At 47.6% G+C, this 288,358-nt stretch overlaps 4 protein-coding genes across 6 annotated transcripts; 3 read left to right on the forward strand and 1 right to left on the reverse strand.

The window, feature by feature from the left end:
- Window positions 1–5,190: 5,190 nt before the first annotated feature.
- On the forward strand, window positions 5,191–12,536 carry LOC142855541 (gastrokine-3-like). 3 transcript variants are annotated; one of them, XM_075982019.1, is made up of 7 exons: window positions 5,191–5,274; window positions 6,649–6,702; window positions 6,881–7,015; window positions 8,261–8,368; window positions 9,611–9,752; window positions 10,415–10,489; window positions 12,417–12,533. In XM_075982019.1, the coding sequence occupies exons 1-7, from the start codon at window positions 5,263–5,265 to the stop codon at window positions 12,440–12,442; spliced, it is 552 nt and encodes a 183-aa protein (XP_075838134.1). In that variant the 5' UTR covers window positions 5,191–5,262; the 3' UTR covers window positions 12,443–12,533. The 3 variants fall into 3 exon arrangements, with proteins under 3 accessions (XP_075838134.1, XP_075838135.1, XP_075838136.1); XM_075982020.1 differs by having other exon boundaries at window positions 5,192–5,274; window positions 12,420–12,536; XM_075982021.1 differs by lacking the exon at window positions 12,417–12,533 and having other exon boundaries at window positions 5,197–5,274; window positions 10,415–10,694.
- Gkn2 (gastrokine 2) lies at window positions 12,509–29,739 on the reverse strand. Its single transcript, XM_075981867.1, has 6 exons — window positions 29,665–29,739; window positions 17,333–17,386; window positions 15,851–15,988; window positions 14,206–14,316; window positions 13,451–13,610; window positions 12,509–12,591 (listed from the first exon to the last, which is right to left on the reverse strand). The coding sequence occupies exons 1-6, from the start codon at window positions 29,737–29,739 to the stop codon at window positions 12,509–12,511; spliced, it is 621 nt and encodes a 206-aa protein (XP_075837982.1).
- A 3,867-nt stretch (window positions 29,740–33,606) lies between these two features.
- On the forward strand, window positions 33,607–38,001 carry Gkn1 (gastrokine 1). Its single transcript, XM_075981868.1, has 6 exons — window positions 33,607–33,618; window positions 34,996–35,046; window positions 35,134–35,271; window positions 36,042–36,151; window positions 36,997–37,145; window positions 37,904–38,001. Exons 1-6 carry the CDS (start codon window positions 33,607–33,609, stop codon window positions 37,999–38,001), a joined length of 558 nt encoding a protein of 185 aa, XP_075837983.1.
- Window positions 38,002–51,588: 13,587 nt separating this feature from the next.
- On the forward strand, window positions 51,589–242,832 carry Antxr1 (ANTXR cell adhesion molecule 1). Its single transcript, XM_075983580.1, has 18 exons — window positions 51,589–52,125; window positions 77,267–77,338; window positions 81,265–81,336; window positions 101,272–101,353; window positions 102,006–102,039; window positions 103,762–103,841; window positions 106,525–106,593; window positions 108,066–108,146; window positions 119,503–119,563; window positions 128,165–128,263; window positions 143,633–143,702; window positions 145,180–145,258; window positions 169,797–169,892; window positions 181,796–181,837; window positions 187,650–187,745; window positions 188,198–188,365; window positions 197,793–197,873; window positions 239,419–242,832. Exons 1-18 carry the CDS (start codon window positions 51,980–51,982, stop codon window positions 239,677–239,679), a joined length of 1,689 nt encoding a protein of 562 aa, XP_075839695.1. The 5' UTR covers window positions 51,589–51,979; the 3' UTR covers window positions 239,680–242,832.
- Window positions 242,833–288,358: the final 45,526 nt, after the last annotated feature.

A 288,358-nucleotide genomic window follows, 5' to 3' on the forward strand; every position in this document is an offset into this window, starting at 1 on the left:
AAATGCAAATCAAAGATACCACCTCATCACGTGTATTCAAAAGGCTATAAGCTACACCTAATAAGTGTTGGTGAAGATGTGGAGAAGCTGAAGCCCTGTGTATTACTGGTGGTGACTTAAAGGTGTTCAACATCATGGAAACGGGTTGGTGGTGTCTCAGGCAGAAAAACAGAAAATTACTACATGATGCAACAATTCCACTCCTGTGTACAAACCTAAGCTAATTAAAAGCAAGGACCCCAATACACCCACACATTCATGGCAGCTCCATTCGCAAAGGCAAAGGCAGAAGCAATCAAATACCCACCGTCAGATCAGCAACCTGTGATGTGTGCATACAGAGGAATATTAACTGCAGACTGAAAGGAAGTACTGGTGGATGTTATCCCGGATGAACTGAAAACATACGAGGTAGGAAATACTCTAGACCCAAAAGTTACAGAGTACAGGTCCCGGTAGTATGCAATGTCCTGAATAAGCAAGCCCTTAGAGACAGAAAGAAGACTTGTAGTTACTGGAGGCTTCGGGATGGAGGGAGGGCGAGCTTCATGGAAACTCTTTCTTTCTGAGGGCATAGAAACAGAAATATAAAACAATGGCATGTGTGGAAGCCAGAAACACTGTGTGTCCCTCGGTGGGGGAAGAACTGATTCAAACGGAAGCAGCTAAGCAGGGTGATGGTGGCCATGTGACACAGCAAGGATGGAGATTTACATTCCACCCTTGACGATGAACAGCATGGGAAAGCCTCACTGGTGATGACACCTTGGGTTTGCAAAGGTGAAAAGACCAGCTGGTACCACTGCGGAAGACAATGTGGAAGTCAGCACCCAGTACCACTGCAGAAGCCAACACAGAAGTCAGAACCCAGTACCACTGCAGAAGCCAACGTAGAAGTCAGCACCCAGTACCACTGCAGAAGCCAACACAGAAGTCAGAACCCAGTACCACTGCAGAAGCCAACGTAGAAGTCAGCACCCAGTACCACTGCAGAAGCCAACACAGAAGTCAGCATCCAGTACCACTGCAGAAGCCAACGTAGAAGTCAGCATCCAGTACCACTGCAGAAGCCAACATAGAAGTCAGCACCCAGTACCACTGCAGAAGCCAACACAGAAGTCAGCACCCAGTACCACTGCAGAAGCCAACACAGAAGTCAGCACCCAGTACCACTGCAGATCAGTGTAGAAGTCAGCACCCAGTACCAATGCAGAGGACAGTGTAGAAGTCAGCATCCAGTACCACTGCAGAGGCCAACGTAGAAGTCAGCACCCGGCACCACTGCAGATCAGTATAGATAGAAGTCAGCATCAGCATCCAGTACCACTGCAGAGGACAGTGCAGAAATCAGCATCCAGGCTGAATCTGAAAAATATGAAGCACAGATGAGGAAGTTTCTGGCTTGCAACAGGTGGTTTGTGCATCAGGGAGGAGATCAAAGTGCACTGAACAAACACCTAGCAGGACCAGGAATCCGGCAAAGGAGTCTGCCTCCTGCCAAGGCTCCAGGATGCAAGATAAAGGACAAATAGCTATGCGGATTCCTAGCTTTCTTGACCTTCCCCTTCACCTCCTACCCGCAAGGCCACAGACAAAAATCTTAGAATAGCCTTAACTGAACTTTAGATGGAGGTTACAAAGAGGGCTGTTATATTCAGGTTTTAATTGCCTTCTTTGTTCACATTGTCATTAAATAATTGATCCCATTATTTGACTTAAACAAATATTTGTTTGGTTCTATTTACCAGACACTGCTAAGAGCTCTGGGGGACTTAAAGATGGTGCCTTAGAGTTTCTATTGCTGTGATAAAGCACTGTGACCCAGAGCAACGTGAGAAAGAAAGGGTTTATTTTGCTTCGTCTATCACATTGCAGTCCATCACTGAAGGAAGCCAGAGCAGGAACTCAAACAGGACGCGAACCTGGCCATGCAGAGGCCATGGCGGAGCCTGGAGGAGCTCTGCTTCCTGACTTGCTGTCCAGCTTTGGTTCAGCCTCCTTTCTTAGCCCATTCAACCTGCCCAGAAGAGGCACTGCTCACAGTGGGTTGGGCCCTCCCGTAGTCTCTAATAATAAATTGTTCTGTGGTTTGCCCCCAGGCCAGCCTTATGAGGAGTTTTCTCAGTTGCGATACCTCTTCTCAATATCTCTAGCTTATGCCACATTAAAAACAAAACATCTTACATAAAATCCCACTTATTCAACCATTTAACATATGGTTTTTTCCAAATACTTCCTCTGGGGCAGATTCTAAATATTTGGTGCTGAGTTTACACCAGAAAACAAGATTCCTAAGTTTATAGAGTTGGCAGTGCCATAGGTGTACCATTTAATGGCCTGGTTACACAACTATACAACAAATAAATCTCAATGGGAACATACCCAACAAGGGTTGCAGGCAGGGACTTATGTTTACAAAGAAGATATTTGCCTGGGAATGAGGGAAGGCTGGGGGAAAGAATACTGTTCAAAATTGGCTTGAAGAAGGCAGAGAAGGAAGAAATCTGTGTTTCCAGTCACAAGGGCTAGCCAGGAAAGCCAGGGTTGAACATGGGGAGGACAGAGGGCCAGATGTATTCAGTGTATGCAATTGACCCGAGAGAGGCTGGAGACAAGTGGTAAATGTGGCAGGCTTTCTTTTGGGCCCGCAACCAGTCCCCAGATTATGACACGGAGACTTTACTATGAGCCAAGAATGTTTGGCCTTAGCTTATGCTTGTCCCACCAGCTCTTATAACTTTGTCGTCCTCTACATTTTACCTCAGGGCTTTTACCTTTCCTTCATTCTGTGTGTCCTGCTTTCCTGCTTCCTCTGTGTTTGGCTGCCTGGTAACCGCCTGCCTGGCAGGCCCAGGGCATCTCCCTCTCTTTATCCCCCATTCTCTTTGTTCTCTCCAGCCTTAGATTCCTCCTCTCTCTGCCCACCAGCTCCACCTAGCCCTCTACTGCCTAGGTATTGGCTGTTCAGCTTTTTATTAGACTGATCAGGTACCTTAGGCAGGCAAAGCCATGTGTCTTTACATTGTTGAACCAATGCGGCATAAACAAATGTAACACATCTTTACATAGTCAAACAAATCCAGCATAAGCAAATGTACCACATCATTGCCTAGTTAAACAAATATTCCACGACAGGTAAAGGCTTGCAGCAGCCAGATCCTTCTGAGGACTGAGAAGAGCTTGAGGAAGTCAGGAGATAGCAAGTAAATTCACAAAGAGGTACTTCCTAAACTTTATCTTGGCAAACATCCTTGCTCAGTAAGAGTCTGTGGTTCAAAGGATTGGCTACTCCTCCTGACATGTGGCTACTGGCCTTTGCAGGGCTGACTGCAGCTAGATCATCATTTAGGGAAGAGCTGAAATGCCAATATTTAACTAGCAGTCAGACACTCTTAAATTAACGCATTCGTGTCCAGTATTTTTTTTTGTGAAGACATCCCAATCTTGTTCCATCAATCAACATCGACTCCAACCAGTTAGGAAGTGAAATCCCAGAAGCTGGTCTCATTGAACATTTGAGGAGAAAGTTGAGTAACTGCCAGACATGCCCCTCCCCCTTCTCATGATGAACGCTGGAGAAGGTCAGGAGTTCCCGCCTCTGCATGGTTTTCTGATCCCGAGGCCCTTTTTCCACGTCTCTTTATGGACTATAATCTCCTTTTGTCTGGAGCCCCGTCTAGGTGTCCTCTCAGATTTTTCTAGAATGGAACTTCAGTTGGGGTCATCTACCTGTCCTCCCTGTAGGACACAGCTGCCTCCAGTTTGGTTTTCTTTGCTCTGTGCACCTGGACTTAGCGTAGTGGAAGAGGGGGTACCTAGCTGCCCATTGAATGGCTTCTGGTCCCCATTTTCAGGACAAGAAGCTCCAACAAATCTAGTTGTTCACGCAGTAACCCTGAAAGCAGAAGACCTGGGGTGGTGTCTCAGAGGCGGTACCACTGCCCTCTCCATTCTTCAGCCTGGTGGAAATGAACTCCAAAGGGCCGCACAGTTGGAAAGAAATGCGTACAGGTTGAGCCTTTGAAGCCCAGAGATGTGAACTCAAGTTTTAGCTGTGCGGTCGTAGATCTGGCCAGTGCAGAGGCCGGAGTTGAACTTGGTTGGCAAAGTTAATCTGTCTTCATTTGCAAAATGGCTAACGATGCCGTTGCTCCTAGCCCGTGCGGTCAGCAACAGGAGGCTGAATCCATGACTGAGATGCAGATCTGTCAAATCTGTAGCGCTTATGACCCTGTGATTGTATGGCCTTTTAATCGTCTTTAATCCATTTTACCGACCCAGTGGTGGTGACTACGCGGGCTGTGCTGTGTTCTGTAACGTTGAGAACTAGGATTACAACGTTATCTCAGTCCTGAGCCCAACCAGGACTACGCTGCCTGCCCCTCCTCTGAGTCTGCAGAAGCCTAGGGTCAACTGTGCAGCTCTCTTCTCAGAAGAAATGTCTGACTCGTTCTGGCCTTAGGAGATTTCAATTGCATCTAGATGTCTTGGGCACCACTTGTCAGAGCCCGAGAGAACATGAGGCAAGAAAACACCTGACTCGGTGTTACTGCCTAAGGTCAACACTCCTCATGCCTCAGTAGTTCTGGGGCTGGCCGGAGGGTTTGGGTGTTTTGTTTTCATGGAAAAAAGTACCCTGACACGAAGAGAAGAGACATCAAAGCCATGCAGAGGGATGGCCATCAGAGCCTTCTTTGGGACCTGAGCTAAATCTGCCAGAGCGGGTGCTGAAGCGATGGACAGAGGTCAGCTTGGTGGAGACAGAGCGCAGAGCCGGACAAGCTGCAGTCTGGGTTTGGATGAAGGGACCAGACTGCTCGTCAGCCGATCCCACCTTGTAGTTCAGTTTTTCTCTTGGGGTTTTATAAGGTTTCTTCTAAACCTCCCTCACCGTTAGGAAAAAATACTTTTCAGAAATCAGATGTAAAAGCAGTGAGCATCTTGGTTCTGTACTGGGAGCATTTTGTGGGCCCTGCTGCTGAGAAGTCCTCGCATACTGGCTAAGGTCACCAGTGCACCAGCCACAAAGACCTGTTCTTATCTGGTGTTTGCCTTGGAACCTGTAGGGCCGTTGGGAGAAAGGAAAACACTCAGATGTAGCAAAGAGAAACAATAACTCTAATCACATAACCTGCTTTTTCCCTAATGGTCTCTTATCGTCGGAGAGCTGGGAGATTGAGAGCTATATAAACTGGACTCAGGAAGTCAACGGGTCATAGAAATCGTATCATGCATGCCGTTGCATAAAGCCCGAGAGACAACATGAAAGGCCTCGTGAGTACATTTTCATTCTGAATGTGTCGAAACAGCCAAGGAGGTCTGCTTTCTCCCTTCCCCGAGAACTCTTCCAATCCCAGCTATGATTTGGCGTGTAATCTTCCGCTGGTGATTGTCTGTTTGCAGAATTTGAGTGAACGGTGTTTTCTGCCAGAATCAATAGCTAATTCTTTAAAGCCCAGACTCTGTGAGGGTTAGAGTCCTGTCTTCAGGGATGTTTCTTAGTTACAAATCGCCGGTGGGAAAATGACAGATATGCGTGGCATCAGCTGGGATAGTGTGTTTTTTGTTCCTTTGGATTTTTTTGAGACAAGGCCTCATTCTCTAGTCCAGGCTACCATGCACTCCTCGCAACTAGCCTCCAACTTTCAAAATCCTTCATCTTAGCCTCCCAGGTCCTGCCATTAACGGCGGGCATGACCATGTCAGGTTTCAATCGTCTGGTAAAGCGGTCCTGCTCTCTGCAGCTCCCGGGTCTGGCGGCAGAGCTCATTGCACTGTGGCAATAGTGATGTTGTAGAACAGCTGTTTCCTTTGCCTTTGAGGTGTAGCTTGCCCTTTATTATTGAAACTGAATGCAGACTTTACAGGGGTGTGCAGAGAAAGGAAGACTTTCTTATCTCCTTATCAGTTCCACTTGATACGATGGGTGCACTTGAGCTGGGCGAGCCTCAAGTCCATGATAGACTATGGCTAGCTTATTGTAGTCCCCCAATTCCTTCATTAATGTCTGATAGAGAGAAGTCCCTCCATCAGCAGGGCGTGGCACACAGAGGAGATAAGCAACTGAAATATTTTAAGGCCCCATTACATTCTAACATAATTGCCCACACACAATAGTGTGGGAATGGTGGTGAGTAGCTTTTCTTCTTAGACAAGGTAAAAGAATCTGGAGGAAAGGAAACCTGGAGAGAATTAGATTCCAGAGGGGGTGAGGATGGGCAAGGGATGGAGCAGAGCCAACTGTGAGCTTTAGGATTTGGGTGAAGAGCCGGAGCAGAGGGTGCGCCCCGCCGCAGAAGAAGAGAGGATGGTGCAAAGAGGAAGAGTGGGAGCCTGAGCTATTGTGGCCCAGGCTGGCCCTGCCCTGTGAGCCAATCAGAGCCTATAACGTTAGCTAAATCTATTCCAGCGGTTGACGGTGGAAGCCACACAGGACGTATCCTCAAGTGGCTGACGGAGGTTTGCTTCCTGAGCAGTGGGCACACCCTGTCTGAGGACAGTATACTATGGTCTCGTGACACATCTATGAGATGAGCAAAGGCCAGAGTTATAGGCCCTCATTGGAAGGATCCATCCTGTAAGCAGAGTCTGGAGTCTAAGCTCGCCTGAAGCTAAGGACAAGTAGCATTGACCTTTGTTCCATTTCAGACTGCACCTTCCTTTCTTGTGACCATCTTCCTAGTTCCATCTCTGGCCCTGGTGGTGAGTATGCTGGAGAGGGCCCAGTCTGCCTACTCCTCTGTTGGCACTGGCATTTCAAAGCTAACTACCAAGGGTGGCATTCCCATAATTTCTCGTGGATTCCCTTTAACCCTACCAGGGATAGACAGGCAGACACTTGGAGCCAGTGACTTTTTCACTGTTCATCGGTCTTTTCTAGAACACCAGTGACAGTCATTCTCTGGATGGCTCTGTGGGGACTCAGGCCATCCATGTTGATGCCCTCCGAGGTCTGGTCAGCATCCAAGACAACAATATTCTGAGCGAATGGAATGGAATCGTGTACTACAAGAATGTAAGATGCCAAACACGCTTATTGCAGGAACTCTCAAGTGGTCCAAGCAGACCAGTCTGCTTTTCCATCTTCGTTGTCCTCCTCTGAGACTGGGGTGTGCTACTGAAGCTGCTTTGTCTTAGCTCTGCATTGTGATGCTGACTTCTAAGGGATTGGTGCTGTGAACTAGCATCTCTTTCGGTAGTAAGAGCAATTAGAACGGCACATGATCAGGAGGAGAAACCTGCTACTTTGGCAGAACTCTAATAAAATGTTATGTGACCATAGAGATATTTTTATGCCTGCCATGCCTCAGTGTCCATATCAGCAGAGCAGCTCCAACAGCGGCCTCTCCCACCTAGTGGGACTTGGAAGGATGGAATGAAGTCAATATCCACACTTTAACCCTGCCCTCTGCTCCCCAGGCCCTCCTCAGCCATCTGTCACCTTCTTGTCATGTTATCTTCCTTGAATACCTTCTCTCTTTTCTCCTCCCCACTTTTAAATCCTCAAGGAGATCCCCTGAATCCTCCTAGAAAGCTCCCAGGCCACAGACTGATTGCCTTTCATGGATGTTGTTAAAAACCCAAGGAAAATTTTCCTTAGGCCGCTAGGTGGCGCGAGGAAGGTGGAACTATTGCTAGAGGCTTAGCTTCTTGCAGTTGAGCCTGGGGTAGCAAATGGCACCTCTGATCTAAGCCAGGAAAGAAATATCGTAGGCCACCAGAAAGGGGCATCCAAGACAGACCTAGCTCTAGAATTCAAGTCGCAGTCATGATACAGGCCTTCTGACTGCCCTGGGTTTTCAGAGAGCCCGCTCCAGTTTACACAACATTCTCCTAGGTAGTGGGGATCTCAGATCTCCCCCTCAACTTCATGGCAACTCCATGGAAGAAAGGCCAGTCCTCCTGCTTTACAGATAGAGAAACTGAGGCTCAGAGAGGCCATGGAGGATCCCAAGAGCCGTTGAACAGCCAGCCAGGTCCTTAAGATCACCTGTATTGTAGTACCATCCTGCACAGTCAGGCACCCACATCCTTATGAAAGCCTTCACCATCAGCAGCAGAAGAGATGGCAGCGCTGGGCCTAGGGAGCGGCAGGGCTCAGTACCACACCGCTCCTGATGCTGCCGTGTGCCCTGGCTTCCAGCAGCACTGCTGAGATGTTCTGCACTGCAGTCAGACTAACAGGGTCTGGACACCTGAGAGGAGCGGGTGCGTTAGGACTGGGATTGATTGAATGCCATGTTTCTGCTGTTGCTTTAAGGCCCTCCTGGCAGCTAAGCTGTTTAGTAAGATGGCCTGTGTCCTGGCCAAGATGGACCTGACAGTCTTCCCAAGTTTGGATGATATTATCCAGGCCCTGGGCACACAGGTGAGTCCAGTTCTCTCTGATAGACATCGACTACGGGGTTTTCCAACTTACAGCCAGTCTCCTGGACAGTGCTCACTCACAGGAGCTTCCTCTGTACCTATTCTTCATGCCATGAAATCACGTCATGGGCAAAGAACTCGAGGACATCAGCTGCCCTCTCAAGGCAAGCCACAGTGGAATCAGTGACCTCATTTAGATGCATTCTCAATGGGCTCGAGCTGTGCTAGAGAAGACAAGTGGTTGAATGCAAGCATTGCAGTGATTTCATGTCCCCTGCCTCCTCTCCTCCCTGTCTTTCCTAACCCACCACACACACGCACACACATGTGCACACACGTGCACACACACGTACACACACTCATACACACAATGCACATACACTCATGCACACATGCACACACATGCACGCACACAATGCACACTCATGCACACACATGCATACAAATATGCACACTCACATGCACACACATGAACACACATACACACACATGCACACACACACACACACACACACAAATGCATGAACATGCCCATACACACTGTTATCATTGCCATCACCGACATCTTTAATTGCAGTCAAGCCCAAAAGTGCTGAAATTCTTGCCTGCCCTCTCCAATGGGACAGGAACTGTTGTTAATAGGAATAAATTAAAACCCAGGAAGAAACCCTTGGCTACTCAAGGACTCTGCTCAAACTTTGCTTAAATATCAGCACATTTGAACGGTACTCAGGACTGGGGTTGTGGTACAAACTCTGGGAAAGAAATAAAAGTGTGTTAAAGCAACACTTTTTAAAAATGAAGTTGGGGTGGAGAAACGGCTCAGAGGTTAGGAGTTCTTGCTGCTCTTGCAGAGAAACCCGGTTTGGTTTCCAGCCCCCACAAGGTGACTCACACCAGACTGTAACTTTAATTAAACACTCAGACATATAAAATTAGAATACATAAATCTATAAAAGAGGAGTTGAAAATGTCCCATTCATCTAAATTGAAAAATATAAGTGCAACAAGCTACTCTATCGTTTTGGTTCAGAAAACATCTAAAGCTGATAGGAAATGCCGCTGGGACACATACAGATTTTTACCAGAGTCACTTTCGCCCTCTTGTGGCTTGATAAAATATTGCATCTAAAGGAAAGCAATTCGGGGTTCTCAGTGGACCTGAATCGCCCCACACACCTTCACAACTTGCCTGTGAGTCCCTTCTTTGATATGCCATGCCTGAGACGCCCCCATCTTCCAGGATTCCGGTCACTACCCACCCACCCGCGGACTGACCTACACGGTTTTACCCAGCCGAGTCAAAAACTTGGCCCAGTATGGAGTGCCTGTCCAGGACCTGTGCAGAGCAGTCCCCGCCTACTTTGCCCAGCAGCAAAAAGAAGGTGTGTTCAGAAACAAAAAGAAGGCGGCATGTGAATCAAAAGATGCAGGCTGAGTTTCAGTACCTATCAGCCAGCTGTAATGACAGCTGATCCATTGCTTCCGTGGCCTGAGATATATTTGGAGCTTGTGGGGAAGGGAAACAGCCAGTCATCTCCTCAGGGATCCTCTGGCCGATGGTCATCCTGCCCTGATTCAAGCTTTGCCATGCCCACTGTAGGGGAAGGCCTGCAGCTTTGGAGTCCTTAGTCCTACTCTTTCTCAAGGCACGTGGAGCCTAACGGTTATTATAGACCACACTGGAAATAGCACAGCTGATGGCTGAAGTGTGAGGGAAATCAGTGACCCGAAGAGCCTAGCTAGCAGGGCTAAGACTCCAAGATCTGCCTATGAGTCCAGATTCAGTCAGCAACATAGCTGTTGCCACTCTCTTATCCACAAGTCAGAGTTCTTCAGAACAGACGGTCCAGGAGAGAAACAGGACATGTCAGGCTAGGGGATTAAATGCACAATAAAGGAAGAGTAATAAAGAAAGATGGCTACTGCGGAGGCTGGAGAGAGGGGCCGGGATGGGCCTGCGCTGACCTGAGGGTCCATAACGCAGGTGCCTGGTGTAAGGATGACTCTGGCCTTCTCTCTAAAGTGTGGTTCCCTTCTCTTGAAGGTTCCGCCCTGGACATGGACCCAGAATCCTGTTCTGAGCTCCAGTTTCTCTCCTTCATGGGAATGTCCATCTGTGGTGAGATCCCTGGGCTCTGAACCCGACATCAGCCATGTGAAGACTGGACTTGCCTGCTCCAGCCTCTGCCTGTGGGAAGCAGCCCTTTCCAGTCCTCTACCTTCTGGCTTTCCATTCAGCACTAATTCTGTAATCTGGGGAGGAGGGAGGTGCAACTTCTACCTTCTAGGAAAAAATAATAAAGTTTCCATGTCACTGGCTAGCAGACAGATTCCCTCAACTCTGCAGGCCCCCTCATCCCCTGCAGGCTCCCTCATCCCCTGCAGGCTCCCTCATCCCCCTCAGGCTCCCTCATCCCCTTCAGGCCCCCTCATCCCCTACAGGCTCCCTCATCGCCCTCAGGCTCCCTCATCCCCTTCAGGCCCCCTCATCCCCTGCAGGCTCCCTCATCCCCTTCAGGCCCCCTCATCCCCTGCAGGCTCCCTCATCCCCTTCAGGCCCCCTCATCCCCTGCAGGCCCCCTCATCCCCTGCAGCCCCCCTCATCCCCTGCAGGCCCCCTCTTCCCCTGAAGGCCTCCTCATCCCCTGCAGGCCCCCTCTTCCCCTGCAGGCTCCCTCATCCCCTGCAGGCTCCCTCATCCCTTGCAGGCCCCCTCTTCTCCTGCAGGCTCCCTCTTCCTCTGCAGGCCCCCTCATCCCCTGCAGGCCCCCTCATCCCCTGCAGGCCCCCTCTTCCCCTGAAGGCCTCCTCATCCCCTGCAGGCCCCCTCATCCCCTGCAGGCCCCCTCATCCCCTGCAGCCCCCCTCATCCCCTGAAGGCCTCCTCATCCCCTGCAGGCCCCTCATCCCCTGAAGGCCCCCTCATCCCCTGCAGGCCCCCTCATCCCCTGCAGGCCCCCTCATCCCCTACAGGCTCCCTCATCCCTTGTAGGCCCCCTCATCCCCTACAGGCTCCCTCATCCCCTACAGGCTCCCTCATCCACTGCAGGCCCCCTCATCCCCTACAGGCCCCCTCTTCCCCTTCAGGCCCCCTCATCCCCTGCAGGCCCCCTCATCCCCTGCAGGCCCCCTCATCCCCTGAAGGCCTCCTCATCCCCTGAAGGCCCCCTCATCCCCTGCAGGCCCCCTCATCCCCTGCAGGCCCCTCATCCCCTGAAGGCCTCCTCATCCCCTGCAGGCTCCCTCTTCCCCTGCAGGCCCCCTCATCCCCTACAGGCTCCCTCATCCCTTGCAGGCCCCCTCATCCCCTGCAGGTTCCCTCATTCCCTGCAGGCCCCCTCATCCCCTGCAGGCTCCCTCATCCCCTCTACACTGCCAACCAGGTGCAGTCCAGCGCATCCTATAGCATGGAGGTGGCTCCCCCAGAACCTTTCATCTCTGAGTCTCTTTAGACTATCCCTTGAGAAGTTTTGACAATAAATGAACAAAGCTCCTATAGCACCCAGTCTGGATGGTCAGACCTGAGGTTGTGCTTGTCTCCTGAAAACTGGGACTGAGGCTACTGGGCTGTCTCTTTCTTGTGACAGTGACAACCCATAAAGTGATCTGGAGCCTCCCTCTAGAACTCTAAGCCAGGAGCAGGGACCCTTAGATATCTGTCCCCATTGCAAACGCATAAGGATCCAGACACTCAGCCCTCAGTCTGGAACTTGCAGTCTCCGTCATTAGCCCCTCCTCCCACGTGATGTCGCCTAATTCTCCGCATCACTCCTGTTCCTCGGAACCTTGGGGATAAGGTTTCCAAGTTTCTTCTAGAGTAGGGTCCATATCACAAAGCAGAGGGAGATGGAGGCTCATACCCTAGTGATAGACTACGCATGGCTCAACCCCAGCATCTGGACATTTTCACACATTGTATACCTTATTTAAAGGCCTTCTATATATTAAGGTCAACATTGCTTGGTTCCCCACTGTGCCCGTGAAAGGAACAAACACACAGATGTCTGTAAATATATCATTTATATGTCATTATTGAATCTCATAAGCAGATGGAATGCTGGAAAGAATCTAGTTTGGCTTCTGAGTGGAAATCAAAGGTGTATTTCTTTGAAAAGATGAAGTCAACTGAGGGACCATCTTAGTCGTGAGTTCCCGCGCAGAAGGAGAAGCCCAGGAGCCCCAGAAGGCCGACCTTTGAACAGGCTCCAGTGGCTACCTCTTCTGAAAATGGGAAAATGTAAATAAATGGCATTTAAAATGTGCTTCAATACAGCAAGTCAATATTTTCAAGGGGTCCTGATGGGTAGGGCCTTGTAATTTCATAGCGTCAAGATTTTAGCAATAGATATCTATATTACTACTACTACTAATGATAATAAAAATAATAAATTAACTTACATAAGACCAACAAGTCTACTGGATCTCGGTGGGTGCCGTATGGCTCCGCACTGGTAGCATGCCCTCCTGCCTCTCTAACATCTAGGAACGCTGTCAGTCTGAGCATAACACACAGCAAATGCTAACACCGTCTTCTTCCCCTCCCACTACTCTGACAAATGTCTTTTGTTGAGTTCATTGTCCACTGCTCTGGCCACTTTGCCACAGTCAGTTCAAAATTCAGGTATGATCACAGCGCCCTGTGACACCCGGCTGCTGTCCCCTGCCTGCCCGCTCACTCTGTCTTCTCTTCCCTGAGCCCCTTAGGCCAGATCCTGGTGCTACTTTTAACATTTCTAGAGAATCCTACTTGAAAGGTGCTCCGGAAGTGCTTATGTCCCTGGAGCACTTATATGTGAACCGCGATGACCCAGGGTTTTCCTTGAGGAGCCCTCCCTACCCCATTTGTCATTTTCAATGATTCCCTTTCCCATGGCACTGAGCCTCCAGGAGGCAAAGTTTTACCTCTGCATTCCTGACATCTCTAACAGTTAGTTCACGTAGTATAACTTCAATTCCTAAAGCAAACTGAACTAAGTCACGTTTTCACTTAGGTGAATTTCACACAGCCGCGCCACCCCCACCTCCCAACGGCGTGGTACACAGCAGCTGCCAGAGCTTGGTTAGCCACCTTGGTACTCACCGGGCAACTTTGTAACCACCTCTCCCTTATACAGGGGGACATGCTTGCACAAATGTTCAATAGGCGACCCAAACAGGAACCAATCCGCCTTCATGAGCAGAGACTTCAAAGGGTTGTACTTGACCCAGGTGTACTCTGTGGAGTCCATGACTCTCATTGTCTAGGTGACGTAACAGAGAACAGGGTTGATGGAACCGGAAGCCCACTGGACCTGCCTTTAACTGTGAATGGCTTTCTCTGGACAGTGGTTAGATAAAGGGCATTCAGAGATTTCAAGTCATGGTTTGCTGTGACTACTCTGCCTGGAGAAGATGCTCTTTTTTACCCACAGTATTTCACTGCAATAAACCCACAGAAGGTGAACCCCCTGAAAGGGGAGAGGCAGGTGAGACAGTGTAGTCAGAGCCAAAGCTAGGTATCAAGCCCCGCTGCACTGGTTGGAGAGTCTCATACTGTGGTATTGTTTGTCTGTATCTTTGTACCCTTCAATATCATTTTCAAGCAAATGACATATCTTAGATCTCACCTCCAAGAAGAAAGGTTCACCAGCCCCCTCTGCAAAGCCAGCTCTTATCAGTTTATGTTTTCAGGGCTCTATGATGGAAACCGAGCTCCCCCCGTGTAAGAACACATTAGTAAGCTGAGCATCGTATACATGGAAATAGAGGTTGGAGTCTACTGTCCCTTTCACCTCTCTCTGTGGGCAGCAGCCTGCGCTGGCTCAGGAGCAGACTTTTCGAGGACTCCCAACCTACCTGCGTCTCGTAGATGTACCGCTGGAGTTTGTCCAGAGCCGGGATGGCTTTGTGGTCCATCTTGAGGATGTAGCAGGCTCTTCGGGAGAGCACTCTGGATGCTATGTAACCCTGAAGGAGCAACAGCACAGTTACTGACCCTTAAAGTTCTGGGATCCTGATTGGCTGAGATTGGCATCGAGTCTTAGAAGAAAGGATTGAGTTCATCATGAGTTAATGTCATTTTGAAATTCTGCCCACTCATCTTTGATAGGGAGTTTTGTTTCCCTACTTCCCTCTGTATGCCTGCAAACCGGGCATGTGCTCTGTGTTCTGGAAGCTGGGTCTGCAGCTAAGGATTTAAAGACTGAGGAGGAATGGCTGTCTGCCTCTTCCTTTGTGTTTTAGCCTGTTCTTCCATCCTGACTACAACAATATCCTTCAGAACCGTATCATTCAATACCATAATGGCTCCACATGTGGTGACTTAATTTCAAATCCAGTGAAACTTACCACTTAATTCACAATGGATTTTGAGTACACAAATAGCCACAATGACTAGAGGCTTCCCTTCTGGAAAATTCAAACATAGACCATCTCGACCTGGCTTGACATTCTATAAGTCTCCTAGGCATGCTGACGCCTACCCTCACCCCACACAACTTTACCTGTTCTCCCTCCTTTTCCCTCTTCTCCATCCTTTCTCTGCCTCAGACTCTATCCACCACATGGAGAGGGTGGCCGGAGGAGGCTGAGGAGCACAGGGATGTTGAGGATTTGACGTGAGAAAGAATCAAAGGTCATCACATTTTGACCTTGAATGGAAAATTTCTGTGATGTTTCAAATACTTAAAAATTATTCTGCTTCTGATTTTTCAACTCTCAAAAGTTCTTAGTACCTAAAGTTTGACAATAGATTGAGGCACCGAGGCTGATGAAGAAGGAAGGGACTTAAACAAAGTCTCCACAATTCAGTTTTTAAAAGTCACTTTTGAGATTTCCATGATTCCATTTAAAGGATAGCTTTAGCTGCACTTCCTGTTGAGGACTTCAAAACTCTCCACTCAGAACGTGATATAAAACTCCCAGCAGTGCCAGGAGGAATGCATCTGGGGAGCTTTAGAAGAAAAGGGAAAAAACCAACTTCAGACACACATTATTGGTGTCCATGCTGGGTATCTCTGGGTAAGGCAGCCCATAATAAGTATTGGAAGAAAAAAATAGTAAAGTAATCCAAATCAGTAAGTGGATGGAGGAAGTTTCTAAGACTTGTTACCCTGGTAACCAACACGGGGAAGGCCTCATAGCAAGTGTCATGTTGTAAGGTCTACAGAGATAATTTAAGTGTGTGCATTGTTCTGGGTTTCTGCTCATTTTCTGTATGTTTTGTATCAGAAGTTCTCATTTGCTTATCCAATAGGCATTTTCCTGTTTATGTTCTAAGCATTGCTTTGGCCGTTCTTCCAGTCGGTGTCTGTGCCAGGAGAGGGACAATGCCATCACTGTTGAGGAAATGTAGGATTTTTTTCTTAGAGATGTTTTTATTTTCTTTCTTGATTATTTAAAGGAAAAGGAAGATGTGAGGAAAATTTTAAGGAAATGTAAAGACAGACAGTATAATCAAATGTGTCCCTCTACAAAGCCAATCCTACAGCTTGCTGCTTACATGCTTATAGTCAAAAATGGTGGTGGAAGAGCAGGACCCTGCATGGATGTTGACGGTGGCAGTGTTCTTCTCGTTGTCGATGCTCACTGTCTCCTGGACGTTGCTGCCATTGGTGCCTGGGACGATGATGTTAAAAACCTAGAATTGACAACCAAGACAAAATCAGATTTACGTAAATAGTGTGCATTGGAAAGCAGCCCTTTCGCTGGGATAAACCTTCACTGTACGTCCACCAGGATAAACCTGCACTGGGCAGTCCACCGGGATAAACCTGCACTGGGCAGTCCACCGGGATAAACCTGCACTGGGCAGTCCACCAGGATAAACCTGCACTGGGCAGTCCACCGGGATAAACCTGCACTGGGCAGTTCACCAGGATAAACCTGCACTGGGCAGTTCACCAGGATAAACCTGCACTGGGCAGTCCACCGGGATAAACCTGCACTGGGCAGTCCACCGGGATAAACCCTTCACTGGGCAGTCCACCGGGATAAACCTGCACTGGGCAGTCCACCGGGATAAACCTGCACTGGACAGTCCACCGGGATAAACCCTTCACTGGACAGTCCACCGGGATAAACCTGCACTGGGCAGTCCACCGGGATAAACCCTTCACTGGACAGTCCACCGGGATAAACCTGCACTGGGCAGTCCACCGGGATAAACCCTTCACTGGACAGTCCACCGGGATAAACCTGCACTGGACAGTCCACCGGGATAAACCCTTCACTGGACAGTCCACCGGGATAAACCTTCACTGTACGTCCACCAGGATAAACCTGCACTGGGCAGTCCACCGGGATAAACCTGCACTGGGCAGTCCACCAGGATAAACCTGCACTGGGCAGTCCACCGGGATAAACCTGCACTGGGCAGTCCACCAGGATAAACCTGCACTGGGCAGTCCACCGGGATAAACCTGCACTGGGCAGTCCACCGGGATAAACCTGCACTGGGCAGTCCACCGGGATAAACCCTTCACTGGACAGTCCACCGGGATAAACCTGCACTGGGCAGTCCACCGGGATAAACCTGCACTGGGCAGTCCACCGGGATAAACCTGCACTGGGCAGTCCACCGGGATAAACCTGCACTGGGCAGTCCACCGGGATAAACCTGCACTGGGCAGTCCACCGGGATAAACCTACACTGGGCAGTCCACCGGGATAAACCCTGCACTGGACAGTTCACTAGAAGCCCATGCCTTGTTCGGGCTGAGACTGAATGCGAAGCTTTGCCCACTGGTTTGTTATATTATGTACGAGAGGTCGAAGTGAACTCTGAAGTTATGTCATCACAAGGGAAACAGGACTCAGAACATTTTAGTATGTTGGGTTACATTGTGGAGGCATTGGAAGCAGAAAGAAATAACCCCCCATCTTTCCCATTCCTGGGATTCCGTCTCAGTGAAGACGTGGACTACCCAGCCCTTGCACGGCCTGGCCTCTCATCTTCTCCCACAGCTCTAAGAAGCCAACTCACCTCTTCTGCCTGAGACTGAATTGCAAAGACGGACAGTACCACCAGAAATGCCACCTGAAAAACACATCAATTCTCTGTGAGGTTGTCACTCAACCAGGGGGCTCAGTAGGAGACAGAGGGTACCCAGGAACAACAGTCATTCCTTAGAGGTGGCCAGCAGTCTGCTTTTCGACTTTAAAAAGTAGAAAACATACATTTACCCACTCGGCAGGCCCTTGTTGAGTTCGTGTTATTTGTTAGACACATGGTGGACAGGTGAGCAGAGAAGGACTCTCTTATCAGGGGAAAAGCTGGCGCGAGTCACACCCACTTTGGGATTAGTGAATAAATTATGTCCTCTCAGGGGAAAATTGTCAATTTCTTGAGACTGAGGTAATGAACCATTTAAAACGAACCCATGAGTGACGTGGTCACAATGGGTTTTTAAGGACAGCTATGGAAGAAAGATTCTAGTTAACCTTTGCAAACCTCTCCTCAGAACTCTCTCCTGGTGCCTGGGGAGGAGGCTCTAGCAATAACCTATGTGCAGACACCCTACAGTCTGCTTTCATGGGGCTCCTCCCCACCTTGGGCTGGATACCTCAGACAACTCTGGAGCCTCAGACACTCCTGCATGTTCTATTCAGTGGGTCTGGACTAGAAGTTGGGATAAGTGAATCCACTGACCATCTTGGTGGATGCCTAGCGAGAGCACAGGATGTGTCCTTGGCCCCCAGATCCCTCCTACCCTCCAAGGTTGGCACAGCTTGACTCTAAGTGTGCACTTAAGGCTTAGATCTCCTTCTGAGAGGGGACACTGTCCATCTGACAGTCTTTGTCCCTTTCGGGCTTCACAGTGTTCATCTTTCTCTGTTAGCAGGTGAGTACAGCAAACAAGAGGCAGAAGCTGGGACAGGGCTTCCACCCTGAATCCCAGCACACAGGTGGAGCCATGGAGTCCAGTATCAGTGAGGGTGGGGGGAAGTCACTGAAGGGCTCATTTTACCTTAATAAAGAGTTTAGACACCAGATCACTCTGGTTTCTTTAAGTTCACCTAGTTACTGCTGCGCATGGGGCCCAAGACAGAGAACCCCCATCCTGAACTCCATGTTTACAGATCTGGAGACTTCAGTCCCCTCTGTCTCAGTCTCCTCAACTTCACAACGAGGGCAGCAATGCGTGCTGTGCGCTGTGGGCACAACAAGCAGAGGTGATTGTCCACGAGAAAAACTGGGGCTCAGCACAGTTTGGGGGTGGCCGCTCTCACTCTTATTGCAGACATTGTTTTTAAAGCACTTCTCTTCCGGATGACAAATGTAACTACTCTCAGATGCCTGCACCCCTCACAACGCCATGAGAAGAGATTGCCATTAAACAGCCTCCAAATAAAATCTCCACATATTTCCATTTTTTCTTTGTACATTTTGAGTAAACCCAAGAAATATAGGCAGTGGACATACAAATATTCAACATTATTCCTGGTCCCCTAACATCATAAATTCAACCCCAGAGGTATAGAAGGGCACAGTGTTTGTCTAAGACCCTTGAAGTCCACAACACATTGGATACAAACAGCAGCAGCAGAAGCAGAAGCTCAGAGAATGTGAATGCATACTCACGGGGATTTTCATTTTGCCCAAAGAGAAGGAGCTGGAGTGAGTGCAGACGCCTGTGCAGTGTCCAGTCTTTATATTGGCATGAAGAGGTGAAAACCTTTCTCCTGAGTGGTCATGTCAGAAAAGATCGAGCCCATTATCTGGGTCACACCTTGGCAAACTCCCTAATCAGGATGGAGACCTAACCACATCCCAGGTATCAGTGAAGTTTGTTAATCAGTACTGAAAACTCCCCATTGGTCACTCTGCAAACACTCCTAGCTTATCTGTCCCAATTGGGCTCCCACCCTGTAACAATACTACAGACACTTGCTCTTCCCACATAGACTTGGAAGGGGCATACTGGCTCCTTCTGAATGTAAAGCCCTTAAGACTTCGGGGCCCCACTCAGGGTCCCTTCACCACTGCCCTGCTTGTTGAATTTGTCTGCCTCAGCATCAGACATGCAAACAGAGGTGAGGATAGTGTTTGGGAGCTTGTCTTGGAATATGAACAGCCTGGTGGCTGTCTTTCCTTCCTTTCCAGTCGGCAGCAGTCTGCAGAGATACATGAGGAACAAAATTTGGGAGTCTACTGGCACTGACCCAATGTTTTAGGTGGACCCTGTCCAGGGCACCATGAACAATGGGGACACATCTCTTCTTACCTTAAGAAACTCTCAGATTTTGCAAAGATTGGGAAAGGAAGCAAAGCTTAGTTTGAGTAAATTTTCCAGTTACAAATTGCTAGTTAGATTGTGAGGACGGGGTCATGAACTTATCAGGCAACGGGGATTTTGTTTTTAACTCGACTGTAAATTGTGAAATACTGAGCAAGAAGCTAAAAGGAACAACCAATGTTTTAAAGAAGAGAGTTTTTAGAAGTGGACATTGAGAGGTCCCTGGCTCTCCAGAGCTCCGCTGCCTTGGCTGCTCAGCAGGAATGAGGCAATGGGTGTGTCTTTTTTCTGAGATCACTGTGGCAGGAACTACTACAGTTCTACAGGACATCTGCCAAGGCTTTCCATCCCTGACTCCAGTGACATAAAGATGCAAGAAGGCCAGGGTTCTCAACAGGATCGCCTCCAAACATGTGGGTACCCGCTACCTCGTTTACCCATCCCCAGGAGCTCCAAGTCCGTAGTAGGCCTAATGATGACACTGCAAACACTTATGGAACATGTCCTGGTGCTTTCTAAACACTTGGAGCATACTAATTCAGCAGTCCTTACGGTCCTGTTCCCATTTCCCAGCAGAAGCACCAAGATGCAGGAAAGTTAAAGTAACTAACTGCTTGGGACCACACAACTTCCAAAGGCGAAAGCTGAGGCTTGAACGTGGTCTGGTGCCAGAGTTCACCGTCTTAGACACAAGTCCTCCCAGACTGTGGGAGGGAGCACAAGTTCTCGGCTTGCTGAAGTGGGCCAGGAGCAGGCTTCTGTGCCTAGATTGCTCCCAGCTCAAAGAAAGCCTTGGAAATTGTGAGGCTTGGCCACAGCTCCACTGAAAACTTCACTAGGGGAATGTGAAGCTAGCTGCAGGGACAAACATCGCTAAGGACGAACCCCTGCATATGCCTGCCAGTGCCACATACACGAGGAGCCTGTGAGGAGCTCAGCCACGCCTGGGTTCCGCTGCAGCCCAGTAGCAGCCTGAGGCACTGCGGGTGTGGGGACTTCCAAAGCATTCACTTACAGGGCTGTTTCAACTCCCACAGGCCTTGTTCTTTATAACTTCTGCTTTTAGTCTTGCTTAAAAAAATGTTACCAATGTCCTTAATGCATTTTCCTACGTGTTCTTAAAGTCCTGCTTTTCACATTCAATTTTACTATTACTTCTGAGTGTAGAGTGAGGCTTCAATACAGTGTTTTTTTCCACTTAGACATCCAGTAGTTCCAACATCTGTTAGTAAATAGTGTAGCTCTTTGCCACTAACTTCTAAAGCCAGGCGGTTTCCATGGAAATAGCATCCTGCTTGCTGCCTCCATATTTCATTGGTTCATTTAGTATTCAACAGTGATGGCTCCCAGGTCCACAGATGAATTCTGAAACCCAGTAGACCAAATCCCCCAAATGCTACTACTTCTAATGTTCCTGCCATTCTGTGAAGTTCCTTTCTGTTTTCTCTGTCTTGATTCTTACAGAATTACTGTATTCTTTGTCTGACGTCTTGAGCTGAACATTACTCTGTACATTGAGTCTCTCTTGTTATTTTAAATGGAAGCATTGGGAAATAACAGATTTACCACTAAGTACATTTTATTTTCTTCATGTAACTATTTTACCTTTTAAAAAGTTTCTTAATTCCTGTTGTGATTTTTTTCTCTTTAACCCAGTTATTAAGGTACTTTTTTTCAATTTCTTATATTCGGATGTGGAGCAATGGTATGAAGAAAACACACCCGCTCTTAACTTCTTCAAGCTGGCTGTAAGCACCTGTGCTCGTGGCTCTTGGGGAAGAGCAGCCACCTGGCCCTGTCCATATGGGAGGGAGTGGGTTGCCCATCACCCCAGCGTCAGCATCACTGCGGGTCTAGGCTCTGGAAACATTGCCTTGCCTACATTTTTCTCTTTGTTCAGACTTTTAAAAACTTCAAGTATATAATCAAGTCAAGAACTCGGAGCTTGGCGTTTAATTCGCTCTATAGTCTTCCTCCAAAGGAACCTGGAAAGTGAGATGTGAGAAGTTGCTACAGGTCTTGATTGTACCTCAAAAGCCAGGTGTTAGGGGCTGGGTCCCCAGCATGTCGTGCTATGGAGGCCAAGGCAGGAAGTGGAACAGTTATGAGGTGGGGCCTAGTGTAGGAAGTTAAATCAGTAGGGGTGTGTCCTTGAAGACAGGCTGTTGAGACCCTGGTGTTCTCTCTCCGTCCCTCTGTGTGTGTGCGTATGTGTGCACGTGCACACACACTCTCTCTCTCTGTTGTCTCTCTGTGTGTGTGTGTGTGCATGTGTGTGCTCTCTCTCTCTCTCTGTTGTCTCTCTGTGTGTGCTCCCTCTCTCTCTGTTGTCTCTCTGTGTGTGCATGTGTGTGTGCATGTGTGTGCTCCCTCTCTCTCTGTTGTCTCTCTGTGTGTGCATGTATGTGCTCTCTCTCCGTGTTGTCTCTGTGTGTGTGCATGTATGTGCTCTCTCTCCGTGTTGTCTCTGTGTGTGTGCATGTATGTGCTCCCTCTTTCTCCATCCATCCATCTCTCCATTTTCCAGCTTCCAAAAAATGAAGAGAGCTCCTCTGCCATGTGGTCTCCTCATGATGCACAAGATCACAACAATCTCAAAGCAACGAGCCAAGGAGCCATCACCTGAAAGCCATGAAACAGCGCTAAAATGAATCTTTCTTCCTTTGAGGTTATCATCTCAGGCATTTTGTTGCAGTGACAGAGAACTGGGTAACATGGAAGGAAATCATCTAAGTGAAGGAAAGGAAAGGAGCCTGTGGGAGCAGAAGGAAGCTTATGTACCTAGCTGAGCGGCCACTCGTCCCACCACTCCCATTCCCCCTCCCAGCAGGCCACACACTCCTAACCTCCTCCCACTGTTCTCCTCCTTCCACGCTCCGCTCGCCATTGCCTGTCCTCTCCTCTCCACCCCGCTGTCACTTCTTTCTCCTTTTCCCCACACTATGTCAGTGGTGACCACTGGAGAAGTGGTCTCATGCCCCAAACCAAGGATCTCTGAGAATTGTCTGCCAACAGAAAATGTAAGACACTATTAATAACAGTAAATGTGAATGTATGGGATTAGGATTGCACAAGAATCCAAAACCTAAACTGTACTGGCCTGGTGTATCAACTATAAACAAGAAAAATCATGATTATAGTGTTCATTGTTTTCTATGAAAATAACTCGTTTCCTATGATGACCCTAGAGTCTCTCTCATGACCCTCAGCTGGAGAGAACGAGCTGAGAACTCCTCACATCACCTTCAGACATCGACAGGATGATCAGCAAAATGCACCAGGAGCAGTAAGCTCAGAATGCGGCCTCCCTAAAATCATTGCTATTACTATAGACAAAGTAACCATAGAAATCATCAGAGAATTCAGGACTCAGGCAGAACTATTAATGTAAAATAAAAGTAAGATGTCTGGAAAACTTTGCAAGTATATTAAGTTTAGAAATCAATTTTAAATAAGCCATAGGTTAAAGAGGAACCCATATGGAAATTAAAGACATTTTTAATTAAATGGATGTCAATGCTTATGTTAGGATACTTGTCTTAAGAAAATTGAAAACAGGGGCCAGAAAGATGGCTCAGTGGTTAAGAGCACTGTCTGCTTTTCCAGAGGACCCAAGTTTGATTCGTAGCACTTACATGATGGCTCACAACTGCCTAAAACTCCAGTTCCAGGGGATCCAGCGCCTGCTCCTGAGTGAGTGCGTGGATGCAAGGCCAGGCTCGGGCACAGGCGGAAGCTGCTTTCTCTGGGAGCTTTTGCCGGTTTCCTGTGAGGCTCACAACTGTGAGTCCTGGTGTCTTCTCCCAACTTCCACACTCTTGGAAAACAGTGCTAAACAGGATTTCTGTTCTCTGATACCTAGCTCTCTTTACTTCTGGGGATAGGGATAGCATTTTTCTCAGTACACATAAAGTTGGGTACAACCATGTAACTTGTTGGGTTGACAAATACCAGGAATGTAAAGTAAGAGAGAGAGAGAGAGAGAGAGAGAGAGAGAGAGAGAGAGAGAGAGAGATTTTAAAGTTAATATCACAGTTCTTCCAAACTACCCTCGAGCAGAAAGGCAAGGGAGACATAATAAGGACAAGAGCAGAGATCCGTGTGGCTGAGAACAGAAGGGAGAGGGTGAAGTGTGGTCAGTGACTTGTCTAATCTGCCAGTGAGGCTGAGACCCTGCAGCTGAACAGTCCAAGAGAATAAAGAGGAGGCATTGACTTCTCACCAGGAATAAAAGGAAAATCATTTACAAAAACAAAAAGCTGCACAGACGTGAGGTCCATACTTAAGGAAGATGCCTTGAGGAGCTGCTAGCAGGGAGTGGAACCAGCCCATGAGAGAGAAGTGTCCTGCAGCCAGCAAAGCTGAAAGGAGCTGGAGACCTGAAGAGTGTTTTGACATCAGACATGGAGATGCAGAGTTTGGAGTTTGCCTCGCTAGTTTTTGGTCTTGCTTTGGTCCAGTACTTCCTCATATGCTCCCTCGCCTATGTTTTAGAATGGTAATGTATACCCTGTGCCATTATATGTTGGAAGTATGTGATCTTCTTTTTGATTTTGATTTTACAGGACATTACAGTTAAGAGATTACATGAATCTCAGAAGAGACTTTGAACTTGAGACTTTTAAATAAGTTTGAGACTGTTATAGACTATGGGGACTTTTGAAGTTAAACTGAATGCATTTTTGCATTATGATATGGCTATAAGCCTATGGGGGCCAAGGAATGGAGTGTGGTGGTTTGAAAGAAAATGTCCCCCATAGAAAGTGGTACTATTGGGAGGCGTGGCTTTGTTGGAGTAGGTGTGTCCTTATTGTGGGAAGTGTGTTGCTGTGGGGGTGGGCTTTGAGGTCTCCTTTGCTCAACCTAGACCCAGTGACACAGTTCACTTTCTGTTACCTCAGCTCCTTCTCCAGCACCATGTGGGCGCGTGCTGCATTGTCCAGCCACGATGATAATGGACTAAAACTCTGAAACTGTAAGCCACCTAATTAAATGCTTTCACTTATAAGAGTTGCTATGGCCATGGTATCTCTTCACAGCATAGAAACCCTAACAAGTACTTGGGGAACCTCACACTATACTCCTACATAATACATAGATTAAAGAATCCTTAAGAGAAATTATAAAGAAATAAACTCAGAAGTTACTGTAAACATCACTCTCTACTAGAATATCACATATCAGATTTTATCATGATTTCTACAACTTTCTATGATTTCATTTTTTGGTCAGAGAATAAGTGTTGTGTTTCTCTTTACAAGTGATATTTAAAAGGTGGAATTGAAGGCTCTGGCAATAGCGCTCAGCCATGCTAGAGTGGGGTGTGAAGACTTACAGTTTGGGGTTGGCTGAAGAATCTTTTGTGGTTGATTCATAGTTTCAAGTCCATTAAAATGAATAGAAACTGCAGAAAACTCAGCATGTTTGAGAGCTAATGAGAGTATTTTGGTGTGAAGCCTGAAGCGTGGTGGTGGCATCTCTTTCTTCAATGTGTTGGGCTGGCTTGAGAGTGTTGGGACAACTTAAACGTTCAGAACAGAGTGGCTCCCACAGAGAGGAGGCAACAAGACAAAAGACAGAAACCAACAGCAACACTGAAGAGATCAACAGAAGAAGAGAAGCAGGAGGTTGATGGGAGAGAAGAAGCAACAGCTGAGGGAGGAGTCTCAGTGTAAGAAGAGTGAGGAGGGGGACAGAGACGACACCACCTTATCAGGGATTCCGAGGTTGAGTTTCCCCCACTGCAGCTGCAGCTTCTCCGCTTACCCTGATGCCAAACTGCAGTGGGCAGAGCTATGAGGAGGGGACATCAAAAAGCATGATTCTTTTGAAAGTTGTCGAGTGTGTGTGTGTGTGTGCGCGCGCGTGCGCGCGCTTGCGTGTGTTGTGGGTGGGAGGTTATCCATTGATGAGGAAGGTAAAGATAAGGGATGCTTTCTCTGTTCATTTTGTTTTCTTAGAGTTGGAGCACTTTGGTCACACACCAGCAGGAAGAGGTGGCAGTTTGAAAGAAGGGAAAGGAAAGTCTCTGGATGGAGAAAATCAAGTCAAAGACGGAGATACTGGTCCGGCAGTGTCAAAAGAATACATCCCCTGGAGGAGTTGTCATGGAGACTAGCTGAATGGGGAAGCTAGCAAGGTGGCAGCTCAAGCCTGGCCTACTGTAGATATGGGTATAGAGCCTAAAGCTATGGGCCCGTTTCATGTCTGCATGTGTGATGAGGTAATCCTTCACCGACCTCTAATCATGCAGGAGCAGGTGTAGGCGACAAGTCAACAGCAGGCCCCTCAGCCCAGGGATGCTCCAGACAGCATCCACATGCGTGTTCCTCACTAAGGTAGACATTCTTCCTCATAGACCTCCCTTTATTCGGTCCTGACAGCCCCTTATGACATTTAAGGGCGAGTCACTTATGAAAAGATTAATAAGAAAGATTGCTTCTATTAGAGGTAACACCCATGACCATGAACTAAATAAAATATTAATTTAGTGGGAGGATCTGTAGCCTGTCAGAACATGGGTGTGGAAGAGGGGAAGGAGGGAGTGACAGGAGGTGGTGCTGGCGTGAAGGAAAGGGCTGGATGCTGGCAAAATCTAAATCCTGTAATGCCTCTGGCTCGCTGTGTAGGGAACTGTAGGTTCTTGGTAAGTTGAATAGCTCTAACTCCATTTCTCTCTCTCTCTCTCTCTCTCTCTCTCTCTCTCTCTCTCTCTCTCTCTTTCTCTCTCTCGTGATTGAGTGAGATAACTAAAGGTTGTGAAGCTGAGTCTGAGAATGTCACGAATGTGATGTTATGAGTTCTCCTTGGGGCCACTGAGCCGAGCTCACACCACTGACTCTGTTGGACTCCATGGAGCTGTCCTACAGGCCTCAACCATGGGTTTGCCTCCCAGGTGGAGTCTCTAAGCACACCAGCGCAGGGAGGCCACATCACTGTGAGCATTTGTCTTACAGCTCATGTGAGTGTGGGAGCCCCAAAGCATGAAGGGAAAGCATGGGCTCTAGGGGTTTGGGAAGGGCTCGTTCCACTATCACCGGCCATGATGTGCCTCGTTTAAGTTAAAGGGCTCCCCGGACCTCTTCCTGTTCTTACACTCCAGTATCCGTCCTGTGTACTTATATCACCTCTCAAGAGGGCCCACCTGTGGAGCCCAGTGCTTGATGGGAGTACAGGATGCTTTGTTTGGGGAGGCTGGCTTTTTCTTCTCTCTCCCTTTTTTCTTGTGTGTGTGTGCACACGCGCGAGCGCGCACACACTCATCTATCTGTGCCTGGATGTCAGAGGTCAATGTCAAGTATCCTCCTCATTTATTCTCCACTTTGTTTTTGTGAGGCAGGGCTTCTTGCTGAGCCTGGAGCTCACTGATTGGCCACGCTGGCTGGCTAGCAAGCCCCAGAGACTCTCCTGCTTCTGCCTCTCTGGTGTTGGAGTTGAAAGCATGCATTGTCACTGCCTACACTAGAACCTGGGCCCTGGAGGACCACCCTGTGCCTATGACACCAAGGCAGCACGGGCTTTCAGGCACATCTCCGTGCCTTGTGATACGAGCACGGGCTGCTTTACAACTGGAAATCTCTTACAGCACTTAGGCTTCGCCCCACTAGAGCACAGTGAATCACTGTGCAGTGGCTCCCAACACAGGCCTGAAGCAATCAACCTAGTAGCCCACTGTGGGGGGAGGGTGTCAATGGGATTGTTGTCTTGAACTAGATGTAGGCAATTGCTTTTCACTCGAATCCAGTGGAAACTGTGAAGGGAAAACACCCCCGAGTATAGACCTGCTTGTGGGTAGAACATTGGTGAATGACTGTAAATGTCAGGATTCCCTGAGGCCCCGAGGATAGCATGGATTCCTCCAGAAGTGAAGAAGACACGTCCAGATATGTGCTGTCTGGTAGAGACGGAGAGAAGGGAAGCAATGCCGACCAGGTGGCCTGCAGAAAACTGACTTACAGAGCCAAGTTTCGCTGGTCACGAAGGGCCACTGTCTTGGCTTACAGAGCCAAGCCTCACTGGTCACGAAGGGCCACGGTCTTGGCTTACAGAGCCAAGCCTCGCTGGTCACGAAGGGCCACTGTCTTGGCTGACAGAGCCAAGTCTGCCTGCTGTTCTCTTTGTGCTGCACTCCTTTACTTCCCGCTCTTCTTGCTCTTCCCTACCTCCGCCAGGGAGACTGCTGGGGGCACCTGGCTCTGGGTGTGGCTCTAACGGATGCTTGCTCATCCTTCAATGAGAGGCTCGTCTAGGCCTGATGGCTAGGACCGAATGAACACACTTTATTCATGAGTTCTTTTACACATTCACTTTAAAGTGTTTCAGTATGAATGATTGGGGAACCGTGATATTGCTTCTAAATGGATAAGAGGCAGTTACAAACAACACCCTTGTCACCGCGGTGTCTGTTCTTCACATAGGCGTCTCGTGTTTTCTAGAAACTTCTTTTCAGAGTCATTAAGTGCATGGCCAGCTTTGACCGGTTTTCACAATGCTGAAAAACAAGGTTATTGACCAACATTCTCTTTATCTTTATATGATGATGAAATTACTAAGAAGACCTTCAGCAATTTTGTCCCAAATCTCGTGTGCAGCATTGAAACACTCCAAGTGACAACAAACTTGAGGCATGCATTGAAGTTTTGGGGACTCAGACGGTTTGGCAAATGCAGCTGGACGGACTTAGACAAGCAGCAGCGGAGAGACAGGGAGAGCTGTGTGTATTTGGAAGGTGACAGTCCCGAGAGAAACAGCTCGAGATGCCTCAGGAAAGACCGCCCCAACACTGCTGTAATTTGGAAAGAATCCCTCCTGTGCAAAAACAGCTATGTAACAAGCTTGGATCTTCTGGAATCAGAAACTTTCTAGCAACAATTATTCAAATGTTACTTTATCCTTCCCTGTTGCTGTTTTCTGGGTGTCTTCTTCTTGGTTAGAAGTAAAAACAGAAGAACGATGAGAGCAGACCATGCCACAACACAAAGGCTGTTGGCCCTGGAATCTGCGACAAACAGGCAAACAAAGGCACAGTGTGACTTCTTCGCAGGCTAGAAACGTGTTCAGATATCACGTAACAGCTAACTTGGGGCAGCGACGGGATCCATCAGACTGATAGCCAAGTTCACAGAAAAACAATAAGAAGACAGAGACAGAATGTCTACCTGAGAGGCCATTCCTCACCCAACTAATACATAACAGGATTGGCATTTGGTCCTTAAGTACCAGAAAATAAGAACAGGACAGTTGCAGACTTCAAGGATACTACTAACACTCGCTGGTTCACACAGCAGGGGGAGCCCTGAGTATTTAAGAATGGGACTGTGCCCTGTTGGCAAACATTGCACCAAAGGAGGAAAACTACATTCAATAAGCCCAACTCTGTGCAAAACTCTAACTCTCCCTCCATGTGCGAGTGTGCTGTACACGGAATGCATCTAGATTGTTCCAGACAAAGAGAGTTTTCACTCAGCCTCACGTGGCAGGGTGTGGGCTGAAATGAAGCCATGGGTGTGTGCACTGGCCGATAAGTGATAGAAGGGCCTTGCTTGGGGGAAACCCAGCGTTAACCTCTGTAGGAGGGCAGACTCTACCCGTGACCTGACTTGCTCCACACTAACCCCTGGGTCCTGGGGTCACACTGTCATCCAAGACTCCCCCATTGTGTCACCATGGCCGACATACGGCAGCCATTCCCAGGTTACACCCCAAACTGGAAATGGATGAGGATGATGTACACGCTCATCTACTCAAAGAACTTAAAGGTCTCTAAGGAGTATCATGTTTGTTAGTCTAAGTCCTGAGAGGTGACAAAAAAACCATTGTTATGCTTCCTTCCTTGAGGAGATCCAAGCCACAGACAGCATAGCTCTCAGGCAGAGAAGGAACAAGAGCCTTGGTCCTGCTGGGGAATCTAGGTCTTAAAAGAGACCAGAATGGAAGGGATAGAGCACACACACATGCACACATAAAAAGAAAAATAAATGGTGAGACCAATCCTCCAAATTCTAGCCAACGGGCCGCCATCAGGCAGTAAGCAACCAGTTATGTGTCCCACATGCTGGACTACAACAAGATTACCTACCTTTGCCACAGAGGGACAGTGTTTTCTGAGACCAAAAGAGTCCCCAATAAGGTCAATGATAGGGGACTTGTCCATGGCTTCTGTTGCCTGCCTGCTGTCACCCCTGGTGTCCCAACACAGGGAAGCACTCCAAGCCCAGGCTTACACTGGATCAGAAGCAGACATAAAATAGGAACATGGTTGGAGAGGTGCTTTCTGGAAATTGTGGCTGTGCGTTGCCATTCATTGCTTCATAAGTAACTCCTGATAAATCCATTTTGCTCATTGAGATGAACTTGTAAGAGTTGCTAAGTTGCTGGTGCCAGGCCATCTGGGAAGCAGTTACCAATTTTAGATCTCTCTGGGTAGCCACACACTCACATCACACAGAGGCCACAGGAAGAAGCTAGTTGATTAACCATACTGTATTAGAGAGGAATTCTTCTCTTCTACCCATAGGAAGGTGAAAACCTAAGGCGGAGAGGAAGGCGCATACCTGAGCCTCCTGGCTCTCAGCTCCAACCAGGAGCTCCCACACAGATTCTCACACCCAAGGTATAACCTAGGGGCAGCATTTCCCCCAAGAAATGAATCCTTACAGAAGCTAAAGTGTGTCTGGAAAATAATGAATAAGAAATGCAGCAACGAGGGTTTATTCCCATTTATATTTAGGACATCATGGTGTTGTGCAAAATGCATGCCTAGAGGCCTTTTTCGCTCATTTGCCATGTGATTATAAATGGTTCTTATCCAAAAGAGAGACCCTGAACATCTTGGTCAGTCTGTCTGTCTGTCTGTCATCTAACATGAGCATCTACCACACCAGAATTTCACTGATCCACACGTCACCTTGAGTCCTTAGTAAGGTGTGACACACAACACTGTGCTGGGAACTGGACAGCGACCCCCAAATCAACATCCGGAGGCGTGACACACAACACTGTGCTGGAAATGGACAGGGACCCCCAAATCAACATCCGGAGGCGTGACACACAACACTGTGCTGGGAACTGGACAGGGACCCCCAAATCAACATCCGGAGGCGTGACACACAACACTGTGCTGGAATTGGACTGGGACCCCCAAATCAACATCCGGAGGCGTGACACACAACACTGTGCTGGAACTGGACAGGGACCCCCAAATCAACATCCGGAGGCGTGACACACAACACTGTGCTGGGAACTGGACAGGGACCCCCAAATCAACATCCGGAGGCGTGACACACAACACTGTGCTGGGAACTGGACAGCGACCCCCAAATCAACATCCGGAGGCGTGACACACAACACTGTGCTGGAATTGGACAGGGACCCCCAAATCAACATCTGGAGGCGTGACACACAAAACTGTGCTGGAATTGGACAGGGACCCCCAAATCAACATCCGGAGGCGTGACACACAACACTGTGCTGGGAACTGGACAGGGACCCCCAAATCAACATCAGGAGGCGTGACACACAACACTGTGCTGGGAACTGGACAGGGACCCCCAAATCAACATCCGGAGGCGTGACACACAAAACTGTGCTGGGATTGGACAGGGACCCCCAAATCAACATCCGGAGGCGTGACACACAACACTGTGCTGGGAACTGGACAGGGACCCCCAAATCAACATCCGGAGGCGTGACACACAACACTGTGCTGGGATTGGACAGGGACCTCCAAATCAACATCCGGAGGCGTGACACACAAAACTGTGCTGTAATTGGACAGGGTCCCCCAAATCAACATCCGGAGGCGTGACACACAACACTGTGCTGGAATTGGACAGCGACCCCCAAATCAACATCCGGAGGCGTGACACACAACACTGTGCTGGAAATGGACAGGGACCCCCAAATCAACATCCGGAGGCGTGACACACAAAACTGTGCTGGAATTGGACAGGGTCCCCCAAATCAACATCCGGAGGCGTGACACACAACACTGTGCTGGGAACTGGACAGGGACCCCCAAATCAACATCCGGAGGCGTGACACACAACACTGTGCTGGGAACTGGACAGGGACCCCCAAATCAACATCCGGAGGCGTGACACACAAAACTGTGCTGGAATTGGACAGGGACCCCCAAATCACCAGCAGAGGTATGGCACACAACACTGTGTTGGGATTTGGACGGGTCCCCTGAATCACCATCGGAGGCCAAATCTAAAAGCAGGGTCAACGCTACCACTCTGACCCCCACAGAGCTGTGGCAGTCTCTGAAGCAGAGGACGACATCTCCACTGCTCCCCACACCCAGCCCCAGGCTCTTGGCCTTGTACAGTTAAAGAATGAACCTGAAATCTTCTGAGGATGAATTAAAACAGCAGGCCACTTTTACCCCAGCTGTTCTCATCCAGCCCTTCCAGCATTCTGGAAGACATTGACAGTGAGCCGAGCTTCAGAACCATGTAGACCTGGCCCATGTAGGAAAGGAAGGCTCTGGAGAGGAAGGTTCTGGACACAAGAAGGTTTTCAGAGTAGAAATCTGTGGGTCAGAACTAATGAAACACACATTTCCCCCCTTGTCAAACTTTAACCACTAGCTTCAGTTGTAGAAGAGAACAGGGGAAAAAATAAGTATTAATCCACTTTCAAAACCACTTTGAGCATTTTCTCATTTTCCCAGGTGACAGTCTCTGCTCTCTCCCCTCAGAGAAAACTTCCCTTATTTTAATATAGTGTTCAAAAATGTCATTGTCTAGAGGCTAAAATAAGAAGACAGCTCTTTGAGAGCACTCAGAGACGATGAAAGAAGTTCCCATTCAGAAAACGAGGAAGACCTGATAGAGGCAGCAATGTGGAGCTTGGAATGACAAAAGCGTTTGCCAAGTAACACTCCAGGAAGAGAGGCAGAGGGAGAAAGGCTGAGTGCGTAAGGGATGCCTTGAATAGTTGACAGCCTGGGACTCTTGGTGTGTGCCAGGCACCCAGGACAGAGGCAGCTGGGGGAGCTGGAAACCCCTTTAGGAAGTCCCATGGGTGCCATTCAACAAACTTGAACTTTTTGGGAAGGACCACTGGTCAAAGTTTCTAAGGTTTGGAGAGTAATGTCTCTGTACTTTCCATGCACTGGGAAAATGAAGGGCATACATTGAAATATCAGAGACTTGGGATGAGGCTGCTGGTCCTACAATTCTGGTAAAAGTCCATTAAGGAGTATCATGGTCAAGACCAGAGTGGAGAGGCAGTGTTGAGATGTAATGGCAAGGGTTGGTTGCTGGATATGTAGATGGGGAAAAGTTCTGCCACAGCCCCAGAGCTCTAACCCGGTGTCTGGTGTTACCACTGAGAACCCCAGAGATGAACGATGTGAGAGGGTTTGGTGCAAGCCACTCATGACGTGGGTGGAAATGTCTGGGCAGGGCACAAGGACCAGTCTTACTTGGAGATCCATTTCACAGCCAAGAACATCATCTCTCACACCCTGGCTTTGATAATAAGCTTTCGATGCAACTTGAGCACGCTCAGGGGTCTTAGGAAAGGGGAGGTACAGACGGAAAGATCTGGGAAAGCTCACAACAGGTCAGGTCAGGGGAAGGAAGAGAAGCTGTTCAGGCGTTCCCACGGGAGTCGGCATCTAGGAGGGCAGGTATGCACACAGATCTCATCTGGGGAGGTGTTTGCTTTTAGGGATTACTCTTTTCTTGAATCTGAGCAGTGGCAATGCATACAATACCCACACCCATGGCTTCGATTGAGCCAGACCTTATCACATATCATGCTGAGTTTACTGAGGTACCTACAGCGGTGATGAGTCAGACTGCATCCAGTCCAAGCCCCATGCTGACCACGCAGCTAACGGCTTCCGGGGACTCGACTGCCGTGCAGATACAGGAAGGAGTCAGAGATAAACGGTGGGCTCCACCTGAGCACACCTAGCTTGAGCAAAGCTGCCCAGGTACAAATACCAGAAGGCTGCATGTCTGCAAGCGTGCCTGCCTGTTCTCCACTCCACCTCACCGCTGACAACATGAAGTTCACAGTAAGTCAGATCTTATACAACTGGAAACCATTAATAGGGAGGAGAGAAGGGTTGGTCTTATGGCGCTGTTGCCATAATGGAAATAATTCTTTCCTTTTCATGGAATCATGGCATTTACAAGAAGAATAGTTGCCCAAGGAGGGTCTGGCACAAGCTAATTGCAATAGATTTGCCTTCCACAGCACCTGCTCCAGGGTTCTACCCAGCACAAGCAGTCTCTGGGCTCCAGAAAGTGTCTGATCTTTCTTCTCCTTGATTCTGCTTTTGCCAAGAGTCCTGGGAATGTTCTGGTCAAACTGGAATGTCACTGTCATCAAAACCAGTCTTCAACACTCTTGGCTGTTAACTGGCCCTCTAAGAAATAAGCATCCTCAGGCCCTGTCCAGGCATTTCTGTCTGGGGTGAAGCAAGCTCAGATTTTCCTTTGAAGTCCTAGGATGCAGAGGGACTGACATCAATGGACATTTTCTATTGCGGCACACTGGGTGGGCTCTGCCTTAGGATGGGATCATAAATGTAACTGTGGCCTAGAAATGTCCTCCCCAGAACAGGATGAATAAAAACAGGGGGAGTGCCAAGCACAGGCCAGGGTCGGGATATCTCTTCTAGCTCTGCCCTGAGCAGGGGCGTGCCTTTGTCTAGGGCAGTGGTTCTCCACCTTCCTAATACTCAGCCCTCTAACACAGTTCCTCATGTTGTGGTGATTCCTAGCCATAAAATGATTTCGTTGCTACTTCATAACTGTTATTTTACTACTTTTTTGAATCATAATGTACATATCTGTGTTTTCTGAATGTCTTAGGTGGCCCCTATGGAAGGGTTGTTTGACCCCCAAAGGGGTCGCGACCCACAGGAAGAGAACCACTGGTCTAGGGCCCTTTACTCCTCAGTAGCTGTCTTGTGAACAGGAGACAACATTGTGCTCAGAAAAGTCTTCCACACCTACCTGGTTTTTTGAGAGACGAATTTTGACTCTTTCTTAAGCTGAAAATAAAAATAATGGAACCACTTAAGCTACTAAGAAAATGATACGAGGTCTCCTGTTAGGAAGAAAACTTCCCAGATCAAAGAAAAAAAAGCAGTTTTCAGAAGTGATTTCCAGAGTTTTCATTACATTGTTCATGCATTAATTTATGTTTTATTCATCAGTTTTCAGCGTCTAATTCAAAATTTTTAACTACATATTAATATAATTATACTAAATCAACAATTCTTTATTATTATCAAATTTTTCTGTAGTTAAAAATTCAAGATGGAAGAAGAAAACATGGATGGTTTGGCACGTTGGTAAAATTAGTAGATCTTTCAGGTGAGCTTTGAGGGGGTAGTGGATGCTATACACAGCGTGACCACCAGCCCTGTTGTCTGTACTTTCAGATGCTCTTCGTCGGCCTGCTCGGGCTCCTCGTAGCTCCTGGTCATCCTTACGTAAGTCTCATTTTCTAAGGGCTGTTACCAAGATGCATTAGCAAAGAAAGGTGATCTTAAATCAGCTCCCATTTTTATACATTTTAGAATATCAACATCAGCGACGACAACAACATGGACGGAAGTGGTCAGCAGTCCGTGAGCATCAACAACCAGCACAACGTGGCCAACGTGGACAACAATAATGGCTGGGACTCCTGGAATTCCCTCTGGGACTATGAAAATGTAGGTACTGGACACACAGGGCAAAGATACGGTGTGCTCACCGGCCATTAAACCCTCAGTGTAAATTCTGGCTACCCATGAGCCTTATAGCTACCAGTAACAACACCCATGTTGCTCAGCTGAGTTTACGTCTTACACATAACTGTTGGTGATCAACGTCACCCAATAGGTTAGCATTCAAACCAACCAGGGCAAGGAAACTATGTTCAAAGACAAATACAAGGAAGGATCTGTTGGTCTCCTCTGCAGGGAGCCTCTGTGATATGAAGGACCCACTATTTCATCTTTAACTCAAAGAGACCAAGTGAAATAGGAACAGCGCTATCAGTTGAAAGAGAAGGGAAAGCTAAGCGCCACTTGACTCCACCCTGAAATTACTACTTTAGTCTTTAAATTTGTACCTTTGGAAAACAAACTCTATCTTCCCTGCCTTCTAAAAACATCAAATATGGAAGTAGACTAAGATGGAACAGCCTTAAAAAGTTTACTTGAGCTACACACACACACACACACACACACATACACACACACACACTGCCCCCTACCATGCTAGAACTGAAGTCAAGGTAGTAGGTTAGAGCCCTATCTCCGCCCTCTAAGAGCTTGCGGGCTGTCTCCACATGTTAACCACAGGCACACATGCAGGACAGCCGGACCCAAGGACTCATCCCAGCTCCTTTGTGATCTTGGAGCTCCGCTTCTCTCAGCTGTGACTTGTGAGAAAGCTCCTGGGGAACCCGCGCCTCACTGTCTTCTCTCTTCTTTCACAGAGTTTTGCAGCAACCAGACTCTTTGCCAAGAAATCATGCATTGTGCACAAAATGAACAAGAATGTCATGCCCTCCCTTCAAGACCTTGGCATGCTGGCCAAGGAGCAAAAGGTAAAGATGAGCCTTTGCTTTCGGAGTGAGGGGTCTCACGGTCTCCGGTAAATAATGAAGTCGCACCCATTCCTTCTCTGCACAGCACGGCAGCATGTTTGTGATGGTAAATGGCACAGTGTAAAGAATGCTAGGTGACTGCCAGAGTGGGGGCAGCTTCCGCTGTGTCAGATGCCATGGCTCACACCTGTCTCTGTAGGGCTGAGGTCCAAAGATCTGCACAGCTCAGTGCAAGCCCTCAGTACTTCAAGGACACACTCCTGCAATAGCTAGGGTTATCAGAACTAGCAAATAGAGAGACTACCTAGGTGAGCTGGATTTCCAGATAAAAAGAAATCATTTTGAAAGTCTAAGTTTGTCCTATACAATATTTGAGATAGTCTCAACACTAACAGGGTTCGTTGCTTGCTTGAAAATCAGATTTAACCAAGTGTTCTGTATCCTCGTCAGCTGGAGCTGCAGTAGATATAAAGAGGGAATCCACGGTTTTCAGTCTGATGTCTGAGCTGGTCTTCAAAGTGATAAATTGGTCTGTATGGCTGGTATGGTAGAGAATGTAAATAAGCCCCATCCTCAGAAGATATCACAAAGCCCTACCCTAGAATCTCAAAGAGCAGTTGTGCTTCAGACTTCTGTTTTCCTGAGCAACTGAGATTTCAAACTAAGTCCATCAGGACACATAGAAACACCAAGATGTTCAAAGCTAAAATTGTCTCTTCACCTTGGTTTTCTACAAAAAAAAAAATGTCAGCCAGGAAATGCCCCTGCTGCCCTTGTGACCCTACGATGAGTAAATCCCCAGACTCAGCACTCCTTCATTTTCTTCCTTTCCTCTTCACTCTCGACTTCAGGGTAAAGGACCTGAAGGAGCATCCCCCAAGGAACTGATGTACTCTATCAGTCCTACCAGAGTGGCAGACCTGAGTCCATTTGGGACAAAGATTGCTGGCATGTGCCAGGGCATCCCAACCTATGTAGCCGAGGAGATTCCAGGTGAGTACCCCCAGACGCTGTTCACCCCAAGTCAGTGCTGGTGGAGTCGTCAGGCTCTCTAAAGTGTGACCATAGATGGCACCAATCATGAGGGGTTGAACATCAGAGCAGACTTCAGAAGTCTTAGTTCATAAGCTCCCCGAAGTAATCTTAAAATCCACAGGTTCTACTGAGTCCTACTTTATGAAAACTACAGCACAGAAAAAGGTCACAAAGCTTTTGTCAGAGTTAATCGACACATTTGGCTCTAGTTCTGTGTTTAAGTGTTATAGAATACTGTCTTTCTTGGGTGGGTGGGATGTAGAATAAACTCCAAATGTGTTCAGAAGAAAACATAAATGCATGATGGCTAAATGAAAGGAGACTGCTAATAAAATTTATTGACTTCCTATAGCTCCATACTTATTCCTGACATTCAAAGAATATTATCCACAAGTTAAGAACCTAATCTAAGTGCAACTTTCCACATCTTTGAAAGAGAGAGAGAAAGATGGAGAGACAGAGAGAGGCAGAGAGGAAAAGAGAAAAACAGGAGACAGAGAGAGAGGGGGGGAGAGAGAGAGAGGAAAAGAGAAACGGAGATAGAGAGAAAGAGAGAGAAAGACAGAGAGAGACACAGACAAAGTAACAGAGGGAGTAGAGAGGAAAAAGAAAGAGAGATTTTGAAGTGAGCGTGTTCCTTAGAAATTGTGTGAAACTCCCCACAGTCCCCAAAGAGTTCCAGGATAGCCATTGATCCAGTCTTCTGTTTTTGCCAGGACCAAACCAGCCTTTCTACTCAAAGAAGTGCTATACTGCCAACATACTCTATATTCTGCGGATGTCCTTCTGTGGAACATCAGAGGAAATGTATTAGAAGTCACTATGGATTTGCTCATCAGAGAAATAAAATGTGGGCTCTGACAATTGCTACACACAACTATGAGAATGTTCTCTGAGGGTTGATTTACTTCTTTACAACTCAATAAACCACCTGGGACCACATACAGTTTGTACTAACAAACTCATGATTCCTATGGAAGTGCCACATAGTCTATGTTAGACATGCCTGTCAGTCTGTATTCAAGACATCTCCCCTAGAAAGAACCCCTTCAGAGGTTCCAGACACACAGCCTGAGGATGGGCTCAGACTTTGCCACTGCTCTCTTGCAGGTGTATGAAATAGCATTTCGGACCAGCAAGGATAAAAATATACTCAAAGTGGCTATAATCAGAAAGGGGAGTCGCCTATAAGGACCCAGGAGTATCTATAATAACCCAAGGGGATGCTGGGAATGGGAGACTAGAAGCACACTCCTGCCAATACTAGGAACCTGAGTTTGTCTCTCTTCCCAGAAAGGGCATGTTCCACTTTTGTAAACTCTGCCCCCTTCCTTCATCTGAAGATGGCCCTTGGTTTTCTCATAGGACAGCATAGCTGGGTCAGAAAGTTAGTCTCATTCTTCATGTCCATATGCCTTCCCAGGTCAGGAACATCACTTAAGGTTGACTCCCACCTCCAGATTCGCTTGACCATGTTTGGTTCAGTAGTCTACAACCTCCATTCCTTGACAAACCAAGAGTAAGATCACATGGTACCCAAGCACAAGGGTCTCCACCAAAGGAGAAAGATCTGGGAGAAAATAGTCTCCAAACATTGGAGAACCTGCGCTTCATTTTAAAAGTTGCTTCCATATATTTTTGTTCAGTTCCTGGAAGTCATCAGAGAATTCTTACTCCGATAATGTCTATCTCTGGCAGCGGATCCATGGCAGTATGCAGGCAAAAATGTGATACACACATTAGTAGAAATGAGTTAAATTAAGATGTAAGACTTAGCCAATAAGAAGCTAGAGCTAATGGGCCAAGCAATGACTTAATACAGTGTGTGTGGTTGTTTCAGGACTAAGCTAGCAGGGCAGCAGGGATGAACAAGTGACCCTCCTTGCAACAATTGGTGCTCCAAGGTGTGCTAGCTAAATCCACATAAAACCTGAGAAAGCTTGAAAAGGAATTCTAGAAAAAAAAAAATACAGAGTTTGGCACAGCTTTTGCTGTTTCCTGGCGGCGTGCCGCAGCTCTTTTAAGAGAGATTTTCCTAACTCAGCAGCAGAAGAAAAAAAGCCATGCTATTTTGAAATGCAGATTTTCTGGGTTATGCGGCCAATGTGACCTTTGGCTCTTTAGGGAGATGAAGCATTTGAATGGGGTTTGTGAGCAGACTGCTACAGCTTGCTTGATGGTGGCATCTTACTCCACTCCTTTATCTTTGCATGAGCTATTCATAGGTAAACCTAACAAAACTAAGCAAGATACTGATTCTTACCACTTAGAAATGATCTATATTGGCCAGTGCTCACGGGGAAGAAGTTAGAGTAACTATCTTCATTATGTGGTAATTTCACCACTTTTTGCAAATTACTGTTACTTCTGAAATATTCTGAGGCCCATAAAGCAAAACAACCTGTCAAAGATCCATCAGAGATCACAGTGGTAGCAGGTTGCAAAGATGGCTCAGTGGTCAGGAGCACTTGCTGCTCTTCCGGATAACCCAGGCTCAAGTCTCAACACCCATATGGCAGCTCACAATCAACTGTAACTCAGGTTTCAGGGGATCCAGTGCACTGTTCTGTGTTCACCAGGCATGCATGCAGTATGCAGACATACACATGCAGGCAAAAATGCACACACATAAAATAAATCAAATAGATCTGATTTCTTTCAAAAAGACCACAGCTGTAAATGTTGCGTTGGTGAAGGCAACAAAGAAAGAAACTAAGTCCCAGGAAGTATGCCCAGTGTCGTGGTCCTGACCTTGGGAAGTGGTGAAGTCAGTGTTCTACAGAAGAATTATCTAATATCTATTCTACAAATAAAAAAACTACTGGGAAGATAAAAATTCTAGATTATATACATTTATCAAAATATACAAAGAAAAGTTATAAGAACTGCAAAGAAAAACAATTTTACTATCCTAGTTGAATATTTTATATACTTATCTTTTAATTGCTTAATATGAAGAATTAAGGACATCAACATGTAGATAAATTACCTTATTTTAATGAGCACATATAGGATACCACAAAATAATACTTTCTATAAGTACATATGGAAGTCACATAAATACTGTGTGCTCAGACATAAATCAAATTAGACTTATTCAAATCATTAGCATTATACATGACACATTCTTCTAGTTTTGATTTAGTTGAGACAACAAATACCTCCCCAAAAGAAACAAAATACGTTTCATTTGCTCAGAAATTATGTGGTATGTTTCTGAATAAGAAGAAAAGTTAATGGTTACAAGTAGAGCACACATTATAACATGAAATAACGGAAGCCCTACACAGAAAACCATGGGAGTGGTTCCATAGCCGTGTTAAGAGGAAATCTGAAGCCTTAAATCCTCATTTTGTTTAAGAGAGAAGGCTGAACATTGAGCTAGGCCTTCACATTAAAAACGAGAGAAAAGTGGGGCTTAAGAGAAGGCTCAGCAGTTAAGAGAACTTGCTGCTCTTCCTAAGTACCCAGGTCCAATTCAATTCCCATCACCTACTTGGCAGTTTACAACAACATCCATAACTCATGTTCCAGGAGATCCGATAGCAGCAACAGAAAAAAAGCCGTGTCGTTTTGAGATGCAGGCTTTCTGGGTTTTGCGGCCAGCGTGACCTCTGGCTCTTCGGGAGATGGGGCATTTGAGTGGGGTTTGTGAACTGACTGCTATGGCTTGCTTGATGGTGGCATGGACCGGCTGTGTGCCTAGAAGTGAGGTGGTGCACATGGCTCAGAGGCGCAAGCAGCTCCGCCATGCTGGACTGGGCAGGGCAAGCAGGCACTCCATATAACCCCTAGCAATGATAGCAATGACGCATCTTAAGTTTTAAGAAGCTCTTAGCATTGTAAGAAGTGTTCCTGGACAGTAAAGAATTACAGGTTCACAATAGGACGGATTCTTGGTTAATGAATAAAGAAATTGCCTTGGCCTGTTGATAGGGAAGAACTTAGGTTGGCAGGGAAGACAGAACTGAATGCTGGGAGAAGGAAAGAGAGAGAGTCGCCATGGATCCACTGCCAGAGATAGACATGCTTTGCCTGTAAACCACTGCCACAAGGGGATACACAGATTAATAGAAATGGGTTAAATCAAAATGTGAGAGCTAGCCAATAAGAGGCTAGAGCTAATGGGCCAAATAGTGATTTAATTAATACAGTTTTTGCTTGGTTATTTTGGGGCTAAGCTTGCCAGGCAGCCGGGACGAACAAGTGGGCCCTTCTCCTACAAATAAGTAAATAGATAAAAAATAAATAGTAATTTTAAAGAGGGAAAATATACTATATCTAAAGTAAAAATAGAGATATTCACTAACATCACAAACCACTAAAATAGGAAACAATATACAAGGCTGAAGGGTGGGACAGAGCCGTGTTTAGTCCCACTTTAGTAGTTAGCCTAGTTAGTATGAGCACAGGCTTCTTCTCACACAAATTTATCCAGTACCATTCATTGACACAGCATGTATGGATTTTGGAAGACAGAGCAGTGATCTGCATCAATATCACAAACTAAGCCTTAGATGAAGGCTATGCCCTTTCTGTTTATTGTGAGGAGCATCAAACGCCAGATTCTTAGCACACACACACACACATACTCACACGCACGCACAGGATCTATGCCTGCCCAGGGCGTCTGAATCCTTTAGCTAACCGCATAGGGAGGTCAAATCGACAATACTGCCTTTCATGCCCCAGGAAAGCAAATGGCTCCTCCCTCCTCCATCAATTCATTCCCTGGAAATTGCTCAAGAAACAGCGAAATTCAGCACAGACATCTCGCCAGCAGTTTGCTGAGAATCCCCTAGAGAAGAAATCCAGAGAAGGGGTCTTCCCACAGAGAAACACGTCCCTTCCTGCTCCCTCTCCACAAGCTTCATCTGAGCAGTAACAGAGCGTGGGCACTGCTGGCATAGCCGTCTCCTGTCGCACCCCATGCAGAGAGTATGAACTGGTGCATTAGGCAAAGCTGGAGCCACAAACTGGTTCCTCTGTAAATGAACTAACTGCTCCGGAGCAGGATCAACCACACCGTCAGCTACTAAAGCCATCCTGGAATCTCAGCAACATTCATGAGTAAGCATCTTCGCTGGGAGCAGGCAGACTGAAGCCACATGGTCAAGCTACAGTATAAGTGAGGGAAGTGATTCTCTGTGCCCTTCTCAGGTGAGAGCCTCTAAATGGTAGGGTCAGAGTTGATCACTGGAACAGATGGCGAGAAGAATTCATGTAACTTTGTTCTCAGATTCTTGCTAAAATCAAAGTGGGTGCAGAGAAAGCAATAAGACTCTCCTAAACAACCCGAGAGGAGCAGGGTTGTTTGACTTACACGGCTAGGTCACTGGTTAACATCGAGAGAATTTGTGGCAGGAACTCAAGCAGAAACCATGAAGGAGAGCTGCTTGCTGGATTGCTCAGGCTCATGATTAGCTGGATTTCTATGCAACTCAGGACCACCTGCCCAAAGAATAGCCCTCTTCCTGCAGTGGGCTGAACCTTCCTACATCAATTAACAATCAAGACAATTGCCCAAGCCCTACCTGATACAGACATCCTTCAGCTGAGGATCCCTGCGCAGGTTATTCGGAGTTGTGGCAAGGTGATGCTTAAAACCAACCATCACACCGACTTTACCCGATGCTGCCTGTTGGTTTATATCTGCTTCACTGTGGGTTTTTCTCCCAAACTTTGCTACATTTTATTCATAAAAATCTCCAAAGAACTTCTAGTTGCTAAGTCTAATAAAGACCTTTTGGTGTTGCCCCTGTGCTCCAACTGACACACATGACTGTTTTCTCCTGGATCTCTCTTCTCTTTCTATGCCAGGGTCTTTACAGACATTGCTGTTCTCCTGGGCTCCTTCCCCAGTCCCCCATTTCTTCCCCCTCTTCATTACCTAGGGTAGCATTTAAGCACACACATAGCTCCAGCCCCCATAAGTCACGAATTCCAAAACTCTTCCAGCCATGCATTGCTCCTGAGAGCAAAATGCACAGAGCTATTTTCTGGACTATAATTTTGTAATTAAATATAAAGCTGTGGGATTAATTAAGAGGGATGGAGAATACGTTGGAAACTTCATAAAGAAGATATATGAGGGCACACCTCAGAGCAGAGACAAGTCAATCCAACTGGAGAGGCATGGCTATACTGCAGTTCATGTAACTGGATTCAGGAGCAATGAAGACTAGAAGATTTAACGGTAACAGTTCTCCATTAGGAAACCCTGATTTATGGGAACTATCAACATGTGGGGAAAGCATTCCAAATGCATCTACTGCGGATGCCTGAAGCGCCACTGCTTCCCTGGGCTTCGTGTTATTCTTTCCCTCCTCTTTCCCACAGTTCCTGGATTGAGGGCACGATCAAGACTTGTGTTTCCAGCTGACCCCATTACTTAGGAAGTATGTAATGAATTCCCATGATGTTTCTGCTTGTAAGTTGCTGTTCCGACATTAAATCATAACTCCTCCTTATCTACCACCCAAGGTTTTCCTTCTGCTTATGGGCAGATCTGACTGCTAAGGGACAGATTTCTGACCATGGGTCTTTCTTTCTTGTTGGCTTTCAGATTTGTAATAATTCCATTGAATGTGCCTTCTATTTCAACCCAAAGATAATAAGTCCCCTTGGCTTTCTTTATATGTTTATTCATTGGCTCCACTGTTTTCTTTGGGTTTGAGGCACAAGTTTACGTGTCTAAGTTCATAACACCATTAAGATTGTACAACAATCACCCATGATGAGCAATAAAGCAGAGAAGAAAACAGGCTGGAATCACAGCACCTTCCGTGCCTTGAGTTCTGCATTGTGACGAGCATGCTCTGGCCTCAGAACTGGTCCCTACTCAGGAAACCTGCTGACCCTCATGCGTAATAGGTGACATAGGTTATCTCGGATTTTACTTTGGCCACAGGAAAAGGCAGATAGATGCATTCAAATACGAGGATCCAGGATAAACTAGCATCTTAGAGACCCATCTTGGTTGCACGCACATTTTCTTAGCTCTGAAAATCTGCCCCAGTTCTTACTGCTCTCAAGCAGTTCATAAAGAGTGCAGTGCTCAGAGCAAACACATCAGATAACGCACATCGCAGTAGCTACAGCTCTGTTTGCACACCCCTGTGCTCTGGTGAGTTCTGATGGGTTGGGAGTGAGCAGGAACATCCTGAATCTCTCACACAATCCGGAGGCAGTTTGTATATCCCAGAGCTAGATCTTAATGTCATGGGCTGCTTCATGCTCACTCCTAGGTCTCTTAGTGAAAGGGGGCACATTAGAATAGAAAGAGACATTTGCCTTCTCATAGTTCATCCACCTCCTGAACAAGTCATCCTCGTGGGTGTATCGGCGGGATGCTCTTATTCTCTTGGAATTGTTATACTGGGGTGGAAGAGACATGTCGAGTTTCCTCTCAAAGAGAGGATGAAAATTCTGTGCGAATACTGGGCATACATCTCTGCCTGCCTGATAATCCTTTGAAGTCCAAGCTGTTATGTATCTGCTCATTCAAAGCACAGGGTCTTACACATGATAAGAGGATTATTTACTTTTTCTTAGTTCTCATAACAAAAAGACAGTGAGAGAGCAACCTGAGAAAAGTAAAGGCTCTCTGTGGCTCCCGGTTGGGGGTGCACGTCATTGTGTCATCGTCGTGGAGAAAGCATGAAGACACAAATGCAAGGCAGCTGGTCAGTGGCATCCAGTCAGGAGGCGGAGAGATGGACGCTGGTGCTCATCAGATGTTCCAGCTCCCTTCTCCCCTTGTTACTCAACCTCGGCGGCCAGCCCACATTTAGGGTGGATCTTCTCTGCTCAGTGAACTGTCTAGAAGCCCTCGTAGTCACCCCCAAATGTACCTCCCGAGGACGTCATATCTAGTCAACCTGACCATGCAGATGAGCCTCACATTAGATATCTGCAAAGTATTTGAATCACTGAACATGTTAATAAGAGTGAAGAGTAAGCATACTTATTACTAGTATGATGTTTTATTGAGTATTTGTGATTTCTTGTACACATACAATATATTTTGATCATATTCACCCTCCACCCCGCCCCCTAACTCCTTCGAGATCCACCCCCAATCTGGGTTTTTGAAATGGATCTATACATCTCCAAATCCAGAATAAGAGCCAGTGAGATGGCTCAGAGGATAAAGGCACTTGTCAAACAAGCCTGAAGACCTGGATTGGATCCTAGAATTCTCAAAGAGGTGGAAGGAGAGAATAGACTCTACAAGGTTTCCTCTGACCTTCAATGTACATGCTAGAGCATGCGTGTCCTCCACCCCTTGTATATACACACACCATCCATATACATGCATACCACAACACACCATACATACACACACGTGCACACACCACACATGTATACTATATACACATCACAACCTTACACACACCATACACACTACACAACACACATATACTGCATACACCACACACAAACACACTACATATCACACACGCACACACACTACATGCAGTAATAATAAAAAAGTTTTAAGTAACAGAAAGGACCATCACTGGTTGTTGATCGCACTCAGACATCTCACTGGAGCTGATCTATTGAACATTCTTGGCTGGTGGAAGCAGGACGTTAGCCAATGGGTTATTATTGATAGCCTAAGTCTGTTTTCCATTTGTTTCTTACATGCCTCCTAGGAAACCACCAATTCCCAGTTGTTCCTAGATGAGCTAAAGTCTTCATCTTTGCATTTTCACACGTTGATAATATGAATCGCCTACATACAAAGTGAGCTTTGATTCATTGTTAGAGAAATCACATGATCTGCAAGTGGTTCCAGGAGAAGCTCAAGGGTGAGTTTTTGGTCTCCCATCGGCAGTAAAACCCAGATCTATTCAGTTCTTCACAAGCCTCTGAGGCAGGCGGTATTATTCCCTATTACGCAGTTGGGGATTGAGCTAAGGGTAGGCCAAGGAGCTTGCACAGCCACCAGCAGAATTGCTTCGCCTGAACAGCTTGGCTGGAGGCTTTGTTACTCACTTACTGGTCGCCCTGACTAGTCCTGGAGAATGAGCTTTAGTTCTGCATGGTTTGATAGTTTTCATCACGGAAGAAAGAAGGTATCAGACAAAGAAGGAAACAAAATAGGCCACCGCTATTTCTATTCCCCAAATCCCTAAATGCGTTTCTGGTATTCTACAGATATTTGTATCTTGAAGGACTCTATGAGATTATTCCACAAGCAATCCTTTTCAGCATCCATCCACACGTGGACCACATGCCCACATACTCTGAGGACCACTTGCATGCAATTTACAAGGTAGTGTAAAGGCCCCCCAGAACTGATACCATAATGGAAGAACCATTCAGGCCTTGAAACCCAGCACATAGTCAGCAACACCTTCCAAAGCAAGGACAAAGTTCTAATTTATCAACGTTTATAGTTCTGGGAAATTTTCTAAGGTACTTCCCTTGTTCTTTGGCTTCTATAGCTCTACTTTGGGCTAACTGTTCTTGCTAAATGAGGTGTGTCGACCCAGGTTGTGGCTTCTGTGCTTAAAAGCTCACCTTGAGAAGGGCTCTGGGCTCCAGTGGGGTCCTGAGTACCCAGTGTAGTCACAAGCTGACTAATAAAGACTTTCTATTGGCTTGAAACTATGTCCAGGTAGTGTTCTCTGATAGGGACCTCACAACAGCAGCCATCAGAAGGATCAGAACGATTATGAGCTTGACAGGCCTGGAGAGATTTTTCCCTGCTCTCTCATCAGTGTGACTTGGTCTGGAATCTGTGAGTAAGACCCTTAAATATGCCAGACTTGAGCAGAATTGGCACTGAACTGGCCTGGTTTGGGATTAGCTTTGTGTTGGCTTCAGCTTATCTAAGATAACTCTCCATCGTTTGTAAGTTCCAGGCCTGTCAGGACCCTGTGCTGTACTGGGCGGCCCATGTCAACATTTGAATTTTGAATTTAGTTGGCCTAGTCTCTGCTCTACAGGAAATGAACTATTCTTTTTTTTTTTTTCAGCAAGGACCAAAGAATGAGTTCTTCAAAAGGCTGGGTTTATAATGACCATCAGTGTGAGAGAAGTACCTGGTAGCTAAACCTTCCAGCCTATGTGTGAGGGAGTTTTTATATTAGGTCATTTGAAGTAGGAGGTCCCACCCTGACTGGGTGAGACCACCCCACAAGCTGGGGCCCCGCTGAACCCCTGCTTCCAGATTATAGATGCAATGTGACCAGCTGCTTCAAGTTTTTGACACTGTCGGAGACTGTATTCCTTTCTATTTAAAGCCCCCCCCCCCCCCCCCCGCTTCTGACATTTTGTCCCAATGGTGAGAGAAGTGTCTAATATAGATGGTGTGTGGCCCTAGCAGAGCCAGCTCATGGATTAGATTCAATAAGATCTTTCTTGGGCTGATCACTGGTCCAGCTACAAAAATGAGCTTAGTTTTTTGAGGGATCTGGGTCAGTCCGTGTTGGGTCACATTCCATCTTGAGTGGATTTCGTCCCTTCACGGCAAGGGTTGTTAGCAGGGCTTTGGACTGGGGCTTTGGAATGAATCAAGAGCTATTTTCTACTGAACCTGCTTGAAGCTAGACTCAGCTTGGCTTTGGCTGGAGTATTAATGTTCCTGAGTTGAACAGCTCTGGCCATTTGTGGGCTGAAGTTGCATGTTGCCTGGCCTCTGGATCCCCCTAGGACCTCTTCCTGCAGGCTGCTTCCGTGCCTGGGCTTCGCTTTGATGGCTGGCACTTTTGTTTATCCCATCACCAAAGCCAATGTGGCTCAGGTTCTTCAGAAATTCTGTTGGTCAAGAGAAACTGCTTCTGGTAAAGAGTCTCCTGACCTTTTTACACATGCTGTGTGGTCCTGGCGACCAGCGAGACATCCAAGCCTCTACAAATAGTGGGTTTATGCAAACTGACATGAAATGTACTGGACTATATCAGATTTGTCCATATTGTCGTCCACTGTTTATTAGTGAAACAGCTTAAGTTTTATTGGGACTGCACTCTCTGGAGCCTTTTTTGGAGCCTTTGCCAATAGCCCAAGGAGCACTTTGGTGCCCAGTGGCATCCATCTATGGCAGTGTGATAGTGTGATACAGCACCTAGCAGGTGTCTCAGGCTTTACTGAAGGACCTAGACCATGGGAAGGAGGTGTCAACTAGAGAGTGAGTCTGAGGAAGCTGACAGGTAGGTATGCCATATTTAATAACTACTGTCTCTGTGGAGGAAACTCAGCCCCTTCTGGTATGGCGATTGCTGTGCCACACTAAAGCCGTGGCATGTCAGTCTGGTGGCAAATTCTCTTATCTCTGGAAAGACAAAGACTTTGATGTTTATGGAATCCTTAAATATCTTGGTACTTTTCCTATTAAAGATAAAAATCTGAATAGCTACAAACTACCTCTTTCTCTTGCCTCTTGGGAAGGAAGGTGCTCCCTTTAAGGACAGAGCACAGGCTCCATCCCTCCACTGTTCTCCCCTGGAACACCCTTTAGTGAAACTGACACTTGTCAGGAAATGGGGGGATTCCCAGGGCTTATTCTCCTGATTTCCACAGCATGTGGTACTGTCTAGATTCTTTCATACACTGACTCTGCCTGCATAACTGGGGAAGGAGGAGGAGGAAGGGAAAGAAAGGAGCTGCAGTGGCTGAGGCGGTTTCAAGATGGAGATGGTCATCTTTGCAAATCCTGGAAGAAAGGCAAGGGCAACTGGTACACTCTAATGCCCGGATGACTCCAGCCACATCACTGCCTTCTTGAGGGCCGGATTTATCCTGGGACTGGGGAGGACTCTTCTATCCTCCTGCTCCTCTGGAAACATGGGCACTCCTCCTGCTCTGGAGTCTATGCCTCTGTCTGTCCTCTGTGATGGTGTCTTTGACTTTAGAGAGGCTCTATCAGTGACCCAGTGTGCTCTCTTGGGATGACTTCCTAAGCCATTCTCCCGTAATATTCTCAAGGCCTTCCTCTGCCACCCCAGGCTTAAAAAGCGCATTGGATTTAGAGGGCAGGCAGATGAGAGAAGATGTTCCTAAAACCATCATCGTTCCTCCTTTCCCTCCGTGCCCTGCAGGGACATTCAAGTTTTTTCCCTGCCAATCTCACAAACACATTCTTTATTACATTGCCCTCAAGTTCCTTCTCTTCCTGAACCAGAGCCCCCTGGTTTTCTAGTCTTCAGTGGCACAGCTGGTCTCTGCAGATTTCCCCTCCCTATTTCTTTATCACAGAACTTGGTGGGACCAGGATGGGTTTTCCTCTTTTGAGGCGGGAGAAAATACCGAAAACGCACACTTAGACCAACCAGTTAAGAGTATTTTTGCTTCCCCTAATTATTTATTTTCTTGCCAACAGTAATTCCCCAAATGTGGGTGCTAGCAGGTGTTACCTGCACACAGCCTCGCAGACAAGCAAGCCTGGGAAGCTGTCAATCACTTTTGTCCTAGAGAAGTTCTCCCAGGGTTATAGTAACAGCAGGCTTTGCTAGTTTCCTGTTATTGCCTAGCAAACTGTCCCCAAAGTTAGCAGCAGAGAACACAGGCAAACACTGCCTTCTGCGTCCATGGGTCAGGAGTCGGGGGGGGGGGGGCAGGTTAGGTGCTAGCTTGGGTCTCAGAGGCCTCAGTCACCCAAAGGCTTGGCAGGCCCTGGAGAATCGGCTCCCAGGCCACCAGGCTGGTGACTGATGTTGGCTGTCAGCGTGGATGGCAACATCAGCCACATGGGGTGGAGATGCTGGGGGCTGGGGTTTCTCATAATAGACCACTGTATTAGTCAGGGTTCTTTAGAGTCACGGAGACCTTGAGGAATGAATGAATGACTCTCACGCACTCTCTGCCCATATATAGATATGGAACTTATTGGAATGACTTACGGGCTGCAGTCCAAGTAATCCAACAATGGCTAGCTGCGAATGTAAAGTCCAAGAATCCAGTAGCTGCTCAACCCCACGAGGCTGGGGGTCCCATCTGGTCTTCTGTATATGCCGGAGTCCCGAAGAAGTAGGTTCCAACGCCAGTGAAGGAATGGGAGTGTGGACATGGCGAGGGTAAGAGCGAACCCTTCCTTCTTCCATTGTCCACAGGCTTCTAGCAGAAAGTGCAGGCCAGATTTGGACGTCTTGCAGCCTAACAATCTGGAGTAAAGGTTTGTTGTCTTCCTGCCTCAAGATCTGGATCACAGGCGTGCCCTTCATGTCTGGATTGTAATTCAGTCCAGATATAGTCAAGTTGACAACCAGGAATAGCCATCACGGTCACTGAGTCTCCGCAGAGTAAGTGACCCAAGAATGGGGAAGCCACAAATCTTACACTTATGCCTTGAAAAGCAGACACCAACACATCTGCACTATCAAATAAGTCCCTTAGACATTCCTCTGTGTGGGAGGTGTGCGAACAGAGGCTGGGCCGCTCTGGAGATCACTTCAGAGAGGAGCTACTGTGATCCACTAAGAGTGTGCTTCTCTGAAAATGCAATCAACAATTAATAAAGCATTCCGAATACTGGAATATGCTTTGGAGGAAAAGTACCTGGATGGTCATGGTGGGGAGTAGAGGTCTCAGAGGCCCTTGAGTGGAGGACAAAAAGTGTGTCTATCTGGAAGAGCCCTGAAGCCAGGACAAGACTGGCGACTTCCAGAGTGGTGGGGAAGCTAGACCTTGTGTCCTGTGGGAACTGGGACTCCAACTAAGAAAGACCCCGCAGTCTAGAAAGACAAGCACAAGGCTCGGGGATAGCACCTAATGGCTTGAACTGTTGACAGCCTTGACAGCTATTTCCTTAGCGCATCATCAAAGACGGGGAGGGATAACGAAGTTCACGGGTAGAAAGGAAGACCTGTTATCACATACTCCCTGAACCATGGAGGCCCCAGCTGGCGGTTTCAAGTCCACCCGCGGCAGCCTCAAGGCAAGCCTCTCATTTGGTGGCATTGTGTGTGCAGAGTTCAACCAGAGCTCTTTATGATCTGAAATAACACTATGTAAGGTCGCTCCATGGACCAGATCACAAAGGCCTTGTCCTTCCCTGCTTCATTTGCACAAAGGGTCGTGTTTGAAAAGTCCTGGCCTGAGGTTGGAGCCACCCTGCTTGAAGGAAATGAGTCTCTATCCAATGTTTACAGTGTGTGTATCCGCAGATGGAGAAGAAGAATAAAAAAAGCAGGCTAGAGAGAGTGGAGAGGTGGCTGTGGGGAAGGCAATCAGCAAGACAAAAAGAAAGGGTTAATTTAAGGCTTACAGCTTACCTGAAAACTCTGAGATTTATCCTCTGCCATCCAAACTACCCACCCACTCCACTCCTGCCCCAGCCAAGGTCTATCGGACCCCAACACAACACATTCGCCGATCTTGGCCACAAGGTGGCACTCTTTGGACTTTCTTACTTTCTTCCCCCACACCCTCCAAAAAAAAAAAAAAAAAAAAAAAAAACCTAAGAAAGGAGGGGAGAGGGGAGGGAGCAAGACACCGCACTGCCCCAACCAAGAACAATTTGAAAACCCACCCCATCATACTTAAAATCTAGGACAAAGAGCCGTCAGGACGGAACTGCTTCGACTGCAAAGCTTGAAGCTTAGCTTGGGAGCGGCCTGACGGTCCGAGCCCAGCAGCTCCACTCTGCAGAGCGCCCTGGGGTCCCTGAAATCCGAAACCCCGGCGCAGAACTGGCGGAAACCAGAGCAAAACCCTTGAACTTTTCTGGACAATTGCTTCCGGGCTTTTCAAGGGAGTCAGGGGACCGGACGGGAGCCCCGGCTGCGAATGGCGAGCCCCTGAGGTCCTGTGGACACAAGAGAGGCCAGCGCTCCGGCTGCAGCATGGACCGCGCGGGGAGCCTAGGCGCCGGCCTGCGGGGACTCTGCGTGGCTGCGCTCGTGCTCGTGTGCGCCGGACATGGGGGACGTCGCGAGGACGGGGGACCAGCTTGCTATGGTGGATTCGACCTCTACTTCATCTTGGACAAGTAAGTGTCTGGAGGATGCTGCTTTCCGGCGGGTGGTCCCCAAGGACGCCCCTGCTGGACTTGGTCCCCAGCTGTGCGCGGTCCCGGCTGCTTTGCCTGTTTTTCTTACTGTCTCTGGCCCCAAGCTTGTGAGTCCCGGGAGGATGCAGTTGACTGATTGCTTCCCATCTTAGTGATAACGATTGCAACCAAAAGTAGAACTTGCAGATACTTCCAAAGAGGCAAGAGTACTCTTCAAAGCCAGCCATCTCCTTTTGCAAATGTCCGGCCCCAAAATGCAGTCTTTGTTCTCGTGGCTTGATGCCTGACGACCCTGGGCACTTAGTGTGAGTCCAAGTTGGGGATTCTTTACCTCTGGGATTCCAGTTTGCCCTTTGTAGGGACGGTCTTGTAGGGGGCTGAGTACCATCCTGCCCCCTGCCCTATAGATAGCTGCCAGTCACATTGCCACCCTTCCGCCTAAGTGGTGTCAACCAAAACTGCTTTCAGATACTGGCAGATGTCCTCAGTGCCCTTTGCCTCCAGAGCTGAGATGTAGGTAAATCTGGGCTGTTGGCTTTTTTGACTGATGGGCTGCCAGGGAGGCCAGCATGATTGGCCTCTTGACTAAAATGGACTTTGCTTGGGGAAGAACTGAGTTAAGACCAGTTCAACACTTTCCAGATCCCCGCAGGGTTGCCAAGCCGCAGTCACTCAAGCGCTCCTTCATGCGCTCTGCTGAAAAGCAACAATAAAAGGTCCCTCAAGATCCGGGCTCCTTAGATTTGTGCGGGTGCCAGGAGAGGCGCTTGCAGTGGTGGGGAGATGAATTTCACAGACTGGAAAGTATTTGGGAGTTGGAACAGGAGTCCTGAAAAATAAGCTGGCCGCTGGACACCAAATGCGCTTCGCAGTTGCTGCTGGGGCTTGGTTTTTCCGTAGAGGCTGTTTTGAACTCCAGATTCTTTGGATAAAAAGTGAGATCTCTTTCTTACAGATTTACGAGAAGGTGGATACTTAAAATTTCAGGCTCAGGCTAAGAAATGGAAAATCTTTTGTGCGTTTTAGCAGGTGGGAGCTGGAGGTCCTGGGTGCGGGGAACTCTGGGACTCTGTCTGAAACCAAAGGTGCTGGGCATTGTGCTCTTTGAAGAGAACTCGAGGGCTGGGGCTCCTCTCAGTAGCATGCTTGCCTAGAATGCCTAACCCTGGGTTTGTTCCTCAGTACCACAGAAACCAATAAACTCATGGTGGTGTTGGTAGTGGCTCAGGCTGGCAATCCTTGCTGTAGGAAGGTGGAGGCAAGGGGACCAGGAGTTCAAGATGATCCTGTGCTTCTGGGCTACATAGTGAGTTTGAGGCCAACCCAGGCTACCTGAGACTCAAAAGAAACAAAAACCACAGTGTTCCAAGGAACCCATAAGGAAATTTGAACCATGAACAACAGCAACAACAAATCCCTCTTTTCCCAGAGGACTGTGGGGTGCTGTGAACACAACCAGGTGTCCTAATTCTATAATTTGAGCTGAACATTTGGTCCAGTTTATAAACGAATTTATTGTGGTGGTGGTGGAAGAAATCCAGTAGAATCATTTTAGGATTATTTTATTGGGGGGAAACCAAGTCAAAAGGTATAAAACATTTTTGGAAAAGAATAATGAAGACATAATTTCTCAGAAAATATTGGAATGTATTAGAAGGCAAATTAATGAAAACAGTTTGGAAAAGTTCAAAACGTATGTGGACAAAATAGAAAACTATGTAAGTCCCCGTGAATGCTTAGTGGAATTTCAAATAAATGGGCAGTGAGTTCTTTAGTGTTTAGAAATGTTCTTTGTCAAGTGGTGAAGAAGACCTATGTCAGTTCGGGGTTGCGTCTTATAGAGAATGACAGGACACAGAGCCATGGGAAAGAACAGAGGGAGATTTGACTATGTAAGCACTGTGCTCTTCAGTGGGCAACAAAATAGCGTAAGTGGAATATAGGAAGCTGGGGAAGGTTCTGCAGCCTCATTTACTCTCCGAAGCCTGATCTTAGTATGGAAAAGCTAGTTAGAAATGAAATTAGCCTTACATCATAATTTCCCAAGGAAAATTTATGTGAAAGTTAATGCACAAGCAAAACCACTCTGTTTCACTTGCAATTAACGAAATGAAAAAGATCAAGCAAGATACTGTGCTTATTGGGTTGGCAGAGGTTTTTAGAGCATTGCAGAGTCCAGTGTCGGCCACCTGTGTCCTGTCTTGTTAGGGACGGTGTAAATCGATGGTCTTCGTGGACTTGAACTGCACGTAGAACTTTCTAGAAGGACAGAAGTGCTCTGTGCTCCTGCTGTCCAGAACAGTAGCTACTCGTCGTATGTGGTCCCCATGCAAATGAGTTTGTGAACTTTTAATTTTGTTTAAATTAAATTGTCACATGTGGCTGCCATGTGAGTGGTGTGGGTGAGACAATGCTTTGGCAGGAAGTATCGCATGCTTTTAACACAGCTAAGGGTCTTCTTTTCCATCCAGCACGTCCTTATCTTAGAAGAAAGAGAGAAAGAAAGAAAGAAAGAAATGTAGTCAAAGAGGAGCCCTTACTGTGTGTCTATGGTAGTGTGGTTTATAGTAAAAAGCCGAGAATTACCTAAATGTCTGACAATGGGATGTAAGTAAGACATGAAATATGCAGAGTATATATACTGTATAGCCTTTGCGGATTGTGCATGTTTGCAAGATATTTTAGGAGAAATACATAATACTTATACTATTATGTTTCCAAACATTGTGTGCATTCCACCTTTGTAAGAAGCAAGGCCAGGCTTGATGCCAGCACTTGGGAGACCACGGCCAAACAGGCTAAGTAACTAGATCCCATCTCAGAACAGAGCAAAGCCAAGCTACCACCTGCATGTGCATGTCTGGACTTACTGTTAGGATTAGAATTCCTCTCTAGAAGATAAGAGCTTTAACTTCTGAAATTTCCAATTTCTCTATAATAAACATACCAGTTTTATATTCAGAAAAATGTGATTTTAAATGCTTTGTTTGGTTTTGGTTTTGTTTTTTAAGATAGGGTGTCTTTGTGTAGCCCTGGCTGTCCTGGAACTAGCTCTGTAGACCAGGTTGGCCTCGAACTCACAGAGATCCACCTGCCTCTGCCTCCTGAGTACTGGGATTAAAGCTGTGCGCCACCACCACCCAGCAATTTTGAATTCTTAAGAAAAAGTGTGGAGGGGGCTCTGGCCACTGAACTGAATTTCCAACCCCTCACTACTTAATTTTAGCCTCTGACTTCCCATCATTGTCTTTCTGGGGTATTTTTGTGTGTGTGTGCTAAATGAAAAGCTTGCTAGAACTTCTACGCTGTGTGTGTAGCTACACCCACAATCAGGCAAACTGGTGCATGGGCCAGCAGGCAGGCGCGGCAAACAAACAGGCGGCAGGGTAGTCCCTGCAGAGTCCTCCGTCCTGGAGAGGAAGGAGCTCCCCAGATACCGCTGTGCATCAGCAGACCGCAGCAGAGTGGGAAGGGAAAGAATGCTGACTTGGTTTGTCCTTGGGCTTCTGAGCCCCTTGATGGCTGGGCCGTGGGTCACAGGGACCCAGTCTGCGGCTGCTCTCCCCACCCCTGCTATTCCTCCCCTCCGATAGTCAGTTTGCTTTCCTGTGGCATTAAAGCTCGGCTCTCTTCAGCTTTGAGCAGGATGCATCTCTGGCCTGGAGGGAGCCCAGATTGTAGAGTTAATGGAACGTCATGTTTTCTCAACCAGGAGCAAAGACTGTCTAATGATAACCCAGAACACCACAGTAACACAATAGGGCGTTATTAGGGGCTCTGGCAACCGGGTTGCACAGGGTTTTACACTGATGGAATTTCATGTTTATAAAAAACATGCTTTTCTGGTTATAGTTGGGAAGAGTAATTTGCTGGGAATTCAATCAGGGACTTGAAAATCCGATTTGGAAGGCTCCTGCCCAGAGAAGAACAACAGAACCTCTCTAAAGTCTCCCAGGGGTCTTCAGGACCCATCATGGACATGGATGGACTTTTCCTTCCTGGCAGGGTCCTTTGTCACAGCAATGTACATTTACACGCCATGTATTAATCTTCTTTGTGTAGAAGGAGAAGGCGGATTTTTCCATCTCCAGTCTCGGGGCAGTGCTGGCCATGATACTTGTGCCGTAAAGACTTCAAAAATAGAACTCAGAAGAAAGCAGGGATGAGGAGGGGTGGGGCTGCAGGGTGAGACTTACTTTTTGCTCAACCAATTGTCTCTATCTCCTTTTCCCAAACAAAGGAAGCCCAGCTTGTCACTTTCTCAGACTTCCACTGGGTGTTGTGAGGTGTGCTGATCTGCAGGCTGTGAGGGAGCGTGGCACCCCAGAGACATGGGCACACAAGCCATGGATACAGACAGACATTTGTCATCTTAGACTGGAACCTCGCTGGGTATTGTTTTTCTAGAAAAGACCTGGGTTCCCAATGATTAATCTACAAAGGAAAAGTTCAAAGTCCAGATTTAGGTGAGTTCCCAGTCTCTTACACGCTTACACAAGGCCCAAGGCAGCCAGCCCCTGGTTGGCAGACGGGGTGAACCCTATTTTGTAGGTGGTAGAAACTTTAGTTCACCCCCCTGGGTTAGAATTGTCTACAACCAGGACTAGATCCCGACAAAGCAGCAGAGCAGCACCTTGTCTGCTCTGGCCCGCCAGCCTGGCCTTCTCTGCTGAGCTCTACCCTGTGCCGTTGGGCTGTAATGAGAAGCACATGGCAATATAGCCAGTGAGACCCAGAAGGTTCCAGAAATTAAAAATCCCTGCACCATGATTCAATAAATCATGGCTCCCAAGCAGTTAAGACTGCTTCATTATGGAACAGCTACTGGACCAGTGTCCCTCAGCTACAGCCGGTGGGAAATTTGCATGCTCCTGCATCCACCCCTCCCACCTCCCGGAGACCTGGGGCTAGGGATTCACACTCCCGGGTGTGACCAGTGCCTCCGAGTATTCTGCGCTTAAAGGTCCAATAAGTTAGTGGTTTGTTCCGATTGAGTTTGATGGGACGGGGAAATTCAAGCTTGCAGATATGTCCAGGCACACAGATGGGACTTGTTTTCTGAATGTCTTGGAAAGTCGTTTAGAGTAACAAGGCTGCAAAGCTGGCACCGAGCGAGGGGGGCAGCAGGCATTAGGCTACCTCGAACAAGCTGCAATAGTAACCTTAAAAGACACCAGGACAAGCATTTCTCCGGGGCCAGGATTTTATTTTATTCCAACATTCCAGCAGTTTGGTCCCAGGTTTGAAGAGGGTGTAGCGGGCAGGCGATCGTTGGTAGAACTGCCTACAGATAGGAAGGCTTGGTGTAGACAAGACCCAGGTAAGGCGAAAGCGTTTGTTTTGTGTTTCTGTCTGGGTGATTTACCTACCTCTGCGACTGCCAAGTAAATTACCTCTACTTTTCTTACCTCTGGAGACCTGGGAAAACTGGGTGTCACACTGAGAATAGAGTCCAGGAGGGGCTGGGAGAAGCCATCTCTTCTATAACTATAACCTGTAATTATCTCCCAGTGTCTAGGGACAGACTCTGGCAGCCCTTGGACAGACAGACTGACACATAAATGCAAATAAGACTCACTTCATGCTAATATAAATCAGGTGGCAGAACGAGAGGCCAGATTCAGCCCCTTGTACTAATTTAATTATTCCCTAACACAAGACAAAGAGGATATGTGGACACATTTTGATGTGATTTTCAGACACGCCAAGCTCTCACTGAGAAAGACATTTGATTTCCTCCATTATACTTGGCTTATTCTTTTCATGTGCCTGGCATAGACATGTTCTCAATGGTGATCAAAGTGATTGAAGCACTTGGCCCCGCAATGAAAACCGGGATAGACAGTGCCTACAGCAAGCCGTGTCCTTTCCCGGGAGGTGCAAAGATGGCCGAAGCCGGAAGCAGTCTGGACTGTTGGCTTTTTAGGCAGAGGACATGAGAGGGCCTCTGGGAAGCCAAAGCTGAAGGCTCCAGTGAGGACTTGGGGCAGGGCAATCAAAGTCAAGTTTAGATCAGCAGGAAAAATAACAAGTGACTGTCACGGCCCTGGCTCCCTGCCAGGCACTATGGTACAAATGGTGTCTGGACAAGCCTGCTTAGCCTTTGCTGTCCCATAACATCTGTACAGTCACCGTCACCGCTTCACTGGTGGGGGGAAGCTGAAGTGTAGAGAGACTGGCTGAGGCCACTTTAATCAGTAAAACCAATCTCAAAGCCACAGTTTACTTGAAAGATGCAAGACTGAGCAGTCAAAAGAACATTAAATAAGTCAGGGCGTCAGGCTGAGCTACGTTATGATGTGGGGATAAGCAGCCTTCAAGCCTCATGACAGGCTGCATTCATGGCTGTCCTGGGAAGGTCCCTTCTCCATCACAGCTACAGAGGAAGCAACTTAAATCCTGCCACTCACAGCCCACTGGCCCATACTGGTCATGGGCCCTCACCTTGCGGAAAGGGACTGAAGAAATATATGCCGGAGGACAGAAATACCAGATATGTGTGGGCACTTGCGGCCTCTACTGCAAACATAATTATACACTCCACTGGCCTGCATAAGCAAGAATAGCAGCTAAGCCGGATAAGGAGCCAACACGTCTGGAAGGGGTCAGTTTGGAGCTGAGAGACTAGGGCATGCTAACCAATCAGGAATGACGACGAGGCTAGCATTTCAGATCTACCCGGGAGGTGGCACCATGTCTCCTTTCTTCCCTTCCCCATTCCCGCCATACTTAAGAGGAACCCTTTCATGCCATGGGTAGGAACCAGCTTGATAGGGTGGAAAGGGGAAGTCACCAAAGTGTGACACGAATATATTTGAAAGACGAGAATTTCTCTTTGTGTAGTTGGTGGGATCTGAGGGAATTTGACGGCTGGGCAGCAAATCCAGCCCTGGTGCAGGGAGGCAGCGAGTTAAGAGTTTCCACACAGAGGTGGATTCGGAGTGTGACTTTGGGGTTTTGACCCACACCAGCGTTTCTAGATGGAGAGGAGGCTGTCACACCCAGTGAGACAGGTTTTCATTATGCAGGAGTGAAGGGTAAGTTAGCATTCCTAATTCTTGTCATCTAAATATCATGATTCTTCCTGATCATTGTGATAACCAACGATGAATAGACGCCAATACATTTATTTGTTTCTTTGTTTGTTTATTTATTTTTGGTTTCTCAGGACAGGGTTTCTCTGTAGCTTTAGACCCTGTCCTGGAACTAGCTCTTGTAGACCAAGCTGGCCTCAAACTCACAGAGATCCGCCAGCCTCTGCCTCCCAAGTGCTGGGATTAAAAGTGTGTGCCACCACTGCTCGGCTCTACATTTATTTTTAAGAGCCACCTAGGGTTGGTCCCACTTTGTTGGGAATCCCTGATAAAGAACGGAGAGTAGAGCAACACATGCTGAGCTTGTTGCTCCCGGGCTGGAGAGATGGCCCAGTGGTTAAGAGCACTGTTGCTCTTCCAGGGTCTCTGGTTCACTCCAAGCACCCACGCATTGGCTCCTGGTCATCTGCAACTCCAATCCCAGGTGTTCTGATGCCCTCTTCTGGCTTCTGCAGGAACTACATCCGGGGCGCAGACTTCCAAGCAGAAGCACAATCCCAACAAAACACATTGTTAAAAAAAAAACACCACACACACAAATACACTAAAAAAGGTTTGTTTATTACTAGTACCCAAGGATCCATCCCAGCAGAAATGGTAATGGGGCGGGAAATATAGAGAACCAGAGAGAAGTGTTGACCTTGTAAGTGTGCTGGGTCCCGGTTTCACTGGGCCAGGAACTTGGACTTTACAAACTCTCCTCAGATGATTCTCAGATGGCTGTGGTGTAGGTCACTCATTCTCACAGAAGCTTTAAGGCCAAGGAGAAAGACAAAAACAGCTAACCTTCCTCCTCCCTGAAGAACAAACGGTAGCTGAGGCAGCATGCGCCTGCAAATGGAACTCCAGGGAGAGGCCTTGTTTGGGTGGTGATGAGGACGCCAACATGATGTGGAGGATGGAGAGCGGTGTAGCAGGTGGAGAAGGGAGAACGGTGTAGCAGGTGGAGGATGGAGAACGGTGTAGCAGGTGGAGGAGGGAGAACAGTGTAGCAGGTGGAGGATGGAGAGCGGTGTAGCAGGTGGAGGATGGAGAACGGTGTAGCAGGTGGAGGATGGAGAACGGTGTAGCAGGTGGAGGAGGGAGAACGGTGTAGCAGGTGGAGGATGGAGAACGGTGTAGCAGGTGGAGGATGGAGAGCGGTGTAGCAGGTGGAGGATGGAGAGCGGTGTAGCAGGTGGAGGATGGAGAGCGGTGTAGCAGGTGGAGGATGGAGAACAGTGTAGCAGGTGGAGGATGGAGAACGGTGTAGCAGGTGGAGGATGGAGAACAGTGTAGCAGGTGGAGGATGGAGAACAGTGTAGCAGGTGGAGGATGGATAATGGTGTAGCAGGTGGATGAGGGATAACAGGTGTAGCAGGTGGAGGAGGGATAACAGGTGTAGCAGGTGGAGGATGGAGAGCGGTGTAGCAGGTGGAGGATGGAGAACAGTGTAGCAGGTGGAGGATGGAGAACGGTGTAGCAGGTGGAGGATGGAGAACAGTGTAGCAGGTGGAGGATGGAGAACGGTGTAGCAGGTGGAGGATGGAGAACGGTGTAGCAGGTGGAGGATGGAGAGCGGTGTAGCAGGTGGAGAAGGGAGAACAATGTAGCAGGTGGAGGAGGGAGAACAGTGTAGCAGGTGGAGGATGGAGAGCGGTGTAGCAGGTGGAGGATGGAGAGCAGTGTAGCAGGTGGAGGATGGAGAACAGTGTAGCAGGTGGAGGATGGAGAACAATGTAGCAGGTGGAGGATGGAGAACAGTGTAGCAGGTGGAGAAGGGAGAACAATGTAGCAGGTGGAGGATGGAGAACAGTGTAGCAGGTGGAGAAGGGAGAACGGTGTAGCAGGTGGAGGAGGTATAACAGGTGTAGCAGGTGGAGAAGGGAGAACTGTGTAGCAGGTGGAGGAGGGAGAACGGTGTAGCAGGTGGAGGAGGGAGAACGGTGTAGCAGGTGGAGGATGGAGAGCAGTGTAGCAGGTGGAGGATGGAGAACTGTGTAGCAGGTGGAGGATGGAGAACTGTGTAGCAGGTGGAGGAGGGAGAACAGTGTAGCAGGTGGAGGAGGGAGAACAGTGTAGCAGGTGGAGGAGGGAGAACAGTGTAGCAGGTGGAGAAGGGAGAACACTGTAGTAGGTGGAGAAGGGAGAACACTGTAGTAGGTGGAGGATGGAGAACGGTGTAGCAGGTGGAGGAGGGAGAACAGTGTAGCAGGTGGAGGAGGGAGAACAGTGTAGCAGGTGGAGGATGGAGAACGGTGTAGCAGGTGGAGGAGGGAGAACGGTGTAGCAGGTGGAGGAGGGAGAACGGTGTAGCAGGTGGAGGAGGGAGAACGGTGTAGCAGGTGGAGGAGGGAGAACGGTGTAGCAGGTGGAGGAGGGAGAACGGTGTAGCAGGTGGAGGAGGGAGAACGGTGTAGCAGGTGGAGGAGGGAGAACGGTGTAGCAGGTAGGCCATTACTTGTCCACCAGTGTTGACAAATCCTATTTTGTACACAAACACACACACACACACACACACACACACACACACACACACAAGCCATGATGCTCACTCACTAGGACCGACCTTGGCTCTATTTCCATCAAGACTCCAGAATGAACTGGGCTCAGTGCTGCACAAGGATAAACGAAGGCTCAGTCACAGGGCTATGGATGCCAACTTTGGGCTTAGATGGCTCCAGTTATAAACCTTAGCTCAAGCTTTAACCGAGCACTGTGAACTTGGGGAAATGATTTTAAAACTGTTAACCTCTCCGATGATTGGCTCCTTCTTGTTAATAAAATGGGCATTAAAACTTCTGCTCAGGGAAATGTTCTAAAGATTAAAATCTTAACCTGCATTTGGCAAATGCATACATGAGTGAAATTCAGACATATGTGACATACATGTAATCCAGACAATGAGTGGTGGTAGCATTAAAGATGGTGGTGCTGATACTGATGGTGATATAAGGATGATGGTGACAGACATGAAGGTGATGGGGATGATGGAGGTGATGATCATGGCAGGGATGATAGTGATGGTAACTGATTGTGTCAAGATGGTAGTGACAGGGATGATGGTGATGGTGGCAGAGATGATGATCGTCATGACAATGACAAGGATGATAACAATGGTAGTTCATGACAGAGGGATGGCTATAGAGATGGTGATGATGATAACAGGGGTAACTGTCATGGTACTGATGGTGACAGGGATGATCATAGTGGTGATGGTGAAAGAGGTGATGATGCTCATGGTGCTCACAGTGATGGGTGATGATAACAGTGATCATAGCAACAAGTCTGATGTCATGGTGGATATAGCGGCATTGAAGACATCAGTGGTCCATGATGCTGGTAGTTATAACTACCCCTAGAGAAACGTTGTGGTCCGCTAACAAATGATGCTCCCCATCTTCAGTGCAATGGAGACTATCTGACCAGGGTAAGGTACATATCAAATCTGTTTATTTCTTCTCCCCTCTCCCCACCCTCGTGTGTGTGTGTGTGTGTGTGTGTGTGTGTGTGTGTGTGTGTGTGTGTATGTGCGTGTTCTCACAGGAATTCATGTAACCCAAACTGGCCTTCAACTCTTCTTGGCGTGCCTACTTCTGTCACTCAAGTACTGGGTTTCAGGCGTGTGCCATCATGCCTGGCTCAGTTCAGTTTTTATGAAACTGCTAAGCCTTAGGAATTATAAAGAGCATGTCCTTTTCTCAGGGAGCTCAAGGTGCAGTGGAAGAGACAAAGCAAAAGAAATGCTAGTGACGTAGTTTGGGTTGATAGGAGAGGGAGTTTTGCAGGCTTTGGAGAGGAGGTAACTTTGGACCAGGAACCTGGAAATTGAGTGGGATTTTGCCAAATAGTAAAGAAGCAATGTACAGAAAAGCCGAGTGACATTAACTGCCATGTAAGTGTGACAGGGAAGACCTTAGGAAGAATCTGAATTTTATCCTTCCAGCAATAAGTTTGTAGATTAGTAATTTCTTTTTTTTAAGTTGAGGAGTTTCCGAGAGCAGTGGCAGTGCGCTCATGTCTATTGGCTATTCATGGATCTCCTCATGCCTATTGGCTATGTATCGATCACCTCATGTCTATTGGCTATACATGGACCACCTTATGTCTATTGGCTATGTATCGATCACCTCATGTCTATTGGCTATACATGGATCACCTCATGTCTACTGGCTATACATGAATCACCTTATGTCTATTGGCTATGTATCGATCACCTCATGTCTATTGGCTATATATCAATCACCTCATGTCTATTGGCTATATATCGATCACCTCTGCTTGCGGTGGGGATGGAGACAAGAGAATAAGTGAAGCTGGAAGTTTTTTGTTGTGAGAGCAAGACTTGAGCAGTAGGCTGAGTGTGTGGGGGAGGGGAAGCAGCCTTGGGAAGAAGCAGGTTTCAGAATGCTAGAGAACCTTGTCATGGATGGGGCGAGTCTGAGCATGGAGGGCACTTGGGTGGAGACACTGAGTAGGCGGCTTCATTGGAGCCTTGGGACTGGAAATAAAGCCTTGAATATTGTTAGCCCAAGGGCAACAGTTGAAAATGTAGGCACGGCTAATAACTAATATAAAGATAATGACATAAGGACTTTAAAATGTCAAGAAGAGGTGGGGTTTGAGGAGGGAGATGGCCAAGGTCCAGCCCAGAGGACTTGCCAGTAGGAGTTGTCTAGGCAGAAGAAGAAGCTACGCTCAGCAGAGCGGAGCAGGGTGATGGGGAGAGAGGCCGCACAGGACTGTAGCACCGGGGAAGGAGGGGAGCCAGCCGGGGGATGGAGGATTATCTGGACATTTACCACTAAAGCCTTCTCCTCCCGTGGTACTGGTCTCAAAGGATGATGCTGCTGTAAGCTGGGCGCTTGAGCTGAAGATCTGGGAGTAGTCTCCCTCACGCTGAAACGCCTTGGGTACACATGCCCACATCTGCCCTGGGTCTGCCCCATTCTCCCGGCCATCTCTTTAGCTCATGGTTCTACCATTTTTTTTAACCAGTTCAGTAAACTTCTCCTCAAATTGATCTCTTTTTATACCTCATCCATCTTGTCTTCTGGAACTCTGAGTCCTGTAACTAAGCCACACATTTAGCTGCAGTGAAGCCATCCCACCCCAACTCCACTTAAGTGATGCCCACTTCTCTTCAAGACACATGAACTGGGGCTTCTTGTGGTCCCCAGCATTGCATCTTTACTGAAAACCCTTCTCTTGTTCAGAATCTCCCAACCCCAAACAACTCCTACCCTGTGGCAGCAGTGGGGTGGCCCAGAGCTGAGAAGGAGAGGAAAAACGCTCAATGCTCATCATGAAGCATCTCATCCAGACCATAGCATGTCTGTAGACCTCTGTTCATTGACGCAGAACGCATTAGTGGACAAAGGACCTCTGGCAATGGCAAAAATTTAAAAGCAGCATCCCGACCAGTTTGCTGTCACCCGCCCGGAAAAGGCAAGTCCAGGTTTCCGAAGCTGGGAAGCAGCAAGATAAGAGGGGGCATCCCAGTTAGAGCTATAGCATTCAACAGCCACCCACCAACGGGGACATCTGCGATGGGAGGAATCCTTGTTACCTAGGTGACCAAACGTCCAGGCTTGCCCAGGAGAGGCCTGGTGTATTTCTGTTGTCCCAGTGAAATTAAAGCTTCCTTTGTCTCTCAAAACTGGATTTTCAATTATATGGTGATTGGGATTATTAGCTGTCGTCAGAGAGGGAGCAGACTGAGACAAACCTGTGACTGGTCTTCCACCCTTTGTTCTGTTATTGTGGGCAACAGTCCACCATTTAAATGCCACAGTTTTAAGCCTTTCCTGGAGCCCCACTCCCCAGTTCCCATATCAGTGTATCTCGATCTTCACCATCAACTGCAATTGTACATTTCCTAGCCCCGCCATGGGGAGGCAGTATTGCATAGCGGTCATTTGTACAGGGTTAAATGCTGAAGACTTGAGGTTTGAAGCAAAATGATGGATTGTAAGGCTAGACCAACTGGATCAAATCCCAAGTCTACCACTTAAGAGCTGTGCATCCTCGAAGAAGTTGCTTGGCTTCTCTGTGAACTCACCTGTAAGTATGGATCATGGAGTAGGGCAGAGGGAGCAGAGCTGGCCACACCCAAAGTGCCAACTGCCATTGCTAAATGACAGCCAAGGCCAAGCGCTCAGCACAGGGGCCTGCTCTTTGTGAGTACTCAGAGCACGAGGAGTCTTCGTTATTTACCCCTGTGAATGAATGAATTCTGTAAAGAGGCACAAGAAGATGAAGACAGAGAAGATGTTTTAGCAGAGAGGAAGGCATCAGGGCCGGGAGAGGGCTCAGTGGTGCTCACTGTGGGGCCTGACAACCCGAGTCTGAGTTCGGTCCTTGGGACCCACTGCAGAAGGACAGAACCGACTGCCGCGAGTTGTCCACGGACCTCCACTCATGCACCGTGGCATGCATGTCCTCCACAAATAAATAAACGTAATTGTTTTTTTTTTTAATGAAGGCATTAATCATTCTTAGAAGTGTTGTTGGGGACATCATAAGTGCAAAAGCTAACATGTAATGACCCGAGGAGTGAGAAAGGGGAGAAAGTTTGTGACTTCAGGACAGGATGCTAGACATAGACAGCCTCACCCCGCTCTTGCCGTCACCTAGAGATGCCCATTCTCTCGACAGAGGCCTTGGGGGTTACTAGGGGAGCCTGCATCACATCCGGGCATGGTGACAGGCAAAGCTGGTAGGATTAATATGAGAAACAACAAAGCAGATGGGCTGGCTTTGGAAGAGGTCAGCCAGGGTCTACTCTCAACCCTGTGGCCAAGCTTAAAAAAAGAAATAGAGAAACACTTTCAAGGAGTTTCTGGAACAGTATCAAAGCTGGAAATAAATTTGAAGTAAGGAATAGTAAAGAATAGGACCTGGTAGAATGGATGTTTATATGATAAGCTTTGTCCAAAATATAAACATTATAAATAGTAACAATGCATGTTTAATAAATAGAATATATTTGGTAAATATGGTTTATAAATTCCTAATTTATTCTCGGGTTAACAATAACTGACGTAAATACACCTCCAGCCTCTCGGTCTTTGCTAACTGTGTTATGCTTTAGCTATTTGGATAAACAGAGCCATACAAAACCCGCAACATGCTACAATGGTGCAGTATAAAAGGATCGATAAAACAATGTTCCCAGTCCTTCTTTGACTATATTTATTGTTTTGCAAGTTCCTAGTCAATCTATGGACTATAGTTATGGTTTAAAGTTCTATTTTGCTCCCAGAGAACTTTCAATTAAATCTTCAACTCAAATTAAAAATAAGTGGGACCTGAGTGGGACAAACTATTCCTTCGAGCCCAGACACCACTGTGTGCACAGAGCACTCAGACACCACTGTGTGCTGTCACCTCACAGAGCACCCAGATACCACTGTGTGCACAGAGCTCTCAGACACCACTGTGTGCCCTCACTGCACAGAGCGCTCAGACACCACTGTGCGCTGTCACCGCACAGAGCACCCAGATACCACTGTGTGCACAGAGCTCTCAGACACCACTGTGTGCCCTCACTGCACAGAGCGCTCAGACACCACTGTGCGCTGTCACCGCACAGAGCACCCAGATACCACTGTGTGCTGTCACTGCACAGAGAGCCCAGGTGCCACTGTGTGTCGTCACTGCACAGAGAGCCCAGGTGCCACTGTGTGCCGTCACCGCACAGAGAGCCCAGGTGCCACTGTGTGTCGTCACCGCACAGAGAGCCCAGATGTCACTGTGTGTCGTCACTGCACAGAGAGCCCAGATACCACTGTGTGTCGTCACTGCACAGAGAGCCCAGATGTCACTGTGTGTCGTCACTGCACAGAGAGCCCAGGTGCCACTGTGTGTCGTCACTGCACAGAGAGCCCAGGTGCCACTGTGTGTCGTCACTGCACAGAGAGCCCAGGTGCCACTGTGTGTCGTCACTGCACAGAGAGCCCAGATGTCACTGTGTGTCGTCACTGCACAGAGAGCCCAGGTGCCACTGTGTGTCGTCACTGCACAGAGAGCCCAGATGTCACTGTGTGTCGTCACTGCACAGAGAGCCCAGATGTCACTGTGTGTCGTCACTGCACAGAGAGCCCAGATGTCACTGTGTGTCGTCACTGCACAGAGAGCCCAGGTGCCACTGTGTGCCGTCACTGCACAGAGAGCCCAGGTGCCACTGTGTGTCGTCACTGCACAGAGAGCCCAGGTGCCACTGTGTGCCGTCACTGCACAGAGAGCCCAGGTGCCACTGTGTGCCATCACTACACAGAGAGCCCAGATGCCACTGTGTGCCGTCACTGCACAGAGAGCCCAGATACCACTGTGTGCCGTCACTGCACAGAGAGCCCAGGTGCCACTGTGTGCCATCACTACACAGAGAGCCCAGGTGCCACCGTGTGCCGTCACTGCACAGAGAGCCCAGGTGCCACCGTGTGCCGTCACTGCACAGAGAGCCCTGGTGTCACCATGTGCCGTCACTGCACAGAGAGCCCAGGTGCCACTGTGTGCCGTCACTGCACAGAGCAGCTATGTAGGAGAACTGAGGGACCCTTATGCCAGGAGGCAATGGCCTGGACATCTTTGGGACAGTGACTATCTGGTGTGGGTTCCAGGGAAGTGGGAACTGTCTTTGGTTATGTGGCTGCAATGGGATCCAGAATGAGACCAGGTACAGCATGAGAGAACCTCCGGTAGAGACCAAGAAAACAAGGGGAAAGTGGGAGTGGGGTAAATGTCCAGAGCCAAGCAACAACCCTTGCAAGGATGATGTGTCCTTGTGTGAATGGCCACGGTCAGGGGTCAAGTCCATCCCCAACTCTGCCTAGCTTGATGATGACTGTTCACTTCAGCCTAGCAAGGCCAACTGCATTCCTTAGATTAAGTCCTCAGAGGAGCTTAAAACTATAGGACACAAACGGTAGAACCCATGTCCAGTCATTTGTTGTATTTTGAAGTTCAGTTACACTTCACATTCATGGATGAAGATGGAGCCTAAAGATCTTAACACCTTAAAATAAGTAGTTAAATAGAATTATTGAGGCAAAGGTGTTAAAGACAGCGGTTAGCACCACATGGCTTTAGTGAAGTAAATAAAACAAGAATTTGTGAAACAGAAGATAAACTATGAAGTGGGAAACAAGGGACCTAGGACAATTGATGAAGTATAAAACAATAAGGAAATAGTTAAAGGCACCCAAGAAGTAATGAGGAGCAGAGCTGGCCACGCGGAAAGTGCAGCTGGAAAGGCGGGCTTGAGGGGGCGGGATTTGAAGAGGAAATAGATAGATGAAAGCCGCGATGGGGAGACTATAACAGAAGACGGGGGAGACATCCAGAGCACCAGAGTGCTCACTGCTGAAGGACATTCGGGGGAAAATCATTTAAAAACGTAGTGGAAGACAGTGTGTGTGACTGAAGGAAAGCCTGAAACACAAACTTGATAGGGTCCTCGACCTAGAATCAAAATTAATCATTTATTAGAAGATACTGATATATAGGCATTTTCTGGTTAGAAATTACTTTTCAAGACTAAAGAAGAAAGAAAACACAGGCTGCCCACAAGGGCTCTTGAACATTCAATGCCAAGAATCGTGATTTCCAAAAAGCATCGTTTTTAAATGAGTAAAATTATTTTTGGTGTCATTTGCTAGTGAAGGAAACATGAAAGTATTTTCAGATAGATACAGATTGTTCTAGAAAGGACGTTGTTTTTGTTTTGTTTCAGTGAAAATCATAAAAGTGAATCAAGATGCACAGAAACATTTAAACTGTGTTATTGTTGCATCGAAGACACGATACTGTATGTAGGTGTGCACCTCTGGTCGTAGCTCTCAGAAGGCTGTGCCAGGAGGGATGAGAATTCAAGAGTGGTCTGGGCTATACAGCTAGACCCAACTATCGAACTAAATAAAAATAGATAAATAAATCAAGCCAGCCGTGAGCATTGAAGCCCTTTAAGGAAACAAGAAGCTCCCTGATAATGTCAATGTTGAGTTGGAACTGTGTCAACAAACAAGAGCAGTCTATCATGAGAAAGAAAATGTGAAGTCTTTGGTGGGGGGCAGCCTACACCATATCTAAATATTAAAATACTTGGAAATAATGACCACCTCACTGAAAAGTGCCCAAAGTAGGGTCAGCCTGTTGGAAGACCCTTTGTGAAACTTTTGCAAGAATGTAAACAGAAAGTATTCCCAGACTTAAATTGTGAGAGAGGACTTTAGAATACTAACAGTGGGTGAAGTGCGTTGTGAGTGTGTGTGTGCTTGTGTGCACGTGTGTGTGTGAGTGTGCACATGCGTATCTGACATTAATTTCTAGGAAGAGAACATATTTATAAATAATACAGCAAATAAGTAAATAAATTTGGTAGAAGACACTTTCCCTGAGAGAGATAGAGAGAGACAGAGACAGAGGAGATTGACTTCTTCTATGGTTCACCAAGCCCTGGGCCAAATGAACTTTTAAGTGGCCCCTAGATTACCTGATCCTAGACAAATTCTCCAAGCATATGAGTAAGCAGAAAAAGAGAAGACAATAGGTTCCCCCACACCCCCAAAAGTAAGACTTGGGTTGTCATTTAGTGTTCTTTAGTTTACAACACCAACTGCTCTACAACACCAGTAATTACAGCTCTTGAGCGAGTGCGGCTTTTAAACTGCTCAGCCCACCTTCTGTAGGCTTCAAAGTATGTGTCATGCATTGTTCCCTACTGAAAAGACTACATGAAGAGATTAGTATCAAAATAAAAAATATATTGAAAATAAGAGGTAAAAAAGACACAATGCGGAGAAGCAGAAGTATGTAATGGCCTTAACCATGCTCCAATGAGATTAGGGAGCAAAGTGAAAGACTCGGTTAGACTTCAAAGAAAATATGTACTTTCTATCTAAAATAGCCAACAATTCCTCTTACTACATTTACATAAGGCAGGAAATGTTGTTGATTTTTTGCTCCCATCCTGTTCCCAGTCCCACTTGCTTGGGTCAGAGATAGCTAGAACACCCAACGTTTTGATGAGATTACCCATGTTATAGGTTTTTTGTTCCCCCAAGACCCTTTCAGGTGAGATGTTCTACCTTTTATTCATGCACTTCCTTGAGAAAGACCGGGAGAGTGGGGTCCTTTGGCTTTGGACACATTTGCCAGGTCCTCAAGGACTAAGAGATTTCTGTGCTGGACTCTCACAGACACAGACGAAGATGAGTCACTTCTCAGTGTGTTTAGGAAGCCAGAATCTGCTGAAGATAGTGTGACCATGAACAAAACCGCCTACCAATTTTAAATAAAAACCTTGAATCCTAAACTTAAAATATCAACAAACTAACAGTGTGGTCAAATAATGGATCCTGAACCCTGGAAAAATCACGGGCTTCACAGTGTTTTGACTTTTCCAAAATGTGCCAAGATGGCTTCTGCTTGTGCGGAGAGGGAAACCGTGGCATCTTCGTGTCTGACTCTGGAAGATGACTCTGAACACTTACACGTTCTGAAGGCAGCATGTGAATAATAACTCATGAAGTTGATTTAATAAATCCATCCTAAACCCTGCACCCCACAGAGACTAGACTTCCCTTTCAAATGCCCATGAAATATTTATTAAGTCACAGATAATGTCTCATATCTCCCAGCACACAAGGTTTTACTTCCGTAATCTCAGTGTCAAGGAACCGGAAGTGAGCAGTGAAGTACCTCAGAACTTCTGCCATAAGGAAGATATTTATGTTTTTATAACAACAAGTCATGAGGAAGACATAATAATAAATAAAAAAAATTAGAAAGATCCAGAATGGAAGAAAGTGGATGTCTAATCCAGAGGTTGTCAAATTTTGGCCCGCTCCCTGTTTCTCTAAAAAAAAGAAAAAAGAAAAATTGTTGCAACGGAATCACTTTTGTTAGGGCTCAATGAGTACTTTTATGCTTCAAAAATGAGTTGTTGACATGGAGACCATATACCACGCCCCCAAGGGGCCTAAAATAGTTACTGTCTGGCTCTTCACAGAAACAGCAAACTGACCCCTGAACTAAGAACTGAATCCAGTAGGATTGTGCAAAGACTATCATTACTGTGGTGGCTTTCTGGGTGTTTGCCTGTGTGTTGGGACCCGTGCACTAGGTAAGAAGGCCTGGCGTTTGGCCACATGCTCTATCTGTTATTACCACCTTGAAATTCTTAAGAACTTTCCAACAAGGACTCTGAGTTTACATCCTGCACTAGTCCTAACTGCTAATAAAGAAAATCGAAGGAGCAGTAAGTATTTCTAAAGCTCTGTGGTTTATTACTAAATACATTAAAACTATGATGAAATCTTTGGTCCTCCCTTGTCCCATTGTCTGCCTAACACAGTTCACCATGAGGTTGGTGCCTGTTAAGGGGTGGGGAACTTGCCCCCTTTAGAGCCGATATGACTCCTCCATTTAAGCATCTGCCCTTCTTTTTTTCTGAAGTTCTAAAGAAGCCAGGCGAGTATCCATCAAACTGCCTTTCTCAGATGCACATTTTTTAAGTGATACAGAGAGGACCACTTCCTGTGCAGTTGCTAGAAAGACTGCAGCAGTTCACAGCATCTCCTCCACTATGTGTAAGACACTGAACCAGTGCTCGACCTACTGCTGCAGTGAAAGTAAAAAGGAATGGAAACCAGGCCATTGTTGGGGGAGGTCGCTTGTTCTTCCCGGCCTCCTGGCTAGCTTAGACCCAAAATAATCACACAGAAACGGTATTAATTAAATCACTGCTTGGCCCATTCGCTCTAACTTCTTATTGGCTAACTCCTATATTAATTTAACTCATTTCTATTAATCTATATATTACCACAAGGTCGTGGCCTCCTAGCAAAGTTTCTGCATGTCTATCTCCAGAGGCGGCTCCATGGCATCTCTCTGACTCTGCCTCTTTTCTCCCAGTATGCCGTTTAGTTTTCCCCACCTACCTAAGTTCTGCCCTATCAACAGGCCAAAACAGTTCTTTATTCATTAACGAATCAAAACAACACATAGACAGAAGGCCCTCCCACACCAGGCCATGTGCAAAGTAAGGCATCCTTCTACTGCACACTGCTCCCGTAGCAGAGAGAAGATGCAGACGTGACAGATGATGTGGGCAATGCCATTTAAGGAAATGAAAATGTGCTCATAGGTAAAGACAGTAGGGTCTCCGGCCTTAGTCCTCATGCCTGGAAGCAAGTCACTGCGGGGTGGACAGTGCCCATGTCTGCTGTGGGGGGGATGTATGGTGGGCAGTTTCTCGTGTCTGACTGTTGAGGGGAGAAGTATGGTGGCCAGTGCCCATGTCTGCTGTGGGGGGATGTATGGTGGGCAGTGCCCATGTCTGCTGTGGGGAGATGTATGGTGGGCAGTTTCCCGTGTCTGACTGTTGAGGGGAGAAGTATGGTGGGCAGTGCCCATGTCTGCTGTGGGGGAGGTGTATGGTGGGCAGTGCCCATGTCTGCTGGGGGGGATGTATGGTGGGCAGTGCCCATGTCTGCTGTGGGGGAGGTGTATGGTGGGCAGTGCCCATGTCTGCTGGGGGGGATGTATGGTGGGCAGTGCCCATGTCTACTGTGGGGGAGGTGTATGGTGGCCAGTGCCCATGTCTGCCGTGGTGGGAAGAAGTATGGTGGACACTGCCCCTGTCCGACTGTGGCTGGAGGTGAGCCCCGTGATGGTCTACCTTTTACTTGTCTTCCACCCTTGTGTTTATGACAGGGAACTAGGTGTTTTGACTATGCTGTATTTTAAAACCCTGTCCTGTGGACCCTCGGTGTTTGTCACTTCCCCAGCAGTGACAACTTGACATAGTAGCAATCTTTGAGTGACATTGGTCTGTCCCTTTTTAGCCTTCTGGGGATCACTCAGCTTTCTTGGAATCATCTCTGAACCTGCAGAGAGTGAGAAATGGATCCAAAGCCATGCAGTTTGCCCACTGAAGCACCTTTAAGACAGCTTAACGCTTTCTGTCCTAGCAACCATGCCACTTGTTTGTTGAATTTGTGCCAAAGTATCAGTAGTTCATGTCAAAAAGTGTGTGTAAGCTTTTTTTGGTTGTATGTATGTGTGTGTATATTCATGTGTGGGTACGTGTGAGTGTGGTGTATGTGCATGTGTATGTGCATGTTACATGTTAGTGTGCATGTATTTGTGTGTGCAACTATTTGTGTGGCATGTGTGTGGTCTATGGGAGTGGTGTGTGTGTGTGTGATCTGTATAAGTATGTGGTGTGTGTGTGTGTGTGTGGTGTCTGTGTGTAGTGCCTGTATGCATGCATGTGTGTGTGTTGTGTATGTGAGTGTGCTTTTGTGTACATAAATGTGTGAGTACATGTGTGGTGTAAGTGTGCTTGTGGGGTGTGTGTGTGTGTGTGTGTGTGTGTGTGTGTGTGCTGGAAAGGCAGAGTGGAGAAGGGAGTACCTCTCTGGTTAAGATATCTTCTGAATCATGAGCCACAGAAAAATCCTGATACCCTAACACGGCGCCTGTATGGTACTTGTAGTCGACCAGAAATTCCCTACAGCACTGCTTTCGGTTATTTTCAACAGCACATTCTGGTTTTTCAATCTTGTTTTGTTTCATTTCTTTGAGGGAAAAAAAAAAGCCTGGCCATGCCCCAATCGCTGATTTCCCAACTCCCCAACTGCATTCTGCAGTGTACGCGTCATTGTTTTCAAAGCCGTCAGTCGGGTTGACTAAGGGGAAGTCACATGGCAGTAGGAGAGTCGAACATCCTGGCTGGTAGAGGCCTCACAGCACCAGATGGAGCAGGATGTGTGTCCCCAGACTAAGGGCGAAGAAGAGGGCTCAGCGGTGTGGTTTGGATCTGACCTGGGGTGTGAAGAAGTAGAGGTGGCAGCCAGAGTCAACAAGGTCCAGGAGGGAGACCTGGCTGTGCCACAAGGGAACGGCTGATAAGGCCAGCTGGGCAGAATGGGCTCCAGCTTCTTAGGAAGAGGAGCAAAGGAGAACGAAGAGGGTGGGGCAAAGTTGAGAGAGGGCACACAGTGGCAAGAGGGCTTTGGGGCTAATTCTGGGTCCACCCAATATTCCTGAAGTCTACTGAACACATCCATCCCCACCCAGGATTGTCTGGAGACCCAAGAGGGTCACTGACATCAATGACTTAAGCCAGGTGGGGCTAAGGATGAGTGGGGCCTCACCATTTTGTAATCTCTCTCTTAGCTACTTTGCTCTCCCTGGTAAGAGGTTGGTGGTGGTGGATCCAGCCACACGCTTGCTTGCTTGGTTACCTTTTTATTTATGCTCTGGTTGCTTGTATAGCAAATGTGTTTTCTAAGGCATTTAACTGCAGGGGTGTTAGAAACTCTCAGAAATAGGAAAGAATGCAGCTTTGTTCAGAAAACAAATGGGTAAAATCTGGGATCTCTGTCTTTGCCCCCTGCTCTTTGCTTATTAAACCTTGGAAGTGCCTGGCCTGTCACCGGAGGGCAATGCCAGGTTGTTCTATACAGAATCTCTCACTAAGTGTGATGTCAAATAGTTCTTGACTTCTTATCCTATTTCAAATGCTGAAGACAAACTAGGCAAACAAAAGTAAGGAGCCTTGCAAGTGCCCTCTGCAGTGATGGCTGATAGAGACGTGGAGTGGACAAGGGTGGTTTCCCTCCCTGGGGAGTAGTGAGCCCTTTTGCGAAAGCCACCACAGTTAATACTGGGAGAGGACACTGATCTTGGCTCTGATTGGATCCCAAGTGAATCGAGTGAATCTTCAAACAGAGAATTCTGTAATGCTGTCCCCAGTTAGAATTCCTGGGAGGCTATTTTAATTCCAAAGTTTGATGGAATTTGTACTTACAGACTAGAGATGCAAAAATCCCGAGAAGAGACCCTTCACTAGTTCCATTACCACAAAACCCACCAAGTCCGAGGGAAAAACATCTTCTTGTACAGTTTATATTTGGGTTTAGAGAGAAGTTTTGGTTTCTACCTTGCAGCGTGGATAGCAATGGCTAGGTTAGTCCTACACGGCTAGGGTTCAGGTACTAACTCTTAGACAAATGGGACATGCCATGCCATATAAGGTTAACGACACACAGATGAGTGGAGAAAAGCCGAGCTTGAATACATGCTGCCATTTTCCCAGCCTAGCTTCTCCTGTTGGGATCAGGAATCTGCTTCTGAGCTCCGAGTGAGAGGGGCCACGTCTGAACTACCAGAGGCCAGCTTTGCTGGTGGCCAGCCTCCTGAATGGGGGTTTGGGTTCAGCTAGGGTTGTTAAGTATAAAACCCCATTGTTTCACAGTGTGTTGAAGGGCTCCTCTCTCCCTAGCCTGAGTCTCTGCTCTCAGTGTGGTTGGGTTTTCACAGAGGTCTGATGTTAGATGGCACTGGAAAGATGTCCTGGGGCTCATGGTTTATGGTCATTCCTGTTAGGCAGTGGGAGAAGTGGTGGAGAAAGGGTTTGGTTTAGAAGGCTGGGTTCAGTGGGGGGGGGGGGGAGATAGAAGAGGGAAGTTGGTGTGGAAATGAACAAAAAATGAGCATTATATATGTGGATGAAATTTTCAAATAATTAAGACACTAAATTTAAAAAATAAAAGGCCTAGAATAACACCCAGCAAAACCAAGAAAAGAAAAAGATAGGGAAGGAAAGGGCTTCAGAACCTCCAGCTCAGCTCCAGATCTGATGCCCTCTGTTGGCCTCGGGTTACAGTGCATGCATGCGTATGTATCACACACATATTAAACACACATGCACACACACACACTCAAACATGCACACACATGTACCCACACACAGAAATAAATGAGTAAACGTAATCAGACCCCAGCAGAAAATGTTCGCAATACCACGTGTCGGAGCAGAAAGCACGGCACTGCCTCAGCTCCCAGCAGGACAGGCTGGGGCTCGGCTGGGCAGGTCTGTGCGAGGAAGGGAAACGGCATAACAGATCTTAGTAGACAAAGCTAAGATCGTCTCTGCTCTGAGAGCCTGAACAGGAGCACTATGGGAAAACAGGCGGAGTCAAGGGGGTGAGCAGAAGATCATAAATATCACAATGTCAGATCCAGAAGATTCAAAGCCTTTCCAAGTCTAAAAATCCCACAACTACATATTTTCAGAGAACTGATTTCCTTCCCTTTGGTGGGCGCATTCCCTTCTCAGATAGTGAGAGGTTGAGCCATTTTCTTCTTTTATTTATTTTTCTAAATAACCACATTAGAGTCAAAAGATTTTCCTCCATATTTAACTCTCGGTGCCTTCTTAAAATAAAGTCCACCAATTGGTCGGTTATTATTTAGGAAACCTGCTAGATTCAGTTATCCAATGACTTATTTAAAAATTCTATAGATAATCTGTATTTACAATCAAATTAAGAATTGATATGTAATTTTTTATGTCAGTATCTTAGTTAGTGTTCCTATTGCTGTGAAGAGAAACTTTGACCATGCCAAACTTAATAAGGAAAAGATCTAATTGGGGCTGGCCTACAGCTCAGAGGTTCAGTCCATTATTGTAACGTCAGGAAACACGGCAGCACACAGGCAGACACGAAGCTGGAGAAGTAGCTGAGATGTCTACATCTGGACCCAAAGGTCGCATGAAGAGAGGTGTCATTGGGCCCGTCTTGAGCATCTGAAGCCTCAAAACCTGCATACCCCCAGTGGCACACTTCCTCCAACAAGGTCACACCTCCTAATAACGCCAGCCCCTATGTGCCCATTCAAACCACCACAGTCAGTTTGCTGATTTTATTCACTGGAATTGGAATAAAGTCTTTTAGAGGGGCATATAAATAACAGTGCCATCAAGATGTGGAGCCAGCCTGTGATCTGTTCGAGCCCCGGGGCTTTTGTTTGTCTGCTTGCTTCAGTGTAAGAATTTGGAGTGGAGGCCAGGTTGGCAATGGGAGATGGAATTGGAGGAATTCTTAAAAATTTTAAAACAGCCTTACAGATAATTTCCAAATATATTCCAGTTCCAGGTAAGGAACGAGCCCAGTTCATGGGTTGGTTCTGCATAGAGCGGTAGACTGGAGAGGGACCCTGCACTAGGTGCTAACGCATGCCGCTTTGTCCCGCAGGTCAGGAAGCGTGCTGCACCACTGGAATGAAATCTACTACTTTGTGGAGCAGCTGGCTCACAGATTCATCAGGTGAGTGTCACTCCACAGTCCCTTCTCTCATGGCTGGTGGTGAATCCAGCCCATTCACTGTTCTGAAAACTCCTGGACACCGTGGGAGTGCACACTGGGCGGACATGTGGGTAAGGTGCTAGGTGACTAACTAGTGCCAATCTGCTTACAGCCCTTCTGGTTTTAATGTGAACACAACACAGCCCTGAGCAAGTCATGGCTGGTCACATGACCCCTGCTTCCTATCTCTGTGGGCTTGACCTCATCTTCCCAGGCAGGTTTGAGCATGGTCACTATGGACTTTGGAGGTGCACCCACTAAAAGAGGTGACATCACCGTCTGTGGAGTCACACAGCTTTCTGGATGCACCTGCACCATGTTGTCAAGATCCTTGATGCAGCTGGTGTGAGCATTGTGAGGGCTGATGAGGGTCCCATGGTGGTAGATGGTCTCCATGGAGACCAATGTGAGCGAGCACGAAACTCTCCAGTCCATTTCTATAGCACAGGGTATTCTGAGTCCAGGGTAATGGCACACATCCTCCTCCCACACTTAGTTATCAAGCAACATGCTCTTACCTCCCTAAGAGGAAAGGAAGGGTAGCCTTGAATCTGCAGCAGGAATCACCTAAACCTAAACCCAGGTGACTTAGAAAGTAGGTGTTGAGAAGAGAACGTGGAGAGGAGGTACAGGCAAGGTGAGAGACGGTGTATTTGTGATGCTAAAAAAACGTTTAGACAAATCATGGAACTTGGATTTGACAGTCTAGATTGAGAGCCGTTGGGGAGCCTTGGGTTGAAAAGCTTTGGTGAGAAACTTCTGCCTTTTGGATCATTTCAGTTTAAAGCCTTTTTGTTATGGAGCCAAACATCCTCTCCTGCACTCTCACCCAGTGACCCTTTCAAGTGACACAAACCACATCTACATCCAAGTCCTTGACAGCATCTGCTCTGTCTCCACTTGCTGTCCTCATTTCTCCCTCTGAGCTGAGGGGCCCAGTGGAAGCGGATCCAGTTGGGCGAGATGAGTGTTGAATCCAAGCTCCCTGTGCAACCCCAGCAATGGGCTTAACCTTGGATGAACAGAGGCTCCATAAAAGGAACAGACAAAGATTAAGTGTGTGCACATCCCATCACCCAGCATCTGCATGGAAGTGGCCTCCAGCACTGTCTGCCAGGGCCATCAGTGGTTGCATACTCTTCACTATATTAGAATCAAAGACACAGAGGGGCTACTGAGTCAATACTTACCCCAGTCTCCTGCTGTACAGATGAAGAAAGAAGGAACCAGAGACATTGCCAAGGCTTACTCTTAGACCTCAAGGTGCGTTCCTATGGCCTCCCCCCTCTGAATTCCTTGGCTGTGGACTTAGTGTTGGTCATACTTCCTGTCTCTGTGACAAATGCCTTGGAGAGCAGCCTAGAAGGACGGAAGTTCATATTGGCTCATGGTGGCAGAGGTTTTGTGCCCTGCTACCTCCACCGTTCTCAGACTGTGCTGAAGTAGAGCTTCCTGACCTAACGTGCAGTGTAGCGATGCTTCTTGCATCCTGGTGGGTAAGAAACAGAGGCAGTATCAGGCAGAGACTTGAGACCTGGTAGAATACCAAGAAAACACCCCAAGTAACCCAGGTTACTTCCTCCACCCAGGTCCCATATTCCAGTTTCCCTACCTCTCAGCAGACTGTTCAAATGTTGACTCTATCAGTGGTTTGAGCCATCCATGAAGGTGGTGTCTCTTGATCCAGTCTGAAGCCCCACCTCGGAACACTGCTTACATCAGCTTCAAAACATAAGATTTCAAGGAGATGCTCCATATTCAGACCATAGCAGATCCCTTGTGTGCAGGGGACAAGACTGTCACCGAGTTTTGTTTCTGCAACAGTGCTAGGTACACTCTTGAATAGGGAGGGGGGTTTATTGTCTTCAAATGGTGCTGGGGAAACTGAATATCTGCATGTAGAAGAATGAAACTAGATCCATATCTCTCACCCTGAACAAAAATCGATTCCAGAGGATCAAGGACCTCAATTGAAGACTTGAAACTCCAAAATTGATATAAGACATATGCATAGATAAAGACTTTCTGCACAAGACTCTGGCTACTCGGGAAGATAAGGCAAATGATTAACAAATGGGGCCTTGTGAAATTTAATGCTTTTGAATAGTGAAGGAAGCTGTCAATCAAGTGAGGAAGTAATCAATAGAATCAAATAAAGCCTTTGCCAGCTACAGACCTATAGGAGAAGCAACATCCAAAACATACAAACAACTCAAAAATTAATCATCAAAGAAAAGAAAAACTAAGAAAAATGGGCTATGAAATTGAACAGAGAGTTCTCAAAAAAAAAAAACTATCTGAGGAATACAAATCAAAACTACTTTGAGACTCTGTCTCGTCCTAGTCAGAGTGGCTGTTACCAAGAAAACAAATTCCAGCGAGCATGTGTGGAAGGGAGAAGCCTTATCTACTGTTGCTGGAGTGTAAACTGATGCAGCTATTATGAAATCACTGTGTGGGTTTCTCAAAACCTAAATGATGATTTTATTTATTCCTTAAATAGCACACTGTGGGGTAGAGGTAGCGGGTAGATACTAGCATAATACATCGCTGCTGACTGAAGAGGGTCTTTCTGAGTTGAAATCCTTTAATTCCCCTTTGTTCTGACCCCCCCATCTTCCTAAAAATAATTCTTACTGTTCACCCTTTCCTTGAGCTCCAGACCTATGCTTCATTCCCATCACGCTCAGGAAGTAGCCCCATTTCCTGGCCACTGAGAGCCTAGAGGGAAGCAGGCAGATGTTCCCTTAGCACCCAGTCCTGCCCCAAAGAGTTGCATGCCTGTCCTTCCTGCATCCATGAGGACCAACTGCCCACCTTTAGGGCCATTCTCCCACTTTGTCCATTCCATGCCATTGACCCTAGACTCCTGGATGCCTTTGTTCCTCTTCTAACTTCTACTTTCTTGCTGACTCCCTCCTGCCTGTCTAATCTCCATTGCTTCTCCCCTCTGCTAAAGCAGTCACAGCAAAAACCCCAATCAAAGACACGTCAGGCACATAGAAATAATGGAAGGTTCATTCTAAGAGTAGCCAAAGCTTTTGTAGCAGTTAAAAGACAAGATCTGATTTATGTTTTATGATAAATAACTTGGGGTGCAGCATGGAGAATGCAGCAGAGTCAGGGGTGATGCTAGAAGACAGCCATGATGGGCAGGCAACTGAGCCTCAGGCCTGAAGCTAAGCAATGAAGAGAAGTCTGTGTGTTTAAGGATCATTATCATCTCAGCTCCGTGAGGTCAGTGCCTTGTGAAGACACAGCTTGGTGCTACGCTGGTTGACCAGTTGGCCTCTTGACAAGCACCCTGCAGGATGGCAGTGAGGTGCCAAGCCTTGTGCAGGCTGCCGGTGCTTCTTGCCAGTCCTTACAAGAGACCGCCCTATTACCCAGAGAGTGAATTTTACACTGAAAGTTTTTGAGTGCTGAATAAATCATGTAGCCACCAAGCAGAAGAGACTCTCTGTGGCCCAGCTGCCCCTCTTCCCTCAGAGGCAGCTGAGGAGGAGCTAAGTGAACAGCGATCCTTCTGAGATACTCCCTTCTTCTGGAGAAGCTTTCAGACTTAGGTGATAGGACTCCCCATTTCACAGACACTTTGTAGACAAGTTCCCTTTGGGGAAGGCCTGGGTTGGAGTTCCTCTTTCTTACTGTGATATAACCACTCTGCAACAGTGTCCTGTCAGAAGGGAGACACAGCAGGCACCTTTGGTTCAGAGCTTCAAGGTAGCCATTGGAAAAACTCTTGCCACATCCACTGGGACTCCCATCTAGGTGATGTCTCAGTCCTGGGAGCCATGACACAAAGCCAAAAACAGGAAAGAAGCTGGGAAGGGACTGACCTGCCTCAGGTGTTCTCTCTGACCTAACAGAGTTTCTCTCCTTTCTAGCCCACAGCTAAGGATGTCCTTCATTGTCTTCTCCACTCGAGGGACAACCTTAATGAAGCTAACTGAGGACAGGTAAGGGGACTCTGCATACATCATTTCAAAGTCTGTCCTGAGTAGCCCTGAGACTTGAGCCTCCTGGCGTCTCAGGCACCCATCTATCTAACATCTATCTCTTAACTCGAGCCTTGACATTTGCATCTGCTGTGGTGGCTTCCGATGACATTTCCTGACACCGGTGAGATGTTTTAAATGACTGGACCATGTTGAGATGAGCCTTGCATTTGAATGTTAGCTTCATCTGCTGAGTTGGAGCAAAACTGTTGGCCAATTCGGTTCTTTAGGGATGGATTTATTTGGTAAGCTAGAGTTTTGGAAATGCAGTAGATACTCCACTTGAGAGATAAGAGCCTGAAACGTGTCCCTGTGTGATTGTCAAGGAGGAAAGTTGTGGCACAAATAAATAGAAGGAAAGTTTGATCAAGTAAGGGAAAATGTCAGTTTTGACAAACATTCTCAGGGATTTAACCATGTTCCACATCACACATGAAGACCATTGGTGACTAACACATGCCAATTATCCCTAGTTATCATGATGCATGGGAAGGGCTACAGAAAGTCTCCTCACATTCACGTCACTGAATACTTTTTCTGAAAAATGTGGCATGGTCCACCTGAGGGAAAGCCCTGTGGCATGGTCCGCCTGAGGGAAGCACTGTAGGAACGTGGGATTCCTGGATGCCTTAAATATAGGTGTACTGGAAAAAGAAATGGAAGCAGGGCAAGGCTTAGTCCATCTTTTTGTTGCTCTGACAAAATGCCGCAGACTTGGTACTTTATAAAGAGAACAGGTTTATTTAGCTCACATTTTTGGAGAGTCAGTGTATGCCAGCATCTGCACATCAGATGTGGCTCATGACATCACGGCAGCTGAGGCCACATGGAGAGATGGAACCCAGAGAGTCAGTGGCTAGCCCCACTCTCCACACACTTAACTTGGGAAGAGTCTGCATTCTGCAAGTTATGGTAATCTCTCCAGGGCCATCCTCCAGTGACGCAGCTGCTTGCCCCAGGCCTTACCTCCTAGCGTCTTCTCAGAGGGCCATGTGAAGTTCACAACCCTCAAGTCAAACCATAGCAAGCGTAAGAAGGCCTGGAAGATGTCAGCTGATAACATCCTTTTATAGAGACAAGAATAGAATTAACCAATTTTCTGGCTCGGACCAGTAAGTCTAAGCCAGTGCCCACGGCTCTCCTTGCCTGGGATTCCGCCTATAACTTCACTTCCAAATCTTTCTTCTCAACATGCTGCCCAGAAACCCCATGTTAAAAGTGTATGTCATTCCCTCTTCACAGAGGACGGAAGACCATGCCTCCTTCCCATGGACACCAAACAGAACCTAGACTAGGCCCAGGCTCCGCTGCTTCCCCTTCTCCTTGCACATTCTCTTTAAAGAAAAAAGCCTCCTTTAGGGTTGGCCAAGCACTTTGAGAAGCTCCAAGGAAGGACCTAGCCTTGTGAGAGAGCCGGGGTCCTACTCGGTCTTTGGATGCCATCCTTCAGCAGGCCTGGCTTCTGCTCAGAGATGGGCAACTAAACAAGAAGTCTTGCTGATGCTGCCACACCCTTGTCTTCCACCCTAGACCAGGTGACCTGAGAACACACAGCTAGGACAGTGAGCTGGAAATGGCTCACAGAGTCAGCCAGTTTTTTCCTCTGGTCACTGACTGGACTCCTACATGGATAAGAAGAAACTCTGGAGCTAATCCAGGACTATGGGTGTAAGCACCCATGTGGGGGTGTCTTTATCATCAGTCCCAGTGCAGAACCAGATTTCCCCTGTCCTTCCCATCCTGCTTGAGCTGTGGCATCCTGACATCACTTCATGCCAATGAGTATGTCAGTGTGACCAAGAGATAAAGGCCATGCAGCTCTATAGATGCTCTAAGTCACCACCACAGCTGTTCGGCAGCTGGCCAGGGCAGGTAGCAGACAGACAGACACGATCAGGATGCCACGCTGACAGCGTTCCTCTGAGTCTCCTTGGAGTCTCTGTTGTTTGTGCCTTACCTTCATTACCACTAGTTTCTTTAGCACCCCCATTTTGTGGAAGGCTGTGAGCCTCCGGGGGTGACTGCAATGCCCTAGTCAAGCATGGACCCGACACATCCAACCTTACCACATACAGAGGAGACTAGAGTTCACACTCACGTGCCCTAGGGAGAGAGATTACAAGGATCAAGTTTTTTGATCCAGTTCTAACTTGTCTTACAGTGATTTGCTGGATTCTGGAATTGAAGCACGATTAATAAAAACTCAGAGAGAAAAATTGGGGTTCAACCTGAAGGTCAGAAAAGCAAAGCAACCAGCTCTTACCTCTACCTCAGTCTGAAATGATGATCCTGCCTCCAGGAATCTCTGAATGAGATTGTGCCTGAGAGCTGTCTCCTCCCATCTTATATTCCTCTCTAGGGCTGGGATTGAAGGCGTGCACCACTGGGAATAGAGGCATGTGTTACCCCTGCCTGGTCTGTAAGGCTGACCAGTGGGGCTGTTTTACTCTCTGATCTTCAGACAAGCTTTATTTAATAAAATACAAATGAAACATTACTGCAGGGAATCTCGGTCTCTTCTGAGAGCATTTGCTCTTCTCAGCATCCCTCTGAGACAGTCAAGGATGCACTGATATACCCAGTGTGTATTTGAGGATGTTTATGGAGTTTTAAAAGAAACTCGTGAAGAGAAAAGGGCACCAGGCTGGAGAGATGTAAAATGCTTGGTTTGCCAACGTGAGGACCTGAGTTTGGAGCTCCAAGTCCACGTTACCAAGGCAGACTGAGTGTGCCTCCTATCCCAGCCATGGCGGGATGGGGGCTAGGAAAAGGCAGATTGCCGGAAGTTCAGCACCCAGCTAGCCAGCCTGCTCAGCAAAGCTGGGTGAGATCCGTCCTCAGGAAGGCACCTGAGGGCCAGCACACACTCCCACACACCTTGTGCACATGCACGCCCATGCCTACACAGACACTCACACACATCCTGTGCACATGCACGCCCACGCCTACACTTAACTCCCACACACTCCCACACAAAACAACGGGGCATTCATTGGTCAGGAAAGATTCTCATTTTAACAAGATGAAAACATATGTTAATCAAAAAGCATAATATTGGAGATATATTAGCAATGTATTCTGATATGTTCATGGGATCCAAAATGCATTCAGACAGCTATGGGGAGATTGAAGAAATAAAGTGAAAACGGCTGCATGCTGAGGCATAGTAAATGAACCACAATGAGAACGATGACGTAGTCCTCTTTGGTTTCTCACGGTGTGTCATTAAGTCCTTATTTTGTGTGCAGTTATGGCACCAATTCCTTCTAACCGCTGTTAAATTTTCTCATCTTTAGCTCTCAGCAGTTTGATGATGTTGGGGGGGGTGCTGGGTAGAGCGTATTGAGTCTTTAAAGTCGTTTCTAGATGTGGCAAGTTTATAACCCCGCTGCACAAGCTGTTTGCAGGTTTGTTCTGTAGCGTTCACTTTCTGCTCTTTCTGGGAGTCCCACAGTGCAGGTGAAGACATCTCCGGGTTACTCCACACGGGCCTAAAGTTGGTTTAGATCTTTTCCAGTCCTCCTCTCTGTTCTTGGTGGATGGTTTCTGCTCCCGGGCCAGTGCTCCCTCGTCCCTTGTCATCTTCCTTCAGCCATTCAGCTCCTGTGCCGAATCCTTCATTACAGACGTTTACTTTTTCAGTTCTAAACTCTTGAAACTTCCGTGCCTCCGTCAAGTATTGTTTCATCTCCGTTCCAAGTGTCCACAGTGAGCTCACAGAGTGGTCAATGTAGCTGTATTCGGGTCTGCCACGGTCCCAGTTTCTTGGGACTGGCATCACTATCGCCGCTCCCATGAGAGCCGATCATGTTTTTAGGTGTGTTTATTTGTTGAGTAAGTTTTTAGAATGTGGCTTTATTTTTATATTGCTTACACCTTGGCGTTTTTTGTTTTCCTTTCTTTGCTTCAGTTTGCTGTAACTTGGGCTCAGGCCACTCTTCTATCTTTAGTGTGGACAGAGGTTTCAGTGTCCTCTCTGTTAGTGAACCCAGGCTGTTTGGAACCTACCCCGGTGCTGCACCAGAGGGACCTTGAGACCTCCAGCTTCGGCCACAGACTTAGGAGTCACCCGAAGCACCCCAGAATGAGCCAAAGAAGGGGTGTCTGTTGGCATTTTAGTCAGATAGGCTGCCAAGAGGCAGCCATCTTCTGAGGCAAAGCCAGAGTAAGAGGCTCCTCTCCCCAGGATTCCCAGAAATGGGGATTTTTTTTCCTCAGCCTTTCCAAGACGCTTCAGCTACCACATGGAACTTATTGTCAGGTTAAGACCACAAGAGAAAAGAGAAAGTGAAAATCCGAAATTCACTTGTGTGGGCCATCTTTGGGGGTTTTGACTCCTCTCCGCTTTCTTCATTTTCTAACCCTTCCTGTGGCTGCTGTTCTCTGACAAGTTGTGGCAGGCCATGTCAGGCTGTGGAAGGCCATGACAGGCTGTGGAAGGCTGTGGAAGGCTGTGGAAGGCCGTGGAAGGCCATGGAAGGCTGTGGAAGGCCATGACAGGCTGTGGAAGGCTGTAGAAGGCTGTGGAAGGCCGTGGAAGGCTGTGGAAGGCTGTGGAAGGCTGTGGAAGGCCGTGGAAGGCTGTGGAAGGCCATGACAGGCTGTGGAAGGCTGTAGAAGGCTGTGGAAGGCTGTGGAAGGCTGTGGAAGGCTGTGGAAGGCTGTGGAAGGCCGTGGAAGGCCGTGGAAGGCTGTGGAAGGCTGCGGAAGGCTTGGGCTTTCCTTCCTTTCCACAAATGAGGGCACTGAGATTCCGGAAGTTCACTGAGGTCTATTAACAGGCTAATGGCAGAACTCATTTCTGATCTCTGGATTCTGAACTTGGTTGAGTCAGAGCCCTGTCAGATCATGTCCCCTTCCATGGTTGCTCAGCTTCCTCATTTTAAGCAAGCCAAGATCTATGGGCCACTCATTAGCATAGTAGCATGTCCAGTGCCTACTGAAGTATTGTAGTACAGCAGCGTCACGCGAGCAACTACAGGTGAAGCCCTGAAAACTCTGATCTTAATCGTGACATTACCTGAAACACTTCAAACATGTCTTTGTCTGGCTATGAGATCTTGTCCTAGGAGTCTATCACTTTAGTGGAAACCCAGAGAGCTGGTGGGTGCCACCAAGGGCCCTTGTATCGTCTGTTAATGTGATCATATAGTTTTTCTTTGTTTTTACATACCATGGGAGTAGAAACCATTAAAAAGATTTTAAAATGCTGGCTGATTTTCACATTTCTGGTTGTATTTGGTTCTGCTGTATTCTTTTCATGTGAAAAGAATATATTATTCTTATTGTACATTATTAAAAACGTTAGCATTCTTATTCATAATCACTGTTATTACTACTTTTGCTTATGGCGATTTGCATTTTTTTAATTTAAGTTTTGCCCCAAGTTATTGCCATGTAAGGCATGGGGCCAACATTTGCCATTTCCTGTGCTGGGAACCAGCTTCCCAGCACTGCTGTGGGGCAACCTCTATGCCAGCCACGTAGAAGTGGCCTGCGTGGACTTGGGCACTGCTTTCTGCTCCGGTATGGTTCCACTTTGTTTTCCTGCAGTTCTGCACCCAACCACGTTGTTTTAATTAGTTTCAACATCTGGAGGACCAGTCTTTCCTCATTTCTAATATTGAGCAAAAATCTCCTTGGTCTTTAGTGGGTTTTTCCAACCATGTGCTTTTAGGGTTTTCTTTAGTGTTCCAAATATCTGTGGGGTTTTTATCCGAGTCCTCTGGGAGGCCTAGTCCTGGCACCAATGGGCACGGCATTCTTACTCCACAGCATTTGTGTTATTCAGGGTGCTTAGCACTTCTGGGGATGTCCTCCAGGAAGGTCTGGGGTTTTTATCCTAAGTTGCATTCAGTGTTGGTTAACTCTGTTCCCACTGTGAGCAGAACATCTCCTGTTACATCACCTAGTCTTATTGGCACTCACAGGCATGGTGGGCTTGGTGTTTGGAATCCACAGGCTTCATAAGCAGCTTATACTTGTTATAGGAGCATCCATGGGACTTTAGCACCGACAATCAGTTCAACCTGTGACTCCAGAAGTAACTTAAAAAATAATGTTTTGAGGGGAAATTTCTGGATTTTACAAAACTTTTTCTTCTATCTTTCTCTCTGTCTTTGTCTCTCTCTGCCACCCACTTCTTTCTCTCTCTGTCCCTGTCCCCCACTCTTCCTCTCTTCTTCTCTTGGATATTGTGGGTAGAACTTAGGGCTTGGCTATGCTAGCTAAGTGCTCTAGCACTGTATCACTGTATCACCGAGCCACATCCCTGGCTCGCTCTGTTCAGTTGTACACACACACACATACAAACACTCAATTTTGATGAAATATTTTATTAGCTCAAACTTTCTCAGTTACCTAATGGTTTATTTCTTAAATTTATCAACACTTTTGTTTTGTATGTTTTTCAATTTTATGATTCATTATTTTATATTACCATTATGGATTCTCATTTCCTCTGTTTTGCCCCTTTTTTGCCATCTTGAGATGAAAGGAATTATTTTTGGTATCTTATCTTTCCTTAATAATAAAAGCTGGTGTTGATATAAATAGATCTGAATTCAGATCTGTTGAAGTTGAACCTCATTCCGCTGATGTGTCTTGTTCCCCGTGCTAACTTCAGACTCATCTGCAGGTATAACAACCTTACTCTTGCTGGGTAATAATTCACAAAGGTGTTCCATGTGATTTTGTTTATCCTTCCCTCAGGTCTTAGAAGCAACTTTTTTCAAAGAAGACAACTAGAATAATTTAATTTGGGGTGTTAGTTTCTGCTTTCTTAGTTTTGCTGATGGACTGCCAAGTGATCAATGTGCTATATACCCCACAACCCCTAGCTCCATGATTTTCTTTCCCAGAACCTTTTGGGAGTTTTTTCCTTTATCTCAAATATTTAAAAAAATTATTAGCATGATATATCTGGGTCAGAGTCATCTTACTTATGTGTATGGTATCTAAGCCATTCTATCTGACACTTAAACTTCCTCCACTCAACACGTTTTTCTTCTCTTATTTATCATTACTCCTTTGATCTGCTTATTAGTTCTCTTTTACGGTCTAAACATATGTTTAATCTGTCTTTTTCATTATGTCAGTGTGTGCACACGGATGTAAAGGCCAGGGAGGGACATTGGTGTATTTCTCCATTTCACTCCAACACTTTTTATTTAAATTTGTTGAGATTCTCTTTATTTTTATGTGTATGGGTTTGAGACAGGTCCTTTCACTGAACCTGGAGCCAGCTGATTCAGCTAGTCTGACTAGACAAGAGCCCCAAGCAACTGTTTGTCTCTGCCGTCACAGACCTGGGATTTCAGGTGCATGTCAGCATTCCTGGTACCCTCTTCAGACCCATGACCCACCACGGGGTGACTGAGTTAGGAACCCTCTCTAGACCCATGACCCACCAGGGGGTGACTGTTTCAATCTCTCCCATGGCCCACCACTGGGTAGTTGGGTTAAGACCCCTCTCCAGGCCCCTCACTGGGTGGCAGGTTTAGGATCCCTCCCCTGTGGAAGCTCAGGCCATCCTCCTGTGGCCTGGAATGAGAGGATATGTCTTCCTCCATCTCAGCAGCTCCGTTTCCTGCAGGGATTCTAAGATCTGGGCTTGACACGCCTGCTTGTTTTCCTTCAGGCCATAAAGACCATTTGCTGGATCCTGGTATTTAGCTGTGTCTGTGATGCTCTGGAAAGGGCACTGAGGGTTAGACGTGTATTCCTAAAGGACTGGTTTGGACTGTGAATCTCGCCTTTCTTCCAAACTTTCCCAGATTCAAACACAAAGCCAACAAAACAGCCATGGGTCAGAGGATTATCATATCTTATTCAACCCATTGGCCTCCTTTTACCAGTAACGAAAAGGATTCCCAGATGGACTGGGTTGTTTGTGCTGTTCCGTTCCTGTACTCGGCGCCAGATTTTATTCACAAATTTAAGATTTTATCTCAGTTATTCTTTCCCTACTGCATATAACCTTCTCTGTCTACCTGTGTCTACTGTGTGCTGCCTTCTGGTCTGTCATCTGTGAGATGCTTACATGGAACCACATATGTGTATAATATTAATATGTGGGGGTGCCTACACATATATCTCTAATAAGGGTTTACCATGTACGAGTAAATAGATTTTCTTCAGCTATTACCAGGGAAAGTAATGTCTACCCGTGGGGCTCTCTTTAGAACTGCATTTGTTATTATATCATATTATAGGTGGGGGTACCCAGACAGAAGAGGATCAAGGCCACTGTGCCGTGTAACTGTGGGAACCTGGACTGGAGCCCAGGAAGCATGGCCTTGTGTCCTTGTGTTTGATGACTCTACTTGAGAATTTCCCACTATTTTACTATTATACACAGTTTTAAATTTAAGAAAAGAGGGTTACACAGTTCGGCACCCCAACCCCCTGACTGCTTCAGAGAAAGAGTTCCCTGAAGCCTGCGTGGTCATTTCCTCTTGTCCCTGAGAGTTCAGCCGTCCTCAGCTGGAAGAGCTGCATCGCCGAGTTAGCAGAGCGGTGAGAAGGGTAGGCTGAAGGCCTTGCTGTTGCTTCAGCAAGCAGAAGGAAGCCAAGAACATCCAGCGTGCAGTATGGACAGAAACCCCAACCCCTCCTGTGCCCCTCTCAGCTACTCCAGCTTGCTCCAGCACCCAGCTTGGCCATGCTCTGGAAACATCTCTTGGTTCTGGAGCAGAGTGATTCCATGTTGCTATTCCTGAGAGACTGGGCTCTAAATAAATCCCTCTTTAAATTTTAAAATAAGAGGGGAGAGGAGTCTTGAATATTTAGTGTTTGGAAGAACTTGAATATGGCACCTTTTCTCTCTCTGTAAAATGCTGGGAAGATTCATAGTGTAAACGTGCTGTAAGTGTTCAGTAAACAGTGGTTACTATCCTGAGTGCTCCGTGGACAGTGGTTACTATCATCAGTGCTCCGTGAACAGTGGTTACTATCAGGAGTGCTCCGTGGAGTGGTTACTATCATGAGTGCTCCGTGGAGTGGTTACTATCATGAGTGCTCCGTGGACAGTGGTTACTATCATGAGTGCTCTGTGGACAGTGGTTACTATCATCAGTGCTCCGTGAACAGTGGTTACTATCATCAGTGCTCTGTGGACAGTGGTTACTATCATCAGTGCTCCGTGGACAGTGGTTACTATCAGGAGTGCTCCGTGGAGTGGTTACTATCATCAGTGCTCCGTGGAGTGGTTACTATCATCAGTGCTCCGTGGACAGTGGTTACTATCAGGAGTGCTCCGTGGACAGTGGTTACTATCAGGAGTGCTCCGTGGACAGTGGTTACTATCATCAGTGCTCCGTGGACAGTGGTTACTATCATCAGTGCTCCGTGGACAGTGGTTACTATCATCAGTGCTCCGTGGACAGTGGTTACTATCATGAGTGCTCCGTGGACAGTGGTTACTATCATCAGTGCTCCGTGGACAGTGGTTACTATCAGGAGTGCTCCGTGGACAGTGGTTACTATCATCAGTGCTCCGTGGACAGTGGTTACTATCATGAGTGCTCCGTGGACAGTGGTTACTATCATCAGTGCTCCGTGGACAGTGGTTACTATCATCAGTGCTCCGTGGAGTGGTTACTATCATCAGTGCTCTGTGGACAGTGGTTACTATCATCAGTGCTCCGTGGACAGTGGTTACTATCATCAGTGCTCCGTGGACAGTGGTTACTATCATGAGTGCTCCGTGGAGTGGTTACTATCAGGAGTGCTCCGTGGAGTGGTTACTATCAGGAGTGCTCCGTGGAGTGGTTACTATCATGAGTGCTCCGTGGAGTGGTTACTATCATGAGTGCTCCGTGGACAGTGGTTACTATCATGAGTGCTCCGTGGACAGTGGTTACTATCATCAGTGCTCCGTGGACAGTGGTTACTATCAGGAGTGCTCCGTGGAGTGGTTACTATCATCAGTGCTCCTTGGACAGTGGTTACTATCATGAGTGCTCCGTGGAGTGGTTACTATCATGAGTGCTCCGTGGAGTGGTTACTATCATGAGTGCTCCGTGGAGTGGTTACTATCATCAATGCTCCGTGGAGTGGTTACTATCATGAGTGCTCCGTGGACAGTGGTTACTATCATGAGTGCTCCGTGGACAGTGGTTACTATCATCAGTGCTCCGTGGACAGTGGTTACTATCATCAGTGCTCCGTGGACAGTGGTTACTATCATCAGTGCTCCGTGGACAGTGGTTACTATCATCAGTGCTCCGTGGACAGTGGTTACTATCATGAGTGCTCCGTGGAGTGGTTACTATCATCAGTGCTCCGTGGACAGTGGTTACTATCATGAGTGCTCCGTGGAGTGGTTACTATCATGAGTGCTCCGTGGAGTGGTTACTATCATGAGTGCTCCGTGGAGTGGTTACTATCATCAATGCTCCGTGGACAGTGGTTACTATCATGAGTGCTCCGTGGAGTGGTTACTATCATCATTGCTCTGTGGACAGTGGTTACTATTATGGTTATTGCCAGGAGCTTTGATCAACAGCTCAGGGTTGTCTTAAATCCTCCCTGGCAAACCTCACACCATCACAGTGTGTCCAACAGCAAATTCCTAGTGAGTCCTGGATCTCTCTGGTGCATCCTTTTCTGAAGCATTGAGCATTGGCAGGTCTATCCTTGTATACAGGGATACAGGTAGAAAATACTTCTTCAGTGTAAGGCTAGATAAACGCCGTTTTCTCCCTGCCTAGTGATTTTAGCGAGAGTTCTTCCCGAGAAGAATGCACAGGCCTCGTGTTCACAGCATGTTTGTCTACAGTCTCCCAGCCTGAGTCACAGTAACGCTGAGTGGAGAGAGTCTCCCTGGAGCCATGAGATAGCTCCTCAGATGCACCTTTGAGAGTGCTGTGGGCCAGTGTTTCCTGCTCTCCCTCTGGAATCTTCTGTGAATAGGAGAAAGTAAAATTGCCCTCTCGAACCCCAAGTTGACATTGATATAGCAAGACATTGCCAACAGCAAGACATTTCTTCCAAGTTTTCAACCTAAAAATGTAATATGCCAATGTTTTCATTTATATAAAAGTTATTGTGGATGGTTTTTCAAAATTTGGAAAACAATACTTCAGTGAGGGGGGTTATGTCCCCCATGTCTTGGCTGCAGTGCTCTGGGATGCACCCAGTTGGGGAACTGCAAACAAAGAAGAGAACGGCTGTGCCCAAGCCTCGACTCTAGGCTCTAATGTGGACTTGCTCGTGTCTGTTCTCCTGTGACCACTGCAGGATGCAGCAATGAAGCTGCTATGAATTAATATGTGGAAAATGCCCATCAGAGATTCTAACTCATTACAGGCACTCAGGAAATGCCGCTTGTCCTTCATATTATAAATATAAAAGGGGCAAAAGTGGACATTTCTGATGTCTGGCTGAAGGCAGAAAGGCAGTGTCAGCATAGTTAGAGGATCAAGAATGGCTGCATCCCAAATCTTCCACAGTCAGATGCGTTATCCACTGGGCCACGGGCCCCGACTGTGGCTGCATTCTCACATCCAGGGACGGAAGCTGAATCATCCTGGTCACGCCAGATGGTGACACTATCATCTGGGCTGTCACTCTTGCTGCAGTGGGGGGACCTGCTGAATCTTGCATTTATGGCTGCCCCTGACAGGTCCCAAACACAACCCCCTCTTCTGCTGCTCATTCCAGCAAGTGTTTAAATGGTTGACCATTTGGGGCATGAAAATGTATAGAGAAAAGGATCACAAACACCCCTTTCATACCACTAGGCTTGAGAAATAGAATGACACAGGGGACACTTCCTGGGGGGCACAGTCTTTGTCTCCTTCCGCAAAAAGAATTGCTGCCTTGAACTTGGAGTTTATCATCTCCATGAATGTGTATACTTTTATATCCTCAGAAACAATATACGTTCATATTGAACTACATATATACTAATGAATAAATGTGTTTGTGTGTGTTGTATGTTGTGGGGATGGGAAGTTATGGAAGCATATGTTTATGTGGATCCAGGCCAGAAGTCAAGCTTGGAGGATCTCTCCTTGGTGTCTAACCCATGAGCCCCAAGGATCCATGTGTTCCTGCTACCTTAATGTTTGGATTTCAACCACATGCTGCTATGCCTAGCTTTTCACCTGTGTTCTGGGATCAAACTCAGGGCCTTACTTGTAGCGAGCACTTAATCAACTGGGCATGCTCATCTCCTTGCGAGGACTGGGCTGGGCAGAAGCAGGGACTTCTTGTGCTCTGTGATGGGGGCTGGGAATGAGTGGGCTGCTCAGTAAGGGAGGATTTTCAGCATTACTGGTTAATCTTCAAAGGCAGTGTGGTGCTTGAGCTTAACTCCCCCTGGGATCTGAGTTCTCAGTGCCCACACTCCCTCCCGCTTCTTGGTTCTTTCCTCTAATTCTGTCTTTGCAGATCCTTCCTGCCCACATGCGTCTTGTGTGTTGTGTTATCCAGATAGATCTAGCATACTTCTACCCTCCCCCTCGAGCTCAGCTTGGCTACAGAATGCAGACAGAGAGGTTTGTGGTGGAGAACTATAGCCTTCACTGTCCAGGGGAAAATTCTAGAAACAATGCGTAGGTCTTAAATTGTGTTCGTTTCTCAGTATGGGAGGATGTCCAACAGCAGTCCTCTGTCTTCCTCTGAGTCACTGTTTACTTAGTGTGACTGTGCTGTATACATTACCCATCCATTGGCCATCTTGCTAATAGCTGTCTTCATCATGAGCTGGCTGGAGTGGGACCATCTTGCCTTTGTTAAAATAGTTCTCATTCTATTTACTGTGGCTCTAATGGACAGAAATAGCGGTGCTGGCCATCTGAATATTCCAAAGAAAATATCAAAGACAAGAACAAATTTATCAGAGAATCGTGAGGACCAAAAAAGAAATGTTGCTAGTTTTCTTATCACACCTCAGACTTTGAGAGTTCTAGTCCTGCTCCCAGTGCACTGACATGGGAGGACGGTGAATTCGAGGGTGGCCAGCTAGATCCGAAAAGGTGCTCCAAGCAGTCCGGATGAATGCCAGAAAGCACCAAGTCTCTATGGCGACTTCAGCAAGAGATCTCCTGGGGCCAGTGCCACCATAGCTCACTATAGGTAAGAGATGAAGTCAGAGAGCCTGAATAAGACTGGACTAAAACTATAAACACCCGCAGATGGGCTGGGCTTGCACACACAGGAAATGGAAGTGCATAGAGGACTTGGAGCATCTCCTGGGCATCGTAGCATATCTCAACACAAGTACGACGTCTGTTATATTTTAAAGCTTCATAAATAAGTGAAATAGATTACAATAGTAGCAAAAATGAGAGTGAATGATATTGATGTGAAGTATTTCATTATACAGGGAAAGGCATAAGATTAATAAAATAAGAATGCGTATTGAAGTCCAATGATCAGCTGGGGGGAAAAGGCTGATGATGGAGAGACACCCACAATAGATAGCTCTGTTTTTTAAAGGCGAACGGTGTTTGCTGAAATATCAGGAGGTACTTGATCAAACAAAAGAATGCAGAAGAGAAACAAAAGAACTGGCCCTTGCAGATAAATAGCAAGGCAACACAGACTTCATCCCAACTGTGCCGATATTTACATCAAACAGAAATTGACCGACATATTTGGACCAAATACCAAGGATGCCACACTAGAGAAAGCTGCAAGAGCCAACCTACCATTAACCGTGGTGAGTTTCCTGGACCGTTCATCCAGCTGCCTTTCTCTAGAGGGTGGACTGAGGATCGGCCTCAGTTGCCAAGGGTGGCACATCTGTGTCTTAGGGTTTCCCTTGCTGTGATGAAACACCATGACACAAAAGCACCGTGGGGAGGACAGGGTTAATCTACTCCATGCATTCTCAGATCATACTGTATCACCATGGGAAAATCACAGGAGAAGGAGCCCAAGGAGGGAAGCAGGAGGCAGGAACTGAAGCAGAGGCCACAGAAGAAAGCGTATTATGGCTGGCCCAGCCTGCTTTCTTATGCTCCTCAGGACCACCTGCCCAGGGCTGGCACTGCCTCCAGTGGGCTGGGCATTCTGACATGAATCAAGAAAATGCCCTTACAGACTTGCCTACAGCGTGGGAGCATTTTTCTCAATTGAGGTGTCTCTTTCCAAATAATTCTAGGTATAAAAATAAAAGATAAAAAAAAAAAACCAACCAGGATCTGGGACATTCTCAGAAGGTTGGGAGATCACATGCTGTCCTCCGAGGCTGCAGCCTTGGAAGATGGCAAACCCAGAGAGTGGAGCCCTAAGTATTTTATTTGCTGATGTCTTCCAGGCGAAAGTAAGTCACAGAGACAAGTGCAAAGCAGTGTGGGAAGGGACAAGAGAGCAGGGGTACCCAGAGGTTGAGGACATTGTTAGGGCAGTCTTCTACACACAATTCCGTATTCCAAGCAATGCATGGAATAAATAATAGCAATCGGCTAAGGGAAAGAGTAGAAGATATGCATTGTGTAAACGTTAACCATAAAACTTGGAATGGCTGTATTAATATTACACAAAGTGGACTTCCAAACAAAATCTGTTTACTGGATAAAGTCCAAAGACCATTTTGTCAAGGACAAGCTACCGATGAAGAAGAAAGCAGAGGGGAAGTTAGACAGTGTTGCCAGCTGAACCACAATGAAGACTCAGGAATTGGCAGTTGTGGACACAACTCGGGTCAGCGTGCAGGAAGAGCTAAAAAACAGCAAAGGTGTCTCTCAGACAAGAAGTGTGAAGGGTTTAACAGCAGTAACCAGCTTTTCTGTTTTATGAAGCTAAGAAGCAAGTGTTTGCCAAGCTCAAAGTAAATAGAGGAAAAGAAGTAAAAATGCTGAGAATTTTAAAAGAAGGAACTGATAAACATTTGATAAGATTGTTTTTGAGAGAGAACACATAACTTACAAATATGATCAGTATGAAAAAAGATCTTGCTATAGAGATAAGAGAAAGCAAGGGGATATTGTCCTTTCTAGAAATAAATGCGGTAACAGATTGGGCAAGCTCTTCTCCAACCCTCGGTGGGTGCCTGAAAAACCCACGATCTTGGGCGTTGTAAGCAGTTATTAGTGTTCACTTTAGAACTGGGTGGTGCCAGGATAACAGCAGAAGGTCTTGACCCGGGGGTCTCCTTGTCACACTGCAGCCGCAGCCCACCTGGGAATGCTGAGAGCGTTGCTGGGTGATGAACAGTCACATGTGTTTAGTGTGTAAGTGAGGCCCCAGAGCTAACAGCTATGAAGCAGCTGAGAAGCGCCCAGTACCCCAGGCGCGCCTTTACAGGGAGCTGCTACATTGGCAGTACAGACCTCATGTTGAGTTATCTTTGTGTGGGGGAGGCTATTTTAACAAAATTTATGATGGGCAGAGTGTAACTCCGAGGAGGAATTCCCAGTGGAGATATAGGAAGTGCGTCCTGGTGCGCTGTTCCTTCAGGGCTTACGTCAGCATACATCAAAACACCACAGCAAGACTACGACCCCAGAAAGTCATCCGCAAGTCCACAGGGGATTCCTCCCACGACCACCGGGCAGCCCACCGTTCTGCTACACGCATGGATTCGCTAGACGCTAAAATGGCAATAGATGAGTAAACAGTTCACGGAAGCTGGACCCGCTCATCCAACAGCTGCCTGCGCCGCGCCGGGCCTTAAGTGTTGTGTTGCAAAAGAAACACGAGATGTGTGGCTTTGCAAACCCCCAGCTTCTAAGTGGGAACACTGGCCGACAGAGAAACCACCAAGGCAAACAGGACATTTTAATAGCAGCCTCTTATGTAGGACACCCAGCCTCTCGTTTCCCAGGAAGTTAATGTTGCATGGTAATTGAATTTTCCAGAGAGGTCGTCATCCCACTCCTTAGATCTCTAAGACGACATAAGGACTCACCCCCTGAGCAACAGCTGTCCCAGTGTCAGGACAGACCCACCATTCCCAGGCCGGTCTCTGCAGATTTCTAGATGCTGTGGGGGCTTAGAGGAAGGTCAGGGAGTGGAGAAAGAGGCAACAAAGCAGGTGACCAGTTAAAAAAGCCAGTGTATGAGAGACATGTCTAGAGACAAAGGGAGGAAGAGACAGACAGACAGAGAAAGAGAGAGAGACATACAGAGAGAGAGATGCTGAGAGCAATAGCTTAAGAAAATCTTTGTAAAAGAAAAGAAATGGGCCTAGAAGAAAAAGTCCCCTGTTCCCATACTTTATTTGGCAGAAGAAAAATACAGTAGAGCCAAGGAACATTTTCCATGCCCCCAACATGCTATTTTTTAAACTTTCTTTTTTAAAGCTCGGTGTTAACATAATATTCCAGCTTTAGTGCTACCAAGAATATTCCAAGCTTTACTAGTCCATGACCAAAGTCCAAGGTCACCTTTACTGTTCTGCTAGCATTTATTAAGTTTAAAGTGACGAGTTTCCTCGGAGATTTTCTAGCTTGCACGCAGCCCAGCTTAGGCATATGTCCCTTCTATTGTGCTTTCTGGTCTCCCTATCCTTTTACCCCCTTCCACAACCCTAACCCCCCGCATTGTACTGGGTTCATTTTTTTTTCTCCTCCAACTTCCACAGAGGATTGAACACATGCACTGTTTATCTTTCTGAAACTAGCTTGTTTCACCTACCATTATAATCTCTACTCTAGTCCATTTTCTGGATCATGATATCCATTCTTTATGTTTGTATATATGCACCGCATCTTTTATGTACATGCATCTCTTGGTGGACATCTGGACTGGTTCCCTGTCCTGGACATCATGAATGGTGCAGCCGTAGCATGGCCGTGCACCTACCCCTGTCGCAGGCTGACTGGACTCCTTCAGGTGTTGCCTAGGAGTGGAGCAGCTTTGTCACTGGCAGGCCTTTGCAGCTCTGGGAGAACTCTGTACTGATTTCCATGGTGGCTTCAGCAGTTAAAGTCCCACACCAATGAAGACGGGCTCCTCTTTCCCACATCCTCCCTGGATTCCTCATTTTCTTGGAGATAACCATTCTGTCTGTGGTGAGATGGAATCTCAGTATAATGTCATTTTCCCCAGTGGCTGAGGGTGTTGGGCATTGTTTCGAGTATGTCTTGGCCTTCTATGTTTCTCCGTTTGTAAAGTCATTTGCCTGTTGGTAGACTGAATTATTTGTTCTTTGGGTGTTTTGCTGTTAGTGTTCTTTACAGATTCTGGATGTTCATCTCTTCTCTCACTCATAGGCTTTCTCTTTGTTCCATGGTTTCCTTTGCTGGGGAGATTTTTAGTTTAATACAACCTCATTAGCCAATTCTTGCTATTATTTCCTGAGATGCCGAAGCCCATTTCACACGGTCCCTGTTAGGCTTATGCTAAAGTGTTCGCCTATTCCTCTGGTAATTTCAGAGTTTCAGGTACTACAATTAAGTCAGTGACCCATTTGGGGTTGATTTATGTACCGGGCAAGGGGTAGGGATCATGTGGTCATAATCAGCTAGTTCCTAAAATCACAAGGGGGAAACTCCCTATTTCTCAAGATTATTCTCAGGATTACAATCTAACTTTATCTTCAACTAGTTCCTGAAACACAGTCACTGAACCAGCTAATCCTAGATTTTTAATTCTTCTCTTCCTGCTTGGATTTTTTGGCTATTTTCTTCCTGCTTGGGAGGTCTGGATTTATTCAGGTCTTTCAGTACCTGTCCCATCCCTGCACCTCTGGTGGCCTTGTTGGGAAACACCATTCTTGTCTTTATCTATTTTACTAAAACATGCATTATTTTTCTATTTCTCATCAAAAAACCAAACAACACAGTTGAAATCATGCCTTTTGATGGACCATTGAGATATTGGATATGATGGAAAAAAAATCACAGCACAAAAAATGGCTTCCACCCACCACAAGGGCCCAGACCTGTCCTAGGGCCAGTGACCAGGCCCCACTTCAGCCTGGCCTTCTTCCACATGGCCAAGTGAGGTCCCACTCTTTCCAAGATGACTGACGGTGGTACCTGCTCCTCCACCCACTTCACAGGAAGCTGTTTAATGTCTGTCAAATTCCAGCCACAGACCTAGAAGAACAGCAGGGACCCAAACAGACCCGGTTTAGGAAAAGGTCAGGCTACAGGAGTTGCTGATGCAGAGGACCGGTCTCTCAAAGCCAGGAACCCAAGAAGACCAGTGCAGCTGAGGCTGGGGTAGTGGAAGCAGGCAAGGGAAAGGAGAGACTGGACAGGGAGGCCATGGCCACACCTACAGGTGTGCACCTCAAAGACAAGGGAGGCTCCTCGGGTACAGGGACTTGATTCGGGAGGGTCTTGAGCAGAGGCAAGAATGGTGTGATTTAATCTCCATTTTAAGAAGCCTCTGGCAGCCTCACACAGAGTGAGTGGAAGTGGAGGGGCAGTTGTTATTCCAGAGGCCTTTGCAAGCAAGGTCAGATGGTGCTGCAGCCCCGGCGCTCTCTGGGTTGGGTGTGGATCCATTTCCAGATATTTTGCTGATGATTCAGGCAGAGGTCCAGATAGGTTTCCACTTCCTGAGGCCGCCTTGTGCGGCTGGGTTCTGATGGGGCAGCCAGATGTCCACACTTTCCCTAACGTTTGAGTGACATGGTATTGAGTCGTCTACCTGAAAGCAGCAACAGCGGGGACTTGTGCCAGGCTCTTCCTGTGTGCCATTACAATGTTCCCCTCCCCCTTTCCCAAGCAAGCCTCCTGTCATATCCATTTTTATTCAGAATTCGTGTTTATCATTAGAATTTCTACCCGAACAATTGTTGGAATAAACAGCTGTGTTCCATTCATTGGCTCACCCATTCAAGAAAAAAGCTTCTCAGTGCCCCTAATCGTAGGACTCCAGGCTCCTATCTCACCCCTGGCACTGGCTAGTCATGAGGCCTTGGACAGGCTTCTGGGGCTTTTTGTGATTCAGGGTCGTAGCTGTGGAATTGAAGAGCCACCACAGGCTTGAGTGTGTGGGAACATCATACTGCCCATCCTCAGCAGAGCCTGTCTGTGGAACTCTGAGCCGGGATGCACAGAGGCAGCAGCTTCGGCTCCCAGTCTCTGCTCCCCTCTTGCCCTCTTTATCTCTGTGCTGCAGGGACAGCAGCACCCACATGGAGAGGTTATCGGGAGGCAAGATCAGCATCTGTGAGTGGGGTTAGCATATCATGTTCCTCCGGAATGTTAGTCCCTTCTGACCTGAAGGCTCTTTCTTCCTGATTTACCCTCTCACAGGTACAGGAGTGGGGTTAGGGCTCAGAGGCTCTGGCATAGCGCGGTTCCACTGCAGAGCTAGGAACGTGAATGGGTTTCTTATGGTCCCGCGTGAGCAGTCTGCGAGACTCTGAGGCTCCGGATGCCACTCCAGCTCTCTCCCATCCTCTGTCTCACTTCCTCTTCCTTCCCCCACCGTCAGTCACCTTGCCCAAACAAAGGAACAGCACGCAGGTGTCAGCCACCAATCGCTCCTGCCTGATTGGGAAGTATAGATTCCATGTTCCTTTTTGCTCTCAAAGCTGACTGCACGGTTTCCTTTGGCAGCGTTTGCTCGGATTCCTCCCAGCTGCATCTTAAGGTGGCCTCTTTCTGGTTTTTCCTTCTTTCTCAGTGCTCATCCCTCCCTGGCTTACAGAAGCCATCTGTGCCTCCACCTGTGTGACTGTGTCCCGTTAGGAGACACAATTTTAAGGTTGATTTCCAGTGTTGATAGAGAGCTTTGTCTGTGTTTCCAAAGAGGGACGGCTTAAAAGCCAGGGGAGATCCTTGTGAAAGGGTCCTCCCGTTGATGAAGTCTAACTCATCCTTCCCTAGCTGTGACTGGCTCCGGAAGGATAATGCCAACTGGAAGGTTCGGGGAGCTATTAGAGCAACCCAGCATGTGCACAGAAAGCAAACCGGTGCCTGTGCTGTCAGAAGCAAGGTGAAAATACTCTCATGAGACTAACAAGATACTTTTGGGTTTCAGGGAACAGATCCGACAAGGCCTAGAAGAACTGCAGAAAGTTCTGCCAGGAGGAGACACTTACATGCATGAAGGATTTGAAAGGGTAATTTCAGGACAATTTTCAACTCTTCAGTATAAAGCGTCACACTGGGCCCAGCACAGAGATGGCTGATGAGATAAAGCTTGTGTGTTAAGGGGACTAATAACGCCCAGAGATAAGAAAGCCCAGTTTCCCCCCATAAGCTCACTGACAACTGCCCTCAAATGCACTAAGGGAATGGATTTTTTTCTCCTTAACTGACACCCACAAATGGTTTGTTAGCCAGTACTTAGCTGTCACTCAGGAACTGTGCCACACGCAAGTCCCTCAATTCCCAAAGTGTCTTTCGTGGCTGGCAACCACAATGGCAGAGATGGAATTTCAGTACCTTTGGCTTTAAGGAAATCTTTCCAAGACTCTGAGAAGATCTCCACCCATGTCAACAGTTAGCTGACTCAAGGGTGAGAATCACTTTACCTGAATGTCAGCACTGTCACTTTGAGTGAGACCCGGGCGAGTCACATTAAGAATCGAGACAGCCCTGGCTGCAGACAAGCGACATCATGCTTCCATGCATGCTACCCGGGCTGGCCTCTATGCATGCAGCCGGGCTGGCCTCCATGCATGCAGCTGGGCTGGCCTCCATGCATGCAGCCGGGCTGGCAAGCAGCGTTGTGAGGCTAATGTTCTAATGGCTTCTCCGTGTGTTTTTCAGGCCAGCGAGCAGATTTACTATGAAAACAGTCAAGGTAAGATTGTAACATAAAGTCACAAGATGAAGGGTCTCATAGCTCAGCGTTTGCTTCTGAAAGGGAATTTTTACACCAAGTACATGTGTGATATGGTCCATAAATCCTGTATATTCATTTTATCAAAGAAGAAATAAGAACAAGTGCCTAGAAAGGTGGCGTTTATCAAATCAAATTCTGCCAGGCTGTGCCAGGAAACATTATTTAAAAACGATTAAGATCCCGTTACGGCTACATTCTGCAATTCACATGAATAGTTTTGCATGATGAATTTATTAAATTAATAACTACTTGGATGGGCTAGTAAGGTCTTGAATTTTTGTGTCAGATTTAATTACCTTGTTTCTCTCTGAGCTCCTGTGGTTGAATCTGGTATTTAGATGAAGTTTGACTGAAACTTCCCTTAGCTTAAATATAAATGTCTAAAGTATTCTTGCTAAGTCCTCAGAAAAGGACATCATCATCACTCTGGCTGCTGTTGGTCTCCCTCGTGGAGAGCACTCCAGTGTGTCACACCAATCTCTTCGATGAGATTCCGTGTAACTGTGGGGACTTTCCTCCTGATAGCCACTTCCTGTTTGACAGTAATTGAACTGCCGCACATAAGGTAGCCCCAAACTTGCCCAGAAAATCAATTGTAAGTGCTGTTCCTGGAAGGCTAAATAACATTGGACGAATTCCAGTAGAATTTTGCCAACAGCTGTAATACTTCTGGTCAGCTTGCAAATTCTGATAAATATTATGTTTTGGCAAGTGTGGTGTATGTGGTCGGCTATGGCATTCAGGAAGGGCCACTACAGTCCAAGTGTGGAATTTGCCCCAGGCCTGGTGACCTTTGGCCACAGGAGCTGTTGGCAGTGACTGAGTGTTTCAGAGCCATGTCACCTGGTCAGCCTATATGTTGAGATGAGACCGAGAAATCCAGAAGTCTGACCATAAAAAGCTCATGTTAGAGTTGCCCCACACCCCAATACAAGACTGACGATTCTCATCGTGTTCATTTTCAGTGATTGAACTTAAAAAGAGATAAAATCTCAGGGATGTGTGGGTGTGTCCTGGGGGTACAGGACAAGTAAGAGGGTCTCTGTGGGGGTATTTTGGGGATACAGAATAAGCGAGAGGTCTCTATGGGGGTGTCCTGAGGTACAGGATAAGTGAGGGGTATCTGTGGGGGTGACCTGGGAGTACAGGATAAGTGAGAGGTCTCTGTGGGGTGTCCTGGGGTACAGGATAAGTGAGAGGGTCTCTGCGGGGTACCCTGGGGGTACAGGGTAAGCGAGGGATCTCTGTGGGGTGTCCTCAGGGTACAGGGTAAGCAAGAGGTCTCTATGGGGTGTCCTGGGGTACAGGATAAGTGAGAGGGTCTCTGCGGGGTACCCTGGGGGTACAGGGTAAGCGAGGGATCTCTGTGGGGTGTCCTCAGGGTACAGGGTAAGCAAGAGGTCTCTATGGGGTGTCCTGGGGGTACAGGATAAGTGAGAGGGTCTCTGCGGGGTACCCTGGGGGTACAGAGTAAGCAAGGGATCTCTGTGGGGTGTCCTGGGGGTACAGGGTAAGCGAGGGATCTCTGTGGCGTGTCCTGGGGGTACAGGGTAAGCGAGGGATCTCTGTAGGGTGTCCTGGGGGTCTCTGTGGATGTCCTGTGAGTATAGGGTAAGCGATGGGTCTCTGTGGGGTGTCCTGGGGTCCAGGATAAACAAGGTCTCTGCTGTTTCTGAGCAGGATACAGGACAGCAAGTGTCATCATCGCACTGACGGACGGGGAGCTGCATGAAGATCTCTTCTTCTACTCAGAGCGGGAGGTGAGTAACAGCCACTGTGTCTCAGTGTGGAAACGGAAGCAGGCATGCAGCTCAGTGCTAGAGTGTGTAGTGTGTGCCTAGCATGTGTGGAGAGACCCAGTCTTCCTCTGTATTCAGACAAAACAACAGTCATTCTTGGTAAAAACCTGAATGGGACTGTCTCGAGTGTAAAAATAATCATAATACTTCATTTTTATGTGAATTTTCACGTCTCACACATGGTAAACACTTTTCTCCTTTCAAAAAAAGTTACTGTGCCTTTACTGAAGGTAATGTATTACTTTAGCAACTTACAAAGGGTCACACAAGAGTTTTAAACAGAAAGTGTTAGTACCAGTTTTCTTTCTTTCCCCTCAGATTTTCTACTGAAATGGAGAAAGAGCTTCTTGAGGTACATAAGAACCAGGTCACCAGGGTGACAGTCAGAATCTCAGTCCAGGCGGTGGTGGCATACATGCCTGAGAGGCAGAAGCAGGCGGAGCTCTGTGAGTTCGAGGCCAGCCTGATTGTAGAACAAGTTCCAGGACAGTCAGGGTTACATAGAGAAACCTTGTCTCTAAAAACAAACAAAACAAACAACAACCACAAAACCGATTCAGGAAGCGAAGCTGAGCAGAGGGGGTGGGACACTCTTTGCCATCTCCTGTTTTTCTCCTTCCCTCCCCTTGTCTAAGATTTGTCTTCACTGTATCATTAAAAGGCTTAAAAATTTCATTTTCTGTGTATGAGGATTTTGCCTGCATGTATGCATTGCACTGTGTGTGTGTCTGGTGCCTGTGGAAGTCTGAAGAGGGTGCCAGATTCCAGCATTGGAGTTATGAATTGTTGTGAACAACCGTGTGAGTGTGGGTGCCAGAGGTGTTGAATCCCCGTGGAGCTGGAGTTGGTTGTGAGTTGTCTGATGTGGGTGCTGAGAATCAGTTTGGGGTCCTTTGGAAGAGCCTTGCACACTGGTGAGCCATCTTTACGGCCCTCTTTTCTGTTTCCTTAAGCTTTTAAAAATTATTCCCCAAGAGGATGGACTCTCAAGGCCTTACTCCCTAGCTGAGGAGATATTGGTGTTGATGGTTGTTTGGAGAGAAAGTTATTTTTCTTCAGAGGTGTGGTCACTGGTTGGTGACCTATGTCCATGTGGATGAGCCCACAGATTCACTCAGGCCCTGGTGGAAATGCACACAGAAGGGAAAAGATACAAAGGGGGGGCGGGGCAGATGCTACTGGAAGACATCAATGGCAGCGTTGCAGTCCCTGGGTCTTCTGACCACTGTTTAGCTTAAACTGAACTCCATCCCCAAGTGTGAAGTAGTGTGTTTGTTCATGCTGAGTCTGGACTTGGCTACGCTCTAGAGACACACAAGAGAGCGAGGCACAGTTGCTGGGCTCTTCCATGAAATGCTTTCCTTTCTTCCTTCTCCCAGGAGCACATGCCTGGCATGGGAAACACAAGCTAACATGACAGATGCCATGAGCATCTGGGGAGTAGTACGTTTCTGTGTTCTAAACTTAACTATGTGACGGAATACAAAATGGCTTATTTAGACACTAAATAACCGCCACATAAAATAAAACCCCTAATAAGGAAAGAACTGGAATAAAGCAAAAGATGAGTGTGAGGGGCTTGAGGCAGACGTTAGCTGGAAGCAATTTTAGGTATGGCGCATACAGACTTGGAAAGTGCTCAGCATCCTGATGCCGGCAAAAGAAAGCGTTCCCAGGGAAGATACAGCGCATGAATCCTCCCTTCTGCAGAACTCCCCAGAAAGCCCAGAGAGAGGAGAGGAGTGCTGGATTGATAGAGAGAGGCGAGGGCTAGCCTGTTCCCAACATAGAGAAGGAAAATCATGCTCTGTCCCCTCTAGAAGTCAGTGTGAAAAGCAGGTAGGTTGACATCTCATAAGGGGAGAAGTTACAGTCAAATCAGTATGCATGTATTGGGCACTGTATGTTTATTGTTCATATTTATTGAAGCATCTGCTCCATGTGTTGAGGAGTTTCTGTGTTCTAGCCTGAAACCCAGGAAATATGGAAAACAAATACCAAAGCAAGTCAAAATACCTTTAATATATTAACTATAACACTAAGCCAAAACCTGGATATTTTTCAGTAGGCTGACTTCTCAGTGTGGCAAGGGTCCTGGCTACCTATTCAGATACGGACCTACCATCAAGGCGCTTTGCTCTATGGCAGTGAGATAAAGTCTTCTAGTTCATAAAAGATGCTGACTATAGAGACATCCCAGGATCAGTGAGCTCTGCACGATGGCCACAGTTAATTTCCCAGACACTTTACAGAGTGAAGCCAAGCATCCGCCTAAGGAGCCTGGTGCCAAAGGCCACATTCCTTTGTAAGACTGGGCTGTCTTGCCCCAAGGAAGAAAGTATGCCAACAAACCTACTTCAGGAATAGCAAAGGCGGATTATTTCCTGGATGTGCCGTGTGTCCCACATCCTTCCAGAGCTGTCACTGACGGCTGCCCCCGACGCTAACCACTGTTCTCTGATCCTCATGAGCCTTTGTGGTCACTAGAGTGTGAGCTCCCTGGGGTCTAGATTGCTCCTTCACTGCGTCACCTGCCGCAGAGTCAGTGCTCGGGAATCCCTTCATTGATGGTAGCCGGCTTGAACTCAAGAGAGCAACACTTGCCCCTGCATCTCCCTTTAATACCCTTTGTCTCCTCACACAGGCTAACAGATCCCGGGACCTTGGCGCAATCGTTTACTGTGTTGGTGTGAAGGATTTCAATGAAACTCAGGTATGAGCCTGGCTCTCCCCCTGTTTGGAAATGTGCTGAGCTCAGGAGTGATGGACAGCAAGTTCATTCAGCGTAGTGGGGGCATCTGTGGAATACATACCCATAAATAGGATGTTTCTCTGGGAAGCTAGGCAAGAAGAACGTTTTGGTGTGTGAAGAGTTTGACATCATCTTTTGAAGTTTCTGGGGTCTCAGCATAAGACCACCCAGGGCACATCTCCTTTGTTTAATTTTCTAAGTGACATTAAGTCACCAAGGTCTCAACACAGGTCTCAATTAGCTTAGAAAACTTTCTAAATTTCTTAATTTGACAAATACAATTTTCTTTTTCAAGTGACAGGTTTTTTTTGCTTATTAAAATGTAATGCATTCTCTATACAGGAATGTAGGAATAGTTTGAGTGTGCCCAGAAGTAGAAACCTAAATGCTAACATCCTCAGTGAGAGCTCTTCCATGTGGCTCAGGATTGTTTTTGTAACAGGGTTCTCAGTAACTTACGGAGTAAATAAACAGCTAACGTCTGCCTCAAGCCCCTCACACTCATCTTTTGCTTTATTCCAGTTCTTTCCTTATTAGGGGTTTTATTTTATGTGGCGGTTATTTAGTGTCTAAATAAGCCATTTTGTATTCCGTCACATAGTTAAGTTTAGAACACAGAAACGTACTACTCCCCAGATGCTCATGGCATCTGTCATGTCGCAAAGCACTGAGATCCTCTTAGAAAAAGTACACATGCGTCTGCATTAAGACTATGACAAGTCTACATGCCAAGCTGCAAATATAGAGGGAAGATCCATTATGAATAGACCTTGTTTTCCTTCAGTTTAATTTTTAAATTTTCCCAAGTTTTTAAAGTAATAAAAATGTTGCTCTTGCAATCAGTAAAAAACAATGAAAAAGAATTTTAAAGTTGGCATGGTCTCTGTGGCAGTCCCAAGACTCTGAATGTTGAGGGTCCCTGGTCAGCTGCTCCTTATCCTGATTCACACAGCAGAAGGAAGCAATGGGTCTGACCCCCATGGCATTTGGGGTGAAAGGTGAAACCCCTTTCATCAGCCTGGTTCTACGAGAATACCTAAATTTGGTTCTGAAGTTGTCTGATTTGAATAAAATTACCAGCAGCTATTTGGGTGAAAAACAAGCCAGTGTCCTCAAATTGAAAATCTATCACCCCAAGTCATGTGTTCATCCAACTGGGCAGTCTTCCTCTGCTCCCAAGAAGGAAGAGATTCAAACAAATCTCAAACAAAATTCCAACAAAAGCTGGTGCAATCCTCAGCCTGCTCCAGGGGGTCCCTGGTTAGCGCATTATTGCTGAGGGCCCCTCAGTGAGGCCCTGAGCCTGGTGAAGCTCCATGTTCCTCTGGTTTCTGCTCATGGGTGCCCCAAGCCCGTGCAGTCCATGGTAGCTTTCCCGAGCCTTCCACGTCCATGCCTAACGTCTCTGCACTTGTTTGTCTGTCTGTTCTCAGTTGGCTCGGATTGCAGACAGTAAGGACCATGTGTTTCCTGTGAATGACGGCTTCCAGGCCCTTCAAGGCATAATCCACTCAGTGAGTACAGGCTTCTTCTGAAGGGTTGACTGGCTGTGAAGGATGATCTCTCTCTCTCTCCCTGAAACCCGCCCTCCCCCGCCATGCATGCTCTGTTGTTTTTCTGCTTGAGAGAACATTCCTTTATAGGTCTTTTCATCTACTATGTGTGACTAGATCTGCCTTCAGTCTTTCAATCACGTTTCTTTTCTTTCTCTTGTGCCAACTCCATCCTACAAGTTGAGGAGGACCCTGCCCTGGTTGCAAGCCAAACCACAGGCAGCCTCTGTTCTCTGAGTCGGAGCTAGACTGACCTGCAGCCTACCCAGCCATGACTAAACATAGCTGCTCGCAGTGATACGACACCCTTTTTTTTTGTAAAAAAGCATCTAACCCATAAATTACAAATTAAATAATTACAAAGTAAAAAATCAGGTAAGAGTTTCATGCACAGTTCCAGTCAGCTCTGAGATCATTCCCACAACACTCCATGGTAGTCAGCCAAGGTAGATCCCGAAGCCCGTGCCCAGGAATACTTTTAGAACACTAATATCTTAAATATGTACAGACTTACTCTACTGAAAAAGTAGAAAGAATCAGGAAAATGGAGGATGTCAGGCCCAGTGATTAGTCCACAAGGAAGGGACTTCGTGTGTGTTTGGATGGGTCAGTGGATGGCTCGGTAGGTAAAGACGCTTGCTACCAAACCTGACTACCCAAGTTCTGTTCCCAGAGAACCCCCATGGTGGAAGCCAAACCAGTTCCTCCTCACTCTTTATCAGCTCTGCACACATGCGCAGAAACTTCTAGGTCACTGTGGCGTACTCGGGAACATAAGACTAAAACCCCACATGGAGCAGCAGCCTAGCTCTGTGGAGCACTAACAGTGGCTTCGGGCTGAACTTGACCTGTAGCTGTGCAGGGAAGGGTCACTTCACAAGGTGGGCTGACCTGAATTGCTGCTGAAAGACCTTTAAGGAGGTGGGAGGCATAGCGGAGAAGGAGCTTGAGTTCACCCTCCTTCGGGGGAGAGTGGAGCCTATCCAGGGGTGACAAGAACAGCTCTGATTGCTGGTGATTTCGGAGGGGAGGGAACATAGCCAGCACATTGGCCTGGATCAAATCTGCAAAAGCTTCGAAGGGTTTTAACTGCACCTGCAGGCAGTGGGTGGTGTCACTGAAACACTAGTTTTTATTTTATTCTAAATTAGATGTAATAATTGTACATTTCTGGGGTCTAATATAAGATGGCCCCATATATTTTCTAAGTTCTAACCAAGCCCAACCCTGCTTAGCTTTCTGAGGTCACAGGAGATCAGGTACACTCTGTGTGGGGTGGCTGTAGATGTGTGATTCTCAATACAGACACACAACTATAGATGTGTGATTCTCAATACAGACACACAACTATAGATGTGTGATTCTCAATACAGACACACAACTATAGATGTGTGATTCTCAATACAGACACACAACTATAGATGTGTGATTCTCAATACAGACACACAACTATAGATATGTGGTCTCAGAACACACAACTATAGATGTGTGATTCTCAATACAGACACACAACTATAGATATGTGGTCTCAGAACACACAACTGTAGACATGTGATGTCTCAGTACAGACACAACGGTAGACAGTGTGGTGTCACAATACATTTATACAACATGCTCTGATCAAACCAGGGTAACTAGCATCCTCATTGCCATATCAGTTCTTTGTGCTGGGTTCTTTGAGCTCTTCTCTGTCCATTTACATAGGCACACCAGAGATAGTGGCCCAATCAGAGACCTTCCCCAGGACAGCTTCTCGACAGGGTGGGATTCCTTTCCCTGTTCAAGCTCTCAGGGCTCTTCAAGAGTCAATTCTTACACAAATTATTGGCACTTCTATCTGTGTGAATCAGTATTGGCCTTGTATGTTTCAGCATTAGCAACAACTCACCCGAGCTCAGTGTGAGCCAGGGTGTTTGTAAAACCGCCCCCAGCCTCAAACTGAAATAGATCCAAGGGTGTGGTACAAGTTCTGTCAGGACAGTGTCCCCATTGCAGACTTCAGGCTCCAAACTTTAACTGAATGGCGGCTTTCTTGTGAGCATTTATCTGGGAATTACATCAGTTTTGATCCTCCCAGGACTGGAAACCCATGTTTATGGCTGCTATTAACTGGTTTGCTTGGACAGAGAAAGAGACGAGCATAGCAGGGCTCATCCTTCTCAAGTCAGACAGAAGTAATTATGGCATGGGCTGGCTGGCTGCTTTTAAGAGGTGGGTTCTGTTCTCTTTTCAGTATCAGCCCAAGGCACCCACTCCCGCTTGTTCCCATCACTAGCCTGTGACTGGCTATCTTCTTGTGATAAAATAGGACCAGACTCAATGATCTCAAATAAGATAGCAGAGCAGCTTCTGATGACTCAAACAGATCACACAGATTTCTGCATTTTTGAGCCCCAAATAAAAGTGCAAGGGCTAATACTGAGTCATCAATCAAATGCTCACTGAGAGGCCGGAGAGGTGGGGAACTCACAGCTGCTTGCCTGGCATTTGTGAAGCCCTGGGTTCTGTTCCCAGCATGTTCCCCCACCAAAATAAATAAATAAGAAGAAAGAAAGAAAGAAGGAAGGAAGGGAAGGAAGAAAGAAAGAAAGAAAGAAAGAAAGAAAGAAAGAAAGAAAGAAAGAAAGAAAGAAGGAAAGGAAGAAAGAAAGAAAGAAAGAAAGAAAGAAAGAAAGAAAGAAAGAAAGAAAAGAAAATGCTAATTGAAAAAAATCTCCTATTGTAGATACTGACTATACAGTTCTAAGCGAAGCAGAAAGTGACCTTGTCCCAAAAACAGAGGACAGGATATCTATGGGAAAGACCCAGAAAAAAAACTAATATATGAAGTTAAATTGTAGCAAACGGTATGAAGAAATAGCATATGCCTCAGGAGAATAGTGAAGGGGGAGGCAGTGGTCCAGGCTCCTTTAAGAAGATAACCTGGAAGGCGAAATGTAGCTGACCTTGACGTGCAGGCTTGGAACTACCGAGCAGGCACATGGTCCTGAGAAGGCACCTGGTAGAATGAGCGGGTGATGTGTAAGGTTGGCAGACAAGATGAAGCAGCAGGTAGCCGTGGTGATTGCTCTAAGATAGCCACGTGCAGAGGCTGCAAACAGAGCAACCATTCCCCAAGGCTCAGGAAAGAAAGGCATGGTGGCATCCTACCCACAATCCCCTGGGAGATGACTAAGTGCTCAGAAGCAGTCTTGAGAGGATGTGTGCCTGGGCGAGGAAGGAGAGATGTCACTGGCTGTTGACCTTCCCAGGGCCCCCTGTAACTGCCCTTTGGAGATCCACCTATTATTCTGAGTTACAGGCCAGGCGGGCACCCACAGGCAGGTTGGATGAACTGTCATACCTGATGCTCAGAATGGTGTGCCAGGGAACCTGAGCCCAGCGGCGTCTCCAGAAGCCCCACCTTCTCCACCTGGGGAAGTAGAGTGGACACTGGGTGCCCAGGATCTCTTTGCCCAGGAGAGGCAGCCTGTCCTCTGCTGCCTCTCTCTGATGCCTGGTTTGGTCATTTTGGCACTCTCCGAGGCTCCTAGTACTTAAAGGAAACACTTGCCTGTCTATCTATGGGAGAAAGAGGGCAGAAGGAAGTCAACAGCTGGAGTAAATGTACTTTAACAAATGCCTCTTCTCCCCATTTAATATTACTCCATTTGAAAGCCCTACCATTGCCATACAGCACATAGTTTGTTGCCATTTGCAGATGAAGAACCTGATGCCCAGTTAATATTCCCATGGGTACAGAGCTCATGGGCAGGGGGACCCCACAGTTCTTCTTCTCTCTGTGACTTTAAGTACGTAAAAATAAAAGCCACCAAGCTCCGTCACTGGGTGGATCCCCTCATTCAGCCCTCACTGGAGCCGTGCAATAGATTGGATGTTGTGTACTGGAAAGGTTTGGTAAATCAACCAGGACCAAACATCTCAGCAAGTGAGCGGCAACACAGGATATGCTGCCAGTGTCTGCTCGAGAGAGTGATCCCCTACTCCGTTCAGCGTTAGCAAGAAACAGCTCCGTTTCAGAGAGGGAGACTCTGAAAACCAAATACAGGAAGTGACTCAGCATGACTCACGTGATTACATGGAGGTAACAGAATCCACGGGTCCCAATCTGGGAGCACACTGGTTGGGTTTGGAGTCCTTTGCCTTCTACACTGGGTTAGAGGCACCTCCAGAAGCTCAACTGGTGTTCAGTTGCTCATGAGAACAGGACACTTTGACCATCAGACTCTGTGGTCCTTCAATCAGACGTTCCTCCTAAGCTGTTATTTCTTCCATCTGAGCTTTAGCCGGCCACAGCTCTGCATAGCTTCCGAGGTCAGGAACAAGTGGATGGTATCGCGGAAGATGTAAACTAGTCTACTCAGTGTTTTTAAAGGTCCCAGGGTAATGAAATTCCCATGTTCTGAAGGCTGCCGTTCAGGGGGAAAGAAAACCTCACACCTAGGCCAGAGGCGCCCTCACAGGACCCTCGCAGGGTTCCCACTTGCTATTTCAGAATGTGGTAGTAAATTTTAAAGAAAGAGCCCATTCTTTTGTCTCCTCTCATTGTGGTTCACTGGGGAATTCCGCTGACCACCACCTGAGTTTATCACCAACTCTCCAGGGAGGCCATGACACAATGATCAGACCATGCTCCTGGGCCTTCGTTTGCCTTTTCAAAGGGCTGTGGGCAATAACACCAGAAACTGCATGCGAGCTGGATATAGAGAGCACTGGAATGGGTTTACAGCTTTGATTCTTGACACTTGGCCCAAATACCATGATTTTTTTGTTCCCAGCTGTCCCCACTTAATACAGTTGAGGGCAGTGTCTGGTCCTGAGGAGGGGAGCCCAGCCACTGGCCCTCGCCATCTGTGCCTCAGAGGTTTGCCCTCCAGTCAATGTTTCAGGGTATGCCTGGCTTCCTATTAACGGGGGCATGAGTCAGCGCGTACAGCCTGTGTGTGTTTGCTCAACAATCAGCAAGGGCAGAGCAAACGCTGGCAGAACCCCCTCTCAGGAAAGCTGTAGGATCAGCAAACCGGGGACACATCTGCCCATAAGGATATTGAAATTTATTTTTATTCTTGGCAACCAGATCCTGTGCTGCTTTCTCCCTTCTGTTCCTAGGAAGGCAGAAGAGAGGTATTCCCCAAATCTGGCCTGGAGCCTAGAAACTCTGACCAAAGGCAGCGTTTGTCTTCCAAGCCCCCACCAGGAACTGAGGGTTTCTCTCAGAGTCCACAGGGCAGCCCTGCAGTCCCCGTGTCCCGCTTCAGGGAGCTAAAACCTCATCTGAGCAAGTCTCTCCACAGCGGTAGCCCTTGCCTTAAGCCAGCTCATTTCTCATCTTCAGAACCGCTTCCCTTCTGGGGCCCCTCCAGCTCCTGTCTCAAGACTTGTCTGGACCCCAGGGCGCTGTGGAGTCTCTTCCTGGAGACTACCCTGGCATCTCCTGCGGCATGAGCTCTCCCCTCCCAGAACCCCCCAGTGGCAGCCATTCTGGGAGCCTCTCTTGGATCTCTTCCCTACCATAAGGCAGCTCCTCCCTCCACAGAAGCTAAGTTGTATGATCCCAGAGGCTGCCCGTCTATCCTGTTTCTGGCTCCAGGCCTTACAAAGTTGCCCAGAGGACTGCATGGCATTCGTGACCCAGAGAAGACCCACACTGAACAGCAGATAGGCATTTTGTAGCTGAGCAGAATCCCCCAGCCCTACCCTATCCACGCTTCCAATATTGCAGCTGTAAGAGACAAGAGACGGCATTCTCGGCTCTGTTCTTCCTGGCAGGCTGGAATATGAAATAAAAATAGAATCAAACTGTAGTTGCTGGAGTAGAGCAGGAAGGCTTTTTTTTTCTTTTTAAATCACTTGCCTCAGCAGTCACTAATTCCATTAAAGCTCTGCCGACTTCAGGGCCAGGCATTTCTCCTGCTATTGTCTTATTCTGCTCGTTAAAAGGCCCCAAGTCACACCGATTCCCACAGCTGCAGAGGCTCCAGGAGCAGTCTCAGCAAGTCGCAGCTCCCCGCCTGGCCTCTACAGTTCCCTCTCTCTAGGAAACAGCAGCCGTGATTTCATAGAAAAAATGGCTTCTGAAAAGCAACCTTGCTGTACTAGTGGGGCGCTCCAGTGGGCGGGGTGAGGGGGATGAGCAGTTCTTCTGCTGAGCAGACTAGGACCAAGCGGTCAGGGGCACCCGAGCTTTCCTCCTGAAAACATGGTGGGAACGTGGTTCGGTGGGAAAGCAAGCAATGTCCTCAGTTCCCCTGCCTGCTTTCAGACCAGATTCCCGTTGAGCAAGTTACAAAGAATGCCGCACTTATGCAGGCTGGGGATATGTCTCCAAACTTTTCACATGTCTAGCTTATGCTTTCTTCATTTGGTATATTATACCAGAGCACATAAAATCACTGTGCCTCACAAAGATATATGTAAAATGTTCAGTGTTTATTTTAAGGACTGACGAGAACCTTGGCCCATGTCTGATGTTAATAGATGTGTGCCCGTTGATTTAAAGTGTACAGTGGAATTTGATTAGGAATGGCGTCTGACTTTCTTCATATTTAACTTACAAGTTACAGATTAAATCATCTGGGCTCACAAGATGACCTAGAAAATATGAATGAATCAGTTGCATGGCCTAGGCTGTCGGGCTCTGTCTTAAAGAACAGGGTCTAAGGATCACCCATGCCTTCTGCTATCAGCTTTGGCATCGTATGGCCCTTCTGGGGTAGCCCGAGTCCAACCCTCTAAACAGAGACCTCTGTGGGGTTTCCCGAGCAAAGATGACAATGACTTTTAAAAGAAAGCCGCCCTAGAACGAACCACCTACAACATTATGGTTGAAAAATTATCCACTAAAGAGAGGAAAGCGTCAAAGCAGTCCTCCTGGGAAGGCAGCCCCAGACTGGGAGGTACCAGTAAGTGGTGATAAAGACAATGGTTTCATGTTCAGAAGGCCCAGGAATTGCATAGATAGTAGAAAGAGAAGCCATGAGAAGGTTGCTGTATTAAGGGAATGCAGAAAGTGTTCCTTGAATTCGCTTTTGTAATCTAATATTTAGTCCCTACTATGTACCAGGTTAGTCTTTGTGAATACAGGAGTGGGTAAGAACAGAGCCAATCCTAACCCACGTAGTGTGTGTGGTCTTTGTGAATACAGGAGTGGTAAGAACAGAGCCAATCCTAACCCACGTAGTGTGTGTGATCTTTGTGAATACAGGAGTGGGTAAGAACAGAGCCAATCCTAACCCACGTAGTGTGTGTGATCTTTGTGAATACAGGAGTGGTAAGAACAGAGCCAATCCTAACCCACGTAGTGTGTGTGGTCTGAAGGCAGCGGCCTGTTAAGAACACGCATACTTATAAAATGTGATATGGCCGTGAAGGAGGCCACAGATCTCTTCATGCTCGGCTCACCTGGACTCACTGGCAGGGATTTGACTCTTTCTGGAGAGTAGCAGGGAAGAGGACATTAAAGAAAATTGCTAAGTTTTTGTGTTAGAGAACTGGGCAGTTATCCTGAACTGGACGGCTCCGTGGGTGGAAAGGAAGATTTGCTGTAAGTAGCTGCATGGCTGTCTCTCCTGTGGTAGAAAGCGAGCAGCCAGAGGGAGGCATCTAGAGGAGCCTGTTGCCACCATGGCTGTCTCCTGGGAACAGAGAGAGGAGCTGACTGGTGAGTGCCGGAGCTATCTCTCAGGAGCAGAGAGAAAATCGGAGCAGGGAAAAGCTTCGCGGGTTCTAAAGGAAACTGTTTGGGAAGCCTGTAAACTGGAACAGCCTAGGAACTGGCATAATGGAGAAGGTGGGAAGAAGAGTCAGGAAGCTAGCCCGGGGCCTTTGGTGTGCATAACTAATGACCGCATGTTAATAGGGACCCAGATACCCCACTTGTCCAGGTAAGAAGGGATGACGGAAGTGGATCTTCTTGGCAGAAACCATTTGACTGGTTTCTGAGGGCTGCTGCTTGTGAGTTTTTATCTATCATTCAGCAATCCCCCTGTGTCCAATCACTGCCATTTTAGGGGATTTGGACTTAACACTATATCCATGCATCCTCCTTGGCTACTATTGCCTGAGCAGGAGAGGGACCCTCGAGCTCCTCATCTTCAGAGAGTCTCTGAACTGGTCTGCTGCTGGCTGCAGTTCAGGCAGACTGATGACAATATAGTCTGGGCTGCTGATAATCAAGGGGTGACCCCACCCCCAAGACCCATGCGTACCATTAAGACTTTTCTATCTTTTGACACCAGAGATTTCAAGGTAGCAGGATCTATAGTCACGGACAAAGCCTGCCTATCTGCCCTGGTGAATTTGATTCTACTGGCAGTTACGATCCCTTCCAGATGTTTTAGATTAAGTTTGGGGAAGCTGTGTTTTTACTTGATTGAATCACAGCACTTGGCTGACATATTTTGGCCTTTTATACACTCCTTAGAGTTATCAGCTAATTGCAGACACTTCGAGAAAATAATACAGCATGTGTTTATTGTGACAGACCCTGTTAGTATGTCTGCAGTCAAAGATTCATGGAAATTTCATTTTACCAGATCCTGGTTACACGTTAGGGTTGGTTCAGATATGTCGATGGAAACTCAGGAGCTTACATGAGCAGACACGTCATGTACTTGTTTTGGGAAATGGAAAAAAGACAGACCCAATAGTTTGGCTTTCTTCTTATACTGTTTTGAAACCTTCAGTTATGAATGATTAAATGATTGATTCAACTTTCTCGGGGAAATCTGAGGAATTCTTGCAAAACATCAAAACACAGCTCTGCGTTGTTCTGCTGCGGCTGCTTACTGAGGCACTCCCTCTGAATTTGCTCCATTTCTTTAAATGTGGTCTGTTTGGAGCTCTCTCCTTGAAGACTTGGAAAGTGACCCAGGAAAGCAGTATACAGTGGGGGAGGGTAGTCATCACATTAAGGTTGTGGGCCACTTGAGGAAGGCAGTATCTTGTCCTAGGATACTACCAAAGGCCTAAGGTAGATGGACCTAGGAGAGGGAAGCATGGAGAAGCTACTAGCCTGTTCCCCAGATGTATCTATTGTTGGGACTGTCCCTGGTGTCAAGGTAGACTCATGACAAGGGGGAATTAAGAGCTCAGCATTGAAACAAAGTGTCCAGAGCCAAGTACAAAGGGACTTGTCACTCCAACAGTGACAGATGCACAAGAGAGACGTGACGTCAGAACATTGCATGTCCCTGCAGCCGGGACAGGGTTAGCAGGAGTGATGCACGAGGCCACACCTGTGTGGGGTAGGGAGGGTCTCTGGTTAAGCTAAAACTGAGGGGACCATCACCCAAGTGCAGAGTCAAGAGGAAGCTAAAAGCAGATAGGGTCATGGGCAGGCAAATTACAAAAACCTCATGAAGCTGTACTGCAAGAAGGGCCTAGGAAATGTGCATTCAAAAACTGAGGAGCCGGGAGATGGTTCACTCAGTAAAGTGCTTGCTTTGCAAACCTGAAGACCTGAGTTCTAGCCTGGGGAGGCAGAGACAAGCAGATCCTTGGGGCTGGCTGACTAACCAGCCTAAATGAGAGACTCTCAAAAAGAAGGTGGGCAGAGCCTGAGGAACAGTACCCAGTGTTGTCCCGGGGCTTCACAACTAACGTATACACACATGAACGCACACACACATACGCGGAATGATTCAAAACAAAATTGGCAAAGAAAGAAATGCTACCTTTTATAGCTTCCAGCTGTAGCGTCTCCTAAAAGCCATGCCATAACTACTGACATAGCTGAGTAACCTTTACTGTTTCATCATCTGCGCTCTAGATAAAAAATTTTTCTTAAGCTTGTTTGCTCATTTCCTTTTACACTGCTGCTCTGAGGACGCCCAGATTTCTCCCTGGAATGGGTAAATATTGTCTTTCTTGAGAAACTCGTGTGTTTTCCTTCCCTGGATCGAGATGTTCTTGAGTACCTCTTCTGCACTTGCTACTGGAGGGCTTGGTGCCAACCCCACTGCTCACGGAAGATAAGCCCCCCTCCCTGCCGCCGCACGTCTTCCCTGAGCTCTCTGCTAGTGCCAACTCCCTTTCCTTACCCTTGAGCCTGTTCTCTGAACTGCAGTTTACTGCCCTTTCCATTTGATCATGTATGGTGGGGTTGTGAAAACGTAAGCTGGAACCAGAGGTTTCCCTAAGTAAACGTCCATGCAGACAAATGGACATTTCCTGGTTCTAAAAGACACTTCTGCCTTCTACAAACTGAATTCTCCAGATTGTGCCATTAGTTGATTTCACAAATACCCTTTCACACGTTCAGAAATGGTACATTTTAGCTCTCCCAGACATCTCAAATTTCATAGTAAGTAACCCCCAACCATTTTTGGTTAGCAGATTAGTTCAGTGCCCCCTACTTCTTGGTTGAAATGTCAGTCAGTACCCAACAAGGGGTAGAAAGCATAGATGGTGAAGAGAAGCTTCCCTGGCCCCGTCAGAACCTTGCTGGTCCCCGGGCTCTTGTTCAGTCCCTCGTGACTCAGCTAGAGGACAAGTCCCATCTGAACAAGGGCAGAGAGTCCACCGGAAGAGAAAGCAAACTGTAAGCTGCGAAGCACACCAGGTCAACTTTGCAGACAGGAAGCTCTGACAGGAGTATGACCGCCATACCTGCAGTGAGGGGGCATCCCATCTCTCTCCAGCCACATCCGGGCTCACTCCTCCTCTCTGCTGGTCACTCTTTCTGTGCCCTGCATGTTCCCCAGCTGTACCCCCAGCTGACCCAACGGCTCTGTTAAAGTCCCATTGCAGCTGCCTTTTCTAGGTATCCTTAGCATAGCATCCCTGCAACGGTCCCCATGACCCTTCTGGTTTATTCCATCTGCCCCTTTGCTCTTAGGACTGGCCACTGTGTGTCATGTCACAGGGAAAACCCCACGGGGTTGTGGGCACCATCCTCCAAGCCAAACTGCTGCCATCTTCACAAAATCAGTGATGCCTCCTTTGAGAATTCATCTCGGTGGGGCCTACCAACTGTTGACATGTTCACATCGTCCCCAGGGAAGCAATTTTAGAGATGGCGTTTGTAATGCCATACTGAATCTCTTGGTTCAACAGGACTCATGTATAACAGGTTCAATAAAAGCCTAAAATAAATACAGAAGGATCGAGTGGATGAATGGTTCTTAGAGCTGATTGGACACTCAGCGGCTTCTCGCGCAGCCTAGCTCATTAACGTGTGGTTTTGACAGTGGTGCATCACCCAGGGTTTCTCCCCCGCACTCTGATGTCCATGAATTTCTCTGTCTCGTGGTACTGTCTTAATTCTCTCTTAGTAGAGCAGGCCCACCATTGACTGTTTTATTTCCTCTCCACCTAGATTTTAAAGAAATCTTGCATCGAAATTCTGGCCGCTGAACCGTCTACCATATGCGCAGGAGGTAAATGAAAACTAAGTGCTCACCGCTTCCATTTGGTTGCTATTTCGAGCTCAAATCTCTATTTGCTTCATGTGTAAGGGCGTAGAAGTGGGACAAGAGGCAGGTAGGTGTGACTACAAAAATCAGAAATTGCTAATTAAATCTGCTGTGAGGAAAAGAAAAGAAAGGAGAACCATGTCAGTTCCCGGGAAGTCTAAAATCAGCCATCAAAATCCCCTTCTTTGACGGGACATGAGTACAAGGAGAGTGTAGAAACGCTGGATTCTCATCTTGATGCAAGGCTGATCCCAGCGCAACCCTGCCTGTGACTGCCCTACAGATCACACCAGGGGTCACAGTGAGCCCTGGGCCTCCCTTGGAATCGTGTTCTTAAGTATTCTGTGTACTCGGCATATTTATTTGGCCTAATTGTTCCATCTACCAGGACTCACAAAATGGTGGTAGAGAATTCCAGGCATCACTGTAAGATCTGCTACAAGGTATCATCAGTGGAGGAACTCTCCAGAGAGCAGCCTTTCCTTTGAATCCCAGTATCATCTCCAAGTGATGAAGACTGGGGCTTTGGCCAGCTTTGCAGTATGGGCTCCTCCCACTTTAAGGGTGTGCTCTCCCGATGCACAGGCGTCAGCTCTGTTTCAGCCATGTAATGGGCTTTTTAACCTGCTACGGGCCAGGCACATTGCTGGGTGCTAGGGATACGAAGATGGACTCTGTGTGTCCCTGTCCCCCTGAACCTTTTGTCTTTCACTATTGAGAGTCCCTGTTGATGCTCGAGTTCTAGCCTCTCTGAACACCAAATGCCAGTCATTGATTATCGACAGAAAATACGTCACCCAACCCGGATGACACAGTAGATCCTGCAGAAAAGCTCGCTTATGCATATTTTACTGGTATAATCAAGGCACTTGCTTAAGGAGTTCCTTCTCAACTCTTAATTGGATTTTAGAACAATTGAAAATGGCCAAGGAGGCAGACACTAAGTCTGTGTCAACATCACAATAAATGCATACATGTTAGCAAGAATCAATGCTTATGTAAGTGTGCACATATGTATAAACTCCATACAAATATTAATGCTTATGTGAACACATGAATACATACATATAGGTATACATACACATGTATGTAACGTTGTTAGCAAAATACGTAGTGGCTATACTGAGCTATGTGTTAATTTACCAAGGAAAAGCAATTTGAAAAGATTTCCTTTCTATATTCAAATAATTCATTTTTTTTGGCAGCACAAATGGCAGGGGAATGTGTTCAGCCCAGGGCACACTCCAGGAGAATGTCTTCAAAGAAAGCCTGGGGGTGATTTACATGTACAGTCCCATCACTTGGGAGGCTGAGGCAGGAGGATGGCCAGTTCAAGGGTAGCCTGAGCTCCAGAGTGCACCGTGTAAGGAAGAAGTGGTGGCCTGGAGGGACAGTTCAGGGATTAAGAACACTTGCTGCTCCTGCAGAAGACCCTGGTTCCCAGCCCCCACAGGGTGTTCACAGCCATCTCTAACTCTCACTCCAGGGACCTGATGCCCTTTTCTGATAAAACTCCAAGGAAATCAAGCACACACTTGGTGCACACTCATCCATGCAGGCAAAACACACACACACATACACACATAAAATGAATAAATCAAAAACACAGGAAAGGGAAATTTGCCAAAAGATATGATCACATAAACACATGTCGGGGTGTTGTAAAGGGCCGTGCAGTGCAGAGCCTAAACTGGACTGGAAAACTTCAAGGTCAGTCACCCTGAGCTTTGGAAGCGTTTTGTAAAGGAGTGGACTGTTTGGAGGACTTGAACTTCGTGTATTGTGTGTGAATACAATGTGTTTTTTATAATCCGGAACTTTAAAGTAATTAGAAGACAAGGAAGTCCCTTGATGGTGCAATTATCTCATGTGTGATGAAAACCCAGGCTTTGGCTTTGCAACCTTGGCTGTGGAGCAGCCCTGTGATCCATCAGAAAGCCTGCAGGGGACGGGCAGCTTCTCGTTCTCAAGAATCATTAGCTCCTTCCCCTAAGCACCATATTTCTCTCCCTGTCCCACTGCCTAGCAGAGTTCCTGGCACTAAATTGGTCATTAGTAAAATCTGATGAGTGTCTTCATTTAACAATACCTTTGGCTTTTTTCTGTTTGATCCTTTTTAGCTCCTTCCATACAACCGTAGAGGGCCATCCACTTTTTAACTGTTTAACTAGATGAAACACAATTTAAAAAAGCAATAGTCATTTAGACAATAGAAAAAAAGCCCCCCCCAATAATTCTAGATTCAATAAATTACTTAGTCTCCCTCACATACTGTTAGGGTGTTTGAGACAATTTAAAAAATTGTATACATAAACTTAATGTATACGGCGCAGAAGTACTAGGGCCCCCGAGATCTGTCAGATTCCCTGAGTGGGCTGTCCAGTGGCAGGTACTATGTGAGGTAGCAGGATATAGAGAGGAATAAGGTTTTTGCAGGGTAATTACTAAGGGTAGAATTTGGGCTCAAATAGCCAGCTTCATATACAAACAGGTTTAGGGAAAACCTGATTTCATTGATACAGGGGAATAAAAGCACATGTCACCAAAGGATGTGTCAATAACCCAAGTGCCTGAGGAGCAGAACCTTTGCAGAACACAAACACGCTCAGACTGCCAGTCTGCAGGCTTTGAGTGATCGTCCCATGCATTCTTTTTTATCCACACTGCTGTTTTTAAAGATACAGTTACTATGCTCAAACACCAATGTACTTAAGGAGTCCAGTTTTTGTACTGTCTTGGGAAATCAAACCTAGTGACAGTTGCGCTGTATTTGCCCAGGATAGCTGTTGTTGGGAATAAATGACCTAATATGCATGTATTTCTTCCCACTCAATAGCCCCTATTGTCACCCCTGACTCGTGGCCATTCTGCTCACTTCTTTGTCTTGATTCAGTCCCTGTTCCAAAGCACACAGTAGTCACCTGCTGTGTGGCAGCTTTGACACCACCTTCGTTTAAATAACTTCCAACACAGATGCCTTTGAAGGTTCTTATTAACCATTCGTGCGTGTCCAGCTCTGTGTGGTTAGGAAAGTCTGCCCATCTATAGGCTGCTCCATCTACCTGAACCCCTGTTTAGGAAACACACACCATGCCGAGCTCAGTGGGTCTCAGGCTCAGAGTTCACTGAATACTCCATAAGCATGGACTCCAGGCAAGAACTGATTGGGATCCAGTCTGGTCTGCATTTAAAGTCCTTACCAGCACTTCTGGAAAGGAAGCTATACCAGTCCCTCACATGACATTTCAGAGATAGTCAGAGTATCCCCCTGTTTCCCACTGATTCTGATGAGGCGGGGAAGGTGCATACAAGAGCAAACCATTTCTGCCTTCACGTCTGATATTGAGATTTAGATGCCTGAAGGAGACTCATTCGAGCAAAGTCAGAAGGTGGTCTCATTTCTTGACCTGCTCAGTGTTCTGCAACGCACTCATGCCTGCTGCTAGACCCTCTTCTGAGTGGAATGTTTCATGGTCTTCTGAACACACACACTCCCCTTAGTTTAAGATATTTCTGATTGGAGAAGAACTCTCATGTACTGGCGATGAAAATGCCAAGTGGGAAGCCCACAGTGAAGACCAGTTTCTTAAAAAGCTAAACAGTCACTGACTGAATGGCCCAGCCTTGCCATCCCTAGACATCTGCCCAAAATAAAAGGGAAAATGAAACCTATGACCAGACAAAACCAATAGGTAGTTGCCCATACTAGCTCTATTTTTAATAGACCCAAAGCTGCAAACCACTCACATATTCATGAGCAAGTGAATGGACAAAAATATTAATTTTTCTATATGTTGGAATAATACTCATCCCTAAAACAAGCCCTGGGTAAACCTCGGAGTAAGTACAGGTGAGCCTTAATCGCGCTGATGGGAGACCCAAGCCGAACGCTTGTTTGTGTGACCCCATTCGATGAACTCCTAGAATGCTGGACCTGATTGATGCTTTATTAGAAAGCAGCAGCGGCTGCTCAGACGGAGGGAGCAACAGGGAGAGATGGCAGAGGCAGTGGAGGGGAACAGTGATGATGGTAAAGAGGTCGCCATCCTGTCTGCCTTATGTGTCTCTCATGTCAAATCCTACCCTCTCCGTGCATGCTAATGTACCCCAGTTATGACTCACAGACCTTGTTGTAAAATCTCAATGTTCCAAAGAATGTTAGGTGGTGCAATAAGCATTTACCAGGAAAGAAAACCCAAACCGACTTCCAGGATGAAGTGGCCCTGACTGTCGTGGGACACAGCAGTATTGAGAGAGCAGAGCAAGGGGGAAATATGCAAATATCTCTCTTTCTAATCCAGTGAGTGATGGGAAGCCATCCCAAAACTATGTGTTTTAATTTAAAAAAAGCCAAAAGAAAGAAAACTGAAGAAAAGGAGCGTGTAAAGTAGGTTTGTCAAACCCCTTTCTTATTTTGCTCTTTTTAAGTCACAAACTATGAAATTTGCCCTTCCAAAGCACACAGTTGGTTTGATGTTGTTAACATATCAATGTTGTGTGGCCATAGCAGCCACCTAATTCCATAATGCGTTCATCATCCAGAAAGAAAGAAGCTGTACCTAGTGAGCCATCATCCCATCCCCCACCACAGCCGCCACTAGGCTGCTTCCTGACTTTGCTAACTTGGGCAATTCCCAAAAATGGAATCCTGCAACATGCAACCTTTTGCACCTGATTTCTTTCATTTAGCACAGTGTTTCTAAGGTTCCCATGTTACAGCATGCATCAGAACCTGGTCTCTTTATGGGTAGGTAATATCCTTATTTATCAGTTAATGGGTATCAGCTATTTCTGTTACAGGCTCTTATGAACAGTGCTATTGTGAGTTCCTGTGCAAGTTTTTGTGTGGACACACAGCATTCATTTCTCTTGGATATCTATCTATGTTGCCTGAGATTTCTGTCCCACCAAGTCCCGTAGCCGTTCGGTCCCAAAGAAATACACAGAGGCCACATTAATTATAAACTGGTTGGCCTAGTAGCTCAGGCTTCTTATTAACTCTTACATCCTACATTAACCCATAATTCTTCTCTGTAATGGCCATGTGGCGTGGTACCTTTTATCAGTGAGGCATTCTCATCTTGTTTCTCCTGTGTCTGTCTGGGTGAAGATTGTAGACTGAGCATTTCCTCTTCCCAGAATTTGCCTGTTCTCATCACCACCTATACTTCCTGCCTGGTCAGCCCACCTATATTTCCTGCCTGGCTACTGGCCAATCAGCATTTTATTAAAGCAATACAACTGACAAATCTTTGCAGGGTACAAGACCATTGTCCCACAACATATCTAGGAGCAGTAAGTTTGGTTCATAGTGTAATCATATTCAAAATTTTGATGAACAGCCAGACCATTGCCAAAGAGATTTACCATTTTACAGTCCCACTACCAATGCACATAGATTTTCCTTTCTTCACCTATTCCTGTTACTTTCAGTATAGCCGTTGTATCAGCTATGAAATAGTATTGCAGTTTTTATTTGCATTTCCATAATAACTAATGATGTTGAACATATTTTCATTTGTTGACCTCAAAAAGTACCCAGATTAGACCTAGCTGGGACCTGAACATGTGAGCATCTTGCCTTCCCCCATTTTGTTCTTTCAGTCATCCAATGAGCTTACATGGTGGTAAACCCACCCCAGGTTAGCAGGACAGCATCTAGAAGACATAGAAATGCTAACATCTCTCATCAAGAACCTTAAATTACATATTTTCTGCCTTGCCTTTGTCTTGAGGATACATACCTTAAAGGAGAAATATCACCAAAGATTAAATCAAAGACATAAACAATTTTCTCTGAAAGCTCACAGTCCATCCAGAAACTTCCTGAAGGAGCTGGTATTCTACAGAGAATTCTGTGTTCACATTTTCTGTACACACCAAACTGTGTAGACTATGAAGGGTCAGTTGTAGGGCCCTGGGGACAAGGGACATTAGAGTGAGATGATCTGGATGGGGTGTATCCTGGTTCCTCCTTGCTACAGATCCATTGCACAGAGCTGGATTACATAACTTCTTTGTACAAGAATCTGGCATTCCAATGAGGCTGCTGGGTCAGATCTTTGAGCTGTTCTGGAAACCAAATATTTGTGCTAACGGGGAAATTGTGCCAGGCAGGGTAGGAGCCTGCGTCTCACTCCTGCATCTTCTCCCCAGGCCTAAATGGTTGCATGGTTTGGTTCCTATCGTGGGCCCCTGATGTCTTCCTTCCTCTACTCGCTGAGGCTGGGCCAACCAGACATGTGGAGAGCTGCTTTTATAGAGAGTTCGACAGCTGAGCTGGCAGTGCCGAACATGGTGTTAGAGAAGGGAGCTTGGCGTGCAGCCTGTGTCCAGCATCTCTGCTCCCTTTGCTGATCTCTGAGGAAATGAGAGGGAGGCCAAAGGCAAGGCAGAAAACATGCGGAATCGGCAGAAGTGTCGACCAGATGTCTGTATGTCTGGCATTCAAACTAGAGACCCAAGATAGGTTTCCCCAAGCTTCATTGAGGAAATAAGATGCAGTAAGAGACTTTCCATCCACTGAACTAGCCGATGATCAGAGATGGGCCAGGATGGAAAGCATCTAAAGTTTTAATCCACCTTTCTAAACTTAGCAATAGCGTGTAAGTATCAACACGCATGTATAAATCCTCACTGCTCGTGACTGTAGCCCTGAAAAACCACACTGATTAATAAAGTCCCCAACCAAGGTTCTGACCCTGAGGATATGATTCCAGTTTTGCTAGCTCTGGGTAAATCCTCAAAAGATCGCAGTCTTACTCCCTTTCTCTTCTGGCCCCAGTTCTTCTGAAAGCCCTCCTTATGTGTGCTCTCAACCCACCATGCCTCTGGGTTCCCCACAGCTGGTTTCCTGTTTCGTGTGTGGGTCAGCCTAACACAACTGACAGATGAGCACACCTGTCCAAAGTTAGTCCAGTGATGGGCGTTAAAGAAATCACACCGCAGCTCCTTCCTTACTCAAGGCTCACAACACAGTGAGCTTCCGTTTTCTGTTTCAGCCAGATGGTCTTAAGAGGATAGTGGGTGACAGCTAAGCTAGTGGCCCCTGGTGCCTGGCTGCCCTGGATTCCAGATCAGGTCTGAGGGTTTTTAAATTGGTGCGATCTTGAGCAATTATGTAACCTCTCTGAGATCACTGTCAGCTACACTCCCTGGCCTGCAGGAGATGGAAATGACATCAGATCCATACAAGGCTCACCACTGGGCTGGCACAGCGAGGGACCATTAACTATCACTTATTGCTTTGGCAAACAAGATCTTTGAATTCCATGGGAATGAAAGTGACATAAACTCATGACATTTATTTAACATTGAAAGAGTCCCATATGCTGGCTTTTTAATTCCATTTTTCTGCCAGCGAAGCCTCTATTCGGGTAGCAAGTTACTTTAGGTCCACTTTCACAGACACTGCAGCTTTTCTTCTGGGCTGGAGTTCAATTACAAGTTAAAGAAAAAAAAAACTTTTAAAACCAGTATGGTGGCATACACTTTTAATTTTAACATCAGGAAGGCAAAGGCAGGTGGGGTTCACTGGCCCTTTGGCCTAGCCTACTCGGCAAGCCTAAAGTCAGAGGAGACTCTGCTTCCAAAACCAAGGTAGACAGCTCCTGAGGAACAACAGCGAAGGTTGCCCTCTGGCTGCCACATGCAGGTGCACAGGCTCACAGGAATAAACAAGTAAATGAATAAACAGAACGGATACTTGACATCATCAGACATAAACCAGTATTCTTAAGCACTTTAATAATTGGATTCTTTTCCTTGGTAGGACAATCTTATAGTTTTTAAACCTATAACAATGGCAATCATACATCTAATAACTGGACATACATGAGTGTGCAGTTGATATGCGAGCCCATGAGGTCTCTTCTAGTCATGGAGAAATGGCCCTGTCCTGAAGGCCCAGTTTCAGTCCAAGCAATCACACTGGACACCTGAGTATGACGACTCCTGGACCCTGCACTGCGCTGCACAGAACAGCCATGCATCTCGGAGAAGGGAAAGCTGCAAAAGTCCACCACTGCTAATTAAAGGAATGCTTTTCTGATTGGGGAGAAAGAGATCAAAGGGCACTACATAGCTGCGTGCCCAGCAGTGGCTCACTAACAGGCTCTACGTGCCATGGGCCGCAGTTCCCAACACTCATGAGGTATCTTGGCTCTGAAGAAATCCTTTCAGGAGATTACAAAATGTAAATCAGACTTGAGGAGGGATGTTGGGAGGAAGTGGGGGACCCTTCTCTGGGTCCCCTCTGGCTGTTTTAGCACTGTCTAGACTTGAAAAATGGGTAAGATTCGAATAGAAATGGGGAGGACGGCAGTGCAGGCAGGAGCAGAAGCAGGGAGTGGCACTTCTGAGCAGGAAGCCGCGTCTTCCTTGAGAACACAGGAGAGAAGGGGTCAGTGAGCGGAAAGGAGCCTTCACGCTGTCCTTGTTCTCCTACCTGACCTGAACCCTGGGCTTCTGAAGCCTACGGAAACAGCAGCCAGGGGCTCTGGAGCAGACAGAAAGCGAGTCCACAGGTGATGGTCCAGTAACGTGTGCTGTTGTTCCTCGTTTCAGAGTCTTTTCAAGTGGTCGTAAGAGGAAATGGCTTCCGGCACGCCCGCAATGTGGACAGAGTCCTCTGCAGCTTCAAGATCAATGACTCGGTCACACTCAGTAAGTCCTGGTAACTTGAGGGTGGGACAGGGGACATTGCCAGCACAGCCATTTGCAGGGGCCTTCAGAGAATTGCTCAGTGCTAACGAGGCCTCCAGTGAGAACAATCGGTCCTGTTGTGCCCTTGGTTCTGACCAGAGTCTGACCACACTGGGTAGGAACAGCCCAAGGGTACCCAGCTTGGGGATCAGGACAAGGCTTGACAAGAGCGCTCAGTGTCCCCCCCACACACACACACGCACACAACATAGAGCCAGACCTAAGGAGGCAGGGGGTTATCAAGTCCCTCACCCCATCCTCGCTGGCCCTGCAAGCCCTGCTTAGTTAGGGCCTGTGGAACTCGAGGCTTCTCAGCCAAGCACTGGAGATTCTAAAGAAAGAATAAAACAAGATGGTCTAAATTGATCAATCTTGAATAAAGCAAAAACCAGACTACTGGCTTGCATGTGTAGATTCCGGGACTTTTTTTTTTTAATCTGGAAGGTTCTTGATCAGAGTAGCCAAGAAACTCTCACTGTGGTGCAGACTTTGCATGAAGCAGGACAATGACAGTAAAACTAAAAGCATCTCATGAAGGAAAACAGGCTGTCACAGCAGCCGGGCCTCCGCGAGACCTTTGCAGCAGGCAAGATCTGAATTTAAAGACGAGTGACTCAGTGGCCATCCAGGAGAGATGGGAGGTCTGCTTCCAGAAAGGCAGATGGTGGGAGCCTGGCTATTACTTGCATCTGGTGTCCATCATGAGGACAATTACTGGCTCCCTGTCTGCAGTGATAAACAGCAGCCACGCTGGGCTGCATTTTCCATCACGCTGTGTGCTCCTTGCTCTATCCTCTCTGCTCTGCAGCCCAGAGGTTTGGGAGGGAAGGAAGGCAGACCCCCCACCCACAGGCAGCTCACTAGTCACTCTGGGTTTTCTCCTTATACCCCCAGAAGAGAGAAGATCTAACTCTATTATGATTAGGAAAGTTAAAGGGCACACCTGTTTTTTCTCTCCTTGACACTTCAAACCCTCTTGATAGCTTAAACACAAGCGGTAGCTTCCTAACAGACATCTGGAATTTCTGACTTGGAATAATATCAAACATTGAAAACATTCAGTTAGTTTTATTAAAAATTTGGAATGCTTTTGTATGTCGAAAATGTGTGTGCTTCTTGAAACCATTTTTCCATGTCCCTAAGCAGCCGTAATGTGGAAGCTGCTTCCTACGCCACTGTAAGTTCCCACTTTCCCTCCCGAGTTCAGTCCCCAGGAAAGTCAAGAGCTCTGAGGATTTGAACTGGCCTCTGTGGGGCACACCGTGTGTGTGTGTGTGTGTGTGTGTGTGTGTGTGTGTGTGTGTATCTGTGTCTGTGTATCTGTGTCTGTGTGTGTGTGTGTGTCTGTGTGTATCTGTGTCTGTGTGTGTGTGTCAGGGGCACAACATATGGTCAGAGGCACGCTGTAGCCGGCACTTGCCAGCTGATCAGTTTCTCACCCCTTTGCCTGCACTGCCTGTGCCCACTCACTCACAGACAAATACAGGCCATTGGACTAGGGGGGCACCTTGGACTCCAAACTCATCCTGCTCCAGCACACTGGGGACTACAGAAGACAGAGACAGTAAATTGATCCCAGAGAGACTTTGCCTGGCACATAGCCACCCTGGATGCGGAAGGTGCTGTATTTACTGTCAGTTCAAATATTTAAAATCACTTAGAAAGAAAATATCAGGTAGGACTTCTTTGACACAGTGACACGCATCTCCATGACACAGTGACACGCATCTCCATGACACGGTGACACGCATCTCCATGACACAGTGACACGCATCTCCATGACACTGTGACACGCGTCTCCATGACACGGTGACACGCATCTCCATGACACAGTGACACGCATCTCCATGACACTGTGACACACATCTCCATGACACAGTGACACGCATCTCCATGACACTGTGACACGCGTCTCCATGACACGGTGACACACGTCTCCATGACACGGTGACACGCATCTCCATGACACTGTGACACACATCTCCATGACACAGTGACACGCATCTCCATGACACTGTGACACGCATCTCCATGACACGGTGACGCGCATCTCCATGACACAGTGACATGCGTCTCCATGACACAGTGACACGCATCTCCATGACACTGTGACACGCATCTCCATGACACAGTGACACGCATCTCCATGACACTGTGACACGCGTCTCCATTGACACGCATCTCCATGACACAGTGACACGCATCTCCATGACACAGTGACACGCATCTCCATGACACTGTGACACGCGTCTCCATTGACACGCATCTCCATGACACAGTGACACGCATCTCCATGACACTGTGACACGCATCTCCATGACACGGTGACGCGCATCTCCATGACACGGTGACGCGCATCTCCATGACACAGTGACACGCATCTCCGTGACACTGTGACACGCATCTCCATGACACGGTGACGCGCATCTCCATGACACTGTGACACGCATCTCCACAACACAGTGACACGCATCTCCACGACACTGTGACACGCGTCTCCATGACACAGTGACGCGCGTCTCCATGACACTGTGACACACATCTCCATGACACAGTGACACGCATCTCCATGACACTGTGACACGCATCTCCATGACACTGTGACACACATCTCCATGACACAGTGACACGCATCTCCATGACACTGTGACACGCGTCTCCATGACACAGTGACACGCATCTCCATGACACAGTGACACGCATCTCCATGACACAGTGACACGCATCTCCATGACACTGTGACGCGCATCTCCATGACACGGTGACGCGCGTCTCCACGATCTCCATGACACTGTGACACACATCTCCACACGCATCTCCATGACACAGTGACACGCATCTCCATGACGCTGTGACACGCGTCTCCATGACACGGTGACACGCGTCTCCATGACACTGTGACACACGTCTCCATTGACACGCATCTCCATGACACAGTGACACGCATCTCCATGACACTGTGACACGCATCTCCATGTACAGATCTGAAACTCGATGTTATTCCAAGACTATGTCACTATGAAGAGGTGGTCACTTTAAAGTCGGAAGGAAATAGAGAGTCATCCCACCTCCTCCGTGATGTTGATCTGATGGTTCTAGCAACACCATCTTGTAAATGGTGGGACCGTTCTAGGGAGCTAGCTGGTGTGGTTCCCATATGTGGAAGGCGGCTGTTGATACTTGAAATGTATGATTGGGAAATTTGATTTAATTTCACTTATTTTTGTTTAAGTGCTCAAAACTGCACATGGCCAGTCTCTGGCACATTAGACAATGCATGGCATCCTTAAAGACACCGGGAACTAAGGGCAACATTAACACTTTCAAATACTTTGGAATGATCTTGCATTCCTAAAAAACAAGAGTTCTTAGTTTATTGCTAGACAACATTGCTAGACAATAGGGGGTTATTAAACTGAATGTTTCAGAATTAGCCCCTCAGTAATTTTTTCCTAATTTCCAATTAATTTTTAGCTAACATACAAATAATGGGTTTTATTGTGATATTTTCATACCTACTCATCACTGTTCTTTGCTTGTGCTCACCCCACCACTGCCCCCAGCTATAAGCACCTCAACTTTTACTGCTACCTCTGTTCAGAGTTCAATGGCGACCATTAGAAAACATTCCAGGGAGCTGGAGAGGTGACACAGCAGTTAAGAGCGCTGTCTGTTCTTCCAGAGGACCTTAGTGCAGTTCCCAGCACCCACATCAGGTGGCTCACAACCGTTTATAACTCCAGCGCCAAGGCATCAGCTCCCCCCACCCACATATACATATAAAAATAAGTGAATAAAATCTTTTTTAAAATAAAAATATCCAGGGAAAATGTAACAAACAAAATCTATTGAGAACAATTTGTCCAGCCACACAGAATGACATATGAGTGACATATAAGAAAAGCCTTTGTGAGGACTATTTTAAAAATGGGAATAAATGTGTGGTCTAGACTCCAGGCGTAGGGCCGTCTCTGGAGACAAACACCAGGGAAGAGCCCTGGCTCAACCACCGCCAGCTGTTGCTGGAACAGGTTACCCGACACTTTGTGTCTTGGTTTTTCTCTGTGTGATGCTTGTGACGATAGCATCTGTGTTCTAGGCTGTTAAGAGACGTAGTGTGGTAGGCGGGACACATCACAGGCTTGCCTACGGACAGCCGCCCAGTCCTGACCGCGGGTGCTATTTCATTATTACTAGGAACCATGTCACTCTTACTAAACAGAGAAATAAATGAGCATTGTAAAGATATCATTTATTTCAAATTTAATATTTACTTTTATTACAATCCCAGCAAAAATCCCCATGGTGCTTTTTAAGTTAAAATAATTTTAAGCTTTATATGGAAGAATAAACTACAAGATTAGCCAAGTAAAATGCAGAAACTGCCTGAGCTGACTTTAGGACGAACCAAAAAGGCATAGTCATTCAAAGACTGTGTGACCAGTATAACTGGCAAACGGCAAAGGAACAGAGCGCTAAACAGAGCCAGACTCCGGCATGAACTTAGCGTTAAACTAAATGACCATTCTGGTCATGATGCTGGGACAGCTGGCTAGCTGCTTAGAGAAACGATGAAGTTTGATTTTTATCTTACACTTTACAGTTAAACAAATTCCAGATGACCTGAAAATTTTAATGTGAACATGAAAATATAAAATTTCTAGAAAAGTAAACGTTTGCATAATTGCCCAGGGTATAAAGATGTTGAGCAAAAAGCGACTGGGTTTGAAGGAAAAATTTGATAGCGTAAGCACATGTTTTGAAATGCTCTTATTACCAACCCCAACAAAAATCAAAAGGAAAAGGAAATAAAGGAAAATTATTTATAATATATATAATACGGGGTCAAAAGTTTAGTATAAAGATATCTGCTTAAGTCAGGTATTTAAAAATAAAAATTAAAAAAAAGGAGGGAAATGGGGCTGATGTGATGGCTCAGCAGGGAAAATTGCAAGCCTGACGAGCCGAGTCCAATCCCGGCTCCCATAGTGGAAAGAGAGAACCACTGCCCAGAGTTCTCCTCTGACGAGCCGAGTCCAGTCCCGGGCTCCACCGTGGAGAGAGAGAACCACTGCTCAGAGTCCTCCTCTGGCCTCCGTGCATGTGCACACAAATAGTAAAGTGGTTTACAAAAGTAAAAAACAAAAACAGGTGAAAAGAAACTTCTAAGAAAAATGGTGGCCCACAACCCCACGGAAAGGGCTCAGTGTGAGCACGGCCAGGCAAGGGAGCCTGTCTTGGATTTTCCTTTGGTTTTATTCTTGGCACAAGTTCCCATGAAGCTCAAGTTGGCCCTGGTATATCATGTAGATGAGGATTGCCTTGAATTCCTAATCCTTCAGCCTCCCAAGTACGGGGATGACAGGCATGTGCCACCATATCGAGTAGCAGTCAGGAAGGGTGGCAAAGACCCGGTGCCCAGAACTAGTAAAGAGGCAGGCAAAGGCGCTTTCATGCATGGTCAGTGAGACACCATCAGAAACCCCAGAAGGCAATTCTTGAAATGAGCCGACTGCTTTCACACAATTTTTTAATGAAGCAGAGTTGGGGTTTAAGATATAAAGATATCTTCATACAGGCATAAGCATGAGGGTTAGAAGAAAGAGGGTGTAGGAAGAAAGTAAAACATGCCTGCAAGCATGAAGGTGGATTTATTTCTCAAAGGAAAGTCTCAGAAAGAGAGACCCACGTCAGTGTGCTTGCGAATCCTTATGAGAGAGTAGACTTCTATACATACTTGATCTACATTTTAATCTCCACATCATTCAAAGGAAATGAAAGGGAATGTCTGTTGCAAGTCTCAGCCTGTGTGTTGTGACCCCTTTGGGGTCAAACGACCCTTTCACAGAGGTCGCCTAAGACCATTGGCAAACACAGATATTTACCATTATGATTCACAACAGTATCAAAATTACAGCTAAAAGGAGCAATGAAAATGAAGTAGCAAAAAGCCAATGTTGGTGTGGGGGTCACCACAACACGAGGCCCTGTATTAAAGGGCCGCAGCATGAGGAAGGTTGAGAACCTCTGCTCTACAGAGACACGGGCGGCATGACTGCTTTTCATGCGACTGCTCATGACGGCAAAGGAAGCAAGAAGGGGGGGGGGGCATTTAAATAACGGCATGAATGTTTCGTGGTGGATGAGCTACGTGTCAATTGCAAGTCGCCGTTTATAATCAGCTAATACTGTAGGACAGTGACTGACGCTGTGGGATGTTCCATCCTGTGTTAGAACAGTTACAGGCGGTACGAAGGAGCTGCGCTAGGGTCTGTTTTTCTTCACACACGTTCCCGCCCAAACTTGAAGGACACCCCTTGTGATGTTAGCAGCAGCCACCCCTGAATAAGACAACAGTAAATTCATATTTTCTTCTCCCTGTCTAAGATTGCTGCACACCCGTACTCCCCCTACAATTAGAAAAGAGCTCACTAAGGTTATTTTTAAACTTAATTTTTTAAATAATTATTTAGGCATAGCACACATACTATACTTAGCATCTGGTTGGCTTTCCAATCACCAGGCTGAAGTGCCTTCTGGCCAAGAATATACCTTGGAAATACCACAAATTTTATCAGTTTACCCTGGCTGCACATTTGCCTACTTCAGTATGCAGTGTGCTCTACCAAGAGAAGGTCTGCTTCCAATTGGAAACCCGCTTGCATAGAGATTAGAAAGCCAAAATGGAGACCCAGGGGTATGAGCCGAGGAACGACCCATTTTATGCATGGTAAATAATAAATGGACAGTTTACTATGCAGTAATACAGCTCGTGCTGGACTGTCCTTGTGCTGTGTGACAGCAGCTAGAAGCAAGGACACATTTTACAGACTAGTGCAGTTCACAAGGCTCGCTGTATGGTTTCACAGCCATGCTTTATTGTTTATATAAAATGTTACTCCCAGCTTGATTTCTTACTTAACAGGCCTAGCCATGGCTAACTTTCTGTACACTCCCAAAGAACAGGGCTCTGACCCCTTTGAAGATACTTTCTCAGATGATTTTGAAAGTTCCCCTAAAGAGGCTCAGCATCCCCAAAGAAAAAGACCCTTATTTGAATGTAGATGGTCCAGGGCATTTGCTTTTTAAAGACTGTCTTATTATCCAGAAACTATACTTCATCTTAGAAGACATCTGGGAGCCAGGGCTGTTGTAGGCACCCAGAGACAATTGCCGGTGTATCTATGATAGCAGATAGAAGGAAAGGCAGAGGAAAAAGAAATCGTACACCTCCCAACAAAAGCCTTCACTGTGACTTAGAGTATTACATGTGCTGGTCAAAGGCACTGCGTGCAGTTTGGATGAGTTAGGAGCTGATGTCCCATGAGAACATCACTGGGTCACTCAGAGATATACGGAGCCTATGGGGTCTTGATTCTTTCCCAACAAGCTTCATCTAAAAGGCAGCAGCTGCTGACTGCTGAGCATCCAGCTGGTCTCTGTGCTGTCTGTAGGTCCTTCTGCGTCATCTCTCCCCCATGCCACCTCATTGCACCACAGCCAGGCTGTGAGGGAAGAGTTATCTGTGCCCTCATCTTTACTAATGAGGAAACAAACTCAGGTTAATGAAGTCCTAGAGGCTGCTGGATGGCCAGGTTAACAACTTAAAGTTGGGCGATCTCTGCTTTGCAAAAAAAAAAAAAATCCTGGATTCCCCAAGATCCCAAATCCCACCTCTAGTGCCCAGATGCCTCAGGATTAAATGCTGTCTGATGTCACACATCGGAGAGCAGAGACATGAGCCTCAGTCCAGGGAAGACAAGTCCCAGGGTGCAGAGCATCACTTCCAGTGCCTGGCAGTGTGACCACAGTGAAGTCCCATTGCTTCCGTAAGTGGTCCCTTTGGCCTGAGCCTCGGGAGCCTCTCCTTACTGCTGGTGCATCTCCATTGCCCCTCCTTTCAAGAGAGCTTGACTTTTGTCCTAGTTCTGAAGTGGCTCCTGGACAGAGTACATCACCGTACGTTCACATCACTCAAACCGAGACAAAAACAGCAGATAAGTTTGAGTCTACCATAATGTGCATTTGTGAGGTCTGCCACCAGAGAGACTTTCACAGGGGCAAGTTGACAGTTATGTGCTGGGGCCTGTATGTGGTCAGACTTGATGTGGAGCTACCAAGTGCTCAGTGGCCCAAATAGAAAATGGTAAACCCTACACAAAAAGCTCTCCTTTGTAGGCAGTGTTGAGGCAAAATTTGCGCATGTGTTCCCCTGAAACCCGCCTTCCTCCTTCCCCTTCTATGTGAGAATTTGGCACCCCCCTGCACTTCTGCATCAGGTGGCTGAACCTTCATAGTCACTGCCAATATGTGTATAGTGATGAATGGGGACATGGTGCAACCCTGCTCCTTTGTCATTTCCATAGCATGATTCAAGAGAAGATCCTGAGCAGAGAAACAGCTAGAGCCCAGGAGCCCCAGGCAGGCTGTTCTCTGTGTTGTTTAAATATTTATTCAGCATTCCTTTGGAGAGGTTGGGTTGGGTCTGCTGAGGGCAAGTAGCTCACTCCCTGTGCCTTTCAGTTTGGGCAACAACTTGCACACCACGTCAGCACATGTAATGCACATGCCATGCACAGCACATGTTATGCACATGCCATGCACAGGCTACACAGCTCAGGTGTGCACCAGCCCCCTCCTTCCCTCCTCTGCCCTGGGTTTCTGTGAAGATTTCATCCTTCAAGTTCTTGCAGTGACCTGTGGTCATGCTTCAGGCTTTTGGGGTGGGCTTGCCTCTTAATCTCAACTCCGAAGGGAAACATTTTCCAAATCTAATTGTGCACAGCCAGAAGAGTTTGTATGTCACAAGGCACATGCCTTGTGCATGAATCCTCAACTGTCCTTTATGGGGGAAAACAAGGTTTTTAAAAGTATACTTATTCTTAGCAAACTGCAGCTGTTTGGAGGCACCAATGATTCTGACCTCGGGATTACAACATTTTAAAAGGCTGATTCTTTGCTTAGAAGATAATTTGTATGTTTTACAAAGTCAACAGTGAAGAATTTTTTTGGTGTGGATTTATAGAGAGGAGAAAATGCTTTGTGAGAACCCTGGGCCTCATCACCTTCATCTAGTGTTCTTGCAATACCCAAAGTTGCACTAATAACTTCAGAGAGGTGAGTGCCAAATCCCACAAAGTTATGTGTAGTATGATCCCAATTCTATAAAAACACTACACAGAGAATGAAATATTATACCCAAAGGCCTCCGTGATGTTTATCAGCTGGGCGTGGTGGTTCACTCCCTTAATAATTCATGCACTCGGGAGACTACCATTGGAAGGCATCCTAGGCTGCACAGTGAGTTTAAAGGCAGTCTGAGATGTATGGGGAGAGCTTGTCTCATGTGCACCCAAAAAGTTTAGCACTGAGAATTATGACTATCAAATATTTCAAGAGTTTTATCAACTTCAAATTTTTATACTGCACATGTTACTTTTGTAATAGATTAAAATAAAATTTTATCCTGCTAATTCAGGAGAGAGGTTCTGGCAAGCAGTTAAACACTGGTGTGTCAACAGCTACGGAACTCAAAGCTTGTGCACAAGGTCATCCCTCCCCTCAAATGCAGTGACCAAGGCAACCCTTATTGCCTGCTGTAACTGTGCTCAGCCTTGAACCCTGTGCAAGTATTTGTACATCAGGCGCTGGACTCTACAGCTCTCCCACCCCCATCAGGTCATGACCCTGACATTAGCACAATGCCCGAAAGCACCGCGTTTCTATGCCGATGCCGTGCCCCTGCCACGAGGACAGCCTGGGTCCCACTGAGCCTACGTGAGAAACTGGCTGGGAAACACTCTTCCTAGTCTGCCAAACGTGCTCCCTCTCCCTCCTCTCCTCATCATCTTAGACAGTTATGAACTTTCTGGACATTGCACCAATAAACCAGGGGCTCTGAACTCTGAAGCGATGCCTGTAGCCTTGTTGCCATGGACAGAGGGATGATCTTGAACCACATCAGACATTAAATCAGGCATTTCTCCCAGCATTACCGAGGTTTGGAGCTGATAACTCTGGTGGAGATGCCCATGCCATTCCCCATCTTGTTTCAGATGTTGCCAAATTCTCCTTGTTTGAGAAACTACTGGAGCATATATACATGTTCCAAAGATCATATTTGGATAGATGGGTTTCATATATGTACACACACACACACACACCGTAGCTGGGCAAGTTGCAGGAGTCCTCAGTTTAGAAGCGCCCTCATCCTGTGTTTCCCTGACAGCAGACCTGGCAGCAGGCCACCTTGTTACTGCAGACAATGTGTTGAATGTTCATCAAAGGCTAAACTTTAGTAACGATTCCCATTCCGATTTATAAAACAAGAGCTGGGTATTGTAGCCATCTTTTAGATGAGCACTCTAAGCTGTGAACAGGGTAGAAGGCGCTGCCCGGGGTATAGCCCTATGTGTGGCAGAGCTGTTCTGGGCCTCTGCAGCTCAACTCTTCATCTGCCTATGACCTGTCCTGCTCCAGCCTGTCCCACAGACCAGGATGGGGAGAGGAGATAGGGAGCAAAGCCTGGGGGCTCCTGGGCCAGAACTACTGACTTAAAAGTGCATTGACCCAGGACACTAACCTCTAACCTGTGGCCTTACAGCAGCTGGGTAGTAAGGGCTCCATGAAACCCTCCAGCTCCAGGCCAGGAGAGTTAGATGGCTCTGGGTCATGTGTAAGCACCAGGTTAACCTCCCAGTTCTCCCCTTGGAAGGCGGCCCCTGGTTCCTGCTGAGCACAGGAGGGCATTGCAGGGAGACATCTTGGCCCACACGCGTCCCCACGCCGTCCACATTCGGTTCTGACTCCTCTTCCTCTTTCCCTTGCCTTCACCATCGCTGCTCAGCTGTCTTAGCAGAAGTCATGCTCCACTTTCACAGCCTCTGCTTTGTTCCATAACGTAGGCAGACGTCTACTGTTAGAATCCTGAGCTGTTATCCCCATCTGTGAAAACCTTCCGGCATAGAGCCCACACTCAACATTGCCCAGTAGTGTGCCTCTGTCTTCTCAGTCGTGGGTCCCTTTGAGGACCCATTGAGTTCGTAAATGACAACTGAGGTAGCGGGACACTTGGCCACCTCCTTTCAGCCTGTGTCTGCATGAAGCTCAACCCAGATGCTTTGGATTCCACCAACTTAGGGAGCCCTGGCTCTGGTTTCCCTCAGAGCTGTTAGCGTTTGAAGGCAGCGAGCAGGGGAGCTGTTCAGCCAACTCTAACTCCTCTTTCCCCTTAATTTGGGCCCGTGTTGACAAAATAGCTGATAATTTGGTACTGACCTTACTCTTGGTTCAGAGAAGCCATGAAATGCTCCCTAGACCGAGGGGGCTCTGAGAGCAACAGCAGAGCAGCCTGGCTTAGTCCTCCTACCTCATGCAAATAGCGCAGCAGGAATGTAAACTCCTCTCAGGGGTTACATCAATTCTTGAAGGCTTAGATAAGACTAGGGACTATTTTTATGTTTATTTTTGTCAGACTACATATTCATAGCAAGAAAAGGTTGCCAAGACTTGTAAAGTATCTTAATTACTTCATCAGCCTTAAAAACAATCCACGGATTGGTGTTTGCATTGGCTAATGGATTTCAATCTTGGTTCTATCCCAAATCCATAGACAGTCAGTCACCAAATGGGAGAGAAAGATGCCCGGAACTTCTCCCCCAACCTAACCATGTTATTTTGTTGTGAGGTTAGAACCCTGGGACTGGGCTCGTTTCAGTGTGGTACCGGATTTTTAGTTCACTGCCCTTAAAGCAGGCCTCGCTATGGTGATGGGATTACTAGTTCTCTGTCCTGAAGGGTGTGCTCACTGCTGGGGGCCAATTTAGCCTATTCAAGGCCCCATCATTTCAGCAAAACAGATTCAAATTCCAGATGTGACCCCTCTAGCAGTGCAGTGCTAACCCATTTAACTAGCATTTGGGGTAATTAGCGTTTGTGAGCCCCAAACTGTAGTACAAGTATCTATCTCCCTTCTGGATGGGTATGGATGCATCTTATAAGACTGTGGCTGTTCAGTGTTGAGCAAAATCATTATAAATGCATTTGTGTGTATATACAAAGGATGGATATTAATTTAGTTACACACACACACACCTCCAAAACTCCTAATGTCTAAGCGACATTAGTATGGCCGGACGTTGGGCATTTTGAAAGCTGTAGTCTTCACATTTGCAGTGGATTGTAAGGCTTGGGTGCTGTGTAATAAAGTGGAGGGAAGCCTCTCGAGTCCTTACTGAGCCTCACATACTAGGCTTTCTTATTTATTTGCACACAACAGCACAATGATGTCCCAGTCGCCACCTGTAGACGAACCTGACCCCAGTTACACACTAGCCAGAGGAAAACCTGGGCTCTGAGCCTGAACCTGTCAGACTGGCATCTCCTCTGGCCTCCCCTCACCTGTCCCCAGCTTCCAGGATGCCCGCCTCCCAGCTTGCACTCAGCAGTTCAATGTATTGGCAATCACTGATTCTTCAATTCTGTCTTAAGTCAAATTTCTGTCTGATTACCAGACTCCTATGGCAAAGGATTTCGGCTAATATGTCATAGGTGTGCTTACAATTCTGAAATATCTGTTTTTCAAATTCATAAAAAAAAAAACCCTTCTGGTCTCCAGCTCCCACCCCTCTCTAATTTTCTCCCTGGGTGCAAACAGCCGTGCAGAGTGCCACAGCTCCTGGTCTCCATTACCGTTTCTACTTGGTGCCAGAGAGCAGTGAAGTGAAATGGCCACCCAGTGAGCAGAGAAGCGGGGCCCGCATTGTCCTCAGAATGGATTACAGCCCCATAAACAGCACAACACAACACACTGGCATTGGCAGAGGCTGCAGTGGGACTGGCATGGCCCCCAAACCAGGCACGGGCCCCTCTGTGGCAGAGCAGGAAGTCTATGCCCTGCTTCCCAAGTGGCCATTCCAGGAAGGAGTCAGATGACTTGAGTTATGGAAACCAAATGGCCCTTCTTTGTTTAAAGAGAGAGGGGAAAAAGCCACTCATTTTTGTGGTAAAGTGAAAACAGGCTCCAAACCAAACAGTCCCTCTCAGGGCAGAAAATGCCAGCTCCACAGAGCTAGCCCACAGCCTCCCAGCCTGGGTTCAACCTCAGGGACATCAGAGCTGTACCCCAGTCAGCCACAGCCCTCCATCCTCCCGTCTGCTTTGCCCCAGAAATATTTGGTCTCCCAAACAGGAAAGGAAGATGAAAAGAGGAGGAGAATTAGAAAGGTCCTGCTGCCGAGGCCACAGTCTGCCTCCCGGCCCTTGTGACCTAGGACAGGGAGACAAGACAGGAGCTCACAGGACCAGTGTATGTAGCCCTTGCGGGGGCCCTGACTACTTCACTGCTGTGGCCTCCTCAGAAGCCTTCCAGCTCTAACCACAGCCTGCAGCCTAAAGTCATAAGGCCTCTGGGGCCACCCTGTGGCTGCCTGGGGCTCTGTGGGTGGAACTGCACCCCAGGTACTGGGTGCAAAAGCTGTGGATAAGCCACAGCCACGAGGAAATAAGTAGAGGTTCCAGTCAGCCACGCAGGACAGTTTGGCTTATTCCCTCATACAGACATCCCTGGAGCTGGAAGTCTCTCCGTGAGGACAGGATACTGCAGAGTTTGGGTCTCAACCTGGCTTTGTGTCTATTGCTGTGCAGCCAAGATGGCCCTGTCTTTCTGAACCTCCATTTTTGCATCTGAAAAATGATCCTGGGGTGGGGAAGTGGCTCCGTGGGTAAGGTGCTCTGTTTGAATCTGTTTGAAGGACCTAAGTTTGAATCTCTTAGCACCCACGTATGAAATAGAAATCAATAGCCGGGCACAGCAACGTAAGCCTGTCATCAATGCAAACTCTGGGGAGGTAGAGCCAGGAGGATAACCAGGGTTTGCTGGCCAGACGTTCTTACTGAATCAGGAAGACCCAGGGTCACTGAGAAAATCCACCTCACTAATAAGATGGAGAAGCGTAGAGGAAGTCAACACACACACTCGAGGGGAGGGAACAAACCTAAGCTCTGTCCCTGCCTTAGCTCCCAGGGCTGTCACTAGCAGAGTGCTAACAAGGTGGCAAGCAGCTTGTTGGCCAGGCATCCAGACCCTGTACCCATCTGACCACATGCCATCCAAGAAGGAATAGTGGTTCAGTTAGTGGGTCTGGTCAGTGAACTCCAGTGATCTGCCTGTCTCTGCCTCCCCAGTGCTGGGATTTCAAGTGCCCACCACCCTACCTGGCTTTGTATGGATCTCAGGATCTGAACTTGGGATCTCTCCTTGCACACAGAACTTTATCAGCTAGCTGTCTCTGCAAAGGCTATATGTGCTAAAGACGAGCACGTTGAATAACTTTCTCCTAAAATCACTACCATGCACACTGACCTTCTGCCCTAGGGGCTCATGCCAGGCCCCACCTCTTCCAGTTCCCTAATAAAATGCAACTCCTATTTGGATTTTCCTGAAACCTGACCACAGGATCATGGAAAGGAAGCTTCCTGCCTTCTAAAACACAGCGATACTTGGGTGTTCTGCTTGTGTTTGCCAGCTCATCTTCTCCATGAAGATGGCCTCAAAGTGGATGTAGATGTGACTCTCCTTAGAACCCCTCAGCTCTCCCTAAGAGAACAGGAAACTCAAACTGTGCTGTAAAAGGACTATCTCAGCGGACGTGGGACCAGGAGACCAGCGTTAGGGAGGAGGTCTTGATTAGTTCTTCTTTAGTGGATGCTACCACACATGTTGGGGTGCTACTCTGTGGGGAGGGTATAGTATATGTTTCAGCTTTCTGCTGCTATGGCAAATACCCAAGGGAAACAAGGAGAGCAAACTTCTTAAAAGTTTCAGTCCATCAAGTCAGAAGCGGGCGAAGGAAGAAAGTACCTTGTCTCATGGCAGCCAGGGAGGGGGCTAGAGCAGAGAGAAAGAGACAAATATTGTGTGTGTGTGTGTGTGTGTGTGTGTGTGTGTGTGTGTGTGTATAGAGAGAGAGAGAGAAAGACAGAGACAGAGAGATATATATAGAGAGAGGCAGAGAGACAAAAACATAGAAAGAGACAGAGAGTCCACTACCAGAAAGAGGAGAGAGCTACCAGTAGGGTTAGGGCAATATCTAGCCTTAGACACAGCCCCTCAGTGACTGCTTCCTCCAGCTGGGCCCCGCCCCCACCAGCGTGGCACTTGGTTTCAACAGTAAGCCCTCAGGGGACATTTCATATTACAAGCATAACTCAGTGCAGGAGAAGTTTTCATTTCACACACTTCTCTGCTTTCATCGGGTCCCTCTAGACTTGGTTAATGACCTCCAAAGACACTGAGTTGGGAAACGTAACCTTGCGACTTCCTTTTCGCAGATGAGAAGCCGTTTGCTGTGGAAGACACTTACTTGCTGTGCCCAGCACCCATCTTAAAAGAAGTTGGCATGTAAGTTTTCATCGTCCACAGAGTCCCACAGCCGGGGAAGAGGAGGCAGAAGAACCAGGGGGGCAGTGGTAGCTTTTGTCATTGTCATCGGGGACTTTCTCTAGATTCTGTCAATGGTGATGGTGCCAAGCTATGGCAAACCAGCCACCAGGAGGGTGACTGAGCATCTCTTCCATCCTCTGTAGTTCACAACAAACTCTCATTCAGGCCAGAGAGAAAGATTTAAATAACTTGTCCAGGGTCACACAGGAGCCAGTGGAAGAGTCTGGGCTCAAGCCTGGGTCTGCTGACTCAATCCCAACCACATTTCTAGAAAGTTCTCACATGTATTACCTCACCCTGTCATCATCTGTGCCCTAGAAAGTGGCTGTTATCTGTTCCTTCAAGACAAAGAAACTCAGAAAGGCAAAGTAAGTGCCGTGGTTCATGACCTTCGGCACCACTCTTGATCCTCCACAGAGCTTCAGGTGTTCCCCTCCGTCCCCTGGCCTCACATAAGGTGCCATTAAGATAAGTGCTGGCGAGATGTCCACAAAGAGGGTCAGCACCCTGAGCTAGGGTAGGACTCCAGGGCCCAGAGCCCAGACGATTACAGAGAAAAAAGAGCCTCTCCAGACCATGCCCAGCAGTCTGGAGATGGCGTCCAAGGAAAGCATTAAAGTCCCCTTTCACCATTTGTCCCAACTCCGACTGAGTGTCCGCAGTCAGTCTGTGACACTGGGCCTGCTACCCACCCCGAAATCATATAGTGTGGTGTGAGTTCTTATCTCCGTGAGACGTTATGGACAGAAGTCTGGAGAAGACAAACCAATCTGTCCATAAGCTGTCTTTCCACGAGTCTTACAGGGACCCACAAAACTTCCCCATCAGACCTCTGAGTTTTCACTAACGAGAGCTGGGCATGCAGCCTACAGTTTGCCCAATTATCCCTGCTGACTTGGATGGATCTTAAGGTGCTTTATCTAATGGGATGAGAGAGCAGAACTTTAATCCCACATTCAGGAGGCAGAGGCAAGTGGATCCTAACTTCAAGGTTAGCCTGGTCTCCAGGGCTGTGTCGCAGGGCAGCCAGGGCTTCACACAGACACCTTCTCTCAAAAAAGGAAAGAAGGAAATAGGAAAGAAGGAAGGGAGGGAAGGAGGGAGGGAGGGAGGAAAGAAGGAAGGAAGGAAGGAAGGAAGGAAGGAAGGAAGGAAGGAAGGAAGGAAGGAAGGAAGCTTTATCTTATCACCAAGTATAGCAAACAGGACAAATGAGGTAGGCTTTCCTTGCCCACTGAAGTTCACTGCAATGCAAAGTTAACATCCTACCTTGACATGCCAGCTGAACACATCCCAGCATCTCTTGGATGTCACAGGTGTGTGGCCCTGAGAGACTGTCCTCGGACCCCACAGGGAAGTAAGCACGCTGTCTGGCTCTCGAGCTGTTGCTAGCAGCACCGCATGCTAAGCGCATCCGGTCCTCTTGTCATTGCAGGAAAGCTGCACTGCAGGTGAGCATGAACGATGGCCTGTCCTTCATCTCCAGCTCCGTCATCATCACCACCACACACTGTGTAAGTCACGACCTCCCATTCCATCGTCATTATCGTTTTCAACTGCTCTCCCCAAGCCCCAGCCTTCTCCAGCATCAAACATGAAATGCTTTCTGATTCTTTGTTCTGTCCGCCGAGCCCTGTTGCATCTGGGTCTGTGTGGTGCCTGTGTCAGGCTCTCCGGTTCTCTGTCCCTGGTACTGAGGAGGATCCCTGGTTGCCCCAGCCTGTGTAGAAGATTCTGTCCTGCACAGGCTGTAGTGAGGGTGGCCCCTGAGTCAGGTACCCTTACGACTGGGGAGACAGAAAGGAATTGGACAACATATAAAATATATCTTAAAGAGTCTGTGTGTTTTAATTTGTTCTGTTTTAAGAAGCTAAAGAAAGGCATAGACTTTATAGAGGAGCTGTTGTTTAGGACAGGAACAATGGGAACTTGTTCCTGTGATTGTGGAAATAGTCTAGGGGAAAAAGAAAACAGATGAAGCCGGGGAGTGAGAAGGAAGGGGCCTCGCCTTAGGGACACAAAGTATTCTCTGCTGGCTCCTACAACATGGATCCTGCCAGGCAGTTCTCACTTCTAACCACCCCTAAAGTCACCTGAGGAGCTGGTTTCTTTCTTTAAATGTGATGTCCAATAAATCGAAACTATATGTTTAAAAGAGAGGGAGTGTGTGAGACACCTTCACCTCACATACCCTAGAGCATGAACCCTGGTGTTGGTGATCCCAAGGCCTTCTGAGGAGGTAATGCGGGCAAGTGGGGGCCTGACAGGGAACACCTGGGCCTGTGAAGCCCCTTCTTAGCAGAATCACTGTCTCCAAGTTCAGCCTACCTCGGCGGTTGGGGCTCAGCTCCCTTATCCCCTAATGGGAATATTTGTACTACCATTACTTGGAATTTTCTTTCTTTTACTAAGTTCATGCCTTCCATTAGATCTTTCTAGCAATGAAGGAAGTCAATGAGTATGTCTGCAAAGCTCCTCCCTGATCAGCCATTGGAAAATGTGTTGCTAGAACTTTTTGGAAATTGGTGTTGTGTCCTTAATAGTGTTGCAGGTGGATGAGAGATAGCATTGGAGCCCTAAAGCCAAACGAGGCAAATATGATTTACCTTCGAAATGCAAGGGGGCCGAGTTTCATGATGGGCATGACTGTCCTTGCTAATTCCTGCCTAGAAGTATTCTCCACCACCCTGCGGAGACAATAATTATTTATTATGTCTGACCACACTACAGACAAATAATTATGCCTCTCAGACCTCAAGGACAGGGAAGTTGGAAAGTGAACAGTCTTAGGACTGACTTAGCTTGTGGTATGAAAACACAAGACTACTAATTTAAATTGGAGTCTCTGAAGAAGAAAGGGTGGCCTTACCAATGTGTTGCAAAGTTTAAATAATTCCCAGGAAATGTCCACTGTATCTTCTCAACTCACTCTAACCCCCATCTTACCTTAAACTGCCTTTCTCCGATTACGTCTCCAAGTTTCCAGTTCAATGGACTCTTGATTAAAATCACTTTCCAATATATTCTGCTTTCTTTCCTTTTCATTTGAGATTGTTCTGTTAGTCCATGAGAAATTATCACCACCCTAATATTTGAGATGCAAGTCCATTCTCTCATCTACCTAATAAACAGTAATTGATTGTAAGATGAAGCCTCCTAGGAACTTAGGGCTCATCAGTAGATAGAGGGTGGGGAGTACACAAGGAGCAGTAAAGAGAAGAAATGATTCATGCTATGTTAAAATATAATATACGTGATAGAGAAAAACGAAATAAGAGAGTTTGGCAGTGCCTCGGTGAGTGGGTTCCAGTGTAAACCCTGAAGGGGACACACTGAGAAGGTGGCATTTGGGTAGAGCCCTGGATAGTGAGGAAGTTAACTGTGAAGCCACAGGAGGGCTGAAGAGGGTAGAAGCTTCCAAACTAAGAGCCCTAATGAGGCCCGAGACCTCTGGCGTCTGAAGCAAAGTAAGGAGCTAGCAGTACGTTTCGGCAAGGGTCCCAGTCGGTGAGGTGACTGGGGACAGAGGATGCAGGGCCTTGCGAGAACTTGGGCTTTGGAAGAGGGGAGCTGCAATCTGACTTGCATGTGAAAGCTCCCTCTGTGGAGCTAGCCAGTGAGCAGACCGGGGAAAGGTGGGAGCTGTGTGGCTGTTGAGGGAGTTCTGTTTTGATTCAGTGGCATGGGAGGGAAGCTGAGGTGTCAAATATGAAACTTGAGAAAAGAAAGACCAGGATGTCCCCAAGAGCCATTCCTTGTATCCAAAAGGATGTCGTGACCGCTGGAGGGCAGGAGGAAAGCCAGGAGGAGACCTGGGGGTAAGGGGAAATTGGGACACCCAGTTTTGCTGGTTATTCATTGGGTAGTCTTGACTAGGTTATTTATCCGTCCTATGCGTCTGTTTCATAACCAAGAAAAAGAAGATGGCAAGCGTATACCTGCTGACACTACTCCTGGTGTTATATAAACGGTCTCTGTAATGAGCAGAAGACCTGGAGTTAGTCAACACTCAGCGTTTTGTCATAGAAGCTAGCTGGGTGTGGTGGTGCATGCCGGTAACCCCAGCTCTCTGGAGACTTATGCAGAAAAATCCTGAGTTCAGAGTCACCCCAAGCCACCCATACAGTTTGAACTAATGGATTCTCTCTAGAGAATTGAGTCCCCCCCCCACACACACACACACCCTGTCCTGAGTCACATGGTAACAGAGGAACTCGGGACTCTTTGGAGAAAAGACATGTCCGTGGTGTACACACTTGTCACTCAGTCACACCTGATGGAAAGGAGACGAGCAAGATGGCAAAAACCTTCCAGTTCAAAGATGGAGCTCCAATCCCACCAGGCCCCAGCAGAAGCTCAGATTCAACACTAAAACAGCCCGAGGCGAAGCAGAGGTTCAGTGGAAGGTGTGCGTCCAGGAGTGAGAAGTCTCAGGCTAGTGTTTGTCTGGATGACTTGGTTTTCAGATCAGAATGATCCCTGAGGCCTGGACAAAGGATTAGCTCTGCCCATGCCCGTCACAGCCTGCCCAGCCCGTCACCTGGAAGCAAAACTCATTTTAAAATATGAAGCTAAGATTTCTCGCTTTATTTGGTGCCCATTTGGACAAGTGTGCTCCGAGCATTTCAAGAGCCACCGTGAATAACTGGTGCCCTGGCTAGAAGCAGAAATTCCATGCAGTTTTACAGGATAGAGATATTTTTCTACTTAGCACTAAAAGATTCTACATTCAGGGTAAACTTGGCGGAGTTGCCCGGCTATAGAAAGTGTCGGCATTTGGTCCCTTTTCCCCAATATTTCCGAGATACCTCAGTTGGGTTGTCTAGCTAGACTCCTTTCCTCCCCAAACTAAGACTGAGAAAAAAAAATCACTGATTGAGTACAGTACAAAACAAGTTTTAGGACCTTAAGGAACTTTCCTTGAAAATTATCTTCTTTTAAATAAACATTTTATAAGTCTATCATCATGTTTTACCTAAAGAGGACAGAATTCAGAATGTTGTTCGACCAGCATTTCTTAAGCAGTTTCTGGGTATCTGGTATCCCGTGAATAATCTGCAAAGTTGCTGTTGGAGGAAGGAGCCCACCAGGCTTGTGTGTAATAAAGAATGGGGGTGGCTTGGGGTTCGGGGTGAAAGACAGCTCAGTCAGTCAATGCTTGAGTTTGATCCCTACAACCCACCTACAAACAAAAATCTGGGCGTGATAATGCACATTTATAATCCCAGCTTGGGGAGGTGGAGACAGGCAGACACTCAGGATAACTCCGCAGCCAGCCGGGCTTCCTTTTGCAAGCTCCTGGCCAATGAGAAGCACTTTCAAACAGAATGAAGTGGACAGCTCCTGAGAAGTGTCACCAGAGGGTGTCCTCTGGACTCTGTACATACCCACACACGTGTGCACACACAGACAGAACAGGAGTGCGTGAGTCAGGTGTAAATGCTGTAGGATTTATTAAAGGACGAAGGAAGGGGGGCAAAAGGAGTCAGGAAATGTCTGCAGAGGCAGTAATGCCACAGTGGTGATCTTAAGATTGATAGTGACATGGGAATGAATAGACAGAGGCTCCATACTGGGGAAGGCAGCCTTTGCAAGGGCTAGGGGGCCCTGGCAGACCTGTGACTTGTGTTTCTTCATCTCTGCTTCTGTTTCTATGCCTGCTGCCTCTTGATTGAGGCCATTTCTCAACTCTACAACGGCTCCTTTCCCAGGACACATACCCACCCTTCTTGGTCCTATCGCCTTAGTAAGCGACCCAAGGCCAGACTCACTGCTGGCTCTCTGTGGGGGTTTCTTTGCCTTTCTTACCATGGTTGTAAAGATCACAATCTTCAAAGAAAGGTAGGAAACATAAATATAAGGCACTAAGTCAAATTAACCACTATGGAAATGAAGAGTACTCTTCCATTTTCTCCCTCGTTTATATGAAAAAGAGCCTAGTTGTAGATTATGTTCAATAATTCAAGAAAACCCATGTGGTGTCACTGGTCAGATAAATTCTTTTCTTTTAAAACGAAGATAAGAATTCAGCGATCTCCAGCTTGAGGCATCAAAAATCCCTGAGTGTTGCAGGTATGGCAATGATGTGTTCTGGCTACAGAATAATGGGGGCTTCATTCAAACTCTTGAGTCAGAAGTCCCTGCTCCGAGTCGGCACACTCGGTGATGCACACTGTCATCCCAGCTCAGGTGAGACTGAGTCAGGAGAGTCGGAAGCTCAAGGTCTTCCTCAGCTACATAGTGAGTTCACAGGCCGTTCCGAGCTATATGAGAACATGTTTAAAACAAAACAAACAAAAAACCCAGCACAACCACACTGGAGAGCGATCGTGTCAGGTCATCTAGCTGTTCTTAGACCCCACATTGCATGGCTATAATTGGGATAATGGTAACGTGTTCAAGGAGCTGGAAGCCTCAATCGTCTGTAGAAGAAGGATGGCTTTGTTAGTTCATTGGCTCATCTCCCTACACCCTTACAGGATCTTCTGTGCATGCCCCATGGCAGCTTTTTCTCCCCCTGATAAAGAGGCACACTCCCTCTTAGGGTATAATAAGCCTGGGTTTTAGGATCAGGGAGGAAAACCTTTGAAAATGTTGTTTACAGGATAACTAGGGGCAGGAAACCCATAAATCCGGTTTACTGATAAGTCAGACAGGGCTGGGCTGCAGTCTTCCTCTGCTGCTTTGGTATAAAAATGTTTCCCCGGTGCAGGAATAAAGTAAGCAGTAGCCTTAGGCAGCAGTCAAGCCTCTGGAGGCACGAGAAGCGGTGTTTACTAGGGCAGACGTTCTTCCGTTAACTCTGAAATCCCTGCCGTGCAGATGACATCTGTGTCCCTGCCTGTGGTGGCACCACAGTCTCTATGCCACACCTCACCTTTAGGGTGCCGTTCCCTTTCTGTGGGTATGCTTCCGCTTCCAGCTTATTCTCCAAGAGTTTTTCTTCATTAACTTTATTCCAGGTACTTATTAATATGTAGGCCAGAGGATGAGGACTTTTGAGAGATGGTTCTCTCCTTCCATCACGTCAGTCCTGAGATCACCTAGGCGGCCACGCTTGGTGGCAAGTACCATAATCAGCAGAGAAATTTTTCTGGCACCATCACCTCCATTTTAATCATTATATCCCAAATCCAGACTATTCTTCGTCACAATAGGTGGTATTTTTCTGTTAATATATGTGTGTATGTGTGCATGTATGTGTGTGTGTCTGTGTGTGTGTGTGTGTGTGTGTGTGTGTGTGTATGTAGAACAGAGACTGAGAAAACAATCTTCAATGCCTCCTCCACTATAAAGAATTGTCTGGCTCAGAGTGTCCATAGTACAATGGTTGGAAAACTCTGAGAATCAGAATTAGCCCAGGAGTCTACATTTTTAACAAGCCAGCCAACTAAATCTTAAACAGAAAAGACTCTTACCTTCATAACCACCTAATTCTTACTTTGTCATCCAAAGTTTAAAAAAAGAGAAAAGCCACTTAAATCCATTGAAAAAACAGGGGTTCTTCTCTTGACTCAAGCCTAGTCCATTCACGAAAGAATCCCACAGCCTTCCATTCAGAATCCATTCTGTATGTCCCTTTTAGAGTCCTCTGTCTGAGATAGATATGGGTATTTGCCCACGTTGACAATCTGCCTTGCTGAGGCTGCTCAGAAAGGGGTATGCCAGACAGAAGCCACCAAGCAAGGCTGCAGGTGTGACTACAGACAGGACAGAGGTCACCGTGGCTGCAGGTGTGACTACAGACAGGACAGAGGTCACCGTGGCTGCAGGTGTGACTACAGACAGGACAGAGGTCACCGTGGCTGCAGGTGTGACTACAGACAGGACAGAGGTCACCGTGGCTGCAGGTGTGACTACAGACAGGACAGAGGCCACTGTGGCTGCAGGTGTGACTACACACAGGACAGAGGCCACCGTGGCTGCAGGTGTGACTGCAGACAGGACAGAGGCCACCGTGGCTGCAGGTGTGACTACAGACAGGACAGAGGTCACCGTGGCTGCAGGTGTGACTACAGACAGGACAGAGGTCACCGTGGCTGCAGGTGTGACTGCAGACAGGACAGAGGTCACCGTGGCTGCAGGTGTGACTACAGACAGGACCGAGGTCACCGTGGCTGCAGGTGTGACTACAGACAGGACAGAGGTCACCGTGCTGCAGGTGTGACTACAGACAGGACAGAGGTCACCGTGGCTGCAGGTGTGACTACAGAAAGGACAGAGGTCACTGTGGCTGCAGGTGTGACTACAGACAGGACAGAGGCCACTGTGGCTGCAGGTGTGACTACAGACAGGACAGAGGTCACCGTGGCTGCAGGTGTGACTACAGAAAGGACAGAGGCCACCGTGGCTGCAGGTGTGACTACAGACAGGACAGAGGTCACTGTGGCTGCAGGTGTGACTGCTGACAGGACAGAGGTCACCGTGGCTGCAGGTGTGAATACAGAAAGGACAGAGGTCACCGTGGCTGCAGGTGTGACTACAGACAGGACAGAGGTCACCGTGCTGCAGGTGTGACTACAGACAGGACAGAGGTCACCGTGGCTGCAGGTGTGACTACAGACAGGACAGAGGTCACCGTGGCTGCAGGTGTGACTACAGAAAGGACAGAGGCCACTGTGGCTGCAGGTGTGACTACAGACAGGACAGGGTCCACCACCCAGCACTGTCTGAAGAGTCCAGCTCCAATACAACCACACAGACCCATTTTCTATGTTGATTTAGCTCTGTTACCAATAGCTTTAAAAGAACTTGGAAACACACAGATTCAGCTTGGTTTTATGGTCAGCTCTCTAGGTAAACAGATGCCTGGCATAGCCACCGTTGCCAAAGCTCCTTCAGTTTCACCAGCCGGGTAGGGAGTGAGGCCAGTAGCCTGGGCCGAGTAGCAAGTTCATCTTCCAACATAATAAAAAATGACTGTGCACTCTTAGGAGCACAAATGGGAGCAGATATTTTCCCTTCTGTTTTCCAAGGTCAAGTAAACAGTCCATCCTCCAAAGCATCCATCAAAGTCTGTGATGGGCCATCCTCCTAGTGAAGGAACCGAGTCCAGGGACAAGGCCACGGTGGCAAATGAAACCAGAGATATCATAGTAGGACCATTGTGTGTAAAACCAGTACTGTGAACAGAGGGTCAGAGAGTCTGGGAACAGCAGCCAGCCCCTGACCTCCAGAAGCCATGACACAAATGCTCTGGTGGGAAGATAGCCCAGAGGTAAACACTGTACAGTGTGGGGGTGCAGAAGGACATAGGGCCTGCAAAATCCCCTCATTAGTTCTAAAGACGAGATGCTTCTGCGTCTATGCATCTTTAGACGAATAATGACTTAGCACAGTCATGCCGCATCTGGGGTTACTTTTCAGCCAGTCACTCAGTGTCCTTCCTGCAAAGCAAAGCCAATGGCTCCTTACAAAACGCTGGGATCAGAACATGTATGCAGCTTGCCTGTAAGTGTCTTTCACCCCAATAAGAGAAGAGATTCCCCCAAATTGATACCACAGAAGGAGAGAAACCCAAGTTCCGACCTCCCCCACAGGCTTTTACAGACCAGCAGCTTCCCACCTTGCACCCAGCTCTCTCCCATGCCCACCCCTCTCCCTGACCTTCACATCCCCTGGAAGAGTCTGCCCTCGGGGATGGGGAGAAAGGGGCCTTAAGAGAGACTGTGATGAAATTTGGAGGTTAGGCAAAGGGAAGCCATAGAAAGCAAGCTTAAGGCATTGCTGCAGAAGCTTGCCCCTACCTTTGCACGCTGCAGATGTGCAAACTGCAACCAGGGGTGTTAATGTGGAGACCACGGTTTTATGCATTCGGTCAGTCAAAGAAAGAATAAGTCCTCGTTTACTTTACATTATTTAGTTGAAGGAGTTTAGCGCCAAGGGTGTCGGGTCCGCAGCCCTGAGGCACAAATGGTTGGATCCTAGCGCTGCAGCCTCAGCCTTGAAAAGGGATGGCCAGTTACACACTTTAGAGCGCTCTAATTATAAGTGGTGTGTCCTCTAACATGTGTGGGCTGGGAAAACGGGAAAGACTTGCTTGAGGAGGATAATAAAAATGAGCGTAGCCTTGGGCCAGATGAATCTGCTGCCGTCCTGATCCTGGCTGTGCCATGCTAGACTTGGGATAATGTGCTCTCGCCCTTGGGCTGTGATCTCTGCACGACTGGCCTAGTGATGCACTTTCTGAAGACATTCTGACACAGTAACAAAGTGTGCTTCCTAAAACTAAGGGGGTGATGGGTCCCTGGAACCTGGCAAAAGTAAACTCTATTTGAGTTTAGTGTTCAGTGACAGAAGGGTTCTGTAAAGCGAGCCCAGAAAAGCTGAATGTGAGAGAAACATTACAGAATCTATTGTGCTGTGCAGAATATGGAGCCCGAGCCCACTGGTCTGGGGACACATCTGGCACAGAGAGAAAAGGCCGTTCTAAAGCAGCTGTGCAGCTGTCGGTCTCGGGCACAACTGAGTTCTCTGCCATGGTTCTGTCCAAGCACAAGTAACTGTCAGCTTGGCAGAGTTTTGGAAAGGTCATTTGGCATCAGATGGTGACTGGGCTGGCAAAACCAACAGATTCCTTCAACAACTGAGCATCGGCGATTGTGGATCTAAGCGCACGTGAACTGAGAAGGAAAAACACGACCTTCCAGAGTGTAACTGATGAACCTGGCTTTTACATTTAGGAAATCAGTTTGAGAGAACTTTGTGTTGCTGTTGGAGGGGATCCCCTGTGAGATGCAGGTCAGCCAGGCTGCACCTAGGACGAGTGAGGTCATGTTTCAGCCACAGTGCTCCAAGCACGCGTTCTTGTTTGCAAGGTCTGCCACCCACAAGGCAGCGCTTCTGTTGACTCAGAAGTCCCCAGAGAGCCACCCAAAGCTCAAAGCTTTGTTTGGATAAGTGATGTCCTGTTTTTTTAAGTCACTTTAATAATATACCTGTTGTCTAGTGCCCCATCATCAGGAGAGGGAAGAGGGCTGCAGGAATACAAGTGCAAAGCTCAGATCTCAGATATTGCTTACAAATGAAACAGAAGGAATCTGCCAGCACCTCTGTTTTGATAGCCCTCAGATGCATAAAAATATATTTAAGATGTTTGGGAGGACTCATGCTGGTTTATTTTTCTTGGATATTTAAATGATTGACTCTTAAATATTTTATCTCTAAGTACGTTAAGGAATGTGCGCCCTGCGTTTGAAATTTCCTTGTTTTGAGAGTTGATAAGAGGAAAAAAATGTTTTTCTGAAACTATGCTTTGGAAAACTCTGAGATACCCATATAGTAAATGGTAAAAGTACAAGTTAAATTCAGTAGTCTATAAACAAAATGGACATGGTGGGTGAGCCAGAAGGAAACACAGAGCGATGGCCCGTATGGCCAAACCACCCAGCTACCTGCTGTTTACAATAAGAACACATTCCATAAAACATATGAGAAAAGTTATATTCAACAAAAAGAAAAACTAAATGAGTGTGGCTGTCTAATGAAGGGAGATTGAACTGTATAGCAAGAAGAAAAAGGAGAGAAGACAATGGTGGCGTATTGCTGCCATGAGGACCACAGTGTGATGTGGGTAGTAGCGGTTCTCCCGGAAGCTCCCATGATTCTGGTCTACATGGAGTGACACACCCCCACCACATAGAGAGCCAATCTGAGACGGTGACAAAGAGAGGTTTGTAGAGCCGCCTTCTTCTGTTCAGAGGAGAGCTATGTGCATCTCAGCAATTGATAGAAGACATCAAAAAGCTGATAAAGTATAAATGATTTGAATATTGCAGTAAAAGAAATAGCTGCTGGGCAGATTATGGATCCAGAGCAAAGCTAAACAGGGATTAGAATTTTATGGCTGTATAAGATGAGAGGTAAAATAGTTAGCAAGGTGTCGCTTTGGTTAGAAGTCACGCACACACTGCTTCCCCCACATTTTAACAACTCTGAAATTAAGATGATTCTGCTAATCAATAAAGCACCACGAATTAATGGGCAAATGTTTTCTTTAGTGGACCATAAAACAGGAGGCATCCCAGAGTGGGTTACTGGAATCTGGCTGGATATTTTCCATTCATCTGTATTGTAAAAGCAAAAGTTAAAAAAAAATAGAATATACTTAAAAACACCTGCTCTGTTACTTCCTCTCTACCACACCCACCTGAGGACTTGCTTCATATCAGAACACAGCCATGTTCTGCAATGAAAAAATTAAATATCAATAGCTAACGATGCTACCAACCGACTATTAAAATCTTGCATGCTTCAAACCTCATAGCTGAGTAATCTATGAGCCAATGTGAGTTAAGGATTGCTTGGAACTGATTGATTGCAGAGGCACCACATACCAAAACCTCCAGTGTAGCCAAAGTGGCTCTCAGAGGGAAATTCATATTCCTAAGTGTTTGTTTAAGAAACAAAAAACAAAAAAAGTGATAGGTCATATCTGCATTGAACTTGAGAGATCAAAGGACAAAATAGTAAAAAACCTAAAAAATTATGTTTAAAGGGCAGGAGCTTGGAAGACACCTCAGCTGTCGAGAAGAGTTGGTGCTCTTTCAGAAAACCAGAGTTCAGTTCCTGTCCCCCATGTCAGTCAACCCATAACTGCTTAGAACTCCAGCTCCAGGAAATCTGATGTCCTTTTCTGTCCTCCATGGGCACCCAAAGCACATGTGTACACACACATACAGACATGTGTGTGCACATAAGTAAACAACAAAATAAGTCTTTCAAACAAGCCACACAAAAATAATAAGACAAGAATGGTGTGGAGAGCAAGGTAGGTAGCTTTTAGTTGAATATAGCAGATATGACGGGAAACAGGCATGGATCCTCAGGGCTGTGTTCTTGCTGGAGAGGTTCCCTGGGAAGACTGGCCAAACCTAGCGCTGTCACCGACTGGGCTGGGGTGAGGTCACTAACACAGCGGACGGAGAGGGCAGTGCATGCTGGGAGCACCCCTGTCCTTCTCGGTTTCCTTTCTCACAGGGAATGTTATGAAATATTGTAGTTTATATTTCATCTCTTTTCACCCCCAGCTAAAATTGTCCAATTTCTCTGAGCCCCTGGAGTTGTGAAGCGGTGGAACCCTAAAGCAGTTTCTGGCCACTGTCTTGTTAGAATTTGCTTGCCTTAGGGCCGGAGATTCAGAAGTCAGGGCCCCCTGCATGCTAGGCCTGGGCTCTCCAGCTAAGCCTCAGCTTTTGTGCTGTTTTAGCTGCACTTTTCCTAGTCTCTTGTTTCTTGGTCCCTCCCTTTCCTACTTTGACATATTAAGCTTTTAGGTGTCACGATATCAGATAATCAAGTGCGTGTGAGTTGTGCGTTTATTAAACCCAGCCTCTGAGTCAGAACGTGGGGGAGAAGTGTGTGCCGCAAGTACACGGGCCTTGGAGAAAGAACAGTGTGTCCATTCACACCCTCTCCTGGGTGGCCCGGGCTAAGCCAGGGGGGCTGAGACTTGGGGTGATCACTGATCAGCTATGAAAGAGAGCTAATTCCACGGGATGCGCCATTTATATAGGTTCAAAAGCAGGATCCGTGGGAAGAAACATCAAAAGAAAGAGAAGGAAAGGGGGAAAGGGAGAGATTAACAGTGTGGGAAATGGAATCAGAAGTGGAGGGAGCCTGAGATCCCCTTCCTCCAACACTGAGCTAACTGACTGATATTTAAACACAAAGTCACTAGGCTAGGCCATGACAGAATAGGAGGTGCTCGCCCAACTCAGACTATGCAGTTTACAGTTAGTGTAGCATGCTGCACCTTGTCCTGGGCTCTCAGGTCATTTTTTCTCTAATTCAAAAGCTAGTGAGATGGCTCAGTGGGTAAAGGTGCTTGCCACCGAGTCTGATGGCCAGATTTCTATCCCCAGAGCCATCCCAGGAGAAGGAAAGAACCAGCACCTCAAAGTTGCCTTCTACCTCCACACACATAGACACGTTTGTGCATGTGAGCACATGCACACCACACATACACAAACACACACCACACACATGCCACATTACACACACCACACATAACATACCAGACTATACACACCACACACACCACACATGCCACGTTATATACATCACACACATACACACACTACACATACCACACGTGCTACATTATATACATCACACACATACACACACACCACACATGCCACATTATATACATCACACACATACACACACACCACACATGCCACATTATATACATCACACACATACACACACACCACACATGCCACATTATATACATCACACACATACACACACACCACACATGCCACATTATATACATCACACACATACACACACTACACATACCACACTATACACACCACACACACACCACATACCACGTTACACACACCACACACATACTACACATACACATACCAGACAATACACACCACACACACACCACATGCCACATTACACACACCACACACATACTACACATACACACCACACACATACTACACATGCACACCACACACATACTACACATACACACCACACACATACTACACATACACACCACACACATTAGTGTAATTTTTTTAATTGTAAAGCAGATCTTATCTGGGACTGGTACAAATCATATCATTTTATTCCTCCAGAGCAAGCAAATATTCCCTTTCTCCTCTATAGAACAGCCAGCTATTCTATAGCTATCGCCAGGTCTCGCAGGGATAAACAAACACCTTTCAAGGAACAACTAACTGTCTCGCTACATGCACTAGGCCACCAAGGAACCGCAGAAGTCAAGTTTGTTGCTCCCTCCCCCAGTGCCACAGCAGCAGGACCCCAGCCAGCATTCCTTTGCCTTCTCCATGGCTGCTGAAGCAGATGTTCATTTACTCAGTGCCCAGAGCACTTTTCTTCCAAGATTAAAAAGCACTTGAATAAGTGACAACCAGGATATTTCCTAGGATCTTTTAAACACAGCCCAACACCAGAAAAGTGGCTTTGCTGTCCCGTCCAGGAAGCTTGAAAGCATTCCCCATCTTACCCGTATCTCCCAAATTCTCAGACTTAGAAAAGGCACCCGCAACACTTGAAGTTCTTAAGATCATCATAGACGGTCCAAGCCCAACCTAAATATACGCCAGTGTATCTTTAAGAGGAAGACATGGCGGCCACCAAGTTTTTAGAGTGAGTCCGCTTTCCCCAGATACCATGTATGCTGAGCTCCTGCACTCCACACTTGCCCACTGTCCCACCTGGACCTTTGATAATGGTTCAGTCTTCCGTCTGGAATGCCCTCCTCTCTTCCCATCCACCCAGTGTCACTGTGCCTTCAAGGCCAGGCAAGGGCTGTCTGAACATGCCACAGATGGTGCCCTGTCCTAGCTAATGTCATATCCTCACTCTGTGAGCTCTGCTCTGTGTTATCACATCCCCTAGACAAACTGCCTGCAACCTGCATTTCTCTCTGAGACGGCCCTTGGCCACTGCCCTGTCTTCCTAGCAGGGCTAGGATTTGTTTCAGGACAGGAATAGATAGATAGATAGATAGATAGATAGATAGATAGATAGATAGATAGATAGATAGATAGATAGATAGATAGATAGATAGATAGATAGATAGACCGATAGACCGACCAAACTATAGTTTACATATCTGCATAGTTTCTGAGTACTTAGAAAGCCAGACTTCCTCCAGAATATTCTCACTATTCTGACTAGTTCCCGTGCTTACTTAGAAACTGCTGGAATTTAAAGACGTAGTATTTAAATGTCCTCAGTAAGGACAACAGAGATGCCATTGTCATTTGATTCTTACAAACTCCATCAGTTGACGAAGCAGGTGGTGGGAATAGCCTGGTGGAAATCACACGAGGAGAGATCTTCTCGTGGGTTCCAGAGACTCTGGTAGCTGTATCCTAGAAGGAGTCTCGGCTTCCAAAGCTCGTAGCTTGCAGACCATTCAGTTCGTTCAGATGTGGAAGTTCTTTTATGTTCCCCACAGGAGCAGCCCCCTGCTTCCCGACCTGTTTGTTAAGGAATTCCACAAAGGCTGAGGGGGCTCACACCCAGGGGTTTTCTGTATAGGCTGAGGGGGCTCACACCCAGGGGTTTTCTGTATAGGCTGAGGGGGCTCACACCCAGGGGTTTTCTGTATAGGCTGAGGGGGCTCACACCCAGGGGTTTTCTGTATAGGCTGAGGGGGCTCACACCCAGGGGTTTCCCGGTGACGACTGTACCGTCTCCAGTGCTGTCAGTCTCGTCGCCATCATTGCCTCTCCAGTGTCAGGAAGGAATCTGTGTTTAGTTATGTCGCCCTCACTAGTCTTTGGTCAGCCTCGGCAGGGCTTAGGTTTACCGTTAGAAAATCCCCTTGGGTTGTATTTTCATGGACGCTAGGGTGGCAAGCTAGGGATTTGGGTTTCTCAAATATGCAACCAGGGACTCCCCCACAACACACACACACACACACTGTAGGGCCAGTCAAGTTAGCATGAGGTTGTTCACAGGAATCAGGCTCATGTCTCTGAGCCAAGCCCGGGTGCAGAGCATGGAAGCAAGGAGAGAAGAGGAAAGCAAGCCAAGCAGACTGAAGGACACCCATGGGCTCTTGCAGACTTGTCTCGGGTGATCAGTCAGGCCTGGGAAGGAATGGTTGTCTCAGCTATATGTTTGCAGAGAAGACAGAGGGGCTGGAGGGCCTGCCACGTTCCCCATATTTATTTGAGGGGATGGTAGGATGACGTCACCTGTCAGAGTCCACAGCCAAGCCCTGCGGTGAGGCTGCTACAGCTGTCCCTGCAGAAGTCTGAGGCAGGGGTGCAGCTTCCGGAGATGCTGTGACGGACGTTAACCTGCCATGTTCTCATTTCTTCCTAGCTAGCCAATAGTGAGGTGGCCACCTTGAGTCATTCCTTTTGACGAATCCTTCCATTTAAAACACTGCACTTTGCTTAAAGGTAGAAAAGTGACGAAATCAGATGTGTGCTGTGGATGCTTAAAGCCAGTGAATGCAGCAGCAGCGGGTGGGGGGGGGCATGAAGAGAGCCCCTGTAAGACATGGGAAATGCTCAGCTAGAGCTAAGGAAAGCACAGGCACCTAGATTTGCCATGGAAACCCATTGCTCTGTCTTTCCTGCCCAGCTACATGGTTTGTGATTGTAAAAACCATATCCACCTTTGTGTCTGTGACGTGCTTTGAGACAGCACATAGTAGGTGCTCATCCGTGTTGGGTGTGACAGACATGTGCCTCAGCTAGCACCGAAAATCACTTGCCCAAGCAATGAAGGTTAGAAAGGGTATTCTGGGAAGAAACTGGGAGAAACATGAAGCGGACACTGTCCCAGGTGCCACTGAGCACCGAGTCAGAAGGGAGCTGGGAGACTGTGGAGAAAGGAGAAAGGGCTGGGGAGGAGCAGCCTGAACCATGCCCACAGAATGTGCAGGGTGGGTCTAAGGAGTTGACAGGTTCCCTGAGGCTGTAACAAGAAACTTGGGAGCTTGTTTGTACACGTGGCTGTCCTTTTCTGAAGAAAGGGGTGTGTCATCTCACCGTCTTCTCCGTTAGGAACATTTGTAAGCATGACCGACGGCTAAAGAAGAGCAGGTTAGGTGTCATGGTGCTGTGTAGAGAGTGGGACCCTGAAAACCTGGGCTTAGACTTGGAGATTCTAATCCTCAGTGGCAGTGGACAGGGCCGAGGCGGGTTGAATTAGGGTGTGGGTCAGAGGGCAGGGCACACTGACAAAGGGTATGGCAGCGGGGGAGAGAGAAGGGTAGGAAAAGGAAATTCACGTCACTTCAGGGCTCCAGCAGGGGTTGACAGAAGTGGAGAGCAAGCAGGTGAGAGGGAGAAATGCAAGCTCAGCCTGGACCACTGTGCTTAAGATGTCAGTGGGAAGGAAAACAGGGGCCAGTCCAGGCTCAAGATAGAGACTTGTGTGTCCGTATGGAGACGAGAGTTTGAGTCAGGAAGTAAAATGAGACCTTTCTGGAGAGGGCTAGAAAGAAAGCCACAGACCAAGGATAGGTCCAGGAGCCACACAGCAAGATAACCAGACTTCATGAGAACCTGAGGCCACCAAATGAAGACGTAGGACTGGCTGAGCTAATAGTTAAGTAAATTAAGGAGTTTTCTAATGGTGCGGAAGGATGGCTCCACAGGGCGTTCCGGCTTTTCCATGCCAGCCGAAGCCTGTGAAGAAGCTGGGAAGGAATGGTCAGAGGTGGAAGAAGGGGTGGGGTGGGGTGGGGCTGCCCAGCACAGGTGCAGAGGGCTAGAGTTTCAGCGAGGTGATGGGACAGGTTTGGCAGCTGAGCCAGAAATACCGCGAGAAGACGCAAGCTCCAGCCTTGCCCATGCAGAACGTCTCTGCAGCAATAAAATGACTTAAATTTCATCTTTCAAAATAAAACTTGCCCATGCTCTGCTGGCTCTGTCTGGGCAGGAAGCAGGGCTCTGTGCGGCCAGCTAGAAAGGCTCTGCATTCCTCAGAGCCCTGGAATGTGACTGTCAGAGCGTGGCCTTGGCCTGAGGGAGAGAGAGCGGGGTGCAGCCCTCCGTGCCCCTCTGCCCTGAGGCCCTGGGCTGACTCTGTGTCCCCACTAAAGCAGGGACAAGCTGACAGCTGATAGTCCCTGACTGAGCATGCTCCTCTCACTAGCAACAGCCCCATTTAGAACAAGCAGATTGCTGTGACGTCACAGGTGGGTGGCCAGAGCTGCCCTTGGTTGCAGGGTCTCTTTCCCTTCAGGGCTATCAGTGTGTTTCAGACACAACCAGCTTAGTAGCAAAGAAAGGGGGACTACGGGAAGGAAGAGAAGAGGGGAACATTGGAGCCCCATGTCATCGGCCTGTCCCAGGCGTCCTGTGGATATCGTCCAATCATGGGGCACCAGAAGACACTCAGTTTTTAAATGCTATGTGTTCAGACAGCCCAGCCCTCTGAAAACACAAGTGGCTTCAATAATTCGGAGCATCGACACTGTCCAACATAGCAGAGAACCTGCAGCAAACCACCACCCATGAACTCGGGCTCTTGTCCCATCTCTCCTGCGGCACGTGCTTCTCAAAGCGGATGCTAGGGTGAATGAGACTGGGGCCACAGTCGGGACAATAAAGGGTGCCTTCTTCCTGCCTCAACTGTGAGAAAATTGACATAGGAGGAGCTCAATACTGTCTTTAGGGCTGTGGGGTAAAGCCTGGCTGAACATGGCCAAAAATGGACTGGAACTGTGTTGAACAGGTTTATCAACCCACACTGGACAGGGCGCTGGCCAAAAAGTCACTTAGTGGAGGTTGAGTTACCCAAAAATGTTTAGTTAGAATTTGGGGCCCCTTGCTTTCTAAAGTCATAGGACAACTTTTCTTCTCTTACTCTAGAGAGCCCCTCCTCAGATTGTGGAAGCCCGGGCCTTAGAAAGCCTGCTGGAATAGGGCAGCCAGGACAATCCACCCGGGAGCAGCACAGACCCAAGAGACAAGGCAGGGCAGGTCCAGGCGTGCCCTGAGCTCTTGCTTTATTTGCTGAGTGAAGAGGGAGGAAGCGACAGACCTGGATCACACACGCTCTGCCCCAACACGGGGGGGGGGGGGGGGGGGGAATGTCGGGAGTGGGGAAGGAAGGGTCTTAACCGTCACTGTCTCCTGGCCCTGCAGGAAGAGGCTTCCTCAGCTGCGCCCCAGACATGGGCATTAGGCAGATTCCCAGCACAGCCTGGCTTGAAGACTCGGGTTTCACATTTCTTTACATCCAACAAACCCGGGCTTCTGTTAATTCCTCCTCCCTTCACTATGGCAACCCCCAAAACAAAACAGAAAAGGGCAGTGGTGCTAAGTTTTGTGTCATCCAGAGGCCTCTGTCTCCTACAGAAAACAAGCCCAGACATGATCCCACACCCCTTCCCCATGCCATGCTGTGGATAAGAAATCCGAAATCCCTAGACTCCACCCACCAAGACAAGGTTTCACTTTGTGTGTTTGCAAATCTTTATCTTTGAATGCAATGCCCTCCTTGTCTTAAAGAGAGCACTGCCCTCATTTTGCGAGCCTAGGGAAGCCAGATGAAGCTGACATTCAGAGAATGCCACCCCAACCTCTGTGCTCCTATGAGAAGGGAGCAGGGTTGAGCACCCCTCACCTTCGGATTTCATGCCGCCAGTCTACATGTTCCGTTCTGTAGCGGCTCTGGGGGATTGTAGGGTGGGGACAGACTTGAAGTTGCTCACTGAAAAAGCCCAGCACTCCCCAGCTGGATGGTATACCCCCACGGGCTGTGGCCTTGACCAGCTGCTTCGCTTCCACCTGGTGTCCTAGGCACGCTGTGCCGGAAACAGGCAAACAGCTCTGTGTCTTCCCACGGGGTCAGCATTGAATAACAACAATTCACACGGTTTGGCTGTTTCAATGACAGCAATTTGTTCTATTATCCGACGACGCTGGTGGCCTGGGTGAGATAAATACAGGTTTTTGTATGCCAATTTTAATGACTAACATTAACTCTTATCACACAGCACACAATCCATATATTGACATGCATATATGTGGTTTACACAATAATGACAGAGTTCAGGAGGTGCCAGGAGAGGGAGGGTTCATTAGAGAACTGGGTCAGTGCCAGCTGGGACTAGGCTGCTGCTGGCATCAGGGCATGAAAGCCACAAGGTTGCAGCTGTGAGGAAAGAGTGAATGAGAAGCGTCCAGAGCTGGAAATGGTGGGTTGAGGTCCAGGACAGATGGGTGAGCAGGTGGATGGGCAGGCAGTCGCATAGACAGTATCAACAGTAGGGTACCCAGACAACCTGAAGCTCCAGGGAGGTCTTTGCTTCATGGTCCATGATGCACTCAACAGGTGTTAGATGACAGGTTGGTGCAGAGCCGAACCATACCAGTATTATGTGTTCATTACTTTATGGGGTCCAGATAGGAAAGAGATACACCCTTTCCTTGGTCTGATGTACGTAATAACTTCGTGAGCCTGGTTTACATGATATGATTTTAATGCATTAATACATCTGTGTGCCCACACGGTCGCAATTCAGACACAGTGAACTTCTAGTGTGGTTCCATCCCTGCCCAGGAAGATGTCGTGCATCACTCTGTGCCAGACGGTGCCTGACTGATGGTGCAGTTTCTGGTACACACAGAGGGTGCATTTCTTCTCCTCCCTCAAATGGAGTCAGCAGATACATGTAAAATGGAGTCTTCTGGGGCGTTCTTTAACAAGTACAGTTATATGCAATATGTAATAACGTACAGTAGGGCGTAGCCTGACTTAACACAGCCAGTCAAGACAGGGCCTTGGAGACACAGTTACTGGGCAGTTACTGGCCCAAATGGCCCCGCTAGAACCCAGGCTGTGTCCACATAGGCCTGGTGGACAGGCAGGGCAGAGGCCCAGCACACACCGATCCAGAATGAGGTTGTGTGCAGTGGTAGCCCTTGAGTCTTCCAGGGCAGGTGTCATATAAAGCAGAATGGGCCAAGAGTGAGCTGGGAACACTGAGGTCAGAATTCAAGGAGGCAGGGCAGTCTGCCCTAGAGCAAGGTACAGAGCACAAGACAGAGTACCTTCTATAGTGGCTGGACATAATCTGGTGTATATTCTAGAACATTCCAGATAACTCTTGGCCACAGACAGAGCCTGTACCTTGGCATGTGGGGAAGAATGGAGATGTAAAGATCTTCCTCTAGGAACTTGATGAAGATAAAGAAGGAATGACTAGCTTAGAGCAACTGGGCTAGTTCCAAGCCTCAAGAAGTGAGCCCTATAAATGCAAGTTTCTTGTCCTGAGTGCCTATTCCAAAATATCCAGCAACCACTTCCCAAATTACCACACAGAGGCTTACAAGTTATAAATGCTTGACCAATAGCTCAGGTTTATTACTGACTAGCTCTTACATTTTAAGTTAACCCATATTCCTTTTTTACACTCTGCCACATGGCGGTATCTTTATTAGCATGGCACATTCATTTCCTGCTCCTTCTGTGTCTGCTGCCAACTCCTAACTCCACCCTTTTCCTTTCCATAAACCTTAGTTTGGTTGCCCCACCTATATTTCCTGCCTGGCTACTGGCTGATTGGCATTTTAGTAAACAAATTCAAGTGGCAAATCTTTATAGTGTACAAGAGGATTATTCCACAGCATTTCCCCCTTTTTGTCTAATTAAGATTATTCCACAGCAGAGCCCCATACCAAGAATCTAGGAAGCACAAGGTGCTGGCCAGCCATAGTCAGTAAAATGAGCACTAAACACTTTCATTAAAAGGCAAGCACCTTGGGAGTGACCTTGTCCAAAGTCACACACTGGGAGTCATAGCCTGCCCTTTGGTCTCTGATTTCTACACTTTGCTCATGCTCTGTGACTCTATAGTATAAACAATGTTGGTTTCCAAGAAAACAAACTTGACTACAAGGTCACAGAACCCCCGCCCCCCCCCCAAGGTAAAGCTACCCAGAGTTCCCCTTGGGTGAGGATAGATACCACAGTCCTGCATTTGCCCCAAGTGGCCTCTTACAGCCAGTCCAGTTCTCTTGCACCTGACTCCACACATGCTGAGTTCCCACTCCATGGAGCCCCACTCACACCTTCATGAACAAACTCTGTGCTTGCCTCTGAGCAGGAGTGCCCATCTCTCCTCGCCCCTGCAGGGTGGCTACCCACCCATGAGTCAACTCCTGTGTGAAGTGCTGGTTCCCAGGCACTGTTCCCCAGATCAGGGTAGCTTGCTAATGCCAAGAGCCAGCTTCTTACACCTGGGAACCAGGTTGCCTATACTTGAATTCTAGTTTCTCTAGTGCTCATGAGACTGAAGCACGAAGAGCAAGTTTAGGTCTGTCTGAGTTACAGAGAGACTGTGAGACTCCAACTCTGTGTAAAAACAAAACAAAACAAACAAGCATCCAGGCCTTTCTGTAAGCCTTCAAAGGTTCTCTGGATCTCCTTGCATTGGTATATTTAACTATGGGGGGATATAAAAAATAAAGTTTAGAGTTCATCAGATTATTGATAAGAATGAAATGTACTAGCCTAGCACACAGAAAGAATAAAGATATTTCCTGCAAATAAGTGCCTAATAAATATTAGTTATGTTTGTAATTATTCTTATCACCATTATCGTCATCATCTTGTCAGAATGTGCAAAGAGAAAGAGTGTTTTTAGTTCAGCACCAGGTATGCAGGCATTGAGTAGCCATGTCCCCCTGCACTGTGGTTTAGATTGCTCCACAGACCATGGCGGGTATGCAGGTACTGAGTAGCCGTGTTTTCCTGCACTGTGGTTTGGATCGCTCCACAGACCATGGTGGGTATGCAGGCATTGAGTAGCCATGTCCTCCTGCACTGTAGTTTAGATCGCTCCACAGACTGAGCACATTGGGGCTGTCTAGTTACTTTGATCTGCGCCCCTTAGCTCTGCCCACTAAGCACAGAGCAGAGACACAATACACACTCGCTGTGTATGTTCCTGATGAGCTGTTAGCTCCAGGTCTGTTTCTAGAAAACAGAGGGCATTCTTTCTTATTTGGTAGTGACATTTATGAACATAGCACCAATGACTTCAAGAAACACTTGGAACCTAGGCAACAGCTTTCTCCAAGGCACAAGAAAATGTTTAAACACCCCACCCTGGGCCTTGGCATGCGGAGAGGGCGCCTTGCTAAACCCCCTCTTCCTCCTCCACTACAGTTAGGTAGAATACGACTCCTTAGGGGCTGTTGCAGAACCAGATGCCAGTGTCCACTCTGGATGTCTTAGCAGCTTCTTCACCGCCACGGGGCAGTCTTCTGCCCATGCTGCCCACGGAAACTGCCCCCGTCTTCCATGGGAGTGTAGAAGTGAGCTGTGCAGCATCTCAGCCCCCTGCTTGAGTTTATCTGAGGCAGAAACAATCAGGGAGGGGGTGACGTGTACAATGTGAATAGCTGAAGTCTGCAGTCTTTGTGGAGGCTGAAGTTTTATAAGCCTCTTGGTGACCAAACCACTTATTATTCCAAGTGCAGACAGGTTTACGATCTGAAATGCTCACTGTGTTGGTTGCTATGGGGAAACAGAGGAAAGTTCCAGCTCGGAGTTTGGAGTGATCACTTGTATGGGAAGGCCTGGCCCTCTCCTCTCCACTCCCATCCTGTGCCCCTGCTGTCGTCGGTTGCTACAGAGGCAGTGGCTTTCTCACTTCTCTCTGTCACCTAGAATACAGAGACAGACCACAAGACTTGCCCTTAACTAACAAGTGACTTCTCGTCAACACCGCTAACGATATGCTTCGTTCCAGACTTCTGTGCATGGGTCCAATGGGCCTTCCTGCCGTGGCTTTGTCTGCTGTTGGACCCTTTCTTTTCCCCCACCCCACATTCTGGCTGCCCAGCCCTGCACCTGAGCCTGAGGCCTGGCTCCCTTGAGGGCAATCCCACATTCCCAAACCTTGGCTTCTTGGCTGGAGCCAAGAGTGTTTCGTTCCCTGGCTTTTTGGTCAAAGACATTCCAGAGAGTTCCAGGGAATGAGAGTTGCCTTTAAACCTCTTCCAGAGTCCTACCGAGCTCTCAGAGTGGGAGTGACTCATATCCTGGCTCTGCCATTAGCTTGTGGGGTCCTATACAGGCCACCCAGCCGCCCTCCTGGGTAGCTGTGGGAGGGGGACAGCCTCCAGAGCCTGGGAGCGCCGTAAATGGCCTCCCTAAAGACCGTGGTGGTGATTCGGCCGGGTGGCAAGCCTCCATCCTCCTGAGCCCTTCTTCAGATCCCACAGATCACTGACGGAATAATCTTCCCTGTGTTCATGTTCCTGTCCCAGAGACCTCCACACAAATATTCTAAAAAAGCCTCTTGGGATATTTCTCTTTATGAACAATTTTTAAAGGAAAGAGAAAATACAGATTTCAGAAAGAACTAAATTGCCCTACCAGTGAAGATACTTTAACATTTTAGTACATACCAATAAGCTGTCAGTGAAAATGCCCAGTGTGGAGCAGACACCTATAATCTTGGCGTTCGGGAGATAGAGACGAAAGGATCAGGAGTTCAAGGTCAGCCTGAGCCACAGGAGACCCTGCCTCAAAACAAACAAAAAGCTACTGGTGAAATTGTTAATAAATGGTGGAGACAATCTTCTTGTCCCTTGCTCTTGACTCGCGTGCACAGAGATCTCTTTAGGCCAGGAATTGTCTCCCTTGCTTAAATGTTATTTGATAGCATGTTCCCGCATAGCAGCTGATAGCTTGATAACTGCACATTAAGAATTTGCACAGCCACCCTTTTTACTTGTATTATTATAACTTAAGAAAATATGCCCGATGGTTTTCTTAGGACAAAGGTGGGGCTACCAGTTTCACTGAGGCAGCTTTTGATGTGCACAGTGGTGCCCCATGCCCCCAGAAAGCTGTGGTCTATGTAGCTGGCAGGGAAGGACCTAGACTCATAATCCTGGGTGCTTCCTGAATCAGCAGTCTCAGAACGTGACAGCTGATGACAAGTGGAACTTACATTCGCTATTCCTAAGGCCCTGCAACCGTGCACTTCTGCAGGATGATCTGACCTCGGCTGCCTGGCGCCCCCACCACACATAGCCACATGAGCTGACTGCCAGTCTCTCAGCCACATTACTCTTCCCTGCCAGCTGGCAGAAGTGGCCCTGTCCCCTTTCAGATGTGGCCTCTCGTCAGTGGTTCTAGACTTTCCACCCACACCCGAGGAGGCTGTTGTACACACTCCTGGGTAGGGTGTGGGGCTGAATCCTAAGCAGGGGTGTTCTGAATCAGCCCAGGCAGGGGCAGAACCCCAGGCCTTGGAGACTGAAATCTGACTGTACCCAGAGACAAGGCGCAGTCTTAAGTCACCTCTGCACCTGCAAGATGGATCATTCAGAACAATACCCAAATAAAGATCAGAGGCTCCCTGAAACAACAAATTTATTTCTCTTGAAAATCAGCCAAAGAGAGGATTTATGGAGCCTTGACCTGAATGATGGGAATAGTCTCACTCAGGTGTGTGTTGCACTGTGAACTTACCTAGACCTCAAATTTACCATCGTTATGTGGGGAAGGGGTTGAAGGGGAGACCCCAAGTGCCCCACCTGTCACTGACCACCCTCTCTTCGCCCACAGTCAGACGGCTCCATCCTGGCAATTGCCCTGCTGATCCTCTTCCTGCTGCTGGCCCTGGCGCTGCTCTGGTGGTTCTGGCCTCTCTGCTGCACAGTGGTAAGTGGGCCAACTTCAGGCCATAACAGGCAAGGGTCACCTGAAGACCCCAGGTCCATCAGCGGGGGTCAGGGAGACCAGAAACTGCAACAGGAGGAGATAAATCTTGCTTGCTTTTTTTTTTTTTTTGACAAAACCAGGCTTGGTCACTTGGACTTAGGAGGAGCGTGAGTCTTCAGGATGGGCGGGGGCAAGACCACCAATGGCAAAGCCGTTGGGTACAGACATGTAGAAGGCAAAGATTAAAGCATATGTGTTTGGTATTGGAAAAGCATGCAGCCGGTGCTGGGTGTGTTCACTATCCAAAAGCACGTTGCTGGAGTTGGGATCTATTGATACTTCGTACCATGCTGGGTTTATATCGGTGGGAAATGTTTCCCAAAATAAACTTTTCATGACAGGAAGCAGTGTCATCCAAGGCAGGATTGTTTTGCAATTTTCAAAATAATTTTAAGCGAATTTATCTGGTTTAAGTCCCCATTGCCTGGGAAGGCAGCCAGCGTTGTCTTCATGTGGTCTCCTTTGTAAGGCTGAGGGTTCCTGGGTGAGGAAAGATCCTGGAGACAGACAGACAACCGCATTCTCTTTGTGATGCTGTTGACTGCCCCGCCCCTTATTGCTGACCCTTGACCTGCACCCCAGTATTTCAAGTGCCCTCCAAACTCTGTGTTGACCACTCACTTCGGGGATCCTGGCTGGGGCAGGATGAAGTCATGTGTTTCTGGAATGGGAGTGTGGTGTGCAAGAAAGAGGGCCTCCCCACAGAGACCCATTCAGAGGTTTCTGGAAAGTTCCTCCACCCTGAGAGACTGCATCCCACAGTCCTCTAACTAACAGGCAGTGTCTTTGTCAGACATGGTCCCTGAACCTTCCTCGGTCATTCTTCCTGCCCTTCCTCCAAGTGTGGGAAATGTCACTTGGACCCCATAACTGTATCCATGGTAAGGAAACAGCTGGAACCGTGGAGGGCTTACAGAGTGTGGGCACAGGCGGCCTCTCTCCAGGATCAGATTCACAGTGTCCAATAACCTGAAAGGTCTCCACCCTAGACAGATTAGTCTTAACCTTTTACTCTCTACTTACCCAAGGCAGGGACGCAAAGTGGGACTAGCATCAGGCCCTTAAATTCTCTTTCTGAAAACACAGACAATGCATACATGTCCTCCATCCTGGCTGGCAAGTGCCGGTGAATTTACTGCCCCAGCTCTCACATGTGTCCCTTGCTGAGTAGGCACCGTGTTCCCCGTGTCTGCTCACGCTTCCAATATCTCTGCTCACTTTCGCCTGTATCCTGTGTCTTTTTCTCCAGGTTCTCTCCAACCCTCCTCTCCTCATCTTATCCCCAGACAGTGTCACTAAATTCAATGACTGACTACTTCATGTGGTCACCTATCCCTGGTGTGGCTATAAACAACCAGGCCATGCTCCATTACAGGGAACCCCTGGGCATCACGTTTGCAGGCCCCTCTCTCAGAACATCTGTTCTCTGGTTTCCAAAGGACCTTGTGAGCAGTTTTCTAGTAGTTTTGTAAAGGTCACATTTGATTCATTTTCTTGAATCTCAGGGACTCTTTAACACATTAGCTTGTTGGACATCTCTGGTGACCAACTAGAACTCGATATGCCTTAAACTGAAACTAGAATAAAGTCTTCGGATACCGCCCTCCATCCCTGTCATAGACTGAATTGTAGACATCCACTCCCAGCATCACCAAGGAGCTTGCCTGTAGTTTGTGTGATTTAAACCCAGTGCAAGCAGACAGCGGCTCATCCAGCATTGTGGGCTGGGACAGGTGTATGTGTTCCCTGATCGCTCTCCAGCCTACACCACCCATCTGGATCTTCTAACTCCACTACTTAAGAAATGAGTTTTCACTCTACATCCCTGCCCTCCCCTCTCCATCCCTCCTCCCCTCTGCATCCCTGTCCTCCCTCCTGCATCTCTGCTCTCCCCCTCTGCATCCCTCCTCTCCTCTGCATACCTGTCCTTCCCTCTGAATCTCTGCTCTCCCCCTCTGCATCCCTGCCCTCCCCTCTGCATCCCTCCTCTCCTCCACATCCCTGTCCTCCCCTCTGTATCCCTGCCCTCCCCTCTGCATCCCTCCTCTCCTCCACATCCCTGTCCTCCCCTCTGTATCCCTGCCCTCCCCCTCTGCATCCCTGCCTTCCCCTCTGCATCTCCACCTTCTCCTGCCAGCTTCCCTCCTCCACCTGAGCTCACCTCATGGCTTATCTTGAAATCCGTCCACCCACCCTTCTCCTGTGCCTACAGGTACAGGGGAAAGAGGCCAGCTGTCACTGGATTCACACTGCCAAAGCCCCGACTCCCCCTGTCACTTGAAAGGATGAGGAAGTTCTTTAACCTCAGATCCCCATTAAATAACCAGGAACTGGGAACTGTGCTGTTTCCCATTGGTCTCCTTACAGTCTGCTTCCTCTGAGTCCCTCTGGAGATTCCCTGGTTTGGGGCTCTCAGATCAAGGTGCATTATCGAAACTACCTAAGGATTAAGTGATGAGGGACAGCTCTCCCAAACTGCATTCACTGGGCAGTAATGGCCCTCCAGATCAAAACGGCACACCTCAAATCAGAAGGAGTTTAGGCAATAGTTTGAAAGATGCCATTGAACTAGGCTGAAGACCGTCTTCACGGCAGGCTCCCTCGGGGCTTTATTAGAATGGTGTGTGTGGTGAATCTCCAAATAAACTGACCCTGGATCTTCTTTGGCCCTTTTTGTCCACAATCCCCAATGCCTTCGCATGCTCACACCAAGGACACTGGTATTCCACCAGAAATGTTGAAGACATACAATCCCAGAGGAGGCTGAAACAACTCAAAATGCAGAATCCGGGACTGTGACGGGGCCTCTGCCCTCCCTCCCTGGAGTCGGCCTCAGGATCTCCTAGCTCAAAAATACCACAGCATCATCAACACACTGACCTCTGTGGCCTAGCTCAGACTCCACTGACCCTGCTGGCAACTGGAAACAGCTGGCCCATAGCCCAGGCAGAGGTCAGAGGTTCTCCTCCTCCAAGGCAGGGCTTCTGAGCTCATGGGTTTATGTTACTGTGCCACTTCCCAGAGTTCCACAGTGACCTGGGCATCACTCTGTGGCCACTGTGTCCAGACAGTGCTAAATCACCAAGTCAGTCCCTTGGGCCTTATCTCCTCTTAGCATTCTGACTGTGACTGTCACTTTAGATATCGATAAATGTGGCCTCTTAAACAACCCCAGCCTCAGGCAAGTAAGAGGCACAAAACCGGTTTGGGTTGGAGTTCCAAATGGAGAAAGAAACTCAGAAGGTCTTATCTCTAAAAAGATCTCTTATCTTTGAAGAGGTGTTGTACTTCCTTCCAAACGCCTTGCCCAAGCCTTTGCTCAGCCTGTGGGATGTGAAAGCTGAGGTTGTGCTGAGCCCGCAGCAATCACTTCACAGTCAGACCTGAGGTTTGTGTTAAACTCAGCCAGTCGATTTGTGGGAAGGATGGTTGATCTGTCTGTCTTGGTCTTTCATATGGAGGTCCCACCTGCCTATGGCTTCCTGATTTTGATGCAAATGCTTATCTTAAGGCTTAGGGATGAGAACAAAAGGCTAGAGTGTAAAAGGCAAGCACCCCTCCCTCTCTAGTATTAGAGGCCTACATTTCTAGTGCCAATTCAAAGGAATCCGACGCCCTCTTCTGGTCTCCTCAGGTACTGCACACATGTCATGTGCATACAAACAGGTCTGCACACATACATATAAATCTTAAAAATTAAATACAATCTTATGGAAACTACACTAAACTCAATAAAAATTTCATTCTTTTCAGTATCTTTAAGGCTCTAGCTTTTATTATACTTTTAAGTGTGTGTGTAAGTTAGTGAACAACTTGCAAAAGTCAGTTTTCTTACTACTATGTATGTCCTGGAGATGAAATTCAGGTCATCAGGCTTGTCCACAAGTACCTTTATCCACTGAGCCATCTTGTTGGCCCTAGGCACCACAAATTATGATTTTAAAAAAATACTACAGAAAATACATACTTTTGATCTGGTATAAAAAGAGTGAGCACACACAGTGTGGCTGTGAGCATTAAGGTGACGTAGTAATGGCCCTTAGGTCAGAGACTAGCCAGGAGGAAGGACGTGATGGCTGGGGCTCACTGTCTTGGTATTCTCCCAGCACTGTCTGAGATGGAAAACCTGCTTGATTACTCTCTCCATTCAAAAAAATCATGGTGGCGAATCATGGTGGCGAATGCCTGAACTCACGAGGCAAAGGCAGGTGGATCTCAGTGAGTTCTAGGACAGCCAGAGCTGTTACACAGAGAAAACCTGGCTCAGAAAAGTACACATATGTATATACATATATATTTACATATATATGCGCTTCTCACGAGGCCCAAGAGCCACCCCGCTCCACTATTGTTCCTTCATATGCCCGTGGCCCATGTATAGCAAAAGAGAGATCAAGAGCCCCACTGTCTTCTCTCTAGAACCCACTGTCCTCTCCCATGAAGCCACGTTGGGCTTCTTTGCCCCTGGCTCTCCCAGCATTCCATTCCTTTCACCTCTGTCTAAGCATCTTTGCCACACAGTGAAGGTTTCTTCTTCATTCAGTCCTTGGTTCATATAACCAGGGCACATCCCTGCCTCACCTTGTGGTTATAGCCAGGACACACCCCTACCCCATAGTGGTGCTGTAACCAGAACACACCCCTACTCCACGGTGTTGCTGTAGCCAGGACACACCCTATCTCACGGTGTTGCTGTAGCCAGGACACACCCCTACCCCACGGTGTTGCTGTAGCCAGGACACACCCCTACCCCACGGTGTTGCTGTAGCCAGGACACACCCCTATCCCATGGTGTTGTTGTAGCCAGGAAACACCCCTATCCCATGGTGTTGTTGTAGCCAAGACACACCCTGTCTCACAGCGTTGTATACAATTCTCCATAGAGAAAAGAGCACACGCTCAGGACCACTGTCCCTGCTTGATTGCACACTTGTAAATGGAAGCAAGAAAGCAGATGAGGTGTGCATTCGTATGTAAATTTTGTGTTTCCCGCCCAACTCACTACCAGTCAGCTTACCTTTCCCCTCAGGGACACTAAAAAGATTTGTCACATATTTTTCTACATCTGATGGTGAACATTCCACGAGTCTATCACCACTACCACACACACAAAGCTAAAATACTTGTTAATTTCTCTTGGCCTCTGAAAGTCATCTCTTTCAAGCTAGTACAATTTCTCAGTTTTACGATAAAAAAAGAACTATTGTGCCTATAGCACGTAAACAAACACACATGGGCTGGAACTGTGCCTGTCACGTGTAAACAAACACACACTGAATGGAGCGTGCCTTTCACACGTGAACAAATACATGGGATGGAGCTGTGCCTGTTGAATGAAAGCAAACACACATGGGATGGAGCTGTGCCTGTCACATGTAAACAAACACACACTGAATGGAGCGTGCCTTTCACACATGAACAAACACACACGGGATGGAGCTGTGTCTATCACACGTGAACAAACACATGGGATGGAGCTGTGTTGTGACAACAGATTGTGTCTGCAGTGTCCAGTTTGTCAGATCACTATAGCACTGTCCGGGAAGTCAGTTTGAGACCCGGAGCTGAGAAGCGAAACATCCACCCTCAGGGCAGTGAATGGACTCGGAAGCTGGGGAATAGAAACAGAATGGGTCTCAGTGGCATCTGGAAAAAGGCCAGTCAGTCCTCTGTCCACCCTAGATGCTGTGAGATTTCCCACCACACATTAGTGTCCCAGGCCGCTCTGGTGTAAGGAGAGACTTTGAATATCTTAAGTACCACCTCACCCCCAAAATATTACACCAGAGGATTGAGAAGCCAGAGCAAGTCTTGCAGCATTAAGTGCCAAGTGTTTACTTGAGAGCAAGGATGTTGAAAGAGGAAATGCTTCCTGCACCTTCTCCGTTAGAGGAGCACACGCTCATACTTTCCAGAAATCGTGATTGAGCAACATGCTCCGAGCTTCAGGTCAGAGACAAAAGCTGCCCATGTGTGCTTGTATCTCCTGGAAGATCAGAGTTCACTGTGGCAAAAAGACTTGCGAATGCAGCCCCGAGTTCACTGCCGATGGTGTGGGCCGAGCGATAAGATCTGTGCTTGAGTCCCTGGAAGACACATCCTAGGGTTCTCTGAGAGGAAGCCTGGATTGAGGGTTTGCCCAGATCAGATTGGCCGGAGGGTATGTCTTGAGTGTTCATTGATGTGGGAGGACCCAGCCCACTGTGATGTCACCGTTCCTTGGGCAGGTGATCCTGGATTGTATAAGGATGCTCATTAAACATCGGGGAGCACAGCCAGCAAGCAAAACTCCTCCATGGTTTCTGCTCCAAGTTCCCGCTTGAGTTCCTGCCCTGACTTCCCTCGGGGATGGACTGGGACCTGAGAGCATAAGGCAAATCAGCCCTTCCCTCTAAGTGCCTTTTAGTCAGTCTTGTATTGCAGCAACAGAAAGGAGACAAAGCAGTGTTTAGAGAGGGGACGGCACTGGGTAACACATGCTGGCCTCAAACCCGAGATCCCCTTCGCTTCTCTTCCAGACACTAGAATTACAAATCCCTGCCACGCAGGACTCAGAGCTGGGTTTCTGATCAGTCACAGAATTCCACAGCACAGCTGTGGGAACATCTGGCCTAACACAAAACACACCTCTGCCCAGAGCGGATTGATACACAGACTGGCTAGAAATCAGTTCATTCCTGGTCCTCAGAATGTGGTCCGCAGACCCTCGGGGTCAGTATTATTTAGGAACCTGCTAGAAATGCAAGTGTCAGGCCCCAGTCTGCTGAGGAAGCATTGCACCTGGAGTTCTCTTAGCAAAAAGTCCCCTACACGATTCTGATACTGGAAAGGTTGGCAGCTGCTGAGCTTATTAAAATTAGAGGGCGGGTTCATAATTTTAACAGACTCACTAGCCTCAGCTGTTGCCTTGGGCCTGTGGAGACGGCAGAGAGGCCGTGCATTGATGGAGTATTCCTCAGCAGTGAGCGACCAGAGGAGGCGGGCAGAGCACTAGGCGGACCACTCATGCCCAAACAAAGCGGGATGTAAACACAGACTCTAGAGAAAGGGGCAGAAAATTAGTTCTGTTAGTACCACGTCTTGTACCATGAGATCAACTTCTGGCTCCCAGGAGCTTGAGCGATTTCGCCGACAGCCAACTCCTGTCCTGGAGAGAAGAGACAGGCAAGGGGGATATAAAGCCGTGAGTCTGGGGAGATGGGTGAGCGGTTATGAGCACCGGTTGTTCTTGCTGAGGATAGGGGTTCAGTTCCTAGAACCCACCAAAGGCCCACAACCTTCGGGAAGCCCAGCTCCAGAGAACCAGGTATCGTCTTCTGGCCTCCAAGGATACCAGGCACTTCCGTGATGCACTTTCCATACACACAGGCAAAACTTTCGTCCATATAAAATATAAAAATAAAACAAATCTTGAAAAACATATGGGAAGCTGTAGGAGTGTATGATAGCCAGTCCTGTGACCTCTGCCCTTCATGTGCGTGGAGGCCTGATTTCTTCCTCTTTAAATGTCCTGTGGGTGGGGACACTCGGGTCAGGAAGTGTGGCCAGAGCACACGTGTGAGTTCCAAAGCACAGGACACAGCAGCAGGGTCAGCGAGACCAAGCCGAGCTGTGGGAGCTGAGACCGCACACGAGCACTTCAGAGGACAAGCACACACCAAGTCAGGCCACCAGTGCATCCCACACATTACAGGTATGGAGAGCGCTCTCCAGAGCCCCTGAAGCTGAAGCTGGCTGGAAGCCACAATGGCTAAACTGTAGCTTTAAGCTAGCCCAAGCTTGTCATGACAAGTGTCTCATCAAACCTGCCTCACTGTTTCTCCAGAAACCACCTGGGGTGCTCACAGGAACCTGAACTTGGCTTGAGTGTAAGTCACTGGTAGGGTGCTTCCCTGCATGTGCTATGGCCTGGGTTGATTCCCAGCAGTACAGAATTGGTTTCCATGGACTCTCCTCCCTGCTTCTTCCCCATCTCCAACCTTTCCCTTGCCCTCCTTCCTCAGTAACCTCCTTTCCGCTTTTATATCACATGATCCCTCTTGCCCCACTTCCTCAACACCTCTGTCTCCTCTAACGGACCCCTTTTCAGTTTCATAGCCAATACCCACACTCACCCTCCCTTACATATTTATGTTAATACATCTATAAAAATATGGAAATCTCAAGCCACCTGAGACAGAACATGTCCTGCTTATCTTTCTGAGTCTGGATCATCTCATACAACATAATTCCTTTAAGAGCCCATCTACTTTTTTCCAGTTTTATTACTTCAGTTTTCCCTGAAGTTGAATAAAGTTTCATCGTGTAGTAAGGGTTGTGTTTCCATGAAGCTCTGAATAGCAGTTTCTCAGAGAACAGAGACTCCCACTGTGGAGAATAAAAAAGATGGGCATTTCCCGTGCTCAGGGCAATGCCCACGGTGGCCCATGTGCCGCTCTCGCCATAGCTATAATGCTCTCTAGCCATCGTGTCCCAGGACAAAGCAATTGGAGGACCTCTTCCCTGCCTCCGCCAGCCCCTGGCAGACAAGGCCAGGCTAGAGTACCCCTTTCTGTTTCTCTGAACACGGTGGATTGATAGACAAGGCCAGGTTAGAGTACCCCTTTCTGCTTCTCTGAACACGGTGGATTGATAGACAAGGCCAGGTTAGAGTACCCCTTTCTGCTTCTCTGAACACGGTGGATTGATAGACAAGGCCAGGTTAGAGTACCCCTTTCTGCTTCTCTGAACACGGTGGATTGATAGACAAGGCCAGGTTAGAGTACCCCTTTCTGCTTCTCTGAACACGGTGGATTGATAGACAAGGCCAGGTTAGAGTGCCCCTTTCTGCTTCTCTGAACACGGTGGATTGATAGACAAGGCCAGGTTAGAGTGCCCCTTTCTGTTTCTCTGAACACGGTGGATTGATAGACAAGGCCAGGTTAGAGTACCCCTTTCTGCTTCTCTGAACACGGTGGATTGATAGACAAGGCCAGGTTAGAGTACCCCTTTCTGCTTCTCTGAACACGGTGGATTGATAGACAAGGCCAGGTTAGAGTGCCCCTTTCTGTTTCTCTGAACACGGTGGATTGATAGACAAGGCCAGGCTAGAGTACCCCTTTCTGCTTCTCTGAACACGGTGGATTGATAGACAAGGCCAAGTTAGAGTACCCCTTTCTGCTTCTCTGAACACGGTGGATTGATAGACAAGGCCAGGTTAGAGTACCCGTTTCTGCTTTTCTGAACACGGTGGATTGATAGACAAGGCCAGGTTAGAGTACCCCTTTCTGCTTCTCTGAACACGGTGGATTGATAGACAAGGCCAGGTTAGAGTACCCCTTTCTGCTTCTCTGAACACGGTGGATTGATAGACAAGGCCAGGTTAGAGTACCCCTTTCTGTTTCTCTGAACACGGTGGATTGATAGACAAGGCCAGGTTAGAGTACCCCTTTCTGCTTCTCTGAACACGGTGGATTGATAGACAAGGCCAGGTTAGAGTACCCCTTTCTGCTTCTCTGAACACGGTGGATTGATAGACAAGGCCAGGTTAGAGTACCCCTTTCTGTTTCTCTGAACACGGTGGATTGATTTGCAGAAACTAAGCAGCCACATTTACTGTGTATTCATGTGGAATCTGGATCACAAACCAGTTCCTTGTAACCAACATTATAAGTCATGGATGCTGGCCCTGTCTTTGGGGCTCCATTCGATCCAGCCCTCTGTAGGCTCTGGGATAGATATTCAGTAAGTGTGGAGTAAACTAAATCAGAGTCATTCTGAGTGGTGGGCTCCCGATGTTGTGTGTCCAACCGTTGTCATGTGTTAAGTGTGGTGCGTGTGTGCATGTATTCATGTGCATGTGAGTATGTATACATGTGTGCATGTGAGAACCAGAGTTAGATGCTGAGTGTCCCCCTCAATGGCTTCCCACTTTATTTTTGAGGCAATCCTGGAGTTTGTGGGTTCGTCTGGGTTGGCCCAAGGACTGTCCCACCTCTGCCTCCCTAGTACTGGGATCACAGCCACATCTGACGTTTACAAGGCTGGCTGGGACTGAACTCATCTGTTTTCATGCTTAAACCGCGAGCACTCACCAACAGAGCCATATCTGCTCAGCCCTGTCATGCGCTAACTTGTGTGAGGCCACAGACATCCCTGAATCCCATGGCCACTGTCCAGACACCAGGCTCCTATCTCACATGTGCTGGGGAGCCAGCCACAGGCCTGGCTGATGCAGGGGGTTCTTAAAGATGCAGTAGAAAAAGATGCAGACGGGGAGGGCGCTCTGATCTGTCTTTGCAGGACTGGTACTGCACACGCAGTTGTGCAGGATGGCTCAACTCCTGCAAGGTTTATGTTTTTGCTCTCCTTAGTTGTGAGGTTCCAGGAGACCCAGAGGTTTCTCAGATCCTCACTGTGACAAGGCAGGTCTGGGATTTACATTCGACAACTGTGCTAGGCTCCCATGCAGTAAAGGAGCAGCCTTGAGCCTCTTCAGAACTGGGGACCTTGTCTTAGCCACAGCATCTGCTATTTTTTTTTTTGCAAACATCCTGCCATCCCCCCAACTTCTCCCATTCAAGTTATTACCCACACCTCCTCATCCCTTCCTCCAGCTTCCAGTCACTTCCTGTTTTAAAATAATTCACTGTCTCTGGAATGATGGGAAGTCAGCAGCAAGCAGTAAGAGTCTTCCCCAGAGGTTCCCCGAGGGAGACTCCGAAGAGAGTTGAGTGGGTGAGCGAAAGCACAGCTTCCCACAGCAACAGGAAGTAGAAGCAGATGAAGCAGTAGTTTTAAACCCCAGGAGGCCTTCAGCTTTGCCTCTTCAATGAACGAATACTATCCTCAGATGCTTGGAGCAGCCTCGGTCCCCTGGCTGCTGGTAGCCTGTCTAATCAATGCGGATAACATTACAGATTGTAGTAGGGTAGAGACAGAGGTGAGGACGAGCGCCCTAGTGAACACTTCGTATATTTAAATTAGAGAAGACATACACTTAGTAGATGTGAGGGATGCTAAGTGCTCCTAGGGGAACTCCTAGGCAGCCCTGGTGCTGAGACAGCAAAGGTTACAGAACAAGATTTGTATTTGCCAGAAGTCACCTAAAGAAAATGTTCCATGTGGGGTCCCAAAATCCTAACTATAAGCTTGAGTGAGGGTAGCAGGTCCCCAAGGAATGTACGAGATCAGTGGTTCATAGCCAAAGTTCTATGGAAAGGCCTTCAACTCCAGTTAATTGCCGGACTGCCCTTTTATGACTGGAATTGTCCGGCCCATCACCATGTTGGGGAAGAGACTCTTATCGACTTACTGGAACTGTCTGTCTGTCTCACTTCACACAGCGGACAGGGCAGTTGAGGAATAGTCTTATAGACAGTTACTGGCATATGTTTGCCTCTGCATCGACTGTACCTGGGAGAGATCCCTGGGCCCTCTTCCTCACTGCCTTCTCTCAGGGGCTGCTCAGCCTGACACATGTCTCCACATGGACCCACTGAGGCCAGTGGTCGAGGACCTCCAGCCACAGAAGCCTGGTCTGAACCTCGCTGGTGCCGGAGCACCCATTAGCTCATGTGTATTACCGTCCTGTGTTAATGTGTAGAAGGTTGGGCGGAGGGAGGGGTGGCCTCAGGCCTGCGTGGTGAGACAAACAGCTGTGGAGCGTGCTTCTTCACACAGGCCTTCACACTGAAGATGGACCCTCATGACAATGCCTGCTCTCACTGGGCTACTCTGTCCGATCAGGTCACGGCACAGACTTAAGGCCCGTGTTTGGACTGCTCCTCGGGTGCTTAAGGCAGACATCTTAGGGAGCAGGAGGTTAAAGAACCCCACTCACCCATTCTCCTTTCCATTTACAGATCATCAAGGAGGTCCCACCACCCCCTGTTGAGGAGAGTGAGGTAAGTGGCCAAAGTAGGGTGCTTGGGGTGGGCAGGTGGCAGAATGGGGTAAATTGGCCGGTTATATAGCTCCCTGCTAAGCAGGACTGGGCCCCACTCCTGTGAAAGGGAACCTTCGGGCCTTCGCTCACCAGGGTATGTATGCAAGACCTGAGCAACACAGGCAGCCAGGGGCCCCCTGGTTTCTCTCCGCAAAGACAAACTTTAAAGTGCATACACTTGTCTGGCGTTTCTGTCTGCAAGGACTTTGGAAGATTTCCTGCTGAGGGGATGTGTTTTGGTTGTTGACTCTTCTTCTGTGCTTGACTCCGGAGATCACACGTGCTCCACAAGCTCTCCCCCTGAGCTACAGCCCGAGCCGCCCCCGCCCTTTGTCTGAGACAGGGGCCTGTGTCACAGGTTGGGCTTGAACTCATACTGTCCTACCTCAGCCTCCCCAGTGGTGGGATCACAGACCTGTCTCACTATGTATGAATGTTTTTACCAGCACAGTGAATATTTGGGGGTTTTAAAGGTCTAAGTTTCCCTCGGAAACATATTAGGATTCCCGTCCCCCTGCGGATATACACTTCACATGTATAGGATAGGGCAAGTTTGCCACACTCTGCATAGAATTCCTGCTCCTAAGACTGGTGCCAAGTTTCCCATTTTTCTTTAATTTAAAACAGTATTATATAAAATCTGCCAGGTGGTCATGAATCTATGCTGGAGCAGGATGTACTAATATCCTGGCCTCACTCTCAAATCCTCACGGTCTACAGACAACCGCTCAGACTCTTCCACTCACATGGCCAGGAAGCCGCTGTGCTGCTAGGGCGGCTCTAATAAACCAGCAGAGGTGTTAACAGCTGCTGGTGGGCGGGAGTTCACAGCAAATGGCTTTCCCAGCCTGGGACTGCTGGGATCCTTGGGAGTAACACTACCAGAGTAGAAGTCCTAGATCTGAAAACTTACTGGGGCCAAGAGGAACCAAGATGGGGTTTCAAATTCTTAGCTAGGTTCCTGTAGGGTTTTTTGGTTTTTTGTTTGTTTTCTTATTTTTTTGTATGCACCTCAGATACCACCTCTCAGCTGGCCCTGTCCCAACACAGTCCCCTACCCTCCACCCCGTCCCAGCTCAGCTGTCCTTGTCTCAGCTCAGTCTCCCTACACAGAAAGAACGATGATTAGGTTTGAAATTCCATGTGTCTCTCGTGTGCTGAAAGCTGCATATGAATGCCGAAAGACATAATAGCTGCAATCAATTAAGCACATCTTGCAGGAATGTTAGCTCTCTGCCCAGAAATCAAGGGAGGAAATTGCATTGCTGTGCAGAGACAAAGGAGAAGGGAACCTTCTCTCTGTGTTGAGTCTGTTCTTAACCTTCCAAGAGCAGGAACTGCAGCTAGTCCACGTTTCTGTCTGACTTTGCCTGTGTTGTGTGCATCTGTCTCTTGGAATCTCAGAACAAAGCAAGTGAGATATCCTGACGGGCGCTATGTTCGTTCTTGGTGGAAAATGTTCCCCCTCAGTGGCATTTGGAGTGGCTCTTTCTGGGGAGTGCTCTGAATGGGCCTTTTGAAGGTGAAATGCTCGAGATTTTGGTACTGGGGTAGTATGGCCTGATGTCCTCTACATGTAACATCTAGTACAAGGTTTCACGGACATCATGGGTGCACAGATATGCAACATGCAAGGCTGGAGCCCAAACAAGAAAGAATAGACAAAAGCGAGGGAAAGCAAGAGACAGCTTTTTCAGCTTCGTTGGCATTTTTATGGAGACCATACTTGACAAAAAAAGGCAACAGTAGTTCCTGAAACACAATGATGACCGTGGACGCTTGGGACCTGAAGGCTTGTGGGAGGCTCAAGGCCACTTCCTACGGTCAAGGAGATTACTTCAGCATGTGTATTGCCCTGGGGCTCGGGGGACCCTGGTCCCCTCCTAATGTGCTCTGGCAGGAAGAAAGGAAAGAGGGAAATCCCACAGAAAGAAATAACATAACTTTGACCATGTTAAGTATTTTATTCAATACACTGAAAATCTTAATTGGAATCTAGACGACTTCTCCAGCCCAGCCCATGTGAAGATCCCAGTGAGGCCTCAGCACAGAATGTGTGCACTGGCCTCAGGGTGCCCTGAAGATCCTCCTCTGATGTCCTCAAGTGGATGCCTCCCTTCTCCTTCTTGGTGGTCTCTGGGTCTTGCATTAACTCCTCCCTCTGCATTAAAGATTAAGACCGTTAAATACTCAAAGGTCAGGAACTATCTAGTTAATCTGAGTGCAAACTGGGGGTGGCAGTGCATGCTGGGGACCCCAGTATTGAGGAGGCTGAAGCAGGAGGACCTCCAGCTTGAGGTCAGCCTGGGTAGGGGAGAGAGGAGAGAGAAGAGGGAGAGAGAGAGAGAGCCCCGTGCAGGCAACCCCTTGCCTAATGTGTATATGGACAAGCTGAATATTAACTGACCTTCATCCGATCTGTAACCATCACATCCCAAGGGAGGCTATCCTAGTCAGGGTTCCTACTGTGATGAAACACCATGACCAAAAGCAGCTTGGGGAGGAAAGGGTTTATTTCACTGGCAGTTCTAAATAACAGTACGTCATCAAACGCAGTGAGGACAGGAACCTGGAGGCAGGAGCTGATGCAGAGTGCTACTTACTGGCTTGTTCCCCATGGCTTGCTCAGACTGCTTAGGACCCAGGACCACCATCCCAGGGGTGGCATCCAGTGGACTGGGCTCCCCCATCAATCACTGTTGATGGAGCACACATTAAAAAAATGCCCTACAGACTTGCCTGCAGGTCAGTCTTATGGGGACATTTTCTTAGTTGAGTCTCCTCGCTTTGATGACTCTAGCTTGTGTCAATCACATAAAACCATCCGGCCCAGAGGAGCACCACTGTATAAATAACTAAACTCGGGATGAAGGCAGCTTCGTGACTGTGTCGTGATCCTCTTTTGTGTAAAATCCTCTTTGATAAGAAGTACAAAGTGCTCAGTGTGAAAGGTATGTCTTTCTGGGATTCCCTGTCCCTGGAAGTGAAATCCCTAAGCCAACATAAAGAACAGTCACTTGAGCTGCAGATCTCAACAGAAGGGAGGACGCTCAGGGTAACACCTCAAAGGGGACCCGGGGGTGAGGTCTTCTCCCACTGACACCAGAGTGAGACTTGATCTTCCTTGACTTTGTCCCAAAGAGTTGGCAGTTTCTGTGAGATTGTGTTAGCAGTGCCCTCTGTCTGGAGGCTCATCTGGGTATAGTCACCTCTTCGGATGCCTTTACTATATTTGTGTTAGAGCCATGCTATTTACTTCATGACAACATGGCTCCCTTGAGACACAATGTTATTCAGCAATGAAGGTTTCCATAACTAGTGCTTACCCAGATCATTCATTCATATATATATATATATATATATATATATATATATATATATATATATATATATCAGAGGGAAGGTTTGACTTCATATCACTATTGACTGTTTAGATGGATATGGGTAAACCCAGGGAGAGTGCCCTGGACAAACACAGAAGGCAAGCAGCCCCAGGCCGCTAACACTGTGTGGCATGGGACCTCCACTCCAGTCATTGGCGGGAATGAAGGAAAGGACATACAAGTGGCTCTTATTTGGGGTCACCCAGGGTTTATCACATGGGTTCAAGATGTGTTAGGGTGCTATGATACTTAAAGTTAGGTGGAAAGATTGGGCTGGACTTTGCTTCTCATGGTTTCCCAGGGGCCCTCACAGTGAACTGGGGAACAAAGCTCCCCTTGGTCCCCACTGGGTGTGGATGTCAGAAAAGCAGGAAGAGCCCAGTGCTTTGGAGGCTGGCGTCCTTCATCCTGGGCCAGTAGCAGTGCATTGCATATGTGCAGGAGGTAGGGAACCCCAAAATCTGAAACCTCACTCCTCCCACCCACCGATTCCTTAATAATTAAGTTTAAAAATTAAATATTTGTTCAGTCAATAGAGGTGAGCAAAAGGAGCTTTGAGTTCTCTGGGAACTGGAACGCCACACAGGTTAGGGAACTTAGGAAATGTCTGGAAGAAAGGGTAGGAGGCATGGGGAAGGCACACAAACCCCTGCACAGTGCCATGTGGGATCGTACCGCAGCCTGGCACAGCGGGGGAGTTAAAGAGTGCAGGTTCTCGGGTTTCCTGAGAAAGCTCATCTTGGTCTTTCTGAAGACAAACATGTCAGAATTGCTCTCTGTGTCTGAGGGATGCGCTACCACGGTGTTGCCCAAAAGTTAGTCTAGTGACATCTGGGGCAAAACATCCTTTAAGATTTAAACGTGACTTCCCTGGTGGGAAACCAACTGCAGCCCTGGCTGGGCACTGTCTCACACTGCTGACGGCTTTCGCTGCTTCTGTGTCATTTTGTCCCCTGGATTTGCTAGATTCCCATTCCTCTCCCAGCCTATGTAAGGGCCTGGAGGGCGGCACTGTGTGACCATGGCTGTGGGTGTAGCTGGCTCTCCTCTCCCACCCTGCCATCCATTCTCCCTGCAATCTCCTGTGGGTACCCTCACAGATTAGGTGGCTCAGCCCATTCCTTTTTGACCACCCCCTCCTGATTTTCCCATAAGGCTTTGATTCCTGCTACTTGACGCTGTGAAACAGTTTGGCTCAGCCAATCCTGACCTCCGGGAACTATGGAGGTCACCAAAGTTTATTTACCAAAACAAAACTCTGAATACATCCCTGAAGGTGACTGGGGAAAGACACCTCCCAGAAGCCCTGAGCCCCAAGAACTTGCTCCGTCAACTTTTGGTCAAGTGAACAGACACATCAAAGGTTCTGCCTGCTCCCCAGGATTGAGCAACTCCGCAGGCCCTGGTGCATACACAACACTCCGCTTACTGCAGGGAAACGCTGGCTCTCTCTTTGCTCAGACCTTGGGCTCAGGGTTGACTTTCGTGGCTTTTGTTTGGTTTGGAGAGGAAGCTCAGGTCAGGGACTAAAGTGAGGCTTGGTGGAGCTGACGGAATGTCTAAGTATTTCCTGTTGTGAATCTACATGCGGTGGGGGGGGGGGCTGTCTCTGGATGATCTGCCCTCCTTTTGTAAGGTCCCACACACGAGAGTGGAGAAAGGGTGCCTTGAGTGTGCCTGGAAGCCAAGGAAAGGATAGAGCCATTTTTGTTCATTCTATACATAAGCATTCAGCTGTCTCAGAAAAAAAAAATCAAACACAGATGTGACTCAAGTTCTTATACTAAGGGGCAGGGCATCCACTGGACAGGGCATTAAGTCAGAACTTCCTGTCTGCTGCTTTGGATCTGACAGTCTCTTGTGTATCACGAAACAGCTGGAATAGGTGGTGAGCAATGTTTGCACTTCTGTAATTGGCAAATGACGTCACTCATAAAACCATCTTCTCTTGTTATAATACAATACCCAAGGCTGAATGGTTTATCAAAAAAAGAAACTGATTTCTCACAGCTGCAGGAAGTCCAGAGGCAAGGGGCCTGCATCTAATGAGATCTTCTTCTGTGTCATTCAGAGCATCTCGTAACACTGTTGCCTTAGAGATTACCCTCCCAACCCATGAAGAGCAGAGGCACATTCAAACCGCACCCTGCTGTAAAGGAAAGGGCCTGCTCCCGGAACTGTCTGTCCACAGACTGTCTAACACCCATTTTCACAGATCAGGACACTGTACTTAGACTGAATGACCTCCAGAGTCCGTGAGCATGGGAACTTAACTGTGCTCTGAAACCGTGTGGATTGACTGTACCAGCTTATTCCTGTCTACCTCACCATAGTAGACACACAGAACCTTAGGGGACTTTGTCTTTATGTCTCACAATCTCTTGGCAGGAAGAAGATGATGATGGTCTGCCTAAAAAGAAGTGGCCCACGGTAGATGCCTCTTACTATGGTGGACGCGGTGTGGGAGGCATCAAAAGGATGGAGGTAAGAGCCCTCGCACAACTGACTGTGGCCAACCACCTAGCGATAGAAACCCACAGAAAATGCTGGGGGCCCATGCTTGGGGTTTGGGAAGAGGTGACTTATGAGCTACAAAGATGGAGAGGTGGAACGGTACAGCCTTTAACCAGCATCTTGCCCATCATGAGTCAGCAGAGGTCACATGTCTTCCAAACCCCCCAGTGGTTTCTGTTTTCATTGGACTAAACCCCACTTCTCAAACTCATCCAGGCAGTTCTCCCTCTAATTCTTCCAGCCCATGACTCCCCATGTCTGTTCATCTTCCTGCTCCCACTTTCCCTTTTCCCACATCTCTGGCTCACAATCCTAAAGGAACAGAGGACATGGGGCATGCACGTCACCCCTGCCACTCTGGTTCTCAAGGGGCAAACCGTGCAATCCTGTAACTTTGTGCTATGGGCTTTCACCACCATTAGGTTCGCTGGGGAGAGAAGGGCTCCACGGAGGAAGGGGCTAAGCTGGAAAAGGCAAAGAACGCGAGAGTCAAGATGCCAGAGCAAGAGTATGAGTTCCCGGAGCCCCGAAATCTCAACAACAACATGCGCCGGCCTTCCTCCCCCCGGAAGTGGTACTCGCCCATCAAGGTATGTCTCTGCACAGAGTCCTTTCAGTCTTCCCAGCTATGAGCCAGTCTTCTTTCTTCTCCATTCTCTCCTCCGCCGCCTGGCACTCCACCATCAGCTCTGGGCCCTAACTGATTCTGGTTTCTTGTGAAGTTAGAGCCCTGGGAGGTAAAGAATGCTTCTAGGGGGCTTTTGTCATCGTGGGTGCACATGGCTCATGTGAGGGATCAGGACTTTTCTCTGTGTCCTTGCCCCTCTGCACCTGCACTATGACAGCCACTGGAACCCAAGAAGCTTATAACTCTAGACAAAATCCAACCCAACTCCCTCAAAGTCTATTCTCCAAGGTCTACAAACCAAGGTTCCAGCTGGTTAGTCTCCTTCCCCGCCCACACACTTGCCTACAGCCTTGCCCCTCTTCCAGGAGCTGCACAGACAAGCTTTTTAGCCTTCTCTGAGTACTTTTAGCTTAGGAACAGCCCTTATATCCATCAAGAGAAATGCCAGGTTTGGGGAAGATAGTTGAGCCTGTGAATGATTGCTCATAAAGGAAAGATCCCTGGAGCTCGCTGAAGCTCCCTGGATAGGGACTCTAGGCAATGGTGCGCTCTGGGCTCAGAGAGAGACTGCGAAAGACACCCAGGTCAATCTCTGGCCTCCACACGCACATGTGCGTGCTTCTAGGTAGAACGCGTCTGGACTGGAAGCTGCCGTTTCTCAGGGGAATGAGCTCAGGCTCGCGGGAACTTTCGTGCAGTTTCCATTTGGGCTTGTTTAAAGCCGTGAGATTCTTTTTTTAGGATAAGCCTCCCCGAGGCAAAGGGTTGAACGCTGAGCTGTGGGTGAAGCCCAGCTGGCTGGGGGACCAGCTGCTGCTGCTAATTCTTCGCCAGTGAGGAACGTGCAGTGGCGTGCAGACGTGTGCAGACAGGAAGGAGCCGAGAGGATCCTCCGAGAAGAGGAAGGGGGATTTTCTGTCCTGCCGTTTTCAGGAATCCATCCACCTTGTGACTAACACCGCATCCGTGGTTCTAGCTGAATTTTTATTTCTGGAATCTTCGAGGTTGGAAGGGCATGTTGTTCCTTTCTTAACTGGTAGCTTCAGGGTGAGTTTTGCTAAATGAATCAGGATGTGGACAAATAGGTTTAGAAATATGAACGTGTTGCCAGCACCCTCCTGACATCTGAGTCTGCCCAGTGAGTCCTGTCAAGTCCCTGCTGAGCCGGGCACAGATACTGATGGCGGGCCTTCTCAGCCCTGTATGAGCCAAGGGTGGGGAGAGGAAGTCAGAATGAGGATCCAGGCTTGGAGGCCCAATCTCACAAAAGACCTGCAAGGTGCCCTCAAGCCTTGCCTATTCCAGGTGCCAGCTCAAAACTATCCCAGCCGCCAAGCCTTAAGATCCCACACCCGAGCGTCCCACCCAATAGTACCTTTCTGTTGCCCCAAGGACTTACTTCTGGCTGGTGATCCCTCCCCGCCCGTTCCTCTTTGAGAAAGTGTCTCCCTTAGTTACATAGAATGCCCTGGCACTTGTGGCAGAAGGGATCACAGGCATGCTACATCATGCTGGGGTCCTGGCTCCCGAGCTTCCTTGATCATCGTAATAAACCACCCATTCTCACAGTGTGGTCCCCAAACCATCAGCATTGGCTTCACCCATGAACTTGTTAGAAACACATATTGAAGGGTCCCACCTAAGAATGGCTGCATCAGAAACTCCAGTATAGGGCCCAGAATCTGGGTTTTAATAAGCCAAGTAGACAGGGTGTCACCAGAGGTCACTGACAGCATTGCTTGAGGCAGGGCTGGAGCTCAGAGGATATGAACTGGGCACCTGGCCATTTCTCTGTGGCGTGTTAGGAGTCTCAGCAAAGAAACCCGGGTTACCTTTCACATCAGGGCCATTTTAACACCCACCACATTGATGGGGCGTCACTTGGAATCCAAGCCTCGAAGACACCTCTCAGGAGAGATAGAGGAAGCCTGTGAGACTCTTGACTATTGCCTGGGCAAGACTCAGGTTGAGGTCATGAGCAAGCTTGCAGGCTCCTCCTGCCTGGCGGAACAGCTAATGCCAGCACTCACACAGGCCCTCGCTAGGTCAGAGATGGGCGGGTGGCAATTGAGGAGATTATCCCTGGTTTCTGAGCCTTCTCCCTGCATCTCACCCCTTGCAGGCACCAATTAGGTTTTGATGTCCTGGTAAACAGTGTGGAGCCTGACAGAGCAGGGATTCCACCAGGTTCCACCAAAGAACGGGGTGGGGCCAAGAGAGCACATTAGACCATCCAGCTCCTTCAGCACGCTCTGTCCAGGAGAGGACATTTAATGTCGGATTTGTGAAGGGAGGCAGACTGCAGAAAGAACCTGAGAAGCTTGGAGGAAGAGCAGGTTTCCTGCTAGCGGTCCAGACCTCATGTGTTTAATGTGCTTCGCGCTGAGCCTTTTCTAGTTAAGATGCCTGGGGGCATCAGCAGGACCTCATGAGGTACTAAGTCCCGTGTGATACCTCTCATGTGTTGTCCTAATTCCATATCGACACAGAAGACACATTGCAAACAATAGGACTCACAGTAGGCAACCTAGGCTCAGAGGCCCCACAGTGAGGCCACCTGGGACTAGCTACAAGAGGAATTATTACACCCCTAGTCCTGCAGGGGCCCAGTGAGAGGGAGAGAGCAACCACTGGGAGCTGTGGAGAAGGCACAGAGATCAGCAATCTTAATCTTTCCCATCACCTGTCTCCTCGTGGGCCACAAGCAAAAGACATTTGCTTATTTTGATCATATTCTTTACATTCCCTCTACCCAACTTCATTCTTTCTCTCTCTCTCTCTGTCTCTCTCTCAATTAAAAGCAAACAATAAGACAAACAAAACAAAAGGACACACCAAAAATATGCAGGATATTTTGTGTTGGGCAACTACTGGACATGGGGCCTGCCCTGGAGTGATAGGCCCAGGGACACTCCATTGGAGAATTTCTGACTCCATTGGAGAATTTCTGACTCCTTTGGAGAATTTCTGACGTTCCCTTTCCTAGCAGCTATCAGCTGCAAACAGCTTCTTGGTTAGGGATGGGACTTCGTGCCCACTTCCCCTCCTTCATGCTGGAACTTTTGTCCGGTTTGAACCTGTGCAGGTCCTGTGTGCTGTCCCCAGGCTGAGTTCATGTGTGTGTCAGCCCTGTTGTGTCTGGCACGCGTGAGTTTCCGAGCTCGCAGAGACTGTGGTTTTGATGTTTTTCACTGGTTATGTAAGTTCTTATCCTCCTCACTTTTCCTCTTCCTGAAGTATTTCTTCTCCGGTTCCTTCTAGAAGATGTCTGTAGACCTGTGCCCTACAGGGATGCAGTTACCACAGGGAGATGGGGAAGCAAGGAGGGTCTGAAGAAACAAACACCCCTACTCATCATCATCCCTCTCATGCCCTTCCAGTCCCCCCCCCGAACCCCGTGCGCCAAGGGAATCTAGCTGGCGCAGCAGCAGCATGCCAAGAAACGCAGACAGTAGGTGAGGACAGGCAGCTCCAGGAGAAGGGCCAGTACACACTGAGCCTGCCTTCCATCCCCGCTGTGAACAGAAAGAGCCCTGCTCCAGCACAGAACTCTCAGCAGATCCTGGGACCATGTCTAGCTCTCCAGCAAAAGTGGCTGGTACCATCTACATGGTGAAATGGGTTGCAATGGACCCCCCCCCCTTCCTTTGTTCCTGAGATTGGAGAAGCAGGTGGGCTAAGCAGCCCAGCAGGAGGTGAGGGGGGAAAGGGTTACAATAGGCTCCTCCTCCTTTCCCCCCATCGTACCCCATGCTATATTAAGACACTGACCACACCAACCACACTTCCCCCATCCTAGTTCCAGGCTCATGATGGGGAATTTCCCCTGGTATTTAGCTGCATTTTCCTTTGCTTGGTTTTTGCTTCCTCGATTTACAGCACCCCATGCTTCTCATTAAACAGAATTGGCCATTTCAGACAAGTTAAGTCATGCCCAGATACATGGCCACCAACTGGCTTAAAACTAGGACTGGCTGCAGACGTCAGAGAAACTATCCATCTCTTTTTCCAGTAGCTTCTCCACATTCCAGGAAGTGAGAGAAACGACAGCAAAGGGGCCAAGCCAGAGCCTGCCTTGAAAGACAGCCGGGCTGCTCCCCAGAAGTGGCAGGCTGTGACAGGGCAGTGGATCAAACTGTCATGTATTCCCAAGCCTGGAATTCCAGCTTTCTACTCAGAGCAGAGCTATAAATTGAGCTATCGTCGAGTTTCCATCTCAGAGCCAAAGCCACTAGCTAAAATAGATAGATAGCCCCAAAGAGCAGCGAAATGAGCGCAGAAGCTCAGCCACGCCCCAGGGTGCTGAGAGTGGCGGCCCCTAGGTCTCCCCGCTATTCGGCCCAAGCGGCATGGCCCCTCTCCAGTCTCCATGCATTAGTTACCGTCTGAGGCACAGTGAGGTGTGGCTGTGGGAGCCTGGGCCTGGTGAATTTCCAATTTACCAGTCAAGCGGAGTCCACTTCATATGGGAGAAGCTATTTTTAGGTGTCAGCCAACACAACCTGGCTGGGGCTCCGGGGTTTGCGGTGGAGGCTCTGTCGCAGTTTCACAGAAGTAGCGGGCATTTCGCCTGGGGAATGAAGACCAGAGTCTAAAGTGTATATGCTGAGCCTGAAGGACACAAAAATGTCCTAGAGACAGATGCCCACTCCCACCCCCCTCAGGCCTTGGAAGGGGTCCTCTGGGGCACTGCTACCCTCAGAAGGGAGCCATGCACAAGCCTGACACTGTTGCTTTAAAATGACAGCTCTCTGCCATGTTCAGAAAATCTGGGCTCTGAGAACCTTTGTCAGAAACCTGTCTGCTTTTAAAGCCTTTTTTTAACCTTAATTTTTAAATTTATTATTGTGTGTGAGAGAGTGCATTATGGGAAGAAGGCATGTGTCACGGCTTACATGTGGAGGTCACGTGCCATAGCTTACATGTGGAGTTCAGGGCATCTTTGCAGTCAGCCGGTTCTCTCCTTCCACCTTTACACAGGGTCTGAGGTTTAGCTTATTAACCATTATGCATCCATTGGGACTGGTAGGGAAAGCTTACATCAGTGCATACAGAGAAAGAGGACAGGAGCCTGAGGCAGGAAATGTTTCACTGACTAAGGGGCATGTGACAAGGGCCCTGGCCACATCAGGGAATGTGGAAATAGTGGGATGGAAAGAGGCAACAGGTAAGCGGGGGGGGGGCAGAGAGCACTCCCCAAATATGACTGATGGTGGACATGAAGCCACGTGGAGAGAGGCCAGCCCTCTGCTGTATAGCGTCCACCTCCATGAACAAAGACAGGGTGTGCAGAAGGGTCCATGCGGGGAGAAGAGAGCTCATTTGATTTACTGTGCCTGCTTTTGGCTCCTGTTAGACATCCATACTTCATCATAATTAAGGTTTGGTAGGTCGTTCCATGCCTTGATCTAGACCTAAATAGGTCACGCTGTACCTAGACCTGAACCTCAAGAGAGGCCCAAGATGAAGACAGAACGCATGAAGCAGGAGGCTGGGTGGGAGAGTCAGGCGAGGCATAGCACAGATCGGGCCCATAGGAACACTGCACCCAAGTCAGGCACAAACAGAGGGGAAGGAGCAGAGAGGGAGAAGGACACAGGCCAACCCTAATGGAGGCAAGGCCAAGGGAAAGGAAGACTCCTGGGAGGACAGCGCAGTGGACCTCCAGAATACGGAGGGGTTTGATGGTCTAAGTGCAAGCCGCTCTGAGGGCATGACTGGAGCCAGAATACATGGTGATGGGGGGTGATGAGGAGGAATGTCACTCCAGCTTGAGAAGGGGGTGCTGGAAGAACACAAAGGGAAGCTGGGCATGTGCTTGTAGATGTCCACGTATTGGGTAACTCTGCCCTGCTCTTCCATCTAGAGATGTCCACGTATTGGATAACTCTGCCTCACTCTTCCATCTAGAGATGTCCACGTATTGGGTAACTCTGCCCTGCTCTTTCATCTAGAGATGTCCACGTATTGGGTAACTCTGCCCTGCTCTTCCATCTAGAAATGCCCACGTATTGGGTAACTCTGCCCTGCTCTTCCATCTATAGATGTCCACGTATTGGGTAACTCTGCCCTGCTCTTCCATCTATAGATGTCCACATATTGGGTAACTCTTCCTTACTCTTCCATCTTTGTTGATGATCCCCAATGTCATTTCAGTGACTTTACTTTGATTACAGATGGCATATTGTGAATACTTTTCCAGAGAGGAGGAGATAACTTCGATGTTTAACTTATAATTTAATTTATAGAGAAAACAGTATTATTCACCCCTGCCCCCACTTTAAGAAGAGCAAGCCCTGGGAAGTTGGGACAGCTCTGTGGGAGAAGAGAAGGCCCAGCTTCACTTCCCAAGGTTCTCGAGTACTCTGTGTTAGGCTCTGTGTGGCTGCCTGCTCCACCGAGAGCCTAATTCACTGCCTTCTGGGCCTGCAGAACTCGGCTGCTCTTTGCTGTGCGCGTAGGTTTCTGTCTCTGCTGAGCTAATTCATTCCTGTCTTAATAGCCAGATCTTCTTCTTTAAGCCTCACACCATTGTTCCTCATTTGTTCAGGGGTTGAGTGGCTGGTAAATAAGGGGATCTGGGTGGGATGATTTATGAGCCAAATACTAGAAGATGAAAGCTATCGCCCACCTAATATCCTGAGCTGTAAGTACTTGACCCTAAAACCTTCTAGGAAACATTTAGCTGACTCTCCAGCAGAAAACTCTTGCGAACGCCACACCAGTTCTGTCCAGCAACGACACCAAACCCACTTCAGAATATTTTCAAAGACTTTTATAGCCTCTTTGCAATAAGAGATGAGAAACTCAACACTCGGCAAGACCACATTGAACCCTCAAAAGCTTAAGCAACAGCTAGCCAGTGTTCAAGAGCTGAGTTTTTCAGGTGTGTGTCTAACCCACCAGAAAGTGACGTCAAAACCTGGAGTTCTCTGGGATGATCAGTGCTATTGGCATAAAGTGTTTCTGTTGAAGCCGAGCTCTGCGGGTGTCCCCTGCCTTCCTGTCACCATCCAGGACACTACACAGCCCATGCAATCGAATATTCCCAAGGCTCCTGTATGACGCCCACTTCACATGGAGGTCTAAGATATACATGCTCACAAACAAAACACAGCTTTCGCAAAATAACCCTATCGTTTCTCATCATGTGTTCTTCATCTTAATATTTTCTATTTTATCACTCGGAATTTCTAGGACAAAATCAATCCCATGAGAACCTAAAGGGTTGCAATCCTGCTACCCATGCTGTGGGGTAAAGCTCCTCAGCCAGCCCTTCGCAGGCAGGATCCACGGTGGTGGTGTGTGAGCTTTGAAGTCAGACAACTTTAACGCCCGGTGACAGGGTGTCTATTTGTGGGGAAGACATTTGATCACTCTGGCTCTCCATTTTATCCACACTGCTCTGAAAACTGCTGAGAAAATTAAATGAGAGGATATGATGTAGAAGCACCTAGCACCCACGGTCATTCAGCACCCAGCACCTAGCACCCACGGTCATCCAGCACCCAGCACCTAGCACCCACAGTCATTCAGTACCCAGCATCTAGCACCCACAGTCATTCAGCACCCAGAACCTAGTACTCATGGTCATTCAGCACCCAGCACCTAGCACCCACAGTCATTCAGTACCCAGCATCTAGCACCCACAGTCATTCAGCACCCAGCACCTAGCACCCACAGTCATTCAGCACCCAGCACCCAGCACTCACGGTCATCTAGCACCCAGTGCCATACATTGAGGGTTAGGCACACAGCAGTGGGCAGAACCAAACACACCATTGCTTTGGTAAAGCTGCTGTTCCAGTGGGCAGAGATACACAGCAAGCTGGTGACCACAGAATATGGCAATGGGTAGAAAGGGCTGCCCTGGTTTCCGGTCACTGTTATCATAAATTATAGAATACAAGAGGTTAAACAGCACAGATTTCTTATCTCACAGTTCTGAAGATGAGAAGCCCACAGACCTCACTGGGCTAAAAATCTAAGTCGGGGGGCCAGGCCGTTCTTTTGGAGGCACCAGAAGAGAATCTGTTTCCTTGTCCAGATCCTGGAGTCTGCCTGCACCTCTTAATTGGTTGAGCTCCTTCCCTCCCCAAGGCCAGTCCCCTCGGTTTGAGTCCTCTAAGTGAGTCCTCCTGAGACACATCTCTAATCCTGGGTCTCCTTGGGTCACTCGGGTGGTCCAGGCTGGTTTCTCATCTCCAGCATTTAGTTGCATCAACAAAGCCCCTTTTGTCCTGTAAAGTGACATGGCTGGGGTTCTAGGGAGCCCTTTTTGAGAGCACTTTTATCATAAGCCAAGCTTGAGGGCCTGGCCCTAGACTTCCATATAGGGGTCTTTGTTGTTGTTTCCTTGTGGGGAGGGCAAGAAATTGTCCTATAGCTGTCATCGTTTTCTTTTATTTGGCCACCACTTGAGAGGGTAATGAGAGCTAAGTCAAAGAAGCTGAATGAGCCTCAGTGTGGTGTGTCTGTGTGTGTGTCTGTGTGTGTTTGTGTATGTGTGTGTGTCTGTGTGTATCTGTGTCTGTCTCTGTGTGTGTCTCTATGTATGTATTCTATGTATGTATTCTCTATGTATGTGTCTGTGGGTGTGTGTTTGTGTATGTGTGTGTGTCTGTGTGTATCTGTCTGTCTCTGTGTGTGCCTCTATGTATGTATTCTCTATGTATGTGTCTGTGGGTGTGTGTCTGTGTATGTGTGTGTGTCTCTGTGTATGCGTGTGTGTCTGTGTGTGTGCGTGTGGGCAGAATTTGGCACTGAGTGTCTTTCTCAATCATTGTCCACCTTGATTATCAGGGCAGATTCTCTTGCCGAACCTAGAACTTGCAGATCAGTTAGTCAAACTCGCCAGCCTGCCCTCCACTGCACCGGGATGACTTACCCGTGGGAGGCATCTGCACCTTGGTCCTCAGGCTTGTATGGCAAGCAGTGTATCCTCCGCATCATCTTCCCAACCTTACTTGCAGCTCTTAGAGTGTGTCCCTCGCATTGAGGGTGGAGTGCCCCTAACCTGCATTCACCATGTCGCCCAAGCTCTGTTTCTAACATGCGGGAGAACCTGGGGAGTTCTTCATATCTACAGCGGCTGTCCACCAGGCTGGTTTTCTATGTAACCTTCTTCATATCTGCAGCGGCTGTCCACCAGGCTGGTTTTCTATGTAACCTTCTTCATATCTGCAGCGGCTGTCCACCAGGCTGGTTTTCTATGTAACTTTCTTCATATCTGCAGCGGCTGTCCACCAGGCTGGTTTTCTATGTAACTTTCTTCATATCTGCAGCGGCTGTCCACCAGGCTGGTTTTCTATGTAACCTTCTTCATATCTACAGCGGCTGTCCACCAGGCTGGTTTTATATGTAATCTTCTTGTATTTGTTTTGTTTCAGGGAAAACTCGATGCCTTGTGGGTTCTGCTAAGGAAGGGATATGACCGAGTGTCCGTGATGAGACCACAGCCGGGAGACACGGTAGGCTGCGCTAGCGGTCACACCACACACACACACACACACCACACACACACACACACACACACACACACTTCTTTCCCTTTCCCTCTGTTTTAGTAGTGCAAGAATAACTGCTCGTGCACAACTACAGCTATTGTCTCCTGCGCCGACAAACCAGATGCCAACTTCTTAAATCCTGGTTGTTGCCAGACCTTGTGTTGGGTTTGCTTTTCTGAAAAGGACTTTGATAGCAATATATCATATTTAGCTTCCTAGAACTTGAGAATTGCAGTCTGGAGGCAGTGGGTGACAGCTCCAGGTAGGCTCATGCAGCAGGCAGCCTCCAGTGGGACGTCTGTGGCCCTCATCGACACGGGCCACTGGAGAGACACAGAGCCAGCACCCCAGGAGAGGTGTGTGGTATGCATAAATACACGCAGACACACACTGGAATAAGTACGTGAATAGCAATTTAGGAGAAAAGGGCAGTAGTCACGCAGCTGGTCACATTGCACCTACAGTCCAGAGGTGGACAGGGATGAACGCTGGTGCTCAGGTCACCTCTCCTTGTGGAGGACCCCAGGACCTGGGCTGTCCACCCATAGTGTGGGTTTTCCCACCTCAGTTAACCTACTCAACATAGTCCCTCGGGGTGTCTGAGGCTAAGAACCCCCACAGGTGTGCCTGAGGCTAAGAACACCCCCACAGGTGTGCCTGAGACTAAGAACACCCCCACAGGTGTGCCTGAGACTAAGAACACCCCCACAGGTGTGCCTGAGGCTAAGAACACCCCCACAGGTGTGCCTGAGACTAAGAACACCCCCACAGGTGTGCTGAGAGGCTAAGAACCCCCACAGGTGTGTCTGAGGCTAAGAACCCCACAGGTGTGTCTGAGGCTAAGAACCCCCACAGGTGTGCCTGAGGCTAAGAACCCCCACAGGCGTGCTGAGAGGCTAAAACCCCCACAGGTGTGCTGAGAGGCTAAGAACCCCCACAGGTGTGCTGAGAGGCGAAGAACCCCCACAGGTGTGCTGAGAGGCTAAGAACCCCCACAGGTGTGCTGAGAGGCGAAGAACCCCCACAGGTGTGCTGAGAGGCTAAGAACCCCCACAGGTGTGCCTGAGGCTAAGAACCACCCCCACAGGTGTGCTGAGAGGCTAAGAACCCCCACAGGTGTGTCTGAGGCTAAGAACCCCCACAGGTGTGCTGAGAGGCTAAGAACCCCCACAGGTGTGTCTGAGGCTAAGAACCCCACAGGTGTGTCTGAGGCTAAGAACCCCCACAGGTGTGTCTGAGGCTAAGAACCCCCACAGGTGTGTCTGAGGCTAAGAACCCCCACAGGTGTGTCTGAAGCTAAGAACCCCCACATTATGCCTAAGAGAGTTCTCGCGCAGAAAAGACCTCTGTGGTATGCCACCCTCCTCCCGACTTTGTTTTGCATAACCCCAGGACGCTCACTCCCTACAGACCTGTGGTGATGACTGTACAAGATTTATGGGCCTGACCACATTTTCCATCAACTCCAAGTCACTCCCACCAGCCATGTGCCTGTGAACAAGAGTCACAGGTTCTGAATTTTCCTCTAAAGCAAAACAAAAACAGAAGTCTCAGCCACACTCTGAGCTGCTTCAGAGTGCTGTATTCCAGGAGCCTGACAGCTCCTCCCCTTCTCCTGTCCCCTTCTCCAATCAACATACCTGGAAGGACAGACAGATTTAGGGCCAGCCCAACACTGCAAGGGCTATGGAAACTTGAGCCTGTTACCTCCGAGCTGAGCACAGGACAGGCCTGGCTGCTTCCCCGCCTGGGAAGGCTCACAGCCCATGGCTCCTTGAATCCCACCAGGGAATCCCTAGGTCGGTGTGGAAGGGAAAGTGACAGGACCACTTAATAGCAAGCCAGGGACCATTTGTTATACCCAGCATCCTAACATTTTTAAAAGTTTACTAAGCAAGGGGAAGCGGGGGATCCCTTGCTTGTGCCAATCCCTGCTTCCAGTAAACAGTCACTGAGTGCCCTTCTAAAGTTTCTAAAACAAAGCCTTCAGTGTGTCCTTCTTGACGTCTGACATGCAAGAAATAGAAAAGAACGAGAGAGAGAGGGAGAGAGAGAGAGAGAGAAGAAAAGGAAAAGAGAAGAAAACTCCAATGTTTGGATTGACCAAAAAAAGTCTCCCTTTCTGTTTCATCTGCTGTTCGCCCTCATTCCTTGGTCAACTCCTGACGCCAGCTGCGTGGAGCTCACTGTTCCCTGAACCTGCTAGGACCTTGCTGTCTCTCCAATGGTCCTGCTTCTCTATTGCTGTTAAGTGTCCAGCTCTCGACTGTTGAGGCTGTCGATGGCATTCCAGTCACAGCCCCTAAAAATTTACATAAATTTGCCTTCCTGTCAGCGTCTTCAGCAGATTCAATGGACTCAGGAAAGTCAGCTGTCTGATACAAGCTCATTTGGTGGGACAATTTTGCAGATGCTCCTTTTTTTCTTTCTCCTGTTATCTTTTGATCCACCTTTAAGATTTATTTTTTCAATTAATGTATGCATGGAGAATATCTGTATGTGTGTGGGGGGTGCCCATAGAGGAGCATCAGATCCCCTGGAGCTAGAGTTACAGAAAGTTGCCAGAAGCTTGACATGGATGGTAGGAACTGAACCCAGGTCCTCAGCAAGCACAAATATTCTTAACCATTGAGCCATCTCTTCAGCTCTATTGATCCACTTTTCTACTGAGTTTTAAGGCTGACTTTTCCAAAGACACTTTCTTCAGTAACTAAGGTTAGCACACAGGAATAAAACAAGGTACATCGGCTGGGGATTCCCGGAACAGATCAGTGGTTCTCAGGGGTGGGCAGGCTTCAGAATCACTTTGAAACTTTAACAGGTTCCTGGGCCCCATCTCAGAGCTTCCCACTCAGTCACTAATGGGCAAGACTGGGAATTAGCATTTCTAAGGTGACTCCAGATAACACTAACTGCAGGACTGGGGTTCACACTTAGAGCCAAGGAGATAACTGAACTCAGTGCCATCAGAGCCCCCCAACCCCAACCCTGAGAGCCTGGATTTTAACAAGATTTCCATACATACCCGACTGCTGAGTCATCTCTTCCTAAATTTCCACGTGACCCATGGCCTTGGTGCAGAATATCTTACCTAGCTTAATAAGAAATAATAAGCCCTGATCCGCTGCCAAGAAGTCTCCCTAGCCAGATCCTGTGCCTAGATCACTAATCCCAAACACATTATTAGGTAAGAAAGGGTGGATGGCATGTAGTGATTTCCAGGCCGGATTCAAGGCACATGGCTCCCGCTCCGGTGATTCTTTTCAATCGCTCTGGCTACGGTCTGGGCTCTCTGGACTGTACTAACAGGATCCAGGGCTGAGAACGAGTAAAATGGTTCCACAAAATGTCATCTTCTCCTATCGGAAACAATTTAAAGGCAAGTCTCCACATTCTGAAACTCAGAGAGTGTCATAGGTATGCAGCAAGTGGACAAGTCACAGTCTTTTTCCTCCCAGGAAGGGAGGCCAAGTCTAGATTCTGGCTGCTGATGTTGTGGTTGTTTCGGGGTAAGGAGGATGACCCCATCTTGAGTCTCTGTGGATGGAAGTCAGTGCTGCTCTCCACAGCCTAAGCCTCACCCCCTTCTGTCTGCCCCGGCATGAACCCCAGTCCCTCACGTGCTGCTGGATGACCCATGGAGCTAGACCTTTGTTTTGTTTTTAGCTCCTTGGTTGCTCTCAGATCTGGCATCAGGGACTGGTACATTCCATTACTCCCTGCACACAACACACTCGGAGCTTGTTTTGTAGACTGGGAACTCCTTGCATCCAGAATAGATCTGAGGAAACGCACACGTAAATGTATGTAAACAATGTCTGCCGCTCGTGAATGTCAGCACAGCCAGCCCTGGAGGTTGAGCAATCTGAGCTCCAGCCCCAGGGCTGTCTTCTGCACAGCTGTTCGCAACGAGGGACCAAGGTTGCTTATGTGGGCTCTGTGTCTGCGCTGTCACAGAGAAAAGAAAGAGCTGAGTAAGTTGTCCATCCCAGGGACTTTCTGAACAGGTGAGCCTCCAGTACCATGCATTGACATGGGCAAGCATGCCTGCCTCATCTTCTTGTCTCTTCTCCTTCATGAGGCCTGCATTCCCTCTTTTTCATCTTTCCATGGCTCCTTCCCATCAATCAAACATCTGTGGTACCCCCACAAAAGATCCATTTCCAGGATGTGCACTAGTGATGCCCAATGGAGTAGCACTTCGTTCTGGCATTGGAGTTTGGTGTATGGTCACTGCTCTAACTGAAAATGGTTACAGAAACACAGAAACATTCATGGTGATGTGGGGCCGGCACATGTAACATCCATTCACATAAAGATGGGGACCAGGGCTCAGCTCTCAGCAGGCACAGCTGGAAAGAGGATCAAAAGAATGACCTCAGGGCTTCTAGATCTAACCACACATTCAGTCCTCTGAGTTCCTCCCCTCATTCCGCAGAACACCCAGTAGTGCTGGGTATTCCGTGACACTCACTGCGTGGGAGTGGGAACAAACAGGCAGGTCCCCCAGCACAACCTGGTTGGAGCGACTCTGAGATGTGGCTGAAACTCCCAGAAAAGCATCTTGTCTGCTCTGGAGTCAAAACTGGCTGCTGTATATAACGTCTGAGCTCAGAAGGGGTCTGAGAGAAGCTCTTGGGAGAAGATCTTCAAGTAAGACTTCAAGGAGATGCCAGGTAGAGTGGAGGATAGTGAGGCATGAGGGGTAATGGTCACAGGACCCCCGCCAGGGACAGTGGCAAGTCCTACTAATGTAAGCAAGTTATGTTCGTAATTTTGCTTAAGGAAGGGCACACTGTTGTTTTTTGCACTGGTTTACACACAGTGGCAGAGAGGGATGACTTTAGGGAGGACTCGTTCTGGATGGAAAGGCACACTGCTGTGGTTTACGCACAGTGGCAGAGAGGGATGACGTTAGGGAGGACTCATTCTGCATGGAAGGGCGCACTGCTGTGGATTACGCACAGGGGCAGAGAGGGATAAATTATTTTCCTAATTTCCAGTCAACAATTGTGAGAAGAATCGTAGTGTCTGAATTCGGTGTTATGGTGCACAGACCTTTAATCCCAGCACTCAGGGGACAGAGGCAGATAGATCTCTGAGTTCAAGGCAAGCTTGGTCTACGTAGAGAGTTCCAGGACTATTAGTGTGTAGTCAGGGCTACATAGTAATACTCTGTCCTAAAAAACAACAACAGCGAAAAGAATCTTGTTATCTAAGTGAAAGTCAAGTTTTTCTTGCACAGAAGACAACACGTGTGTGTTGGCTGCAACTAAATAGGCATCCTGAGACCTTCGGCAGGTGTCTGAGCATCTAAAACAAAAATCCAATTTGTTGACAGCTGGCTCCTGACTCTTACAAACCTTTGTGAGAAGTGGGTCATTTAAGAAAAAAGGAAAAAAATGCAAATTATGGGAACTGTTCCTAGAGGGTGTGATTTACTTTGGCATGGGATGTCCTCAGGAAGCCGAATTCTCAGGAGGATGGCTTGGGTTTTCACCCTTGGAAATCTTTCCCTCTGTCTCTGGAGGGGGGGACAAGTACTTGGAATTCTTGGCTTACTTTCCTGAGTTTAGAAAGAACAAGATCAAAACATTCTCTCCCCACAGCAAAAACCAGACTGCACACAAAACGTGCAAGGTTAACTTTCTTCAGAGAAGTCAAGCCCAAAGTTGACTATAAAGTATTCCATCTTTGGTTTTTCTGTGCCGACTTCCTTCCACGGTAGTGAGCATCTCTGACCGTGAAGGCTACTGCATGCTGCGGCTCTCTGTCGCTACCCCCTTTTTCCTTCTCTTCCAGCCCCCTTATTAAAACACTCCTCTCCCACAAGTGTGCTCATACTCTCTTCCTCTTCATCCTCCTCCCAGCTCCTCCCTGGACTTCTAGCTCACGTTGCCTCATCTCCCCAGCAGCTGCAACAACAGAATGTCGATTTCTAGCTTCAGGCTGCAAACAGTAAATAGGGAGGAAGCAAATGATAGAGACTGAGTCAGAAAACACCCTTCAAATTCTCTGTCTCATGTGTTTCTGTTGTTGTTCGTTTGTTTGTTTTCTTCCAATGGTTCTTGAGGGAAATGGGGCTTGACCTTAGGGCCAAAATTTCACCCAAGTGCATAGTAATTCTGAAAGCTTGATGCTTCATCCAAAAATACTTGTGTCTAGCAACTTAGCTCTCTGGTATCCTTCAGCTGATGTCACTGAAAAGTCCTGTCTAGAACATGCTGGCCTCTGTGATGGGTCTCAGTCAGGAATCACTGACAGGAAGCTCTGCTCTGGCTAAAGGTTGGATCATAGGTGGCAACCCCTGACTTGGGAATTGGATTTCCAGAACTCTCTATGGAACAAGCCAGGCTGCTATGAATGGCCCACACAGCCCATTTTGTGTTGTGTTTCCATGACCATATGTCACCTCAATCTGACCCTCAGTTTCAAGGAGGGGCTGGCTGTCAAACCATGTATCCCAGTCCATTCATTTTGGAGTTGAGAGCTAGACAGGTGCCGGGAGACCCCCAGTCACCCAAGTACAGCATCTCACATGGTCCCCAACACTGCCTTACTCTGGTCTCTTGCAGATAAGATGGGGCTTAAGGCCCCTGCAACTGTTCAAATCACAGAGGACATTAGTCAAAACGGCACAAGTAGAATCCAGCCGTCCTGCACTGCCCAGTCCTTCTGGAATCTTCCCCTTAAAATCATTTCTCTTACCAGAGTGGAGGTGTGGGAATGAAAACTCAACTCACATGGCTATATCGGGAGGGAGTTTCAAGGATCCTTCATGAAATCCCGAGTTCACATTCTGAAAAATCACCCACATTTATCCTCCAAAACATAAACTGAGGGGGAAGTTCATTAGCATTCTGTTTCCTAGGTAGCAGGGAGAATGTCTTAAGTCAGGGTCTGCCTGTCTATGCCCATTTTGTCTCCTATCTATGCCTGCTCTGTCACACAGACTGAAAAACCTCTCTTCCCCAGGCGACCTCCCAAATTACATTAGAAGGAACAGAAGGACATTAGCATCCTGACCACTTGCTTAGGATGGCATCAGGTTGTCTCATTATCAAAGGCTACGCGACCACCTTCTGTGTGGAGGGTGCAAACTGTGCCTTGCCAGGCCGCTCAGAATTTTAACTGTCTTACCATGTAGGAATATGGCTTGTATAATCCGGCCTCTACAGGAAGGAATGGGCTTGTGTTCATATGTTGAAAAGAAGAAAAACTGGACCAGTTTTGGAAGACAGAGGGAAGTCCTTCCGGTCCCCCTTCCTTCTGGTACCTTCTGTTTTATACCCTGTCTAATGCACCCTTCCTGCTGATGGCCCATTTGCTATCCTTCCAGACTACACATCATCTTTTTCTCTCCCTGGTTCCCTTGTTCTCCCTGGTTCTCCCTGGTTCTCTTGTTGGGTCCATGGGGGTGGCACAAAGATAGGGACAGACCACCGAAGTCTATTAAACCAGAAGTAAACTTTATTCCAGGAAAAGAAAATAAAAATTAAAAAAAAATTAAATCTCCATGGGGCACAAAAAGCTTATCAGCTAGCTGAGAGCGCAGCTAGAGATGGACTTGTAAGGCTATGGCAAGGGAGTTTCCGAACTCCCCTTTTTTATAGCAAGAAGCAACAAGCATCACGCATGAACAAAGGAATTTCTACAATCTCTAGGTAAAACTCAGATACAACTTGTCTCTTTTACAATTTCCATTAACAGAGTTTTTCAGTTAAACTAGTGTCTGTATTTAGTCCATTGTTTTGCCCTGGCGTTCCCTGACAGTGTTTACCAAGGCTCTGCACCTCCCCTGACACTGCCAGTTTTGCATAGCAGGGAAGGGTATGGGAAGATGCACAACCGAAAAGTCGCGTATGTCCCACCGCTTAAAGGTTAACTCAGCCCATGTCCATTGCTGATCATGGATGGCTGGGGTGTTATCTTAGGGCTAACTTTCAGTTTGTGGAGCAACCCTCAGTTTTCAGGAGGCCACTTCAGCCTTGCAGACAGAGCTATTTGTAAAGCAAAGTAACCCACTTTTAACAGTAAATCCTTAAGCTGCTGAGAGCTGCTGACAGTCTGCGCTCATTCTCCTTGACTCACAATTTATATTTCCTTATTTCTACCTTCTTATTTTTGGAATCTGCATCTCTATTTTCTTATTCTTGCCCTCTTCACTCTTGCAGCAGCCCTGTCCAGGACAGAGCATATCCATTTATCAACAAACAACTCCTTCCTCTCTGGCAGGCTCCAAGCCAAGCAGCTGAGCCAGCGGGAGCCAGGGCAGCCCCTGCCTCAGGCAGCGCACAATGAAATATAGTCGGGAAAGTTCACAGAATCACAATTCCAAATGGTAAACAGTGTAAGAGGGAGTTTGGGGTTCCCTGAGACCGTGGAATAAGGGAGAGCTAACCAAAGCCAGGGTCCGAGGGAAGAGTTTGACATAAAGGATGAACTTGCAGTGAAGAATGGCGATGGCCTTCTGTCTAGAGAGAATAGCCTGTGTGGGGCCCGGGTTGGAGTGGAGCTGGAGGTGGGCACTGAGGGGAAAGGAGAGGCACACTCCACTCCGGGCTCTGCTCTCCGCCCTTAATCCCTGGAGATCCTCCGGGCACTCTTGGAATTCACACCTCTAGGATCCTATCCTGCCCCTCTGCTCAGGGACAGCGACAGCGCTTTCTGCCTCCTGGACCTCCAGCATAGGCCATGGTGCCGCTGTTTCTCAATCTGCCCTTCCCTGTAAGAGCTGACTGGCCTGTGAAGGAAGAGATCACAATCATATTTCCTTTTCATTTTCCCCAGCTACTCTGAGGAAATAGCTCACACTGTTTCTTGTTCTGGGGAAGTCTTTTGTGACACCCCCCTTTTATAAGAGTCTGCATTTTTGTAGCAAGCCAAGGAGAGACTCTCACACGGTCCCCTGAGGTCACGAGCTCTGGGTATGAGGTCATTAAAACACAGAATGTTCATTATAACCACTACTGACATTTTTGTTGATGTCAGCTCCTAATATGACTTACTTAAGTTTGTTCTGACTTTGTATCCTAAGAATGAATTTCTACTACCTAGTGTTTACCCTTTTTGGCCCATACTTCTACAAACAAAGCCACATTTAGAGCCCACAGCGATGAGAGTTAGCCCTGGGGTGCTCACCTCTAGACTTCAGCATCTCCTCTATTTCTGAGTTCACCCAGCATCGGGCTGAGCTGCCCCCTGGGTGATGTGGCTCTAGCAGCTGCACCAGCCATTGTTTTGAGTCCCTGACTCTGGGCTCCATTCTGCGCATGGCCTTATGAGTCTTGTGTGGACTTTGCCATATACATAATCCCACCGGGAAATTCTAAATGCCAGTCGGGAAAAACAGCCTCAGCGGTGTCCCCAAGAACACGGGCCCGACAACAAGTCCACAGTCCACAAGGGGCCTGATCCTCTGCAGGACAGTGACTCTTTTCTCCTCCCATCCGGGAAGAAGTTCTGGCCAGCCTAGGTTGGGTTTCTCAGGTTTGGGAGGAACAGGTGACCCCAAGGCTTAGGGTCTAGCAGCTCAATACCCACCATGTTGTGTGTCCTCACCCAGGCCAAGGCAACTTCAGAACCAGGGCCACCTTCAATGCTTTCAGACACCCCTAAAACCAGCACACAAAACCACGGAAGCTCCCGAACCCCCAGTCTTCACTGCGCTCTAGGCTGCCTCCCCTGATCTGTGCCAGGCCCTCTGCGGGGGTGGGGCTGTGCTAGAAAATGAGTTTGCCAAGGGCTCAAACGGCCTCCTGACAAAAAAAGGGCCTCAACTGTGGTGGACGGCACACTAGCATCCCAATACAATGCCACTGGTAAGCTGCACGGAGGTTTTCGGAAGAGCCGGACTGCCTGGGGGGGTTCACCAGAAACATGGCCCATAGACTCAGATTTCCTAGACACCAGTGATGACGAACATGCCTTGGCCATCAGTGTTACCACCACCAGGCTGAGAGCTCTGTCCCCGTAAAGCTCACCCAGTCTGTGTCCAAGAGTAGGCTGCTAGTAGATTTATGAGTCAAAGGCGGGCCAGCGTTTTCAGCCTCCATTCTATAACAGTTCTCTTGCTCTCTGCAGCCCATTCCTTTGACAGCATGTTCCGTTCTCATCCATTTCCAACTTTGATTTTTGTCTCACTGGGAACAGTTCGACTATTAAAATCCTTGAGCTTTGTAAACCATTGGCAAGAAAATTGTTTCTCCATGGAGAAACAACTTTCAATGAATCTCTCCAGAACTACTGAGGCTACAGGAAGAAAACAGTGTTTGGGTTTAAGTAAATAATCTCCCTAGTCACCACGCCCAGAAGCTGGGCACATAGGTAGGTAAATTGTAGAGCTAATTCTAATTGGTCTTAATAATAAAAACCCAGAGTCAGATATTGAAGTAAATGCTGAAAGATCAGAGAAGTAAAGGAGTCAGCCACTAAATGGACTTTTTACCTCTACCAAGTCCTCAGATCAAAGTGGGCAAAACCCTGTCTCCACGGATCCTCAGACTGAATGCAATGAGCTCCTGTCTCCTCCTGCCTTATATTAATCTCTCTGCCCAGCCATATCCCATCCTTTCTCCTCCTCCCTAGTGCTGAGATTAAAGGTGTGTGACTCCCAAGTATAGGGATTAAATGTGTGAGCCATCACCTCCTAGCTGTTTCTCTTTTAGACTGGATCAAATTTTGTGTAGCCAGGGTGACCTTGAACTCACAGAGATCCCTCTGCCTCCGCCTCCTGAGTGCTGGGATTAAAGTGTGTGCCACCACTGCCTGGTCTTTATGGCTAAGTGGTGCCTTAGCTCCACACTCTGATCTTCAGGCAAGCTTTATTTGTTAGATCACAAACAAAATATCTTCACAGTAAGTAGATAGATTCATATTTTAAAAATTACTTGTGAGGCTAAAGCTCCACAGTTAAGAGCACTTGAGGCTCTTGCAGAGGACCAGAGTTCATTCCCAGAATCCATGGTATGCTGCTTACAGACACCTGTAACTCCTGTTCCAAGGGGTATTATGATGCCTTCAGCAGGCACCTACACATGTGTACACAAAACACTTACAAACAGCACACATATACACATAATCGAATTTTTTAAAGATAAAAATAAAGACAGCACCTGAGCATGGCTGTCGGGTCAGTGGGGACATGTGCCCTGCACCGTCAGCGGTAGACACATTGGACGGGTGTATGAGGTTTGGTACAACATTATCTAAATGAATTTTGTCTGTTCTCTGTATGTTTTATGAATGCTGACTACTAGCAGAGTGGAGGCCGAAGCCATGGCCCCTGTCATGTCTCCATGGGATGACACGGGTCGAGACAGCCTAGGTAACATGACAGGATTTTAACCTCGCCACTGGTTGTCCTCTGAGGGCACAATGAGAATCCCAGAATTTCCACCTCCCTTCCCAGATTTCTGCTGAGTCCTGTGTGACTTTGCTTTTCTGGTCAGTTCCTACTCATCCTTGGTCCCAGCCAGAAGCCCTTCCCCCCCCACCACACGGAGAAGAAAGCGCATGTAACCTGTGAAAACTGCTTTATACCTTGTACATCTCTATGGCCTGTGCTCTATTTTGTCTTCAAAATCTGTCCTAGAAAGCAAGTATCTCCTTTTTGCCAAAAGGAAATTCATGCGCCTTGAGTAGCAGCGAGAGCTGTGTTTGTAGAGCCATCGACTATGGTTCACCTCCTCTTGCTCTGTGATGTAGGTATTCTCATCCCCATTTTATGCAGCGGGAACTCACTCTGCAGAAGGTTTTAAAACATTTGCATACAGCTGACCAAAGGAAGAATTAGCCAGGAGGTGGTGTTGCACTCCTTTAATCTCAGCACTCCACAAGCAGAGGCAGGTGGATTTCTGAGTTCAAGGCCAGTCTGGTCTACAGAGTGAGTTCCAGAACAGTCAATGCTACACAGGGAAGCCTTGTCCCTAAAGAACAAAAACAAAAACAAGAAGGACCAGAGTTGACTCCTTCAATGTGCATTTATGATGGTGCCCAGCATCGGTGAGCAGTGTGGTCCTTCCCTGAAGTCCAACCCTAGGTGCACAGCACCCAGCTGTGTGCGACACTAAGAGTCAGGACAGTGTGATGGGCGGGAGGAGAATGGGTGTCTAGCCCAGGGGGGCAGAGGAACCCTCACTAAAGAGGGGACGTTGAAGACGAGCTCTGGGCGACAGAAAGGAACACACTGTGTCACGATCAGGACAGCTGGGCAAAGCTTGCAAGGCTAGAAAGAGAGAGCTAGGCTTGCTGGCAAATGCAAGGGCAGTGGCGCGAGTAGGCAGGGGCAGGGAGGCGAAGCCAGGGACCCGGCAGGCAGGGTTCCTGAGCCAGGGTGGTTGTGTGGCTTGTCCCCTATGGCACATGAAAGCGGCTAGAGCAAAGGGCTAGCAGAAATGTCACTTAACTCTAGACTTCTCTGGATGCTGACAAAGAGAAAGACCAATTACATGGAAATTAGAGTGGAAACTAGGAGTTAAGAGAAGAGACCAGCACACATGCTGGGTGCGGGCCGTGGTCGTGAGCCAGCATGCACCGGCAGAAATGGACAGAAATGGACAGATCCTGGCAGTATGTGGAGAGACCAACTGATGGATGGCTCACCTCTCTAGACACCGGAATGCCTCCTGGCCCCCCTTTCTTTCCTGCAGTGTCTTTCCCTAGACATTCAGTCCTGGGTTGTCTAGTCCTCCCACCGTAGAAACACCTGAAAAGTAGGAGGAGCCAGGCTGAAGGTGTGTGCCCTTTGGTTTTTCTTGTTAACTCATTGTCCTGGAGCTGTTGACTTCTTAACTGACCTGAGGAAGATTATCTGTGGTAAACTCTGAGACTCTGGTACCCAAACTCATCTCTGTAGAGATCAAAACAAAGGGGTTCTAGTCTTCTGTCCTCGTTTTTGCTGGCAGGAAGATGGGCTGTTTGTATGTCCCGTTGCCCACTTACCCAGATCCCATTTGAAAACCAAATATTGGTTATCACACTGGCTGGTGACCAGAGCACACAGCACACCCTGAGGCCGAACGCTTAAGCAGGGGACATGGAGGATAATTGTACTTAAGGACCAGGTGTTGTATCAGAAAGTGGTTGCTTAGCCCTGACAGTAAGATGAGGAGAGAGTGGCTGGAAAGATGGCTCAACGGTTAAAAGCACTTGATGCTCTTACCTAGGACCCTGGATCAGTTCCCAGCACCCACCTGGCAGCTCACAGCCATCTCTAACCAGGGGATCTGGTGCCCTCCTCTGGTACATAGTGCACGTGTGTATGTGCAGGTGAACACCCTTACACATAAAATAAATCATCTTTTTAAAAAAGATGAGGAGAGAGATAGCCCATGGGTGGAGGAAGAACTAAGGTCAGCGCAAGGCCTAGCTGTAGGAGTTATGAGAGGAGGTGCGGCCCAAGTTTGCCCTTGGAGGCCTGTGCGCAGGCTTTGGCTAAACAAAGGCAGCAGGGAGGGTCAGCAGACGTGGCAGGCTGTGTGTGCTCCGTGTGCATTGCCGCCCCTCCTCGGGCCAGCTCAAACAATTCCTTGGCGTGTGCACTGAGCTTCGGTAATACCCAAGGGCTGTGGATGCACTCAGTGTGGAGGAATGAGGGCTCACCCTTCTGCATGGGGCCAGCACAGCCCGCTTCTTCCTGGAAGAGGGAAAGGGATGAGCCGTGCTGCAGGTGTGAAGGACATCTGTGTCCACTCCACACCCTCCCCTCTTGGACCCCAGGGAGCCTCTGCGCCTCAGGTCAGTGAACTCCATTTACTCCACCCGAGTCTATCTCTGGCTCCCACCGTCTGCCCACACAAGCTGTTTTCCTGAACACCTGTTTTACAGTTGGTCACAGGTATCAAATAAATTTGTGGATGCTGCACTTGATAGAGTTAATATTCTCTCTCTCCCTTCCTCCCTCCCTCCCTTCCAAAATGCTTTAATAAGCTGGTGGGCAAAGAGGAAAACCCACCATGCAGCGCTTCCTAAGTAGGTAATTTCTGTTATCACAGAGAGTCCCTTGAGACTGGCGCTCTGTGGAAGGCGCTCTGACAATTGCGGAGTTCCATAGTTAGCCCATCAGCTTGGCTCTGGGGAGACTGCACCCTGTGGCCCTGCTTCAGCCCACAGACCTGTGTGGCTGGAGTCCCCTCATCTCTCAAAAGCTTTGCTGGTTGGGTCCAGTTGTTCGAGATCTTTGTGCCTCAGAACCATCTTCATGTTGCTTCAGGTCACGCTTGCTTAGGGTTGGGTGAGGCTTCCGCTCTTTCTGTCTCTGACACCTGGAATATGGTGGCATCCAGGAAGTTCTTCTTGAGGCAGAGGAGGGGGAAGGCAGTAAGAAGGAAGGAGCTGGGAGCGGTAGGAAGGAGTGAGAGAAGAACTGAGTGCTTCGAGAGGAAAGAGAATCCCCAGGATCTTAGACTTCTGTCGAGCCTAGCTGGGAGGCAGAGCCCAGGGAAAGCAGGCTTCACTGCTGTGTGACAGAAAGGGCCCATGAGGTTCTCATAGAACCAGCCAGCTCCACTGCTCAGAGTGGAGTTGGCTTCGCGCCATGCTCTACTGACGAGCAGGGCACATTTGCAGGGCACCGGCTCTAAGGGGTGGGTGTGCTAATGCCATGACCCTCACCATAAACAGAACTTTTAAATAAAGATATGCATATGTATACTATTACGAGGATAGCCCAAGTATTGATTCATGTGGATTTTATAGGCAGTCTAACCTACAGTTTACAGTGGTACTAAATATGAAAAGTAATTACCTGAGCAATACAAAGAGACCAACCATGAGCTGCTGCTGCTGCTGCAAAAGGCTAAAGCCTGGGCCTGCCTTTCTCAGAGCCGAGGCCCAAAGCAATTTGGACCAGAGTGCACCTACGTGGCTGACTGGAGCTTTGCTTCTCAGGGTTGGCTGGGCAATCCACAGCCTCCTTCTCAGCCAGATGGCCGGCCGCCGGAGAAGGAGACGCAAAAAGTGTCCCACACCAGCTTCGTGCTTCTAAGGCGTACTCAAATGGCCATTCCTTTTAGCAAACCTGGCACCTTAAAGGGGCCAGAATTTTATTCCCGTTCATTCAGTTTTTCAAATGCGAACAAAAAACATGTTGTCAACGAGACTAAACAGACAGACGCCCCCAAGGGAGTCTCAACTTCTGCTGACGTGGTTACCTTCTGCACAGGCCAGCGTGCCAGGGCTCCACCCTGGCAGAGCTGGTCCTATGGAAGTCCAAGCTGGGTGGGTCCCCGACTCCTGTCTCCAGCAGTCCATTAAGTGCCCAGATGTATTCCTTTCATGCATATGCATAAATTCCATTCCAGGGTGTCAGAGCAACACCTAAGTCAGCCTTCCAAGTTGGTTCGTGGAAAGAGCTAGGGCCTGGGTGTCAGGGGCTGGTTTCTAATCCACATTCCCCAGGACTTTTACAAGCAACAACCCAGTGGCTACAGCTCAGGTGCCAACAGGGAACAGCGCCCGTGAGTGCTGGGATAGGGCATGAAGAAAGGTCAACTCAATTGCAGCTCTCCTTGCTCACACGTACACTTATGGTCATATGCACACACATGTACACTTATATGCACACACATTTACACTTACAGTCATATGCACACAAGTACACTTATAGCCATATGCACACACATGCACACTTACAGACATATGCACACATGCACACTTACAGACATATGTACACTTACAGACACATGCACACTTACAGACATATGCACACATGCACACTTACAGACATATGTACACTTACAGACACATGCACACTTACAGACATATGCACACATGCACACTTACAGACATATGCACACATGCACACTTACAGACATATGCACACATGCACACTTACAGACATATGCACACAATGTACACTTACAGACACATGCACACTTACAGACATATGCACACATGCACACTTACAGACATATGCACACATGCACACTTACAGACATATGTACACTTACAGACACATGCACACATGCACACTTACAGACATATGCACACAATGTACACTTACAGACACATGCACACTTACAGACACATGCACACTTACAGACATATGCACAAATGCACACTTACAGACATATGCACACACATGCACACTTACAGACACATGCACACTTACAGACATATGCACACAATGTACACTTACAGACATATGCACACATGCAGACTTACAGACATATGCACACACATGCACACTTACAGACACATGCACACTTACAGACATATGCACAAATGCACACTTACAGACATATGCACACAATGTACACTTACAGACATATGCACACATGCACACTTACAGACATATGCACACAATGTACACTTGCAGACATATGCACACATGTACACTGATAGCCATATGCATATGTGCACACAAACTGTTAATCTGTGGGACAGACAAAAATATGACCTTAGTTTTGTTCATACCTTATACACTTAATTCACTGAGACAGATTTTTCTCCCTGTTTTAGGCAGGATCAGCTCAGGCGAGACACCACCTACTTGGCGGAGCACTGTTAAAAACAGTCTGTCTTTGGTTGGTAGAAAAATAAAATCTCAGCCTTGACCCAGAGTTAAATCTTCACTTCTGCTAGCTGGGCTAGACGCCCACGTGAAGGAAGGCAGGCTGGCTCTCCTCTCCTGTCTGTGTGCTCCTCGGCCCTGCCACTGTCTAACCTGTGAGCCCCACTCCTCCTGCTTCCAGACAGGCTAGCTGAGCTGTGCTCACTTAACACTGCCTTTTTTCCTGTACTCTGTAGAACTCAGAGACCCTTCTGCCTGTATTGAGTTCCTTGGGCATGGGCAGGCTTTCCCTAGTGTTGTTTGTGACCACTTCCATAGCCTCTGGAATCCAGAAGTTACCACCTGCTACTGAAGTTCCTGACCTACTTAATAGCCTCTTGGACAGACCCATGGTGCCACCCACTGGGTCCCCTCCCACATGGCCTGCATGGACCTATAAGCACTCACTGCCTTGACCCTGCCCTCCCCCCACTGGCTACCTCATCTCCTGTGTCCTCCCCTTCAGGGGAATTACCCAAATGTTCCCAGTTCCTGACTAGGAAGAGTCCCTCTAGTTGGGGTGAAGCCTGTGGAGCTCTCCTCTGTACCCCTGAAGGAAGAAGCATTGGAGATACAAAGCCTGACCTTGCTGTCCCTGCAGACCCTCCCTGCCTGCCTTTCCAGCCTTCAACTAGCCTGGGAGGCCATGCTCTAGGGGGTCAACTGCCAGGTGCTTCGTTCAGCTTCTCATTAACACCTCTCCGCCTTGGAGTCCAGTCAAAAATGTCCATTCTAACATCCATGACACCCGTCTCAGACCTTAGTTATTCACATTTAAATATAAGCTTCATGGGGGTTCAGCTTCAACCTGTTTATTCCACATGCCAGCATACAGTAGGTGGTCGCCGCATAATCACTAAATCAGCCACCAGCAGTAACTGGAGGCGTCCCTGTGTCCTCAACCTACAGACATCAGACATAGGAACTGAAATTAACCCTAGGCCACCCCTAGAACTGAGACACAAACCCAGGGCCTTGCTAGGCAAGCGCTCTACTGCTGACCTGAATCTCCCATCTCCCAAACGGTTTTTATCCAACATTTGCTACACCTCTGGACTCTGGTCGAGTGCTGGCCACAGTAAGCAGTGTTACATATGGTTGTAAATAAAAGAGTGAGCCTAGGCAAGGGCCGTGTGTGTGTGTGTGTGTGTGTGTGTGTGTGTGTGTATGAGAGAGAGAGAGATCTCACATAGTCCAGAGTGGCCTCTGATCCTCTGCCTCCAGAGCCGCTACATCTATCTTGTGAGGGGCTGGAGACTGAACCCCAGGGTTTGTGCATGCTGAGTAAGCACTCTCCCAGCCGAGCCATGCCTCCAGTCCAAGTCTAGGCAGGATCCATGACAGCTCAGTATCTCTCCTGTCCTTCCTCCGTCCCTTCACTTGGCCACACTGTTTCAAAGTGCCAATCACAGATCCTCTCTGCTAGGTGAGTTTTTCTTGCCAATGCAGATCTCTCCACCTATTACAAGGGAGCCATCAATATAGTCACTGCCCTGTACACAAGAGAGGGACAAGAAGGCTGGCATCAAGGACCTGCAAGGTCCAAGCAAGGAGACAGTGGGCAGGGAGTAGGCACCCTGAGATGTTGGCAAGAAGGCAAAGGGAAATGCAAGGTAAGGCCAATATGTCTTAAGATCCTCCTGTCAGCACTTCATCCACCCACACGACTGTTAAGAATCAGTTGGGTTTTAGAGCTGGAAGGAATCATAAATATTATCAGATTATGTGGTTTTCAAACAGATCTGAGTCAAAGAGAAAGATGCCTACTTAGATGAATCTTTACCTGGCAGCAAGTAAGAAAAACAGATAAATGATGTTGATCCGATTCTAAATGGATAATGAACACACAAAAATGTACATATTATTGATGCAAATACATACTTACACACTTAGGCTCAAACGTATATACAAACATACAAACATTCACATATACATATCCACACATATAAATGTACATGCCAACAAATATAGCCACACAGTTTTCTCACAGGGTCCCTGGGTACTCATGAAATACTGTGTCCAGACACCATAAGTAGAAGGTCTCAAGCGCCCTCAGCCATCACCACGACCAAGGGCTCGGAGAAAATGAGCAGTAGAGGCAGCTTCCCCCTTGATCGGAGCAGACTGTGCCCTCCGCTTCCCGAAGGTCATCTATTCTATAAGCATTTGCTGAACCAAAGAAAGAAGCCTTTCACAGGGCGGCTAAGCACTTCCCCATAGATCTAATGGCACGACCAACTGTTTACCCAGCTCACAGAACAAATGTCCATTGTCATCAGCCACCCTTATGTTAGCCAACACTCAGGCAACGCTGTTGTTTAACCTCCTGGGAGCCAATTGTGAAGCCCCCATCATCGTCCTCGCTGCAAATGTGCTTTGCCACAGTGTGGACTCATTCGCTGAGCTACAGATAAACTACAGCTGTCAGCAGGACTGGGAATCCAGTAAGGGCTGCAGGGAAAAAAAATGAGGCTTGGCACAGTTTGTTCTCTGCAAACCTTTGCTCGCAGGGTGACCACTGCTTCCTGTCTTTGGGGCTTAGGGGCCATCTGTTTAATAATGTGTCTAGGCTCTTGCCAAGGGCTCCAGTCAGCAGTTCCCACCAAAATTGCTTAAGGTTTCAGGACCTCCTGCCCTTGCTGCAGGCCATGTCCAGGTCGCAGATATGGCGTCTTCATTTCTCTCCCTCTAGGTTTTATCAGAGGGATGGGATGTTCCCCCTAGGGAGTTCAGTGCTGTGTGGTTATTTCTGTATTAGCAACACCCAGTTAGAGCTCAGGGTGGCTCAGCTGAGAGCGTAAGAACAGATGTCACGATCAAGCCGACCCCCTCAGTGTGTGCTGTTCCATAACGATCTCCCTGACCTGAGAGATGAGCTCATGGAGCTTTGAGGAGTTGCGCTCACGTGGTGGCTGGCACACATCTGCATGGCTGTTACTGTAAAGAGGTGACCTCATCCATCCATTCCTGTGAGCCAGAGCCGGGAAAAGGCAGAGCACACATGGAAGGGAGACATTTGTGGGGACACAATTGGGTTACTTTTCTAGGTCCTGGGAAGCCTGTAGAAAAGACTCTCTTCCTCAGCTTCTGTTCTCATAGCAAAGAAATCCTGAGAGGTTATCTGTGGTCTCCTTCAGCCTCCAGAACTGTGACTTTGCAGCCCCAGGTCAGATGGAGTCCCCGAGAGCAGCCCCTGCTGATTTCTAGAAGAACACACCTTGGGCTGGAGAGATGGCTCAGTGGTTAAGAGCATTGCCTGCTCTTCCAAAGGTCCTGAGTTCAATTCCTAGCAACCACATGGTGGCTCACAACCATCTGTGATGAGGTCTGGTGCCCTCTTCTGGGCTGTAGACATACACATAGACAGAATATTGTATACATAATAAGTACTAAAAAAAATTTTAAAAAAAGCAAAGAACACACCTTTTCTCGTACACAACGGGGTGTCTCCTGGGCAGAGGTTCCAGGCTGTCCCTAGCCCTTCAGGAACTCACCCGGGAAGTCTGGTATTCACTGAGGCCTCTTGTCTCAGAGAAAGAGGAACAGGCATGAGGCCACCAAGGGAAAGAGAGAGTCCTTGTGTGGAAAGTGCAGAACTGTCACCCTGGGGGGTTTCAACCGCAGTGGCCTAAGTGTTCTGGGCTGATTTCTAGGGCCATTTTTTTTTAAGTTCTCAAGGGAATGCCTGGGAGTTCTTTTATTTCTCAGTTCTAATATATATGGATGGAAGCTGGGAATCCTTTTCCTAGTCTCACGTCAAAGATTTGTCAGCATGGGGACGCCACTGTCATCTGCCAGCAGCCATTGCAGCACGCCATGGGTTCCGGCTGTCAGAGAGCGCTGGAGAACTCAGCTCTCCTGACTGAATGCCAGGCAGTGCCCTGGGTGGGTGGGACCAGGTTACCTACTCCTGGCTGGATGAGCTGGTCTGGCCCAGCAGAGGCGCCACTCCCTGCTCTAACACTGACTGACTCCCAGCAGAGGTCTGGAGGCGCGCTGAGAACGGAACCCCAACAGCCAGGAAGCCAGCTCCAGAGGTGAAACCCACCCAAGGCATCTGGCCTCTGTAACTCACAGTGTGAGTAAAGACTTACAGAAACCACAGCCTGTTAACTATCCCACCCCACCTACCCTCAACTCCTAATTGGGATGGGGGCACTCGAGGCAGGAGCCAGCCAAAAGCGGCAAGGCTCTGATCCAGTTAAAACAAGCCAGATGCCTCGCCTGACTAGCCAGTCTGTGTTGACCCAGAAAGCTCTTCGGTCTGCTCATGCTGAGGTGCAGAAATTTTATACTTAAATACAGACACACTCAGATTGCATACACTCAGAGCACTGTAAGACCCAACAGCGTAGCCCTCACAGGCCACGGCAGGTACCTTCCCCCACCAGCCTTTAATGGAAAGAACTGCTTCTTATCCGGTCCTGATGATTTTGTCACGGGTTCTGTGTTCATTCAGAACCTGCATGGAGAATGATGGGACACGAGTCCCCTGTCATGGCTAGAAGGACTTCTTTGTACATGTGTCGCCTCTTATAAGGGAAAATAGGCCCTAGGAACTAGCTAGTTTCCCAGTACCTACCAGAAAGGAAATGGCAAGAGGCTGGGAAGACAGTCCAGCAATTAAGACACGGTCTCCAAGATGCCTCAGCAGTTGAGAGCTCTTTTTTTTAAAAAAAAATATTTATTTATTTATTTAGTATACAATATATCCCTTCAGGCCAGAAGAGGGCACCTGACCTCATTACAGATGGTTGTGAGCCACCATGTGGTTGCTGGGAATTGAACTCAGGACCTTTGGAATAGCAGACAATGCTCTTAACCCCTGAGCCATCTCTCCAGCCCCCAGAGAGCTCTTGCTGTTCTTGCAGAGGACCCAAGTTCTGTTCCCGGCACCTACATGGTGGCCCACACAGGCTGTAACTCCAGTTCCAGGACCAAGGCTCTCTTCTGAACTCTGATGCCACTGCACACACATAGTACACATACAAAGCCCAGACACACAGAGATACATTTTAAAAAATAGCACATATACATACAAGCATAAGCATACATACGCCAAGTGTGTGCACACACTCATTCACAAACACACACATGAAAGAAACTGAAGCATCTCTTCCCTTAACCAGCTGGCTAGGAGTAGATCTTCCTCAATGGGAAGCTCTGCTCCAACCACTCTCATGCAGTCTTTGGTCCTTCACCATAAACCCAGTGACAGCCGCCTGTTTGACAACCTTCCTAATTCTAAGGGTCAGATTCTCCTGCTCACCCGGACCAAGGTGCTTTGCACCTGCCATTAGCAGGCAGTCCAGAGGAGTTCTGCGCTCAAGGCACTGTTCTGCGAGGCTTCATAGTCCTCTGGGTGTCCTGAGAAGGCCTTGCTGTAGGTGGATAGTCACAGAACATCTGCTATTAGTGCAGGCCGTGGCAGGCCGTGGGGTCCCGTGTCAGTGACAGGCCGTGGGATCCCGTGTCAGCTCGGGCGTACTTCTTCAGCTGGGTCTCTTTGCTTACATGCCACAGCTGACTTTTCTTCCTACCTACTGTTGTGTTGATGGGGCCTCTTGCTCCATCCTCGCCCCATGTGGAAGGCACCTCTAGCTAAGAGTCATCAGCATGAAAAGTCAAAGCCAGCCCTGTAGTCCCGCTGAGGCCAGAGCTGCTGAGACAGCTCAGTGCAAACTCACCACGGGTCTTTGTAGGGTTGATATCTTGAGACCCTCAAAAAGCATCATAGTGTGTGTTATTTATTGGGGGCAGTGTTTACACATACCCAAGAGAGAGAGTATAGGCCAGAGGACAACTTGAGGGGTTGTTCTCTCCTCCTACCATGGGGATCAAACTCAGGCCACTGTGCTGGAGCAAGTGCCCTGACCCACTGAGCCATCTCACCAGACCAACCTTGTGTGTTTTTCTAAATAGGCTTGTTGTTGAAAACAAAAGCCAGACACTAGAAGGAAATTTTTATCGGCAAGTTGTCTCAAACTATAGACGGTATCGGTTTGCATTTTATTAAACCTAGAGTTAGAGACGTGGTTCGTAAATGTGTGCAACCAACTAAGGTGAGGTCTCTTGGTTCATGTGTGTGCTAATGTTTTACCTATTGAGTAAACATCCAAATTTAACAGATATTTATATAGGGACCCCCAATAGTGTTCTAGCCTTAGAGAAACTTCATGCTTGTGGCTAAACTGTATTCTTAGTGGCTCAACTCATAGATACAGGAGGGCTCAAGACAAGGCTATGCTGGACCTCAAGTTTCCTCGGGGAAAATAAGCAGCAGCATCCCCCGGAAGTCTCTTCTCATCCACCAGACACTGCCACCGGCACCTGGAGGAGGGAGAAATTAGCAGGGTGTAGGCAGACCAATCTTCCCGTGAGTAGGGAGGGCAGTGAACATTATTGCTTTGACATCTCTGGCACTAACAAAGTGACAGATTGTAAACAGAACACGAAGGGCCTCCTTGTAGCTTATGCTAATTACACACTGGGGTCACTGAGCTTTTGCAACATCCGTGTATGAGAGTGTGTGTGTGTGTGTGTGTGTGTGTGTGTGTGTGTGTGTGTCCACTAGCACACATGCAATACACAGCAGCCTGTGGAGGTCCGAGGACAGCTTGCAGAAGTTGGCTCTCTCCTTCCACTCCAGAAACCCAGGGGTGGAGCTCAAGTCATCAGGCTTGGTAGCAAGGACCTGCACCCACTGACACATCTCAAAGGCCCAGATGTCTTTAAAAAGCTCTTAGAACAAGCATATGGATGCTTAATTCTTCACCTTTTTAAAATGGTGTTTCAAAATGTCCAGTCTACATCTTGGCCTAAGTGTACAGCTTAGAATGAACGTCTGCAACACAGTCGCCGTCCTGGTGTGTGGTAGGGACAGACCCCATTGGTCTCCTGTCTAACTGTGAGACAAAAGAATGAGACAGTTGAGCCCTGAGGATCCCTGTGCACCAATTAGTCCGTCCTGTACTGCACATCTGCATCCCTCCACACACCCGACATCTGTGCCCCTCCACACACCCGACATCTGTGCCCCTCCACACACCCGACATCTGTGCCCCTCCACACACCCGACATCTGCTCCCCTCCACACACCCCGACATCTGTGCCCCTCCACACACCTGACATCTGTGCCCCTCCACACACCTGACATCTGTGCCCCTCCACACACCCGACATCTGTGCCCCTCCACACACCCCGACATCTGCTCCCCTCCACACACCCGACATCTGCGCCCCTACACACACCCGACATCTGTGCCCTCCACACACCCGACATCTGTGCCCCTCCCTACATCTGTGCCCCTCCACACACCCCTACATCTGTGCCCTTCCACACACCCCGACATCTGCGCCCCTCCACACACCCCAGCATCTCTCCTCTTTCACATGGGAAGTTTCCCACCTGCTAATTTACCATCCTTGAGAGACAGAAGCTCTGCCTTTGCCGCTTCACTCACACAGACATGTGCTAGCAAAACCTACAGGGAAGACACCAAGCACAACGCAAGATGTCTCCTGTTAGGCTGATCCAGAGAGGAGATCACGGTTCAGGGCGGTTTAGACAAGGGCCTCGTGAAAAACATCTTGAAGAGCACATGGCAAAGAAAATAGCCTTAATAGTTAAGATCTTTAAGTGAAGACTGTTTGCTTCCATTACATGCTGTATTCTTAGAATAGAAGGGACCAAACTGAAATGATGAGTAAAAACATCTAAACACCAACTTCTCTCAAGAGGAAGGAGCTGAAGGTCGCAGGTGATTTGTTTGGCCTGGGAGCCTGCGGGTGTGCTCTGATTCGGAGCTGTTCATACTGAGTGAGCAAAATCCTGTCTATGCCCCTGTGAGCTTTAAACTCTAGTATGTGAAGAGTGAGGGGCATCCCCTCCACCTTGTCATGTCCACAGTCACTATGGCTACTGTCTGCTGTGACAATATGGCCAGGGTCTCTTGCTGGGGATAAAACCAGGCCACCGTGTCGGCAGTCTTTCACAGTTGACCTGCGTCAGTACTGATCCTGGGTTATCTCTGCTTTAACAAGCCAGAAATAAATACAATAAACTATCCTAAAATGAATCAGGATCTCCTCAGAAAGTACATCAATGCCTGCAATCTCTGGAAATTGTGCCTTTATTCCCATAAAAAGATATCACGCCTGGGCTGGGGAAAGGGCGGAGTCAAGTACCTGCCGTACAGGAATAGAGCCTTGGGTTTGATTTCCAGGATGTGGGTGTTTGTTATTCTTGTCTTTTGTTTGTTTACCAAGCACAGCAGTGCACACTTGTAAGCCCAGCACCTCAGAGGTGGGAACAGGCTGATGCCTGAGCCTATCTGGCCAGCCAACATCGCTGAGTCAGCAAACTCCAGGTTCAGTGCAAAGCCCTGTCTCAAAAAGCTAGGTAGAGAGAGTGACCGAGGAAGTCGCGAGCCTGACCTCTGCCTGTGCGCATACTGATACTGCCCCGTCAGGAGTGGGGTGTCTGACTACTGAAGAAGCAGCACATTTTATGACTCTGCTCCCTGAAAGCTGTACTCAGAAACTGCTAACCTGGCTCGTTCTGTATCTAAGAGCCCCTAGCCCCACCACTAGCTCAAGTGCTCTGCACAAGCAGGGACCATGGGGTGCTGGACAGCTATGGGGCAGTACTTAGACTCATGCAACACTAGTTCAGACCCCATACACTGCTCTCTGGCCCTTAGAGCATATGCCTGGGGCCTCGGGCACCTTTCAAAACATCACCTTTCCGGGCCAGCAAGATGGCTCAGCCCCTGTGCTAACCACCCAGCCAGCCTTCAGCGCTCCTTATACCTTGGTCTCTTTGTCTGTCCCATTCCCACGTCCCTGTCCACAGGCCTCATAACTAGATTTGATGGTGCTTGAGGCCATGGCATGACCTCAAAAGTATAGATAATTATTACTCTGTATCTGGGGACTGTGCCTTGCTTAAGGTCTGGCATCTTAAGAGGCATTTCCATTAGATGTTCTAAAGGACTCCTCAATTTGTAATTATCAAACCTGGACGAGGTCTGAGCTCATGGTGTGTGTAGGGATGGGAAGAGAGTGTCTCAGGACAAGAGACCTGAGGCTGGGTCTGCTTTCATTGTCACGACAAACTAACTGAGAAACATGCCTTAGGGAGGAAGTCTTAATTTGGCTTGGCTCCATTGCCTGGGTGGGACATGTGACAGGGGAGGGTGCGTACCTCCTCAACAGGGAGATATGCAGAAATAGGATGGAAGTAGGGACAGAGATGAGAACGGGTGCAAACCTGAGGTCCCTCTGCAGCTCCACAGCATTGTCCCTCAACTCCCTCAGACAGTCTGCTAACTGAACATCGAGGTACCTGGCACTTTTCCCGAGGTTTAAGACCAAATATCATGATGAGGTGCCAAGCTTAAAAAATAACGGCTGGAAAACACCAAGGCATCAGGTGGAAGTGGCTATGGCAGAAGCTTCCAGAGAACCAGTGAGCACTTCAGGGCCACCCCACAGCTGCGCTCTTTCCTCCGCTTCCTTCCCGGCCACATCTGTCAGCCTCAGCAATCTCTCCCGCAGTTAGTTAGATGGGAGGGGCAGTGACCACAGCCTCAGAGGGACAGTGGGCCAAACCACCCCCACTCCCAGTGGGGTCTCCAGAAGCTAAGCAACCTTGGTCTTACTAAGCATGAGATCACCTTTCCTCTCCCAGGAGTCTCGGGGTTATTTGGGGTCAATGGCTGAATTCACTCCAGGTCTGGTCTCTGAGCAGGCACTGTGAAGCCCAGCTCCATCTCTGTCCTTTATGAGCCCAGTGAAAAGCCAGTCAGTCATATGAAGAAGGCCATGGAGTTAGACATAAAAGCAGGGGGCCCACACAGATCACTCTTGTCCCAAAGGTATCCTTGGCTCATTGGAAGAGCTCCTCTGGGAACCAAAACAGTGACCAGAAAATGTGGGCAACTGAAGAGTAAGCAAAGGCAGTACCACAGCCCAGATAGGCACCTGGGATGCCGTCTGCCCTCCCCATAAAGCCTTGAACAACCAGGAGGAACAGGCAATGCCCCTCCTCTGGGCACATTCACTTAAAGTATCCAACCTCAAAACTGCTTTCAGGCCTCCACTAAGCTCCAATATCCTTCTCATTATGAAGCCATGTAAAGCCAGGCAGGCCTGCAGGGGGCCTGTGTCCTAGTGCAGACAATCCTCACTTCTGTGGCACAGAAGACACCAGCAGAGTCCCTTCCCGAGTCTAGTACTAACGAACAAATAAGATTCATCAGGGCTGGGCACCTAGCCTGGCAACAGAGCCCCTGCCTAGCACGCCTGCAGCCCTGGGCTTAGGTTCCACGACCCACCCACTCCCCCACCACCACCTAACTTGTTTTTATTTAGTAATTATCAAGACTGTTTCTTTCCAGGTTTCAAGCAGTGTTGTTGTCCTTTACGGCCTGCCTCTCTCTAAAGGCTTTAGGGTGGGGCTCCCTTTTAAAGAGTCTTCGTGTAATCCAAGGAGGGCAGTAAGTGATTTCTCCCTGGGTCACAGAGAACAGAGCTCAGCTTAGGGCATCACAGATCTTGAACTGGTGAGCTGTGTCCTCAACCACAGACATGGGGCTGATCGGTACCAGGGCGCAGGTTCACTCACTCCAGGGCCAGCTTTACATGCTTGCATAATGAGAAAGCTATTGGAACCTAGTGAAGGCCTGAAAATGATTTCGAGGTTGGATAATTTAAATTAATGCTCCTAAATGAATCCCAGATTCCTGGAGCTATAAATTTTCCATTTCTCTGACCATGCGATTGCAGATGTCACATGTGAGCCTCCAGCAGGCCGGAGACTTGTGTCTTTGGTTTCAGCTGAGGAGGCAGGCAGGGTCATAGCAAGGCTCACCTGAGAACAGAGCAAGCGCTCCCGCTGGACAGCCAGCTTCCTAGCCAGAATGAGGAAGCACCCCCAAAGCTCTGCCTAACCCCAGGATGTCACTGTGAGAGACTGTCATTGCCCCTAGATGCCCAGTGCTGTGGCCTCTCCCTTGCAACAGAACACTTTTTTTTAGGAGTGTCTTTCTTGAATTATATAATTATTGATAGAAAATTAGCTGATCCAGGCAAAGCTCAAAACAACGAATCCAAACAAGATGGTATCCCCATGAGGCCAGGGTCCCAGAGGCCTTCTGCCTTGCCACTCCACCAGGCCCTAAGGGTGGTCCTTATCCCAGGAGTGGAAGAAGACACAGCCCAGAGTTGTCTATGTCACGTCCACCGTCCACCTTCATCCACACTGTTGGAAAGGAGGCCACACCCATTCCCCACCCACTAGGTCAGGTCCCTCGGTGTCACTTACTCTCCCTAACCACCCTGTACGAGGCAAGCTGGGAAACAGGGCCACACGCCCAGTGCTACTCAGTCTCTACTGCTAAAGAAGGGAAAGGAAACAGTAAACAGTTGTCCAGCTCTGTCCTTGGAATCTTTTGTGTCGGCAGAAAAGATTAACCTGTGAAGAAACCACCGCCATCAATTTCGTGGACCAGTTCAGAGACTTGTCACAATGGAAGCATGGAGGATTGTGGGGGAGAGGCTTGAGGGACAGGCAGGTTTGGGTGGAAGGTGCCCAGGGCGCTGGCCCAGGGAAAGCATCTGGAGCACTAAAGTTCTTAAGGAAGAGCAGTGGCAGGGAGAAAGGAGGGAGGAGGCTAAGGCGCACTGGGACCGAAAGAAAATCTCGGGTAGAGTGGCTGTGCTGTCCCTTCACTCCAATCTAAAAGAGAAGGTAGAGTCAGACAGACTGGATTTGTCCCCTCCATGTCGCTCACTTGCACCGAGACCCTGTCACATTATTCAGATCTGTGGAGTAAGGCTGGCACTGTTTACCGGCACCCAGAGGGGCGCCATGGGTGCTCGGCAGCTGTCTCCCATGGTGTCAGGACTTAGTGAGTGGGGGTTCAGTGAGACTGTAACTTTCTGTCTCATAACTGGTCCCTGTATGGGCTGGACGATGGACCATGGGTGAAGTGCTGAGATCCTAGGCAGGACACACCCGCTGATGGTGCCTGTCGATCTTCTCAGTCCACCATAACAAAATGTAAACTGGGTGGCTTAAACAAAATCCATTTATTTCTTCCCATTTCTGGAGGCTGGCAGTCCAAACCCAGGATGCTGACATGCTTGGGTTTGGGTGAGGGCTTCCTGCAGGCTGTGAGCTCACATGGTCTTTCCCCCGTGTCACAGGTGGAGTGCTGCTCAGGGCACTGATCCACCCTGAGGGTCCCACCTTCGTGACCTCATGAAACCCTACCTGACTCCAAATGCCATCCTATTGGGGATTTTGTCCTTCATTGTGCAAATCTGAGGGGAACAAACGTGGAGTCTATACCTAAGCCATTCACTGGCAGCAGTGGAGCAATCACAAATGCAAAGGGGTTCCTTTTCTTTTAATTCAGTATTATCTCTGCTTTGGGGGCAGCATTGTAAATGCCTACAGGACAGAAGCTATCCTAAAGAGAAAGCAATGCTCACCCTGTGAGAAGGTGGGGAGAGGGAGGAGGAGAGGAGAAGGAGGAGGGATAGGAAGTGGAGGAGGAAGAGGAAGAAGAGGAAGAGGAGGAAGAGAAAGGAGAAGAGAAGGAGGAGGAGGAGGAATGACCTCCCTTCAGACATGAGAGCGCATAAGAGTGGGAACAGATCCGAGCTATGTACCCAATGAATCACAATTTTATAATTTTACATTTTGCTATCCAAGCTAAATAATGCTCTTGGCTAAGCAATCTTAGTGTATCTTTGCACCAGCATTTTTAGGCAAATACCACAACATAAATAAAATAATGAGTAGAAATACTGCAGTAATGACGGGTCTGAGTCGTTAGAGGCCCTCGACTGGACCATAGAGGAAGACGGAGGCATAGCCAAGACACCTGACAGCGGACAGAAAACCAGAGGAGGAAGATGGAGCAAAGTCCACTCGTCCTGGCTCAGCCTCCACGCGGTACACTGTGCCACGTGTTTCCTTAAAATGTAGAAAAGTGCATTAAAGCAGTGGCGTTGCTGAGACCCATCCAAATGACAATTAAAACCAGGCTCTTTGGCAAAGTAATCCCTGCGCGACTTGGCAGGACCCGTGGAGTGCACGTTGAACTTCGTGTCTCCAATGAAGAGATGCTGGTTCAATGCCAGCGCTAGGTTTTACAAGAACAAAATTAAGCAGTGTTTAGGGTGCAACACGCTGGGTCACCACTCATTACAAGTTCCTTTCTCCAGCAAATGTTGCCAACCCAACTCTCCTCCAAAATACTGCCCACGAATCTGCCTGAGCCCCTATCTTCCTACCCAAAAGGTCTGAATTTTTAGATCTAATCCCTGTTTAGTGGGTCTTGATTTATACTCTTGATCACAATCCCTTGATCTCCTCAATCTGATGGCACAGACACACACACACACACTTTTTCAGAACTAAGATCTATAAACAGGTCTGGAGAGATATCTCAGTCAGTAGAGCCTTTGCCTTGCAAGCATGAAAACTTGAGTTCAGTTCCCAGAGAAAGTCTGAGGGGCTGGAGAGATGGTTCATTAGTTAAGAGCACCGGCTGTTCTTCCAGTCGACCTGGATTCGAATCCCAAAACCCACATGCGTGGCTGGCGACTGCCTGTGACTGCAGTCCAGGAGACCCAGTGTCCTCTCCTGCAGCCACTCCCACAAGTGGTGCACAGAAATGCATGGAGGTAAAACACCTAGGTACATAAAATAAAGAATTTTTTTAATCAGACATGCTGGTGCACACTTGAAGTTTCAGGGCTAGGGGTGTAGAGCCTCACTAGTCAGCCAGCCTAGCTTACAAGTTGAGTTCTGGGCCAGTTCTCAAGTAAATAAATACGCAGAAAGGGGACTCATGGGAACTCCCAGAATCTGAACCAACTACCAGGGAGCCTGCATGGGATTGACCTAGGCTCTCTGCATACATGTGACAGTTGTACAGTTTGAGCTCTGTGTGAGACTGCTGACAACGGGAGCAGGGGCTGTCCCTGCTGCTTTGGTTGGTTGAGAACCTATTCCTCTATCTGGATTGCCTAGCCCAGCCTGAATATGGGGGTGGAGGGCAGAGCTCGGCCTTATGGCAACTTGATATGCCTTGCTTTGCTGATGCCCATAGGAGGCCTGCCCCTTTCTGGGTGGATATGGAGAAGGGGAGGATTGGGGGTTGGAGGGGGAGGAGAAGGAGGAAGGGAGGAGGGATGGGAGGCTGCAGTCAGGATGTAAAATAATTTTTTCAAAAGGTGCACTTTAGTCGAATTGGCACTTCAAGCACATGAGCTTCGCATGACTCCAGGACTGGGGGAGCCTGCCCCTGAGCTGCTGCAGGAGACATGGGAGGAAGTGGTTGAGTGGTGCAGGCCCAGGGTAGAGGCATGAACTTCCACGGGCAGATGTCAACCCAGCCCCCTCTGGGGACAGTGCTCTCTGTGCCGCAGCAGCCTCGGTGTCCAAATGTGCACTGCAAGGTGGCATCAAGGGAACAGGAGGAGTTTTGCATGATTATTAGCAGGGTTGAAGCTTCCAGTTATGGTCAGGATTCTATCTTCTGTTAATCATTGGGCTTGCGACTTCTGGATACTATCAATGCTGCATCTTCTGTTGCTGTCAGGGTCACACTTTCTGGTTATTGTCAATGCTGCATCTTCTGTTGCTGTCAGGGTCACACCTCTGGTCATTGTCAATGCTGCATCTTCTGTTGCTGTCAGGGTCACACTTTCTGGTTATTGTCAATGCTGCGTCTTCTGTTGCGTCAAGTCTGCATGCTCTGTTTACTGCCAGGGTTGTATTTCTTGGTTACCACTGGGGTTGTGTCTCCCGGTTGCCAGTGGAGCTGTATTTCCTGGTGTTGTTGGGATTGTATTTTCTGGTTACCATTGGAGTTACCTCTTCTGGTTACCACCAAGGTTACATCTTTCATTGACACTCTTACTGTCCTCCTGGGAGACAGGGCTGTAAAGTCCCCTACCCAGTCAGGCCGTGGTGCCTTGAGAAGTGTTGAGTTCAGGCTCCAAAGGAGAGGAGAAGCCCATGATAGCTCCGACCCCAGCTTCCCACAGCTGTGCCTGCACCTGCCAGGCAAAGATGGGGGCTTCCCTTCAGTACTGCTCCATGGCGAATTATTCTAAAATGTGCTAACCTAACTAAAGCTTACAATTTTTTCCTCCAGTTCTCTGGTTTGAGCAGGTCCAAGCTTAGATAGCTACCACCTGAGATTTTTTATGAAGCTGAGAGGCTGAAGTTCCCAGGGCTACCTGTCTCTCAGGGTGTTTTCCTTCACCTGTCTGTGTCTCAGTGTCTCTTGTGGCTCTCTGGAGTGGAACATCCCAGAACTACAGCCCAGGGTGCTGAAACCAGGAAAAGAAACTTCCAGGCCCTTGAAATCACATTCAAGACTAGCACGCCTCTTCCATCACATATGTCATTCGGGTCTGCTAAGGCCATTAGGGTCTGAGGGACAGCGGTGCAGGTGACATCTGGCCCTGACGGGGTGGCAGAATATAGGAGGGGAAAATTCAGGGCAGTGTCCCTTCAGACAAATGGGCACCACAGAGAGCAAAAGGAATTCTCTGCCCAGTTGGCTCTGAGAGGGGTCCCTCCCTGCTGCCCTTGGGAGGCCCAGTGATTGGAACAACAAAGTCAAGTCTGAGCAAGTATAATTGTGTAAAATATTAGGGGAGAAAGTTACTGTGGCCTCACCACCCTTGGGCCACAAAGATCAAGCTGAAGGGGAGAGGCTCTCATAGGGGAGACCCATTTGCCAGAACCCCTCAAGTAGAGACTCCACATCATTTTTTTTTTCGAGACAGGGTTTCTCTATGGCTTTGGAGCCTGTCCTGGAACTAGCTCTGTAGACCAGGCTGGTCTCGAACTCACAGAGATCCGCCTGCCTCTGCCTCCCGAGTGCTGGGATTAAAGGCGTGAGCCACCATTGCCTGGCTCCACATCATTTTTTTAAATCTATTAAAATTGACTATAGCATAAGCCACACAAGAAAATCTGAAAAATATAATTTTTATAAATCATATTTTCCCATCATAATTACACACACATGTTCATGCACATGCTCACGCTGAAATTTAGTAATGGTGGATTAAATTCTACTTTGTAGAAAACACTTACAAGCTTCAGAACACTCACAAATTACCTTTGGACCCTGAAGAAAACCAAAGCTGCAGATCGCAGGCATCTAGGAAGTCGTGACAACAGAGCACCCCAGGGAAACCTTTGCCCTTTCCAAATATCAGGGCCCTGAAGCCCTCCACTGCTGACTGAGAAAAAAGTGGGCACAGATGGCTTAAAACTCAGGGACCGCAGAAAACAGACACACAGAGCCAGTTAGTGTAAAAACACGTTAGCAGAAAGCAAAGCAGAATCAGCAGACCTGGAAAGGGGCTCTGCGGAAGTTCTTTGGAAATGTGAGCATCATTGACTGATCTTTACGTCAAAATTAATCAGTGTACGACCACGTTATATTAAGAGTAACAAAAGGGGTCTCAACACAGATACGGAGGCTCTTAGGTTTCCTATGTATAAAATAATACACACACATATACACACAAAATCAAAGGTTAGTGATACGATTCTAGAACTTTTAGTTTACTTCAAAATATTTAGATAATTTTCATTAGAAAAATTTTTAAATTTATTGTATTAGTAGACCAAAATAAAATATTAAATTGAGTCCTCAAAAATACTTGATTAAATTTTTAAATATTACTTGTTTGTTTGTTTGTTTCAAGATAGGATCTCCTTGTATATTTCTGGCTGTCCTGGAACTCACTCTGTAGACTAGGCTGGCCTCAAACTCACAGAGATCCTCCTGCCTCTGCCTCCTATGTATTGGGATTAAAGACATGTGCCAGTATACATAAGGCTTAAATATTTCTTTTTAAAACATCAATTGAATAGAAAAATATTTAATGTGACTAAAATACCTATAAATATGATTATCTTGCTTTATATAAAAAAATCTTTATTTTTACATTCTTAGACTCAGAAAACTAGAACTTAAAAGATACTTTCCATAAACTCACAGCCGCTGTGGTTGCCTGCATACGACCAGGCCAGGCAGTGTTCTAGTGCAGGTGGAGAGGGCCACGTAGCCTACACCCCCAGCTTGGCAGTGCTGGTGTCGATGGCACCTTGGGGAGGGAGTTGTTCTCTTCAACCCCACTGGGCTGACCAGGCTCTGGTAGATGACCGCACACGTGGGCAGCACGAACTGGACTCAGGGAGTCAATTAAAAAAAATTTAAGGGGCCGGGCGGTGGTGGCGCACGCCTTTAATCCCAGCACTTGAGAGGCAGAGGCAGGCGGATCTCTGTGAGTTCGAGGCCAGCCTGGTCTACAAGAGCCAGTTCCAGGACAGGAACCAAAAAGCTACGGAGAAACCCTGTCTTAAAAAGTCCAAAAAATCAAAAAAAAAAATTAAGGGAAGAGTCCAGTAGAGAAGTGAGCAGAGCTCGTGAAGAGGCTAGTCACTAGGGTGTGGATGTAAAACATAACCTCGCATGTATGGAACAACCACCGAAGAAGAGATTGTGTTTCCTCTGATCATTACATTGAAAGCCGTCCCCTCATAAAACTGTAGTTGAAAGCGTCATTTATTATCCATTTTTCCAGATGAAAGATTGGCAGTAGTATCAAAAGCCGTTCGAATGTGCTTTAGCTAACTCACTGTGCCTTTCCTGACTGGCGGGTAAATGAAAACACATCTATCATTTACCACGGCCTCTTTGCAGCAGAGATCGTTGGGATCCTACTGCCTCACAATAAGGAGTTTAATGGCTGCACTGTTGCTTCTGTGTGAGAGAGTTTGAAACATCAGAGAAGCACAGGACCTGTGCAAGCTGAGTAAGAAATCCCAGCGTCAAGCAGGAGGGGTGGGGTGACTCCGGGACCACACCCACAGCTGAGGAGCCGTTGGCTTTGGAGAAAACGAGACTCAGTCCTTCTCAGAGGGGACCTCTGGCCTGTTCCCCCTGCATCAGTGGACACCCCACAGCCACGTGCATGTGGGCAGCACTAATTGCACTCAGTGGAGGAGGGGGGCACCTGAAGCCAGAAAGGAGAGACCCTGGGGAAAGATCAGGGAGAGGTCGGGAAGGGGAGTTGGGGGCAGATATAGTTAAGGTAAGTGGTAGACATCTATGAAAGTGCCCAATTATGGAGCAAGTAATAGCAAGGAAGTGCAGGGCTGGGCACCTGGTTCAGTAGTGGAGACCCTGCCAAGCATGCCCAAGGTCCTGGGTGCATGAGACAGAATACAAGAAGGGAGTGTTATTTACTTTTTTACCCAGCCTAATTCGACTATCCTAAACACATGCCGTCCACGGGTGTTTGTGCTTTCTAAGGTGGAAAAGTACGGAGATGATTCTGAATCCTGTTACCTATGTTCCTTCTCGCGTCCTCTTTGTTTTTCTTTCCTTCATGTATTTTCCAAGTTTTCATAGACATAGAACACAGAACTCTGTGATCGGATGAAAAGGGGATTTGTATGAAATAAATCATACCTCGGTAGTAATTACTGACAAATCATATGTGTCTTGCTAAAGATATGCCATCTTATTCTGCCCGTTCCTTCATTTTTCTAGCTTCCTCGTGTTGCCAAACATCTCCCTCTGGCTTTCATCTTGCCCTTAGTTTTGGCATCAAAAGGGCTGATTACAGGGAACGTGCCAGCTCGTGTGTCAGCAGAATGAATCAAATAACCAAGAGAGTTGACCTTGGATCCTTTTCCCGGACAGCACATAAAAAGCAGGCTAGGAAAGGAAATGCGTTACAGACCAGCCGAGCTGCAGGGAGGGAGAGTGTGGAGCTGGATGTCCGCTGCATCCTGACAGCCCGCTTTCTCGGGTTCAGGGCTCACGCAATACCTGTACTGTTTATCTCTGTCACGGAACTGTGAATGTTGTCACGAGAAAAGCCAGAGCATGGTGTCTTCTTTTAAAATGATGGATCAACATTAAAGTGTAGGGTTCAAAGACAGAAAAGAAAGTCGGCCAGAGAGATTCGGAGGAGCCAGCCCCACCCAACTCATGCTAAGTGTTGGATATCCTGTAGGTGCGGAGACACTGAAGGGCTTAGACAGGAAGAAAACTGAATGTGTGCGTACACTTATTATACGCACATTTTATATGCTTCTACAAATGTGTGTATACATGTGTATGCATACTTATAGATGGAGATTTACACGGAAAGGCTGGGAGGGCTGTCTACTAGCTGACCCGTTTTAGATGTGCAATAGTGAGGACAGCAAGAGTCAGAGGGTTTTAAATGTCCTCTCTGCTTCTCTCTGTCACACAGAAGATGGTACCCTCCCATCCCAACTCTCACCTCCATTCCTTCTCATCTCAGGGTTGGTTCTACCCACCCGCATTTTACTCCTTGGATGTTCTGACTCCCAGGAGAGAGAATCTTCCTGATCCAACCCAGATCAGGTGCCTACCTCTGGCCCACTCAATGATGGCAACATCGTAGAGCACAGGCGTGCCTGCTAGGATCCATTTGTTTGTGAGTCGTTGGCCCTGTTTCCACTTCTGGACTATCTACCCTCATGAGGGCAAGATCTTGGTGCTTGCTCAGAACTGTCTGAAGCCCCCTGAGATTGATAGACGATACAAATACTTGGAAAGGGATGCAGTGACTCAGAGCGTGGCTAGGTGTCCGTGGGGAGATGTAGCTTTGATGTCATCTCTCCTAAGGTATCCCTAGAGCGCCAACCTCAACAGTTTCATCAACGGACATCAGTGAGCCCATGGGCTTTCATTCTACTCTGAGAACCAGACTTTCTTTACAGACTGATTTCCCCCAACCCCCATCCCAAACAGCCATCTTCAAACAAACGTTGGAAGGCTAATCCTTTTGTCACTTGGGGAAACCTGCAGCCCTCTGTGAGGACTAGATCAGAGAACAGGTATTTGTAGAAGAAACTTGGCTTGCACGTTGCACTTTTTCCAAGATTGATTTAGTATCCTCTCTGTGAAATCCAATTTCCTTGAATGACCTCTGCTCATAGGAAACTATTTGGTTTAGTTTGTGGGAGCCGTGGCATATTTTTAAGCATCTCCGAAGGCCAGCTCCATCTCTGCTGAGCGTGCCTGAGAGCCAGATGTTTCCTAACACTCAGCATACATGAGCTCACCCCTGGCACATTTCTCAAACACACTCACCCCAAAGCCCTTCTCCCAGCTCCCCAGCATCCCACAGCTCAAACTCAGAACTCAGGGGCCAGCTTGAATCCTCAGAAGAGTTGCCTAAGCGTGGAAGGTGAAGCCTCCTATGCTGAAATCTCCAATTTCCTAATATTTCAAAAATCTAACAAACAGCTGGAAGATATGCAGTACAAAGGCAGGATTGGAGCTAGCCAAGCTAAGCAACATGAAAAGATGTGCAAACTGGCTGCCCAAAAGAATCCAATTAAACTGCAGGCGGAGGATTCTGCAGCCACCCAGACCTGATGAAATCATCGAGCTCAGGGCTGAGGGCCCTTGGCCACATCTAGCCAGTACAGAAGACCAAGGAAGAGAGGGCCTCTGAGAGGGTGACGTTCCCCAGGTCTCACAGGAAGAGTGTGTTAGGGACAAAGCAAAGACCCCGACAGACCACAGTCCCATACTCCCAGTTCCCTGTCTCCATACCCTCTCCAGTTCAAGGGAAACCTTGAATGTGGTCAGCAGGACCCTGCGTCCCAACCACACCATAATTAGGCAAAGGGATTTGTTAGGAGGACAATTACCTTTAAAAACATAATTAAGCCTCGGTTCCATCCCCAGCATGACATAAAAAAGTGTGGCTGTGCATGCTTGTATGCCCTACAGCTCAGAATAGAAACAGAGCTATTCTTGGCAATATAGCAAGATCAAGACTAGCCTGAGCTACAAGAAATCCGTTGAGGGAAGTGTGGAGAGACCGAAGGGAGCACATAGATTCCTCATTATGTCTCCCCAAGAACGGAGAGAACCCATGGCAGATAACTTAGGGATATCTAGATAACCCAGTCGTCATAGCCTGGACTTCTAAAAAGCAAGCTTGTGAGGACTAGGTGAGCTTTAAGAATCTCCTGCTCAGAGACCCACAGCTATGTAAGGATTGTTTATCAAGTGACAACTTGGACCTTGAGGTTTTATTAGGAGCCCTGGCTTCAAGGGGAGACATGTGAAACCAGCAGCGAGTACTGTCCATGCCACTGAAAGGTGTCCACAGACCTGAGGACAAGACAGGCTGGACGTCCTGCAGGTAGAGTGAGGCCAGAGTCACAGGACCCCATGGCATTGAAGGCTGTGAAGAACTTTGCGTTAGAGAGTGAACTGAGCAGACAGACTTACATTCTGGAACAACCTCTCACATCTGTGTGGCGAGTTCACGGACTGCAGCCAAGTGCTACACTGTGTAAATCTAGCCATTGGTCCTTTGGGAATCTTTTTGCACTTATTATTCGTAACCAGGATAATAGTAAAAAGAATGCATTCCTCGGCCATGCAGAACTAGGCTTTATTCCCACCCCACCTGTTGCTGCCTGTGTGGTTTTGAACAAATTATTTAAATAGGCCTGAGCCCTCCCTTTCATTTCTCCACGTGGAGATAATGATGCCTCGCTCATAGGATGTTGAAGTGCTCATGGATGCTTCATAGACTGTGGGGGGGAGCGGTATTTCTGATAACCCTCCCATTGTATTACAAGAGATTGTTACATTTTCCTCTTGGCTTTTTTGTGTTTATGGTACTGAGGATTGAGGCTAAGATCTCATGGGTGCTAGGCAAATGCTCTACCATTCAGTTCTATCCTGAGGTCTTCTTAAAATTCTACCAAAGGGGCTGGAGAGGGGGCTCGGCGGTTAAGAGCACTGCTTGCTCTTGCAGAGGAACAACCAAGTTCAATTCCTGGGACTCATGTGGTAGCTCACAACCCTCTGTGACTCCAGTTCTAGGGGACCTAACAATTTCCAATCTCCAGGTACACACACGGTACACAGGCATATATGCAGGCTAAACACCAGTAACTAAAAATTCTATTATAGCGTGTGCTACTGGTGCGTGAAAAAAAAATGGCATTCTTATTTCATTAATAAAGAAGGCAAGGTAAACTAAGGTCAAAGCCAGCTTTGGATATGACTCAAACCACCCAGAAACAGTGCTGCAGAGAATTAAATAGTTGCAAGGGGCCAGTATCATGAGAGAAAGCTCTGGTCGCCATAGCAACCTTTTAAGCAAACACTGGAGATCTGCTGGCGTGTACAGCACTAACGACATCTGGTGTTTCTATTATCCCCTCACAAGCGAAAACGAAGAGTGAGAGGGGAAACAAAATGCCCTGCGAACTGATCTTTAGGCCAATTATGCTCGGAGTAGCTCATGTTTGTGCCGGCGCCTCTGGCCCAGGTTTTTAGAACTCTCGGGGGGCCAGGCCTCTCTTTGAAGAGCCGGTCTTACTGTAAAGTGCTCCAGGGTACACTGGTGCTGAGTCTGCACCTTTTCTCAGTAAGATAAGTACAAATGTATCGTCTGTCAGCTGCGTGTGCAAAGCACTGTGGGAGGTCCTGCGAGCCGGCGTGACAGCAGTTATGTAGCAACAGGGAGGCAGGAGGGGTCACTGAGGCTTCTTCCATCCCTGCCTGACTGCGTTTCACTTACTCCCTGTTTACTAATTTTATCATAGGAGCCTTGAGTGGTGTGCAGCTCAGTCCTGAACCTGGAGTCAGACCTACATCCAGCTGCATATCTTCCACAGGCGAGGCCATGTCTGCCTATGACATCTGTTTCCCCAGCAGCAGAGGGCAGCACCAAATTTAGCTATTTCCCAAGTGTGTTACACCACACTGTTCTAGACCCTTCCCTGAGGGTGGCTGAAGCACGCCCACTGTGCCTGTAAGCAGCCGGTGTTCTCCAGAGCCCCAGTCCACATCACGGATTTGGACTCCCAGCATGGGCTCTGAGCAGACATTGGTGGAGGGCCAGGAGCTCCCGAGCCTGCAGACAGAACCTCTGGGGAAAGCCGTGTGCTCATCCTCGCAGTGAGCACGTGGCCTTCTGGACTAATTGACCCAGAGACAACTATACAGTCCAAAGGCAGAGGGGTCCTCTCCTAAGCTCCAGCTTCCCAGAATCTCCATCTTTAAAGGGACCGTGGTTTCTGAAGCTATTAGTACACATTAGGTGTCTAGGAAGGAAGGCGGAGAAGGTGGCTCCGGAGAGCCCTACTCTGTGTTGTCACTGTGGGACTTTATGGCAGACAGTCATAGCACTTGAGGGAAAGAGCCCTATACAATGTCGTTAGAAAACTGTAACAGGGCTCAGCTTCACTCAACTCTGAGAGAGAGTGGCCTGGCCAGTGGAGACTACAGTTGCCGTGTTCACCCTTCAAGCTGGCCAGAGCTGGGCGCTCTAGGAGGAGAAGTGAGAAGATGCCAGGTGGTTGCTGGAGTTAGTGGAGCCCCAAGAAAGCTTGGACCTGGCTTCACCTTGTGATAGACCCACACCAAGGACTTGGGTGCAGGCACCTGTCGGGACGTCATAATTCCTAAACAGATAGAGTCTGGTCAGGTCCAGCCCTTTCTGAGCCGGACACTCTGGCTAGCATGATGTCTTGGAAAGGAATTTCCAGACTATTGCTAATGCTCCCAAAGCCTCTGCTTTTCCCATGTGACTTCAGACAACTCCATTCTGACTGTGACTCTCCAGACCTTCCACTCAAAGCATCCTGGGAGGTTTCTTGTAGAAAAGCAGAGTGTCTCCTCTTGTCGTGAGAGGCTAAGCAGTTACAGATAAAACAGCTGCAGTCTGCAGGCTACGATGTGGCTAAGAACAGTAACTAGAAAAATACCCAAGAAAGCAAATAAAGAGTGGGGGCCAGAGTTTCCCAGGAAGATGGACGTCTGACGTGAAGGATGGGGCACACAGGAGAGGAAAGGGTCTTACCTCCCATCCTCTACAAGCTTGCATCTTCCTGATCCATCACAGACCAGGTTTCAGGATGCTTGCGCTCTCTCTCTCTCTCTCTCTCTCTCTCTCTCACACACACACACACACACACACACACACACACACACACTTGTTCCTTAAATTCTACAGCCTGCCCCTTGAATTCCCCTTCTGGCCCTTTCCTAGGGTCTAATGTGGGGAGCTGGGGCCCACAGATGCCCCATGGGCCTGGGAAGCCAAGGGAGGCCAGGAACACACAGGGTGGCCATCTCCCTGGCCTGGTTGGCAGTATGGGAGGAGTTTTCAGGGAGTTCACACAGATGGTAACATGCATAAGAGATCCTGCCATGGGGCAAGTGTGTGACCAAGTGCCTGGTGAAAGAAGGAGGCGGTCACAGCTGAAGATGAGCTGCTTCAGGCCTGCTCCAGGCTCTGTGATCTCCAGAGTCTGGGGGAAGGACAGGGGTCTCTCAGCATTGTCCTATTAAGTTCCTAGGAAGCCACACATGAAAAAAGAAGCCAAGTTTGGGAGACAAACACACTCATCAATGAAATGTCTTTGCTGAATTTCTTACAAGGACAGGTCTAAAAAGAGTCCTGTGACCGGACACACCCCCCTCAAAAAAAAAGCATTCTGGTGTGAAGGGCCAGGGAAAGGTTCTTGTTTCTCAACCTCAACTTCTTTCCAGGGAAGGGAATGCTGGTCACACCCTACTGGCAAGGCTAAAAGTAAATGTGACACCCTCCATAACGCTATGGTCCAGCTAGTGCCAGCCATCTTCCCTCTCTTCCCACCCAAGAAGGTCAGAGACTGTAAAAGAAAGGGACTGGAGCAATCTGAGACCCAGCTGGACCAGGAAGGGAAAGGATTCATAGAGACCAGTGGCTAGTGTATTGTCAGGTGGCCAGGTCAGTGGCATCATGGTGGTGGTCCACGGTGCTTAGCACCAGGTCGCCAGGTCAGAGGCAGCATGGCGGCGGTCCACCGTGCCGAGCATCCATTCATGTTCCTCCTCTGATTCTCTTCCAGGGGCGCTGCATCAACTTTACCAGAGTGAAGAACACTCAGGCCGCCAAGTATCCCCTCAACAACGCCTACCACCCTAGCTCCCCACCTCCTGCTCCTATCTACACACCCCCACCCCCTGCTCCCCACTGCCCTCCCCCAGCCCCCAGTGCCCCCACTCCTCCCATCCCCTGCCCACCTTCCACCCTCCCCCCTCCTCCTCAGGCCCCGCCCCCTAACAGGGCACCACCCCCCTCCCGACCTCCTCCAAGACCTTCTGTCTAGAACCCAAAGTCTGTGCTCTGGGCTGCCTGAGAAACTCCGGGAGGAGGTTCCGCTACTGTTAGAAAGATCTTCCCAGCCCAAGATGGTGAGTGGTGACTGACCCGGCACGATTTCAAAGCAAGTCGTGATGGGCAGAACAAAATGGGAATTTTGAACTGCCTGAAGACAGACAATGAGACAATTGCAGTCACATTTCGAGCCTGTGACCCCTCACCTCTAGAAGAAGGTTCCAGAGATGGCTACACTGCCAAGATGCTCTCAACCAGATCATGTCCCATGGAGACCAGGAAGAAAGTAATTTCTGAGAACGGAATGCAGCATTGGATAAGAAATAACCTGGTTGTGATTCTGAATGCCACCTTCCTCCATGACTTGACTCTTGAGCCTTGGACTGGGAACCAGGCCATCTTTACCCCTGGGCACTGGCTGGCAACTCTGAAAAGGTGTGGTGTCCCCAGGGTGCATCAAGCTGGTATTCACCGGGGATCTGCAGGATGTCTTGTATAAGAACACACGCTCTATTCTCCTTCCCAAACCCCCCAGTTTCCCGGTGAGGAGGGAAGCAGTCTTGGTGGTGGGAAAGTGCCATGCTGAGACACTAATGGAGTCGGTCCTTAACACCCATCAGCAAGCCTTTATGGGAGCATCCAGCTGGTGCATCTAGAGGTGGCTTCAGCCAGGCACAGTCCCTAAACCACCAAGCCCTGTCATTGTCAGAGGCAACCTGCTAATGATTTGCCTTACACATAGAGGTTTAGCTTTGGCATAGGTCAGAGGTGATCACATGAGGTCACAAGGTCCTCCATCTTCAGTACACCGGAGATTTCAAGAGAGAGTAGTCCTGACCTGATAAGAAAACTATTCCCCATTGATTCACTCGGAAACAAGCCATTGTGTGTAGAAGCAGGTGTGTTTCTCCTTGGCCCTTCAGTCTACTCACAAATATTAGCGGTTGTTGAAACACACCCTGTGTGTAACACAGAAAAGCCCTGCCTGAAACTGCCATCCCATTCCTTCACATCTGCCGCCTGACCAGTGAGCCCACTAACCTCACGTAAATCCTGGGCATTGTCACCCACCCATGAAAACAGAGGTCATTGTCAAAGGCAATGTGCAGCCCCTCCAAAACCATGCTCCTACCCTCAGTTTTCCATGGGTCCTGAAATTCCCATCTCAGGCACCCAAAACTATAAACTCTTCGCTGGAACAAAAAATTGAAAATAAATAGAAAATAAATAGGTTTAGGGACTGTGTCTGTGCTTTAGGCTGCGGTCCACAAAGACCCCTTAAGAACAAGTTAGCCTCCTCCCTTCTGCTTGCTTAGAGCAGAGGCGTCAGATGCGGCGCATTCTGTAGGCGCCAATTCCTGTTCCCCAGGCCGACATTTCTAATTAGCCTCAGGACTACTTCTCAGTTTAGCCCAATGATATTTTGCCACAATACTTCAAACCGCAGCTCTAATGGTCTGTCAATCATCACTTAGAATTGACAGAGATAAACACTATTTGCAATCTCCACCTTAAAGAAGCAGAGGAGAATGGGTGAGCTTCCAGCATGAAAGGTATTGTCTGGGGAGAATCGACCTAGGGGTGCCTAAGTCCATGACCCATGATGGCCCATCCGCGGTGACACTTTTGTACCCCAGACCTCGCCATGCCCTGCTTTTCAGGACTTAGGGACGCGACCTCTCTTACTCTTACTGAACAAAGCTTCTTTAGTGCAGGTCCCTCATTAAACAAGGGTGGTGGCATTGCTGGGCCCCAGACACCCATTCCCAGGAGAATGGGCTCCCCAGGCTCACAGCATGTGGACAATGAGCCCCCTCCCCCTTGGCTACTGTTTTGACTGCTGGCAGTACAAAACGGCCCCCCCACACCACGACTGCACATTTGTGTGGCCATAAGAAAGTCTGAACCAAGATGCTGGCGTTGCTGTTCAACAAAAGTGGGCTCCAGGGAAGGCAGCAGGCCACCCTGTGCCCTGTACAGTTTCCCAAGAGGCCATAGTAAAGTGTCTGAGGAATAAGGAATGTTGGTACATGGTGATTCTGAGAAGAATTTGCAAGGTTTGACCTTAGAATTGACTCAGTATGTCTTCCCTGGTCATTCAGAATTGTGGTTAGAAGTTTCTAGAAACTGGACAAGGTTACTACCGTTCATAGTAGGCTACTCTGGGCAGGAAAGTCTACCTGGTTTACAAAGTCCATCGGTTCTATGTCGTTCCCTGTAAGCAACAGGAGATGGTGGTTCTAATTAGGAAACCGTGTGTGTTATTTGTTTGACCCCTTGTTATTGTCCTTATGGAGTTTTTTTTATATAAAAGCCAAATTTTGTTGTATATATTCATATTCCACGTGACAGATGGAAGCACGTCCTATAGGTGTGAATAAAAAGAACAGTTGTAGTAAATTATTAAAGCCAGTGATGTTTCACGGCAGGTTACTCTCCAAGCTGTGCTTGTTGATTTCCCACGACTATACTGCTTTAATGTACCAATAGTTACTGAACCGACGACACCCTCGTTTACACAACATCAAGGACAGCCTTGCTGAGAACTGCGGTCAGTCCCTCTGTTGACAGCTCGCTCACAAACAGGGTCCTCCCAGGCACCAGGGACAAAGCTATCCGTAAACCAATGGAAAGTCTTGGCTCTCAGCCAGGGAGGGGGGTCTCACTAGGACCCTTAGGAGGAGCAGACTTGATCTCCACTTGCTGCCTGCACACAACGTGGTGGTGGGAAGTCCATCAAAGGATGAGTGTAAGATACTGACCAACAGTTCAGGAGCAGAAGGAATTCATGCTGTGTAAAAGGGTGGAATTCGTTTGCAAACCCTAGCAAGCCTGTTCGTACTCACCAGGGGGAAGGGAAGGGAGCATGCTGGCCAGCTGTCGTCTTAGCTGTCTGAGTCTGGCTACACTATCATGCTTGGAGAACTGATTTCAACGCATTAGAATATGATTTCTGGATGCACGTAACATTAGACTCTTCTCTTTTTCTATGATAATTTAGTTATGGATGTTCAGCACCTCCGAGTCATTGTTATGAAAGATCTAGCCTCACTGTACCGTGCTGTAGGAGACTAGGCTGAACCTGTACAATGGTATACCCTGGAAGTTGCTTTTTTAAAAGAATAATAATAAATACCTAAAACCAGCTCTTTTCCTTTTTATTTGTGTGCTTGTCATTAAAATAAAGTACACGTTTTTTCAAGTACTTACCAAGGGGTCATAAGGAAATAGCTGGCAGGCTAGTGAGAGGGCTCAGCTGGCAAAGGAGCTTGCTGCCAAGCCTGACAACCTGAGTTCGATTCCCGGAACACACATGCTAGAAGGAGAGAACCACTCCTAAGAGTTGCTGTCCTCTGACCTCCACAGGCACACTGAAGCACACAAGCACCCACATACACGCACACACAGGCACACTGAAGCACACAAGCACCCGCATACAGGCACACTGAAGCACACAAGCACCCGCATACAGGCACACTGAAGCACACAAGCACCCGCATACACGCACACACAGGCACACTGAAGCACACAAGCACCCGCATAGACATTCTTCTAAATTATTTTCTAGCCTCTTAAAATCTTTACTGCTTTCTTTAGCTCTAAGATTTAAAATGGTCCTCATTTCTAGTAATAATTTTCTAATTTAAAAGTGAATTCTTGGGGGCTGGAGAGATGGCTCACAGGTTAAGAGCACTGGCTATTCTTCCAGAGGTCCTGAGTTCAATTCCCAGCATCCACATGGTGCCTCACAACCATCTGTAGTGAGATATGATGCCCTCTTCTAGCCTGCAGGCACACATGCAGACAGAATACTGTGTACATACTAAATAAATAAAGCTTTAAAAAAGTGAATTCTTGGTAAATGAGAGATAAAAAGCGAAGACAGAGAAATGCAGACGAAAAATATCCTGAGGCAGAGACAGGATGCTCGCTGCTAGTGGCTGACTAGCTAGGGCTGTGCAGTCCGCTCCTGTCTTGAATGAACACACACAACCACTGTGTGGGTGCTATGAGTTGAGATACCCCTCCACAGGCTTCTGGGTTTGGACACCTGAGACTCCCAGACCTTCAGGAGGTGGGGCCTGGATGGCAGAGAAGAGTCACCCAGCAGGATTTGCCGTGGAGAAGCAGTAGCCACCATGCTCCTACCACCATGGATTCACTCGGCCATGCCTTCCTTGTCGTGATAGATGTGACTGTACCCACTCACCTCAAGGTTCTCCTGCCAGGTACTGGACCTGATAGGGAAGTAACTAATATAACCAGTGAGTACTGGGCCTCGTAGGGAATTAACTAATATAACCAGTGAGTACTGGGCCTCGTAGGGAATTAACTAATATAACCAGTGAGTACTGGGCCTCGTAGGGAAGTAACTAATATAACCAGTGAGTACTTGATCTTGTAGGGAAGTAACTAATATAACCAGTGAGGACTTGACCTCATGGGGAAGTAACTAATATAACCAGTGAGTACTTGACCTCATGGGAAAGTAACTAATATAACCAGTGAGTACTGGACCTCGTAGGGAATTAACTAATATAACCAGTGAGTACTGGGCCTCATGGGAAAGTAACTAATATAACCAGTGAGGACTTGACCTCATGGGGAAGTAACTAATATAACCAGTGAGGACTTGACCTCATGGGGAAGTAACTAATATAACCAGCGAGAACTTGACCTTGTAGGGAAGTAACTAATATAACCAGTGAGGACTTGACCTCGTAGGGAAGTAACTAATATAACCAGTGAGGACTTGACCTCGTAGGGAAGTAACTAATATAACCAGTGAAGACTGATTTGGTTGCTGGGGCAGAAAGGAAATGAATTCTTCTCACAGAGCAGTTGACCAGGCAAGGCTGTGTTGACGCCCTGACCATCACAGACTATGTCACTGTTTTTATCCTGCCTCTGCCATGGCTTCAGTTGTGCTGTGCCCTGGCCCTTCCAAGGCAGCTGTTTGCATATAGGGAGATTGTCTTTTCCTAGCTTCCTGGCTTATTTCTTATAGGACTTCATCAGGCCTAAATTCATCTTAATCAGAATAAGAACATTTGTCAACACAATCAGACCACCATTTTTTCCAAGTTTTCATTAATATTCACTTTAAAGTTTTGGGTAATAAATGCATTTTTTAATTGCATTCTTAATACAAAATCTGGGATAATTAACTAGCAATTTGAAGGAAAAAAAAAGAAAAGCTGGAATCCTATCTTACTTCTTACACCAACATCGATTCCAGTTGTCTTATACTGAAAATTGGGGCGGGAGATATGGTCAGCAGTTAAGAGCACCTGCTGCTCTTCCAGAGGATCTGAGTTCAGTTCCCAGCACCCATGTCAGGGCATCCACAAGCACCTATGACTCCAGTTTTAGTGAGATTCAACGCCCCTTCTGGTCTTTGAGAGCACTGCACTCACATGCTCACATACACACAGATATATACACACTTTATAAACATAAATAAATCATTTTTAAATGGAAATTTATATGGTATGGTATAATTTAAAATTGTTATATTCCACTTTCACGGACTGTCAACTTTCTCCTGAAATCACTGCTAGTTCTCTGAGCAGTGTCACAATGCACCATCAAGACGGGAATGAGATTATGAACCAGCTGCCCACCATGAGCAAGAACTGGAGTCCCATGGGTACTAGATCTCATCTCAACCTGCCTCAGTTAAGGTTTCATTTGCTGTGATGAAACACCATGGCCAAAAGCATCTTGGGGAGGAAAGGGTTTATTTCACGGTACACTTCCTCATCAGAATCCAGCATCAAAGGAAGTCAGGGCAGGAACCTAGAAGCAGAAACTGAAGCAGAAGCCATGAGGAATGCTGCTTACTGGCTTACTGATATTGACTTGATCAGAGTGCTTTCCTATACCCGCCCAGAGGTGGCACTGCACCCTATATCCTGGGCCTCCCACATCAATCATTCATCAAGAAAATACACAATAGACTTGTCTACTAACAAATCTGTAGACACGTGTTCTCAGTTGAGATTGCCTTTAGTTTCTATCAAGTTGACAAAAAAAAAAATAGCCAGCACACTGTCGTTTGAAGTATTTGTACTCAGGTATAAAACAATGAGAATAATATAATATAGATAATATAAAATATATACTAAACTTTCTGATGCTGTACTAGAATACACAGACAATAAAAGCAATGTGGGAGAGAAAGGGTTGATTTTGGTTTGTAGTTCCAGAGGCCATGCAGTCTGTCATGGTAGGAAGGGCATGGGGTAGGCGCGGGAGGCTAGCCTGGAAGTGAGGAAGCAGAGAGACCACACTTCCTCTGCACACAGGAAGCAAACAAAGAGAACCGGAAGTGGGGTCAAGCTACAAAACCTCAAAGCCTGCCCCCAGGGGTGTACTTCCTTCAGCAAGACTCTACTTCCCAAAGGTTCCAAAATTCCCCCAACTAGGGACAAGTGTTCAAATCCATGAGCCCATTTCTCCCTCAAACCACCACATGTAATATACAGGCAGGGTTGGCATACACCAAACACGTGGTTTTTATTTTGACGATTGCGCTGTGATCATTGGAGCCACCATAGCTCATGCCAAAGCTAACCACATCTAAGAAGTCTTGTGCTTCCACCCCATGTGACCCGACTCCTCTCTTGTCCCCTCAACATTCACATGGCCACAGAATTAGAGGTGCTGTCTTCTCTGTTTGGTAGGACATGTTATTTTAATATTTGGAAGTCAAAATTGCAACATTTTCATCATTTTTCAAGTGCCACTTCATGGCATTTGGTAAAGCGGTGGCAGCAGTCCACACAGCTTTGCTAGTCAGTAGAGAACACCAAACAGAGTTCCTCTGGAAGCTGCCTAATTAACTGCAGTCAGGACTTCCAACAACACGTCCCCAGACTGCCAACACACCGCCAGTGCGGAGCTTACCGGAAACACTAAAATGGGAGGAGCTCGTAAATGGTGTTTCCCACGTGTAACCATTTGCATTTTTACAAACGATTTGAAAAGCAATGGACTTGATAGTCGTGTGTGCCCCACCCAAGTGCAGAAATCATGCTTTCTTCTATTACAGAAGGTCATGAAATGAGGGATCTGTCAGTTATCCATACTTCAGTCACGCCTAAAACTGTTTGCCCTGAGAGAACCACAGCATACTGACACCCGCATCTGTGGATGCCACCCCAACTCTGCAGGGTGCACAGGTTATGAACTTTTGCTTAGCGTTATTCTTCATGCTATTTACAAACTAGAATGACGGCTTCCTGCTCTTGCAGAAGGCCAGAGTTTGGTTCTCAGCAGCCACGTCAGGCAGTTCACAACTGCCAGGGGATCTGATGCCCACTTCTGGACTCCTTGGGCACACACATGCACATGTACATATCACACCTGCAGGCACATGTCAAACACACAAAGATGTATTAGAAATAAAACCCTTTTTTTAAAAAAAAGGATGGACTGGAATTAATGATGGTCTTATGTTTCCAGCCACATTTTCATGTAGATAAGGATTTCAGGCAAATCCTGCTTGGTCTGTCTATAAGACAGAGCTAACCCACTCCGTGATCCATTATCTTGGAGACTGGGTTCTGCCTGAGCTCCACTGAGCTCCACTGTGCTCCATTCTCCAGGTTCCTGCTGATTGCAAAGACTGCAGACCCCAAGCATCCAACGGACAAATCACTTTGCAGGGAGAGCTTCAGGTGCAGTTCTCTCTCCAGCAAGAGAGGTTTCCTTTCTCACCTCAATCTGGCATGTATGTTTGCTACAGTCAATCCTCCTAACGCCAAATCCTGGGGTGTCCTCTTCCCTCCAGACAAGAGCTGGGATGAGGGGCAATCCTCAGCCATGTCTCCTGTCTCCTCCAGCTCAGTGTTATGATCACACGGGGATCGAGGTAAGGTAGAACCCCCATCTCTGCGCACTGAAAATTCCAGATGTATTCAAGCTGCTGCAAAAGAAGATTCCTTCTAATCAGCAATAAGCCACCCTGTGGATGAAGCCACCCTGTGGATGCTGAGTCTCGCTCGTCACCTTGCCAGCCAGGCTGGCCTTCCCTCCCAGGAAGGAGCAAGAAAAGGGTGGAGAGGAGATGCCATGTTTGTGGCTGAAGTGGGAATTCCGAGGAGGCTGGGTCCTGCGGCCACTATCTGTCCCACAGATGCAGAACATCTGTGCAGCCCAGTCACAAGCAGTTCCACACACAGTGCCTGGCCCAGGGTTACTGCTCAGTCAAGCCAGGTGAGAAATCAAACATAAAAGAGGAATCTCATTTCCAAGAGTTCAAGAAAACTAGCAATGGTGATGGAAGCTTTGCCTGGGATAAGAGTTCCTCTCAGGAACCAAGGGCCGCCAGGTATGGTGACATATGCCTTGAGTCTCAGCAGAGGCAGGGGGATCTCTGCCAGTTCCAGGCCAGCCTGCCTGGTCTGTAAAGTGAGTTCCAGGCTAGCCAAGGCAGTATAGTGAGACTCTGTCTCAGGAGGAGAAAAACAAAAACAACCAGAAAGTACTTGTCTTTTTTTTTTATTAAGGATTTCTGCCTCCTCCCCGCCACCGCCTCCCATTTCCCTCCCCCTCCCCAGATCAAGTCTCCCTCCCTCATCAGCTCGAAGAGCAATCAGGGTTCCCTGACCTGTGGGAAGTCCAAGGACCACCCACCTCCATCCAGGTCTAGTAAGATGAGCATCCAAACTGCCTAGGCTCCCACAAAGCCAGTGCGTGCAGTAGGATCAGAAACCCATTGCCATTGTTTTTGAGTTCTCAGTAGTCCTCATTGTCCGCTATGTTCAGCGAGTCCGGTTTTATCCCATGCTTTTTCAGACCCAGGCCAGCTGGCCTTAGTGGGTTCCCGATAGAACATCCCCATTGTCTCAGTGTGTGACCCCTCGCAGCCCTGAAAGTACTTGTCTTGCAAGTATGGACCTGTGTTTGGATTCCCAGCACCCACATAAGATCTAGACACGGTGTGTGCCTGTAATCCAGGTACCGCAGGAACAGGGTTTGAAGGCTCACAGGCCAGCCTATCTAGCCGACTTGGTGGATATCAGGTTCAGTAGGAGACCATGTCTCAAAGAATAACATGGATGAGCCAGTGAGCTTGCTCAGTGGCTGAGGGTACTTGCTACCAAACCAAACAGTCTGAGTTTGATTCCTAGGACCCACAGGGTGAAGGAAAAGAAATGACTCCCGGAAGTTGTCTTCCATCCTTCACACACAGGCTCTAGCAAGCACATACATGTGCCTATAAAGTTAATCATGCAATTTTAAAAATAAGATGGAGAGTGAACAAGGAAGATACCTATGTTGACCTCTGGCTTCTACACACAGGTGCACAACTGTACACACACACACACACACACACACACACACACATTAGAGAGAGAGAGAGAACACGGAGCCAATAAATAAGATCTCAGTTCCCACTTCCACATTCCCTTCAAGCAAATAACAAAGTATTCCGAAGTGTGGACTCCCCCTGGGCGGTACTGAATGGGTCCCTCTGGCAACTCTTTAACCCTGTCCTCTCTGTTTCACTCCTCAACGTGTACCTACATTCTGTGTCAACTGGGGTCAAGTCCCTTTCGACTTTTGGCTTGGGTAGAAAACTAAAAACAGATGCCAGGACTCGGGGTGGATGACAGCAGAGAATGCCAGCCCTGGCCTTCACCAGGGACTCATCGGCTTCATTTTGCCTCATTTGTTTACCGAGCATCCTGTCATGGGACCGGATCCCTGTTATGTCACAACTGTGTGGAGCAAGCTGCGTGTCTGTGTCAGTCATGAGTCAAACTCTTGTTGACAAGCATGTTTGTGTGCTCACGGTCTGGTTATCCTCAACTGCCAGAAAGGACCCCTCTCTTCTGCTGCTGTTCAGTCACGTGACTACTTACAGACATCGATTGCTCACTTGCTATCTGTTTCCCTTTGAATTAATTGAACTTAGTTTTGAATATTTTCTGATAGACAGAAAATTAAGCTAAGAGAGAATCTGACGTCGATCACCCCAACCGTCCCTGCTGTCAACAGCTTCCGTGAGCCCAGGACGTTTATTGGCCTTGACTTGGTGTTGATGCCTTATTGTCCACCCATGTCCACAGCTAGCTTTTGCCCTGCCTTCTAGAGGTCTGTGGAACACGCGAGTGCACTGCTCTGCACACGCACCCACCAGGAGTCACACAGTGATAGATCGGAGCTCCCGTGCTTTACCTGTTTCTCCTTCTACCCCTCCCCCAGCCCTCACCCCTGTATATAAGAATCTCCAAAGGGACAGAACCCATATGCATGCAAATCTGCATCTATATAGAGGTAGGACAGGGATAAATTTCAAACTGTTTGCTGCAAACAAGCCTTCCTAATGCCAAACCCTGGATTGTCTTCTTCCCTCCAGACAAAAATCTAAGGACTTCATTTGTGTGACTATCTATGATGACTGAGAAATCTATCTGTCTTAGTTAGGGTTTCTATTGCTGTGAAGAGACACCATGACCATGACAATTCTTTTAAAGGAAAACATTTAATTGGGGTAGCTGACTTACAGTTCAGAGGTTCAGTCCATTATCATCATGGCAGGGACCAAGGTAGTATGCAGGAAGACATGGTGCTAGGGAAGGAGCTGCTACGTGTTGATATGAAGGCAACAGGAAATGGACTGAGACACTGGGCGGTTTCTTGAGCATAGGAAACCTCAAAGCCTACCACCACACACTTCCTCCAACAAGGACATACCCACTCCAACAAAGCCACACCTCCTAATAGTGCCACTTCCTATGAGCTTATGGGGGCCAATTACATTCAAACTGCCACAAGTTGGCCTGAGGACACTGCAGCATGACACAATGAAAGTCTCAGAACCAGGGAAGGCAAAAGTAGAGCCTAATTCAAGGACAAAAGTCTGAGGCACTGGAGAGGCTGTGGTAAGTCCTGGAGTAAAGCACTGGGGCGTCTGTGGGGTACTGCTACCGAGTGCCAGGAGAAAGCGGAACACTCAACACGGGGTGCCTCCAGGCTCCAGGCGTATAGCAAATGGACAATCAAAGCCACCCTGACTTGAGGAACGGAGCTCAGATCCTACAGGGATAAGGATCCGACCTCTCTCCATCAGGCTGTTCATCTAGAGAAGTAGATAAGGATGGCCAAGATTCATGTCGGCTTCGGCATTAGCTACAGCAACAACTGCATGCATTCCGCCGACTCTTTCTCACATCAGTTGTTGGGGACCGCGGACCACCAAACCCTGAATTTCTTGTAAACAACTTGTTTTCCTCTGCTCTGAGCAGCCTGCAGCTGCTCTGAGCACGAGACCCTGATGGCAGGGGAGTGGGTTCTGATGAGTCTGCTGCTGAAAGATCCCGAGAGCTGGGACATGGCCAGAGTCCTATATAAGCTGCCCCTGACCACAATAAAGTGGGCGTTCTTGGCATTCTTGTCTCAAGGATGTTCCCATGGCTCTGTCTGTCTGTCTGTCTCTGTCTCTGTGTTATGTTTTTAAATTTTCAGTCTCGTTCCCGAAGCACGTAGTAGTAGAACATGGAATGGAACTGGTGTAGTGTTACAATCAGTTCCCAAGAATTGAGACAAATTAGAACCTAGAAATAAAATGCTCAGATTCGAAGGGGTGGCACCAATGGCAGCTGTGGCAGAGTGGGTTCTCTGCTCAGGAACCCTCTGCAAGGTCAGCGCCTTGTTCTCAGGCTGCTGGGACTACCAGGGCTAAGGCTCCTAGCTGAGTCCCTTCTGAGACAACTCCCTTCCCAGCACAGAGACTTCCTTAGTTACATTCCCATCCAGGAAGACAGACGAAAACCACAGGCTAGCTGGTAGAGTGCCACAAAGACCTCCCCCTCGCCTCAACTTCAGAACGTCCTGAAAGACTCCCGCTCTGGAATTCCCCTCCATCGTCAAGGCCTCTTTACCTACCGTTGCACAGCTACTGTTCCTTGCTTGTTTATGTCAACAATCTGACTTGATTACATTCCAGCCATATTTTATAAACTGAAAATATGATAAATTTGTTTGAGTGAATATGCCCAAACCATTATCATTTCAGTATATATTCAATATTTTAAAACAAACTTAAAAGAGATAGTTTAATTATTTTCTATTAAATCCTCACAGCCCACGGGGCATTTTATATTTACAGTGTTTCAGTGCTAGCTTGACACATTTCAGAGACTCAGAGAACCACATGAGGCCAGCCACTGCCACATTACACAACACAGTGATTGGGAATATTCCAATAAGTAGAATTGCTGGGTCATAAGACACACACTTTTCAACATCAATCAATGTCGAATTTTTTTTCCAGCTTTTGTACCAATTTACACTTTGACTGAAGCCTTTAAGAATACTGCTGTTCCACAGCCTAGACAAAACCTGGCTTCACTCGGAATCTGTGAGCTCTGGGTAGGGGTGGGAGGGAAGCACAGGAAGAAAGGAAAACATCTAGAAATATTGCAGAAGCTAGACGACTGGAAAATATAAGTAAACATCGGGACAGCCCGCGCTTCGACGGAACCTATAAGGATTCCTCTCATTATCGTGACTGTATCAACTCCCACCTGGTGGGTTGTCCTCCTTAGGGTCACCATTGCTGTGATGGAAGACTGTAATCAAAGCAAACTGAGGAGGAAAGGGCTTATTTGGCTCACATTTCCACAGCAGTGTTCACCATCAAAGAAAGTCAGGACAGGAACTAAGCAGGGCAGACCTGAAGGCAGAAGCTGAGGCACAGGCCATGGAGGGTGCTACTTACTAGCTTGCTCCCACGGCTTGTCCAGCCTGCTTTCTTATAGAACCCAGGACCACTTACCCAAGAATGGCACCACCCACATTGAGTTGGGCTCTCCCCCATCAATCACTAACTTGGAAAATGCCCTACAGGTTTGACTGCAGCCCAGTTCTTTGGAGGCATTTCCTTAATGGAGGTTCCCTCCCCTCGGATGACTTTAGCCTGTGTCAAGTCAATATAAAACTATCCAGTATAACTACACTCGTGAACACTGTCATCGCAAATATGACTTACTAAGAACAGTAGCCTACGATTTCAAACGCTCATTAAAGGTCATAAGTGCTATGGTGGGAAAGAGAAAAAGACTCTATGACAGTGCAAGGAGCATACTGGAATATTTGGCAAGGCTTCAATGAGGTCTATGGAGTCATTATTAATGTAATGGGTTTTACCAGTGTTGTGTAGTTATGCGGGAGAACACACCTGTCTGAAGGATCCACACACGATCTTAGGACTGTAGTAATGGGTACGGATGAAGCTGTGGCTGTAGACACAGGAGGATGCGGATGCTAACAGGATGGGGAAGACTGGAGCAGCCGCATCTATAGCTCGTCCAGGGCAGCTGAGCTGAAGAATCAGAATGGAAAGAGCTGAGGGTTTGAGGTGTGGACCGAGTGAGCAGAGGTGGGGGCCCTAAGCAACAATGGGGTACAGAGAACTTGGGCCAACAATGGCTGGTGCTCAGCACCTACAAAATCACAAAGCTTTGCTGGCTGCAAGCAACAAAAGTCGACTCTGGAAGAACAGTCCTTGAGTTACAGCGTCCAGAGCCAGCAGGGACCCAGACTTCCTTGAGTTACAGCATCCAGAGCAAGCAGGGACCCAGGCTGTTCAGGGTTTGCAGCATCTACTTTGTACCATACAGTCTCGTGGGAACTCCTCTGATGTAAGACTGGACATTCTGGAAGCAGGAACTAGTGTAATACCTGCAGACCCACACCAACCAATACAACCTCACTAGCCACACGTGTCTGTTCTAATTTAAATACGTAAAATGTAAAACCCGCCCCCGGTCTCATGAGTACACATGGAGCAAGTGACCATCAACGACTGTGCTCACAATATAGACAGAGAAATTTCAATCGTTGCGAAAATTCCACAATTCTGCAGAAAACACTGGACGTCGTGTTCGAAAGGACATTTGACTATTTTGACAATTTACAGATGTAGATGATGTTGTCCTCAGAGGGTCCTCAAAGGCTCAGAGTCATCCAGACGAATCCCAAAGAAATCCATCGGCTCCACGTGGCCGAGACCTGCGTGCTGGTGAAGCCAGGTTCCTGGGTTTCCGAGTCAGTGGAGAACCCCGTCGGAGTTTACTGAGAAGATTATTTTAACAGTGATTCAACACGGGTGCTAACCGAGGGAGAAGCACTCAGGGAAAGAATCAAACACACCAGAGTTGAGCATGAGCTGCTCATGGCAGATTCACACAGCTGCTACAGTCCTCTGAGTGTTCAGTAGAACCGGAACCGGCCGGCTGAGTCATCAGCAACTTGGGCTTTCATTCATGAAAGATGTATTGCGATTGCCGAGTTTAATCTCTTTTCCCACAATCAATGGCCTGTGAAGATTTCCCCCTCACATTTCATTTTGATAAGTTGCAAGTCAGAAAGTCACCCTTGTCCTTGAGGTTATCCGGTAGTTGGTGTATAATTATTCATAATTCCCTCGTGATAACTGATGTTATCCTTTTTGCTGCTGAGACTTCTCTGCTTCTTAGTTGATCCAACTAAACGTTTGTTGACTTTGGGGGACAAAAATAACAATTTAGCTGCGTGGGATGGCAACACCTTTAATTCTAGCACTTGAGAAGCAGGTGGACCTCTGAGTCTAAGGCCAGCCTGGTTTACAGAGTGAGTTCCAGGGCAGCCAAGGCTGATTTAATGAGACTGTGTCTCAAAAAACAAGACGAGAGAGAGAGAGAGAGAGAGAGAGAGAGAGAGAGAGAGAGAGAGAGAGAACGCAGGGGTATGGAGAAAGACTGAACCTCAATTCTATACTAGAAGCCAAAGAGATCTTTGCTGATAAAGATGGCTGTAGTTTTAGTTCATCATTCTTGATTCATGGAAAAATATCCAGCAAAACATGAGAAACCACCTTCCACAAAACCCAAACATTCCACTTCCTGTTGGGTTCAATACCAGGGAAGTTCTTTGTGCCGAATGGGAGTGCTTTCATTAAGGAGAAAGACGGTAGAGAGAGCCTCGGGAGCGTTCAAGCTGTGGAATCCCATGAACTAACTTACAGTGGAGCTGCGGGTTCCCCCTCCAGCCACCCCACCTCTGCATTGTGGAAAATATTGCTCACAGTTTATCCATTACACAGAATGGTTTGGCAGGAATAATTCTTGACCAAGACAGCGTCCAATAATTAGGCCTGTAATATTATCCACGGAAGTGAGGAAATTGACCTAAACATCCACATTCAGAGCTAAAACGTTGGAGCGTTGACTCATGCTGAGAGAGAGAACCGTGAGACAGGGCACTTTCCAGCGGCTGTGACCGCCTCATGTCAGAGCTGACAAAGGCTGATGGCTCAGCGCAAGCGGAAGACGCCACCTACATCCCCAGGGTAGACCAGGAATAAATACAAAGTTTGATGTTATTTATTCAATATTTGAAAACATGAAAAATAACCCATGTGCTGTGTTTCATGTGTAGTCATATATTTTATAGAAATGCAAACCCTTAGAGCTGGAAAGATGGCTGTCAGTAAAGTGGTTACCACCCAAGAATGAGGCCCTGCGTTCAGATACCCTGCACTGATGTAAACAGCAGGGGTGGATATAAGCAGGTCTGACATCCCAGCACTGCAGGGGTGGATATAAACAGGTCCCTGGAACTCACTGGCCAGCCAACCCACCTGAATCCGTAAGCTCAAGTTCATTGGGAGACCTTCTAGAGAATGGTTCTCAACCTGTGAGTCACAACCCCTTTGGCAAATCTCTATCTCCAAATATATATATGTGTGTGTGTGTGTATACACATATATATGTATACACATATATTATTATTCATAACAGTAGCAAAATTACAGTTATGAAGTAGCAGCAAGAATAATTTCATGGTTGGGGGTCGCAACATGAGGAACTGTATGAAAGGGTGTGGCACCAGGAAGGTTGGGAACCACCGGTTTAGGACAATCAAGGTGGACACCTGACACTGGCCCTGGGCCTCCATGTATATGGGCACACATGCACACACAAACATGTACACAAACATACACATAAATGAATATTGACACATACATGGAAAAAATAAACGCCAGTATTACAGAGTGGCAACTTCTCAAAAGGATACTTCAGAGCTGGGTGGTGGTGGCGCACGCCTTTAATCCCAGCACTCGGGAGGCAGAGGCAGGCGGATCTCTGTGAGTTTGAGGCCACCCTGGTCTACAAGAGCTAGTTCCAGGACAGGAACCAAAAGCTACAGAGAAACCCTGTCTCGAAAAATCAAAAAAAAAAAAAAAAGGAGACTTCAGGAAGGGATTCGGAGCCTGTACCAGATGGTTTATGTCAACTTGACTTAAGCCAAAGTCATCTCAGAGGAGAGAACATCAATCAAGAAAATGCCTCCAGCCGGGCAGTGGTGGTGCACACCTTTAATCCCAGGACTGGAGAGGCAGAGGCAGGTAGATCTCTGTGAGTTTGAGGCCAACCTGGTCTACAGAGTGAGCTCCAGGGCAGGCTTCAAAAGCAAAGAGAAACCCTGTCTCGAAAAAGAAAAAGAAAGAAAATGTCTCCAGCCAGGCAGTAGTGGCGCACACCTTTAACCCCAGCACTTAGAAGGCAGAGGCAGGAGAATCTCTATGAGTTTGAGGCCAGCCTGAACAGCTAGGGCTGTTATACAGCGAAACCCTGACTCAAAGAGGCCACCCCCCAAAAAAATCTCTATAAGATCAGGTTTTAGCCATTTTTTAATTGGTGAATGATGGGCTAGTGGTCCTGGGCTTTATAAGAAATCAGACTGAGCAAGCCAGGGGAAGCAAGCAGGTAAGCAGCACCCTCTGTGGCCTCTGCATCAGTTCCTGCCTCCTGGTTCCTGCCCTGCTTGAGTTCCTGTCCTGACTTCCTTTGGCGGCAAACAGTGCTATGGAAGTGTAAGCCAAATAAACCCTTTCCTCCCCAGCTTTCTTGGCTACACTGTTTCATCACAGCAATAGAAACCCTAACTAAGACAGAGTCTCCACTGTACATGGTAACATTTCGTTCTCCTTTAAGAAAATCTGACAGTAGTGGCTTCTTGTTGGAGTCTTACAGAGCTATTGGTAAGTAAAGAGGCATCAGTTACCACAGTCATTGAATGTTTGTTTGAAATATTTCATAACAGGGGCTGGAGAAAGGGCTCAGTGATGAAGAACACCATGTACTGCCCTTGTAGAGGAACAGATCCCAGCATCCACATCTGGGAGCTCACAACCACTGTAACTCTCGCTCCAGAGGAGATCGGATGCCCTCTTCTGGCCTCTACGGATACTGCATTCCCACTTAAACTCAAACGTAGAAACTCACATATATACATTGTCGGGGAATATTATTTTCAAGTGTGTGACTTTTGTTTATGCTGCATTTGTTTAACTCTGTGGGGCTGTGTTACTGTGCCTGTCTGAAACACCTGACGGTCCTAATAAAGAGCTGAATGGCCAATAGCGAGGCAGGAGCAAGGACAGGCTGGGGCTGGCAGGCAGAGAAAAAACAGAAGGAGAAATCTGGGAGGAGAGAGAAGGAGAAACAAGAAAACAAGAAGAGGAGGACATCAGGGGCCAGTCACCCAGCCGGTCACCCAGCCAGTCACGGAGTAAGAAGAAAAGTAAGACCAACAGAAACAGAGAAAGGTAAAAGCCCAGAGGCAAAAGGTAGTCAGGATGATTTAAATTAAGACAAGCTGGCCAGGCATTCATAACTTAAGCCTCTGTGTGTGATGTATTTGGGAGCTAGATAGGGGGCCCCCAAAAGAGTCCAAAAAGCCAAAAGAGTAAAATATCCTACAATAATACACAATTTTTTAATCTTTAAAATACTTAAAGGCAAAAGAATCTTGCTTTGTGTTTTAATTGCTTCAATTGTTTTGTACTTCCCACTGTCCTTGAGTCTCCGTGCAGCCCAGAATGACCTTGAACTTCTTATTCTTTGGCTTCTGCCTCCCCAGGGCTAGGATTTCAGGCCTGAACCGCCACACCCAGTTCCTGTGCTGGGGTTCGAAGTGAAGGCTTTACGCACGCTAAGCAAACACTTCCCCAACTGAACTATGTCCCCACTCCCGCAAAAGAAAAGTTTAATAAAATGATACCTGCTTCCCCCACTTAGTATTTATGTGACCTGAGCTTCCACTTTTCTCCAGCTTCAAGCCATAAAAATTTAATGCCTACTGGACAAGGTGTCAGAGCATCCTCAGGAAAGGCATGACACACACAAAAGGTGCCTGGAAGCCAGCCAGACTCCTCCCAGACTTCCCCCACTGAAGTGAGGCTGCCAGTGTGGCTATGGCACCAGATATGTGTGTGGTGGCCTGGACAACTGGACACAAGGTCATTATGATTTGTCCCAGAGGAGGTCCAGCAGCAGCCCATTCCCATTGGATCAGCAGATGGAGGAGTGGAGCTGGTCCTGGCATTCCTGCTGGAACAGAAGGAAGGGGTGCACTGGAGGCCTCTGCTTACCTTACCTTCCTGGCCAGGCTGGCTCTTTCCGCCTCTGTCCGCAGGTGTTCACGCTGTGAACAGGAGCAATGGTCCTTGTGTGCTAGCACTTGGGGACTCAGGTTCCACCCTGGTGATCTACGTCTTTCACCATCTGAGCAGACTCGGGGCTGGGACAGCTAAGAGCACAGAGGCCGCTTTGGAATACCTCCTGCCTTGCCTCATTCACCTTCCAGTCATCAAAGGACCTCTCTCTACCTCAGAACTTCTCTGGAACGCTACCTTCCTTAGATATCTGATCAAGAGCATTTCAAGTCAAAACAACAGAAGAGGTTAAAAAGGGGGGGCTGCTATGCACTTATATACGTATATATAGATTTATAGATATGATAGATTGTTCTCTTTATTGAGATAGATAGATGATAGATAGATAGATAGATAGATAGATAGATAGATAGATAGATAGATAGATAGACAGACAATTGTAAGCATGTATGTACTGAATCCTGGGGCTCCCCATTTCATAAACCAAACACCAGTGAACAAAAATTATGTTTGTGTGTGTGATATAATTCCTGGTACCATAACAGTGGGGCCTTCAGCACCCCTCATCTAATCTGAAAATCAACAAAGAAAGCTCAGATTTGGGGCTGAAGAGATGCCCTGCTGCCCAAGAGCACATACTGCCCTTGCAGAGAACCCGAGTTCAATTTGCTATCTGCGCCAGGAGGCTTGTACTTGTCTAAACCTGAGTGTACAGCCTCTGCCAGCCTCTGAGAGCAACTGCGCTTGGTTGGACATCATCACACAGAGATACACGCACAGATCCACGTAGTTTAAAATAATGAAAATGAATCTTTAAAAAAGGAAATCAGAGGTAAACTGTACCATACATGACACAGGCTGAGCAGACCGCTGTGGAATATTCCGCCACCCAATAGCTGCAGAACACACATTCTTCGTAAAACTTTCTGTAAACAGATCAAGTTTCAGAGCATAAAGCAAGTCTTAAGAAATGCAAAAAAAATCAAAATGCATCCTTGTATCAGATCATAGTGGCATAAAACTTGAAAGTAAACAGCAAGAGAACTCACGGAAGCTGCACCAGTACTAGAGATTAGACATTACCCTCTTGAATGGCCAGTGGGTCGTTGATAAAACCGTGATAGAAAGAACAACTTGTCATGACTTCTGGAAGGTGGGTCAAAGAAAAAAATTATAGCTCTAAAATGTTTGCATTAAAAGATCAGAGCTCTCAAAGAGATAACGATGCATCCCAAAGTCTTACGAAAGCAATAACAACCGCGAAGCAGTTAGTGGAAAGAAATAGCTAAAATCAGGGCAGGAAATAATTCAAAGGCCAACAAAAAAGAGTCAATGAACAAAGAGATCAAAGTAAACAGAGAGAGAAGACCCAAGTTAATGACGGCGAGCTGAGAAAGAGGCTATTACAACAGATGCCCGTGAAATACAGAGGACTATTGGACAATGGTTCTAAAAGTTAATTATAGAAAATCCCAAAATGTCTAAAGGAAAATGGATTGAGTTAACCTAACGTTAACAAAGCTAAGTCAAGAGAATATAAGCCACTGAAACAGACCCAGAAAAAGCAACGAGATTGGAGCCGTAATCACCTACCTCAAACAAGAATCCCAAAGAAGTCACTGGATTCTAGCAAGTTTTTGAAAAGAGCACCCATGCTCCCCAAACTGTCCACAAAGTGAAGGGAAGGAACACAGCTAATAATTCTGTGAATTGGACATTGTCTTGATACCGAAGCCAGAAAAAATACAAAAATTAATAAACCGTGGTGTTGCACACCTTTAATCTCAGCACAGGCAGGAAGAACTCTGTGAGTTCAATGCCAGCTTGGGCTACAAAGTGAGTTCCTCTGGGGGTCTAAAATGTGAGCCTGATTTCCACCTTGTCTGATGGTCAGAGAGCTTGGAGGTAGCTCAAAATGGTTGACAAGCATAGTTGCACGTCCCAACTTGGGATGTGATTGCTTGGTTCTTTTTTTGTTTGTTTGTTGTTTTCTTTTTTTAATTGATTTTTATTGAGCTCTACATTTTTCTCTGCTCTCCTCCTTCCCTCTCCCAAGGTCCCTGTGCTCCTAATTTACTCAGGAGATCTTGTTTGCTTGGTTCTTTTGATGTGAAGAGAGCTCCATTCAATCCTGACAGGTGGTCAGGATATACAAACATACTTCTGCCCCTTCTTTTGTAATATGAGGTCACCTGGGAAAGGGCGGCCTTCAATACGCACGACCTAGAGCAGCTTCGCTACATAGACTACACAATGCTAATGGTTTGATGTCCCAGAGTGATAAAGTGAATGGCTGTGAGTTATCTTTTATATCACGTTAATAAAGTATTTTGTTACCTTCTTCCCCCCTCCCCACCCCATTTACGTTGGGTATAAAAGCTGTGGAAAAATAAACGCGGGGGATTTCAGGGTTTCAGTTATCACTGGAACACCCTCCTGATATTATTCTATGGTTTCTGTCTTATTAGTTTCCATGTGTCTTTATATTCTTTACTTATACTTCTAAAATTCCGATGCCTCTACCCTGACAAGAGGTATTTTTGTTGAGGCCAGTCCTCGACAAGTTCCAGGTCAACCAAGGCTACATTTTGAGACCCTGTCTAAAAAAATATAAAATAAACCATGACTCTGAACACAGATGCTGAACTCTGCAACAAAGACTTGCTAACCAAATTTAAGAATAGTTTATGAAGAGCATACACCATGATCTCATTCCTGGGATGCAAGGATAGTTCCACACCTGCAAATTAATAAATGAAACAGAGCACAGGCAGACTTACAGACAGAAGTCTCCATCACTTCAATAGACGCACCACATGCCTTCACAAGGTTGACAAAGGTTCCTAGGATTCCTGGACATGCTGAAGGCCCTACACAACAAGCCCCTAGTAACTGTGATGAGGCGTGTGGTCAGGATCTGGTGTCAGCCACCGAGGAGTCCGCCCTCTGGGCACACCTCTGAGTTGTTGTCTTCCTTAGGGTAACTGAGGCGGGAAGGCCCGTTCTTATAAAGGAGGGCAGCGCAGTTCCCTGGACTCGGAGGAAGCAGCTGTCCTCTCCAGCCATCGGCTCTGCCATACCCCGCCACCTTAAATCACCACCGCGGTGGGTACCCCCCAACTGCGACCCACAATGTGCTCCCCTTCCTTAAACTGCTTTTGTTAGGGCACTTTAACACAGCAACGGGAGAATAGCTAAGACACTAACACATCACTGAGTGGCAGCGGAAAATGGAAGGCGGCGCCTCTAAAGTCTGGAACAAGATGACAGTCCCCATTCTCTCGTCTATTCGGGCTAATGATAGAAGTCCAGCTACAGCCATAATAAAAAAAAAACAGTAAATAAAAGGGATTGTGTCATATGCTTAAAAAAAAGATAATGAGTAAATCTCTAAAACTGGTTCCCCCAAGGAAGAAGAATTTGGGGAGGAAGATGATGGTTTGAGAGATGTGGTCCTACCACATTTTCTGCTTGTTCATTCCCTTTTAGTCATATATGTGTGTGTGTGGTGTGAAGTCTAAAATATATGTATTTTATATCTATCTATAAATACATATATTAGACTATATATACACAAGTATATATATATATACATATATAGACACACAAACTTTCAGTTTTATAATTTTCTTTTAAAGCTGTAACTCCTTGACAAAAATCTAATGAAAAACGGAAGCTTAGTTTTGGCAGCCTTTGCAGAAGCACGCTGGAAGCCTAAGGTGCCCTAAAGATGGGAAGAATGGTGATCGGCACCCCAGCTTTGGGTTGGGCGGGGAAGGACAGTTGAGAGTCTGCAGAGTGGCGTCTGCAGGAGGTGCGGGTGCCAACTCAACGACTGACCCACGACGTGTTGCCGAGGTCCTTGTTGGGTGCTCAGGGACAGAGTTCCAGGCTCTGGTGAGGTTGAAGGGAAAGCACCCAGCCACGTGTGTTCACCGTCACAGGCAGGTGCTTCCAAGGCCGGGATGGTAGACATGCAAACATGGGCCAACACACCCATGGTGTCCTTTGAAATATTCCATTTTCCTGCACTTACTAGAAAAATGGCTCCAAGTTGGACTTCCTTTTTCTTTTCTTCTCTTTTTCTTTCTTTTTTGCGTTCCTGAGAATTGGCTTCTCCTCTGGCTCCCAGGAGGACTGGCTTCACGGTGCCAGCCCCTGGTCTCTGGGAAGGGAGGAATGGAAAATGCGCAATTTCAGCCCAAATCCTGACAAATCCTGGCTCAGCATAACCGGTGAGAATTAGCTCCTCAAGAAACACTGGGGCTGGGGAGAGTTGGTGTTCAATTCCCCCATGCCTGATGGCATCCAGATTTATAGCAGGATGTCCCTTTATGAATCCCAAATATGCTGTCTAGTCGGACAAGACCTTCTCCAGCTGGACTGAAGAAGTGGGTGCCAGAGCTTTGTGAGGAATCCTAGGAGAAACAGGACCACAGCCCAGTGAGCCTGGGAGTGCAAAGGCTCAACCTGACCCTGTCTGCCCTGCCTGAGGGCTCCCAGCTGTGAGGAAGCGAACCCCCTCCCCCAGCTGCGCCCAGAGGGGCAGGAAGTTATGCCAACACAGATTACACACCCAGCAAAGCTGGGCACGCATTTTTGAACCAGGGCGATGGGGTGAGAGCTGTGCTCTGGAAATGAGACAATGAGCTGGGAAGCATCAGGACTGGGGAGAAGGCTCAGTGGGTAAACGGACCCGAGTTCAGGTCCCCAGCACTCAGGTAAAAAGCCAAGATAGTGGGACATGCCTGTCACCCCAGCTCTGGAGATAGAAGGATCCCTGTGACCCGGTGGCCAACAAGCTCCAGGTTCAAATCCTTTCTCAAAATACAAAGTGAATGGCCAGGAGTGGCAGTGCATTCAAGAGGCAGAGGCAGGCCGATCTCTTGAGTTCAAAGATAGCCTGATCCACAGTGAAAATTCCAAGTCAGCCAGGGCTACATAGTGAGAAAGAGATTTGATACTGACCTCTGAACTACATGCGCGCGCACACACACACACACAGTATGTTTTCTTTTTCTTTTTGGGGGGAGTGGGTGGGGGTTCGAGACAAGGTTTCTCTGTAGCTTTGGAGCCTGCCTGGAACTAGCTCTTGTAGATCAGATTCACAGAGATCTGCCTGCCTCTGCCTACGGAGTGCTGGGATTAAAGGCGTGTGCCACCACCGCCCGGCATTTTTTTTCCCACACATATGTTTTTTTTGTTTTTTTTTTTTATTTGTTTTTTTTTTTTAATTTTTTTATTGATAAAAGGAGGATACAGAAAAGAAAAAAAAAACAAATTTCCACCTCCTCCCACCCGCCTCCCATTTCCCTCCCCCTCCTCCCACTCTTCTCCCCCTCCTCCCACCCCTCTCCCCTTCCCCCCACTCCTCTCCCCCTCCCTTTCCAGTCCAAAGAGCTGTCAGGGTTCCCTGCCCTGTGGTACGTCCTAGGTCCTCCCCCCTCCATCCATATCTAGGAAGGTGAACATCCAGACTGGCTAGGCTCCCACCAAGCCAGCACATTGCGTAGGATCAAAACCGCGTGCCATTGTCCTTGGCGTCTCATCAGCCCTCATTGTTCGTCATGTTCCGAGAGTCCAGTTTTATCCCATGCTTTTTCTGGTAACAGTCCAGCTAGCCTTGGTGAGCTCCCAGTAGATCATCTCCACTGTCTCAGTGGGTGGGTGCACTCCTCGTGGTCCCGACATCTTTGCTCATGTTCTCACTCCTTCTGCTCCTCATTGGGACCTTGGGAGCTCAGTCCAGTGCTCCAGTGTGGGTCTCTGTCTCTATCTCCATCCATCGCCAGATGCAAGTTCTAGGCTGATATGCAATATATTCGTCAGTATTGCTCTAGGGTAGGGTCATTTCAGGTTCCCTATCCTCAGCTGCCCAGGGAACTAACTGGGGACCTCAGCTTGGGCACCTGGGAGCCCCTCTAGGGTCAAGTCACACATATGTTTTTATAAGCAAAGAAAACACATTAAGACCTTATGAGAGAAGGCACCCTAGTAAGGAGAGACAGGCTCCAGCTCTAGGTAATACCAAGAAGAGGAAATGCAAAGGGAACTTGGAAAGGTGGCTTCCTGGGTAAAGTGCTTGCCATGTGAGCCTGAGGACCTGAGTTCTGATCCCAAGAACTCAGGGTAAATGGGGCACAGAGCATGTGTCAACAATACCAGTGTGCCCTATGGCGAGAGGACAGGGAGGGGCAGCTCACATGCCAGCTACGCAGTGGAGAGCAAGAGAGGCTGATATAGTGGGGCACAGCAGAAGGTGAACATTATACCTGAGGTTGTCCTCCAACGTCCACGTGTGCCATGGCACGTACGTACCGGATTCACACACATATGCGCATGTGCACATACACGCACAGGGAATTGGCATACCTGAGATAGGACGTAATAAATAAGAGTATAGGAAAATAAAGGCATTGTAGCTCATTTTTTCCTTTATTTCACTTCCTCCACTAATGATCATCTTATTTGAAATCTTAAAAAAATTATATGCCAAGAAATATGCAGCTGACTCCTTAGGGAGGGGAGTCATTTTCCTCTGCAATGTAGCCACTGGCAAGTTTCCCACACTCCAGAAAATCACCTGGTTACCAGGATGAAGGGAAGCAGCCCTAATTCAATTCAATGGGTCACAAGATAAATAAATAAACTAATTAAAAATTTAAAAAGCAGGGTGGATGAGAAAACATGCCGAGTAAAAGCTTATCATGCAAGGCTGATGGCCTGAGTTCAATCCCTGGAACCCAGTGTAGAAGGAGAGACCTAATTCCCAAAAAATGTCCTCTGGCTGCCACATGCATGCTATAATACACGTGCCCACATACCCACATTGTATACACATGAAGAGAAATAATAAAAATATTAAAATTTTAAAAATTGCCGGGCGGTTGTGGTGCATGCCTTTAATCCCAGCACTTGGGAGGCAGAGACAGGTGGATCTCTGTGAGTTCAAGGCCACCCTGGTCTATAAGAGCTAGTTCCAGGACAGGCTCCAAAACTACAAAGAAACCCTGTCTCAAAAAACCAATAATAATAATAAAACAGCAGGGGTTGGAGTGATGACTCAACAATCTAGAATGCTCACTGCTCTTGAAGAGGACCCAGGGCACTTCCCAGCACCCACAGGGCTTACAACCTTCTTTAGCCCCAGTTCCAGGGGCCTGATGCTTCTGACCTCTGCAGGTTCCTGCACTAATATGGTACAAATATATACACACTCAGGCACACACACACATACACAATTAAAATGTGTTTTTAAAAAATAAAACAAAAGGAAAAATCTCTAGTTCGTTTTATTATTATTTTTAATTGCTAGATATAGTTTTTATTATTTTTAATTGCTAGATATGAGAATTACATTCTTATCATTCTAGCACTTTAAAAGCTGAGGCAGAAGGAGCACTATGAGTTCGAGCCCAACCTGGACTACACAGCAAGACCCTGTCTCAAAACACCAAAAATCAAACCAAATATCCTCTTACTAATTTTTGCTATTTTCTTCTCATTTATGTCTCATTCAAATATAAATTTTCATGTAATTGGCTAAACACTGAAAACACTTTTAAAAAAATTGTTGATGCTTGACCTGGATTCCATCCATAGCAATGGGGGCTGGGGTGGAAAGAGACACTGAATTCACTGACATTAGTATGAAATTCTGATCCCAGGTCTTCCGTTTGACCCTGCAAGGAGAGCATAAGTCCAACACAGGCAGGGCTTCTGACTTCAGAAAACTCAAGCATGAAAGAATAGACTTGAAACATGACATTCAAACTGTAAAATGGAATCCCACCCAGTTCACAGATAAATGCCAGTTCCTCGGGCAATTCTGTGAGCAGAAAAGGAACCTGAGAGGCCTGTTGAGCCACACTGTCACCAATCTAAAGCTGGACGCTCCGTGACCACTCAGTCCTGGCGGAGATTTTGCTCCCTGGAAAGAGGGGTTCTTAAAAAGCACAGCATCTGCTTGGAGCTCCCGGGAGTCTCCCAGCACCCGGAGAAGCCGGAGTAGTCACAGCGACCTTGCACTAAACTGAACGCTTAACTCTCCGCAAACATCCTCTGGGACAAGCAGTCCAGACACGCTGTCCCGGAATGCACGTAGCATCTGATCCCTTCAGAGCTGGAGACTATACTCCTCTTTTCTTAACAGAAAAGCAGACGGAGTTGTCTGATGCTCACAAGCCCCGAATCAGAGGATCACGTGTGCCTAGCTCTAGTGCTCCATTGTCTCGCTTAGCTGAAACTGTTTTCTGTCCAGGACATCCAGTTGTTTCTGAACATCTGCCACTGGCCCATTTCAGGGACTTTTCCCTGTGATGAAAGGCAGCCATGATGGCGTCACATCGGGACCCAGCTGGCCGGGGATGAGTGTAGAGAGACACAATTCTTCGGGGTCCTCCTTTATAATCCAGGTGCGTGCGTGCCGGCAGGCAGGCGGTAAAGTAGGTATCATATATTTTTACATATTTTATTGCCCAAGACAGTTTATTAAAGTGTCTGTTAAGGAGGCTGAAGAAAGGGCTCAGCGGTGAAGAGGGCTTGCTTGCTGCGACCTAAATTCAATTCCCAGCACCCATGTAGGGCAGTCTCCTACCACCTGTGACTTCAGCTCCAAGAGGTCCAGTGCATTCGTCTGGTCTAGGAGGGCTTCTGAATACACATACATACTTGCACACACACACGTACACAAAAATTAAATGAATCTGCAAACGACCTGTTACAATCACTACTTCATTTTTAAATTGGAGAAAAAGAGACTCTCCCCGTCCCCAAAGTCTCCGTCAGTCCATCAGGCTCTCCACTCCGCTACGGCTCGGCATCAGGGTTTGGGATCTGGCAGGGCAGCTCTCTCATCTCCACAGTTGTTTTTATTCTGTCCCTTGGCTTTTTGGATATGTCTTTCCCAGTTCTGCCATAATTATCTTAAGAACTTTTATCGAAATTGAGTAAACTTGACTAGGGATTGTTTATTCTGCTGACTCCTATACTAAGTCTTTCTCTCCGAGATATTTTGTCTCTCACTAGCTAGAACTGGCTTTATGCCTTTTAATAATTGCTCTTGGGCTGGGGTGGAGTGCAGCTGGTAGAAGCTTGCCTAGCGTGTCCAGAGACCTAGATCTGATCCCCAGGGCCACACAAACCAGACACGGTGACATCTGTAATCTCAGCACTCGACGGGTAAGGGAAGGAAGATCAGAAGTCTGTCATCCTCATCAATAAAGACAATTCGAAGATGGCCTGGGCAGCATGGGACCCTGTCTGTAAAACAGATAATAAATAAATAATAAATAAATAAATAAATCGCTTGTTTTTCATAAAAGTCTTACACTCGTGTAGTTCCTTCTAGAAGTTTGTGGCTTTAGCCTTTGCTAGCGTTATTGTAAATATATTTTAACTACAGTTACTGGCTGTCTTAGTTAGGGTTTCTGTTGCTATAAAGAGACACTATGACCACAGCATCATTGCATATAAAGGAAAACATTTAATTGAGGTGGCTTGCTTACAATTCAGAGGTCGCATCCATTATCATCATGGTGGAGAGCAACAGCGTGCAGGCGGACCTGTGCTGGCTACATCTTCATCAGAAGGCAACAGAAGTAAACTGAGTGTCACACTGAGGAAGGTGGAGCAAGAGAGACCTCAAAGCCTGCCACCACAATGACACACTTCCTCCAACAAGGCCACACCCACTCCAACAAAGCCCCAACTCCCAATAGTGCCACTCCCTTTGGGGGCCATTTTCTTTCAAGACATCATATTCCAGTCCCTGGCTCCCAAAGGTTTGTAGCCACATTATAATGTAAAAAAAAAAATAATACATTCAGTCCAACTTCAAAAGTCCCCATAGTCTATAATAGTCACAGACTGTTCAAAATTTCTTTTGAGATTCATGCAATCTCTTAACTATAATCCCCTGTAAAATCAAACCCAAAAACAGATCACATACTCCCACCACGTAATGACACAGGATACACATTACTATTCTAAAACATGGGGAAGGGAGCATAGCGAGGAAATGCTGGACCAAAGCAAAAACCAGCTGCGCAAACTCTCCATGTCTGATCTCCATCTCCTTTCAGCCTTGTTGATTACAGCGCACTTCTCTCTCGTGGCTGGTTCTACTCCCTTATTCCATTTCTTAATCTACTTATCTCCTTGAACACGGAATTTAGTTCCATTCTACTTCCTGGTGCCCCTGTTCTCAATCTGTACATTCTGTGTTTTACCCTTCTCAGCTTGCTCCTTTTCATTATAAACCTTCATTAGAGTTACCACTAATAACCACACAACAGAGTTTATTCTAGGCTCTTTTGAGATTCCCTCTGCCAACAGAATTCATCCAAAACTCTTCACTTTAGCCTTAGGCAGACTTTTCAGACAAGGGCAAAAGGCATCCACTTTCTTCACCAACACATCACAAGAATGATCTCTAGGAGCATACTAAAATTCTTCTCCTCTAAAACCTCTTACGTTAATACCTGACAGTCTAAAACACTCTTAGCTCTGATTTCCATGTTCCTACCAGAAGGGCTCACTAAGCAGCACTTAAACCATTTCACTGCTTCCAAACTCAAAGTGCCAGCATCAAATTTCCCCAAACAAAAACATGGTCAGGCCTATTACAGCAACACCCCAGTTTCTGGTACCAACTTCTATCTTAGGGTTAGATTGCTGTAAAAGACACCATCACCATGACAACTCTTAAAAAGAAAAACATTTAGTTGAGGTGGTGGCTACAGTTGAGAGGTTCAGTTCATTATCTTCATGGCAGGGAGCATGGCAGCATGCGGGCAGATGTGGTGCTAGCTACATCCTGATCAGAGGCAACAGGAAGTTGACTGACAATCACACTGAGCAAAAGACACCTCAAAGCCCACCCCACACTGTGTCTCACAACCCTCTGTAACTCCAGCTCCAGGGCATCTGATGCCCGCATCTGGCCTCTGCAGGAACCAGGCATGCATACAGTGCCCTTACATTACATGTAGACAAAACACACATACACATAAAAATAAAGAAATCTTTAAACTCCCCTCCCCCCCAGAAAACAAAGTAAACAATAGCAATGACCAGAAAAGGAACAGGAAAAGCTTTCTTGACATCTTTCCAGTTCATTTCAATGGGTTGACTTTTTTTTAACCCTAGGCCCTTTTCACTGAGCATTCAGCCACATAATTACCCGGTGGACCTCTTTCTTGTTCCGGTTCTTGTGTAGAACTGGCCCAAGGCCTTCACTATCATCTGCTTGGTCCCCACGCCCACCTAACGGCAGCAGGACAGGCACACCCTCGCTCCAGCTGGGTGCCTTGCTCCCCTCCAAATCCTGCCTTTCCATTGCCCAGGTTCCAGGAACTGGTCTAATTCGCTTTCCTTTCCCCACATTTCTGTTTTCTGGTTAGTCTGCTTCTCCTGGGTCCCCCTGTTCTCCATAGAGACCCTCAAAGATGACCAGATCTTAGAGCCTCTGATTGAATCAGGGTCTGTGAGTGTAAGCAATCCCTGCCAGCAGAAACTTCTGGGGAAGAAAGGGCTGGCTCTGTCTGATTGCTGACTGCCTAACTTCTGCCTAACAATCACCTTTCTGTGCTTGTGCTGAGCGAGATCGGAATGCTTCTTGCCTGCCAAGTTCAAAGGATGAGCTCATCCTCACAGGGCGCTGCGGGAGAAGCTCGGGCAGGAATCTTGTACAAAAGAAGTGGATGGGGCCTGTAAGACTCAATGCTGCAGTGGACCCTGGAGACTGCCGCTGAAGCGGGGGACTGGTGGCGACGCCGCAGCTGCTGCTGGGGGCGGTGCCACGGATGCTGCTAGGGGCGGTGCCACGGCTGCTGCTGGAGGAGGTGCTATGGCTGCTGCTGGGGGCGATGCTTTGATGCTGCTGGGGGCGCTGCTATGGTGCTGCTGGGGGCTGTGCTATGGCTGATTGTGGTGCTGTGGCGCTTGCTGCTGCTGCTGCGACTGCTAGTGGAGGTGTTGTTGCTGCCGCTGCTTCTGTAGCTGTTGCTGTGGCTATTCCCGGTGTTGCCACTGGTGTCGTGGCTGCAGCTTCTGGTGGTGGTATAGTGTTGGTGTCAATGCTGAGGCTTCGGCTGCGACTGCTCTTTGGGAAAGGAAACATAGCAGGTTTTTGTTTTGTTTTGTTGTATTATTTATTTGCCTTTCTCTTTTTAAGCAGCACGCACCCATCTCTTCGGGGGTTGAGCAGGCTTAAGGGTCACAGCTGAACATGTGTGAAGCCGAGAGGAAAGTCAGTATTTCAGGGAAGAGGAGCTGTGGAGAGTCCCTATTCTAAAACCCCTTCCAAACAACCGGAGCACCAGTGCTTTCTCTATAGACGCTGTGTCTGGAAAGGCCAAAGGCGCATGGTTGCACTTGAGCAGTGATCAGCCAAGCCTGCGTGTGCCCATCCCAGGGAGACTTTCTGGTTGGTTGTGTTTGCTTTCTGGAAAGGGGAGCTCTTGGGTCCCAGGATGACCTTGTCCTCACTGCTGTCCTTAGCTTCAGCTGTCAGTCTGACACAAACCTGTCAACTGAGGAGAAAGAACCTGGAGGAACTGCTCAATAAGAGTGACCATGACCTTGTCTCTGAGGCGTTAAAACAACAACAATAATAACAAAGCTATTAATTGGCGTAGGGGGTGGTACGGTGCCATTCCTAGGCAGGTGGGTTTGGGCGGTATGACAAAGTTAGCTAAAGCAAAGTAAGAAAGTCACTGTGTAGCCAGAGATGACCTTGAACTTCTCACATTCCTGCTTTTTCCTCCCAAGTACGGCTTCTACAGTCCTGTTCCACCTTCAAGTCCTCACATCTTAACCCCTGTAGGTCTTGGACCACCATCCTTTGGGTGCCAAGACTGTAAGGGATGTGGGGGAGTGTCCCATGAACTTGCTGGTGACTAGAGTGGACAAGAAGGTGCAGCGTTCTGTATGACTTACATTTAGGGCACCCAGACTTCCCCTGTGGGATCTGAGTGGTGGTGTGAAGCACGATCCTAATTAGATCTAATTAGTCTAAAAACCTGAAGTTAGGAGGCTGGAGAGATGGCTCAGAGGTTAAGAGCACTGGCTGCATTTCCAGAAGTCCTGAGTTCAATTCCCAGCAACCACATGGTGGTTCACAGCCATCAATAATGAGATCTGGTGCCCTCTTCTGGCATGTGGGCATACAAGGAGGCAGAAGTTGTATATATAATAAAGAAAGAAATGTTTTAAAAAAAAAACGAAGTCAGACATCAAAGGTGAAAGCTGACAGATTGGAAAAGCCGACCAGTCAACCACTAGAGAGTTCTTATCACTACGAATCCTCAGACTGAATGGACTCTCTTTATATTTCTCTCTCCACATTTCTACTGCTGGGATTAAAGGTGTGAGCCACCACTGCCCAGCTCTGTTTCTCTTTTAGACTGGTTCAATCTCCTGTAGCCCAGGGTGGCCTTGAACTCCTGATCTTCCTGCTTCCTCCTCCCAAGGACTGGGTTTAAAGGTCTCCATAAATGGACTTCAATCTAGAAGAAACTATAAGCTAAGGAGTGATTCCCTCTGCTGCATCCAAGACTCTTCTTTGTAGGCTGATAATAGTTTTGTTCTCCACTTTGAAATCACGAAAGTGGTTCCTCTGGGGTCTCTGTGCTCGAATTTGTAATGCTGGTTGGTGGAGGGAAGGGCGTGGGAAAATGTGGTTTCATCTCATCCTTCAATAGCCTTAGCTTCTACTGTGAGCACTAGAAACACACAGCACTGACAACAAAGCAAAACAGAAATCCATTCAAGGTCATGCTTGCTGACTAAGATTCAAATACAATTCGCTCTGCAGCCTAGAGCCATAGTTCTAGATAAGAGATATCTATTTTATCACTACCTCTCCCGAGTGTTCTAACGATGGGTCCAGAGTCTCTTTAGACCATATCATTCAATAGATATGCAGACACGTATGCATTTTTATTGTTTGACCCTATATTGATAGTTGCCCATTCCTTCTTCCTGCTTGGCTACCGACAGAAACCTGCCATTGTTGAGACCTGCAATTGTCCCATGAAAAATGTAACCTCAAGGTTATTCTAATCTTCAAATTTAAATTTTTAGGTTAGCCTACAAAGTTTTATTGCAGACTGTCATACATCTATGTATGGTGGTTTGAATTCTTGGCCCATGGGCTCATATGGAGTAGCACTATTAGGAGGGGTGGCTTTGTTGGAGAAAGTGTGTCTCTAGAGGTGAGCTTTGAGGATTCAAATGTTCACGCCAGCCAGGCCCAGGGTTGTAGTAATAGGAGCAGCAAGGCTGCTTCCCCAGCACCCCAGCCGCCTGCTAGCTCATGCCCGAAATAACGACACACAAACTGTATTCACTTAAACACTGCTTGGCCCATTTCTATCTAGCCTCTTCTAGGCTAATTCTCACATATTAATTTAGCCCATTTCTAATCATCTGTGTAGCACCACTAGGTGAGCTTACCGGGAAGATTCTAGCCTACGTCCATCCTGGGTCGGAGCTTCATTGCGTGTGTCTGTCCAGGAGCGGGGAGCATGGCGTCTCTCTGAGCTCACTTCCTCTTCCTCCCAGCATTCTGTTCTGTTTACTCCTCCCACCTATGTTTTAACCTATCAGGGCCAAGCAGTTTCTTTATTGCTTAACCAATGAAATCAACAGATTGATATATGACATTCCCACATCACAAGGTCTCCTGGCTCTTCCTGCTGCCTACTGATCCAGGTGTAGAACTCTTGGCTCCTTCCTCAGCACCATGTCTGTGTGTGTGTGTGTATGTGTGTGTGTGTGTGTTGCCATGCCTTCTGCCATGATGATAATGAACTAAACCCCTGAACTTGTAAGCCAGCCCCAATTAAATGTTTTCCTATATAAAAATAAAATAAAATAAAAAAGTGTGTGCCACCACTGCCCGGCCTCTGTGGTTAACCAGTGGCTAGCTCTGCCCTCTGATCTCCAGGCAAACTTTATTTGTCAGAACACAAGCAAAATATTACACAATAGTGCTGACTGTGGGCAGCAACTCCGAGAAGTGCCACCCCCACTGAGAGCACCCTGTCCAGACCTTCACCCTGTAAGACCCAGGCTCCCTGCAGCTCCCAGCACATAGCCCGCTCTTTCCTTCAAAGCAGAGGCAGTCATCCTTCCCAAGAGATGAGCCAGGTGGGGTACTTGCCCTTTTCCCGGGCTGGGAACATTCCTAGGCAGCTGCCCAAGTTTTCCAGGAAGGCTGAGTTTCACCACAACACCTGGAAAGTGCGGGCATCATGGTGTCCCCATATATAAGGGCAGGGTGGCATATGAGCAGAGGCCAGTGTGAGGGCAGCACTGTCCGGAGCAGGGGCTCTCAGCCTTCCTAAAGCCTCCCTTTAGTACGGTCCTCATGGTGGGACTCCCAACCATAAGATCATTTTCATTGCTACTTTATAACTGTATTTTGCTACTGTTATGAATCTTAATGTAAAGATCTGTGTTTTCCAACAGTCTTAGGTGTGAAAGGGTTGTTTGACCCCAAAGGGGTTGAAACCCACAGGTTGAGAATCTATACCATGGCTGACATCAGGGATAGGGCTGTGCTCTGTCCCACCAGGCTCCTCTATATTGTGGTTGTCCCTGACAGTATCAAATTTACGGTTATCTGGGGACAGCTTTCCATAGTCAGACATGATATAAGTAGCCTGGAGAGGGCCAGAGGAAAGCTCAAAATCTCAGGCCCACATGGCTTCTGCCCTCCAGGGTCTATGTGTTCCCCAGGGCTGTATGTGAGGGGGTCTGAAGGAATAAGACAGCAGTTCTTGGGCCCGGAACATAGGCCAGTTGGTAGAGTGCTTACCTAGCATCTGCAAACCCCTGACTCTGTCCCCATGACCACATAAACCAAACATGGTCGTGAGTGATGTGGGAGTGTCATATATCAATCTGTTGATTTCATTGGCTAAGCAATAAAGAAACTGCTAGGCCCATTGGATAGGCCCACCCTTAGGTGGGTGGAGTAAACAGAACAGAATGCCGGGAGGAAGAGGAAGTGAGCTCAGACTCCGCAGCTCTTCAGAGAGACGCCATGCCCCAGCTCCGACCCAGGATGGACTTAGGCTAGAATCTTCCCGGTAAGACCGGTGCTCACAGATTATTAGAGATGGGTTGATCGGGATGTGAGAATTAGCCTAGAAGAGGCTAGATAGGAATGGGCCAAAGCAGTGTTTAAATGAATACAGTTTGTGTGTTGTTATTTCGGGCATAAGCTAGCTGGGCAGGCGGCTGGGGTGTTGGGGACGCAGCCCCACCGCAGCTCCTATTACTACAGTCGTGCACATCTGTGCACATCTGTAATCCCAGCTCTCAGGATCAGAAGTTCAGCACGGGTCTACATAGTGAGTTCAAGGCCACACTGGGGCATGTAGACTCTGTTGCAGAGGGAAGCAGTTCTTCCCCAGAGAGCTAGTTAGAAACAAGCTTAGAACCTTCTGCAGGCACAGACTTGGATCAAATGGCTCACACAGACACCACCTAGTTCAAAACCTCAGAGAATAAAGAAGCAGAGCTGTGTAGTCAGAAGGTCAGGAAAGCTGAGAAAGGGGGAGGCTGGGAGGATGGGCAGATAGGAGAGGGGTCTATGGGGCAGGGGTCTGGAGAGAACCAGTAAGGCCACGGCAGAATCTATAAGGAAGAGACACTCCCCACAGATGATTCTGGTTATGCCTTATTGTGACAGATGGTTCGTCCAGAAATGAGCCCAGGAGAGGAGCATGTGTTTGACACCTTGTCCCAAAACAAACCGGTGAGACCAGGAGACCCACCAACCTGGGGCAGTGCTGGACAAGGGGAGCGTGAGTTTAAGAAGCGGTATGAAGAAAAAGCCAAACTGTAATTAGGCTTATCTATGTGCCACCAGCTCACAAAAAGCAACACAGAGACTTATATTAATTATGAAAGTTCAGCTTTAGCTTAGGTTCGTTTCTAACCAGTTCTTATAACTTAAATGAACCCATTTCTGTTAATTTACTTTCTGACTCAAGGCTTTGTTACCTCATCTCTTTAATGACCATCCTGCTTGCTCTGCATCTCCACCTTCTTCCCAGTGTCCTCTCTGCCTGGAAATCTTGCCTTGCTATGGGCTTTTCAGCTTTTTATTAAACCAATCAGAGTGACACAGCTTCACAGTGTACAAAAAGATTATTCCACACACTTCCCTCTTTCTGTCTGGAAAGAAAGAAAGAAAGAAAGAAAGAAAGAAAGAAAGAAAGAAAGAAAGAAAGAAAGAAAGAAAGAAAGATTGATTGATTTTAGCGCCTTCCCATTACACCAAGACTGGACAATATTTTTTCCTTTTTGTCTAAATAAAAAGGAAGGGTTTTAACTCTAATATAGTAAAATTATATATAATAAAAACAATTATCAGATAAGAATTACACTTACAATGTTTAGTCCGTTTGCAATTGGTAAATTCATAGAAAGTACTCTATTTTTTATTCTCTCCTGATGAATCCAAAGTTTTGTGCCTACTTTAACTTCTATCATGAGTAAAGAAAACTGTAACTCTAACTGTCTCGTCTTCAACCCCATCAAAGACCCCAGAAGGCTATAATATTGCCTGAGTAAACAGGAAGTGCAGAGTAAGCAACTTCCAAAACTATAGAAATGATAGAGACATCTGGTTGCCCTTACAGTCACCCCAAGGTTCCTCTGTAATGTTGGGGCATCCATCTTAGGCCGACAGGCCTAGAATACCTGACAGACTTTTCTGTGAAGCAGGAATTTTGAAGGACTGTCCCAATTTATCTTGGGAAAGTTTGACAGTTGCCTTCTTTTGTGTCCTGATAGTCCAATTTGGACAGCATACTGCCAGCAGTTGAATCACCACTGGCCAACTTTGCCATACATGAAAGCCAACTCCATATGGAGTTTTATTTTTGATGCATGTCATCCTCTTTGAGTAAAATGGTGCTGCCAGGGGCAGACATGTCTCATCGTCATGAAAAGCCCTATGTTATTAAAACATTATAAAGCATTATTCTGTATGTCTCTGAAGTGTTTGAAGACCTCTATCTATTTAAAATATGCTTCTGATTAACCTTGAAAGTAAACTTAACATGACTGATTGTTATAAATGACTAGTTTGACTGTTAACTTCCTGCAGAGCTAGCAACAGGTGACCAGTGAGGTGGGGCTAGCCCCACCTTGGGGTCCCTGCAGGACCCTGTAAAATGACATGGACCCTGAATGTGGATGTTGTGCGCAGACAGGAGCTCTGCCTGATGCTGGGGGCAGAGGAAGGGGCACACCCCCATGCTGATGTGCACTGTGGCTTCACAGTGCCCAGCCTCCAGTTCCAGGTCTACATCTGAGCGAATGGCTGTTGTCCCCAGCCAGTGGGTGACCAACTCCACTGCCGAGCATCCCAGCAGAGGCAGATCTCCAGGCAGAAGGAAAAGACTGGAGCCTGGCCTTCTCTCCATCACCATTATTACGGAGAAGCAGGTACTTGTCACCCCCAACCCTCACCCCAGAGCTCCAGGGCAGGCAGCAACACTCTTTATGGGTCCCTGATGGGCTGTGGACTGAGAACTGTCCCTACCTCCCTGACTTCAGCTATTCTCCTGGTGCCAAAAGGAATAGAAGCCCAAAAGAAAGTGGTGTGAGAACAAAGACCTCATGAGAAAGAGTGCCAAGAGCTTCCCAGTCCTGCCTCTGCCCTTCATCTCCAAAGCCTCAGGAAGATGCAAAGTTACAGTCAGATGTCAGATGCCTCCTAGCTGGAGGACACAGCTGCCGGTGTCCTGGGCGCTCCTAAGTCAATTCAAGGAGAACACCCAAGTATCCCCCCACAGCAGGGTAGAGGGGCCTGAGCCACAGTAAGAGAGCACCCAACATACCTAGGGCTTCAAGACCCAGCCAGGAGCCAGGAGAGGAGTTGCTCCTCTTCCAGGAGGCCAGACTCTCCCAGGGAATGGTCACCCCCCACTCAGTTAAGTGGACAGAAAGAAACCTACAGAGCAGGAAGGGACGGGCTTTGGTCCAGGTGCAGTTTCTGCCAGGAACTGGGTGAAAATGGCAGGATCTGCAGTCTGCTGGGTCTCTGTGCTCTGAGAACTAGGAATGCTCTGAGCCAAGGGTGTGGCCTTCCAAGGGCAAGCAGGCCTGTTCTGCTGCTGGGGCCATATATATATAAATATATATATATATTAGTATTTAATATATATTATAAATTTATATAATTTTATATTTATAATATGTATCAATATTTAATATATTATAAACTTATGTAGATTTTATATATTAAAATTAATATAATTACCCTACAAACTAATGGGCTTCGTTGTGACATTTGATACACCTATGCAATTATACATTGCTTTTTATCATCCTCCTCCACTGATTCCCCCTCCCCTAAATATTCCCCCTTCTGTTTTTGTTTTGCTTTTAGAAACTACATACATTGATTATCAAGGCTTCAGGTAGCCTGTGTTCATAGCTTAACCCTACCCCAGAATGAGATTTTCCTTTTCCTGGGAAACCATCTTGAAGAGAAGCAAAGGCCCACCTTGGGTGCCCTGCAGGACACTGTGAAGTTACACGGCCCTTGGATGGAGATGTTGTGGGCTGATGCCGGTTCTCCCTGATGCCGGAGGTGGAGGAGGGGGTGTATCCCTGTGCACGTGGTGTGCTATGGCCTCCTGAGTTCCCTACCCTCTCTCGGTGCTTCCTCCGTCCCCAGGTCTCTCCCTTCACTGTTACTGCGAACCTGCTACTATTTCCATGTCCTGGATGTTTACATAAATTTAAATGTAGGTTCCTCGCATGAAAGCAAGCACGGGGCATTTGTCTTTCTGCAGCCTGGCTTATTTTGTTTAGCTTCACATAATGGGCTCCAGTTGCACCCATCTTCTTGCCGAGTGTAATTTCATTTTTAAAAAGTTTTTCAGTTTTTATTCTATAAATAGTATTGTAAAAATATTTTATTTAATTAACAATTCTGTTAGAGAAAACTTTCTCCTACTTACATACAATAACACTGATCATTCTTATTAATTGTTTTTATTAATAACTGCAGTATTTTACAGTTTCTTTATTTCTTTTTTATTGAGAATAGATTATTTTCTCATACAGTAATTTCATATTTTACAGCTATCACCATGACCTCCCTGAGCCCCCAGCACTCTCCCAGGCTCGGGCGCCGCCTTGCGGCCAAGTGCTCCCTGCAGCTATCGGTCCCTGTCGAAATCAGGGACCTAAAGGGTGCCAGGCTGCGATCGCCCCCAATCCTCTTAAAAAATCACCTGAGACCCGGGTGCAGGTAAAGAGGCAACGGACGAGCCATCTGGATCTGCGGGGACAACTTCTGTCCTCCCGGGAGGAATGAGCTCTGGGGGAGGGCAGCGGGAGCAGGCTGTGTTCTTAGCCGGGTTTGCTGACCCAGATACTGGCAGGGTTCCTTGAAGGTGGGTCTGCTACCCTGGGTGGTCCAGAAGCCCCACTTTTCGAGGACAGGCGCCCCAGCTGCTTCAGCCGTAGTACTCCCCACCGAGGTCAAGGAGTGCCGTCCCCCTTCGCGGTTTCCGGGACTGGTGGAGTGCTGTCCCCTGCTGGCCACGCTATGAAAGCCGCTCCAAGCTGTTCTTCCTGGGACCCTCTCCAGGGCTGTGGGTGCAAGAGGGCCCCAGGAACACCAGGAAATATCATTTGCTGGGGCAGCCCCTCCTGGGGAACTGCGATTGCTTCTCAGTGTTGGGGTAGCCCCCTCTCTTCCCCGATCTCCCTCTTTCTTGAGCTCATGTCTGAGCAACACTGTCCCAGCAGCCCAGCCTCCGTCACCAGGGCCAGGCCAGATGCGCTTTGCTCACACCAGTGACAGAGACTAGATAAAAGGGTGCCAGTTGCCCCCTTCCTATAAGTAGCTCCTTCCCTGGAGGCTCCTCAGACCCTCCGGCAAATAGCTCCTGTGCGTTTCTCAGATTGGCTTCTCAGAGTGCCCCACCTCTAAGATTTATAGTGATCTGTTTTGACATTTTAAAGCAACAGTCCTTCCAGTTATTACTGGTGGAGAAAGTGTTGATTGAACATGTAAGAGGCAGTGAGTGACGATGACATGGTCTTCCGGGAAGGACTGCGACCCCAGAAGTGGACTCTGTGGAGAAGTCTGTGCCTGAGCTTGGAAACAGGCCATCACCACTCCCCACCAATCTAGAGGCCACAGAAGGCAGAGACAGGGACCCCGGGAGGGTAACGGGCTGTCGCCAGATTTTCCTGCTGAGAGATAAGGGCTATTCTGGATGAAATGCAAAGGAGTTTGCTCCAGCTGCTGAGGTGTCTGGCCGCTTTGGAAAGCCCCAGGCCAAGGATGCCCAACAGTTCCCTCAGAACTCAGATTTCCAAAGCTTGTAAACTGAGTGTATAGCTTCCTGGCAAGGCATTCACTTACCCAGATATGAGGCCCAGATCCTCAGAATTGAAACAAGAAAACTGCCCTTCTGGACTGGAGCTGGGAGATGCTGGGCTCTCTGGGTTTATAGACGCTGCTGCCTCCTGGATCTTCCTCTGCCGCTCCAGCTATGTGATTCAAAAACAAACCCTCTTCAGTTACAAGGGCTCATCTCAAGCCTCCTCTGCCCCAGTCCAGAAGCAGAGTATTGCCACAAGAAAGTCCTCTCGCCACTGGCATTAAAGATTTCACAGATAACTTGACAGGGCTCAAAACAGGGAGGGGGTGCACCTCTAGACAATGTGTCATGAAGGCTGCAGAGCCCTGGAGGGAAAGAGGGACGGTTTTGAACAGTACCTGAGCAGAACCAAAGAAGAAATCTCTGTTTCTGCATGCTCAGTTGGGAGCCAGCCCCCGCCGACTCCAGCTCCTGGAAAAGCCTGCTTTGTGTTTTCATGTTACTTGGCCAATGCCCGCGGCCGCCCCCCCCCCAAGCACCTCTTGCTCTGCCCTTCTAGGTATCAGTACTTAATCTCTATTTCCAAGTGTCTGGGGTGTCGGGAAGCAACTCAATAATAAAATTCTTCCCCAGTTAAAATGGCATGAAGAGGCCCCTGTGGACTGAGGTTTATTAAATATGAAGTATGCTTGTCAGGGAAAAAAAAACTTTGTTTTTATAAACAGTAGAAGCATTGCCATGGTAACTCTGCTTGGTTTGCTCTGCAGCCCATAGAAGCCTCAAAGCCAAATTATGGCCGCCTTTCTCTCTGCTTGCCTACATTTCTAGAAACATCTAAGCCAAAATTCCATGATTTGCCTGCCTGCTTTCCAAGCCCAGAAAATATCATTTTAAAAGTCTTAGGGACACAGTGGGAAGCACTGCCAAAGTTTCTAAATGAAAGTCATTTCTCACATATACACAAAGGCACATTCTGTCTGCCAAACTACAGTATGCCCCCCCCCTTTAATTTATTTTATGTAACCCAAGTTTCCTTGGGCCTTACAAGCTCTCAGGACTAATGAAATAGCATTAGCATGTGACCCATAGTGACTCCTATTCCCCTCTCTGAGTTTTTCTCCCATCTGCTCATAAAGACTATGAGCCTCCCTCCTACACATATGCTCCTGAGAACTTGGTGTGTGTTGGGGAGAAGGGGTATTAGATGTGGCACAGGCAAAAATCTACTTCCAGGAGCAGTGTGGCCTGTCAGCTGTGCCCAGCTTCTCCCATCAACGCTGAGATCTACCCAGACGCTAAGCACTTGATTTTGTGTGAAGCAGCCCTGAAAAGCATCTCCCAGCTCCGTGGGTCACTACTCTGCCTGCTGTATGGCTGGCGTTGTTCAGTGGTAGGCTTAGACTGTATTCAAACAGCCCTGCTAGGCAGAGAATCCAGCACCCATCCAGTGGCCAGGGATCTGGAATCTTCCATGTAGCCACACTGGAAGCATGTCTGTACCCTTAGCCCCAAGCAGGGATTCCCTTGTCCATGTGATAAGGACCCACTAAAGGCTGCGGCACCCAGGAAAGGGTTGCTCCACTCCAGGAGAAAAGCAAATTGACGGCAGATTATTTTCCTACAGTGCGTCCCACTTCAGTATTTGCCTCATTGCGCTCCACGGTCCAACTCTACGGCTGGGAGCATTAGTAACAAAGTCAACAGGATGGAGAACTTTATTGCCTTCGAGCACATAAACTGTGAGATTTATGGCCTAGCATGGGAGATGGCTTCGACCTGAAATAGTCTCAGAGATACCAGGAGATGTCCTGGTATGGGGCTAGGCTTGCAGGCTCTGATGCTGCAATAAATCAAGTTACAGATTTTGGATTTCTCTCTGTTTCTTATTTGGGTCACTATAGTTTTGCTTTCTTTTTTTTTTATGTCTTTAAAGTTCTTAATAGAGAGGCAGGCGTCCCTCTCAAGTACCCACTCCCTATCCACATTTAGAATAAGTGTCACCTCCTATGTGTTACAGACAGTATGCACTGAAAGGCTCCCCCACCCCAGACTTTTAAAAGCTTCATTGTCTGTTTTCAGTATCTGCTCAGGCTTCAAATCACACATCTCTAATTCCAGCAAGGGGAGCTTGGAATCAAGATGGCACAGGGGAAAGTACATTCTAGAGGTTCAGTCCAGCAGAGAAGGAAAGGGCAGCTCCGCTCTGGCACCACCCGAAGAGGAGAGAGAGAGACTAGACCTTTTGGAATCCGTTAGGATTTTCTCATCGCCATTTTCCTCAAAGTATTGTAAACATTTGAGCATTAAGGCAAGGAACTTATGAGCTCATTTCCTTGAGGTTGAGGTCTGCAGGAGCGTGTGCAGGCTCCCTCCACACAGAGGTTTAGAGTCAGGGAGATGTAGATAGATTGCCCATGTATGTGAGGAGGTGACCAGCACTGACTGGGACCCCTGCAGTAAGACCCGGAGCTGTGACTACCGTACACTCTGGAGGCAGGTTGATGGTGGACTCAGTCAAGTTTGAGAGAGAAAGATGATGTTTCTGAAAGCGTGTGCCTCTGTCCTCTACATCTGCTCGTCACTGGAGATTGCTAAAAATGTACTTGGGAGGCAGAGGCAGGTGGATCTCTTGAGTTCGAGGCCAGCCTGCTCTACAGCGTGAGTTCCAGGACAGCCAGGGCTGTTACACAGAAAAACCGTTTTGAAAAAAACAAATCAAAGAATGCAAATTCCTACAATCGCCAGCAAAGCTCATCTACTGGCCGGGAGTCTGCTCCTTTTCACTAGTCCCTCAGACATAACACCACGCAAGAGTTAGCTCTCTTCATGAGGCTAGTTCTGCTGGGAATCAGGGGTGACCAGGACACTCATAGTCTTTGTGGAACCAGAACTGTGCAATCTGAGACACAAATTCACATCAACAAATTTACAGCCAAAAGCCATGAGTGCAAAAAGCAGACTTGGGCTTGAGAGTCTGGCACATCACAGAACCAAAGCAAATGCTCTCAAAGAATTCCCAGAAGTGCTTTCCCAAGAATAACAAAGCACACAAGAAATCAAACACTAGGACCCCATATCAGACAGTCCAAATATCAGAAATACCTGTTACCAACCTAAAACAACATACACATCATACTTAAAGAAGTAAAAATGATGACGCTTAGAAATAGCCTCAAGGGACAAAATGATAATAGTAATAATAATAATAATAATAAATTACTACAACAACAACTGATATGCACTTAACCAAAGTGAACCTGGCTAACAGTACAAGAAAGTAAGTTGTAAGAGGCTATGACAGAAAAATTGTAAGTTTGAGACTAGCCTAGACCCTCTCTCAACAGATGCAAATATATTTCCGTGATAGCTGACACTTGAAAGCCAGCGCATGGATTGTAGAGCAGCACCATGAAACACTCAAAGTTCACAGTTCACGAAGACTTTCTTCGTAGACCTGTTTTAAGGCTGGAGAGAAGGTTCAGTGGGTAAGCACACCGTATTGCTTTTTCTGAGGACCTGAGTTCATATCCCAGCACCCACACCAGACAATTCAGAACCAGATGTAACTCCAGCTCCAGGGGATACAACACCTCTGACCTCTGGGAGCACCGGCGCCAAGGACATCCCACACAGGAAGCATAAGAGTCGGGGGAGACGAAAGGCAGTGTGGGGAAATCTAAATGAACCCTGACAATACGGTAACTTTGTGAAGTAGAAGTATAATTCATACGTTAACAACGACACTTGGATAAGGAAGAGATAAAGAGGACACTTTCCAAAGCCATCCTCTCTGGGGCATCACCAAAACGGTGAAGGTCAGATTCGGATGCGTTGAACTCGGGTATTGTCATTTCTACTAACCCTAAGAACACAGAAACAGGGTGAGAGAAAGAGATGATGGAAAGAAAAAGGACTCGGGCCTGGGGGCCAAACAGAAAACACAAATAAGATCACAGATGTAAACTATTTTTCGTGTAAAGATGTTACATGTGAAAGGCAATTTCAAGCTCATTTCTGTCCAGTAACATATTGTTTATAAGAATTCATATCTAAGATAAAAATTCAAAAGGCTGAAAATAAAGATTAAAAGTAAGTAGGAATTCCCCTCAGGCCTGGAAAGCCCCCTTACATCATGGGGCAGCCAATCCTAAGCCTGGAAGTCTGGAATTCCCATCACCCCACTAGGGGGCAGCCAACCACACGTCCCTATATAAACCCTCTCTATCCACCACTCAGGGTCTCTCCTGCACTATTCCTGTTGCTGCCGCTGCCACTTCGGACAGTTAACTCACAAAAAAAGACTCTTCATTTTTGCATCAAAGTTGGTCTTGTGGTGATTTGGGTTCTGGAATTTGGGCATAACAAAGGGCTGTAAACTCCAGGCCGGGAAGAGCCATATAATGTGAGCCCATCTCAAAAATACAAATAACAAATAATAAAAATATATATCTGTGTACAAATACCATCCAGAAAGAAGTTGATGAATTACATTCCTAGCCAACGAGCTACTTTTTAAATTGAAAATTATAACTAATGGATCAAATTAATCTTTTTCAAAGGAAAATAATTCATAACAACTTTAAATGTACATTCACAGAAAAACAGTATCAAAATTAAGCAAAAGGAAGACATAAAACAGTAATGAAAAGAAATGAGACAAGCCCTTATGGAAGTGTTGAAGCAACTGTCTCAGCATCTGACAGAACAAACAGAAAAAGGGATCCAATGAGAACATGACTTGACGAGCACACCAATGACAGGTGACAGAGTGGACAAGAGTAGAATTCCCGTATGAAATCTGGACACAAAGAAATACTTGAAAATACTGCCCATCCACCACACTGACAGCGAGTTCCAGGAGTAGAAAGATAACAACACCCTAGAGCATGTGCCCTGGCTGTGCCAGAGTTCAGGGACAAAGAGATAAACAAAACCACATGTCTGGAAATTAAGACACACTTCCAAGTAAGTATGACTCAAACAAAACGTTATAATGCCAATTTGAACATATCTTGGGCTGAATGATTCAAATATCATACATTACAACATACAGCAACCCATCAAGGGAAATTTGCAGTTCCAAAACAACATCCCAGAAGACAGTTTCATTCAACTCACAGATAAAAAGCTAGGCTAGGCCAATGTGGTAGTTTGAATTTAACTGGCCCCCATAGTCTAATAAGGAGCGGCACTAGTAAGAAGGGTGGCTTTGTTGGAGTAGGCTAACCTTGTAACATGGAGGAAATGTGTCACTGTGGGGGTGGGCTTTGAGATTTCCTATGCTCAGCATACCATCCAGGGTCTCTGTGGAGTTTCTGCTGCCTGCAAGATGTAGGACTCTCAGCTACTGTTCCAGCACCATGACTGCCTGCGTGCTGCCATGCTTCTCATTATAATGATAATGAACTGAACCTCTGAAATTGCAAGCCACCACCTCAATTAAATATTTTCTTTTATAAGAGTTGCCGTGGTCATGGTGTCTCTTCACAGCAATAAAACCCTGAGACAACCAAACACCTCTAATCCCACATTGTTTAACAGTTACCTCTGAGACTGAAACATTCCCTCCTGAGGAGATGCTCTTTCTTTTTTTTTCTTTTTTTTTTTTTTTGAATTTTTCGAGACAGGGTTTCTCCGTAGCTTTTGGTTCCTGTCCTGGAACTAGCTCTTGTAGACCAGGCTAGCCTCAAACTCACAGAGATCCGTGTGCCTCTGCTCCAGAGTGCTGGGATTAAAGGCATGCACCACCACCGCCCGGCTGAGGAGATGCTCTTTCAAAAGAAAAGTAAACAACTCAAAATAGCTTCAGGAAGTCCCTGAAACTGAGCAGATTCACTACACCCATCCCTGCAGATTAAGTGAAACTGATCAGAACAGAATACCTTTAATCCAGTTGAGCTGCCAAGAAGACTCCAGAAAGTTAGCTGCAAAGCCAAGTCAAGCTGCAAAGATGACTCTCAGAGCAGAGCAGGTACCAGGAAGAGTTTTAGCCCAGAGTCACTAGGAAAGGAGACTCCAACTGTTGAGCTGCCTGCAGGCTGTGCAGTGTGCTGCAGGCTTCCCAGCTCTGGTGAGGTTTGGTGCCCAGGCTGGGGTGGGCCTTGGGGATGCAGCTCTTGAATCATCTCACCCACAGTCCTGCAAGCAACTCCATAAAACTTGCTGGCTCACCAAGTTGGACTTTGGTATCCGTATTTTGGTCTGTCATGGGATTCTTATCTGGGGTAAGTAGGTGTGGGTTGAGTCTCTCCGAGGAAAGTTTTGTCACACAACAGCCCAGCACTGGGGTGGGGGCAGAGACAGGATCCACAAACCTTGCCAAAACAAAGCAAACCACAGAGCTCCAGGTTCAGTGAAAGAACCTGTCTCAGAAGAGTAAGGTGGAGAGACGCCCAACACCTAGTCTAGCTCTGCATGCGCAGGCCGGGCTATGAGGGCTCACACACACATACATGATGGCAGAAGGGCTAGGGATGCCCCTTCATTAGTAGAATGCTTACCTAGCCTTCATAGAGCACTGCATGAACTGGATGTAGCTGTGAACCCTTGTAATCCCAGCATAAAGCAAGAAGATTAGAAATTCAAGTCATCCTCAACCACATAGAGAGTTCAAGGCCAACCTGGGACTCAGAAATCCTATCTTTCAAACAAACAAAGAAAAGGAAGCAGAGGAGGAGAGAGAAGGAGAAACAACAGAAAGAAAAGAAATCAAAACATAGAAACAAAAATCTTACAAAAATCAAGACTAGTGCCGGGCGGTGGTGGTGCACGCCTTTAATCCCAGCACTCGGAAGGCAGAGGCAGGCGGATCTCTGTGAGTTCGAGACCAGCCTGCTCTTCAAGACCTAGTTCCAGGACAGGCTCCAAAGCCACAGAGAAACACTGTCTCAAAAAACCAAAAAAAAAAAAAGAAAAGAAAAAAAAGAAAAAGAAAAAGAAAGAAAGAAAGAAAGAAAGAAAGAAAGAAAATTAATACTAGTAAAGAATTAAACAGAAAACAAGCCCCTGGAACTGAAAGTGTGGCTCGGTGACCCGTGCTGGGGGCTGGGGCAGGAGGGGCTTCTGGAACCTGAAAGAGTATCATGTTAAATATACGAACTCTGTGCTCTGGGTGACATCAGCGGTCTTCAGCACAGACTCTCTTCCGCTGGTCCCTTATGCATTCTTATCGCAGTCCTGAACCTCCTATCAGTGTCTCTCAAGTCTCCCTTTTTACTCCTCTGCCATGTTTAAAGGAGACCCCCAAACAGTGGGGGCTTCCTTCCAGTTCCCAGATTAGGCACAAACTACACCCAAACACCTGTTTTCCTTTATTAAGCAGGAAAGGAAAGTTAACATGGCTGCTTTCTGACTCAGACAACAGCAGCAAATGGCGTTGCAGGAATCATTTTGAAGAGAAGGGGAGGTCTGTTAGAATGGGCTAGGATGTGGTGGTAGAGGAGCTAGGGGACAGGGGAGAAGGGGAGGGGGACAAAGTAAAGTGGGAAGGGGTTTCTGTCCCAGAAGGACAAAGAACTGCCTGTGGATATAGGGGAGACAGACATGGCACATAAGCAAATGGTGGTTTATAAAGGTAAAGGGGGAACCCCTGTGTAAGGATGAGGTGTTTAATTTTGATTGGGGATGTTATAATTAGGTGAACCAAAGGGGGCTTTTGATGGTTGTACTTCGGTAGTCAGCCTCAGGAGGAGGAAAAGGCCAAACAAGAAGCTAGTCCTGGTGACTAGCTTTAGGGATGTAGTCTAGCCGACTGTGAGCCATAGCGGGAGTGGAAAAGCAGGGCCAGAGTCATGCTGGCCACACTCAGGCTGTCCAGAGTCCCTTCAGCGTTAGCCTCCTTCTGGCACATTTTGGAGGCTCTGCAAATTTGATTCTATCACTTGCCAATTTATTTTCTGGATTCTGAGCTTGTGGGAACTGCTGGGAAGCTTGTGTTTCAAATACGTTATTCTAGAAAGGGGTTTGGGTTTGCTTTTGGTCAGGGCTCAGGGTACCACTGAGAGTAAATAAGCCCAGCGGGAGGCTTCTCAGGACACAGCTTGGGAAGGGGACATCTGAGGCAGGAGGTGATGGGAAGACTTCTCCTACCCTAGCGCCGAGGCCTGCATTCTCCGTCATGCCTGCATCTCTGGCGAGCTTCTTTTGTAGCATGGCCTTATTAGGATGCTATGTTCTACTCTGCTCAGACTTCCTGTCTTTAACCAGCTTTCATCTGTCTCCTGACTGGGTGTACAGCCACTAAAATAGACACCCAACAGATGGGCTTCTGTACTTGTTACTCCCTGTTCCTTTTGCTTTTTAGGATCCTTTTATTTCTTGACAGATCACCTATTTAATTTAAACTTGGGGGTTCAAAGTTGTTTTTGTTTTTATTTTTATCCAGCCTAAGTTTTCTGAGAAAATTTGTTGGGCTACCTGCCCATCAGACAGTCCTTAGACTCTCTCTCTCTCTCTGTCTCTCTCTCTGTCTCTCTCTCTGTCTCTCTCTGTCTCTGTCTCTCTCTCTCTCTCTCTCTCTCTCTCTCTCTCTCTCTCTCTCTCTCACACACACACACACACACACACACACACTCAGTACCACCTCACTAGGAGGAGGAAATTCACATCCTGTCCTGATGAGTCACAACGTGATGTACAGTAAGACACAAAGATAACAGAAGATACACATATAATACTCTCGGGCACTTGTCTATGCTAACACTTGAAAAATTAGGACCTTACTGGAAATACATAGCTTATATAGCTTTCTTCTCTTACTTGAGGCTAGCCCTCAAAAGTGCTAGAAGGTGCTATAGACTGCTGGGGAGAGCTGTCATCAATATTACTCAGCAAGCGACACTGAGCAGTCT

The sequence above is a fragment of the Microtus pennsylvanicus genome, chromosome 8 (genome assembly GCF_037038515.1).
Source record: "Microtus pennsylvanicus isolate mMicPen1 chromosome 8, mMicPen1.hap1, whole genome shotgun sequence".
Taxonomy (NCBI): Eukaryota; Metazoa; Chordata; class Mammalia; order Rodentia; family Cricetidae; genus Microtus; species Microtus pennsylvanicus.

Excerpts from the sequence above, each read along its gene's own strand:
- Gkn1 (XM_075981868.1), top strand. Across the intron at positions 36,152-36,996 it reads ATGCTGGCCAAGGAGCAAAA|ACTTCAGGGTAAAGGACCTG; the intron begins GGTAAAGATGAG and ends TCTTCACTCTCG. Across the intron at positions 37,146-37,903 it reads TGTAGCCGAGGAGATTCCAG|GACCAAACCAGCCTTTCTAC; the intron begins GTGAGTACCCCC and ends TGTTTTTGCCAG.
- LOC142855541 (XM_075982019.1), top strand. Across the intron at positions 7,016-8,260 it reads GAATCGTGTACTACAAGAAT|GCCCTCCTGGCAGCTAAGCT; the intron begins GTAAGATGCCAA and ends TGTTGCTTTAAG. Across the intron at positions 9,753-10,414 it reads TGCCCAGCAGCAAAAAGAAG|GTTCCGCCCTGGACATGGAC; the intron begins GTGTGTTCAGAA and ends CTTCTCTTGAAG.
- Antxr1 (XM_075983580.1), top strand. The coding sequence starts at position 51,980 with ATGGACCGCGCGGGGAGCCTAGGCGCCGGCCTGCGGGGACTCTGCGTG. Across the intron at positions 102,040-103,761 it reads TTACTATGAAAACAGTCAAG|GATACAGGACAGCAAGTGTC; the intron begins GTAAGATTGTAA and ends GTTTCTGAGCAG. Across the intron at positions 197,874-239,418 it reads GACCACAGCCGGGAGACACG|GGGCGCTGCATCAACTTTAC; the intron begins GTAGGCTGCGCT and ends ATTCTCTTCCAG.
- Gkn2 (XM_075981867.1), bottom strand. The coding sequence starts at position 29,739 with ATGGACAAGTCCCCTATCATTGACCTTATTGGGGACTCTTTTGGTCTC. Across the intron at positions 15,989-17,332 it reads TTCAGTCTCAGGCAGAAGAG|GTTTTTAACATCATCGTCCC; the intron begins GTGAGTTGGCTT and ends TGTCAATTCTAG. Across the intron at positions 12,592-13,450 it reads GGTGGTTACAAAGTTGCCCG|AAGAGGTAGCCACTGGAGCC; the intron begins GTGAGTACCAAG and ends TCCCATTTTCAG.